The sequence below is a fragment of the Delphinapterus leucas genome, chromosome 7 (genome assembly GCF_059928025.1).
Source record: "Delphinapterus leucas isolate spDelLeu-1000000601 "Yukka" chromosome 7, BTC_Dleu_Yukka2, whole genome shotgun sequence".
In the NCBI taxonomy this organism is placed as follows: domain Eukaryota; kingdom Metazoa; phylum Chordata; class Mammalia; order Artiodactyla; family Monodontidae; genus Delphinapterus; species Delphinapterus leucas.
Window position 1 is genome coordinate 38,447,671 of NC_143135.1, and position 250,337 is coordinate 38,698,007.

General features: G+C 38.7%; 3 protein-coding genes, 1 non-coding gene and 1 pseudogene across 17 annotated transcripts; 3 read left to right on the forward strand and 2 right to left on the reverse strand.

Moving 5' to 3' along the window:
- Positions 1-1,588: 1,588 nt before the first annotated feature.
- Positions 1,589-55,312, reverse strand: NUCB2 (nucleobindin 2). 6 transcript variants are annotated; one of them, XR_016393813.1, is made up of 15 exons: positions 55,187-55,312; positions 50,005-50,156; positions 38,121-38,264; positions 37,418-37,525; positions 32,148-32,274; positions 25,660-25,763; positions 24,652-24,837; positions 24,365-24,455; positions 23,713-23,771; positions 23,523-23,615; positions 22,230-22,319; positions 15,490-15,660; positions 15,123-15,204; positions 11,911-14,428; positions 1,589-10,418 (listed from the first exon to the last, which is right to left on the reverse strand). XR_016393813.1 is itself a non-coding variant. In XM_022555807.3 (14 exons), the coding sequence occupies exons 3-14, from the start codon at positions 38,262-38,264 to the stop codon at positions 14,694-14,696; spliced, it is 1,263 nt and encodes a 420-aa protein (XP_022411515.2). In that variant the 5' UTR covers positions 50,005-50,156; positions 55,187-55,312; the 3' UTR covers positions 14,537-14,693. The 6 variants fall into 6 exon arrangements, 4 of the variants coding, with proteins under 4 accessions (XP_022411516.2, XP_022411518.2, XP_022411515.2 ...); XR_002642301.3 differs by having other exon boundaries at positions 11,911-14,527; XM_022555807.3 differs by lacking the exons at positions 1,589-10,418; positions 11,911-14,428 and adding an exon at positions 14,537-14,701.
- Positions 55,313-113,468: 58,156 nt separating this feature from the next.
- Positions 113,469-113,575, forward strand: LOC115803292 (U6 spliceosomal RNA). The gene has a single exon (XR_004023977.1). It is a non-coding gene; the product is annotated as a U6 spliceosomal RNA (small nuclear RNA).
- An 11,613-nt stretch (positions 113,576-125,188) lies between these two features.
- PIK3C2A (phosphatidylinositol-4-phosphate 3-kinase catalytic subunit type 2 alpha) lies at positions 125,189-229,782 on the forward strand. 9 transcript variants are annotated; one of them, XR_016393814.1, is made up of 36 exons: positions 125,190-125,317; positions 154,197-155,336; positions 157,988-158,053; positions 172,649-172,752; positions 176,162-176,242; positions 178,468-178,625; positions 180,099-180,219; positions 180,867-180,978; positions 182,131-182,210; positions 182,341-182,404; positions 189,317-189,460; positions 191,255-191,303; positions 191,384-191,594; positions 193,845-193,967; positions 195,054-195,221; positions 201,133-201,244; positions 201,619-201,764; positions 203,333-203,521; positions 203,979-204,072; positions 204,562-204,656; positions 205,014-205,194; positions 208,581-208,685; positions 212,476-212,568; positions 213,837-213,966; positions 216,476-216,612; positions 218,074-218,243; positions 219,035-219,191; positions 219,875-219,984; positions 221,619-221,826; positions 223,021-223,145; positions 224,057-224,174; positions 224,268-224,340; positions 224,676-224,785; positions 224,873-224,998; positions 227,422-227,513; positions 229,469-229,782. XR_016393814.1 is itself a non-coding variant. In XM_089915092.1 (35 exons), the coding sequence occupies exons 2-35, from the start codon at positions 154,263-154,265 to the stop codon at positions 229,484-229,486; spliced, it is 5,052 nt and encodes a 1,683-aa protein (XP_089771218.1). In that variant the 5' UTR covers positions 125,190-125,317; positions 154,197-154,262; the 3' UTR covers positions 229,487-229,782. The 9 variants fall into 9 exon arrangements, 8 of the variants coding, with proteins under 8 accessions (XP_089771219.1, XP_089771218.1, XP_089771213.1 ...); XM_089915092.1 differs by lacking the exon at positions 227,422-227,513; XM_089915087.1 differs by lacking the exon at positions 229,469-229,782 and having other exon boundaries at positions 226,652-228,512.
- Positions 170,246-172,233, reverse strand: LOC149748718 (phosphatidylethanolamine-binding protein 1 pseudogene; annotated as a pseudogene).
- Positions 229,783-236,117: 6,335 nt separating the features above from the next.
- RPS13 (ribosomal protein S13) lies at positions 236,118-239,132 on the forward strand. Its single transcript, XM_022555742.3, has 6 exons — positions 236,118-236,207; positions 236,352-236,400; positions 236,813-236,891; positions 237,835-238,004; positions 238,323-238,423; positions 239,053-239,132. Exons 1-6 carry the CDS (start codon positions 236,185-236,187, stop codon positions 239,084-239,086), a joined length of 456 nt encoding a protein of 151 aa, XP_022411450.1. The 5' UTR covers positions 236,118-236,184; the 3' UTR covers positions 239,087-239,132.
- Positions 239,133-250,337: the final 11,205 nt, after the last annotated feature.

Here is a 250,337-nt window from a genome sequence, read left to right on the forward strand (position 1 = left end):
TGACACCTCTGAGCTTGCAGAACATAAGAAACAAAGTCAATAAGCCATTCTTATTTGAGGTGGTCTTATTTTCAGCAAAACTTAATCCTAATCACTACAAATGGTAAAAGAAATGGAGCTGCTTTTGCTTGGAGTAGACTGGGGCTTTAAGACTTATTATCAGTTTTTAAATCTCCGAAAAGCTAACACATAAGTATATGCGTAGACATGTTGTATGTTTTTGAAGGCAGAAGGAAGGTTCCTATGTAGAATTTATGGAGAGACAGATTTGAACTCAGCGTAAGTGTCTCTAATAAAGGAATGGCCTTTTTTTTTTTTTTTTTTTTTTTTTTTTGCCGTACGCGGGCCTCTTACGGCTGTGGCCTCTCCCGTTGCGGAGCACAGGCTCCGAACGCGCAGGCTCAGCGGCCATCGCTCACGGGCCCAGCTGCTCCGCGGCATGTGGAATCTTCCCGGACCGGGGCACGAACCCGTGTCCCCTGCATCGGCAGGCGGACTCTCAACCACTGCGCCACCAGGGAAGCCCAGGAATGGCCATTTTAAGTCATCCAACAGGCAACCATTCACTGAACTCTGCCAGGTACGGCCTGAATGTAATGGATTCAGGTGAATAAAGCACAGTCCTTAGCTTCACAAAGCTCATCTAGACCAGTGCTGCTCAAAGTAGCTGTGACAAAGGACCTTTTTAAAGAAAATATCCAACCCATTGGGGACTGATATTTTATAAAATACAACAAAAATGAATTCTTAGAAAAAGGAAATCAAGACATAAAAATATAAGCTCCCATTTTTATTATAAAACAGACATAAAATTATTTTCAAAGGCATAACTAATTTCAGTTTCTATGTTGACCCCTCATTGTTGGGTGGCACTGGTGTGTAGACCAGCACCAGTCACAGAACATACTTTGAGAAACACTGATCTAGACAAATGCAAGTTGAGGGCCATTCAATAACTGGCCTGTACTTTTCAAAAATATCAATGTCATGAAAGACAAAGAAAGGCTGAAGAGCTATTTCAGCTTAAGGGAAATAAAAGAGACATGACAAGTAAATGCAAAGCTTGATTCTGGATTAAATCCTAGATGACAAAAAAAAGAAATTACTATGAAGGACAGTATTCAGACAACTGGTGAAATCTGAATATGGACCAGATGTTATAATAGATCAATAGTATTAGAATGTCAACTGAAAAAAAACATATAACCTAAGAGTTGAGAATTATGTGTTGGTTTTTTTTTTGCGGTACGCGGGCCTCTCACTGCTGTGGCCTCTCCCGTCGCAGAGCACAGGCTCCGGACACGCGGACCCAGCTGCCATGGCCCACGGGCCCAGCCGCTCCGCGGCACGTGGGATCCTCCCGGACCGGGGCACGAACCCCTGCCCCCTGCATCGGCAGGCGGACTCTCAACCACTGCGCCACCAGGGAAGCCCGAGAATTATGTTTTATTCAGTGGACTTACTGAGGACTGAAGCCCGGGAGACAGCCTCTCAGATAGCTCCAAGGGGCTGTTCCAAAGAGGTAAGGGAGGAACCAGGATATACTGTATAGGAGTTTTTGTGAAAACAACAAAAACAGGTTGTCAGAACATTAAAAGATTACCGTTAATTAAAGAAAACCAGACATCTCAGGTTAATGAATTTAGCACTTTTCTATGTATGGGAAGATGCAAGAATCTGGGCTCACTGAAATCATGCCTTTGATATGCACTTCAACTCTCTAAGGACTAGTATCCTGTTTATCTCCATCCTGAGTTCTCCTCAGGGTGCACTCTTGTGGGCAGCTATGGTGGCTGATGGCTTGAGGGTAGCAACATCCTTTCTTTATTGAAATGGCAGACCACATCCTTTGTCCATAGTAACAATGTTAAATTTCCTGAATTTGATAAGAGGATAATTTTTATAAGATGGTTATTATAAAAGAATGTCCTTGTTCTTAGGAGATGCTCACTCACATATTTACAGTAAGGGATCACAATGTCTGAAACTTCAGTAAAAAAAAAAACTTTTTTACTGAAATGCTTCAGTAAGAAAACTGAATTATACAGAGAGAAAGCTTGAAGGCAAATGTGGCAAGCTGCTAAGAACTGATATATCTAGGGGAGGGCACACTAGAATTACCTGTACAATTGTTGCAACCTTTTTGGATAGGCTTGATAATTTTTTGTCAGAGTTAACAAACACACACACGTACACACAACTAAATGCAGTGTGAGATCCTGGATTTGTTCTTAGCCTAGAAAAAGTGTATTAGTGGGATAATTGGCAAAATTTGCATATTAGTTAGTAAAATTGTATTAATGTTGATTTCCTGATTTTAATAACTTTGTAAGATGTTATCACTTGGGGAAGCTAGGTGAAGGGCTTATGGGAATTCTTTGTACTATTTTTGCATGCTTTTTGCAAATCTGAAATACTTTCAAATAGAAAAGTTAGGAAATTTTAGTTAGTAAAGTTAGTAAAAGCTCACAGTCTAGAACTTTTAGAGTTTTTTCTCCAGACACTAGGAGGAAAAAAAAAATCATATAGTTGGAGAATGACAGAGCCAGGGTCCTAACACCCAGCCCCCAGTACTTTCCACTATCCCATTATCATGGATTCTTTGTCACTGTGATATCTTGCTATTAAAAGGTTCTTGAATTTAAGTGGAAATGCTTCCTACACATTACAAACACTGGTGTGTGCGTGCATGTAACTGAAGTGACATTTAAATGCTTACAGAGCCTTCATAACATCAGTCAGGTTTCCTCCCCAGCATAGATTCTCTAATGTTGGTTTTCCACATGATCTACCAGCAGTTCCCAAACTTGTCTGCACATTAGAATCACCAGAAGATCTTTTAAAAATTTCATAGCCCAGACTGCACTCCAGAAGAATGAAATCACAATCTCTGGAGGTGGGACACAGGAATCAGTATTTTTTGAAGCTCTTAGGTGATTCCAATATTGGAGACAAGCCTGGTAAGTACTGTGATTTCCACTTCAGTCCTATCACTGGAAGCAGGGCTGGATGAAAGTCTACTAGGGAATGCTGGAGAAGAGGTCCCTTCCAGGTAAATGATCTCTAAGACCCTGAGGCTCTATGACTCTGCAATGTTAGTGTTTCTTGTTTGTTTGTTTGTTTTAAGAAATGATAAATCACTTCATTTGAATTTAACATCTTAAATTATATTATAAGAGTATGGCATTATTTAGGCAGAGTTACATTTTCTAATGTTTCTATGAATATATGAAGCACTTTGAATAGTGGAAATATATTTCCCTGTATAAAAGTTGCCTCATTATGTTTATTCTCAAGTATTTTTGTTAGCTTATTTCACCTCCAAAGTAAACAGTCCATAGATAATTTAGTTATGGCTATTGTGCTGTTCGGCATTTTTTAAAACTGAGGTAAAAGAAAAAGGCTCAGCCATGTTACATTTACATACATGCATATAAGCATTTATCATGATAGCTGGAAACACACGCACAAAAGAAATGTTTTTGCTCAATATCTAGTGTAGAAAATAAATATGCTAGTGATACTATTAAAATAACAATGTAGGATATGTACAAATTACAAATTTTAATATTCTAGCCAAAATGTGCAACATTAGTGTTTTTCAAACAATTCATTCTTTCAACATTGTCAAATTTGTCTTTTTCCCCAGAAAATTACAACAAATATTACATATTTTTCTGATTTTACATTTAATATAATTAAATATAAACCTATACAAATGATGACTAGAATAATATTTTCCAACAAATATTGCACTGGAAGAATTCTTACAACATATAGTCAAAAGACAAATTCAAATATAACAAAGTTGAGCTTCCCTGGTGGCCCAGTGGTTAAGAATCTGTCTGCCAATGCAGGGGACATGGGTTCGAGCCGTGGTCCGGGAAGATCCCACATGCCGCAGAGCAACTAAGCCCATGCACCACAACTACTGAGCCTGTGCTCTAGAGCCCATGAGCCACAACTACTGAGCCTGCGAGCCACAACTACTGAGCCCACGTGCCACAACTACGGAAGCCTGCATGCCTAGAGCCTGTGCTCCGCAACAAGAGAAGCCACTGCAACGTGCACTGCAATGAAGAGTAGCCCCCGCTCACCACAACTAGAGAAAGCCCGCGTGCAGCAACAAAGACCCAATGCAGCCAAAAGTAAAAATAAAATAAATTTATTAAAAAAAATAACAAAGTCGTATAAACTGTCTTCCTAATTATCAAATTGAAATCCAATTATTTATTTGTAGTTTTAAAAATAGTCCAAAGTATCTAAATAAGCCAAAAAGAATTAAACTGAGGATACTTAAAAGTAATAAAATTTCTTTCCAAAGTTTAAAATCAACAGAACATGTCTGGCCACATATTTATAAACACTTACTTTTTTAATTCATTTAAATTGAAAACTTTTCAAAATCCCCCAGAATTAGTAATAACAAATAAAAGATATTTAAAATTCTGACCTTAGGGCTTCCCTGGTTGCGCAGTGGTTAAGAGTCCACCTGCCAATGTAGGGGATGCGGGTTCGAGCCCTGGTCCAGGAGGATGCCACATGCCTCAGAGCAACTAAGCCCATGCGCCACAGCTACTGAGCCTGCGCTCTAGAGCCTGTGAGCCACAACTACTGAGCCCGTGTGCCACAACTCCTGAAGCCTGTGCACCTGAAGCCCATGCTCCGCAACAAGAGAAGCCACCGCAATAAGAAGCCGGCGCACTGCAACGAAGAGTAGCCCCAGCTCGCCGCAACTAGAGAAAGCCCGCCCTCAGCAACGAAGACCCAATGTAGCCAAAAATAAATAAATTAATTAATAAAAAAAATTCTGACAAAATAGGATATATAAACCATCATTATGAAATGGTTTTTAAAACAATAAATATTGATAAAATATGGATTATGCAACACAGGTTTCCTTCATGAGAAAGAAAAGCAATAATGAAAAAATGTTTTTATGTTTTAATTTCAGAAGACAATTTTTTTCAAAAAACACAGAATAATGGTCTTCCCTTCAGACCTGTTTTAGGCACAAGCTTACATATAAATACATATTCCTTCCAAAAATATGATCTTTCAATTAGAGGCTACATAAATTGGTACACAGACAGATACTTTGAAAGTTGCAAGGGCTTAGAACTTTCATTTGCTAATAGATCCTGGACTAACTGCTTCAGAGAAAGAAACACCTTCAGCAGGATGGGGGCTCCTTCCTCCCCCTTGGCTACAGTACTTCAGCCTCCAGGGCTCTTCCATTCTTAGGTCCTTAAACTAGATAGAGAGGGGCAGACCAAACTACCTGGAAGTCACCAGAAATATTCCAAATGAATGAAACAGTCACTCTGAGCATTAACTGGCTTCAAATTGTTGTCCTTAAAATAAAAGATTTAGCATCTATTTTATCTTTTATATAAACCTTTTGGAAATTAATCCTGTTTTAATAAAATCACCTCTAAATCTTAATTAGTAACAGACTTCCTTAGAGTAAAGATTATTATTTGGGATTGTGAGGGAAGAGGAGAATTCATTTGAAAGTCTGGATAATAAGTCCCATGAAGCTGGTGGCTATGAAACCTTAAGACCTCTAACAATGGTGCTACAACATTTTACATCCCTCGAAACTCTTCAATGATTAAGGAGGTGCATTAGAAATACAATAGTGGAAAAGTCAATACAACAGTAGAAAAATGGGAGAGTACTTAGAGAGGAACTTAACTAAAACTCAGATCATCCAGGCAAAAGTGATGATGAAACAATAAAATATGCTACTTCTCTTCTAATCAGAGATTGCCAAATTCATGTCCTGGTCTTTCTGTTCCAAAAAATACTTATTTTCCTTTATTAACAACTGTAAGATGGAGAATGTCTGCTGGGATGCACAAAGTATTTTTAAATACTATTATTATTTAAGGAGGGTATAAAAAAGCTAAAGAATTGGACAACGGACATTCACCACAATCTGGACGCTTTTGCTCTGTAAGCTGTTTCACTCTGTTAAAGGGAAGGAGTCAGGAAATCTCTACTCATGAGTCAGAAACTTTTTTCAGGGTTAGAAGCACTCTCCACCGTGCTCAGAAACCACTCTAGCAAGGACTGCCTTCTTGCCTAACAAGCTCTAGAAAACCTGACTTTTCTGCAGACATAGTTTTCTTTTCCCCAAGATCAACCTTGACTCTGAAAGAAACATACTAGAAATATCAGAGAGTGAAAACACATACACATCAAAGGAAACAAGAAATGAATACAGGATCAGAACTGAGATTTGGTCAGGAAAAAGTTAAAATACCAATTCTAATACACATTACTCAATGCTATAGAACAAGAAGGAATCACTACACAAAGATAGAGGAGTTTTAAATTGTTGTGTTTGAGGAAAATGCTTCAATACTACCATAAAAATGTTTAAAACATTAAGGGGCATGGCAAATATGTCTCAAAAAAGAAATAATCTATAATACATCACTACTCTAATAAGGACATATTTATGAAGTAGCAACACCAAGAAAAGAAAGGATAAAGTTCAAAAGTAAAGCAAACTCAAATCACTTTGACAAGTGAAGAGTAATAGTGGACAGCAAAATAGGTAAAGTCACATGGTACAAAACAAATATAGAATGGCATAAGCCGTACATGTGTTACTTACTCCATACACAGGGAATCTAAAGTGAGGGTGAGGATTTAATTAAATGACACATATTTTCATATCACTAAAAAGGAGATGTTAAATGGACTAAAATTAAAAAATAACATTTTAATACAATGATTCATGGGAGATGGCAAAGAGAGCTAGTAGATGGAATTTTATTTTTTCCTCCCTTATTTTTAAAACACTCAGACAAGTTATAACTTTAAAATCATTATTCATTAAAAAATTTCATGGAGTAGCAAAATTATAAGAATTGTAAAATGCATTTTTTTTTTTTTTTTTTGCGGTACGCGGGCCTCTCACTGTTGTGGCCTCTCCCGTTGCAGAGCACAGGCTCCGGACGCGCAGGCCCAGCGGCCACGGCCCACGGGCCCAGCCGCTCCGCGGCATGTGGGATCCTCCCGGACCGGGGCACGAACCTGTGTCCCCTGCATCGGCAGGCAGACTCTCAACTACTGCGCCACCAGGGAAGCCCTAAAATGAAATATTTTAACACTTTAACTGCAAGATATATATTCATAATCCTGGACAGTCTTAGGAAACATACTTATTACTAAGGATAAAACAAAAGGAGAAAAAAAAAAAAGGAGCAGGAATTCCCTGGCAGTCCAGTGGTTAGGACTCGGTGCTTTCACTGCCATGGGCCTGGATTTGATCCCTGGTGGGGGAACTAAGATCCCACAAGCTGTGTGGCGTGGCCAAAAAAAAAAGAGGTAAGAAAATTTGCACAGCAAAAGTCATATCTATTGCTTACAATAGATTGTAAACAAATTATAATCAAAACTAGTTAAAAAATTGTTAAAAAACAAAACAAAACAACTTGTTAACAGGCAGGCAGAGCTTGGAAGGCAACTGGAAGGGTGAGCCTATAAGTAAAAATACACTGTCAAGGGCTGCCTGACAACCAAGATGGTACATGGCATTCGTCATTAAGAACATGACTAATATCAATTAAAATATAAACTAAATTTGTGAAAACTGTAGATATCTGTAAACGTGAAATGTAAATTTTTTTCTACATAACTCTATAGGCAATATTTGGAAAAATCCCTGAATTTCTGAAATTAAATAAAAGGTTTTATTGGTTTTGTTTTGCTTTGCTTTTATCTCAATAAACAGTTTGGTAGTGCTGGTAACCATAAATCCAAATTTTTCGATTTGGTGTCTTCACCACTTGCTGCTACTGCTTGTTCTGGCTCAGTTCTTGAACTTTTTTAAGCAAAGTTACTAATGCGTAACTAACTACTCAGCCATAAAAAAGAACAAAATAATGCCATATGCAGCAACATGGATGGGCCTAGAGATTGTCACACTAAGTGAAGTAAGTCAGAGAGAGAAAGGCAAATATATGATTATCACTTATATGTGGGATCTAAAAAAAGGGTACAAATGAACTTATCTACAAAACAGAAATATTTACAGATATAGAAAACAAACTATGGTTATCGGGGGTAAGTGGGGGGAGGGATAGATTGGGATTGACATATACACACCACTATATATAAAATAGATAACTAATAAGGACCTACTGTATAGCACAGGGAACTCCACTCGGTACTCTGTAATGGCCTATATGGGAAAAGAATCTAAAAAAGAGTGGATATATGTATATGTATATAACTGATTCACTTTGCTGTACACCTGAAACTAACACAACACTGTAAGTCAACTATACTCCAATAAAAAAATTTTTTTTAATGAAATAAATAAATAATAGCACTATTGAAGTAGGAAATAGATGGGCCCCTGGGCTGGACAGCTGGTGTTTTATCAAATGGAGCAAAACTGAAGTTTTGTCCTCAGCCAGACAAGAATGATGCCCTTCTCCCTTCCTCCATTGATATGGAGGGAATGAACTAGCAGTGGGGAATTTGTTGCAGCAAAAATAGAAATGAGGGAATTCCCTGGTGGTTAAGGATCTGCCTGCCAATGGTGGGGGGACACGGATTTAAGCCCTGGTCTGGGAAGATCCCACATGCCGCAGAGCAACTAAGCCCGTGCACCACAACTACTGAGCCTGCACTCTAGAGCCCGCGAGCCACAACTACTGAGCCCATGTGCCATAACTACTGAAGCCCACGTGCCTAGAGCCTGTGCTCTGCAAAAAGAGAAGCCACTGCAATGACAAGCCCGCACACTGCAACGAAGAGTAGCCCCCACTCGCCGCAATTAGAGAAAGCCTGCATGCAGCAACAAAGACCCAACGCAGCCAAGATAAATAAATAAATTTACAAAAACAAAATAGAAATGAGACTTTTCTTTTCTGATAAACAAGGAAAATAAGGAAACAATGAACAGGCTGGGGAAACAACATAAACAGGCCTGAAAGAGTTAAGCAATCTTGGTTATTCTTTAGCTGTTACTACTAACAAACACTTGTAGCTAGACCTGTCCTTCACAAAGCTGATTACTCTTGATTCCATATGAATTACCCTTTGCACCTAGCATTTCTTCTCCCTACACTCCCTTGTAGCACTCTTCATTTCAAAAAGAACATCATGGGCTGATAACTTCAGGGCCATCAGACCCGGTTGCTGAGCTGCCTGATGCCAGCTTTGGCCATGAATTTCCAGAAGAAAAGAAATGCAAGACCTTAATTACTTTGAGCCTTATCACCTACCCCAGACTTCAAGCCCCAGGCTATATAACCTTTCCTTATTCCCCAGGGAAGGGGGGGCACAGTTCTGGAGGCACTAGCCTGCTGTGTTTTCCCCTTTGTCAGGCAAAGATTAAGGTCATTTTTCTTGTTTCTCCAAAATGCTGCCTCTGTATTTCTTTCTGGCATTGGTGCACAGACAGCCAAGATTTTTGGCATCACTATTTATAATAGTCAAGCAACCTAGGTGTCCATTAACAGATGAATGGATAAAGAAGATGTGGTATATACACACACACACACACACACTCACACACACACACACACACACACTACAATGGAATATTAGTCATAAAAAAGAATGAAATGTTGCCATTTGCAGCAACATGGATGGGCCTAGATATTATCATACTAAGTGAAACAAGTCAGAGAAAATATTATATGATATCACTTATATGTGAAATCTAAAAAATAATACAAATAAATTTATTCACGAAACAGAAACAGACTCACAGACATAGAAAACAAACATGGTTATCAAAGGGAAAAGGGGGGTAGAGGGATAAACTAGGAATATGGGATTAAAAGGTACAACAATATGTACAAAATAGATAAACAGCAAGGATTTACTGTATAGCACAGGGAACTATATTCAATATCTTATAATCTATAATGAAAAAGAATCTGAAAAGTATATATACACATATAAATATATATGAATCACTTTACTGTACACTAACATAATATTGTTAATTAACTATAGTTCAATATGAAATTTTAAAAACTGAAAAAAGTCACTCTAAATTGTTGGATTTTAATTAATTAATTAATTAACTAATTAAAACATGGGTAGGGAAAGACTGAAATCCTGCTAATGATACTGTGTTAAAAAAAACAAAAAGCAAGGAAAAGATCCAATTTCCTTCAAATCTCATACCTTGAAAACAAGCTGTAATTAGAGTCTTCCATTGTATCACCTATAGGAACTCTGCATTTTACCTAATACACCTTAGTTTCTCAATTCCAACAAAAAACAAATGAATTATTCAAGTATCAAGTTGAGACACCAGTGGTTAAGGGTAAAGACGATCTTCTCTAGCAGCTCTTTCAGGCGACAAAAATCTTGCATGAAAATGATGAAGGTCATCATCTAACTCTGCCTCTTTACCAATTTCTTCTCGATTTATTGCACAGCTATAAAACAAAAATTAAACTTTAGGCACTAACCAGAACTAGACTTGTCAATATTTCTCCCTAAAGGAAATACATTTCTTACCCCCTCTTTTATTAGCAAGACTATCTTAAAAGTCACATTATCACAAATATTAAAATTTCCTTTATATTTTTCCTCATGGGAGAAACAGATTTGCATTTAGGCTTATGGTAATACAAATCTGTTCAATTAGCATGAAAAAAATGCCATTGTAAACAAATCTTGGTTAAAAAAAAAAAGTAGAGCCATATTTCAAAGGATTTTTTACCACTGCTTCTAAATTGCAGTTTCCTTTAGTGAGAGTCAAATATTCCAGAGGACCACTGTCTTTTAAAATATAATTTTAATTATATATATCTAAGTATACTATAAAATGTACATGCTTCATGAAAATTCATATGTGAAACAAAGTTCCAAATTACTTATACATACCACTAAGTCAACTAAACCAAAGACTTCTTAATATCTAAGAATATGAAGAAGAATGGGATAAATCAAACACAGGATGAATACTTTCTAACAGAGCTGGAAAAAATACTATTAGCAACTCTTTAAGAAACAATCTTTACTCATAAATGCCCAATACTCATAAGAACTGGGATTCCTTATGCCCATAAATAATCTTAGGCCAACAATTCTTTTTTTAATAATATAAATTAATAATTTGCTGGAAACTGTGAGGTATGTCTACATTAATATCTGTCCATTATCTACTCATGCCAAAAGAGCATTTAAAAAATTTCTCTAAGTTCTCCTCCAATTACTATTTTTTTACTTGAATATATTTGACATATACCACTGTGTAAATTTAAGGTGCAAGATGTGTTACTTTGATATATTTAATATATTATAATATGACTGCTGTTGTATTGATATTTGTCACATTTCATAAAAGTACAATATTATTGTCTCCAATTACTTTCTGATTTGACCCTAGTCCACCATCTAAAAAAATTTATCCTAGGTGAATCCCTGTCTTATCACAATACCGCTTACAGATAGAGTCATCAATAAAAGGATATCCCAGATCATTTAAAAATATTTGCTACAATTTAAACAACAGAGATAGGAATTCTTCTCTATCTCTAAAGAAACATAGCATTACTCTCCTGAGTGATTTCTGTGGGTTTTTTTAAGCTACATATAAGCAGAACTTTTCTAGATTGCTCTATTTAATTTTGGGATCCATGATTTAATTTTGGGATCCATGATTTAAGGAAAAAAATCTGAAGTGTTTGGAGGAGTATGCAATGATTATTTTAAAATTTGTAAAATGAGAACTAAGAGTTTTAAAAATTATTAATGTTAAAAGAAACAATGTAAATTTTTGAGGTATTACAGTGGATTTGTTCACTCAACAGCTTTAAACATGCATTCCTGTACTACAGGGGTAGGAAATTAAATATTATTTCCCAACCTCCCTTGCAGCTAGGGTTCCAGATATGACTGGTCCAAACAATCAGATGTACTCACTTGAAACTTTTACTCAGAACTGAATTACATGGGGAGAGAAGCAGGACATGAAATATCCATTTTTGCTGACACAAAGCAAGGCAGAGGTGGTGTGGTTCTGGAGCTTGGCAACTTCATGACTTCCTAATCTGGCAGGTGGCTTCCTGATTTAGCAGGCAGCTTCTTGATTGTTCCAAAAGCAGCAGCTTCTTTGGCAGCCCAGTCTCATGACGCAGTTCCTAGAAGCTCAGCCTAAGTTCTGTTCTTTCAGCCTTCCCAAAGATTCTGTGAGCTATCTATCTATACTGCTCTCCCCACATCAATCCCATTCTGTTTAGTACCTGAAGACGATTCTATTACTTACAATGAAGAATCTAAACCTATACAGAATTTGGTAGCTAGAAGTAAGGTGCAGCAAGTAAAAGGATCTGAAAAAATGGAATTGGCTTAGTTAAGAAGGTAGGGTTTGGGGCAGTGATACTTCATGCCAACTGAGGTTAAGGTATCAGAGAAAATGGTGGTAGAATTTCAGAATGCTAGCATGTGTGGGCTGCGCCTTGCCTCTTTCAGAAAAGTCCTACAGGAGAGATGTGGCTCGGGCTAAGGTAAGCAAGTCTGCAGAGATAGAAGGCAATATAGCTTTGCCGAGAGAACTGCTCTCTATCTACCAAATAGATTGATAAAGTCCCAAATCTGGAGCCCTGAAGAATTGAAAAAGGTCACCTACTGTACTACCGTACTCCAAACTGAAACAGTTATAAGTAAAGGTTCTGAGGAAGCTGCTAAAGCTTTCACAAACTTTCCAAGAACCTTCCCTTAAGAATTTTCTGCCAAATAATGGGAGCCATCTTAAGGAAAAAGATCAGATTAAGACTCCTGTTATCCCATCCAAGCCTATAGTTTAAAACAATCCCAAGTGGGTACCATTCATTTAAGACCCAACGGGAGAAAAGAACACAGAGGTCAGCAAGTAAAAGATGAGGTTCTTTGTTAAATATGTCTTGGCAAGATCTTTGTGGTTTCTCGTGGTAATAATTGAAGAAAACAGACCAGAAACGTACAACCTTTGAGGGAACTGTTTTGCCAAAAAGCAAAACAAAGCAAAAACAAATAAAAACCCTAAACCTGGCCTGAAAGAGCCTGTAACCATCTGAAACAATCCCAAGGCCCCAAACCCACAATAACAGGAAGTGAAGTGTGAAGACTGTCCAGCCTTCGAGAAGAGGACACTTCCCAATGCCCACTTGCGTCCTTGAAGGTTAATGGGCAATAAAAACATCCTAGAGGGTAATGCCAAGGGCCCCTGAGGACATTAGACAAGGGAGTTCCTCCCAGAAAGGTGAAGCAGGGGTTGCCTAATAGAAAAACCAAAGAATATATTTATGGACAGAGCAGAGAGACCTTGCTATTTTTGCCAAGCAGTATTTTTTTAATTGTTATGGAAAGATGACTGCTCTGTTTCCTGTTTTCCCCCTTTCTAAAAGGTTGATTTTATTGCAGTTATCCTGTATCTATCCCATTATGCATATGGTGCTCAGGGGGCAGACATGTTGCTTTTTAGTTTGCAGATGACCAGAACATAAAAAAACCACATCCTAACCTGATGGAGGGGACTATACTCAGATGTCATGGGCTTTGAACTACATGCAATAATAGATTGGGTTTTGGTGGTTTCCTTTTGAGGTGGGGGAAGTGAGCATTTTCTGTTTCAGAAGAATGTACATAGATATTTAAGTAACCAAAAGGCTGTTTAAATTAAAGCTGTAAGTTGCCTACCAAACATTCCCTCTTCCCTTCTTAAAGGGAATCCTTCCTAAAAGAATCCTAACTTTTAGCCTGTCCCATTGCCACATGGATTTCTCAGCTTCCCTAGCAGCTAGATGGCCATGTGACACAGCTCTGGTCAATGAGATGTAAATTCAAATGCTATGTGGTTCTCTGGGAAAACTGCATCAAGGAAGCTGATTCAACTGGGGGACATTCCTTTTGTTGCCCTTCCCCACTGCCTCCAAGAGCCATCTTGGACCCTGAGAATGAAATAACTCAAGAATAAAAACTATGCACTGGGGAGAGCAGAGGAGAAAGATAGGAACCTGTACATCACCTACTTCCAGATTTCTTCTATGTAAAAGGCAAAAGTTCTTATTCAGTTTAAACCACCATTATCTTTGGGTTTTCTGTTATATGTAGCAAAACCTGATCTTGAATGATAGAGTATAAAGCAAAAATGTAAATGAAAAATGAACTTAAGTGGTAGCAAGAGCTGTTTGGTAGAAGAATTTCTAGCAGTTAAGATTGCTGAAAAGTAGGAAAAAGTTACCAACACACACTGGGGAATACTATGGTCTTCTCAGGAGAAGAATTATTAATATCAAAGAGCTTTTATTGAGAGAGGGGATGATAAGCACCCATAAAAGAGTATTTACCTTTATGAATAAGAGAAAACAATTTATTTTAAAGGCAGTGGGTGGCGCTTTCTCACTTAAATAGGTACTAATAGTTTCATTAAATTATGGCATAAAGCCACTTAATTAAATCACTAAAGGAGAACAAAGGAAAAAGAAAAGAGGTATGAAAATGAGAGCAGGTATTGAGTTTGTTTCCTTCCTGGTTCTGGTAGACTTCAATCCTTAAACATCTGTGTCCAAAAAAAAAAAAAAAAACGTTCTCATTTAAAAAGTATCTTCCTTTATTCCATATATGCTTTAAAATATTTACTGAGCAGAGGAAAAGGAAGGGAGGTAAAAAGATGACACACATGATGATGTAACAATTTTATTCTAAGTTCTGGTGGACTTTGGACTTTAAATGCCTGTTCAAAAAAAAAAAAAAGCCCTCATTTTAAAGGTATCTTCCTTTATTCTGAATATTCTTTTATACTTAGATATACTGAGTATTTGCTTTTTAACTATGTTTAGTTAATCACTGATTACAATTAAAAAACATATTCTGTGATAGTATCAATAACAGATTAGGAAGAATTATGAATAATACTGAAAAAAATCATTTCACCATGCATATGGCTATCAAATTATATAGCTTTTGAAATGTACTGATGTATACAAATTTGAGAGGCTTTTTCATTTTCCTGTAACACAAATTGCTCTATTTCCACAAATAAACAGAAAATAGCACAGATATTAATGATTTAAATTATATTTGTAATAAATGTGAATTTCTATTTATTCAATTTTTTAATTTCCTCAAACAAACAAATAAACAAAATTACATACGTGGCTGGATCTTTGATTCTCCACCAGGCACTGATGGGGAAATTTCTTGTTGTAATTTTTTTTGTTCCATCTGCTGTAAAACCTAGTGAATGGAAAAACAATGCCTTAAAAGTAAGCGTTATTTGATTTTCTCTAATATGTATGACCATTGACAATGCACAACAAACTGAAAATTGTTTTCCAAAATGGGATATTCACGTTCTATAATTTAGATTAATATTCAACAAGGAAGTTTAAAAAAACGCAGTTTAAAAAATATTAAAATTTAAAATACGACAGCTAATTGAAATATATTACAAAAACACAGGCTTGTAGCAAAGCCCCTAAAATCCTTTTTAATGCCACAAGCCTTTTTACAAAATATCACCTGATGGTATTCCAGCTTCTGAGCCTCAAGTTGGTCATGCTGACGTTGTAGCTCTTCTTTTTGTTTCTGAAGCTCATCTGCCTTTTTCTTAAGTTCAGTTTCTTGTATGGAGATAAGATTTTCATATTCCTTCAGTTCTTCCTCTGTGAAGAACTGTTGTTGATCCAATGTCTAAAAGACAAAAAAATGAGAAAAGAGAAACCTTAGAAAGAAAACAAAAAGGTCTGATTCAGCTTTAAAATTCTATGCTTAGCAAAGTACAAAAGAATATCTATAGTATTATATCTTTTGGGTAAGAAAGAAGGGGAAATAAGAATATATACACTTGCACTTATTTGGGCAAAAGATATAACAGGAAGGAAAATCCGGAAACTAATAAGATTGGTTACCTACAGAGTAAGGGGAGAACTGGGTGGAAAGACAATGTGGGAAAAAAAAATCACACTCCTTTGAATATGCCTTTTTTTGCACAGATTTGATTGTTGGAAACATATCAATGTTTCACATACTCAAAGAAAAAAAGAAAATAAATAAAAATCCACAAGGACAGAAAACCTCTCCAAATTGAATACAAATAGAAACAAATAATACTTTTATTTTAAGTGAATAAAACAATCCACAGAAGGGGGAAGGAGAAAAGAACTAACCCAAGAAACTTTTTTTTTTTTTTTTTTTTTTTTTGCGGTACGTGGGCCTCTCACCACGCGGCCTCTCCCGTCGCGGAGCACAGGCTCCGTCCGGACGCGCAGGCTCAGCGGCCATGGCTCACGGGCCCAGCCGCTCCGCGGCATGCGGGATCCTCCTGGACCGGGGCATGTTGGCTGTGGGTTTGTAATATATGGCCATTATTATGTTGAGGTAAGTTCCCTCTCTGCTTACTTTCTGGAGGGTTTTTATCATAAATGGGTGCTGAATTTTGTCAAAAGCTTTTTCTGCATCTATTGAGATGATCATATGGTTTATCTCCTTCAAGTTGTTAATATATTTTATCACATTGATTGATTTGCGTATATTGAAGAATCCTTGTATTCCGGGGATAAACCCCACTTGATCATGATGTATGATCCTTTTAATGCGCTGTTGCGTTCTGTTTGCTAGTATTTTGTTGAGGATTTTTGCATTATGTTCATCAGTGATATTGGCCTGTAGTTTTCTTTCTTTGTGACATCTTTGTCTGGTTTTGGTATCAGGGTGATGGTGGCCTCGTAGAATGAGTTTGGGAGTTTTCCTCCCTCTGCTATATTTTGGAAGAGTTTGAGAAGGATAGGTGTTAGCTCTTCTCTAAATGTTTGATAGAATTCGCCTGTGAAGCCATCTGGTCTTGGGCTTTTGTTTGTTGGAAGATTTTTAATCACAGCCTCAATTTCAGTGCTTGTGATTGGACTGTTTATATTTTCTATCTTCCTGGTTCAGTCTCGGAAGGCTGTCCTGTTCTAAGAATTTGTCCATTTCTTCCAGGTTGTCCATTTTATTGGCATATAGTTTCTTACAGTAATCTCTCATGATCCTTTCTATTTCTGCAGTGTCAGTTGTTACTTCTCCTTTTTCATTTCTAATTCTATTGATTTGAGTCTTCTCCCTTTTTTTCTTGATGAGTCTGGCTAATGGTTTATCAATTTTGTTTATCTTCTCAAAGAACCAGCTTTTAGTTTTCTTGATCTTTCCTACTGTTTCCTTCATTTCTTTTTCATTTATTTCTGATCTGATGTTTATGATTTCTTTCCTTCTGCTAACTTTGGGTTTTTTGGTTATTCTTTCTCGAACTGCTTTAGGTGTAAGGTTAGGTTGCTTTATTTGAGATGTTTCTTGTTTCTTGAGGTAGGATTGTATTGCTATAAACTTCCCTCTTAGAACTGCTTTTGCTGCATCCCATGGGTTTTGGGTCATCGTGTTTCCATTGCCATTTGTCTCTAGGTATTGTTTGATTTCCTCTTTGATTTCTTCAGTGATATCTTGGTTCTTTAGTAGTGTATTGTTTAGCCTCCATGTGTTTGTACTTTTTACATTTTTTCCTGTAATTGATATCTAGTCTCATAGCATTGTGGTCGGAAAAGATACCTGATACAATTTCAATTTTCTTAAATTTACCAAGGCTTGATTTGTGACCCAAGATATGATCTATCCTGGAGAATGTTCTATGAGCACTGGAGAAGAAAGTGTAATCTGTTGTTTTTGGATGGAATGTCCTATAAATAGCGATCAAGTCCATCTTGTTTAACGTATCATTTCAAGCTTGTGTTTCCTTATTTATTTTCATTTTCGATGATCTGTCCATTGGTGAAAGTGGGGTATTAAAGCCCCCTACTATGGTGGTGTTACTGTTGATTTCCCCTTTTATGGCTGTTAGCATTTGCCTTATGTATTGAGGTGCTCCTATGTTGGGTGCATAAATATTTACAATTGTTATATCTTCCTCTTGGATTGATCCCTTGATCATTATGTAGTGTCCCTCTTTGTCTCTTGTAATAGTCTTTATTTTAAGGTCTGTTTTATGATATGAGAATTGCTACTGCAGTTTTCTTTTGATTTCCATTTGCATGGAATATCTTTTTCCATCCCCTCATTTTCAGTCTGTATGTGTCCCTAGGTCTGAAGTGGGTCTCTTGTAGACAGCATATATACAGGTCTTGTCTTTGAATCCATTCAGCCAGGCTATGTCTTTTAGTTGGAGCATTTAATCCATTTACGTTTACGGTAGTTTTCAATATGTATGTTCTTATTACCATTTTCTTAATGGTTTTGGGTTTGTTATTGTAGATCTTTTCCTTCTCTTGTGTTTCCAGCCTAGAAAAGTTCCTTTAGTATTTGTTGTAAAGCTGGTTTGGTGGTGCTGAATTCTCTTAGCTTTTGCTTGTCTGTAAAGGTTTTAATTTCTCCATCGAATCTGAATGAGTTCCTGGCTGGGTAGCGTAATGTTGGTTGTAGGTTTTTCCCTTTCATCACTTTAAATATGTCCTGCCACTCCCTTCTGGCTTGCAGAGCTCCTCCTTAAAGATCAGCTGTTAACTTTATGGGGATTCCCTTATATGTTATTTGTTGCTTTCCCTTACTGTTTTTAATATTTTTTCTTTGTATTTAAATTTTGATCATTTGATTAATATGTGTGTTGGCATGTTCCTCCTTGGATTTATCCTGTATTGGACTCTCTGTGCTTCCTGGACTTGATTGACTATTTCCTTTCCCATATTAGGGAAGTTTTCAACTATAATCTCTTCAAATATTTTCTCAGTCCCTTTCTTTTTCTCTTCTTCTACTGGGACCCCTATAATTTGAATATTAGTGCATTTAATGTCGTCCCAGAGGTTTCTGAGACTGTCCTCAATTGTTTTCATTCCTTTTTCTTTATTCTGCTCTGCGGTAGTTATTTCCGCTATTTTATTTTCCAGGTCACTTATCTGTTCTTCTGCCTCAGTTATTCTGCTACTGATTCCTTCTAGAGAATTTTTTTTTTTTTTTGTGGTACGCGGGCCTCTCACTGCTGTGGCCTCTCCCATTGCGGAGCACAGGCTCCAGACACGCAGGCTCAGCGGCCATGGCTCACGGGCCCAGCCACTCCATGGCACGTGGGATCCTCCTGGACCGGGGCACGAACCTGTGCCCCCTGCATCAGCAGGTGGACCCTCAACCACTGTGCCACCAGGGAAGCCCCCTTCTAGAGAATTTTTAATTTAATTTATTTTGTTGTTCATCATTGTTTGTTTTCTCTTCAGTTCTTCTAGGTCCTTGTTAAACGTTTCTTGTATTTTCTCCATTCAATTTCCAAGATTTTGGGTCATCTTTACTATGATTACTCTGAATTCTTTTTCAGGTAGACTGCCTATTCCCTCTTCATTTGTTTGGTCTGGTGTGTTTTTACCTTGCTCCTTCATCTGCTGTGTGTTTCTCTGTCTTCTCGTTTTGCTTAATTTACTGTGTTTGGGGTCTTCTTTTTGCAGGCTGCAGGTTCATAGTTCCTGTTGTTTTTGGTGTCTGCTCCCAGTGGCTAAGGTTGGTTCAGTGGGTTGTGCAGCCTTTCTGGTCAAGGGAACTGGTGCCTGTGCTCTGGTGGATGAGGCTGGATCTTGCCTTTCTGGTGAGTAGGACGACGTCCGGTGGTGTGTTTTGGGGTGTCTGTGACCTTATTATGATTTTAGGCGGCCTCTCTGCTAATGGATGGGGTTGTGTTCCTGTCTTGCTAGTTGTTTGGCATACGGTGTCCAGAACTGTAGCTTGCTGGTCGTTTAGTGGAGCTGGGTCTTAGCGTTGAGATGGAGATCTCTGGGAGAGCTTTCCCCGTTTGATATTATGTGAAGCCGGGAGGTCTCTGGTGGACCAACTGTCCTGAACTCAGCTCTCCTATCTCAGAGACACAGGCCTGACACCTGTAGGAAGGAAGGAAGGGAGGGAGGGAGGGAGGAAGGAAGGAAGGAAATAATTAAAATAAAAAATTTTTTTAAATTATTAAAAATAAAATAAATTAGGGCTTCCCTGGTGGCGCAGCGGTTGAGAGTCCGCCTGCCGATGCAGGGGACACGGGTTCGTGCCCTGGCCTGGGAAGATCCCACATGCCACGGAGCGGCTGCGCCCGTGAGCCATGGCCGCTGAGCCTGCGCGTCTGGAGCCTGTTGCTCCGCAATGGGAGAGGCCACAACAGTGAGAGGCCCGCATACCGCAAAAAATAAATAAATAAATAAAATAAATTAAAAAGTAATAAAAAAAGAAACAAAGAAGAGAGCAACCAAGCCAAATAACAAATCCACCAATGATAACAAGCAATAAAAACTATACTAAAAACAACAAACAAAAAAAACGGACAGACAGATTATCTAGGACAAATGGTAAAAGCAAAGCTATACAGACAAAATCACACAAAGAAGCATACACATACACACTCACAAAAAGAGAAAAAGGAAAAAAAAAATCTATATAAAAAAAAAAAGGAAGAGAGCAACCAAATCAATAAACAAATCTACCAATGATAATAAACTCTAATTACTAAACTAAGATAAACATAAAACCAGAAATAAATTAGATGCAGAAAGCAAACCCCAAGTCTACAGTTGCTTCCAAATCCACCGCCTCAATTTTGGGATGATTCGTTGTCTATTCAGGTATTCCACAGATGCAGGTACATCAAGTTGATTGTAGAGATTTAATCCGCTGCTCCTGAGGCTGCTGGGAGAAATTTCCCTTTCTCTTCTTTGTTCACACAGCTCCTAGGGCTCAGCTTTGGATTTGGCCCCGCCTCTGTAGGCAGTTCGCCTGAGGGCATCTGTTCTTTGCCCAGCCAGGATGGGGTTAAAGGAGCAGCTGATTCGGGGGCTCTGGCTCACTCAGGCGGTGGGGAGGGAGGGGTATGGAATGCGGGGTGAGCCTGCGGTGGCAGAGGCTGACATGACGTTGCAATAGCCTGAGGCATGCTGTGTGTTCTCCTGGGGAAGTTTTCTCTGGATCACCAGACCCTGGCAGTGGCGGGCTGCACAGGCTCCCGGGGTGGTGTGGATAGTGACCTGTGCTTGCACACAGGCCTCTTGGTGGCTGCAGTAGCAGCCTTAGCGTTTCATGACTGTCGCTGGTGTCCACGCTGATAGCCGCGGCTTGCACCTGTCGACAATGTTCTTTTTTCAATCTACTTTGGTACCGCTCAACCATTCTGTTCAAGATGTGTATGCACTCACTTATACACAGTAAACCATGGTATAAATTCAAATACTTTTCAGGAGCAATTTGATAGATATATTTAGAAACTAAAAAATGTTCATAAAACTTGAGAATAGTTCTATTCCTAGGAATTAATCCCAGGGAAATCATCACAGATGCCCCCAAATGCATGAACAAATGGATAGTCATCATAATGTTATTTATCACAGTAAAAAAAAATTAGAATTGACCCATAATGTCTGAATCTGGAAGAATGGCTATATAAATTATGCTACAACCACACAACTGCATGCTAAGTGGTCATTTTTTAAATCGAGATTTTGAGACATGGCATTGAAATGTTCATGAAATATTGTTATATTTTTAAAAAACAGAATTTCACAGACATACAAAGTCATTTATATAGTGAATATATGAAGCCATTTAAAAAATATATAGATATGAATTTATGTGTATATGTAAGCTAAAAATGGGACAGTATACTATTTATTCACTGTATGCTATATATGCGTATACTAAATATACAAACGATTTCCAAACTGGCATAACACAATACATAATTTAAGTGTCTACCTCCGGATGGTAGAATTACATGTAACCTCTAATTCATACTTTAACTGTATCCATATTTTTAATTTTCAAGAATGAACATATTTTACACATAAAAAAAGTACGATTTTAGGGCTTCCCTGGTGGCGCAGTGGTTGAAAGTCCGCCTGCCGATACAGGGGACACGGGTTCGTGCCCTGGTCCGGGAAGATCCCACATGCCGCGGAACGGCTGGGCCCGCTGAGCCTGCGCGTCCGGAGCCTGTGCTCCGCAACGGGAGAGGTCACAACAGTGAGAGGCCCGCGTACCGCAAAAAGAAAAAAAGGACGATTTTAGAAAGACACAATTACATGCAATGTGATTACCAATAGAGATCAATTGTCCCAGCTTTGCAAGAAATCAAGTTCATTATTTTATAGTGAAATTTCATATGAAAAGCCAAGATGGTAAAACTACACATGCAAACATAATGGCGAATAAAAGTTAAAAGCAGAATAGACTGATGTAGAATTTCTTGAACGATACATCCCATTTCATGTAGGTTCTATTACCTCCCAGCTGTCTGGCTCCAAGAATTCCTTTTTTTCTGTAGCTTTCAAAAACTCTTCTAGAGTCACCAATCGGTCTTTGTTAGTATCAACCTGATTAAAGGAAAGTGTACATGTAAAATAAAATAACTCTTTCACATTATTTAGATACTAGAAATTCTTCTAATAGATGCTACTACATAAATATACAGGAATTAGGGCTAGCCTAACATCCAGAGAAACTGAGGGAAAAAATCAAAACAGGACACTCAACATTATCCTAGAATCAGAGAATAGATAACTTTTTCTTCTATATAATTCAAATTTGAAAATAACTGATACCCCCAAAGATCACCAAGTTTGAGTCTGCTGATATGACTGGGTAGACTAGTATTGTTTTCCTTACTCACCACACCTCCTTTCAAAGCCAAGTGCTTGGGCAAGAAAAATAATCTTTCCAGAAAGAAGACTGTTTTAGCCAAGAGTAAAGGAGTTTAAGTTAAAATGCTCTCAACAATGTTTTCCTAAAAACAAACAACTAACTAAATCAAAGCTAAAGTTGACAACCTTTCCAAACCCTGTTTAATGGCTCTTATAGACTATGGCAAATTCAGTTACAAAAGTGAACTCTATGATGGCCAAAGAAATTCATTTGTTACTTGGAAGCCAGCACTCAACAAAAATCCCAATTTACCATAAAGAGCTCAAATGACAGGTGAAAATCACTGAAGCAAAACAGTGGGCTTGGGGAATTCCCTGGTGGTCCAGTGGTTAGGACTCTGTGCTTTCACTGCCAAGGGCCCTGGTTCGATCCCTGGTCAGGGAACTAAGATCCCAAAAGCTGATCCCACAAGCCACGTGGTGCAGCCAAAAACAAATAAACAAACAAAACAAAACAACAAAAAAGTGGGCTTAAGTTACCCTGCCTATGATAGCTATTTCAGAGTTTTCAGCTTAGTAATGTGAACAAGAAATAAATACTTGTTGTTATAAACCATTAAGGTATTGAGTTTTTTAATTTCTTAGCAAAAACGAATACAGCATTTACAATATCAAATAATGGACTACATTATTTTTTACTTCTAAAAGAATGCTTTACAGCATTCTTTTATATGCAGCAGCATCTTAATATTTTAAAATATTTTAAAGCAGTTACAAAATAATTTTATTTACACTAAGGGAACCTACTGACTGTTCTGGATCAAAAATGCAAAATCCAATTAAATATTATATATATTTATTTTCCATTTTACAATAAGATTTATTGCAAGAACTTGAAAACTCCACAGAATTAACAGATAAACTTTTCAAACATACCTCATTCATTACATGTTCCCTCATTCTAAGCCTTTCTTCCTCCATTTCTACCATATCATCCTCTTCATTTTTGGGGTCATATACTTTCTCCAACTAAAAAGAAAAATTTTAAACCAACATAAAAGAAAGGAAGATAATAGAAGGGAAAAAGACAGAGCAAAACCACTGAATACTTAATGAACTCATTTACCTCTTTAGTAAATAGGGCTTCTAATTCTTGTTCATCTAGGAAGCCATCACTATTGACATCTAAAGTTTAAAAGTTACAAATGCAAAAACTGATTTTAATGCCTTAGAAAACTGATAGTTAAAATACAACTAATTACTAATGGTTTGCAAAAGTATTACTTAACACGAAGCATCAACATGCTACAGAAAAAGGTATCCTTCTTTTTTATGAAGCCTCAGATCAGTCCAACTGATAACAATTCACTACTTATTCATAATTCATCATAGTTATTTAGAAAAATATATATATTAACCAAAATATAAAGTGAAGCAATATGCTATAAGGCTAAAAGTAAATTTTAATATTACAGCATAAAGTCCATTAGATATAACCTAGCTAGTCACAGAAATGCCTTCATTTTACAGAGAAACTTGTAATAAGTCATAAAATGACTCAAAAGTAAAAGCAAGTATAAAGACATAGCTACTGGCCTAAAATATTTTATACTGCAGACCAGCAATAAAGACTGCTATACTACCCTAGAGGAAAACTCTAAATGTTTACTATCAATAGGACTCGATTAGCAAACCTTGGCAGAAGTCAATTAGGAGTAAAGCATCTATAATTTTTTAAACAAAAGATATAAATATTAATATTGTATCAAATCTGTTACCATGTAATTTGAAAAATGTCTTGGGGTCAAAGTCATTAGGATCCAATCCATCAGTCTCTTCCCACACTTCTTTTAGTTGATCTTTGCTTCCCTGTGAATCAATTTAAAAAAAAACACTCAAGACAAACTATAATCTATGTATATAGGCTCAAAATAAAATATAAAATTGAAAAACTTTGCAGAATTAAGAATCAAGATTTTAAGTGCTAATAACTTATAAAATTCTACTATCTGGCACAAAGAAGTATCTTCATCTAACTATGGTTTTACAAAGTCATAATCCTTACTGGATGATTAACTTTGGGATGACTTTCATGCTTTCTCTTCATTTCCTCAAATTTAGATTCTTCTTCTTTTCTCTTTTCTTCATTCAGTGTTTTTAAGTATTCTCTCCTTTCATGTTCCTTCATCATTTCATATTTTTTAAATTCTTCATGTCGAGCTTTATCATAGTGTTCTAGATCACTTGTAGCCTATAATGCAATTTTTAAATTAAATAAGATGTGCTTGAAAAATATAAATAAAGGCTTTCTTGCATATAGCATACTCTCTAACAGAAGGTAGCATAGGAGGACCAAAACATATTTGACTTCTGTTTTAAATTTTACCCTTCTATTTTGGTCATTATTATTCTCAGAGATGTAGGCATTCAAAGAAACTAAAAGTTCAAAGCTAGCTTCAACTTTAGGAAGTTCCTTATAAGCAAGTAATATATAAATTTATTTTAAAAAGAAGAAAAAGGAAGGGACTGTATCAAATCTGTACAGTATAGAGAACTAGAACAGTTCCTAACGACTTAACTAAATCTAGTAACACCCAGGCTAGAACATCTAATTTGCTAACTTCATACAGTACAACACGAGAGGTCTACAAATTATAATCTAAAATCCCTGAGGCAGGATGTGTTTAAGAATTTTCTAGATTTTAGAAAAGACATATGGCACATATGCCATATCATTTAACACCCCTGAAGAGTTTGTAATCAAACAGATTAGTACTTCCTTATCAAAATCTATAAATACACTAAGTAAGCTAAATAAAACCTATAAATAGCCTTACTATAATTCAAGCCAGGTTTCCATTTTTATAGTATTTTGGATTTTGGAATTGTTGGCAAGGGATTACAGACCTGTATGTCCACATTATTATCTATACTAATAAGGGTTAAGCTATCTCCCTTTAAAGATATTCTAGAGAGTATGTAAAAGTTATACTACCACTTCATGGAATTTACTTGTCAAATTACAAAACCTCAAAGGCACAACAAAGACAACACATTTTGAAATGAGTCTCACCGCTTTGATCAGCATATCTAAATCTGTAGATTCAAACTTCTCAGGATTCAGGTGATTTAGATGATCAAATTGTTTTAGAAGAGCATGGTGGTCTATGCCTGTATCTGAAAGAAAATGAGAAAACTGTAAACAATGAATTATTAGAAGCTAGAAACATTAATATAAATAATACATAAGAATAAGCATTCATATTAATTCTTATAGGATTTTATAAGAAAATTCAAAGTTTTAGATTTAAAAGTTTGTATTTTCTTTTAGAATATCGTACATATTGTTATTCTAGGCAAAGGTAATGCCCTTGAATCTAGAATGGAATACAATTTAATGTGTACACTTTAATGTTATTTCAAGAAAGACTAGTTAGCTATCTTTTACAGTATAATTTACAGTAAAAACTTTTTCATTATTGTAAAAGTACCAAATTTCCTACTTTTAATTAAACTCTAATATACCACCCTCACCAAAGGTCTAAGAAGAATTTCTTTCTTTTTTTTTTTATAAGAATTTTTTTCTTTTTTGGCTGCACCAGGTCTTAACTGCAGCATGTGGGATCTTTTATTTACAGCATGTGGACTTCTTAGTTGAGGCATGCGGATGCTTACTTGCAGCATGTGGGCTTCTTAGTTGTGGCATGCGGACTACTTAGTTGAGGCATGGGGAGTTCTTAGCTGTGGCATGCATGCAGGATCTAGTTTCCCGACCAGGGATCGAACCCGGGCCCCCTACATTGGGAGCACAGAGTCTTACCCACTGGACCACCAGGGAAGTCCTAAGAATAATTTCTAAAAAGAATTGCTCTAAAATTTATATGAAGGAACTATTTGTTTGCTGCTCCAATTAATCCTTTATGGAACAATAAAAATCTAATTCAGTAAATTCAATTGATTATGACTTTTTTTTTTTTTGGCTGCGCAGTACAGCATATGGGATCTTAGTTCCTCCACCAGGGATCAAACCCTCGCCCCCTACACTGGAAGCACAGAGTCTTAACCACTGGACCGCCAGGGAAGTCCCTGATTATGACTGATTTTTAAAGAAACATCAACAGTTTTCTTTGTAAAGAACTTAAAAAAAAAGGGGCTTCCCTGGTGGCGCAGTGGTTGGGAGTCCGCCTGCCGATGCAGGGGACGTGGGTTCGTGCCCTGGTCCGGGAGGATCCCACATGCCGCGGAGCAGCTGGGCCCGTGAGCCATGGCCGCTGAGCCTGCGTGTCCGGAGCCTGTGCTCCGCAACGGGAGAGGCCACAACAGTGAAAGGCCCGCGTACCGCAAAAAAAAAAAAAAAAAAAAAAAAAAAAGCTACAGTGTATTGTAGTTGAATGAGTGAAGCAATTCTGGACGATTTCAGTTGTATTACAGAACTGAGCAAAATATGTACATGTGTTGATTTGTTAGAAGTCAGGGTTCTCACTTAGGAAAAAAGAACATACAAACATGAAAATGATGGAAGGCAGGAAAGAAACTTGGGGAAAGGGATGGGAATTAGTACTAACTGTGTGAACTTATTATTTCTAAACATACATATATAATGTGTACACATATATGCATGTATATTTCACACGTATATGCATGTGTATGAATATATATTTATATATGTGTGCGTGCATGCATATGTGTATAGACATGCATGTATTTCCTATCTCTGTCCTATGGAAGTGTCAAGAAGAAAATATATCCCAGGAGTACTGAGCACACCTAGTGCCATCTCTTGGTCTGTAACATCATTTCACACTAAAATTAAGAACCAGGAATCCTCAGAGAAATGGCTAATTCCAGGGCTAGGGCAGGGTATAAAGTACAAGATGAGCCTGGAACATATTGTTATGCCAGAAAGTAAGAAACAGCTAAATTTAGTTCAACTAAGCTTTCACTGAATTCTCAGTATGGCCCTGTACTAGAAGTTTTACTTATGAAGAAAAGGTCTGTTACAAAACCTAGCCCTAAAGGATACAACCCGTCACTGAAATACATGAAAAGACACTTAGCCTCACTCAAAATAAGAGAAATACATATTAAACCTGCACAATTATACCATCTAACACAGTGGCAAAACTCCTAAAGTTTGATGATACTTATAATTAGCAAGGCTGTGAGAAATTATTGCTGGTGGGAATGGGTATTGATCACCCTCTGTGGAGGTGGCAGTATCTACCAAAATTACAAATACATATATCCTTTGGTTTAACAGTTTCATTGTGGGGAACTTATCCTACAGATAATCTTACATGAATACATAGTGGTATGTGTACAAGAGTGTTCACTAGAAATAACCCAAATATCCATCAACAGGGGTCTGGTAAATAAATTATGGTATACCTATATAATGGAAATCTGCGCAGTTGCTAAAAAAAATGATGGTCTCTATGTACTAATACAGAAAGATTTCCAAAATATATTAGTAAAGGAAAAATACAAGCTACAAACGTGTATTGCATGTATCTTTTGTATAAAAGAGAGGAAAAATAAGAAATTTATTTGTATTTGTTTATATATGAGTAAAGAAACTCAGGAAGGATGGTATTAGGGGGCAGTGGGAACTGATAAAGTACAAAAATATCATGGAACTTTTTGCTATATACTTTCTTACACTTTTTTTTTTCCTTTTTTTTGCGGTACGCGGGCCTCTCACTGTTGGCCTCTCCCATTGCGGAGCGCAGGCTCCGGACGCGCAGGCTTAGCGGCCATGGCTCACGGGCCCAGCCGCTCCGCGGCATGTGGGATCTTCCAGGACTGGGGCACAAACCGGTGTCCCCTGCATCGGCAGGCGGACTCTCAACCACTGTGCCACCAGGGAAGCCCCTTACACTTTGTTTTTTTAAACCATGTGAATGTATTGCCTACTTTAAAAGTTACACACACACCCCACAAAATTAAGATGCTTTAAGCCCTCCTTCAAATTATCAGAAATTTTAATTCATAAATTTTGAATCAATGAGAAAATACTCATAGCTTTTCTAAGCATATAAAACAGTTTACTTTAGATAATGAAATTCAGCCCCTGTCTTGGAATAAAGAAAATGTTGCCAAGATTAAGGGGATGGAAGTTGTCTAAGGGCAAAGAAATCTCAAACCACCTTAGGCCTGGCTTCAAGGATGGAATTACCTTGTGTGTCTGACCAGCTGAAGTAGGATGGTATGAGTTAATTTACCTCTCATTGATATCCTTAGTTTCAGGATAAAGAGTATTTGGTACTTGTTTTCTAAGTCTATTCACCAGCAGAGAGTTTACTGCTCTACACAATTTCTCCAATATGATCCATTGACCAGAGGTACATGTTTAAAATGCAGGAACTTCCCTGGTGGTCCAGTGGGTAAGACTCCATGCTCCCAATGCGGGGGCCCAGGTTTGATTCCCGGTCGGGGAACTAGATCCTGCATGTATGCTACAACTAAGAGTTTGCATGCAGCAACTAAGAGTTTGCATGCAGCAACTAAGAAGCCCGCATGCCGCAACTAAGACCCAGCACAGCCAAAATAAAAATAAATAAATAATAAGTAACTATTTTTAAAAATTAAAAAAATGCAGATTACTCATCCCTAGAATCAGAGTATCTGGAGGTGAGATCCAGTAATCTGCATTTTTAACTAGCTCCCTAAGGTGAGTTTTATGCAATCTGAAGTTTAAGAACTGCTATTCCACCCTTAGTAAGTATTCAGATATTTACTGATGACAATGAACCACCCAGATAACCAACCTATGGGGGCACGTTACAAGGACACAGGAGCCAGCCTGAAGGGTCTACCACTTGCCAAAGCTGGCCCTTGGATTTTGATTCATAATTAGAAAGGCCATTCCAAGACAATAAAGGAATTCACTTATATTGTCAACTGTTGCTTTTATGGTTTTATTTTCTACACTTAAATCTTTGATTTATATAAGCACTTATTCTGATGTATATGAGATATAAACCTAACTGTACCTTTTTCCAAATGGCTATCCAACTCTATTAAGACTACTTATTTTTTTTAATCTTTATCTCACTAATAATGAGATACCACTTTTAATTCAAACTAAATTCCATATGTATTTAATTTTATTCCTGGAATTTCTATTTTGTTCCACTGGTCTTTCTACCTACATGACAAAACCATAGAGTTCTAATGTCTGAGGCTTAGTGATATATTCTAATATCTAATATATCTAGTCCTTCTTCTTTGTTCTTCTTCAGAGGCACATTGCTTTTCTTGCTCATTTCCCTTTTCATATGAACTTTAAAATTAACTTGGCTAGTACCAGGGGAAAAAAGTACATCTTTTTATTTGGATCATGTTAAATTTGTAAATTAACCTAAGAAGAACTGACATGTTCATAATGTTGAGTCTTTGTATCAAAAAGATGTTATGTCTTCCCCTTTTTTCAAGTCTACTTTCGTGTTCTTCAGGAGCATTTTAAAGTTTTTATCTGTAAGTTTTGCACATTTCTTAATAGGTTTATTCTGGGTGTTTTATCTTTGTTGGTATCATAAATGGAGTCTTTTCTTCCATTATATCTCCTAACTGGCTGTTGTTTGTACATATGAAAAACACTGATTTCTGTATATTGTTTACCTTGCTGAATTTTCCTTTTGTATATACTAAGTTTTTCAGACAAGTTCTTTCGGTTTTCCAAGTGAATAATTATATTACCTGCAAATAGAGATGGCTTTATCCCCTACTTTGCAATTATTTTACCTCCAATTTTTTCATTTGTATAATTGCTTTGGCTAGTACCTCCAAAACAATATTAATTAGTAGTGGTGACAGTGAGCATCATTGTTTTGTTTCTGATTTTAGTGAGAAAATATATTTGTGTTTCCCCAATGTGTAGCTGAGTTGGACATATCTGGTCATGTTACAGAAGTATCTATTGATTACTATTTTATTACTTTTTTAAAATTAAGAAGGGGTGTTAATTTTTGTCAAATGCCTTTTCTGAATATATGGAGATGTCATATGAACAATGAGATTACTTTCTTTAAGATATCTTCACATTTCAAAAACTCTGCTTCATAGCTATTTAATCTTCTCATAGTCTAAAATTAAAAGAATATAGAAAGATGAATAGGCAGAGCACAGAGGATTTTTAAGGCAGTGAAATTACTCTGTATGATGCTATAACAGTTGATACATGTCATTATAAATTTGCCTAAACCCATAGAATGTACAACACCAAGAGTGAACTCTAATATAAACTATGGATTTGGGGTAATTATGATGTGTCAGTGTAGGTTCATCAATTGTAACAAATGTACCACACTGTTGGGAGATGTTGGTATTGGGGGAGGCTATGAACATTTGGGGACAGGGGTGTAGGGGAAATCTCTATACCTTACCCTCAATCTTGCTGTGAACCTTATATTGCACTAAAAAAATTGTCTTAATTTTAAAAAAATACAAATTTCAAAGATTTATTCTGATTCATTATTTGTCCTTTGACTTTATAATTTCTCTTGTCACACCAAAAATTTCTTTCTTCTTATATCTATTCATATGATAATTTACAGCATTAGATTTCCTAAAATTAAGTTAATCTCACATTCCTGAAATAAATCCACTTGCTATGACAGAATATTCTTTTAACGTCCAATAATTTTGGCTTTGGCATCAACACATAATAAGAGTGTGGAAGTTTCCTTCTTAATCTATGCTCTGGAATACTTTAAATAGCACTGACAATCTGATCTTTAATGGTTTGGTGGAATTCCCTTTGGCACTATCTGAACCTGGTGTTTCTGTGGAGCTAGCTCTGACGATTGTTCTATTTCATCTATGGAAATTGTTCTAATTAGATTTTCTCTCTCTACTTTCTTTTGGTTTGCTTTGATGTTATTTTTCCTCTTTTAAATCAGTGGCTTAATTCATTATTTTTCATTCTTCCTTTTTACTGATATAATTATTTAAGGCTAATCATTTTGATTTTTGAATGACATGAATATATAACCTATTCAAAAAATTAAATTTTAAAAATTAAGAGAAGGTGGGACTTCCCTGGTGGTCCAATGGGTAAGACCCCATGCTCCCAATGCAGGGGGCCTGGGTTTGATCCCTGGTCAGGGAACTAGATCCCACATACATGCCGCAACTAAGAAGTCCGCATGCCGCAGTGAAGATCCCGAGTGCCGCAACTAAGACCCGGTGCAGCCTAAATAAATAATAAATAAATAATTTTTTTTTTTTTTTTGCGGTCCGCGGGCCTCTCACTGCTGTGGCTTCTCCTGTTGTGGAGCACAGGCTCCGGACGCACAGGCTCAGCGGCCATGGCTCACAGGCCCAGCCGCTCCGCGGCATGTGGGATCTTCCCGGACTGGGGCACGAACCCGTGTCCCCTGCGTCGGCAGGCGGAATCTCAACCACTGCGCCACCAGGGAAGCCCATAAATAAATAAATTTTTTAAAAAATAAGAGAAGCCAAATCAATACTAACATTAAATGTTGACTATAGGAACATGGTCTGTAAACTTACCTTAACAACCAAATATTGGAATTTTCCTGCCTTTTCTTTAGCACTTACCTTGAAGGGAATCCAATTTAGCTTTAATCAGCATTCTTAACCTTGCCACTTCCTGCCTTTTCAGTTCATCAAGTTTTGTCCTCACATGGTGACTTACTAAATCCAGTTCTTTGCTTAGCCTCCCACTCTGTTAACAAAAATAATAAATTAATTTTATCTATTCCACTGCATTTTTAGATAAGACACAATATATTAAAAATAGGGTTATAATAAAGTAGTGATACATTTGACTATTTTAGATAAATTTGACATTACAAACAGCATTTCTTTCAGAAGATATTCAGTTTGTAACTCTAAAATCAAGATGTCTAAAAACCATATAATTTAGAAAAGCATAATTAAAGCACAAAGAAGAAACTCAAAAAGTAACTTAAATGGCAAAATGGTGCAGCCACTTTGGAAAACAATTTTGACAGTTCCTCAAAAAGTTAAACCCACAGTTACCATATGACCCCGCAATTCCATTCCTAGGTATATACCTAAAGAGTTGAAACATATGTTCACATAAAGTCTTTTTTAAAAAATAAATTTATTTATTTATTTATATTTTATTTTTGGCTGCACTGGGTCTTTGTTGCTGCACTCGGGCTTTCTCTAGTTGTGGTGAGTGGGGGTTACTCTTTGTTGCAGTGCGCAAGCTTCTCATTGCGGTGGCTTTTCTTGTTGTGGAGCACGGGCTCTAGGCGCATGGGCTTCAGTAGTTGTGGCACCCAGGCTCAGTAGTTGTGGCTCACTGGCTCCAGAGCACAGGCTCAGTAGTTGTGGCATACTGGCACATCCCGCAGCATGTGGGATCTTCCTGGACCAGGGCTCGAACCCATGTCCCCTGCATTAACAGGAGAATTCTTAACCACTGCGCCACCAGGGAAGTACTCACATAAAGTCTTAAATATGAATGTTCATAGCAGCATTATTCATACGAGCCAAAAAAGTAGACATAACCCAAATGTCCATCAACTGATGAATTGATAAAATATGGAATATCCATACAGTGGAATATTATTCAGCCATTAAAAGGAATGAATACACCGATACATGCTACAACGTGATGAACATTGAAAACATTATGCTAAGTCAAGGAAGCCAGGCACAAAAGGCCAAATTTTGTATGATTCCATTTATATGAAATGTCTAGAATAGGCAAATGCACAGATATAGAAAGTAGATTAATGGTTGCCAGGGGCTGAGGAGAGAAAGGAAAGGGGGGGTGATTGCTTAATGGGTACAGGGTTCCTTCTGGGGGGAAATAAAATTGTTCTAAAATTAGATAGTGGTGATGGTTACATGACTCTGTACATATAATAAAACCACTGAATTGTATACATTAAAGGGGCAAATTTTATGGTATGTGAATTATATTTCAATAAAGTTTTTTTTAAAGTAATGTGGCCTCCTTAAGCTTTAGTCATTCCATATATAAATAACTTTTCAAAATTCATCTTTTTTAGGTTGTCTCCTTTGATTACTTTTTTTCATAGATGAGTAATTCTATACATGTTCCAAAATTTAAGAGACAAAATAGCTAGTGGTTTACCTTCTCTTGTTTAAAAATGCATTTTCAATCAGAAACTGCAAGTCTAACTAGCAATCAGGCACACAGACCCTTCAGGACTGAGTCAAGGGGGAGGAAGGGAAGGAAAAGAAACGCCTCAAGCAAGACCAAGAAAGAATGTTCAGAGAGGGAGAAGGAGAGCTAAGAGAATATGCTGTTATAGAAGCAAAAAGAGTAGTACATTTCAAGGAGAGAATGGTCATTATTATTAGATAAAACAATAGTTCTCAAATGTGGTCCTAAAGTGGAAGCATCAACATCACCTGGGAACTTTAGATATGGAGGCTCTAGACCTACTGAATCAGAAAGTCAGGAGGTGGGGCCCAGAAATCTGTTTTAACAATTTAAAATCTGAGAACCACTGAGATAAAATAAAGGAGTCCAGTAAGAAGAGGAATAAAAGGTGCTCACTAGATCTGGCAATTAAGAAATCACTGACAGGTACTTCCCTAGTGGTCCAGTGGTTAAGACTCCATGCTCCCAGTGCATGGGACCTGGGTTTGATCCCTGGTCAGGAAACTAGGTCCCGCATGCTGCAACTAAAGGTCCCGCATGTCGCAACTAAGACCCGGTGCAGTCAAATAAATAAATATTTTTTTTAATTAAAAAAAAAATAAGGAAGTCAACTGACATCCTTCACAAAAGTACATTCAGGGAAGTGGTGTGGGTGAAGCCATAATCTTCCCAGTTAGCAATGTTTGGTAAGTGAAGAAACAGTATGATTCTCCTTTCAAAATGCTTAGCTGACAACAAAGGACAACTTCTTTTTTTTTTCCAGTTTTTCCTGAGACAGGAATCTTTGCTCAGCTGTTTGTAATGATTCTGTCGGCTTGATTTTTATTGTCTATTTTTACTCAATTTCTTTTTCATTAAACAACTGTTTAACTTACTTCATTTTGTCTCCCCCCACGCAACCCCATAGGGAATAGGAATTGACTGTGAAAGGAGGACAGTTATAAAAGTATTCTCCTATACTGAAGAAGGCAAGCTTGTTGTTTTCTTTTCCCTGATTATCTCTATATAGTAACTCCCATTACCCACATTGTCTGTTAGCCCCCAAATAACGCTCTTAGTCCTAACTGAAGTAAATAAGAGACATTGAAAGTTCTACATTAAATATTATTCATCCCAGGAAATTAGTCCCACAGCTCAAGTGAATTTTTCAAAGAAACACGAGATTATTCTCAAAACAATTCAGGGGACTGTAGATACCATGCTAAGTGAAATAAGTCAGACAGAGAAAGACAAATACCGCATGACATATGTGGAATCTAAAAAAACAGAACAAACAAACCAACTAAACCAAACAAAAAACAGACTCATAGATACAGAGAACAAATTGGTGGTTGCCAGAGTGGAGGGAGTTGGGGGAGGAGTGAAATGCGTGAAGGGGATAAAGAGGTACAAACTTCAAGGTATAAAATAAATAAGTCATGGGGATGTAATGTACAGCATGAGGTCAATAATATTGTATTAACTTTGTATGGTGACAGATGGTTAATAGACTTATTGTGGTGATCATTTCACAATGTATACAAAAGTCAAATCACTATGTTGTACATATGAAACTAATATAATACTGTATGTCAAATATACTTCAATTAAAAAAAGATAATTCAGGGCTTCCCTGGTGGCACAGTGGTTGAGAGTCCGCCTGCCGATGCAGGGGACACGGGTTCGTGCCCCAGTCCTGGAAGATCCCACATGCCGCGGAGTGGCTAGGCCCGTGAGCCATGGTCGCTGAGCCTGCGCGTCCAGAGCCTGTGCTCCGCAACGGGAGAGGCCACAACAGTGAGAGGCCCGCGTACCGCAAAAAAAAAATAAAATAAAATAAAATAAAATAAAGATAATTCAAGGGAATTATTGGCATAAGGCTGTTACCATTCTCCCAGAAAAATTCACAGCCTCCAAGAGGACAGCTGTGAACTAAAAGCCACACACAGGGATTTCCCTGGTGGTGCAGTGGTTAAGAATCCACCTGCCAGTGCAGGGGACACGGGTTTGAGCCCTGGTCTGGGAAGATCCCACATGCCACGGAGCAACTAAGGCCGTGCGCCACAGCTACTGAGCCTGTGCTCTAGAGCCCGTGAGGCATAACTATTGAGCCTGAGTGCCACAACTACTGAAGCCCAAGCGCCTAGAGCCCATGCTCTGCAGCAAGAGAAGCCACCACAATGTAAAGCCCACACATCTCAACGAAGAGCAGCCCCCACTCACGGCAACTAGAGAAAGCCCATGTGCAGCAACAAAGACCCAACACAGCCAAAAATAAATAATAAATAAATTTATTTTAAAAAATAATAATAAAATAAAATAAATAAAAGCCACACACAGGTTCTGATAGTGGCCACAACCTAATGTGGGTCAGACTATCACAGGGGCCCAGACCAGGGACAGAGACTAAAATAAGGATGTTTGATTCAGAAATTTTCCTTCAAAGTTCCAGGTAAGATAACTTTTTACGAAAGTTAAAAACAGATAAACAAAAATAACATAAGCAAACCAATAAAACTATCTTGAGAGTTATAACTGAAAGTTTAAAATTAAATCATTGGAATTTTTTGTTTATTGCTGACTCTAAGATAAACCCAACTAAGTGGATTCATTACCCTTCAAGGGAGGGCTTTAAAAGAATCTCTCACGTCAGATCTTGGTTTTTACTACCTTCTTTCTTTATTGTGAATACGAAGGAGATGTCTAGGGCTAGGATAATGTCAAATAAATAGGGTTCTTAGGACAGAGACAAATAATTAAACCTCCCCTATTGAGATAAGATATGGCCCATTACGTCTTCTATTAATCTGGACCTGATTAAAACACCAGAACTAAACCTGTGCTAAACCTTTGAATAGCTTCCTGCTGCCCTCATATCATGATTCAAGCCCCTTACCATGATGTACAAGGCCCTCTGTCATCTAGCCCATGACTCTTTCCAACCTCATCTTTTGGCCAGTCATGGCCTCCACTTCCCAGGCCAGGTTCCAGCAACAGTTACTCCTTCCAGGTTCCTATATATTCCGGTCTCTGTTCCCTTGTACCTTGGCCTAGCATGTCTCCCAGTCTTTCTCCTTTTCTCAGCCGCATATTTAAGCACAGGCATAATCTCTACCAGGAAGAAAGACTTCCCACCTTCCCCCACTGCTTCCTACTGAAGTAGGTGTCCATCCTCCATATCTCCAAAATGTATTATACGCTCAGTATATATTTATCTTAGTAATCTTTTCCTGGATATTAGTCTCCCTTGAGGGTTCTTTAAGGGCTAAGAATGAGTCTTTGTTTTTTGTTTGTTTAAATTATTTATTTTTTTATTTTTGGTTGAATTGGGTCTTCATTGCTACGTGCGGGCTTTCTCTAGTTGCAGCAAGCGGGGGCTACTCTTCCTTGCAGTGTGCGGGCTTCTCATTGCAGTGGCTTCTCTTGCTGCGGAGGATGGGCTCTAGATGCGTGGGCTTCAGTAGTTGTGGCATGTGGGCTCAGTAGCTGTGGCTCACGGGCTCTAGAGCACAGGCTCAGTAGTTGTGGCAAACGGGCTTAGTTGCTCCGTGGCATGTGGGATCTTCCCAGACCAGGGCTCAAACCTGTGTCCCCTCACTGGCAGGTGGATTCTTAACCACTGTGCCACCAGGGAAGTCCCGAGTCTTATCTTTGTAATCCCAATACTTAGCTCAGTGTCTGGCATGCTCAAGTGTTTGTTAAATAATTATTTAATTACATTTACCTTTATTTCCTCTATGTCTGCTTTCTGGAGCTTTTCTCTGAAATGATTATCTGTTTCCAGCACATCAATCACTTGCTTGAGGTATTCATCATAATAAAGTCCAGTATCCTTCAAATTAAGAAACAAACAGTAACTCTTCTGAAAGTTTTTCCTTTCCTGTATCTAAAGATTTCAATCCTAAAAAAAAAAAAAAAAAAAAAAAACCGTCTAGCAAAATGGCATTGAGACATACCTAGTTTGATAGTTTGGGCAGCCAAAGTTAAAAGCTGTATTTCTCAAATGAAGAGAGTTGTATCAGAACCAATGTCATGTTTTACTCTTACATAAAGGTAGATTTTCTATATGGCTTAGACAATGAATACTTAACCAATATACTAATGGTTTTACCCCCTTGTCACCTGTCTCTCCTCATTGTTATCTGTCTCTTCTCTGAATATAATACGTTTTCTTGGTTGGTCATCTCTACATTGGAAATGTATTATGATTAATTCTTCTATACACTAATATACTAATTAGATACCTATATCTAATATAACTACATTAAAAAAACTTTGCCTGATATTAAAGAACATATGCTTATCCAATACTCTTTTTACTGCTATTTCAGAAATAGTTCCTAAATGTCCAATTTTATAAGTAATAAATTCTTAGCAATATTTTAGTTAAAATTCTTCCCACAAGGTTATCTTTAGCATTCACTTACTGGTGGTTCTATCTTTGCACTGTCCACAGGTTGAGCATTTTCTACTTTTGTCTTGTCTATGTCTATAGGCACAGCTTCAAGAGCAGTAAGTATACATGTAACCAAGAGAAAACAATATTGTAGTAGGATGGTCCTCCACTTCATCTGAAATAAAGGTACAATTATATTAAGGTTCTGAAAAGATGTTTTCAAACTATATATACATGCATTCCCAATGCCACATTAATAATATATTTAATTTCAGGAAGTTTAATTCAACAAAAGAATTCTAGGAAAGGGGTTAAAAATAGATTATAACATCAAAAATAATGCTTAAAATAGATCACTAAAGAAAATCAGGAAAGAAATGCTTTTCAGCTAAAATTAAAATGACAAGTAAACAAAAATTTAAAGTTTAAACTGCTTATATAATATAAGAAAACATTTGGTTAATTATAAAAGCTTCAAATAAAGACGGGAATGAGGGACTCAATTTTTTTTTAAATAAATAGTCCAAGTTTAAGAAAGGGAGAAGAGGGACTTCCCTGGTGGCACAGTGGTTAAGACTCCACGCTCCCAATGCAGGGGGCCCGGGTTTGATCCCTGGTCAAGGAACTAGATCCCACATGCATGCTGCAACTAAAAGTTCACATGCTGCAACTAAGGAGTCCACATGCCGCAACTAAGGAGCTGGCGAGCTGCAACTAGGAGCCCGCCTGCCGCAACTAAGACCTGGCACAACCAAATAAATAAATAAATATTTTTTTTAAAAAAAGAGAAAAGGGAAAACTATTTATTTTTTTCTCTATTAAAATACTAAAGAGCCAAAATTATTTCTGGATATAATATTTAAATTAGCTTCAATCGAATTTTGAAAATAAGTTGCTCTATGAACATAAATTGATTAAAAGAGACAAATAACTGGCTACAAGTATTCTCTTAACCTTCCTAGACATTATTTTATCATAGCCAATAGTCTTATGTTAAAATTCTGTTTGGCCAATAATTTTTCAGATACATAGGTCAATAAAATATCAAGCAGGATGTAACAGCATTGAAGCAAAAGAGGAAAAACTATTGTTGGTCCCGCAATATTATTCAAACCTTGCTTATTCAGCTTCTACTTCATAACGATCTTTGTAGCTCCAGAGGATCTACTACAAGAATAAGAATGAATAAAAAGCTCATACTTAATTGATTTTATATAGAGAGAGTGATATTAGGATCCAAGTCAAAAATAATGGTCTGACCATCAAACTGGAATATGCATTATTAATTTAGAGACTCCCAAACTTAGCTGGCCATGGACTTTTTTTTAAAGTAACATGTTTTTATCTACAGAACACAATTTGGAAGAGTACATTGCCTCATTTTCACCACAACCCTACGTAATACATAGAACAGTGACTCATTTTATATATGAAGAAATTTTTAATGGAAACAAATCACTCAAAGAGCATTGTCTTGCATTAACAAAATCACTAGAATCCACATTGTAGTGCTATTTCTAGTATATCAAATTTTTTAGCATCTTTATTGAGATATAATTCACATGCCATAAAATTCACCCATTTAAGGTACAGGATTTGACTATTCTATAAAGATGCTACTCAAAGTTTAGTTCTCAAACCTGAAGGGTAAAATCATCTGGGAGCTTGTCAGAAATGCAAATTCTCAGCCTGCAGCCAAGACCTCTGAAATCAGAATCTCTGGGGTGGGGACCCAGAATCTGTTTTAACAAACAATCCAGGTGATCCACCTATATACATATGCTCAAGACCAAGATTCACTCTTCTCTAGGACACTAGTTCAACATGATTGCCGTGAATAAATGTTTTTTATAATGAAATGTTTGGGAGATACTGGCTCAATGAAGCTAAATAAGTTTCCATCTTCATAAGACTTTCAGAACTTCAGATCGGCTACTCTGCATTATGAATCTCCAATAGAAGGATGGTTTGTTTCTCCACAGAATCTTTTCCTAACCATGAATTAGCTCCTCTTCCCACAATTAATTTTTATGACAACAAAGTTTACTTCTCATTCATGCTTCATGCCCACTGTAGGTACATGTTTTAGTTTTGCTCTTTTGAGATACAATTTACATGCTATAAAACTTACCCTTTTCAATTGTACAATTCAGTGGTTTTTAGTATATTCACAAGGCTGTGCAATTATCACCATTATCCAATTTTAGAACATTTTCATCACTCTAAAAAGAAACCCCATACCCATTAGTAGTCACTCCCCACTCCCCCTATTCTCTCAGTCTCTGGCAACCATTAATCTACTTTCAGTCTATATAGATTTGCCTATTCTGGACATTTCATATAAATGAAATCATAAAACATGTGGTTTTTTGTACCCAGCTTTTTTCATTTAGCATTGTTTTCAAGGTATAACCATGTTGTAACACGAATCAGCACTGCATTCTTTTTTTTTTGGCTGCATTGGGTCTCGTTGCTGCGCGCAGGCTTTCTCTAGTTGCGGGGAGCGAGGGCTACTCTTCATTGGGGTGTGCAGGCTTCTCATTGCAGTGGCTTCTCTTGTTGCAGAGCACAGGCTCTAGGCTCGCGGGCTTCAGTAATTGTAGCATGCAGCCTCAGTAGTTGCAGCATGTGGGCCCTAGGGTGTGCAAGCTTCAGTAGTTGTGGTGCATGAGCTCAGTAGTTGTGGCTCGCGGGCTCTAGAGCGTGGGCTCAGTAGTTGTGGCACACGGGCTTAGTTGCTTTGAGGCATGTGGGACCTTCCTGGACCAGGGATCGAACCCATGTCCCTGCATTGGCAGGCAGATTCTTAATCTCTGTGCCACCAGGGAAGTCCCAGCACTTCATTCTTTTTTACAGCTGAATAGATTTGCCATTGTATGGATATTCCACATTTTGATTATCAATTCATCAGTTGATGGACATTTGGGTTATTTCTACCTTTTTGGCTAGTATGAATAATGCTACTATGAACATTTGTGTTCAGGTTATTGTGTTAGCATATTTTGAATTCTTTAGGTTGTATACCTAGGAGTAGAATTGCTAGGTTAATTCCATAACTCCATGTTTAATTTTTTGAGGAACTGCCAAACTGTTTTCCATAGCAGCTGCACCTTTTTCCACTACCACCAGCAATATATGAGGATTCTAATTTTTCCACATACTAACCAACACGTGCTATTGTCTATCTTTTTTACTATAGCCACCCTACTGGGTGTGAAGCGGTATCTCACTGTGATTTTGATTTGCATTTCACTGGCTAATGATGTTGAGCATCTTTTCAAGTATTTATTAGCTATACCTTTTACCTTTTAAAAAATTAATTTAAAAATATTAAGTTAGTTGTTTTTTAAAAAACTCTGAATTGAAAGTTTTGTTTACCTTTGCAAGTCCCATATGCCACTGTAAACAGGCTGACCAAATGACCATTAAACAACGTAAAAGTTTTAAGTGTAATCATGGTTGAAAGGCCCAAGTTATGACTTAACTGCTCAAGTCAATTTTGATGTCTTCTACACACACTTCTGGAGCTTAATTAAGTCTCCGCAGCCCCTAACATGGTACCTGTACAGTTAGAAAATGAATAATTGCTAAAATGGTTTGAATAGTCTCTATATAATAATGTATACAGAGAAACTCAGCTCAGGGATACACCTCCATAACTTCATTTTGCAGACCCCATCAGGAACTGTGATTATCCCTTGATGTGGTCAATCCAGAGTTCAAAAGAATCTTTCAGGACTTCCCTGGTGGTGCGGTGGTTAAGAATCCACCTGCCAATGCAGGGAACACAGGTTCAATCCCTGATCTGGGAAGATCCCACATGCCGCGGAGCAGCTGAGCCTGTGCACCACAACTACTGAGCCTGTGCTCTAGAGCCCGCGGGACACAACTACTGAGGCTGTGTGCCACAACTACTGAAGCCAGCATGCCTAGAGCAACAAGAGAAGCCACCACAATGAGAAGGCTGCGCACCACTACGAAGAGTAGCCCCTGCTCGCTGCCACTAGAGAAAGCCCTTGTGCAGCAATGAAGACACAACACAGCCAAAAAAAAATAAAATTTAAAAAAAATACATTAAAAGAATCTTTCATACAGACTTCTCCCCTCCACCTGTGTCATCTCCGATGTCTCTTAGGCTCCCCTTTTCCCACCATACAACACACGTACACATTAACCAGCAGTTCCGTCTTAGCAACTGGCAGCTATGTCACATACCTTGAAATATGCTCTTTTTTTTATAGTGTCCACCTTTACTTCAATACACAATAGAAGCTGAGAGTAATAAAAATAAACTATAGATAAATCCAATCTTGGAAGTGGAATCTCTTTACCAATTTGTCACTTCTGCTCTCTTACTCTTCTTTCAAGTCTACCATAAATACGAAGAGAGTCAAGCAAGAATGTGTTTGTGTTTGTATATATGAATGTGTCTATGTGTCTGTGTCCTGACAGCATCTCAAAGTGACAGAAAGTCTCTGGGCATCTACTCTAAAATACTGACTGAATTTATGGTTCATAAACATTTCACTGGGTCCCAGGCTTATTATAAATAACAACAGAAACCATCTATTGAGTGTCTACTATGTAGCAAGCAGTATGCCAAACTTTTTTATTATATTAACTAATCTATTTCTTATAATGGCCCTGTGAAATAAATATTATTATTCCCATTTTATAGTACAGGAATCTGAAACATATCAGTTAAAAAACTTGATCTGGGTCACACAGCAGTAAATCGTAGATCCAGAGATTGGACCTGGGAGTGACTGACTTCAAAGAGTATGCCTGCTTTTAAGCACTGGTTCTCAAAGTGTGGTCCCTGAACGAGCAGCATCTGCACCACCTGGGAATTTGTTAGAAATGCAAATTATCAGGGCTTACTCCAGATCTTCTAAATCAAAGAATCTTTGAGGAGGGTGAGGAAGAGAAGAGGGGGGGCAAAATCTGTTTTAACAAGCCCTATAGGTGATTCTGAGGCATGCTAACACTTGAGGACATACTGCCTCTCCTTAGCTCTATTATTCACAAACCTCTTCTACTATGAGAGACAAAGAGAATGCGTATCTGAAAAGTAAATTTGGATCCTCAAGGAAATGAAAGTCAGGTGTTACATCTAAGAAGGGTAAGGCAAAACTAAATTTAGGTCTATATTCTAATTCCAGCTGTACCATTCACTTGCTATGTGATCATAGGTCAGTCAATTAACTTTCCCTGCTTGTTTCCTCATTTTTTTAAATAATGAATTTTTTTAAAGAGACTTTAACTAGACTTCAGTATTCTTTAAGCTCTTAGATTCTATTATCAGCTTATTCTTTTGAATAATGTGTAGATCTTTTCTGTTACATTATCAGAAATACTACTAAAATTGTTTGTACTCACACCAATTGTAAGAAATTAAATTATATAATTTATAAATGTCTTTAAACCAAACACTGCTTATTCAGCCAGATGAAAATTACCTTGGTAGATCAAATAGAAGATCTGGGTGCTGGGATACAAAGAATACAAAAATCAACTACCAAAGAAAGCTCCTATCTAGATAAAATAAGAATGAAGTAAAGCCAGGAATGTTTCACACTTCCCATACAGAGTGTGAGACACTGTACACTTTAAAAAGAGTGAATTTTATGATATGTGAATCATATTTCAACTTTTTTTAAAGTAATGAAAAATAGAGCAAAAAATCTGAGCTTATAAAATAAAATGCGAACATTAAAAAAGGAACAAATACAATTTACAAATATCATTTACCTACAAAAGTATAGAGGTTTTAGAACTAGCCATGCTCTATAACTTTTCATAATTATCCAATTTTTACATTCTTAATGATTTTTGTCTGTTTGTCCTATCATACTAGAAAAGTGAAAATCTTGCACTTTAATTTTGGATTTATCTGTTTTTCCTTATAATTCTGTCCGTTTTCATTTGAATATTTTGAGGCTATGTTATAAAATGTACACAAATTTGGGCTTCCCTGGTGGCGCAGTGGTTGAGAGTCCGCCTGCCGATGCAGGGGAAACGGGTTCGTGCCCCGGTCCGGGAAGATCCCACATGCCACGGAGCGGCTGGGCCCGTGAGCCATGGCCGCTGAGCCTGCGCATCCGGAGCCTGTGCTCCGCAACGGGAGAGGCCACAACAGTGAGAGGCCCGCGTATCGCAAAAAAAAATGTACACAAATTTAAGATTTTCTAGGTTTCTGGTGGGTTTAATCTTTTTCACATTTGAGTGACCTTTATACCCCAATTTGCCTTAAGGTCTATTCTGACAGTAATATAGTATAATCAGTTCTCTTTTGATTAGTGTGTAGATACACACAAACACACACACGCACATTCTCACACACTTTATTTTATTTATTTTTTCCATTCTCTAATAAATTTTCTTTTATTTGTATGATAAAGACCAGTTATATATAAAAATGTGTCATATTTTGGGTTTTTTTGGTTATTTTGAAGTACACTTGGTAAGGATGAAATCTTCCTAGCTCATATTTTTATTTTTTTAACTTTTTATTTTATATTGGAGTATAGCCGATTAACAATGTTGTGATAGTTTCAGGTGCACAGCAAAGGGACTCAGCCATACATATGCATGTATATCCATTCTCCCCCAAACTCCCCTCCCATCCAGGCTGCCCCATAACATTGAGCAGAGTTCCCTGTGCTATACAGTAGTTCCTTGTTGGTTATCCATTTTAAACATAGCAGTTCATACGTTTTTTTAAAATTCAGCCTAATAATCTTTCCAACTAGAGTATTTTCTCTGTTTATATTTAATCAAATTACTGACATTGTACTTAATTCCTCAGTTTAACATCTCAGAAATCAGAGTGTTTTTCAGTTAATGGAATATTAAAATGTGGTTGACTAAGTGGCAATACCAACATAATCTTTACTGCCTGCACATGCATGAACTTTATTATAGCTATTCCTACTTCCATCACTTCAGACTGAGTTTTTGCATTTTGGGTACTTCAGAAATTGAATTTAATTGCCATTTAAAATATCTTCAAAAGGATTAAATTGTGATTTGGCATTGAAATGAAAACCTATTCTGGGGAATTCCCTGGTTGCCTAGTGGTTAGGATTCTGGGCTTTCAATGCCGTGGCCCAGGTTCAATCCCTGGTCGGGGAATGAGATACCGCAAGCCTCGCGGCCAAAAAAAAAAATATTTTGTAAACATAGAAATGAAGCAGCTGATATTAGTGAGGCAAATATTTGATGTTAAAGGAGTAACAGCAACTTTACATTTTCTTGTAAAAGAACATTTAAGTGCTTCACCTGACTTTTAGACAGGAAGATACCAACAAATAGACAAAGCTGCCTTACATTTTGAGATGCAACAAGATTATCTATGAGCAGCCAAACAATGCAAGTGAAGGCAGTAGAAACTGACAATGCCTCCAACAAATAAAAAATAAATTATAGAACATGAGGCTGATTTGATGGATTCATGAATCGTTAAGGCAAATGGTAATTTGTTAGAGACTTCCTATCAAGACTAAACAGAAGCTGCATGATTTCCATGTAATCTGACGAAGAAACAAAGCTGAATTTAGTCAATAGGAAATGCTGAAAAAATCCTGATGTTCTTCACAGGCCTCAAAATGATATGCTAATGCTAAAGGTACTAAAGAGATCGATATCCTGAGAATGGGTTACATAGGGAATAGCATATCACTGAAACACTAGCATGAGCACCTATGGCCAAAAGTTGCTGCCATATTAAATTTTAAACTACAAAAGCATTTCCCAAAAACGTTACTGTGTATGTAAAAGAGGGATTATGGCTGAGTTAAAGGAAGGCTAGCTAAATCTGGTTTGAATGTTCAAGAGCCTTTCGTGGTCTGCCAAGGGTATGAGTTTAGTTCTTGATGCATTCTGAGGCTGCATACGTGATGCCTGGGATTGTTTTAAAAATAATCTGGGGGCTTCCCTGGTGGCGCAGTGGTTGAGAGTCCGCCTGCCGATGCAGGGGGCACAGGTTTGTGCCCTGGTCCGGGAGGATCCCACATGCCGCGGAGCGGCTGGGCCCGTGAGCCATGGCCACTGAGCCTGCGCGTCCAGAGCCTGTGCTCCACAACGGGAGAGGCCACAGCGGTGAGAGGCCCGCGTACCGCAAAAAAAAAAAAAAAAGAATAGGTTGCTGGAAAGGTATCACAACTTGATGTTATTCCTGATGCCATGTCTAGACAAACTATAACCCCTCAACATTTTAGTCAATAAACCACTGAAGGAGAGGTTGAGGAAAGAAGATGAATCTGACAACTTTCCACTGTCATCTTTTGAAAAGCACTGGCATCAAAGCTTGCAAAATGAATGTCAGAGGCTTGGAAGAAAATTCCAGGCAAATGGTCTTAAAGAAATTCCCAGAATAAAATTACCCTCACTCTTCACAGTAGAGAGAACAATGTCGTGTGGGAAAACACAAACATTCACAATTCTGAATCAAGAAAGCATTTCAAAAGACTCAGACTATGAATGTGAAAAAGCCTTAGGAATACCTTAACCAATTTATTTAACTTGTAATTTCTTTATGTATCTGCAAAAGTGATGTGAGAAAAATCTATATGTTTAAATGAATCTTAAAAAGCACTTTCGGTAAACACAAAATGAAATTATAAGTGATAAAGCACAGTGTAATAATTTAACTGGCAGTATGTGTTCTATATAGTATAAACTCGTGTCTTAATATCAATGGAGTCTAGAGTTGATGAAACACCATCTTCTTTTGGGCTTTCTATTTATCCTGCCCCTTTAATATTTATCTCCTCTCCTTTCTTGCCTGTTTTTTAAAATTTTGTTTTTGATTGATGAGGAATTTTTAAAATACATTTTTCCCTTCTATTAGTTTCTAATCTTTTACTGTTTATTCTAGGAATAATTAGGACAATTAACTTACTGAAGTCTATAGCTAATTAAAACATTTACTCCTTAATAAGCCCTCAATAAATGTTAACTGTTATAACAAAAGAAATGAAAATTTTTCTAGCTCATTAGGTAGAAAACTAACGATACAAAGATGTCTTTAAATACCAAGATAATGTCAAATGTGTCAGAGATAGGTTTACAGATTTTCATTAACCCAATAATATACAAATGTCCATACAAAAGAAGGAGAGATGAACGATAAGGAGAGGCAATGGAAAGAAAGGGAGACTAATTTACTTCTCTTCCACTATCAGGTTAGTTAAGAATGGCCTTCTCCTTTCTTTTATCACTCTCTTCTTCCATAAGAACAGAGTCCTAAAGAGGAAATACTGGGCCAAACTAGCTGGCTGACACAGCAGACTGATCCAAACCAGGATAGACTGAAAATTAACGCTCTGAAGTAGGATAATGTGAAATTCTAAATCAGGCAGTGATCTCAAGACAGCATGGAGGGATTTCCCTGGTGGTGCAGTGGTTAAGAATCCACCTGCCAATGAAGGGGACATGGGTTCGAGCCCTGGTCCGGGAAGATCCCACATGCCGCAGAGCAACTAAGCCCCTGCTGCATGACTACTGAGCCTGCGCTCTAGAGCCTGTGAGCCACAACTACTGAACCCATGCACCACAACTACTGAAGCCCGCGTGCCTATAGCCCGTCCTCCACAACAAGAAAAGCCACCGCGATGAGAAACCTGCGCAACACAAGGAAGAGTAGCCCCCACTCACCGCAACTAGAGAAAGCACGTGCACAGCAAAGACACAACACAGCCAAAAAATAAATTTAAAAAAAAAGACAGCATGGAAAGCACTGATCCCAAAGGCATTAGAGCCTCAAGAAAAATTACAAAATAAGCAGAGTTCTTGGGACTTCCCTGGTGGTCCAGTGGTTAAGAATCTCCCTTCCAATGCAGGGGACACAGATTCAATCCCTGGTTGGGGAACTAAGATCCCATATGCCGCGGGGCAACTAACCCTGTGCGTCACAAAGAGGGAGAAGCCCGTGCACCACAAGACCCAGCACAGCCAAAATTAAAAAAAAAAAAAAGCAGAGTTCTTAAGCCTCTCCTAACATGCAGTAGATACAAAATAATTTCCCTAAATCTCCAAGTCCTAAAAATAAGTTTAACTCTCCTTCCCTGTCTCCACCAAATCAAAATTCCCATTCATAAACAGAGGCACATTTCTCAACTACTGATTCGTACCAGTAATTATCCAGATTAAGTTTACTTGGGGTGTGTATGTGTGTGTGCGTTTCTCAAGAGTTTCCTGTTTTGCTTGTTTGTAAGGAGAAAAACCCTGGAAGTGATTAAAAAGCATGGTCACGGGTGAGAAGTGTGAAGAGTACAAAAAACTGAAACTAGTTTGTCTCTCTTTCCTTTTGTTTCTCTTCTTCCTCCTTCATCCATCTCTTTCTCCCTCCCCCAATGCTCCTCTTTTACTCCTATTCCTTTTAAATTTAAGACTGAATTGAAGTATGTTTTCTTTAATCTGTTGTATGCTATTTATTAATTTAACAAATATTTACTAAGTACTCACTGTATTCCAGCCATTATGCTGGATACAAAGGTAAGTGAGATAGACATGGTCCCTACCCTCACAGAGTTTTCAATCTAGTGTGGAAGGCAGCCTATTAAGTAAACAATTGCAATTTGAAAAAAGCTGCTTACAAAGCAACATGCAGCATGATCCTTTCTGTTAATTGAAAAAATTTTAAGGCATTAAAATAGTATTCAGCAAATAAGACGTTTTCAGTCAGGTGACTAAAAATGCTAAATGTCTTAATTTGCTCCTTATATTCCTTCTAATATTCTTAAAAGATTCACTGAATCTTTAGGTTCTTCCCCCATCCAATTTCCATTTCCTAAATTTCAGTTTCCTTTTCTCAAAACTTTATTTCAATTCACTTTCTTTACAGATATAATGGTAATTGAATCATTTCATGTGACAAGTATAGGGTATATTTACATAATATTTACCCAAAAAGGTCTGGAAGGAAATAAAATATTGGTATACCTAAGTAAGTTAAGCAAGGGCTAGTAGTTAAGTAAGAGGAAATTTCAAGACGGTTAACAGTTAAGTTGTTTTAAAAAAAACCACAACTTTTAACCAAGAAGAAAGGTAAAAATGTTCATTGCGTGACAACATTGAATTTAAATGTATCTTAAGGTGGATTACACTTTTCAACATAAATTTACTTCCTGATGACTTATTATGTGATACTCTTAGGATAACTTATCTCTGTCTTTTTAGTACTTTGCATAAAGCAAGTGGCTCAATAAATGTTAGCTACACAACCAACATCTACTATTGAACATTTATGGGTAATTTTTTTTAAATAACCAGAACAAATACCCAATCAAGACAGAAAACCTTCTATAATGAATCATGGGATAAACATAACAAAAGAAAAACAGTGTATTAGATGAAAGTTATTTCCTTCTAGAGACAATGGTCAGACTAGAGCTCTGCCATGGCAAACTACTGAAGCTTCTTTGAGTGGTTATCACAGCTTACAGATATCAGAGATGAAAGAGAAAAAGATCCATATTGTGGCAAATACTTCTATTTCCCAGCCAATATCCAAATCTTCCCTTCCTCTTCAATAACAAAAGCCCAGTTTTATTCAGGGCAGCCATGTATCCAGCTACATTTCCCTGCTTCCCTGGTAGCCTGAGCTTTGGTTCAGGATAATCTCCTTAAAGGGAGAGGATGCATCCTTCTTTGTCTTTGCCTTGCTGCCTGGAACTCTGCTTTGACAGTTAGAGCTCTGGCAGTTATTTTGGACTACGAGGACCAGGGCCACATCTTAGGAACAGCAGATCAAAGAACTGGAAAAAGTTTAGGTCCCTGGTGACTTTATGAAGCTACTACACCTATCCTAGGCTGCTTACTTCAAGAATTACTTTACGCGAGAAAATAAATATTTTATGTTGAAGCCACCACTAAGTCTGTTTTCATTTTTGCTTTCTTAACTGATCGCTTACCTTCAAACAGGTAAAGAATTTTTATCTCCTTTTTACAGATCAGGCAACTGAGATCCAGAGAGGTAAGATGACTTGCACAAGATCAGTTAGTGAAGAGGTGGGTCTGGCTCCTGGCTCAATGCTTTTTTGCAAGAACTGACTCTTAACAGGTTCTAAATATATGTAAAAAAAAAAAAAAAAAAAATTAAAAATAAACATAAATTTAGCCTTATTACAGTGGTAATGGCACATGACAGTGTAAACATTTGTCAAATCCTGTGATAAGAAAAGGTGCCAAATTTCTATAAAGTGGAATGAGACTGTATCATATTCCAGTGGGGGAAGGGAAAGAAATATATTAACTAAACAGAATCAAAGACCAGAATAAGCAAAGATACTCATTTATTGTACCCAGGTTTTACCATATTGCTCCTCTTTTAAATAACTAAGAAAAGTTCAAATTAAAAGCTTATTTTCCTCTGCAATGAGACTTCAATATATAGGGTAAGTTTCCCCATTAAATCCTTAATTGGAATTTTTCTTAAAATCTTTATCTGGAATCTTTTTTTAATCTTAGCACCACTTTTAAAAATTAACCTTGGCCCCAGCCTCAGACATAGTGATCAGTAATAAAGCAAAACATCTCAAAATCTTTTTCGAAATCCACTACCTAACTGTAAAATACAAGGCAGTTAGCTCATGTGCAAACTCACCAGTGAACATAATTATTTCTAAGCAGTATGTAAAGAAAATAAGGAAATAAAATATCTTCAAGTTTTAAGAACACAGATTTATTTCTTTTCATGGTACTATATTTAACATAAAATTATCTAAGCAGGAGAGTAATCATATGCATGTAATATGTCGGAAAGGCACATGACTTTTATTAACACAGCATGGTCAAAAGTAAACAGCAGGGCTTCCCTGGTGGCGCAGTGGTTGAGAGTCCGCCTGCCGATGCAGGGGACACGGGTTCGTGCCCCGGTCTGGGAAGATCCCACATGCCACGGAGCGGCTGGGCCTGTAACCCATGGCCGCTGAGCCTGCGCGTCCGGAGCCTGTGCTCTGCAATGGGAGAGGCCACAGCAGTGAGAGGCCTGCATACCGCAAAAAAATAAAAATAAAAAAATAAAAAACCCCAGCAGATTTAATCCTAAACACTCTCATTTACTGGCAAGCTATTTGACTCTGTGAGTCTCGATTTTCCTATCTATAAAATTGAACTAATACTTCTCCATAAGTTTTTGACTGGATGAAAATAAGAATGAATACAATGTAACTAGCACAGTACTGGCAATAGTAAATGCTCCATAAACAGTAATGCCCTTCCTGTCTTGAAAATTTAATATCTATATATTTAAATTAAATCTGTGCTGTAAACACCCAAAGTCATTGAACTTAAAAAGCAATAAACCAGTTTGACATACAACCTTAAATGTCATTTTTTGAAAGGCCATGTTAGAGCTCTCCTCTGAGCATTGCCATAGCCAAAGTCCTGATGCAGCTGTAGGCCAACGAAAAGAATACATCCAACAAAAGAAGAAAACAATCTCTTCCTCCCTGGAATTAAAACAGAGCTTCTGGGCTTCGCTGGTGGCGCGGTGGTTAAGAATCCGCCTGCCAGTGCAGGGGACATAGGATCGAGCCCTAGTCGGGGAAGATCCCACATGCCATGCAGCAACTAAGCCCATGCGCCACAATTACTAAGCCTACGCTCTAGAGCCCATGAGCCACAACTACTGAGCGCAGCATGCTGCAAGTACTGAAGCCCACGCGTCTACAGCCCGTGCTCAGCAACAAGAGAAGCCACCGCAATGAGAAGCCCGCGCACCTCAACAAACAGTAGCCCCTGCTCGCAGCAACTAGAGAAAAGCCTGCGAGCAGCAGCGAAGACCCAACGCAGCCAAAATAAACAACTAAATAAATAAAATTAAAAATAAAATAAATATATGAAAAAAGAAACTTTCTAAAATTAAAAAATTAAAAAAAATAAAACATCAGATGTATGACCAGCTGAGCTGGACTCCAACCCTTCCCTGTATCAAGATATCAGCATAGATCTTAGCGTCTCTGCTGCTCATATCTGTAGAAAAGGACACCAATCAAGAAAACCAGTATATTGCCTTTTTTTTCCAACCTTAAAAGACAATTTCAGTCTTCTTTTTTTTAAATTAACCATTCTTTTAATTGAAGTATAGTTAATTTACAATATTGTGTTACTTGCAGGTATACAGCAAAGTGATTCAGTTATATGTATATTTATATTTATTCTTTTTCAGATTCTTTTCCACTATAGGTTATTACAAGATATTGAATATAGTTTCCTATGCTATACAGTAGGTCCTTGTTGTTTATTTTATATATAGTAGTGTGTATAGGTTAATCTCAAACTCCTAATTTATCTCTCCCTCTCCCCTACAGTATCCTTGATGATAAGGCTTCTGAAAAGCAGATACTGTTGCTCATATGTATACTCAATAAACATATGAGCAACAGTAAGAATTTTAAATTTATTAAAATTACAATGTCTTCATTATTTACACATACTGTACTTCAATAATTAAAATACAGTATGTCAAGAAGCTCTGCCAAAAAAACAAAGAAAAAACAAACAAACAAAAAACTGCCAAAAATAAAAGCATGCAACTGCTATCTCATTTTCCATTAGGCTGCTTTAAATTTTTAAAATCAGAGAATGCTGGGACCAGAAATGATCTTAGAGGTTGTTCGGGTCAGACCCTACTTTTATAAAAGGTTATAAGGCACAGGGAGGTTAACTGAGTTGGCCAAGATCATTTGGCAGAGCCAGGATTGGAATCTGGCCATTTAATTCTAATTAAATGTACTTTTTACCATATTGTGGTGGTTTTTAAAAATTTTAGATTGAAAATCATTAAAGTGATCAACACTTTTCCTTGAATAAATTATTTTAAATTGTTAGGAGCCTGTTTTTTAAAGCCTATAAACTAATTGCATGTATTAAATATAAAAATAACAATTTCCCCTTTCTAGACTTTCAATTATTTAGAAAAAGTTAATCATCTATCATGCCAAATATAGTCAACTCAATTACAATACTTAAAAGATTATTGACTTTAAGAATTATTTTCAGTACATTTTGAAATCCTACACTTGATTCCTCCAGCTACCCAGTACACTTTTGCACACTTCAGTCATCTAAAGCGTCCTTAGAAAGTGGAAAGCAATTTAAATATTATTCTAAATAACACAAAATTAGTTTGGTATGTCTATAGAGGTACATAACATATCCCAAAATAAAAAGACACTGGTATTGATCATGTTACTGATACTCTATATTAGTGCCCATAATCAATAACTAGTGTTTTGAAAGGTACCTTTATTGCCTTAATTGTGCATTTCATTTTAACTGGTATTTACAGAGCACAAACCAACTTGGCAAAAAGCATACTGAAAGGGTATATACAAAATGTGTGGTATGAACAATAAGTACCTCGGGAGATCATAGAAAGGTAAACACAACATGGACTTCACCCTTGCAAAATAGGTAAAACTAGAATAGAAGGAGAACAACATAGGTAACCACAAGGAGACAAATGAATTTTTCACTTATCTTGAAAAGCTGGACCAGATCATGGAGAATTTAAAGACCAAGATGAGAAACAGTAGTTCCTATGGTTTTTTTGTTTGTTTGTTTTTTTGCTGTATGCGGGCCTCTCACTGTTGTGGCCTCTCCCGTTGTAGAGCACAGGCTCCGGACGCACAGGCTCAGCGGCCATGGCTCACGGGCCCAGTCGCTCCGCGGCATATGGGAGCTTCCCAGACCGGATCACGAACCCTCATCCCCTGCATCGGCAGGCAGACTCTCAACCACTGCACCACCAGGAAAGCCCAGAAGTTCCTATGTTTACCCTAATAACAAGAGGGATATTATTTGAGATTTCATTTCTAATTCTAATTTCCATTTTTTTCTTAAAATTTTGACTCTACTAACTGAGGAAGAATTGTTGAAACATCTGTTTGTTCAACGTTTGTTGAACTTGGTTTTCAAGTTTTGTAAAACAAGAACTAACACTCGGCTTAAATCAGAATGAGTCTCGAGGCAATATCTATGAGGAACAAGATGCAAGAATCTGGATATTGGCTGACACTATTCAACAGAATTTACCAGGGAAGGTCTTAAGAAACAAGTAATTTAAGTAGGCTGTAAAAGAAGCTATAAGTTAATGGATCCAAATCTATTATACCACTAGTCATGCTACTTTTAATGAATTCCTTAAAGCAAATATCTCATCAATTCTTTCAGTTCTTATAAGGAAAGTCCACAATCTCCTTCAGACAACATTGAGTATCAGATATAATTGCATTTAACCTCCCTTCTCCCTCCTCCCCCCTTTTCTAACCCAGGTAATATATAGTTTGGTCTTCATATTCACTCATGAATTTAACAGCCTTAATAAAAGGCGTAGACGGCAGCACTTACTTATTCAATTGTGTAAATGGACATTATCCAATTTAGGAGTTTAGTGGACACTGAGACTTTCAAGAGGTTCTGTCTCCCAGAAATGAGAGTAATGGTTCAATGGTTTATGTTCATATTTTCTTTCTTGACATTATAAAATAATTGCCATCCAAGACCACTGCCAGCACCAACCACAACAATAACCACATTTTACTCAGTCACTATTTAGCAGGTGCAACAAGGAAGTACCATCCTTCTCAAACCCTGTACCATCATCTCACACCTAATGATTTGTCACTTAGGGAAAACAATACCACACCTGGCACGAACTTTCTCCTCCCCTAATGTCAGCGGTTGCCGGCTGAACAGAACCGGCAGAAGAGCAGGATTCACCGGCCTATCTTAGCTCCTGCGCCTCAGCCGGTGTGAGCATCAGTCTCACCAGGGGGCACCTCCCTCGCCCATCAACCTGCCAAGGCCGGGCTGGAGCCCAGACTGGGACTTGGACCTACACTCACCCCCCGCCTGCTCCTCGCCAGGAGCCTGCCACTTTCATCGACCGCAAAGAAAGCATGGGTGCCCGGCAGCGAGTGGAACGGAGAAAGAGACCCCGCGTCTCAAGCTCGAGCTGGAAGCCACTCTCCACCGTGCCCGCCCAACCGTGGAGCTCCCACCATCCTTACTGCCGGGGCAGGGTAGGCGAATACCTGAGCTTTAGCTCAGGACCCACCCCAGCCTCCCGCGGTGCAGATCCTCACCCACCTCGAGACCGCCGGCCTTACGAAGCCGCGTCTCCACACGCGAAGCTCCGCCTGCTGAACGCTTGCAGCGCACAGACCTGCCTCTGCAGCCCCCAGCCGGCAGCTCTGCTCTGTACTTCTACCCACCGCGCGCTCCCGCCTCCTTGCTGCCATGGCGACCGCCCCGGGCCCCAGCAGCCGCTAATTGGTCCTACCCGAAGAGTGGAAGGTGCCGATTGGCAAGGGCGGAGACCAGGCCGCGCCGGAGGGCTTGGAGGCGGGCGGTGCGGAGAGCTAACGCGTAGGAGCCCCGAGGAGGGTGAGCCAGGAGGGACGTGGCGCTCTGCGGCGCGGGCTGAGAAGCCGCGCCCCTTCCTTCTCTGGCTTTCATGGAGAGTACTGTGGAGCAGGATTTGGGTGGGTGAGGTGCTTACCGGGGACGCGGACAAAAACCCAGGTATCTCCTCCCCTTCGGCCGCTGGTCTGCGCCGGCAGCTCCCGGACTGGTCAGAGACAGGATGTTAGGCTCGTTTTCGCCCACAGGCCTCGCTTGGGTCTAACACCCCGGGCCTCCTCCATGGCGGGAATCTTCCTCATATTTGTAACCGCACCCACCCCCGTTTTGCTGGGCCCTGGGCCACTATGGCTTGATTGCTTTTATTTCACCTTGTCTCACACCCATCTGCGGACATCTGTCTTTTCTTCACACCCTTCTCATAGAACTGAGACATCTACTCCACAACCCTCATTTTAAAGATAGGAAAACTCAGCTTCAAAGATATTAGTGGCTCGAGGGTTAGAGAAGCTTTTGGAGCCTCAAGGCTGGTTTCAAAACCTAAGTCTGCCAAGTAATGGCATCTTTCTCCGAGCCTTAGTTTTCTCCCTTGTGAAAAATAGTATATACCTCAGAGTTGTTAGTGAAGATTAGATAAGATTCCAGAAAACCAGTATAGAACCTGTTGCATATATGTTAGTAATGGTAGCTTCTTTTTATCAGGAAGTAATAGAGAATAGAAGCTAAGTCACAAATTTGGAGCCAGACTGCCTATGTCAAAGCAATTCCTTGTCTCACAGCGTTACTTAAGTGCTCTGTGCCTCACTTTCTTTGTAAAATGAGAATAATAGTACCCTCCTCCTTACAGCATAAGTTAATAGAAAAGTGACAGGCATATAGTAAGTGCTCAGTAAATGTTAGCCCTTCTCACTTTAGTGGCTGAGCTACGGCTATAATTCAGGTCTCTGGATTCCAAGACCAGCAGTCTTTACTCTTACACACCTCTCATCTGTATACTTACAACAGTGCCTGGAGGTTAAGCTTTTTTGAAGGTTCAGGAGGAAACACTTGTCCATTTTCTTAAAATCTCAAACTATCTCCCTTATCATCATGAAAGTCCTAGAATGTTATGACTCTGCCTTCACTGAGGGTTTAACAGCAGAGACAAATGTGAGGAAAATAATCATATTCCGTTCTGATGGAGAGATTGAAAAGTGAAAACACTAGAGAAAGAAAGTATATTCAAGAGGTTATGGTATAGGAGGACTAAATTTCTATTTGAAAAACATGAGAAATACTAATACGGGGGTATTGGTTATGTACCATTAGTAAGCAATGTTACTGTTAGGTCAGGAGACAATATCACATCCCATCACTGTGGAAAACACTAAACTGTAAATACATCAAAGGCAGGAGCTATCTTCCACATTTTTATTACCCACTATCTACCAAAGGGCCAAGCACACTGAGCCTGATCTAGGCCCTAAAAATTGGGATAAACCCTTTAAGGGGAGACCCTGAAAGATCCTGTAATAATCTATCTGGATTATTTATCTAGATAAATATTATTTATTACTATTATCTAATAATCCAGTGGAGAAGAAGAATGGAAAATGAGAAATTGGATTAGTCCAACAACACAATGAAAAGAAAAAGATAACACTAGCTTGGTGGCTGAGATGCTGGCAATATTCTCAGCAATATTCTGGGGTGAAAGAAGAAGAAAACAAGAAAGACAGGAAAACAAAGATGAAACAGCAAGACTCAGGATTAGGAGAGATCACTGAGGAAGGTATTTCAGAATGTCGTGTGCCTGTAAAGCAGGCAACAGCATCTCTTATACTAGTAAAGACTATCTTGTGGTAGAGAAAAATAGGAATGTTGATAGTGAGCCCTGGAACTATGAGCTCATGTGAGGGACTTATAAGGAAATGTTATTACTTAATAGGTAAAACCCCAAACTTGGAGAGGGAAAAAATAAGACTTTGGAGTCAGACCTGGGTCCCAGCCCTGCCTGGATTAAAAACTCAGTTCTATCTTTATTAGTAGAGTATCTTCTGGCAAGTTACTTAACCTCTCTCCATAGCATAGCTTCCTCACCTATAACATGGAGGCAATAATAGTTCCCACCTCATAGACTTGTGAGGATTGAATGTGTTTATATTTGTAAAGCAGAGCAGTGCCTGGCACATAGTAAGTGCTATATTAATGTCTGATACAATATTGGTCTCAGTTTTTCCATCTGTAACCTGGGAGCATAATATTGAACTTACTGTAAGGGTTCAAAGGATGTATGTAAACTGTTAGAGAAGAGATGCTCAATAAATATTATTTCTCTGCCCCCTCCACCCCTGCAAGCCCCGAGCCTGTTACCTCTGAACTCCTCTCTGATTAACACTGCCACTGCCATCAAGGAGCTATTGCTTAACCTGGTCTAAGCAAGAATAAAATATCTTTGCTTGATTTTTCTTGGCTCAGATGAAAAGCTCAAAATGAGTTTACTGGAGGCCAGGAGAAAATAAAAGGGAAACAACTCCAGAGAACCAGCTGATGTGAAGCCTGCCCCATACCTTGGTCTTCCAGGAAAAAAAAAAAAAAAGGTGTCAGGGAGATTCTGGCTTTTTAACACTTCAATTTTCTCCTTCTCACTTCTAGGATCCCACAGGACATCACTTGGCCAAGTTCTTCACTGTGTTCAGAATGGGGGAGAGGGAGGCAGGAGTACTTACAAGAGACAGTAAGTAATCAGAAAGAGGAAGACAACAGTACACTGTACATGGGCACCAAGACTTAACAGTTTTATTACGATCTAGGTCAGTGGTCAGCAAACTAGGCCCTTGGGCCAAATCACCCAACTGCCTGTTTTTGTAAATAGTTTTATTGGAACACAGCCATTCTCAACAGCCACACTCATTTGCCTATGTATTGTCTCTGATTGCTTTTGAATTACAAGGGCAAGGTTGAGTGGTTGTAATGGAGAATCTATGGCCCTCAAAGCCAAATATATTTACTACCTGACTCTTTACAGAAAAAAAATTGCTAACCTTTGATCTTGATAATTCACCCAGAATCATTTGTCAATATCCCGACTGCAAAAATGTTCACCTTCGTCAAATCCCCTAATCCATTGCTTCTCAAACTTTAATGTGCATACAGATTACCTGGGGGGTCTTATTAAAATGCAGATTCTGATTCAGTAGATCTACAATGAGGCCTGAGATTCTGCATTTCTAACAAACACTAGGGTGATACCCTAGTGTTGCAATACTAGCAGTACTAGCAATACTAGTATTGCTAGTCCCTAGATCAAACTTCATCCCATCTGCCTGCATTTCTGACAAACACTAGGGTGATACCCTAGTGTTGCAATACTAGCAATACTAGCAATACTAGCAGTATTGCTAGTCCCTAGATCAAACTTCATCACGTCAGCCTTTTTTTTCTTTATTTTATTGAGATATAATTGACATATATCATTTATATTAGTTTCAAGTATACAACGTAATGTTTCAATATTACATATTCAATATGTATATATTGCAGAATGATCACCACAATATGTCTAGTTAATGTCTATCACCACACAGATACAATTGTTTTTTCTTGTGCTGAGACTTAAGATTTACTCTCTTTAGCAACTTTCAAATGTGAAATACAGTACTTCACACTACATAAAGGACCAGCTGTATAGCACAGGGAACTCTACTCAATACTCTGTAAGGACCTATATGGGAAAAGAATCTTAAAAAGATGGATATATGTATATGTATAACTGATTCACTTTGCTGTACACGTAAAACTAACACAACATTGTAAACCAACTATACTCCAATAAAAATTAAAATAAAAACCTAATTAAACTTAAAAGCTTTTGCACAGCAAAGGAAACCATAAGACAACCGTTAGAATAGGAGAAAATATTTGCAAGCAAAGCAACCTACAAGGGATGAATCTCCAAAATATACAAACATCACATGCAGCTCAATATCAAAAAAACAAACAACCCAATCAAAAAAATGGGCAGAAGATCTCAATAGACGTTTCTCCAAAGAAAACATACAAATGGTTAAAAAGCACGTGAAAAGATGCTTCAACATCACAAGTTATTAGAGAAATGCAAATCAGAACTACAATGAGGTATCACTCACACCGGTCAGAATGGCCACCATCAAAAAAACCTACAAATGATAAATGCTGGAGAGGGTGTGGAGAAAAGGGAACCCTCCTACACTGCTGGTGGGAATGTAAACCAGTACAACCACTATGGAGAATAGATGGAGGTTCCTTAAAAAACTAAAAGTAGAGCTACCATATGATCCAGCAATCCCACTCCTTGGCATATATCCAGAGAAAACCATAATTCGAAAAGATACATGCACCCCAGTGTTCATTGCAGCACTATTTACAATAGCCAGGACATGGAAGCAACCTAAATGTCCGTCAACAGAGGAATGGATAAAGAAGATGTGGTACATGTATACAATGGAATGTTACTCAGCCATAAAAAAGAATGAAATAATGCCACTTGCAGCAAAATGGATGGACCTAGAGATTGTCATACTAAGTGAAGTAAGTCAGATGGAGAAAGACAAACATCATATGATATCACTTATATGTGGAATCTAAAAAAAGGGTACAAATGAACTTATCTACAAAACAGAAATAGAGTTACAGATGTAGAAAATAAACTTACGGTTACCAGGGTATAAGGGGGGGAAGGGATAAATTGGAAGATTGGGATTGACATAAACACACCACTATATATAAAATAGATAACTAATAAGAACCTACTGTATAGCACAGGGAACTCTACTCAATACTCTGTAATGGCCTACATGGGAAGAAATCTGAAAAAGACTGGATACATGTATATGTATAACAGATTCACTTTGCTGTACACGTGAAACTAACACAACATTGTAAATCAACTATACCACAATTTAAAAATTGTTTTAATTAAATTAAAATATAATAAACCATATAGTCACCATGCTGTACTTTACATCCCTAGGATCACTTATTTTATAATTGGAAGTTTGTACCTTTTGACCACCTTCACCCATTTCACCCACTGTCCACCCACTGCCTCTGGCAGCCACCAATCTGTTCTCTGTATCTATGAGTTCATGTTTTTATTTTTGTTTTTTAGATTCCATATATAGTGAGATCACATGGTATTTGTCTTTCTCTGACTTATTTCACTTAGCATAATGCCATCAGCATTCATCCGTGTTGTCACAAATGGCAGGATTTCCTTCTTTTTCTAATGGCTAAATAATATTCATATATATATATATATATATATATATATATATGCCAAGAGTGCAAAGTCTTTCAAGGAGAGAGACAGGTCAGCAGCAAAGAATGCTGCTGAGCAGTTGAATAAGATGAGGACAGAAAAGTGTCCACTCAAAGGAGAGCTTAATACTGTAAGAGCCATCTCAGAGGAGTGGTGGAGATTCCACCTCGCATATGCATATATATATATATATATATATATATATATATATATAATTATATATATATTATGAAAATGTGATATAGATATATAGATGTATATCACATTTTCATTATCCATTCATTCACTGATGGACACTTAGGTTGCTTCTATGTCATGGTTATTGTAAATAATGCTGCAGTGAACACAGGGATGCAGGTATCTTTTCAAGTTAGGATTTTCATTTCCTTTGGATAAATATCCAGCAGTGGAATTGCTGGATCACATGGTAATTCTATTTTTAATTTTTTGAGGAAACTCCATACCGTTTTCCATAGTGGCTGTATGAACTTACATTCCCACCAACGGTGCACTAGGGTTCCCTTTTTTCCACATCCATATCAACACATTTCTCTTTTATTTTTTATTGAAGTACAGTTGATTTACAATGTTGCGTTAATTTCTGCTGTACAGCAAAGTGATTCAGTTACCCATACATATACGTTCTTTTATGTATATATATATCCTTTTCCATTATGGTTTATCATAGGATACTGAACCAACACTTATTTCTTGTCTTTTTGATAACAGCCATTCTCATAGGTGTGAGGTGATATCTCATTATGGTTTTGATTTGCATTTCCCTGAAGATTAGTGATGTTGAGCACCTTTTCATGTACCTGTTGGCCATTTGAATATCTTCTTTGGAAAAATGTTTATTCCGGTCCTTTGCCCATTTTTAAATTGGATTATTTGGTTTTTTGTTATTGAGTTGTATGAGTTCTTTTTATTTTTGGATATTAATCCCTTATCAGATATAGGATTGGCAAATATTTTCCCCCATTCCGTAGGTTGCCTTTTCATTTTGTTGACGTTTTACTTTGCAGTGCAAAAGCTTTTTAATTTGATGTAGTCCCACTTGTTTATTTTTGCTTTTATTACCTTTGCTTTTGGTGTCAAATCCAAAAAATCATCAACAAGATTGATATTCAGGAACTTACCACCTATGTTGAAGTTCTTCTAGGAGTTTTATGGTTTCAAGTCTTATGTTCATGTCTTTAATCCATTTTGAGTTAAATCCACAAACCTACATGATTCTGTAACCATTTGCTCTTTTTTCCCTCTGTAACAAGAAGAGGCAATCCCTTTACCTGTACTCTGAATCCTGTTCCCCTCCCTCAGTTCTCAAGGGCTTCATTTCTCACTTGGTTATTCCCTTTCTTTCTTTTATCATTAATCTTCTGTACCTGTTGAATCACAGTGTAGGCATACAGACATACTCTAGGAGTGTTTTTCATCTTTAGAAATTCCTTCCTTATGGATATATAAAAAGATATGATAGGGACGTCCCTGGCAGTCCTCGCCTTCCAACGCAGGCGGTGTGGGTTTGATCCCTGGTCAGGGAGCTAAGATCCCATATGCCTCACGGCCAAAACACCAAAACATAAAACAGAAGCAATATTGCAACAAATTCAATAAAGACTTTAAAAATAGTCCACATAAAAAAATATATATATATGATAAAGCAAGCATAGTAAAATGTTAATGATAGAACTTAGTGAGATTTATTGTAATATTCTTTAAACTTCCTGCATGTTTAAAACTTTGATAATAAAATATTTGAAATAAAATCCTTCCCTTGACCCCAAATCATCCTCCATCTTGTTTCTCTGCTTATTGTTTATTCAAATTCCTTTAAAAATTTCCTTTCTCTGCTTGCTCCCCTCCCTTTACTCTCAGCTTGTGCCCATCTGGCTTCCATCTCCAGAACTCCTCTGAGATGGCTCTTACAGTATTAAGCTTTCCTTTGAGTGGACACTTTTCTGTCCTCATCATATTCAACTGCTCAGCAACGTTCTTTACTGCTGACCTGCCTCTCTCCTTGAAACACTCTGCACTCTTGGCATCTGACACCACTCACTTCTAGTTTTCTTTCTACCTTTCTAGGTACTCCTTTTTTGGTCTCCTTTGCCAGCTTCTTCTCCATTACCCAACTTCTAAGAGTTGGAATGTCCCAAGGCTTGGTTCTGGGACCACTTCTCTGTCTACAGCCAATTTTTCCACCCAGGCTCTATTGGCATTTTATGTTGGACACTTCTTCACTGAGTAGAATTTCACATGTATTTCAGGATGTTTTACACTCCTAGACCCTACCCACTAAATGCCAGTAGTGTCCCCCTTGTCCCCTTAGTCAGTGTGACGACCCAAATTGCCTCCTAACAGTCCCTAGAGAAGTGATATTTCTCAGGGTTAAAAACCATTTTGTCTCTTAGTAGGTGATGCCAGCCAATCTGTGACCTTAAATATCATATATATGCTAATTCTCAAATATCTCAGGCCCAAACATCTCTTGTGAATTCGCTACCAACTATGCACCTGACATTTCCATTTGAATGGTCTATTATAGAAGCTCAATAAAAATTTGATGAATGAATGATCTAATTAACTGTCTTAGCCCCGCTCCTATCGAAAACTAAATTCTTGATCTTTTCCTACCTGTTGTTCCCTGTGGTGGACATGGAGATGTGCTTACTTACATCCCCCTTCAAGGAAGGACTGCCTGCCCAGCTGTGAGGAATGGGGTTAACTGACAGATTCCAGCTCTTACCTGTTTCAGGGTCCACCTCACCTTTAGAGCCAGTTACACTCTTCTTGGGGTACAACTAATGGCATACTGTTCTTGGGGAGGCTCCCAGCCAATGAATGAGCAAGGTGGTAGTACAAGGACCTAGTCCAACACAGAACTCTACTAACTAGCAGTCTGTGCTCTGGTACTCCCCACTGGGCTGGCAGAGACTTTGTCAGGTTTGCATCATGCTTGCGACCTCTCTCTCTATACAACTGTGCTTCTGCCTCTTCTCCTTTTACAAGTGTTATTCCCTGAGAAACTTTTTGCACACCTAACTCTGTGTCAGCATCTGCTTCCCAGAGAACCTATTAGCACTCTATCTTTTTCATTTCAGTAAATGGAATGCACCTGTTGTTCAAGCCACACCCTATGAGTCATTCCTGATTCTTAATGTTCCTTCATATTACATATCTAATTCATCAGCAAGTTCTGTTGACTCTACTCTGAAATACATAATCTACTTCTCTCTCTGCTGCTACCAACCCAGTCCAAGTCATCATTTCTCACTGGAATACTGCAGATAGCCTCTAAAGTAGTGTCCTACACCCACTCTGATCACCTATATTCCATTCTCCACACAGCAGTTGGGGTGATCTTTAAAACATAGCACTGCTCTACTTGAAAACAATGGCTTCTATTCCAAACTCCTTGCTGTATCTATCAAGCTTCTTCGTGAGGTCTCCTAGCTCTCCATTCAACCTTATTTCTCACTACCATCCTTCTCAATCACTATACTCTAGCCATGTTGATTTTTTTGTTTGATTTTATTTATTTTTTATACAGCAGTCTCCTATTACGTATCTATTTTATACATATTAGTATATATATGTCAATCCCAATCTCCCAATTCATCCCACCACCACACCCCCACCCCACTTTCCCTCGGTGTCCATATGTTTGTTCTCTACATCTGTGTCTATTATTTCTGCCTTGCAAACTGATCATCTACACCATTTTTCTAGATTCCACATATATGTGTTAATATATGATAATTGTTTTTCTTTCTGACGTACTTCACTCTGTGTGACAGTCTCTAGGTCCATCCATGACTCTACAAATGACCTGATTTCGTTCCTTTTTATGGCTGAGTAATATTCCATTGTATGTATGTACCACATCTTCTTTATCCATTTGTCTGTCAGTGGGCATTTAAGTTGCTTTCATGACCTGGCTATTGTAAATAGTGAGGCAATGAACATTTGGGTGCATGTGTCTTTTTGAGTTATGGTTTTATCTGGGTATATGCCCAGTAGTGGGATTGCTGGGTCATACTATAATTCTATTTTTAGTTTTTTAAGGAACCTCCATACTGTTCTCCATAGTGGCTGTATCAGTTTACATTCCCACCAACAGCACAGGAGGGTTCCCTTTTCTCCACACCTTCCCCAGGATTTGTTGTTTGTAGATTTTCTGATAATGCCCATTCTAACTGGTGTGAGGTGATACCTCATTGTAGTTTTGATTTGCATTTCTCTAATAATTAATGATGTTGAGCAGCTTTTCATGTGCTTCTTGGCCATCTGTATGTCTTCTTTGGAGAAATGTCTATTTAGGTCTTCTGCCCATTTTTGAATTGGGCTGTTTGTTTTTTTAATATTGAGCTAAATGAGCTGTTTATATATTTTCGAGATTAATCCTTTGTCCGTCCGTCGATTCGTTTGCAAATATTTTCTCCCATTCTGAGGGTTGTCTTTTCATCTTGTTTATAGCTTCCTTTGCTGTGAAAAAGCTTTTAAGTTTCATTAGGTCCTATTTGTTTATTTTTGTTTCTATTTCCATTACTAGCAGGTGGGTCAAAAAAGATCTTGCTGTGATTTATGTCAAAGAGTGTTCTTCCTATGCTTTCCTTTAAGAGTTTTATAGTGTCCGGTCTTACATTTAGGTCTTTAATCCATTTTGAGTTTATTTTTGTGTATGGTGTTAGGGAATGTTCTAATTTCATTCTTTTACATGTAGCTATCCAGTTTTCCCAGTACTACTTATTAAGAGACTGTCTTTTCTCCATTGTATATCCTTGCCTCCTTTGTCATAGATTAGTTGACCATAGGTACGTGGGTTTATCTCTGGGCTTTCTATCCGGTTCCATTCATCTATATTTCTGTTTTTGTGTCAGTACCATATTCTCTTGATTACTGTAACTTTGTAGTATAGTTTGAAGTCAGGGAGACTGATTCCTCCAGCTCCGTTTTTTTCCCTCAAGATTGCTTTGGCTATTAGGGGTCTTTTGTGTCTCCATACAAATTTTAAGATTTTTTGTCCTACTTCTGTAAAAATTGCCATTGGTAATTTGATATGGATTGCATTGAATCTGTAGATTGCTTTGGGTAGTATAGTCATTTTCACAGTATTGATTCTTCCAATCCAAGAACATGGTATATCTCTCCATCTGTTTGTGTCATCTTTGATTTATTTCATCAGTGTCTTATGGTTTTCTGAGTACAGGTCTTTTACATCCTTAGGTAGGTTTATTCCTAGGTATTTTATTCTTTTTGTTGCAATGGTGAATGGGATTGTTTCCTTAATTTCTCTTTCTGATCTTTCGTTCTTAGTGTATAGGAATGCAAGAGACTTCTGTGCATTAATTTTGTATCCTGCAACTTTACCAAATTCATTGATTAGCTCTAGTAGCTTTCTGGTGGCATCTTTAGGATTTTCTGTGTATAGTAGCATGTCATCTGCAAACAGTGACAGTTTTATGTCTTCTTTTCCAATTTGTATTCCTTTTATTTCTTTTTCTTCTCTGATTGCCATGACTAGGACTTCCAAAACTATGTTTCATAATAGTGGTGAGAGTGGACATCCTTGTCTTGTTCCTAATCTTAGAGGAAATGCTCTCAGATTTTCACCATTGAGAATGATGTTTGCTGTGGGTTTGTCATATATGGCCTTTATTATGTTGAGTTAGGTTCCTTTAATGCCCACTTTCTGGAGAGCTTTTATCATAAATGGGTGTTGAATTTTGTCAAAAGCTTTTTCTGCATCTATTGAGATGATCATATGGTTTTTATACTTCAACATGCTAATATGGTGTATCACATTGATTGACTTGCATATAGTGAAGAATCCTTGCATCCCTGGGATAAATCCCACTTGATCATGGTGTATGATCCTTTTAATGTGTTGCTGGATTCTGTTTGCTAGTATTTTGCTGAGGATTTTTGCATCTATAGTAATCAGTGATATTGATCTGTAATTTTCTTTTTTTGTAGTATCTTTGTCTGGTTTGGGTATCAGGGTGATGGTGGTCTTGGACTTTTGTTTTTTGGAAGATTTTTAATCACACTTTCAATTTCATTACTTGTGATTGGTCTGTTCAGATTTTCTGTTTCTTCCTGGTTCAGTCTTGCAAGGTTATACCTTTCTAAGAATTTGTCCGTTTCTTCCTGGTTGTCCATTTTATTGGCATAGAGTTGCTTGTAGTAGTCTCTTAGGATGCTTTGTATTTCTGCAGTGTCCATTGTAACTTCTTTTTCATTTCTAATCTTATTGATTTGAGTCCTCTCCCTCTTTTTCTTGATGAGTCTGGCTAAAGGGTTATCAGTTTTGTTTATCTTCTCAAAGAACCAGCTTTTAGTTTTATTGATCTTTGCTATTGTTTTCTTTGTTTCTATTTCATTTATTTCTGCTCTGATCTTTATGATTTCTTTCCTTCTACTAACTTTGGGTTTTGTTTGTTCTTCTTTCTCTAGTTCCTTTAGGTGTAAGGTTAGATTGTTTATTTGAGATTTTTCTTATTTCTTGAAGTAGGCTTGTATTGCTATAAAGTTCCCTCTTAGAACTGCTTTTGCTGCATCCCATAGGTTTTGGATCATCGTGTTTTCATTGTCATTTGTCTCTAGGTGTTGTTTGATTTGCTCTTTGATTTCTTCAGTGATCTCTTGGTTATTAAGTAGTGTATTTTTTAGCCTCATGTGTTTGTGTTTTTTACGTTGTTCGCCCTGTAGTTTATTTCTAATCTCATAGCGCTGTGGTCAGAAAAGATGCTTGATATGATTTCAATTTTCTTAAATTTTCTGAGGCTTGATTTGTGACCCAAGATATGATCTATCGTGGAGAATGTTCCATGTGCACTTGAGAAGAAAATGTAATCTGCTGGTTTTGGATGGAATGTCCTATAAATATCAATTAAATCTATCTATTGTGTCATTTAAAGCTTGTTTTTCCTTATTAATTTTCAGTCTGGATGATATGTCCATTGGTGTAGGTGAGGTGTTAAAGTCCCCCACTATTATTGTGTTACTGTCGATTTCCTCTTTTAGAGCTGTTAGCAGTTGCCTTATGTATTGAGGTGCTCCTATGTTGGGTGCATATATATTTATAATTGTTATATCTTCTTCTTGGATTGATCCTTTGATCATTATGTAGTGTCCTTCTTTTTCTCTTGTAATAGTCTTTATTTTAACGTCTATTTTATCTGATATGTGTATTGCTACTCCAGCTTTCTTTTGATTTCCAGTTGCATGGAATATCATTTTCCATCCCCTCACTTTCAGTCTGTATGTGTCCCTAGTTCTGAAGTGGGTCTCTTGTAGACAGCACATATATGGGTCTTGTTTTTGTATCCATTCAGTGAGCCTGTGTCTTTTGGTTGGAGCAGTTAATCCATTCACATTTAAGGTGATTATCAATATGTATGTTCCTATTACCATTTTCTTAATTGTTTTTTTTTTTGTAGGTCCTTTTCTTCTCTTGTGTTTCCCACTTAGAGAAGTTCCCTTAGCATTTGTTGTAGAGGTGGTTTGGTGGTCCTGAATTCTCTTAGCTTTTGCTTGTCTGTAAAGCTTTTGATTTCTCCATCGAATCTGAATGAGTTCCTTGCCAGGTAGAGTAATCTTGGTTGTAGTTTCTTCCCTTTCATCACTTTAAGTATATCATGCCAGTCCCTTCTGGCTTGTAGAGTTTCTGCTGAGAAATCAGCCGTTAACCTTATGGAAGTTCCCTTGTATGTTATTTGTCATTTTTCCCTTGTTGCTTTCAATAATTTTCTTTGTCCTTAATTTTTGTCAGTTTGATTACTATGTGTCTCAGCGTGTTTCTCCTTGGGTTTATCTTGCCTGGGACTCTCTGTGCTTCCTTAACTTGGGAGGCTATTTCCTTTCCCATGTTAGGGAAGTTTTTGACTGTCATCTCTTCAAATATTTTCTCAGTCCTTTCTCTCTCTCTTCTCTTTCTAGGACCCCTATAATGTGAATATTGTTGCGTTTAATGTTGTCCCAGAGGTCTCAGACTGTTTTCATTTCTTTTCATTCTTTTTTCTTTATTCTGTTCCACGGCAGTGAATTCCATCATTCTGTCTTCCAGGTCACTTATCCTTTCTTCTGCCGCAGTTATTCTGATATTAATTCCTTCCAGTGTATTTTTCATTTCAGTTATTGTATTGTTCATGTCTGTTTGTTCTTTAATTCTTCTAGGTGTTTGTTCTTTAATTCTTCTAGGTCTTTGTTAAACATTCCTTGCATCTTCTCAATCTTTGCCTCCATTCTTTTTCCAAGGACCTGGATCATCTTCACTATCATTATTCTGAATTCTTTTTCTGGGTGGTTGCCTATCTCCACTTCATTTAGTTGTTTTTCTGGGGTTTTATCTTGTTCCTTCATCTGGTACATAGTCCTCTGCCTTTTCATTTTGTCTGTCTTTCTGTGGATGCGGTTTTTGTTCCACAGGTTGCAGACTTGTAGTTCTTTTTGCTTCTGCTCTAGCCATGTTGATTTTTTATTGTTGTTTTTCTTAGAAACCATTCCCAGCTAAGGCCTTTGCTCAAGTACACCCCCTTCGGTAGACCACTATTTCCCCTACATTTTACATGGCCGGATCCTTCTTCACTTGTACTCAGCTTGCCATTGCCTCAGAAAAACCCACTCTGACTACTCAACCTAAAGTAATTTTCCTCTCCTCCTTCCCATTATTCTCCATAATAATATGTATATATACATTTACATATATGTGAAATTTATTTACATATATAGGTATACATATATATGCACTTCTTTCCTTAATTGTTTTTTGTCTGTCTCTTTCACTAGACCAGAAGATCCATGAGAGTATAGACCATATTTGATTTGTTTTTCACCATTTACCCAGAGCCTAGCACAGTGTCTGATACATATAGTAGGCAAACAATACATATTTGTTGAATGAATGAGTGAATAAAAGGACAATCACCTAATTATCTTAGGTATTCATGTTGTTGGGGATGTTTTTTCTCAGTATTTTGACAAAGGGATTTGATTCTTGTTTTTATCTTTTTTTCCTTTATAAGGAGAATGGAAATTGTGTCCTCTGCCTGCTGATATTAGTGATCATCGCATAAGAGACAAATATTAATAAGAGTAAATCAATAGACAGTAAAAACAATATCTAGATCCATGTTACAATGACAATAATTTAAAGAGTCCCATACTTTAAAAATTAGACTATCTCTACCCAAAAAGTTTTATAGCATCCTAAGAATGATAATTTTACTCCCACTTAGGAATCCTAAAAAAAAAAAAGAAGAAACTAGAAACAAAGTAGTATGAAGTATGTGTTCCATAGGTTACAAGAATTTAGTGAGAAAAAAATTCAGTCATGCTGCCGTAAGGAATGTTATCAAATAAATATTGTGTGCTACATTCATAATTTTTGTTTCTGTTCAGCAAAAAACCTTATAATGTGCAATGACTGTAGTTATATAAATCTTATTCCCAATCACTAGATTTTCACTTTATGAAGTTAAAAAAAAGATAACCTCTCACTCCCCCTGAAGAATAAACAGTATATCCAGAAAGCAGAATCTCTTTAGAGATCTCCTATAAAACTTCACTATGATAGATGTTTGCCTGAAATACTTGGAAAACTGAATTTATACTTTTTACTCACTCTAATGAGATCTAAATCACAGTATTTACACATCCTTCTCTAACTTTTATGATCTTTTTTTTTTAGAGAGATGTTTATTCAAGGCCTTTGCCCATTTTATTTTATTTTATTATTTATTTATTTATTTATTTTTGGCTCTGTTGGGTCTTTGTTGCTGCGCGCGGGCTTTCTCTAGTTGTGGTGAGCGGGGTCTACTCTTTGTTGCGGTGTGTGGGCTTCTCATTGTCATGGCTTCTCTTGTTGCGGAGCACGGGCTTTAGGCACGTGGGCTTCAGTAGTTGTGGCACCCGGGCTCAGTAGTTGTGGCTTACGGGCTCAGTAGTTGTGGCACACAGGCTTAGTTGCTCCGCAGCATGTGGGATCCTCCCAAACCAGGGCCCGAACCCATGTCCCCTGCATTGGCAGGCGGACTCTTAACCACTGTGCCACCAGGGAAGTCCCTATGATCCTTTTAATGTAGAAATTTTCTTATGACATCATGAAGTTTCCCAAGCAACCTCATGCTTTTGTGATGCCATACAGATTTTATCTTCCCACTTCCCATCCTATGTTGCAGTCCTGAATGAGGTTAATACATGATATCATGGGGCATGACACAAAGAAATAGGCAAATGATTGCAATGGTATGGGGGCATGGGTTGTCATTCCAAGGTGGTAGGGCAATTCATGAGGTCATAAAGGGTAGGGTGTGGCCAGGGAAGTCCAAGGATGGAGGGAAAGATTGTTGGTATAGTTCATGTTATCACAAGAGAGGTTTTAAGCATAAAACTTGATGCTTAAAGGAATGGGCAAACTGCAATTACTAGAGGGTGGTACAAAATAGTTCTTCACAAGAGAAAGAGGTTAAGTCCTTATTTGGGAATCCAGTAATGTCAGGAGATGGAACAGTCCTTCATTCCTTTAAGTATGATATCATAGAAAACTAAAAAAGTTAACCAACTGGTACCCAGGGGTAGAATCAGACCCATAGACATGTTGTTTGACCTGCTTATAGGGTTGGGGTTTTTTCCAACTAGTTACCAAGTCACAAGTTCCCATAATAAAAATCAGGATTTCTGGCTTCTCTCTTGAAAATATTGGAGTTCTGACAGTCCTTAGCCTGTATTCCTACATGGCAACAACTGGCTGGAGCAAAGTAACAGCTTCCCTCTTTGGACAAGGCAGATACTTATTAGTTTACAATCCCACTTAGCCAGCTTTACTCATATTATCCACCCAGCACTTGTAGGCTTTTAAGTTTGTGACACTGGTTTGGGGAATTCCATATAACAAAGAGGTGAGTCAATGTTGTAGGAGGGGAAGGTAATCTATGACATAAGGTATAGAGACCTTGGAAAATTCATTGTGACAAGAGTAGAAGCAGCAGGATGTTTATATCTTGCCATTTTAATCCCAATAATATTCTTTCTGATCCTGCCACTCTGACCTCAGAGGATTTTGCCTCCATTATGCAGTCTATGTATTAATCAAGGAATTAAACTGGATCGATGGAATTTAATTCATAAGATACTTTCCTCCCAAATTCACTAATGTTGACATAATTTTTATTATATATTTGTATATTGTCGAGTGTCCTTTGTGTCAAACATCCATGGGTCAAGTTTAGAACAAATCTCATTATCCCTAAGTGGTATAAACCATTATGTCTCCAAAGAATAAGACATTCCATAACATCACCAACTATTTGTCCTTGGAGCATCCTATTCTCCTTACTGCCTGCATGCCTTGGCACAGACTGCTTCTTTTCTTGTAATGTTTTTCTCTCTCACTAAACTAGTCATTTTTCAAAGAACAGTAGAGAAATCACTTTCTCTAACTATACCTTCCTAGCATTAAAAAAAAAACTCTGGGACTTCCGCGGTGGTGCAGCAGTTAAGACTCCATGCTTCCAATGAAGGGGGATCACGGGTTCAATCCCTGGTCAGGGAATTAAGATCCCACATGCCGCATGGCGTGGCCAAAAAAAAAAAAAAAGAAAGAAAAGAAACAACTTGTCTATTAGGCTGTCATAGAATTTTGAAGATACCTTTATTAAAGAACTTATACCTTTATTTTAGAACTGCAGTAGTTTTTTTTTAATTTATTAATCTCCTTGGGTAGAATTAAAGACTGTGAGTTACTTAAAGGCAGTATTTTCGTTTCTCCAGGGCCTAGCAATCTAAAGACATTTAATAAATGTGTTGAATGAATGGTCATAAGCAAGTATAGAAATCTACTAGGTCAAAAGGTTATGGGGGGGACTTCCCTGGTGGCGCAGTGGTTAAGACTCCGTGCACCCAATGCAGGAGGCCCGGGTTCGATCCCTGGTCAGGGAACTAGATCCCACATGCATGCTGCAACTAAGAGTTCTCATGCCACAACTAAGGAGCCAGCGAGCCGCAACAAAGAAGCCTGCCTGCCGCAACTAAGAAGACTGCCTGCCACAACTAAGACCTGGTGCAACCAAATAAATAAAAAATCGTTTCTTAAAAATTGCCATAAGGGGATTAAGCAGAATATGATGTCATGAGAAAAATCTGTGAAAATTTATCTGATGACACTAGTCTGGAAGTGTTGACCACAACAGGAAGAGGAGCTGGACCCTGCATTTACACCACTAGGGTGATTGATGCAAGCCTCTCTGGAATCCTCCCATGCCCAGATAAGCATGAACACTTACCACAGTGCCTGAAGCCTAGTAGGCCTGCACTAAAGGCTTGTTGAATAAATTAATGAATGAATGGGTGTGGGAATGAGCTAGCATATTTTGGGTTCTGGGCCATCAGAAACCAGGCCTTGGCCCTAATCTGGGTTAGTCAGGAGTTGTTTGGTTTCTATGTCAAGGTGGACTGGCACATAACTATGTTCTGAGTTGGACTGATCTCTTAGATGAGGACATGTTTGTCTGTCTGTGTCGACACAACTCTGGGTACAACATTATACTGAGATGGTACTGGCTGGGATTCTGGCTGGATTGTAAACTGGTTTCTGAACTGATATGCTAGGACTGGCCAGTGCTTGCTTTGGCAGCACATATACTGAAATAGGATTGGTCAGCAGGTCTAATCTTGGATATGGGTTCCAGTTTAGGCTATGGGTCAGCCTGGCACTTTCCTTGGCAATGGAATTAGCCCATAACTGAAATCATGAACTAAATAACAGGTATGAGTTGATATCTCATTGTGGTTTTGATTTGCATTTCTCTGATGATTAAAAACGTTGAGCACCTTTTCACGTACCTGTTGGTCATTTGTATGTTTTCTTCGGAGAAATATCTATTCAGAACATTTGCCCATTATTTTATTGAAGTATGGTTGATTTACAATGTTGTGTTAATTTCTGCTGCACAGCAAAGTGACTCAGTTATATATACATCCATTTTCATATTCTTTTCCATTCTGGTTCATCACAGGATATTGAATACAGTTCCGTATGCTGTACAGTAGGACCTTGTTGTTTATCCATTCTATATATAATAGTTTGCCCCTTTGCCCATTTTTTAATTGGGTTATTTGGTTTTTTGCTATTGAGTTTGATGAGTTCCTTATATTTTTTCAATATTAACCCCTTATCAGATATATGATTTGCAAATATTTTCTCCTACTCCATAGGTTGCCTTTTCATTTTGTTGATGGTTTTGTTTTCTGTGCAGAAGCTTTTTAGTTTGATGTAGTCCCACTTGTTTACTTTTGTGCTTATTGCCTTTGCATTTGGTGTTAAATCCAAAATATCTGTAAGCAAGTTTTAAACTCTAGTTTGTTAGTTTGCTTTTTGCCATGGAGCAAGTTAGTAATTCTGTTTTTGTTTTTGTTTTTTGCAGTACGCTGGCCTCTCACTGTTGTGGCCTCTCCCATTGAGGAGCACAGGCTTCAGACGCGCAGGCTCAGCGACCATGGCTCACGGGCTCAGCCGCTCCGCGGCATGTGGGATCTTCCCGGACCGGGGCATGAACCCGTGTCCCCTGCATCGGCAGGCGGACTCTCAACCACTGCGCCACCAGGGAAGCCCAAGTTAGTAATTCTGAAACTACCTTTTGTGCATTCTAAGACAGAGAAACTTAGTAAACATATGTGAATAATTTCTAGATTTCTCACTGTCAGAAACGAGTTCAAATATGGAAAGGAAGAAGGCTAGAATGAACCCTATGGTAATAGAGTGAAATTGAGGGAATCAGAATAAACTCAGGGTTCTATACAAATAGATGAATGGATGGCTGATTGGCAGTTAGTTCATTTCCTGGGTCCTCTGAAAAGCAGACATCAAGACAGGATTAAATGTGCAAGGAATTTATTAAGGGAAATGTCTTTGAGAGAGAAAATGGGTAGGGAGCCAGAGAAGGCTGGGAGATCTGTCAGACTGCAGTACAGCTCTGACCCTGAGTGAAGGGGAGAAGGAAGGAAGGAAGGGAGGAAAGAAGGGAAGAAGGAAGGAAAGAAGGAAAGGAGAGAGGGAGGGAGGGAAGGATGAAGGAAGGACAGGAGGGAGGGAGGGAGGGAGGGATAAAGGGAGGAAGGGAGGAAGAGAGGAAGGGGGGAATGCTTAGACAGCCATGCAGTTCTAAGAAAACTTTTCCAGGCCATCAGGTAGCCTTCCAGCTGAAGTCTCCATAAGAAGAGCAACAGGTCTCCCAGGAAGGGGCCTTCCTTAGTATCCTTGCTGTGCTCAGTCACTGGCTAGGGAAGCATGGCCTTGGCACAAACATAAGGATGAATTTCCAAGCACAACAGCAGAGGCCTACAGTCAGTTATGGTCCCTGGAGTCAGAGACCTGAGAGCTCATAGCTGCCATAGTCCACCTATTGTGCCATGCAGACCTACTTCTCTGTACTGTACAGGGAGCACCTCCTCCATGCTGCCCATGGGCCTCTCTTTCTGAGGGGAAACTTGCTTCGTGAGGGAGGTGTGTTGGAAGAACTACAGCATCTATTGCTGCATTTGATCTGAAGGCTTCATTTAGTACTCATCCTCTCCTTCGTCCACTATGCATTCTTTTTTTTTTTTTTTTTTTTTTTTGTGGTAAGCGGGCCTCTCAATGTTGTGGCCTCTCCCGTTGCGGAGCACAGGCTCCAGACGTGCAGGCCCAGCGGCCATGGCTCATGGGCCCAGCCACTCCGTGGCATGTGGGATATTCTGGACCAGGGCACGAACCCATGTCCCCTGCATCGGCAGGCGGACTCTCAACCACTGCGCCACCAGGGAAGCCCATATGCATTCTTTTTTAAAAAAAAAAATCTTTATTGTAGTATAATTGCTTCACAGTACTATATTAGTTTCTGTTGTACACCAAAGTGAATCAGCCATATGCATACATATGTCCCCACATCCCCTCCCTCTTGAGCCTCCCTCGCATCCTCCCTATCCCCCCTCTGTAGGTCATTGCAAAGCACCGAGCTGATCTCCCTGTGCTATGCTGCTGCTTCCCACCAGCTATTTTACATTCAGTAGTGTATATATGTCGATGCTAGTCTCACTTTGCTCCAATTTTCCCCTCTCCTAACCATGTCCTCAAGTCTATTCTCTTCGTCTACGTCTTTATTCCTGCCCTGCCACTAGGTTCATCAGTACCATTTTTTTTTTTTAGATCCCATTTATATGTGTTAGCATACAGTATTTGTTTTTCTCTTTCTGACTTACTTCACTCTGTATGACCATCTCTAGGTCCATCCACCTCACTACGGATAACTCAATTTTGTTTCTTTTTATGGCTGAGTAATATTCCATTGTATATATGTACCACATCTTCTTTATCCATTCATCCGATGATGGACACTTAGGTTGCTTCCATCTCTGGGCTATTGTAAATAGAGCTGCAATGAACATTTTGGTACGTGACTCTTTTTGAATTATGGTTTTCTCAGGGTATATGCCCAGTAGTGGGATTGCTGGGTCATATGGTAGTTCTATTTTTAGTTTTTTAAGGAACCTCCATACTGTTCTCCATAGTGGCTGTATCAGTTTACATTCCCACCACCAGTGCAGGAGGGTTCCCTTTTCACCACATCCTTTCCAGCATTTATTGTTTCTAGATTTTTTGATAATGGCCATTCTGACCAGTGTGAGGTGATACCTCATTGTAGTTTTGATTTGCATTTCTCTAATAATTAGTGATGCTGAGCATCTTTTCATATGCCTCTTCGCCATCTGTATGTCTTCTTTGGTGAAATGTCTATTTAGGTCTTCTGCCTATTTTTTAATTGAATTGTTTGTTTTTTTGATATTGAGCTCCATGAGCTGTTTGTATATTTTGGAGATTAATCCTTTGTCCGTTGTTTCGTTTGCAAATATTTTCTCCCATTCTGAGGGTTGTCTTTTCGTCTTGCTTATGGTTTCCACTATGTATTCTAAATTCCCCTCACCCTCAGCTACTACCCCAGCAGATCTGCGTGGCTTGCCTGATAGTGCAACTCAAACTTTTATGTCTGAGGGGTCTGACCTATTGATAATCATACCCTTCTCAGTCCAGGTTTGCTACATGTAACCATTCATAGTTATAATGGATCAAAAGAATTCCAGGAGGTGCTCAAGTGGATAGAAGAGGCCGGATGTACTCAACTTGCCACAAAGTGGCCGACTGCGCTCTTGGAGGAATAATTTCATAAAAGCAAGCTGTTCAAGACAGAGTGAACTTCACTAAAGCACTCACCAATTTCATAGCTTCTTTTCAAACTTAGATAGTATAAATCGAGGTGCTATGGTCTAAATGATCACTCCCCCCTCAAAAAATTCATATGTTAAAAACCTAACCCCCAAAGATGATGATATATTAAGAGATGGGAACTCTGGGAGTTGCTTAGAATGGGATAAGTGCCTTATAAAAGAGACTCCACAGAGATCCCTGGCCCCTTCCACCATGTGAGGACACAGGGAGAAGGTGCCGGCTAATGAACCAGAAAGAGGGCCATCACCAGAAAGTGACCATGCTGGCACCTTGATCTTGGACTTTCCAGCCTCTAGAGCTGTGAGCAATAAATTTCTGTTGTTTGTAAGCTACCCAGTCTGTGGTATTTTGTTATAACAGCCAAATGCACAGGCAAATAAAATTAACTTTTAAGTTTTGCCTATCATTATGCTCTTTAATATTCTGGAACAAACTGACACTCTCTTGAAGTTTAGGACAGTGGTTCTCTCTTGGATCCATGAGATCACAGCTGTTTCATAATAATACTAAGATGTTATTTATGTTAACATCAATGGAGTCATCATTGCTAACTTTAAATAAATCAATTAAAAGGTCTTTAAATTTTCTTTGGTTCCATTTCCAATGTAAGTGTTAAGAAATCTGGAGGTGAGAAAACCAGAGGATTTCTGCTTTAGGACAAAAGCTTTTTTTTTTTTCCCTTGGAAAAAAAAAAGACATACATAGTTTTATTTGTCTATTACTATTGCTCCTGGAATAGTCTCAGCCATTTATGTTGGACTAACTTTAACCAAAGCAACTAACTTCTATTGTACAGAGAAAACTGGCAGATGGATAAATGAGAATTGCTTGTTGTACAGGAGTACTTTAGCAGACTAGCAAAGCTCATGAACACATATACTACACCTTTCTACAGCCACATACATCTCTTTCAGCTTCTTAAAGTGGCAAAGAGAACATGTTTATTACCATGACCCAAGTTATAGCCTCTCTATAATACATAAAAGTAAGAAGCAGGGCTTCCCTGGTGGCGCAGTGGTTGAGAGTCCGCCTGCCGATGCAGGGGACACGGGTTCGTGCCCCGGTCTGGGAAGATCCCACATGCCGCGGAGCGGCTGGGCCCGTGAGCCACGGCCGCTGAGCCTGCGCGTCCGGAGCCTGTGCTCCGCAATGGGAGAGGCAACAGTGAGAGGCCCGCGTACTGCAAAAAAAAAAAGTAAGAAGCAAAACTATGTATACTTAAAACTATGCTTAGTAATAATCAACAATACAGTATTCTATATTACTTAGAAGTTATCTAGGTATTCAGTGATTATCTAGTAATTAACCTAATATCAGTCCAATGTTGGGGTTTTTTTTGGTTTTTGTTTTTGTTTTTGGCCAAGCCACTCAGCTTGCGGGCTCTTAGTTCCCTGACCAGGGATTGAACCCATGCCGCCCTGTAGTGGAAGCACAGAGTCCTAACCACTGGACTGTCAGGGAATTCCCAGTCCAATGTTTTAAGTTAAAGAACTTGAAAATTAACTTCAGGTTACTATAAAACATACATACTACAAAATATAATTATTATTGAAATAAAAATGTTGTCAGTATAATGATTCAATTTAGTTGAGCACAAATTTACATTTCATAATCTTAAATATTGTTAATGCCCTTCAGCCAAAGACCACCAGGAACACTCCTGTAGTTGAACAAGTTTGGTTTTGTAGCAGGAGAGAACATACAGCATAGGGAACTGTGGGGCGGCTCAGTAATAGGATGTTAGAAAGGACTTATACAACTAGGGATTTGGTTGGGTGATTTTGGAGAAGGTACAGGAAGAGAGGGTTTACTCTAGGTGAAAGCGGGGACAATCTATGATTATCTCAATACATCTTATTCATAGGGAAGGCACACTAATGCAAGCATAGAGCTATAATTGGTAAAGCAGTATGAGTCACATACTAGCTGGTCTAGAGAGATATTTGGTATTTTATGGCTTGGACAATGTTCTTGTTTTGTCTACGTTCAGACATGATTATTGGAGTGAGCTTGTTTTTGTATTAATCTGCCATGGTCACAGAGTGGCCTTGTCTGATGTTGATGTTCTGTGAAATAGTTCATGTCCAACAGGAGAACATTAAGACCTAGCTGTGAGTGACAAGCCAGCTCATAGCAACACCAAGGCCCAGCAATAGATAGCACCAGGCCAGCTCCTGGATGTCAGGGTCTGCTTTTTTTCTCTATTAACATTATGTAGAAGTAATGTTAGCTTATTTGGTCAGTAAACCTCCATACGTTTAGGAAAAACAAACACAAATAGAACAAAATGTGGATTTGTATTATACTTAACACTGATAAATCAGAGAAGAGATAGCTATTTCTTAAAACCAAAATTGTTAAATGAGTCTTGAAGGGGTTCAGAACATGCCACCTCAAAATATGCTGATTTGGCCTACTGATTATTTTGAGCTAAAGGCACTTGTAAAACAGCAGATGCAAGAAGGACACTGTGACCTCCCCTTTCTTCTTGAAAGCAAGAGGTAAAACTCCCATGTGAAAGATGCCCTCTTTGCCCCTGGAAGAAAAGGACATTCTTATCACCAGAGACAGGGAATGGAGGCCACAAAGAATCTGTACCTTGTTAGAAGAACCCTATTTTCCTTGAGCCTCCCCATATATTCTGTTAGAATTTTTTTAGTTGAGCACATTTAAAGTATTAGATGCTTGGTTTCCTTATTTTAAGAGAATTTTAGGAATATCTGATTTACGTGTGTGTTTAGTTATCTCTATATAAGCCAATCAGAGCAGAGCTCCTTTAATTTAGAAGTCATTATAATCTTATTTATTTATTTATTTTTAAAATTGTTTTTTTATTTATGGCTGCATTGGGTCTTTGTTGCTGCGTGCGGGCTTTCTCTAGTTGTGGTGAACAGGGGCTACTCTTCATTGCAGTGCGTGGGCTTCTCATTGTGGTGGCTTCTCTTGTTGCAGAGCATGGGCTTTAGGTATGCAGGCTTCAGTAGTTGTGGCACGCGGACTCTAGAGCGCAGGCTCAGTAGTTGTGGCACAAGGGCTTAGTTGCTCCGTGGCATGTGGGATCTTCCTGGACCAAGGATCAAACCCGTGTCCCCTACATTGGCAAGCGGATTCTTAACCACTGCACCACTAGGAAAGCCCCTATAATCTAATTTATTAATATCATCTGGAGATAGGTAGACATTCTGCAACTGAGTCCCCCTAAAGCCGAGTTCCCATACCCAATTTTCGATTTTCTTTCTATCCCAAACTTTATTTCCTTTCTTTCTTCTCTGACCTCAATCCTGTGCTAACTCAACACTAATCAACCAGAGTCAGATGACTAAAACTGATGTTGTTGATTTAATGTACTAAAATTGCTGTTGTAGGTATTATTATTAACTTAAACAAACTCAGTTGGTTTCTCTAGGGCAAGATGAGCTAATAGGCCTCTGAGCCATGGACCACTTGGCCAGAGAATCACAAACCAGAGACATCCTGATTCCCAAAGCTACAATTAAGAAATGTCACAAGAAGATGATTAACCCCAGCCTCTTTGTTCTCCCCCTTGAAAAAACTCCTAACTCAAAGACCAAGTTGGAGTGGAGACTAGTCTCCCACTCCCTTGCTTGGTGCCCTGCAATAAATCCTTACTTTGCTGCAAATTCCCACTGCTAGAGTTTGGCTTTCTGTACTGCTGGCCCATGAGCCCTTTGCTTAGTTACAGTTTCACACTCATACACAGAGAGGTAAAGGCCTTTCTAAATTACACAGAGATATAGATTTATAGCTTTAAATCTACAATTTCAGCTGCAAGTCAAGAGTAAAAACAGAAACACAAAAACTTACTAGTTTGGATATCAAAGAGCTGTTTCCCATCCAGGTAAAAGTCTGTTCTCCTTCCTGGTTTGCACGGTCTTAAGATGGACAAGTAGAGAAACAAATATGACTAACAAAATTTGGGGAATAACTTATCAGCCATAAGCAATCCTGAAACAAACAAACAAAAAAAGCACAGAATTAGTAGTGACGACAAGAAACTAGAGAAACATATATCACCTAACTCAGATTTGGCTGTTTGCCACTCAAAAGCCAATACTCGAGAGACAAGTGTTGACTGGGAAGCGAAGATTGCTTTATTCAGGAGGCCAGCAACATGGGGAGAAATAGGACTTGTATCCAAGAACCAACTCCCAAGATTCTGCTTGACCACAAAAGTTTCTTAGAGGGAGAAAAGGGAAGTTAATCACAGTTAATCATTTGGGGAGGGCGTCAGAGTCTTTTATCTTCCACTGTGTGCAGATTTTCTTCTGACTGGTTGGTGGTGAGGTAACAGGGTGATGCTCCAGGAATCATACCCAGCCTGAAGTTAGCATCCTCCACCTGGGTGGGGGCCTTAGTTCCTACAGAAGAACTCAAAGATACTGTTATGTATATTCCTTGAGGAAGAACCAGGACCCTGCTTTATTATTGCACTATGATTTCCTGACTGCTTCTCCTTTGTGTCTGCATTCCCTCTCTTCCCTGATAAGCAACTGTTTGAATCTACCCATTGGTACACAGGGAAGGTCTAGGAGGCTGAAGCTTCTTTCCTACAAACAAGAAATGGGGGACACAGAAAGGATTTGTATCCAAAAGGATTTCTACTGAGGAGGGCCCCACAGGGTCCTGCTCAGTTTCACATAGTGTCAGCAAAGTTCTATTGCCACTTAGCATTCACCTATAGGAGCCAAAAAATAAGTGGCTGGGTTTAAGACACCCATGAGGTTCCTTCTCCAGCAATGTAATATACCTGGCCCTTTTGAAACCGTGCACCTCAGATTGGGACTTGAACCCACATGCCAGGACTTGAACCCAGCCTAAACCCACAGTCTTCCAACTGAGATCACACACCTGGTTTTAGGACTTAATGAAACTCAGGTTCTTGATGTCTCATCACAGAAAGAATTCAGTGAGTGACAAAATGATACATAAGAAGTGGATTTATTTAGAGAGAAACACACTCCACAGAGAGTGTGGGCCGCTCAGAAGGCGAGAGCAGCCTTGGGAGAAACACACTCCACAGACAGAGTGTGGGCCATCTCAGAAGGTGAGAAAGGCACCAGTGTATGGGGTTGTCAGTTTTTATAGAGGTGGGTAATTTCATAGGCTAATGAGTGGGAGGAGTATTCCAGCTATTTCAGGAAGGGGTAGGGATTTCCAGGAATTGTGCCACTGCCCACTTTTTGACCTCTGTGGTCGGCCTTGGAACTGTTACAGCACCTGTGGGTGTGTCATTTAGCTTGCTGATGTGTTACAATGAGCATATACTGAGGCTCAAGGTCTAGTGGAAGGCCATCTTGGACCTGTTTCGTTCTAATCGCTTTATGTCGTGTCCTTGGGCTATGTCATTCTTTTAAAGATTGTGCCCTGCCCCCCTCCCTCCTGTTTCAACACATGTGGGTTCAAGTCCCAATCAGAGTTGCACGGTTTCACGCTCTCACCGCTTGTTTGTAGTCCTTTCTTAAAGATAAAGCAAAGCATGGACTTGGGAGAAGACTACCTGGGCTTTACCACTTACTAGCTGTGTGACCTTGGGCAAGTTACTATCTTCTCTGTGCTCCAGTTTCCTCATTTGTAAAATGAGGATTTCAATAGTGTTATTTCATAGAGTTGTTACAAGGATTAAATGACCTAATATTTATTTGGAAAGTACTTATAACAGTGCCTAGCACATATTCAGTGTTATATAAATATTACATAAAGATATGTGAATAATTTGCTATCTCGTTTATCTATTTTCAAGTAATATGTTCAGGTACTCTAATGCTATGTACATGATAATGTTAAAACTTTCTCAGAGGAAAAGGAGTGGGGAGGGACAAGGTATATATACAAAAAAACGGATGTGGTTTATTTTTTTTTCACCATCATCCCTTCTATATTCCCTGTTTGTGAGGAACTTTTTTTGAAGACACTTGACATCCCTACTCGTGTATTTGTGCAGAGGACAGACTCTTGTTTGGTTCCATTGCAAGATCTCCTTCTGTAGCATGCTTTGTCCTCCTGAAAGAACCCTTCCTTTCAGTTCCTCTCCCTAATGCTGCAGATCTGCTCCTTTGCCCCAGTCCTGCCCCCACAGCCCTGAACTGGTGGTAGAATCTCCTAGATGCAGAATGCCTGCCTTGCTAACCACACAGATGGACCAGACATGGCCTCTGCCTTCAGGTCACTCACAGACCAAGAGGATCAGTACTGTGTAATCTTGAAACTAGCCATTTTGGCTGTATATGAGAACCTGACCTGCTTTCATGTGGTTCTCTAGCATAATTTACATCCACACGTCCGACCGTAATCAGTCAGTTGTGTCTTATATTAAGCCACCCAGAAAAATAACCACTTCCTTAGAGGAAATTATGTTAGACCAACGTCTTCTGTGTTTTTTATTTTTCCTGGTGCATTTTTATTTTAATAGCAGGGAAGTTCATCTCTGAAAAAGATTTTAAGTTGCTTGCCATTATAGAAAGTATCCTGAGCTAGAAGTCAGGCATTTTGGAGTTTAATCCTAGCTCTTCCATTTTAGCACTGGGGGTGAGTTGCTTCACCTCTCTGGGTCCCCGCTTACTAAAACATTCAATGGTAAAGAAAACAGCAAATGCTTTTTGATGCTCTCACAATCAAAAGCAAGCTTCTGCTGAATCAGTGGAGCACTGGGACTGGATACCAACTAGTCTAATCTCTCATTTTACAGAGGATAAAATGAGACTAATACTGATAAAGTGGCTTACCAAGGTCAGAAATCTAATTGAGATCAAAGTCAAGACTGTGTGATGAAGAATTGTGCTCTGTTATTTGCTAGACCCCAAGCCATAGTGTGCCTACTGGTTATTATGTAGCAGCAAACAATATTATGCTTAGCTTAAAACACAGTTTTCTTCCTTTATTTAGACAGTTCCCTTTGAAGGAAATAAAGTTCTTGCATTTGTTGTGATGTACTTTGAAGGATTACAAGCTTTTATCGTATGTTTTTGGTTATAATAATTAAAACTTTGCATAGCTTTAAAACATTATTCGTAGGATACAAAAAAAATTAAGTAAAAGTTTCTGAAAGATGAAAAATGTCTAATTTTGTAATTCAACAAGACACAGCATGCAGAAAAAAAGGGGATATTAAAGTGCCTTTATTTGGACGGAAGAATTATAACAGGATTTCCCTTGTGAGAGAAAAAAACAAAGGGACAAGTTTTAAAGACTTGAAGGTTTTTTGATAGTTAATGCAGTGGTAATTAATTTTCCTCTGACATCTTGCACTTTATTCCTGTGTAACACCATTCATCTAAAGATTATAGATGAGTTTTGGACTTCCCTGGTGGCGCAGCGGTTAGGAATCCGCCTGCCAATGCAGGGGACACAGGTTCGAGCCCTGGTCCAGGAAGATCCCACATGCCGCAGAGCAACAGCGCTCATGCACCACAACTACTGAGCCTGCGCTCTAGAGCCCATGAGCCACAACTACTGAGCCCACGTGTCACAACTACTGAAGCCCGTGCACCTAGAGCCCGTGCTCTGCAACGAGAAGCCACCGCAATGAGAAGCCCGTGCACCTCAACGAAGAGTAGCCCCAGCTCACCGCAACTAAAGAAAGCCTGAGTGCAGCAACAAAGACCCAACGCAGCCAATAAATAAATAAATATTTTTAAAAATAAATAAAAATAAAGATTATAGATGAGTTTTAATCTTGTCTATACTTAAGTTTTATATAACCCATTTATATATATTTTTATTGAAGTATAGCTGATTTGCAATGTTGTGCTAATTTCTGCTGTTCAGCAAAGTGACTCAGTTATGCACATATACACATTCTTTTTTTATATTCTTTTCCATTATGGTTTATCTATGACCCATTTATTTTAATTTATTTCTCTCAGTTTTCAGATGAGCAAATCAAAAATTTCAAAAATAAGATACTCTCAAAAGCCCTGCAATGCCTGTTTCTTATTTTAACAACTCAAGTCTGGATATGGCTTGATTCAAATTTAGCTTTGCCTGTTGCAGGGATTCCATCATGCAAGCCGCAAGTTCAGGGTTTGCCAGATAAGCTGAGATCTCCTAGCCCCAAAACAATCATCTACCATCATCTCTTCACCCCACTCTCGGGTGCTCTTCCCATTCACCCAGCTAATTTTGCTTCAGCTTCCCCTGGTTTGCCTTTGGGCTTCCTGTGGGACCCGTGTTCAATCAGTCTTTTCTCTCTCTCAGCTTCAGTCCACCTCAGGCAGGATACAGCTAAGCAGCCTTAGCCAGTGCCCTTGCTGGACCTGCCCTGGATTAGAGAGAGGAAGATTTAGACACCCATTATTGCCCCATGCTGACCCCTAAGTATGAACGAACAAAACAAAGGAAGCAAGTCAAAGACTTGCTCTAGTCCTCGGATGTAGAGTGCTTGGGCAGCAAGCGTTAGGTTCTTAGTTGGACACTTATGACCCCAGGAAGAAAGAGAGGACGATAAATACTATTGATGAATCCTCGTGGAAAGTAGAGGGGTAACAAAGTGGGGGTGCATGCATTGTCTGCAGCTCTGTTATTCAAAGTGTGACCTAGGGACCAGCAGACTCAGCATCACCTGGGAGCATCTCAGGCCCCACCCCAGATCTACCAAATCTGAATATGCATTTTAGTAAGACCTGTAGGTGATTTGTGTGCACACTGTCTAAGGTGAGTCTGGCTTGATCTGTCCTTTCCTGTGAAAGGCCTCAGAGTGTCCAGGGCCTGAGAGACAGACTTGGGCACCCCAAAATTCACAGGAGCCAAATGCTAACCTAGTCATCCACAGAGAGACTCACTGCCCCAGGGTTTACATACTTGAAGGCTGAATGCCTGCTCATTTCCTTCCTTATCGGCAAACTTAACCCAGGAGGCTAGATCCTCATCAGGTTACCAGGAGAACCTGGGATATTTACTCTCCCCTTCTAAATAATTCAGTGTTTCTCCAAATACATTATTGCCAGCCTAAGCACACTTCAGTCTCCTTCTTCCACTTCTGAAAAGCAGTTTTACTTGCCTCATTTTCTCAAGCTTGGGGGACATCTCCTAGTAACTCTCAAACATTTTTTTTTTTTTTTTTTCTGTACGCGGGCCTCTCACTGTTGTGGCCTCTCCCATTGCAGAGCACAGGCTCCGGACGCGCAGGCTCAGCGGCCATGGCTCACGGGCCCAGCCGCTCCGCGGCATGTGGGATTTTCCCAGACCGGATCACGAACCCGTGTCCCCTGCATCGGCAGGCGGACTCTCAACCACTACGCCACCAGGGAAGCCCCCAAACAATTTTGATAGTCATAAGTCAGTCACACAACCTCATCTAATCCTCATAACAGCTATGCAATAGGTACTAGTATCCCCATTTTACAAATGCAGAAACTGAGGCTCAGAGATGTTAAGTAACATGTTCAAAGTCATACATCTAATAGTAGGGGATCAGAATTCTTGCTGGCCCCAAAGCCAGTGGTTTTAGTACCTGGAACATACACAACCACCTCTTTGGCCTTTTCCTCAGACAAACTCCAAAGATGCTTTGCAAGCTGTCATTTACAGACATACGACTTGTCTTCCTGCTCGTTCGTGTGGTTCATATGTCATGTGTCAACCTCATTATTATGATTACTATCATTTTCATCATCATCAATTAACATTTGTTGAAAGCTGTCATGGTGCTGGGCACTGTAATTTTAATTCCCTGCATGCAGTTTCTGCCTGTATACTCTTCCTTTTAAATAATCACATTGCTAGGAATATTTTCTTTTGAAAGTGTGACAAACTACAAGCAGGTGCTTGTAGTTTCCAGCAGGCATTTGTTTTAGTGCTGAAAGCTGGAGAAAAAATTTGCTCAGTTATTCACTATGTACAAAATCTGAACAATTGATGTCTGCTTTCACACTTCATGCTTGATGGCTTCAAAGATCAAGGTAAATTCTTTCAACCAGAGGAAAAATAAATCCATAAGAGCTTAATCTGTGGTCTATCACTGCTCAGTGTTGAACACCTATGCTTTTATTCTATTCTGACTTCTTTTTCTTATTTTTAAATTTTTATTGGAGTTGATATACAATGTTGTGTTGGTTTCAGGTATACAGCAAAGTGCATTAGTTATACATGTACATATATCCACTCTTTTTTAGATTCTTTGCCCATGTAGGCCATTACAAAGTATTAAGTAGAGTTCCCTGTGCTATATGATTTCTTCTTAAATTTTATTTTATTTTTTTCCCAAGTCATTTTATTTTATTTTTATTCTCTATTTTTTTTATTGAAGTATAGTTGATTCACAATGTTGTGCTAATTTCTGCTGTACAGCAAAGTGACTCAGTTACACACATATATACATTCATTTTTTATATTCTTTTCCATCATGGTTTATCCCAGGAGATTGAATACAGTTCTGTGTGCCAGACAGTAGGACCTTGTTGTTTATCCATTCTAAATGTAATAGTTTGCATCTACTAACCCCAAACTCCCAGTCCATTCTTCTCCCTCCTCCACTCCCCCTTGGCAACCACAAGTCTATTCTCTTTTTAAATTTTAAAATGCTAAGATTTACTATTGAAGCTTAGAGTTTTAATGTCTAACCTTCAGACTGTGAATATTTATATCAGTCAGTAAATGGCAATGTAAAGGAAGTCAGGTTTATATTTGAATTTTGGTTAATACACTTACCAGCTCGGTCCCTTTGGGAATGTTACTTCACCTTGCTGAGCCTCAGTTAATCAACCTATTGAAAGAGGTTAATAAATTTTTTTTTCTTTTTTTTGGCCGCACCACACCACTGCGGGATTTTAGTTCCCCAACCGGGGATTGAACCTGGACCCTCAGCAGTGAAAGTGGGGAGTCCTAACCATTGGACCACCAGGGAATCCCCGAAAGAGGTTAATAAACTCTTAAAAGAGTTCTTATCTTTTAGAGATACATACTGAATGAAATGATGTGATGGATGGGATTTGCCTCAAAATAATCCAAACATAGGAGGAAAGTTGGGTGGGTGTATAGTTGAAACAAAACTAGCTAATTAATATGTTAATTGTTGACACAGGGTGATGGGTACCTAGGGATTCATTATACTATTCTCTCTACTTTTGTATATGTTTGAAAATTTTCAATTAAAAGAATGAAAAACAATCCTCATAGGTCTTTGTGAATATTAGAAAATATATGTGAAAGTGCTTTAGTCTGGAATAATAGCAACCACTTTTCAGGCATTTACTGTGTGCTATATGCCATTCAGAACACTTTACATACATTATTTCATTTAATTATCACAACACTTGCATGAATTAGGTAATTGTTATTATCTGCATTTTAGAGATAAGGAAAGAGAGACACAGAATTTAAGCAACTCACCCGAGGGCACGCAGCTAATAAGTACCAAAATCAGATTCAAACCTTAGTTGACCTCCAGAGCCCATGCTACATTGCCTCTCATCTGATAAGCATCTGAGTAATAGCCAATAATAGCTGCCATTTTTTGTGTTCCAAGCATACTAGGAATCATCCCAAATGTCTGCTCTACTTTATCTCTGATTTGTTCAACAAAAACCCAAAGCAGCCAAAAATTAATTAATTAATTAATTTTAACAATAATCATAAAATAAGTTAACTGAGGCAAATTTGGAGCTAGGTTGACTGAATACTCTGAACTCCTTTTGAATAAGTGAGTGGCATGTTTGGTCTGCTCCCTAGCCAACACATCAGCAATGAATAGAGGGCTAGTTCATGGTTAACAACTGTCCCCCTGGGAGGGGGAGAGAGAAAAGCCCTGATTTGTAGCATTTGCAGGGATAAATACTCCTACCGTGGCCATTTTTGCAATGTCATTGAGTGCAGAACCGGGAAGAGATGTGCAGTATTACACACTGTTGTATAAGATTTCCACCCTGCAGATAGCTGATGTAAATACCTTCAAGAACATAGGTAATGGTAAAATGTAGCAGAATAAGGAAGTGATGAGTTTTGATCATTTTTTGGTCTTTGTTCTTGATGTAATTTATTTAATTGTAAGTTTATATAAGTTAATTTTTTTTAACTATTTACTGTGAGGTCCTAATAAGGTAACAATCTGAAAGTTTTTGCGAAGTATTTTATTTATTTATTTATTTATTTTAGCTCTGTTGGGTCTTCGTTTCTGTGCGAGGGCTTTCTCTAGTTGTGGCAAGCGGGGGCCACTCTTCATTGCGGTGCACGGGCCTCTCACTATCGCGGCCTCTCTTGCTGTGGAGCACAGGCTCCAGACACACAGGCTCAGTAGTTGTGGCTCACGGGCCTAGTTGCTCCACGGCATGTGGGATCCTCCCAGACCAGGGCTCGAACCCGTGTCCCCTGCATTAGCAGGCAGATTCTCAACCACTGCGCCACCAGGGAAGCCCAAAAGTTAATTTTTAATAATGGCATTGTTTAACAGTTGGCTCACAAAATTCCTAAAAATTGAACAGCTGGCTCTCTTGAGCTGTTACAAACCATTTCCAACATAACAGTAAAGATCAAGTTTGCTCTCTATCAGTTACGTGATAGCGAAAGGTAAGTGGTTATTGCCAGCAAAAATTATTGGCCTAAAAATTAGGAATTTGCAGAAGACAGTTTTATCACCAGATTTCTTTTCATTCAGAATTAGCTTCACAGGTATAAATATAAAAGTATGTGTTGATCTGAGACTCCAGTTTGGAAGGATTTGTGAGTGGAGACATGACTGACTTTAGAAAGAGGTAATTTCTGCTAGAATCTAACAACCAAATGGCTCTAAAGTGCAGCCCATCAAGAGATTTGAACAGACAGTTCATAGTAAAGAACTAGAATGGCCCTTCATCATATGATAAAAAGACTCGTCTTTCAAGAGAGTAAGACAAGTCACAGACCAGGAGAAAATATTTGCAAAAGACATATGCGATATAGACTGTTATTCACAATATACAAAGAACTCTTTAAACTCAACAATAAGAAAACAAACAACCCAGTTGAAAGATGAGCAAAAGACCTGAAAGCTCACCAAAGAAGATATACAGATGGCAAATAAACATATGAAAAGATGCTCAACATCATATGTCATTAGGGAATTGCAAATTATAACATCAGTAAGGTACTACTACACACCTATTAGAACGGCCAAAATCCAAAACACTGTTAGCACCAAGTGCTGAGAAGGATGTGGAGCAACAGGAGCTCTCATTTATTGTGGTGGAAATGCAAAATGCTACAGCCACTTTTTGGAAGACAGCTTGACAGTTTCTTACAAAATTAAATGTACTCTTATCATATGATCCAGCAATTGCACTCCTTATCAAAATGAGTTGAAAACTTATGTTCATACAAAACCCTACACACAGATATTTCTAGCAGCTTTATTCATAATTGCCAAAACTTGGCAGCAACCAAGATGTCCTTCAACAGATAAATGAATGAAGAAACTGTGGCAGGTCCAGACAGTGGAATATTATTCAGCCCTAAAAAGAAGTGATCTATCAAGCCATGAAAAGACATGGAGAAATCTTTAATTCATATCACTACATGAAAAAAGCCAATCTGAACAGTATGATTCTAACTACATGACATTCTGAAAAAGGCAAAACTATGGAGAGAGTAAAAAGATCAGTGGTTGTCAGAAGTTAGGAGAGTGGAAGGGATGAATTAGCAGAGCACAGAATATCTTTAGGGCAGTGAAACTACTCTGTAGGATACTATAATGGTAGATACATGCCATTATAAATTTGTCCAAACTCAAGGAATGGACAAGAATGAACTATAAGGTAAACTGTGGAATTCAGGTGATAATGATGCATCAGTATAGGTTCATCAATTGTAACAAATGTACCACTCTGGTGGGAGATGTTGATAGGGAAAGAGGCTGTGCATGTGTGGGAACAGGCAGTATAAGGGAACTCTGTATCATCTGCTCAGCTTTGCTGTAAGCCTAAAGGTGTTCTTAAAAATGTCTATTTAGGGGGCTTTCCTGGTGGCGCAGTGGTTGAGAGTCCGCCTGCCGTTACAGGGGACAAGGGTTCGTGCCCCGATCCGGGAAGATCCCACATGCCACGGAGCAGCTAGGCTCGTGAGCCATGGCCGCTGAGCCTGTGTGTCCGGAGCCTGTGCTCCGCAACGGAGAGGCCACAACAGTGAGAGGCCCGCGTACCGCAAAAAAAAAAAAGTCTATTTAAAAAAAAAAGGGGGGGGAGACCTTCAAGATGGTGAAGGAGTAAGACATGGAGATCATCTTCCTTCCCACAAATACATCAGAAATACATCTAAATGTGGAACAACTCCTACAGAACACCTACTGAACGCTGGCAGAAGACCTCAGACTTCCCAAAAGGCAAGAAACTCCCCGCGTACCTGGGTAGGGCAAAAAAAAAAAAAAAAAGAAAAAACAGAGACAAAAGAATAGGGACGGGACCTGCACTCCTGGGAGGGACGTGTGAAGGAGGAAAAGTTTCCACACACTAGGAAGCCCCTTCACTGGCAGAGACGGTGGGTGGGTGAGGGGGATCCTTCAGAGCCACGGAGGAGAGTACAGCAACAGGGGTGCAGATGGCAAAGCGGAGAGATTTCCGCACAGAGGATCGGTGCCGACCAGCACTCACCAGCCTGAGAGGCTTGTCTGCTTCCCCGTTGGGGCGGGCCGGGGCTGGGAGCTGAAGCTCAGTCTTCGGTCGGATCCCAGGGAGAGGACTGGGGTCGGCTGCGTGAACACAGCCTGAAGGGGGCTAGTGCGCCACAGCTAGACAGGACGGAGTACGGGAAAAAGTCTGGACCTGCCGAAGAGGCAAGAGACCATTGTTTCGGGGTGCGCGAGGAGAGGGGATTCAGAACACTGCCTAAATGAGCTCCAGAGACGGGCACCAGCCGCAGCTATCAGCGCGGACCCCAGAGACGGGCATGAGACGCTAAGGCTTCTGCTGCAGCCACCAAAAAGCCTGTGTGCAAGCTCAGGTAACCCTCCACACTGCCCCTCCCGGGAGCCTGTGCAGCCCGCTGCTGCCAGGGTCCCGTGATCCAGGGACAACTTCCTCGAGAGAACACACGGCGCGCCTCAGGCTGTTGCAACGTCACGCTGGCCTCTGCCGCCGCAGGCTCACCCCACATTGCGTACCCCTCCGTCCCCTCGGCCTGAGTGAAGCAGAGCCCCCTTATCAGCCACTCCTTTAAGCCCATCCTGCCTGGGCGGGAACAGACGCCCTCAGTCGACCTACATGCAGAGGCGGGTCCAAATCCAAAGCTGAACCCCAGGAGGTGTGCGAACAAAGAAGAGAAAGGGAAATTTCTCCCAGCAGCCTCAGGAGCAGCGGATTAAATATTCACAATCAACTTGATGTACGCTGCATCTGTGGAATACCTGAATAGACAACGAATCATCCCAAAATTGAGGCGGTGGACTTTGGGAGCAACTGTAGACTTGGGGTTTTTCTGTATGCGACCGACTGGTTTCTGGTTTTATGTTTATCTTAGTTTAGTATTTAGAGTTTATTATCATTGGTAGATTTGTTTATTGATTTGGTTGCTCTCTTCCTTTTTTTTTTGGTATATATATATATTTTCCTTTTTTTCTTTTTGTGAGTGTGTATGTGTATGCTTCTTTGTGTGATTTTGTCTATATAGCTTTGCTTTACCATTTGTCCTAGGGTTCTGTCTGTCCGGTTTCTTTTTTAGTATAGTTTTTAATGCTTGTTATCATTGGTGGATTTGTTTTTTGGTTTGGTTGCTCTCTTCTTTCTTTCTTTTAATTACTGTAATTTTTAAATTTTTAATAATTTTTGCTTTTTATTTTAATAACTTTATCTCTTTTTATTTTCTTTCTTTCTTTCTTTCTTTCCTTCCTTCCTTCCTTCCTCCCTCCCTCCCTCCTTTCTTTCTTTCTTTTTTTCTTTCTTTCTTTTTTCCTCCCTTCTCTTCTAAGCTGTGTCACTGACAGGGTCTTGGTGCTCCAGCCGGGTGTCAGGCCTGTGCCTGTGAGGTGGGAGAGCCAAGTTTAGGACATTGGTCCACCAGAGACCTCCCGGTTCCACTTAATATCAAATGATGAAAGCTCTCCCAGAGATCTCCATCTCAACACTAAGACCCAGCTCCACTCAACGACCAGCAAGCTAAGTGCTGGATACCCTATGCCAAACAACTAGCAAGACAGGGACACAACCCCACCCATTAGCAGAGAGGCTGCCTAAAATCATAATAAGGCCACAGACACCCCAAAACACATCACCAGACGTGGACCTGCCCACCAGAAAGACAAGATCCAGCCTCATCCACCAGAACACAGGCACCAGTACCCTCCACCAGGAAGCCTACACAACCCACTGAACCAACCTTAGCCACTGGGGACAGACACCAAAAACAATGGGAACTACGAACCTGCAGCCTGCAAAAAGGAGACTCCAAACACAGTAAGATAAGCAAAATGAGAAGACAGAAAAACACACAGCAGATGAAGGAGCAAGGTAAAAACCCACCAGACCTAACAAATGAAGAGGAAATAGGCAGTCTACCTGAAAAAGAATTCCGAATAATGATAGTAAAGATGATCCAAAATCTTGGAAATAGAATGGAGAAAATACAAGAAACGTTTAGCAAGAACCTAGAAGAACTAAAGAGCAAGCAAACAATGATGACCAACACAATAAATGAAATTAAAAATCCTCTAGAAGGGATCAATAGCAGAATAACTGAGGCAGAAGAACGGATAAGTGACCTGGAAAATAAAATAGTGGGAATAACTACTGCAGAGCAGAATAAAGAAAAAGGATGAAAAGAACTGAGGACAGTCTCAGAGACCCCTGGGACAACAGTAAATGCACCAACATTTGAATTATAGGGGTCCCAGAAGAAGAAGAGAAAAAGAGAGGGACTGAGAAAATATTTGAAGAGATTATAATTCCCTAATATGGGAAAGGAAATAGTTAATAGGAAATAGTTAATCAAGGAAAGGAAATAGTTAATCAAGTCCAGGAAGCACAGAGAGTCCCATACAGGATAAATCCAAGGGGAAACACGCCAAGACACATATTAATCAAACTATCAAAAATTAAGTACAAGGAAAAAAATATTAAAAGCAGCAGGGAAAAACAACAAATAACACACAAGGGAATCCCCATAAGGTTAACAGCTGATCTTTCAGCAGAAACTCTGCAAGCCAGAAGGGAGGGGCAGGACATATTTAAAGTGATGGAGGAGAAAAACCTACAACCAAGATTACGCTACCCAGCAAGGATCTCATTCAGATTTGATGGAGAAATTCAAACCTTTACAGACAAGCAAAAGCTAAGAGAATTCAGCACCACCAAACCAGCTTTACAACAAATGCTAAAGGAATTTCTCTAGGCAGGAAACACAAGAGAAGGAAAAGACCTACAATAACAAGCCCAAAACAATTAAGAAAGTGGGAATAGGAACATACATATCAATAATTACCTTAAAAGTAAAAGGATTAAATGCTCCAACCAAAAGACATAGACTGGCTGAATGGATACAAAAACAAGACCCATATATATGCTGTCTATAAGATACCCACTTAGGACCTAGGGACACACACAGACTGAAAAAGATATTCCATGCAAAAGGAAATCAAAAGAAAGCTGGAGAAGCAATTCTCATATAAGATAAAATAGACTTTAAAATAAAGACTATTACAAGAGACAAAGAAGGACACTACATAATGATCAAGGGATCGATCCAAGAAGATATAACAATTGTAAATATTTATGTACCCAACATAGGAGCACCTCAATACATAAGGCAAATGCTAACAGCCATAAAAGTGGAAGTCGACAGTAATACAATCATAGTAGGGGACTTTAACACACCACTTTCACCAATGGACAGATCATCCAAAATGAAAATAAATAAGGAAGCACAAGCTTGAAATGATACATTAAACAAGATAGACTTAATCGATATTTATAGGACATTCCATCCAAAAACATCAGAATACACTTTCTTATCAAGTGCTCATGGAACATTCTCCAGGATAGATCATATCTTGGGTCACAAATCAAGACTTGGTAAATTTAAGAAAATTGAAATTGTATCAAGTATCTTTTCCGACCACAATGCTATGAGACTAGATATCAATTACAGGAAAAGATCTGTAAAAAATACAAACACATGGAGGCTAAACAATACACTACTTAATAACTAAGAGATCACTGAAGAAATCAAAGAGGAAATCAAAAAATACCTACAGACAAATGACAATGAAAACACGATGATCCAAAACCTATGGGATGCAGCAAAAGCAGTTCTAAGAGGGAAGTTTATAGCAATACAAGTCTACCTCAAGAAACAAGAAATATCTCAAATAAACAATCTAACCTTACACCTAAAGGAACTAGAGAAAGAAGAACAAAAAAAAACCCCAAAGTTAGCAGAGGGAAAGAAATCATAAAGATTAGAGCAGAAATAAATGAAATAGAAACAAAGAAAACAATAGCAAAGATCAATAAAACTAAAAGCTGGTTCTTTGAGAATATAAACAAAATTGATAAACCATTAGCCAGACTCATCAAGAAAAAGAGGGAGAGGACACAAATCAATAAGATTAGAAATGAAAAAGGAGAAGTTACAACAGACACCACAGAAATACAAAGCATCCTAAGAGACTACTACAAGCAACTCTATGCCAACAAAATGGACAACCTGGAAGAAATGGACAAATTCTTAGAAAGGTATAACCTTCCAAGTCTGAACCAGGAAGAAACAGAAAATCTGAACAGACCAATCACAAGTAATGAAATTGAAACTGTGATTAAAAATCTTCCAACAAACAAAAGTCCAGGATCAGATGGCTTCACAGGTGAATTCTATGAAACATTTAGAGAAGAGCTAACACCCATCCTTCTCAAACTCTTCCAAAAAACTGCAGAGGAAGGAACACTCCCAAACTCAATCTACAAGGCCACCATCACCCTGACAACCAAAACCAGACAAAGATATTACAAAAAAAGAAAATTACAGACCAGTATCACTGATGAATATAGATGCAAAAATCCTCAACAAAAAATTAGCAAACAGAATCCAACAACACATTAAAAGGATCATACAACGTGATCAAGTGGGGTTTATCCCAGGGATGCAAGGATTCTTCAATATACACAAATCAATCAATGTGATAAAACATATTAACAAATTGAAGAATAAAAACCATATGATCATCTCAATAGATGCAGAAAAAGCTTTTGACAAAATTCAACACCCATTTATGATAAAAACTCGCTAGAAAGTGGGCATAGAGGGAGCCTACCTCAACATAATAATGGCCATAAATGACAGACCCACAGCAAACATCATTCTCAATGGTGTAAAGCTGAAAGCATTTCCTCTAAGATCAGGAAAAGACAAGGATGTCCACTCTCACCACTATTATTCAACATAGTTTTGGAAGTCCTAGCCACAGCAATCAGAGAAGGAAAAGAAATAAAAAGAATACAAATTGGAAAAGAAGACATAAAACTGTCACTGTTTGCAGATGACATGATACTATACATAGAGAATCCTAAAGGTGCCACCAGAAAACTACTAGAACTAATCAATGAATTTGGTAAAGTTGCAGGATACAAAATTAATGCATAGGAGTCTCTTGCATTCCTATACACTAATGATGAAAAATCTGAAAGAGAAATTAAGGAAACACTCCCATTTACCATTGCAACTAAAAGAATGAAATACCTAGGAATAAACCTACCTAAGCAGACAAAACACCTGTATGCAGAAAACTAGAAGACACCGATGAAAGAAATTAAAGATGATACAGATGGAGAGATATACCATGTTCTTGGATTGGAAGAATCAATATTGTGACAATGACTATACTACCCAAAGCAATCTACAGATTCAATGCAATCCCTATCAAATTACCAATAGCATTTTTTACAGAACTAGAGCAAAAAATCTTAAGATTTGTATGGAGACACAAAAGACCCCGAATAGCCAAAGCAGTCTTGAGGGAAAAAGACAGAGCTGGAGGAATCAGACTCCCTGACTTCAGACTATACTACAAAGCTACAGTAATCAAGACAATATGGTACTGACACAAAAATAGAAATGTAGATCAATGGCACAGGATAGAAAGCCCAGAGATAAACCCATGCACTTATGGCCAACTAATCTATGACAAAGGAGGCAAGGATATACAATGGAGAAAAGACAGTCTCTTCAATAAGTGGTGCTCAGAAAACTGGATAGCTACATGTAAAAGAATGAAATTAGAACATTCCCTAACACCATACACAAAAATAAACTCAAAATGGATTAAAGACCTAAATGTAAGACCGGACACTCTAAAGCTCTTAGAGGAAAACATCGGAAGAACACTCTTTGACATAAATCACAGCAAGATCTTTTTTGATCCACCTCCTAGAGTAATGGAAATAAAAACAAATGGGACTTAAGGAAATTTAGAAGCTTTTACAAAGCAAAGGAAACTACTAACAAGATGAAAAGACAACCCTCAGAATGGGAGAAAATATTTGCAAACGAATCAATGGACAAAGGATTAATCTCCAAAGTATATAAACAGCTCATGCAGCTCAATATTAAAAAACAAACAACCGAATCCAAAAATGGGCAGAACACCTAAATAGACATTTCTCCTAAGAAGACATACAGATGGCCAGGAAGCACATGAAAAGCTGCTCAACATCACTAATTATTCGAGAAATGCAAATCAAAACCACAATGAGGTATCACCTCACACCAGTTAGAATGGGCATTATCAGAAAATCTACAAACAACAAATGCTGGAGAGGGTGTGGAGAAAAGGGAACCCTCTTGTACTGTTGGTGGGAAAGTAAATTGATACAGCCACTATGGAGAACTGTATGGAGGTTCCTTAAAAAACTAAAAATAGAATTACCATATGACCCAGCAATCCCACTACTGGGCACATACCCAGAGAAAACCATAATTCAAAAAGACACATGCACCCCAATGTTCATTGCAGCACTATTTACAATAGCCAGGTCATGGAAGCAACCTAAATGCCCATCGACAGACGAATGGATAAAAAAGTTGTGGTACATATATACAATGGAATATTACTCAGCCATAAAAAGGAATGAAATTGGGTTATTTGTAGAGACATGGATGAATCTAGAGACTGTCATACCCAGTGAAGTAAGTCAAAAGAGAAAAACAAATATCGTATATTAACACATATATGTGGAACCTAGAAAAATGGTACAGATGAACCGGTTTGCAGGGCAGAAATTGAGACACAGATGTAGAGAAGAAACGTATGGACACCAAGGGGGGAAAGTGGCAGCGGGTAGGGGTGGGGGTGGGATGAATTGGGAGATTGGGATTGACATGTATACACTGATGTGTATAAAATGGATGACTAATAAGAACCTGCTATATAAAAATAAATAAATAAAATTGAAACAAAAAAAAAATTACAAGTGAGTGCACCCTTTGAGACAATAATTTCATTTTGGGGAACTTATTGTAAGGCTGTACTCCCCAATGTGTGAAATGACGATGGACAAAGGTATTCATTGCAACAATTTTTGTGCTAGCGAAGATTGAAAACAGATAAAATGTACATCATTAAATAAAGTTCAAACAAAACTTCCCTAGGAATGTGGAAGCTTTTATGTACTAAAACAGAAATATTTCCTAGATGGATTAGAAAAGGAAGAGACAAAACTGCATTGTTATCTGTTTTAAGTTTAAAAAAGAAACACAGGAGATATTTCACATTCCTATGTATTATCAACATAAAGAGTATCTCTGGAAGGATATACAATTAGCTAATAATAGTAGTTACCTATTGGGAGAGTGTGGGAATTGAACAGATAAGGGAGGGACAGAAAGATTTCCTCTGTACTTCAAAAAATTTTTCAAATCATGTGAATGTATTACATATTCAATAAAGTAAATATATAATCTCATTCCCAGAAAAAAATATATAACCCATGCCTAAGTCATAAATATATATGCCACCCCTAATAAAATGGAAAACATCTCAAATGTCAGTTTTTGTTTGAATTTTATAGTTGGAATTTTAGATGATTTTCACAGAGTTATGCATGTATTCATATGCACACATGTTCACACACACATGCATATATATATGTAGGTACTGAGAAGGAAGAAAAGCATCCTTTGACATCCGGGAACTGACCTGGTACTACCAGCTGGTAGTACTATTGGTACTACTACTACTGGTACTACTGCTATGAGCTGGCCTGACAGCTAGGTCTTAATGTTCTCCTGTTGAACATGAACTATTTCACAGACCATCAACATCAGACGAGACCACTCTGTGACCATGATACATCAACACAAAAACAAGACCACTTCATAATCGTGTCTGAACACAGACAAAACGTTAACAGTATGCAAGCCATAAAATGTCACACATCCGCCTACCCTGACTAATGTGAATGACGCTGCTTCAGCTTTGCTATAATCTGTCCTTCTAATAAATAAGATTTATTGAGATACTCAATGATAGAATTGTCCCCACTTTCTAACAGCCTGGGTGAACCCTGTCTTCTTTGTACCCTTCTCAAAATTATCCAACCAAAGCTCAGGTACTAAGTGAGTCCTTTCTAACACCCTCTTACTGAGATGCCCTGCAGTTCCCCATGGTATATGTTCTCTCCTGCTGCGAGTTATAAACCAAAATTGTTCAACTACAGGAGTGTTCTTGATAGTATTTGGCTGAAGAGCATTGACAAAATATATGAATAAAGATTAAATAATCTCCAGTTTAGCCTGGCATTTACACATTAGACTCTACTACAGGCAAACCTGGATTCAAACCTGTCACTAGCCCAGTCAGCCCCAAACCACCAGGGACAAGCATGCAGGTGACCAAGTCAGGTAAAATGACTCCTTACTATGAGGGAGACTGCACACCAAAGGAGCTATGGGGCAGGAAAATATAGAATTATTGTAGGATTTGAGGAAAGGGCAGAATTTTAGGTGTAACTGAGGGAAGCAGTGTTCTGATTAGGCTTAGAGTGAAACAGGGCTATTTGTAAATGGGTTAACATCAGTTTAGGACTGCTAATGGACCAAGGGTCCTGTTTCCTTGGATATTACAAAGTTAAGGTAGATATGGATTGTTGTGTCCAGAACTCATCTGAAACTCACCTAGGTTGAAAATCAAGGCAGTCTCTCTGTATCAAAGCGACGAAGAACCTCTAGGCAAAAGTAGGGTGTTTCTTTTTTCCTGGTATAATTTCAAACAACGACGTTTTGGATACTCTGTGATTTTAGAAAACAAGGTTTTTCAGTGAGTAAGAAAGCAGTGGTCCCGCTAGAAGGGGATCATTTGTAACACTTTATGGTTACTGTGTATCCTTAAGAGAAACAATAGTTCTTGCCAACTTTGCAGCTAGCTTTATCTGTGTCTGTCCCCCCAACCCCCAACTTGCCTGCCAGCTTGATGAATGGCAGGACAGTCTTCTACTTCCTCAGATTCCATCTGTGCCTCTTACTATGTACTTTCACCCAGGTAGCTTGACCTCTTATACTTCAGTTACCTCCCCTGTAAACTGGGGATACCTACCATATAGGGTTAATATTTAAATGAGACAATGTTTGTAAAGAGTCCAACATGTTACACGGATATAGTGCATACTCAAAAAAAAAAAAATCGTCTGACACCATAGAGATAAACTTTCTGGGTCAGATAAGTTGTTTCTCCTGGTCTAGGATATACAATGAAATCCTGTCTTATGAGAGTCTGTTAGATTTCATCCTGTTGTATGATACTCCATTTATTGAGTGCCTATACTGTTGGGGGCAATCAGGAGAGAAGCTTCATAACCCAAGGAGGAGTTCAGCCCTTTTTTAGAGCCAGCAATGCAGCCTGAAAGGTGAAGAGTTTAAGACTCAGGGAAATTATGGATGCAGGATTCTTTTTATTTTCTTCCAGTTTTACTGAGACATAATTGACATATAACATTGTATTCATTTTAAGTGTACAACATAAACATCAGTATTCTGATTAATAGCAGTTTAGCATACCCCTGAGGTCCAATAGCTACTAGAACTTACATGATGTGCTGTTGTAAGTTGTAATGATGTGTTGTTGAAAGAAAGAGAGAGAGAAGGAGGGAGGGAGGAAGGGAGGGAGGGAAGGAGGAGAAAGGAGGGAGGGAGACTATAAACACAAGCCCAGAGACGGATTTCCTTCATGATGTGCCAGAGGACAAAGCACTTCTGAGCTGTAAGGACTGATAAACATGTATTTGATCCTACCTGTAGCATTTCTGAACCACTTTATCTTGGACATCTTCTCAGACTTTTGATCTTTTTCTTTCTGTCCTGAACTGTACATAATTAAACCTGGATGTCTGGCCATCTAATCCTCTAATCCTAGCCACATTGAAGTGTAGCCAGTAAAGAGTACAAAATACATCATGACCATTTAGTATAAGAGTGTCAGTCTCTGAATATACATCCTTGAAGAAAGCTTGTCAAGAAAAAAAAAATCTTCTTTCAGCCTTAAAAATGTCATATCCTTTGACTTAGTAAAAATGTATCTGAAGGAAAGAATTCCAATTATGCAAAAGCTTTTATGACAAAATATTTACCAAAACATTATTTATAATGGTGGAAAATTGGTAACAATCTAAAGATACAACAGTAGAAGATCTATTAATTACGGTACTTCAACTGGATGGGCTACTATGCAGTCATTTTTTAAAATGATATTTCTGAATATAAGCCCCTAGAAAATGTTTCCATAAAATTTTTGTTTAAAATGCAGAAAATAGGTCTTCCTGGTGGCACAGTGGTTAAGAATCCACCTGCCAATGCAGGGGACACGGGTTCGAGCCCTGGTCCGGGAAGATTCTACATGCTGTGGAGCAACTAAGCCCGTGCGCCACAACTACTGAGCCTGTGCTCTAGAGCCCGCAAGCCACAACTACTGAGCCCGCGTGCCACAACTACTGAAGCCTGTGCACCTAGAGCCTGTGCTCCACAGCACAGAAGCCACTGCAATGAGAAGCCTGCGCACCGCAACGAAGAGCAGCCCCTGCTTGCCGCAACTAGAGAAAGTCCGTGCACAGCAACGAAGACCCAATGCGGCAAAAAATAAATAAATAAATCAATAAAAATTTAAAAAAATAATAAAATGCAGAAAACAAAATAGGATATACAATACAGTCCAACAACAACCAAATCTAGGCTTAAAAAAAAGATGAGAAGGAAATAGACAAAAATGTTAATAGGGGTTGTCTTCGGTTGTGGGAGTATGAGAGGGCTGAGATTACTGTCCCTCATTCTTTCCACATGTTGGTATTTTTGCAACTTTTTTTGTAATGAGCACACTATATTTTCCTCTTCATGTTTCTTCATCTGTTCTTATTATCCTTACATAATTCTTAGAGCCCTGAGCAATAGCACCCTCAAGGAGCTGTGCTGTGGAGGAGCGAGTACAATACTAAAGAAACAGAGACTAGAACTCACCATCCTAAGAACTCAGGTAGGATGCATCCAAAGCTAACTAATGTCAGACATTGTTTTTCATGTGAAATTTTAATTTACTTAGAATTTTTTAAAGTTACTGTAACTCCAACTTCCAGAGGGAGTTGGAAGGGAAGTCCCTAGACAACAACTATGTAGCAGGCTTATAAAACAACACAACTAGATTGGAGGTGTATGAGAACAGAGGGCTCCAGAAGGAGTATCTCTAGGAAAGCATGGAGACCATGCGTTGTCTGATATGTTTGACTCTATAGAAGCCTATAATAAGAAGCTGTTGGAGTATATGGGAAGAATTAGCAATAGATATATAGAAAATTGAGCAAATTAAAAGATGAGACAATTATTAAATCTGGAAGAAACAGAAATATATGTAAGAAAGGAAATAATTTATGTATGATATATGCTTCAATAGTAAATTATGCTTAGTCATATTGAATTAACTTAACTTGCTTATGTAATTATATTGAAAGGATGGGAGGAGTGGAAGAAGAGAGTGGTTGAAGAATGCTGAATCTCTGTCTGCCATAATTACAAAATAATAATGACTGAAACAGATAAATCGAGAAATAACAATCTTACCACACTATTTAGGACTATGGAGTGGAGGACCAGAAGAACAATTAAAATAGTTGGAAAAAAAAGCTGCTCTGAGGAGCAGGATTGGGGAGCAAAGAGGGATGGGGATAGGAATGGGGACATTATAACCCTTTTAGAATTTCATTATTTGACTTTTTAACCTCACGCAGCCATTTTTAAAAGGTTTTATTTTGATTTTTTAATTAACCACAAAACCATAATGAGATATTACCTCATACTCATTACGATGGCTGCTGTAAAATGAACAAAAACAAAATCAGAAAATAGCAAGTGTTGGGACTTTCCTGGTGGTGCAGTGGTTAAGACTCCATGCTCCCAATGCAGGGGGCCTGGATTCAATCCCTGGTCAGGGAACTAGATCCCACAGGCATGCTGAAACTAAGAGTTCACATGCCACAACTAAGGAGTCTGGGAGCCACAACTAAGGAGCCTGGGAGCCACAACTAAGGAGGCTGGGAGCCACAACTGAGACCTGATGCAACCAAATAAATAAATAAATAAAATAACAAGTGTTGATGAGGATGTGGAGAAATTGGAACCCTTGTGCACTGTTGGTAGGAATGTAAAATAGTGCAGCACTATGGAAAACAGTATGACAGTTCCTCCAAAAAATTAAAAATAGAACTACCATATGATCCAGCAATTCTACTTCTGGGTATATGCCCGAAAGAATTTAAAGCACAGTCTCAAAGAGATATTTGTATATGCATGTTCATAGCAGCAGTATTCACAATAGCCAAATGAGGGAAGCAACTCATGTGTCCATGAATAGATGAAGGGATAAACAAAATGTGCTACATACATACAATTGTATGTTATTCAGCCTTAAAAACAAAGGAATTCTGACACATGCTACAACATGGATGAACCTTGATGACATTATACTAAGTGAAATAAGCCAGTGACAAAACGATAAACACTTTTGTATGATTACACTTATATGAGGTTCCTAGAGTAATCAAATTCATAGAGATGGAAAGCAGAAAGGTGGTTGATAGCTGGAAGGAAAAGGAATGGGAAGTTGTTGTTTAATGAATATAGAGTTTCAGTTTTGCAAAAGGTGAAAAGAGTTCTGGAGGTTGGTTGCACAACAGTGTAAATATACTTAATGCCACTGACCTATATACTTAAAAATGGTTAAGATGGGGACTTCCCTGGTGGTGCAGTGGTTAAGAATCCACTGCCAATGTAGCCAAGACAATGAGAAGCCCGTGCACCGCAACGAAGAGTAGCCCCCGCTGGCCTCAACTAGAGAAAGCATGTGCACAGCAACGAAGACCCAACGCGGCCATAAATAAATAAATAGACACATTTATTTAAAAAATGGTTAAGATGGTAAATTTCATGTTATGTGTATTTTACTGCAATTAAAAAAAATTGTAAATTAACCAAAGTAGTTGGAATTCAGACTACATATGACTATGGTATGTGCTCTGCTATTATACTCTCTTGTGGAGTGTAATAATCTTTAGCTGAGCTCTGCAATGCAACTGCACATCTTAAGATATCAAGAAATAATAAACATAGCCCAAGAGAACATAATATATTTTTCCGTTTAAGATTAAGTGATGAATACGGCTTACAACACCTGACTAAATTTAGAATATAAAAGGAGGTAGTTTTGGTCATCCTAACTAATGCCTAGAAACTGGCTTGACATTAAGCCAAAATCAATGTCAAATTAATTGATGTATACATTCCATATTTATTCAGCAAGTGTTAATTGAGCACCGACTATGTGCCAGGCACTGTACTAGACAATGAAACTAACTTGTAATTCATGAGCCAACTTCAGAAAGAGAAAGGGATTAAGTCAGGAAGAGCAGAGTCTGAGCCCCTACTGGGTACCAAGCACTATGCCAGCTTTATGTTTTTTTAAAGACTTATTTATTATTTATTTTATTTTATTTTTGGCTGCATTGGGTCTTAGTTGCGGCATGTGGGATCTTTGTTGAGGCATGTGGGATCTTCGTTTTGGTGTGCGGGCTTCTCTCTAGTTGTGGCGTATGGGTTTTTCTCTCTCTAGTTGAGGCGCGCAAGCTCAGAAGTTGTGGCTCGCGGGTTTCTCTCTCTAGCTGAGGTGCGCGGCCTTAGTTGCCCTGCGGCATGCGGGGTCTTAGTTCCCTGACCAGGGATCGAACCCCGTCCCCTGCTTTGCATGGCGGATTCTTTACCACTGGACCACCAGGGAAGTCCCTATGCCAACTTTATACACATTATCTCCACTAAGCTGCACACGATGGTGTGTTTTTCATTAGCTGTCAAAATGTAAGCCAATCACTTTCATGAAATAAGCATCCTGAATGTCTATGATATTTTTTCCAGTCAACATAGAATGGATTTGTCTATTATTGAAGAATACATATGTAAGTATACCCCATCTTTCAAATCACATTTACTTTAAAACCTTTCTAGTTGACAATTTCTGCTTTAATAACTTTTCTTTGCAATTCCCACCCCCAGCTCCTCCTGAATTCCCATAGCCCGATGTTTATACTTTCTTTTTCACAATTTTCTGCTCTATAGTTTTGAGTCTCCTTTTCATATTCCCACTGGATTGCAGGGGTCTGGGTTGATGTGTTCACTACAAGTGTCTAATCTCACACAGACCAACTAACTGTTCCAGTTTGCCCCAGGACTGAACAGATTCTCGGGTTGTGATTCAGTTTTTTGGGGTTTTTTTTCTCATTTGTAATTTTAATCGAAAAATTGCTATTCATTTTTGAAAGTCTTTCCTTATAAGCACCAAATTTTAATATCTATGTCAATTTTGGGGGGAAAGAAACTCCATCAAGAACTTCCCTCCAGAAGAAAACAATGATGTTCATTCCTCCAAACAACCAAATTCAAAGTCTACCAAAACAGAAGCAAACAAACAAAAAGCCCACACAGAAAAACAAAGACAAAAATCACATTCTAGGGGTTCAGTGCATTTAGCAGCCTTCACTGTGCTGTCTAATCATTCTCCAGCTGACTTTCAAAAAAATAACAGCCTAGCTCATCAAAATATACACTTTCCATTTGATTTTTAAATTAAAAAAATAATTAAAAAAAGAAAACTTGAAGGGATTCACAATCAATTGTCTGACTCGTTTCGATGTCATGTACAGCCTACGAAGGTCAGGAAGGCTATTTGCAGCACACATGGTTAGGGGAAATTGATTTTCAAGGTTTAGCTTTCTTCCAAACAGTGTAAAATACCCACAACTCCAAGTATGAAGGGACACAGACAATCTCCTTTGAGAATTCCACAGAACAATACAGGCACCCGAGCTGTTCTTCATAGAGTGACAGGGCTTCCGTCAAATTGACACAGTTCCCCTGTGTAAAATATTTCCCATCCTGTTTCAATACTTTCATTGAGAGGTCAAGAATCAGTCTGAGATGCGCCTTCCCTCGTAGCGCAGTGGTTAAGGATCCGCCTGCCAATGCAGGGCACACAAGTTCGAGCCCTGGTCCTGGAGGATCCCACATTGCCACAGAACAACTAAGCCCATGCGCCACAGCTACTGAGCCTGCACTCTAGGGCCCGTGAGCCACAATTACTGAAGCCCGAGCACCTAGAGCCCAGTGATGCGCAACAAGAGAAGCCACTGCAATGAGAAGCCTGTACACAGCAGCAAAGAGTAGCCCCCACTCGCTGCAACTAGAGAAAGCCCACGCACAGCAACGAAGACCCAATGCAGCCATAAAGAAAGAAAGTTAGTCTGAGAAACTCCCATGTGGAATCTTCTTCCAGAGATGTGGATATTGGAACAGCTGTCAAATCATTATGTGATTCAGTTTTAAAACCGAGAAAGTACTTGGCAAACTCACTTTTAGCAGTTTAAGCCCCATGTTCTGGGAACCCCCCTGGTCCTGAGGTTGGGGTCATCCTAACTCTCAGCTTTCTCTTCTCATTGTCTGTCTTGATCTTGTGTGTGTGTGTTGATATATTTATATAAAGTCAAGCGCTCAGCAGAGCGGGAGAGAGCTGAGCTGCCAGATGTTCAGAGTGCTCGATTAAAGCAACAGGCTAAAATGAAAGTAAGAGTCAAGCCTTTCATCACTTACTGTGATAGTATAAGCAAGAGGCTAAAACAGAGAAAGTTTTGACTCCATCTGCTTGCATTTTCCCTCATGGAATATTGCAGATCAGGTGCATCAGCACAGATATGGGGATTATAGGAGGGCTAGGAGTGGTAAAGTACTGAGTCAGAGTGGAAAAGTACTAGTACTGAGTGAGAAGGGAGAAAGTGTCTTCATGGCCTCTCCCTCCCTCCTCTCCCACCAATAAGGAAGCCTAAGCAGAGGCCCCGAGGAAAGTCCTAATGAAAGAGACCTCCAAGTGAAGGCTCCTGGCCTAGAAATGCAGATATATAAGACCATGGGCGGTCAGAGTGTCCTGAGTCCTTCAGTAAAACTCCCTTCAGAGGCTGCAGCGTACTGCCTGTGCAATTCTAGTGGGGGCAGTATTCACCTGTGAGACTTGCCAAGTAAAGCCTTTGTAATTGCCTACACCTGGGCCTGAAAAATTACATGTAGGTTTTTGGCCAGGAGCTGGAATATATCTCTCTTCCTCTACAACCCAATAGAAAAATGGACAACGATTATGATCAAATGGTCCACACAGAAGAAGAAATGTTAAATGATTCTTAAATACATGGAATGATGTTCAATCTCACTTATAAGAGAAATGCAAATTAAACCTGCATGGAGATAACAATTTTTCACTTAACACACTGTGATCCTAAAGGAATGGGGAAACAGATACTCCTATTGTAGGAGGGCATATATACTGGTACTGCCTCTACAGAGAGCAATTTCACAACTTCAATCAAAATTACAGATTCAGGGACTCCCCTGGTTGTCCAGTGGTTAAGACTCCGTGCTCCCAATGCAGGAGGCCTGGGTTTGATCCCTGGTCAGGGAACTAGATCCCGCATGCTGCAACTGAAAGGTCCCGCACGCAGCAGCAAAGATCCTGAGTGCTGCAACTAAGATCCACCACAGCCAAATTAAAAAAAAAAAATACAGATTCAGGTATCTTTGACCAGTAAATACATTCTAGGAATTTATCCTGCATATAGGCCCACACCTGTGGGAAATGACAGATACACAAGTCTTTATTCCTTGCCATTCATTTTTTTTTCTTAATTTTAAAATATTTATTTATTTGACTGTGCCGGGTCTCAGTTGCGGCATGCGGGATCTTTAGTTGTGGCATGTGAACTCTTGGTTGTGGCATGTGGGGTCTAGTCCCTTGACCAGGGATCGAACCTGGGCCCCCTGCATTGGGAGTGCAGAGCCTCAGCCACTGGACCACCAGGGAAGTCCCCCATTCATTGCTTATAATAGCAAAAGATTGGAAACCAACTAACAGTTATGGACTGGTAAAACAAAAATACAATACATCCATACACAGAAATACTGTGCAGCCATTAAGAAGATATATCATTATGTTTTAAAAGCAAATGTGGGGCCTTCCTGGTGGTGCAGTGGTTAAGAATCTGCCTGCCAATGCAGGGGACATGGGTTCGAGCCCTGGTCTGGGAAGATCCCACCTGCCGCGGAGCAGCTATGCTCGTGCGCCACAACTACTGAAGCCCATGCGCCACAACTACTGAAGTCCACGCGCCTAGAGCCCGTGCTCCGCAACAAGAGAAGTCACCACAATGAGAAGCCCGTGCACTGCAACGAAGAGTAGCCCCTGCTCACCCCAACTAGAGAAAGCCCACGTGAAGCAACGAAGACCTAACACAGCCAAAATTAAAAAATAAAATAAAATAAAAAATAAAGTAAATGTGGAAAAATATGTACTGTATACACAGTTTGTGTGATAATATGGGGAAATAACATATATATTTTTGTTTCTGTATAGAAGGATACATAAGAAGCTAATAGCATTGGTTTTTAGGAAGAGAACTAGGTCTCTGGTAACAGTAAAGGAAAGACACATTTCGTTGTATACTATTTTACACCTTTGGAATCATTTTGAATGTAAATCAAAATTTAAACAACAACAACAAGCAAACAAACCAACCACAAAAACATGGGCTCTGGTATCAGACTGCCTGGGTTTAAACCTTTCTCCATCACTAACTGGTTATGTGACCTCAGGCAAATTACTTAACTTTATGTTTCTTTCCACATCTACAAAATGGGTATAATGATAGCACTGATTTCAGAGAGTTGTTGTGAGAATTAAAGGAGATCACGTGGGTCAAATATTTATTTATTTAAATTTATTTTATTTAGTATTTTTATTTTTGGTTGCATTGGATCTTTGTTGCTGTGCGCGGACTTTCTCTAGTTGTGGTGAAGGGGGGCCACTCTTCGTTGCGGTGCGCAGGCTTCTCATTGCTGTGTCTTCTCTTGTTGTGGAGCATGGGCTCTAGGAGGGCGGGCTTCAGTAGTTGTGGCACTTGGGCTCAGTAGTTGTGGCTCGCGGGCTCTAGAGCGCAGGCTCAGTAGTTATGGCACACGGGCTTAGTTCCTCCGCGGCAGGTGGAATCTTCCCGGACCAGGGCTTGAACCCGTGTCGCCTGCATTGGCAGGCGGATTCTTAACCACTGCGCCACCAGGAAAGCCCAAGGGTCAAATATTTAGATCAGTGGCAGAGACTGGAGCAAGACTTTCAGGTCTCAAATGCCAGCTCCACCCCTCCCAGGTTGTGTGACCTTGGGCAAATTATTCAACCTCACTTTTCCTCAGTTTCTTCATTTGGAAATGGGGAGAATAATCAGATTGTGTGAAGATTAAATTAGTTAATAGTTATAAAGTACTTACAACTGCATTTGGAATATATTAAGTGCTATATAAGTATTCGCTGAATATTAGATATTTATTTAACACAAATATTAGTTATTATGGTTAGCTATTATCCAACACTGTTGAAATAAACTCTACTTAGGTTACTTTTCAGAATTATCTTACCTACCCTCAACCTTGCTCCTCTCCTATCTGTAATTCTACAAATACACTGCATCTGTTATTTGCTCATATTATTCTCACAGTCTGGAATGCCAGTTCCAACCATGACTGACTGAAGAATGCTTAACTGTACTTCAAGATACAATTCAACGATCTCTTCCTCCCTGAAGGTGGCTGCTCTCTCCTATTAGCTGCCCCATCACAGATCTCTAGTCTGACCCTTCCCTACTCTCACTGCCTCTTGTCCTGCCTCAGACCAGCAGGCAGAGCAGGCAACAATTCGTGCTTGTGGGAATAAATGGGTAAATGGAATACTGACGTTTTCAAGGGAATCCAAAAACGTGTAAGTTTTCTGTTGTGACATGTATTAAGTTCATTTTTATGCCCTAAATTCTCAGACAGAGAGGAAAGAAAGAGCTGTTCACGGACACTTAATGGAATGTGGAAATAGAATACTTTGGAAATTAGAAGGGGTTTTTTTAGTGTTTTTTGGGGGAGGTGTGTTGTTTTGGTTTGGTTTTTGCCTTTAATTAACATGGACCTGGCTCCCCCTGCTGGATCTAGAGTAAAACGTGGGTGGACTTGGAGAGTATTATACTTAGTGAAATGTCAAAGACAAATACTATATGATATCACTTATATATGGAATCTAAAAAATAAAACAAACTAGTGAATATAGCAAAAAAGAAATAGACTCACAGATATAGAGAACAAACATGATTACTGTCAAGGAGTGGGAAGCGGGGAGGGGCAAGATAGGGGTAGGGGATTAAGAGATACAAACTACTATGTATAAAATAAATAAGCTACAGGGATTTCCCTGTTGGTTCAGTGCATAAGACTCCACGCTCCCAATACAGGAGGCCCGGGTTCGATCCCTGGTCGGGGAACTAGATCCCCCATGCATGCCGCAGCTAAAAGATCCCGCATGCTGCAACTAAAGATCCCACATGCCACAACTAAGACCAGCACAGCCTAAATAAATAAATAAATACTTTAAAAAAGCTACAGGGCTTCCCTGGTGGCACAGTGGTTGAGAGTCCGCCTGCCGATGCAGGGGACACGGGTTCGTGCCCCGGTCCGGGAAGATCCCACATGCCACGGAGCAGCTAGGCCCGTGAGCCATGGCTGCTGAGCCTGCATGTCCAGAGCCTAAAATAAGCTATAAGAGTGTATTGTACAGGGACTTCCCTGGTAGACTTCCCTGGTGGTGCAGTGGTTAAGAATACTCCTGCAAATGCAGGGGACACGGGTTCAAGCCCTAGTCCAGGAAGATCCCACATGCTGCGGAGCAACTAAACCCGTGCGCCACACTACTGAGCCTGTGCTCTAGAGCCCATGAGCCACAACTGCTGAAGCCCGTGTGCCTAGAGCCTGTGCTCTGCAACAAGAGAAGCCACCGCAATGAGAAGCCTGTGCACCGCAGTGAAGAGTAGCCCCCACTCGCTGCAACTAGAGAAAGCCTGTGCACAGCAATGAAGACCCAAGGCAGCCAAAAAAAAATAAAAAATTTATTTTAAAAAAACTGATTTGGGACCCTTCTCCTTTAAGAAAAAAAAAGAATACATTGTAGAGTACAGAGAATATAGCCAATATTTTATAATAGCTATAAATGAAGTATATAACATTTAAAAATTGTGAATCACTATGTTGTATACCTGAAACTTGTATAATATTGTACATCAACCATACTTAAATTTAAAAAATCAATTCATTTCTGTAAAGGCAGAGGAAACAAAACTCATAGCATATTTAAAATAGTATCGAGAGCTTTCATCAAGGCTCTTATTACAGATGGCATAGTTGTAGCTATGACATTCCAGCATCCCCGTAATGACTGGCTACATAACAATTACAGTTACCTCATGTATTTGGAGGGAGAGGTGTGGCTTTGAAATCTAAGCCCAGGACTGCAGGCCAGGAAGTCCTGAGTGTATATCCAACTTTGACAAGACCTGCAAAAATTGGTCTCTGGCAAGTAATTTAACTTGTTTTTTATGGCATAGTTAATTTTTATTTTACTGTCTGTGTGCCGGCACAAGAATGCTACTAGCATCTCATTGCCATTGAAGCACTTGAATGATATCAGTTGTCAACTGAATACCAAATGTCTCCTATGTGCGCAGCAACACTCAGGGCCCTGAGGAACCGAAGAGCAGTATAAGATCCTCCCCTCAAGGATCTGTGTGTCTTAAGGGAACGTGGAGGTTGTGTATGGTGCTTCGAATGGTGTCTGATATACAGTTTTAAGTCTTCAAAAAACATACATTCACTTCCTTCTTCCACCTTTGAACCTGGCTTCTGCCCAGGGCTAGAATCCCTGATTCCAGGCCTGATGGAACATTTTCTGTGATGGATTCTTCCCATCTAGATTGTCTAGATTGCCTAGATTGTCAGTGCCATGAGAATAGGGACCAGGTCTTATTCATGCTCCATCCCCAGTAACCAGGACCATGCCTGGCACATGAAATGTGCTCAGTACATTTTGTTGAGTGAACGATTTTCCAAGGAAACTCATTCTATTTTTGGCTTACCCTCATTGTTAAAGAAGTGAGCTGAAATCTACCTCCCTGTCACTTGCATTCACTGGTTCTTCTCTTCTCTAATCTAAATAGTTCTCAATAAATGTAAGCTCTCTTTCTACCTCCCCTGCATGCCCTTCTGTCATCATCGCCCTCATGAGTATCACAAGAGACTATTTAAACCCCTTGCTGAAATCTAGGTACTACTGACTGTACCTCCAGTGTTCCTCTAATCCATTAGCCAAATAATTAAAAACTCACAATGTAATTGAGGAAATCCATCCTGAAACATGAAACAAAGAGGAATCAAAGCCTTTAAATGTGGTGGGTGATCGTGGTCAGACAGGAGTAAATTCAGGAGTTCAGAAAAGGGAACTATCCTTAGGGTATAAAAGAGTGAGAAGAGATTTTCTGCAGCTTTGGGGCTGAAACGTTGATTCATTCATCTTAAGACCTAGATGAAGCAAATAACACAGTACTTCCCCTCACATGTTCACTCTCTAGTGGAGGAGACAGGTAACTATCAAGTGAATTAATAAAATGAACTTAAAAGATGGTGCTATGAAGAAAAAGGCAGGGTGCTGGGAGGGAGAATAATGAGGTGAGGTAGGTAGCGGACAAACATCAGCTTTAGAGAGAACGGGGGTCAGAAAGCCTCTCTGAGGAGCCATCAAGAAGGAGCTTGAAAAAAACAAAAAAAGGAGCTTGAGAAAAAGTAAGGGTGGGAGGGGTTTAAAGCATGAATTGGAGGACAGATGTTAGAATCAGTGAAGTACAAGGAAAGAAACAAACATGAACTCCAAGGTAAAACTTGTGTTTAAGCAAATATCTAGCTCAAAATCTTTTGTTTGTTATTCCAAATATTTGAGCATTACTTCATATAAAAACATACACACGCAAATACATTCTGAAACATGTAAATAGTTTATATGTTCCCAAAAGGATTCGAAGCACCTTATAGAAATATAACAGGAAATAATTCAGAAATTAGGATGAAGGTGAAAAGTAAAGACAGTGCTCCCTTCGGCAGCACATATACTAAAATTGGAACGATACTGAGAAGATTAGCATGGCCCCTGTGCAAGGATGACACGCAAATTCGTGAAACGTTCCATATTTTTAAGCAGCTGCATATCATAGAAAGATCAGCTCGGTGCTTTGTGTCCAGCTAGAGGGGTGGGATAGGGAGGGTTGAAGGGAGACGCAAGAGGGAGGGGATATGGGGATATATGTATACATATAGCTTATTCACTTTGTTATACAGCAGCAACTAATACAACAATGTAAAGCAATTATACTTCAATAAAGATGTTAAAAAAAATAAAAGTAAAGACAAACAGGAGAAGGAAAATGAAGTCAATTGTTAGGACTGACATACAAAAGTGCATATTATACAGTTCTAAACAGTAACTAGATCTGGGCTGTATATTTGATTCTGAGCTTCCAGGAACAGAGCAATAGGGAAATATGAACAATTATGAAATTCAGTGTGCCCATAATAAAAAAAACATGAAGTAGTTCTTAAGAGAAATATAGCTTCCTAGCTTCCTGGTATTAAGATCTGAGAGAAATACTCCTTCATCATGAGTCACTCTGTGACATACTGGTCAAAGTCCTCAACAATATCCCTGCAGTAAACACAACAGCAAGATTCCCAGGGCCATCTCTCAGAACTAGCTTCAATGCATAAAACCAAAGTGCAGCTCAGTAAAAGCAGTTCTATAAGGGACCAGAGGCAATCCAGCTACACAGCTTATACTAGCAGCTGTGAATCAGCGATAACAGAATGTCTAGAGAAATGGATGGATTACTTATCCTTCAGGTAATCCTCAATGAATATTACTTCTTTCACCTAAGCTTTTGATAAATAATGTGTAGGAGAGAACTGAAGTCATTTCTCTGGCAAGAGACTGGAGTGGAAATGATCTTGCTGCTCATTAGTAATTGTTTTGAAAATCAATGGCACTGAAGATAGGACTAACAATCTTTTAGAGAAGTAAGGGGTCTAACAGTGTGATAGCTTGAAAAAAGGCTATCCTACTGCCATTTGGAAGTGGACTTAAAACTTTCCTCAAAAAATAGATCTTGGGCTTCCCTGGTGGCGCAGTGGTTGAGAGTCCGCCTGCCGATGCAGGGAACACGGGTTCGTGCCCCGGTCCGGGAGGATCCCACATGCCGCGGAGCGGCTGGGCCCGTGAGCCATGGCCGCTGAGCCTGCGCGTCCGGAGCCTGTGCTCCGCAGCGGGAGAGGCCCCAACAGTGAGAGGCCCGCGTACCACAAAAAAAAAAAAAAAAAAAAAAAAAAATAGATCTTAACCCACATAATCACATGGACAGATAATGCCTCAGTCCCCAAAGTACTTCCACACACATGTGGTCAAGATCATTCTAGCTGGGCTTCCCTGGTGGCGCAGTGGTTGAGAGTCCGCCTGCCGATGCAGGGGACACGGGTTCGTGCCCCGGTCCGGGAAGATCCCACATGCCACGGAGCGGCTGGGCCCGTGAGCCATGGCTGCTGAGCCTGTGCGTCCGGAGCCTGTGCTCCGCAACGGGAGAGGCCACAACAGTGAGAGGCCCGCATACTGCAAAAAAAAAAAAAAAAAGATCATTCTAGCCTCTATTAGTCAAGAGAACTCAATAAATTAGTTAAAAATTTTTACTTTCCAGGTAACTGCATAGTGCATGTGCTGTATAAATTTTTTGTCAATAAATCAATTAAATGTTGGAGGACAGCGACCTAAAACAATATTTGAATATAAAAAGAGTTGATTTCAAGCCATACTTTCTGACGATAATTATATAGAAAGATTCAGAGCCTGCTTAGTGGTAATATCCTCAGCATAGAGGCAAATAATTATCTTTCCCTTCTTAAAAAAGAAAAGCCATGCACTAAGCTCATCTAAAAGTGCCTTTAGGGGGCTTCTCTGGTGGTCCAGTGGTTAAGACCTCATGCTTCCACTGCATGGGGCACGGGCTCCATCCCTGGTCAGGGAACTAAGATCCCACATGCCCTGCGACATGGCCGGAAATAAAAAATGGTTTTAGTTCTTTAAGGAGCACATTTTGAAAGAAAAAGGGGAAGCTTTCTGCTTGAACCAGTAGAGTTATCTGATCTGTTAGTTTGACCGAGACTGGCTAGCTGGTTGCCAAACTGGTTTTGTTTCCCTCTGGGCCCACAGTTCAACTAAATTTCCCAGCCTCCCTTGCAGTTAGGTGTAGGCAAGAGAATTCTGGCCAGTTGAATTGGATGTATTTCACCTTCAGGATGGTGCAAGAAACCTCAGAGTGACTTTGGGTGTAGTGTACCGAAGACGATAGACCTTTCCATCAGTCTGGGTCACTCAACACCCAAGCTCTTATTGGGCATATGTGTGAGAGAAATAACTTTATATTGCACTAAGCCACTGAGATATCAAAGTTTGTTGTTACAGCAGCTGGTGTACAGTCAATACAACATTTAGATCAAGTCAAGAATATGCTTCTACCTCTCTGTACCTCAGTTTCCTTAACTGTAAAATGTAGATTCTAACAGCACTTACCTCATAAATTTGCTCTAAGAATTAAATATGTTAATTCATGTTAATGCTTCCAACAGTGCCTAGCACATAGTAAACATTCAATTCATGTTAACTATTATGGTTATTACAATAGTACAAATCTTCCTAGTAGAATTAAGTTCCATATAACTCGGATTTCCTCTGACTATTCAGATTGTAGTAACAAGTGATATCACATTCATGTTACTGTCTGCACTGTGCTGATCTGTGCCCCAATCACCGCAGGATTTCAGTACATTTCTTGGTCACCTTGGGTTGTCCCATACATGCTCTGAAATTATTCTCTGATCTCCATTTTGTTGTCTGCTAACCACTTTTGAAGTTACTGGGAAGTAGGGGGTGGCAGAATGAGGAAGGCTTGCCGTCACGGTGTACTGCCTCTCATTTGTCCCAAAGCTATAAACCCTCAAAGTGCCAGAATAGACTCCCATCCATTTGTATCTGTTTTTTCTCAAATTTGCTTTAATTTTTAAACTTTGTGTAATAATATACTGCGTTTCAGGAAATGTTAGAAACACATTTAAGGAATTATTCTCAGATAACACAGAACAAGTTTTAATTCATTTGATTTTCCATTGTCAGTCAACAGGCTTATGGGAAGGGGCAAACAGTCCACACCACTGAATCCAGGAATTCTCAGTGAGGTGCCTGGGCCTCTTCTTAACCCACTTCTTGTCCATACAGCGGGTCACCACAGTTTACCCCAAAACTGCTCCTAGGTTTGGCTCACAGGGATTTTTAACCTGAGGCCAACAGACCTCCCTACCCAGCTAAAATAATCCCCAGGATATCCATGGACAGAACTCAGGAGGCCTGTGATCTTGGATGGGGGGAAAAAATTATATATATATATATATTTTACTAATCTCTAATAGAAATATAGCAATTCCTTCATTACTAATGTAGGCAACAAGTTATAGTAGTATTAGCTGTACCTGTGACTGTCACCAACAGATATACCAATAGATATTTCTATGTCACATTATAGCAGTTAAAAATATTTTGAAATAGCATTTATGCTCACACTACTATGAAATTATGGTAGTCACTAGATCTGCCAATGTCCTCCCTTTTGTCTTATTTCGTACATTAATAAGGATGTATATTACTATAGCAAATGCTGATTTAATATTCTGAGAACTATATTTTAATATAATTGGCTTCCAAATGTTTGTATGTAGAAACATTGTTCTGAGAAAGGAATCTATAGACTTTACCTGACTGCCAAAAGGGTCCATGGTACAAAAAAGAAAAACCTTGGGTTATTGGGTTTGACATTAACTCCACACCCCCATGTATTTTTCCTTACCCTCCTCCGTAGTCTTGAAGAGGACTATAGGGGTGACAAACGCTCAGACACGTTGAAATGCCATCCCCTAGGACAGCATAGTAGGTGATTAAGAGCTTGGGCACTGCAGTCAACTTGTCCTGCTCCACCACTTATTAACTGTGTGACCCAGGGCAAGTTACTTAACCTCTCTGTGCCTCATGTCTGTAAAATGGCAATTATAATTTTTCCTTCCTCATAGGGTTATTGTGAAGAATAAACAAGTTAATCCATTAAGTCTCTTAGGGTCTAGCACATAGTAAGCTCTCAGAAAATGTTAGCTGCTCTTTCAAGTGCCTGTCACAGCTGTTTCTTTATGATATTTATAGGGAAGGGAGAGGAAGAGAGAAAAGAGTAGGCTAGACATTCCTCTTGTGAGTCATAGCCTACACATATTATTTTTATTATGCACAAAGTTAATATCCTTTTTTAAAGCACGCATAGTTCTTCCTTGAAAAGTTTCCAATTTAATTTTATGTTTTATATAATAAGCCCCAACTGAATCTTTTTTAATGCTTCCGTAGCAGTACAAATGCTCCCTGCCTTTGGTTTACAAAAGCAGGGCTTACATTTAAATAATATTAGTCTTTCATAATTCACGCTCCTTTCTAAGCCCTTTAAGAGGTGAATCTTGGCTATGTCATTTTAACTGAAGGGGAGAAAATATTAAAAATAAATGAAAGTAGATTCATTCATTCATTCATTTAACAATTATTACGCTCCTGCTCTGTGCCAGGCACTGCTCTAAATGCTGAGGACTTAGTGATGAACAACACAAAGTCCCTGCTGCCACTGAGCTTACTTTCTAGTGTGGACAATGAACTAAAAGTATCAGGAGGTGATCAATGCTTCACAGAGCATTAAAATAAAGTGATGTTATATACATAAGGACTAGGTGGTTATTTTATATTGGGTAGTCAGGGAAGTTCTCCCCAAAGAGGCGACATTTAAGCAGAGATCTGAATAACAAAACAGAGCTAGCCAATAAGGAGGCAACATTCCACGCAAAGGGGAAGAGCTAGTGCAAATTCATTAGAGCAGGACTGAGCTTACCTGTTCTTATCTCTTTAGGAATGAAAAGAAGGCTTTGCTGGAACATAGTGTGCAAAGGGCGGAGCCATTCAGGAGAGTTAAACAGGGATGAGATATTGTGAGGTTTTGCAAGTAAAGGCAAGGTTTATTTTCAGTGCAATGGGAAGCTACTACAGAGTTTTAGTCAGAGGCGAGGTGACCTGATATACCATTTAAAAGCACTCTGAGATAGGGAAGGAGAGTTGAAAATAAATAAAGTCCACTTACTCATGGGGAATGAATTTAGTGGGGCAAGACTAGATATGGGAAGACTGGTTGGATGGTGGCTTAGACCAGGATTACAGCAGAGAGATGGCAAAGATGGTCAGTTTATGCGTTAGAGTATATTTTGGAGGTAAAGCCAGTAACACTTACTGATTGGGACATGAAGAAATGAGAGGAATCAAGGATAACTCCTGACCTTCTGGCCTATGTAACTGGGCTGATGGTGCCAATTATAGCCATGGATAAATCCTGGGGGAATGAGGGGATGAGGAAGTGGGAACAGATGGGAGATAATGAGTTGCAATTTCTCATTTAGTGCTCATCTTAATTTTGAGTTGCCTATCAAACATCCAAATGGAGATATCAAATATACAGTTACACAAGTTTTAAGTTCAGGGGAGAAGGCAGGGGCTGGAAATATAAGTTTAAGAATCATTGGCCTAGGAATGGTATTTAAAACCACGGGACTTGATGAGCTCACCTAGTTAGACAGTATAAACAAAGAAAAAAGAGTTGAAGCCTAGGTCTTGGGGGCACTCCTAACTTTGGAGGTCTGATAAAGGGGAAGGAGCTGATAAGAAACTAAGAAGTAAGCAGGAAGATAGAAGGAAAACAAGATGAACCTGGCATCATGGAAACTTTGAGAACAAAGTGCTTCCAGGAGGGAGTGATAACTAGTGTCAGAAAATGCTGAGTGGTCCAGAAGGGTGAGGACAGGGAATTGACCTGTGTCTTTGGCGAGATGTGAGTCAGTAGTGACTTGATAGGAGATGTTTCAGTATGTGGAGGGGGATGAAAGTCCAGGGGGATGAGAAAGTAGAGTTGGCAAATATGAGACAGTTCTTTTGAGGCACCAAAATCGGGCAGAAGCCGGAGGCGGTGTAAGATCAAGGGAGAGAGGGAAGTTATGTGTGTAAGGGGGTTAAATGAGGAGGGCTGGGTAGGGAAGCTGTGAGAAAGGAAAACATAGGTCTAAACTTTGGTTTCTGCCCTCAGGGAGTTTATGGTCTTATCTGGGAGAAGTTGAGGATAGCAGTAGCAAAAAATTTAGGCTTTGGATTAAATAAAACAGCATCTGTAATGCTGAGCACGATGCCTAACAGTAAGAACTCAATAAACGGAAGTTATAATTACAAAACAATTTGAAATCACTCTAAGATAGGCAGTAATTAAGGACTAAACTGAGTAAGTAATTGAATGTTAGGATTTTAGAAAATGGAGAGATTACTGTCAGCCACAGCGACCATACTTCCCAGTTAAAACTCAGGACCCATCATATGACAGTGGGTTAAAAAAAAATCTGTCAGTATATTTATGTGAACAAATTTGCAAAGGTCTAAGATTTAAAAAAACTTTCAGCCACCTACTTAAACAATTGCCTATATTGGAGATTAAGTTCCATGTATCCCCAAATACCCTGAGCCATTTTGAGGCCTCTGTACCTGTGCTCTTGCTTTTCCCTCTGCCTGAAACGCTATTCTCCACCTTTACATGACTAACTCCTACTCATTCTTCAGGGTTACTTCCTCTGGGAAGCCTCCCTTGCCCTGCCCTCCCCTCCAGCGGGGCTGGGAGCTCCTGTGTTGGGACCTTGTGCACAATTTTTTTTTTTTTTTTTGCGGTACGCGGGCCTCTCACTGCTGTGGCCTCTCCCGTTGCGGAGCACAGGCTCCTGACGCGCAGGCTCAGCGGCCATGGCTCACGGGCCCAGCCGCTCCGTGGCATGTGGGATCTTCCCAGACCGGGGCACGAACCCGTGTCCCCTGCATCGGCAGGCGGACTCTCAACCACTGCGCCACCAGGGAAGCCCCTTTGTGCACAATTTTACCATAGCTTTTACCACACTGTATTGACATTTTGTATTTGTGTACCTTTTGTGGTTTTTTTCTGCTGTTTTGGGGTTTACTAGACTGCAGGCTTTCCAAGGGCAGTGTCAAGATTGTATTCACCGTTTTTTCCCTTGCACGCAGCCCAGCTTATGGCTGATCTCAATCAATGTCTATTGAACCCAACAGAATCTAATACTAGGACTATGCTGGAATATCCTGGACACAAGTCCTTGAATGACTGATAACTAGCTTAAACACCCCACCGTAATCTTATAACAGGCTTATAATATGAGAACTACTCAGGACCCCATCCTTCCTCACTCCCTCTGAGTCTGCACGATTCCACATACTTCCTGAGCTTTTTTACAACACTTCCCAATAAACTTTTTAAAAAATCTTTTTTCTGATCATTCAGCTTCTAATCAAAATGTATTAGCATCCAGTGCTGTCTAACTATACTTCATGCCAAAATTATTAAGCTCTCATATTTTTCTCTTCTAAGTTGAAAGGAATACACACTTATGGTAACAAAGCCAATCTGTATAAAAGGAATATATAGTTAAAAGGAAGGCTCCATTCTGTTGCTGACTCCCAGCCTCCCAGGTCCTCTTTATAGACACAGTCACTACTACCAACTTCTTTTGTATCCTTCCAGAGGTATCCTATGCTATTACAACACACTCCGTTGTTTTTTATTTTAATAAATTTATTTTACTTATTTTTATTTTTGGCTGCATTTGGTCTTCGTTGCTGTATGAGGGCTTTCTCTAGTTGCAGCAAGTAGGGGCTACTCTTCGTTGTGGTGCGCAGGCTTCTCATTGCGGTGGCTTCTCGTGTTGTGGTGCACGTGCTCTAGGCGCGTGGGCTTCAGTAGTCGTGGTGCATGGGCTTAGTTGCTCTGAGGCATGTGGGATCTTCCCAGACCAGGTCTCAAACCTGTGTCCCCTGCATTGACAGGCAGATTCTTAACCACTGTTCTACCAGGGAAGCCCTTACACACTCTGTTTTTTAAAACATAAATACTAGCATTCCACAGATTATTTGCAGCCTGGCTTTTTCCTTTAACAGATAGCTTGACTGTAACCTCATGAGAAAAGCCTTGAGGCGAAAGTACCCACCTAAGCCATTCCTGGATTCCTGACCAAAGAAACTGTGAGATAGCAAATTTTTGTTGCTGTAAACCGTTAAGCTTTGGGATAATTTGATATGCACCAATAGATAACTAATATACCTTCATCCTCTCCTCCTCTTTTTCCAGAGCTTCCCAAGTTACTTAGAGATATCTCTAGTAATGCTTTTAGAACACTACATCATACTTGTTTCTAAGTCTCTTTCCCCTACTTGACTATCTCCAAGGACAGGAATCCTGGCCCAGTTAGCTTTATATTTACCATGTCTTACGCAAAGTTCAAGCTAGAACATCATCACTTCCCTAGATTTTTGCAATAACCTCCAAACTGGGCTGCCCAAATCCCCTCTAGCCTCTCTCTGATCCATTCTCTACCCAGCCCTAAGAAATATTTTTAAAATGCAACTTGGGTTATTTGAGAGCTTAAAGTCCTTCTCCTCATTCTTAGGATAAAGACCTAAATTTTTAATACAGCCTCCCAGGCCTGGCATGGTCTGCCTGCCCCATCACCACATATAAAGCCACTTCCGCTTTGTTCCCAGCACAACAGCAACACTGGTTTTTCATTTCCTCAGCTGAACCATGCCCCTTCCTCCCTCACTGTCTTTGCTCACACTGTTCCCTCTGCCTGGGATGTTTTTCCCCTCCTCCTCACTCAGTTTCTACTCATCCTTTAGATTCAATGTCATTTCCTCAGGGAATGCCTTTCTGCTTTCCATTCTAAATCAAAGACCCCTATAGTTTTCTTTCATACCACTTATCACAATTGAGATTAAGTGATTGTTTAATTAGGTGTTTAATATTTGTCTCCCCTGGTGGACTCTAAGCTCTGTTAGGGAGGGGACACCTTGTCTTGTTCACTACTTTATCCCCAGCACAGACCATAGTGCCTGACATATTGAAAATAAGGGCTCAATACTTTTTTTTTCTTTTTCTTTTTTGCTAAATGAAACACAGGACAAACATTTCCTATTCCTTCTTCAAATATTTTCATCATCTACACATTTAACCTTCTGAGTGTCATTCCTCTATGACAGTGTTATCTACCTTAGGTAATGACTTCTGAGAGGTAGAGATCACAGCTTTTAAGTTGTATCATATAGGACCCAGCAGAGTTCTCCTACTGAGGTGGGGATACAGCTTTGGGAAAGGAAAGAGAATAGGTTTACTTATTAACGGCCTTTTGTAGCTACTTTATTGCTGTTAATATCTCTTTGGCCTGTTGGGGGCAGTGTGAAGTTAAAAGAGCATGAGGCATGCAGTCCCACCCAGCTTTGGATCCCAGCTACAGTACTTAGTAGCTGTGTGACTGTGGGCAAATTACTCATGTTCTCTGTTCCTCAAATTCCTCAGCTATAAAATGAGGATATCATAATGGTACCGTTTTATGAGGTTGTTGGAGGGATTCTTGTAAATTCCTCTCCATGACTTGTAAAGCACTAAGAACAAGGACTGGCCTTAGCAAATGCTCAATAAATGTCAGCTACTATTTTTACCTGTGGTAAAACAAGGTTGCCCATTTCTCATTTGGTACTGGAAGAAGTTTGGGCATATTTGTGGTGCTGTGAAGTTCCCTGTGGGAGGTTAGGATTGGAACACTTAAAAGTATAATGCCTCCTCCTCAATTCTTTTCTCTACCTTTAAATCTTAATATTGAAGCCAGTGGGAGAAGGGAAAGAGGAGAAACAGCTGCCAGGTATTTTCTATTTTGTTCCAAATGACAGCAGCACCGGTTTGCACTTTCTCCTAGAAGTTTGTGTTTCTATTGTTCACACGTGCATCTTCATATGCCTATTGCCAGAGAGATGAGATAAGCTAAGCAAGAGCTACCATTTCAGATTCTTGACACCTGGTAGTTTGTGAATGCTGCTTTTTTGGAATCCAGAGAACCATCAAGCTCCCTTTCTTCCTCTTCTTATTGGGACCCTTCTGATTGATCAAAGCCTATGAAGTATTGGCTATTCAAGAGCCATAATAAAACAGTAATAAAATGATGAAGTCTGAACTGCAACAAGGAACTCACTCAAGCAAGGGCCCTCTGCTGCTGGGAACCAGAGAAAATATTTCTCCTAAGAAAAATGTAAGAAGGATACAAAAAAGTCAAACAGATAATCTTCCCTCAAGACACAGTGTTCTCTCAAGTCCCCGTCCTTCTTTTCTGAAGGAAGGCACACTCAATTCTGGGGCAGAAGCTAGGAAACGAGCCCGAGACAATTGGTTTTCCCCTCCCCTTTTAATCTCCTGAAAGAGCTGCCAATTCTAGAAATTCCTCCTTTGATCAGAAGATAAAGCAGAACAATGCTGTAGCACTAAGCAGATTCCTAAGGGACATTCTTCGAGAGTGTGTAAAGCCTGCCTGGAAGTGTGTGTACATGGGGGGGGAGGGGAGTTGGTGGAAAACCAGGAGTAGGAAGGGTGGGTGGAACAAGAGTTGGTAGCCACAGCCACAAGGAATAATCATATAGTTGCTTCTAGACTTCATAGAGTAGCAACTCCAGCCACTCTCATTTCCTGGGAGGCATAGGCATGTTTATTACAGTGATTAGAGGGCTTCATCCACTTCAAATCCTCCCTCCAAAAAAAAAAAAAAAAAAAAAAGACGAAAGAAAAATCGGATTTATATTCCACTACTTGCTGGAAATGAGTTTTTACTTCTCTTACAGCTTTCTCACTTTTTTTTTTTTCTGTCGGAGAATTGCAGCCCATACTAGTCTATCACATTAGACTGGGAACCTCTGGAAGGAGCTGTTCTCTCACTGCTTAAGGGACAAAAATACTATGGATTAGAGTCAGAACTGAGTTTGAATCATGCCCCCAGCTTCACCATCTGTAAATGGGTTTAATTTTCCTATCTGCTTAACATGGTCATGTAATTTTTTTAATCTAACATTTGAGGGCTAAATACAAGCATAATCTCATTCAATGCTCATGAGGAAAGTGTTATTATGGAGATTGTATGTGAAGATATTTTGTAATGTAGAAAAGAGCAGTCTGGCTGTGAGTTATTATTAGGCCATCTTCTTCACCTGGCTGTTGTGAGGATTAGATGAGACACTGATGTGAAAGCACTTTAAACGATCCACGTGATGGGCGGACTACTAATTACACACCCCGCAGCACCTGATCCACTGTGAGGACTCGGTAAACGCTGGTTGGAGTGAACGATTTTATATCTTGCCTTTTCCCTTCAGTCCTCCAATTACAAACTAATGTCCTCGGGCCTGGGGCCAAAACCACGAATCTGGGAGCTGCAGCCCGGATGCAGGCGAGTGCAGAGTCCCAGGAGAGGGCACGGGAACAATAGAACAGTTCGGTGGTTGGAGCGGGGGGGGGGGACTTTGGACGCCGGGCCTGAGAGGTGGCCGACTGGGGTCCCCGGAGACCCCCTCCACTGTTCTGGGGCTGCACAGAGAGACGTCCTGAACCCGCACGGCACTTCTCCCGGGGAGCCGGAGTCACCCCCACACTCCCCCAGCTAGAGCCTCACGCGACGCGCCCAAGCCCCGCCCACTCCTCAGGTAGGCCGTCCACACCAGCCAATCCACAAGAAGCCTGGGCACGGAAGGCGGTGCTTAACCGGCCGGAAGTGACGTATCTGCTTGGCTGGCCGCAGAGTCCGCCGATGCTTTCGGCAGCAGCTGAGGCGGCTGAGTGGAAAATGGCTCGGACCGTGGCGGCTGTGGAGGCTTGGGTTGCGGTGGAGGCAGAGGCTCAGGCAGCGTGAGGTGAGGAGCGATAGGTGCGGCGGGGGCCGGAACCTGGGACCCTGCTCTGCAAATGCAGCGAAGGGCCCCGGGGTCTTGGGAGGGTCTCTTGCCGAGGCCCCCAGTCCCCCGAGTGCCCGCTTCTGATCCTCCGTCCCGTACTCTCGGCGCTGACCTAATCGACTTACCTCCCTCCGGGCCTTGTTTCCATCCAGGCCGTTGCCAGCTGCCCCTCCGAAGGTGCATGCGTCCCACCAGGACCCTCTCGTCGGGGGCGGAGGGCGTCGCGCCTGGGAGTTAGTTTTGTCCCAAGGGGGGAGGATAAGCCACCCCCTGGTTTTCGGGACCCGGCCGGAGCCGCGATAGCCGGTCCTACCCTCTGGTCGAATTGTTGGATTCTGGCGACTGTGTGTGCTGCACTTCTCAGCTGTGACCCGCATCCCCCCACCCGCGCTGCTTTTCTCCTCCTTGTCCCATCTCCGGCTTTGGGGGCGAACGATCCTTTTTCTCCAACCCCACCCCCACCCCGGTTCCTTTTTTTTTTTTTGCCGCGAATCCTCTTGCTTCGGGGAAGACAGTATTATTTCAGTGTGTATTTAGTGCATCATCTTTCTGGGACGGCGGTCAGATTAAAAATATTTGCTTAACTCTTCCTGAATGACGGAGGAACAATAAATAATTGAAGGGAAAAAAGCGTATGCTTATTTTCCTCACTAAATGGTTTGGCTTTAAGAACGAGATTCTCCAGCTGTGGAATTTTTTCTGGGGGGAGCAGGGATTGAGGAGGGAAATGAGGAAGGAGAAAAGTAAGTGAGGAATAAAGTCTGGAGATACAGAACGTGGAAGAGAGAGCCTGTGGTAGTTCTTTCCCTATATTAGCCTGATGGAAGTTCAGGTTGTAATTATATTTTTATTTTGAACAGTGGGTGTTGAATTGGGTGTAAGGAAGGAGGCCTTTCTCTGTGAACAAGATTACTTCTTAGAGAGGTACCCTAAAATCTTTCCAGGTGGGTGTCAGGCAGAAAAGTTCTGTTGGGAAAATTGTGTAACATACTGGAGCAGCAAAGCCACAGATTAGAAGAGATGCAGAAAAAAGAAAGCTATTCTTAGAAGAGTGGTGAAGACGTAGTATAAAAAGAGGGACGGCCGTAGGGGGCTCCAGGAACACTGATTCCAGGAGAGACTTTGTACCTTTGCCTCCTTGGCTTGTGGTTAAGTTTCCACATAAGACACCTCTCAGCAACTCTGCCAGGGCTGGGGCTGATGCTCTTATTCGTGGTAGCAAATTAGACCGAAGTGCGTTGGTTGAGGTCTGTACCGTCGAAGATAACTGCTTGTTGAATATTACCAGTCTTTGAGTACTGAAAAGCATTTTGACTGAATTACTTAACTCAAACCTAATTCGTGAGTGATTTTACATAGGCTTGAAGTAATTTTGCCTAAATTAATAGATTCTAAAACAATTTTTTCTTACGAAAATCTCTGTTGTGATTTGTGTTCTGTATGCATTGTTGCTTGCAGTTTTTCTTGGCAAGCAATATAGTGTTTCCATCCATAGGTTTCACAACTTTTTCTATTTCACGGAATATAAAAGTTGGCATGCTTGCATTCTAGAAACTATAACTTTATGTAATTAGTTGTATGTTAAGCATATGATTCTTTGTTTTTCTCTTCTGTAAATGGTTCTAAAATTTTCAATTAATTGGATATTGCTGCATCAGTTTCCATGTCCAGGAATCCTTCTTTATCTAGCCCAATGTTTTTGCACTTAGTAAGCACATTAAATAAATGAACTTATACCTAACCAAGAGTATTGAATTTCCCAAGAGTTCAGAGTTCTTATCAGAGCATCAGAGCAAACTTTTCAGAGCAACAGGGTGAAGCACTTTTTTTTTTTAATGTTTTGTAACTTGTGTTTCTTTGATAATATAAATTATCCATTTTTATTGTATTTGCTGTATTCCAAAAATAATTTAAGACAGGTAAATGATAAAGGTGAATGTTTTAGTGCAGTTCATTCACACAGTACACGATGTGATTTGTTAGTTGTACCTGAGTAAGGCTAAGAATTGACCATATGGAAGATCTTGTTTTCAGAGGGCCTATAGGGGTGTCTGGTACAGCAGTGGTTCTAGTAATAGAAAAATGAATGAGATAGTGCTTGTCCCCAGTAAGTTCTCTAGTCCATCTGGGGGAGACAAACACAAATTATAACAGTATGGTTATAAGGGCATATAAGGGTTGTGGATCCAAAACACTAAAAAGGATGTGATCGCCTGGGCTGAGAGATGGAGAGGGAATGAGTGCATCTCATGAGGACAGAGATGCTCAAATTGAGTCTCAGAAGGTGAATTCCTTTTATTAATGAGGGCAGGATAGAGGTTATCAGCTTCCAGACCCTGCTACTGTTTGATACCTCTGGTACCTTGTTTTTTTCATTTGAGAGTTGGACTACATCTAAATCACTGATGTCCAGTAGAAATATTAAATGACAGCCACGTATGTAAGATATTGTACATTTTCTTGGTAAATCTTGAAATCTGGTGAACATTTTACACTTACAACATATCTTACTTTGGACTAGCTACTTGTCAAGCACTCAGTAGGTGTTTGTGGTTAGTACATACCATATTAGACAATGCAGATCTAGCATATGAAAATTCTGCTTTTCTGTCTTGGATTCCTGCTTGAAAAGGAAAAGCAACTCCTATGAGAAATGTATAAATGTAGTAATTTATAATTTCTAGTCATTTTGATAGCAGTCATACATGATGTTCTTTTGATTGGAATTATAGTCATGCTTGAAAACGATGTTGCTGTAGGAGATCTTTCAGGTTGTTCATAGGGTTTTGGTTGGGACTAGAAGAAACTTTGTTTTCCCTCTGTCTGGTACAGTCACATTTTGAAATATCTTTATTTTGTGTTTTTATATATACTTTGTATCTCTCCTTGTCTCTGCAGTCTGTTATTTATAACGTGATGGATTCAAAATACAGTGAGACAGTGCACATGGACATTTTAGGCAGTTAAAAATGGAGATTTGTACAATTTTAAACTACATTTTGGATTTCTTAAAATTTTTAATTCAGCTATTTGGGTACAGAAGTGAATGGGGTTTTTAAACACTCTTGATTTTAATAGATTAGAAGGCAGTTATTATTGGTTTAGCAGTGTATTTATCTTTTAACCTTGAGAATGAATTAAGATACTATAAAATGAACATCTCTACTGTTAAACATATGGCTTTCTGTTAGTCTTATAGTACAGAAGTTACATTATTGATAAATGATGTACAGTGCTGATTCACTTAATTTGTTGTGCATTGAGTTTGGTTTAAAAAAGAAAAACAGAGGCTTATTTTAGTCACGATAACTATGACTAACAATGATAAAGTGGGCTTCCCTGGTCACAGTGGTTCAGAATCCACCTGGCAATGCAGGGTACACGGGTTCAAGCCCTGGTCCAGGAAGATCCCACATGCTGTGGAGCAGCTAAGCCCATAAACCACAACTACTGAGCCTGTGCTCTAGAGACCGCGAGCCACAACTACTGAAGCCACAACTACTGAAGCCCACATACCTAGAGCCCGTGCTCTGCAACAAGAGAAGCCACTGCAATGAGAAGCCCAAGCACCGCAACCAAGAGTAGCCCCCGCTCGCTGCAACTAGAGAAAGCCTGCGCACAGCAACAAAGACCCAATGCAGCCAAAAATAAATAAAATTAAATTTAAAAAATTTTAAAAATGATAAATTATATCCTTACATTTGTATTGATTAATGATTATAGAGTAAGTAATGCTCCCCTCTCCCCCAAACCTTATTCTCTGAAATAAATGGGGCAGGTATTTTCTCATTTTCTTGAAGAGGAAAATGAGACCCAGTGAAGTTGTGACTTGTTTAGAATAATACATTAGAGGTATTGCTTGAATTTACAGTGTCTTACAATGCTAAGCCTAGAGTTCTTTTCATTGCATCTCTTCTATAGTACTTCAGTGTTTAGATACATAGCATTTAACAGATTTTGGAGTGTGTATTAATGGGTACTTCCTGCCTTTAAGGAATTTATATTCCAACTTGGAGAGACCAACTACAATACATATAGCAGAAAGTAATTTCGTTATTAAAAATTATTAATGGGAAAGAAAAAATGTAAGGGGTAGTATAGTTACATTTAAAATAGATGAGTTAACTAGGCAAGATGTTTGATTTTTGAGTAGAGGATTTAGATCTTAAACTGTTACTGTAGGAAGAAGGTGATGAAGTATTAAGGACAGAATTATTTCAGTGTACAGGGAACAACTTGGGGAAAAACTTAGATAAGAGAGAAAGTATAGCTTTAAGGAAGGATTTGCAAAGCTTATTTAAAAAGATAAAGGCAAGACAGAGGTGAAGTAGGAAATGAGAATAGACATCTGCAATATAAATTTAGAGGCCAGTGGTCAGAACTTTTATATTATTTGGATGATTCAGGAAATCTTAGCACGTGCTGTGAACTTGTTGAGGCTTGAGTAGTGTGGAAGACGTGGCTAAGAGTACGGAAAGAGAGGTTGTTGACTATAATGAGCAGTAGAGTAATGTGAGTTCCTGTTAAATGAGTAGGGATTTGATAAGAATTTTACTATGAGAAAAGAATAGGCAGTGTTCATAAAGGAAAATTGGTTAAAAATTTTGCAATATGGGTAACTCTAATTGAAACAGGTCATTTTTTAAAAGAGTATTTTCCTATAAAAACTGAAATTGCCAGTTTACTTTCAGAAAATACTAGTAGAAGCAGGAAGACATTAAGTATTGTTAAAGTTCTACTGTGGAATGTGGGGAAAAAGCAAAGGCAGCCCTTCTAGATAAAGGGGTGGGGAATATGAGAGGAGACAATAGAAGGAAATCAAAGGTAAGAGGTACTTACCTTCTGGTGAGGTGGGAAAAGAACATGGATGTTGATGGAAGAGATACGTGCACTTAAATACCTGCCTAATTAGGGAACAGGAAAACACTTTTTCAAATGTTTTATTTGCAGTTTTGGAAATTATGCAAAGCAGGTATCCCCCACCCCCCCCCGTAAACTCTAAAGGAGACCTAATTACCTGTAAACAAAACCATAGTGCTATGAGTAGCCATAACCAGATTGATTTATTAAGTCACTTTATATGTGTTCATAATGTAATTTATAACTGTTCTGACTCTTCTTTTTAGTTGTTTTTTTTTTTTTAATTTATTTTTGGCTGCGTTGGGTCTTCGTTGCTGAGCATGGGCTTTCTCTAGTTGTGGCCAGCGAGGGCTACTCTTGGTTGCAGTGCTCCGGCTTCTCATTGCAGTGGCTTCTGTTTGTTGCGGAGCTCGGGCTCTAGGCATGTGGGCTTCAGGAGTTGTGGCAAGTTGTGGCACGCGGGCTCAATAGTTGTGGCGCACAAGCTTAGTTGCTCCGTGGCATGTGGTATCTTACCAGACCAGGGCTCGAACCCATGTCCCCTGCATTGGCAGGAGGATTCTTAACCACTGTACCACCAGGGAAGTCCCTTCTTTTTAGTTTAGTGTGTAAGTGTTTTTTAGACTATAGCGCTGAGTTGGGAAATGTGCTCTTTGTCTCGAGACTATAGCCTGGTTTCATCTGACTGGATCTCATGATGACATTTATCAGACTGGAATTCTGCCTGTATTAAAATACATGACATGGGAGCTTCCCTGGTGGCGCAGTGGTTGAGAATCCGCCTGCAAATGCAGGGGACACGGGTTCAAGCCCTGGTCAGGGAAGATCCCACATGCCGCAGAGCAGCTAAGCCCGTGCACCACAACTACTGAGCCCGTGTGCCGCAACTACTGAAGCCCGCGCGCCTAGAGCCTGTGCTCCACAAGAGAAGCCACAGCAGTGAGAAGCCCGTGCACCGCAACGAAGAGTAGCCTGTGCTCGCTGCAACTAGAGAAAGCCCGCGCTCAGCAACAAAGACCCAACGCAGCCAAAAAAAAAAAAACCTGAACAGTTACAGTGTCATGTGTCATGTCATGTTTTTGTTTGTTTGTTTTGTTTAAGTCAGATTTATTGATATATAATTTACTTAGAGTAAAATGTATCTGTTTTAGGTGTACAGCTCTATAAATTTTGAGAAATAGTGACAGTGTGTAACTGCCACCACCACAATTAAGATATGGAATAATTCAGCCGCTTTAGAAAGCGTCCTTTTGCCCCTTGTAATTGTTCCCTCCCACTCACCCTCCAGTCTCTGGCAACAACTGATTTTTCTTTTTCATTTCTATAGTTTTTTTTTTTTTAAGTTGTTGGGGGTAGGAGTTTGTTAATTAATTAATTTATTTTTGCTGTGTTGGGTCTTCGTTTCTGTGCGAGGGCTTTCTCTAGTTGTGGCAAGCGGGGGCCACTCTTCATCGCGGTGCGCAGGCCTCTCACTATCGCGGCCTCTCTTGTTGCGGAGCACAGGCTCCAGACGCGCAGGCTCAGTAGTTGTGGCTCACGGGCCTAGTTGCTCCGCGGCATGTGGGATCCTCCCAGACCAGGGCTCGAACCCGTGTCCCCTGCATTAGCAGGCAGATTCTCAACCACTGCGCCACCAGGGAAGCCCCCTCATTTCTATAGTTTTGCCTTCCAGGAATGTCATGTAAATTGGCATCGTACGGTACCTATAGCCTTCTAAGTCTGGCTTCTTTCACTTAGCATAATGTTTTGAGATTCAGTAAACCCTTTAAAAGAAAGAAACCAAGCTAATTTTTAGAACAGTTTTAGACTACAGAAAAATTGTTAAGGTAGTACAGAGAATTCCGATAAACTCTGGACCTGGCTTCCCTTATTATTTTTTTTATGTTTGTAAACTATATTTGCTAATTGTCAAAAACACAAGATTCTAGAATTAAGTTTTTTGTGTGGAAATTGTGTGAAGGTTTCTGTCATGATGACTTTATAATGACTTTTATTGTAAATTATATATAACAAAATTTGTCATTTAACCAATTTTAAGTGTACAGTTAATTCAGTGACATACGTACAATGTTATGCAACCATCACCGCTATTTCCAAAATTTTTCATCACTCCAAATAGAAACTCTGTACCCATTAAGCAGTAACTACCCATTCCCCTTCGTCCTAGCTCCTGGTAATTGCTAATCTACTTTCTGTCTGTATAACTCTACTTAATTGCCAAGATATGGAAGCAAGCTAAGTGTCCATCAACAGATGAATTGGTAGAGATGTAGTGTATACACACACACACACACACACACACACACACACACACACTGGAATACTACTGAGCCATAAAAAGAAGGAAAATTTGCCATTTGCAACAATATGGGTGCACTTGGAGGATATTATGCTAGGTGAAATAAGTCAGACAGAGAAAGACAAATATTATATGATATTACTTAAATGTGGAATCTAAAAATACAATAAACTAATGAATATAACAAAAAAAGAAACAAACTCACAGATATAGAGAATAAATTAGTGGTTACCAGTGGGGAGAGGGAAGGGGAGAGGGGCAATATAGGGGTAGGGGATTAAAAGGTACAAACTATTATGTATAAAATAAGCTATAAGGATATATTGCACAATACAGGGAATATAGTCAGTAGTCTATAATAACTATAAATGGAATGTAACCTTTAAAAATTGTGGGGAATTCCCTGGTGGTCCAGTGGTTGGGACTCCATGCTGTCACTGCTGAGGGCCCGTGTTCAATCCCTGGTCGGGGAACTAAGATCCAACAAGCTGTGTGGCGTGGCCAAAAATTATTTAATTAATTAATTTATTTAAAACTAAACTAATTTATTTATTTATTTTGCCTGCATTGGGTCTTTGTTGCTGCACGTAGGCTTTCTCTAGTTGTGGCGAGTGGGGCTACTCTTTGTTGTGGTGTGAGGGTTTCTCACTGCGGTGACTTCTCTTGTTGCGGAGCACTGGCTCTAGGCATGCGGGCTTCAGTAGTTGTGGCACGCAGGCTGTAGAGCACAGGCTCAGTAGTTGTGGTGCACGGACTTAGTTGCTCCGCGGCATGTGAGATCTTCCCAGGCCAGGGCTTAAACCCCTGTCCACTGCATTGGCAGGCAGATTCTTAACCACTGCGCCACCAGGGAAGAAGTCCCTATCCTTTTTAAAAATTATAGTCATTCTAGTAGGCGTGATGTGGTATCTCATTGTGGTTTTGATTTGCGTTTCCCTAATGAATAATAATGTTGAGCATCTTTTCATGTGCTTATTGGCAGTAAGCTGCCTGGGTTTTTTTGGCCATGCCACGCGGCTTGTGGGATCTTAGTTCCCCAACCAGGGATCAAACCTGTGCCCCCTGCAGTGGAAGTGCAGAGTCTTAACCACTGGACCCCCAGGGAAGTCCCTAAGCTGCCTTTTTAAATGGTAGGAACAGGGACTTGCCTGTTGGTCCAGTGGTTAAGAATCCACCTTCCAATGCAGGGGATGCGGGTTCGATCCCTGGTTGGGGAACTAAGATTCCACGTGCCGCAGGGCAACTAAGCTCACACACCGCAACTACTGAGCCCACACACTCTGGAACCTGCACACTGCACTGAAAGATCCCGCATGCCGAAACTAAGATCCCACGCAGCCAAAAATAAATAAATAAATAATTTTAAAAAATGGGACTTCCCTGGTGGCGCGGTGGTTAAGAATCTGCCTGCCAATGCAGGGGACACAGGTTTGAGCCCTGGTCTGGGAAGATCCCACATGCCGCAGAGCAACTAAGCCCGTGCGCCACAACTACTGAGCCTGTGCTCTAGAGCCTGTGAGCCACAACTACTGAAGCCTGCGCGCCTAGAGCCTGTGCTCCGCAACAAGAGAAGCCACCACAGTGAGAAGCCCGTGCACTGCAGGAAGAGTAGCCCCTGCTCGCTGCAACTAGAGAAAGCCCACATGCAACAATGAAGACCCAATGCAGTCCCCCCTGCAAAAAAAAAAAAGGTAGGAATGTACTGATGGTTGTTCCAGTAGTTGAACAGGTGTAACGCATGTCTCTTGAAAATATTTATTTGGTTGCATGGGGTCTTAGTTGCAGCAGGTGGGCTCCTTAGTTGCAGCACATGGGCTCCTTAGTTGTGTCAGGTGAGCTCCTTAGTTGTGACACCAGGGTTCCTTAGTGCGGTTTGCCAGCTCCTTAGTTGCAGCATGTGGGCTCCTTAGTTTTGGCATGCAAACTCTTAGTTGCAGCATGCGTGTGGGGTCTAGTTACCTTACCAGGGATCGAACCCGGGCCCTCTGCATTGGGAGTGCAGAGTCTTATCCACTGCACCACCAGGGAAGTCCCGTAATACATGTATTTTTTTATGCCTGTTATATACTAAGAGTATATGTATATTACTTTATTTAACCCTGACTACACTGTAAGATACCTGTGTTTTACAGATGAGAAAACTAAGACAAAGGCAGATTAAGTAAATTGTTTAGGAATATACAGTAAGAGGGAGGTCTGATATTTGAGCTTGGGTCTTGCTGCTACTTCATTTTCTTCTCTTTGTTATCACTGTTGTTCTATAAAACTAGTAATTTCATGCATTTGATGTCATGTGAAAATAGAATTTTGTTAGCCATAGAAATTGATGGAGTTTAGGAGAAAAATTCCAGCAGTATTCATGTCAGTTTTTCATTATTATTCCCTATTTGGTGATTCTCAGTTGCAATCCAGTTTTATTTTTTCCTACCTTAAGCCATGTTGGAAATGGAGGCATATACCATAACAGCACAGAAGCTTACTGTTGTTTGCCATGTTGAAATTGGGGTAATGTCAGGGTATATTTAATGATTCATGTTAAATGAATGAACAATAAAGTAGTCCAAAGTTCAGTAATTATCTTCACAAAGCAATACTACTGTTGGGATTCTGGGTTAGATTGAAAACTGCTTTGTCAGTAAAATGTCTTTGAACAGGAACCTCTTGCTGTGACAGTATCCCCCCCTTTGTCCCATTCCCAGACACATACAGTGATACGCATAAGCAGATATAGAAAGTTGTTCTGGATGAATGCTCTGGTTGTGAACCCCTTATGTGTAGAATGCTGCTCGTAAGAGCTGAAGGTGGTATAATGACTGCTAGTGCTTATTGGACTACAGCGTAGCTGTTGATTTTTGTCAAAATGGGAGAATTAAGCCCTTTATTAATTGCTTATAATATTGGGCAAAGCATAATTGTAAGTGTGGTATAGAGGTTAAAGAATGTGAGAGCCAGGCTCAGCTCATACATCTTTAAACTTGTGAAGAACCTTGGGAAGTCTCTTTTCTTAGCTTTTCCCATGACTTCACTCTTTTCTTATGTCCAGGTTATGGTTCCAATTTCATCTTTTCCCTCATTCTGCTATTAAAAATATTACCCCCCATCTAAATCATTCTCTATTACTTTTTTCCCCACATTTTATTTACTGTCTAAACTTATCTTTTTTGTTTGCTTGTTTAAATCAAGCCACTTAACATTTCCATTGCTGTTATCCTAATTCAAGTTACTACTGGTTTTTTCCTGTACCATTTCAGTTATTTGTTAATTGGTCTCCTGGTTTCCATTTTTGTTTTTCTTACATCTGTTTTCCATAGAGCAAATAGAGATCTTTGAACAACGCAAATCACGTAAATGTCTTTGCATAAAACACACCTTTGGCTTCTTATTACGCCTAATAATTGAATATGCTAGTTTTTCCCTCCTTGGAGTTATATTAAGTTTAATTATAAAAGTTCATATTGATAGATGGAGGTTTTAGGATTATTATTTTTTTGAGAGAAGATTTTTGATTTTGGATAATAGAGCTTGGTGGTTTAACTTATTCTTGATTCTTGTCAAAAAACATTTCACTAAAATTCCACTAAAATTAGGTTGAAGTAAGGAAGTTTTATTGTGGCATAACCCTAAACCTAGAAATATAACTCTACACGTTTAATGTATCTAAATTTGGGAAAAAATGATTAAATTGTACAAGTGAAATTATTATAGAAACCTCCCTGGTTCTTTAGGAACAGACTCTCTAGATATTATATGTATATTTAAAAAAATTTTATTTATTTATTTTGGCTGCATTGGGTCTTTATTGCTGCGTGCAGGCTTCCTCTAGTTGTGGTGAGTGGGGGCTACTCTTCGTTGTGGTGTGCGGGCTTCTCATTGCGGTGGCTTCTCTTGTGGAGCAGGGGCTCTAGGTGAATGGGCTTCAGTACTTGTGGCATGCGGGCTCAGTAGTTGTGGCTTTTGGGCTCTATAGCACAGGCTCAGTAGTTGTGGCACATGGGCTTAGTTGCTCCACGGCATGTGGGATCTTCCTGGACCAGGGCTCTAACCCGTGTCCTCCACATTGGCAGGTGGATTCTTAACCAGTGTGCCACCAGGGAAGTCCCTAGATATTATATTGATTTGACCTTAACTCCACCAATGTTAGTAAAACCTGAAGCCGTTTCTTTCAGGTAGTTGTTTAATCGTATTACTCTGCAACCCCACTAGGTTAATTCTCTGGTATATTTTTATCTTATTTTGTCTTCGCAACTTGAGATTTGTTTGGTGATGTCTTTCTTCACTTATAGAAAGTTTGTGGCCATTTTCTCTTCAAATATTTCTTCTGTTCAGCCTCTCTATCCTCTCCTGGGACTCCAAATACATGTATGTTACACCATTTGAAATTGTCCCATAGAACTCAGGCATGCTATTTTACCTCTCCCCCTCTTTTTTTCTCTTTTAGTTTGAATATTTTCTTTTGATTTGTTTCTGAGTTTACCAGTCTTTTCTTTGTTGTTAAGTCCATCTAATTAATTCTTCATTTCTGATATATTTTTCCTTTCTAATATTTCTTTTTCATTCTTTAAATAATTTGTACTACTCTGCTGTAATCCTTCTCTGCTTCATGTATATCATCTACCTCTTGTGCTAAATTTAGCATTTTCATGCTAATTACTTTAAAATTCCTATTTGACAATTTCAGCATTTGGGCCATCTCTGTGTCTGCTTATTTTGACTGTTTCTAATACCATGGGCCACATTTTCTTGTTTGTCTTATAATCTTTGATTATATGCCAGACAACTTATATAAAACAAGAGTAGATACTGAAGTTTACTTATTATTTACTTAATATTTGCCTCCAAAATGCCCTGTATTCTGTCAGGCCGTTAAATTGAGAAAGTTTGATTTATAAGTAAAATGGGTCCGTGCTCTGTTGCAGCTTTAATTTGATTCGATTCACCACTACATTGAAACTTTGGGGCAGAATTATAACCTTCTCTTTAGCAGGATTTGGGATCTGAGCATTGAGTTGATTCCAGAGATTTGTTCTGCAGCCTAGCTGCCAGCTTTTTAGGTTGCTGGGAAGTTTCTTTGTTCTCTAGTCCTGCTTTCTGTGTCTCATGAGATCTCTGTCTTGCTTCCATTACACCAGCCTCTGGAGGGCAGCTGTCTTACAGTCTGTAAAGGCCTGGAATGCCTTGGGGGGCTTTTTCTCAGCTCTCCTGCTATGTCCTGAGTCACTGGTAGCTGAGAGCTTGGAGTGCTATGATGGATTTCTCCCTGCTCACCTCCCTGGTCTTTTTTAGGGGAAGGTGGCTGCCTTGTACTTCAGGGAGGCCCACGAACCTCACAGGGGATCTCTTTCAGCTCTTCTGCCATGTCCCCAGCTTTCACTGTGCTAGCTGTGCCTTTAGTGAAGACCCATGGAAAAGATTTGGTGGGTGGGTACAGACTTGTTCACAGGCCCAGCCGCTCCGCGGCATGTGGGATCTTCCCAGACCGGGGCACGAACCCGTGTTCCCTGCATTGGCAGGCGGACTCTCAACCACTGCGCCACCAGGGAAGCCCTTATAATTCTTAATCTAGTGTTTTAGACCACTCAGACTTGCTTCTATCACTTCTCAGAATTGTAATCTGTCACGCTAGCCTACATGTGACTGTTAAAAGTCTGGCTTATTTCTCCTTATTCCTGTCTACAGTGCATTCCTCCTCCTTCTGCTGTATTAGGGTTGAGAGTAGTGATGGGACTGCTTCTCCTGTGAAGGGTTTATCACTTTCTGGAATTTAATTTATGTGTTTTTTTTATGTCCTCTACTCTCTGATGTCTTAAAACTATTTTTTTTTAGCTTATTTAGATTGTTTTTTATTGTTGGCATGAGAGTGACAGTCTCTTGCCACTTTGTATATCCTAGTAAGAGAAAAACCCTCTATTACATATTTATCACCTTTGTTTTAAAATAGCCTGCAAATGATGAAATATTTAAAACTCTACCAAAGTTTACATAGTGAAAAGTAAATCTGGGCTTCCCTGGTGGTGCAGTGGTAAAGAATCTGCCTGCCAGTGCAGGGGACACGGGTTCGAGCCCCGGTCCGGCAAGATCCCACATGTCACGGAGCAGCTAAGCCCATGCGCCACAACTACTGAGCCTGCGCTCTAGAGCCCACAGGCCACAACAACGGAGCCCACGTGCCACCACTACTGAAGCCTGCACGCCTAGAGCCCACGCACCACAACGAAGAGTAGCCCCCGCTCGCCGCAACTAGAGAAAGCCCGCGCACAGCAAAAAAGACCCAACGCAGCCAAAAATAAATAGATAAATAAATAAATTTATATTAAAAAGAAAAGGTAAATCTGCTTTTCATCATTGGCTCTTCCCAGTCCTCCCTTTTTAGTTATTGACTTAGTAGTTTCTTACCTCTATCACCTCAGTCTCCTAAGGTTTCTCTTCCTTTCCAAGTCAGACCCTTCCAACTATGCTTCTGATTCTCTTTTTCAACACTACCCAGTATCTGAGCTAGTATTTATCTCCTGTCTCTTGTGCCTTTCAGTCTTTGTGCCCTGAATCCTTCTCTTCAACCTACCACATGTTGAAATCCTTTCCCATTTTAAACAGCCATTCCTGACACCTCCTCCTGTCTACCTAGTTCCTTTTACTGTCAAAGAATATGCCCTTTTTACTTCTAATTCCTTACTTTTTCAGTTTTCTATACTTATGTAAATCACTAATGAGGGTCTGGGGGTGGGGAATGAGGAGTGACTGCTAATGGGTAGAGTTACTTTGGGGGGTGATGAGAATGTTCTGAAATCTGGTAGCAGTCACACAATTCTGAATATACCAAAAACAACTAAATTGTATGCTTTAAGTGGATGAATTTATAATAAGTTAATTAGATCTCAGTAAAGTTATTAAAATAATCACAAATGAGGTCTTAAATCTAGAGTTTTTTCAGTCCTCATCCTGTGTCATCTCTGTAGTTTCTGACAATAGTGACATCTCCATTTTAGGACATCCTATTTCCTTATTTCTGTTACCAGTCTTTATACTTATCTGTTGTTTTCCTTTGACCTTTTGTTTCCTGTTTAAGTATTTGTGGCCCTCCTGATTTCTTTTTTTCTCTCTTTGCTCTATACATTATCCCAGTTCAGTCTCTACTTTTATGACTTTATTCAGTTCTTTAGTTTTGCATAGATAAGAAGGTTCCTCTCTAGCCAAATCGCTCTGTTGAGCCCAAGGCCAGTATTTTATTTATTTATTTATTTATTCATTCATTCATTCCAGTACGGCGGGCCTCTCACTGTTGTGGCCTCTCCTGTTGCGGAGCACAGGCTCCGGACACACAGGCTCAGCGGCCATGGCTCACGGGCCCAGCCGCTCCGCGGCATGTGGGATCTTCCCGGACCGGGGCATGAACCCGTGTCCCCTGCATCGGCAGGCGGACTCTCAATCACTGAGCCACCAAGGCCAGTATCTTAAATTAGCAAGTAGAGATGAACTGTATTTCCCACAAGTACTTAAAATGGTAATGTGTTTCAGTCTGTCTAAAAAACATGTGGCTCTGAAGAACCGTTCTGAAAATATATACACATGATTTTCTTCCCTCAGAGAATGAAATTAATGGTTTATTATTTGGCACATTTAAGATGATTTCTGAGTACTTTAAATGAAAATGAATGCAACAAGAGTGGATTAAAAATCTGTTGTATCTCTTAGGTTAAAATATTAATTTCGAGTCTATTTTTGTGTACTCTTGAGTATGTTACAGAATACCGAAGACACTCCACAGTGAAGAACTGCTTCCTCCTTGTTCCAGGACTGTTCTAGGTGCTTGGGGATACAAGGGTGAACCCAACAGATAAATCCCAGCTTCATGAATTTTATAGTCTAGTGGGGAAACATAGACAATAAAATAAATAAGTAAAATATACAGTATTTTGGATGGTACTGCATGCTAAGAAGAAAATAAGTAAAGTGCATAGGCAGTTGAGTCAGAGAAAGTTGTGGTTATAACTAGGTTATCAGGGAGGACTTTACTCATACGTTACCTTCTCAATAAAGACTTGAAGGAGGCGAGAAAGCGAGTCATTCAGCTATCCAGGGGAAGAACAGTCCAGTCAGAGAAAACAGAAGAGCAAAGCCTCTGAGTGAGAAACATGATGTATTTGAGGAACAAGGAGGCTCGTGTGACAGTAGCAGAGAGGAGAGTTACAGGAGAGAAGAAATAGGGGACCAGATATTAGAGTGCCTCGTGGACTATTGTAAGGATTTTATCTTTTCTCTGAGATAGGTGCTGTTGCAAGTTCTGAGCATAGGGGTGAGATGATCTTTTTCAATATCACTCTGGCTGCTGTGTTGAGAATAGTGTGAAGGGGCAGGACGGAGGGGTGCTGGAGACAGATTGGGAGGCTATTTCACTAATCCAGGCAAGAGATGATGGTTGGTCTAGGATGGTAGCAGGAATACAATGAAGAAATGCTCAAATTCAGAAATATTTGAAGGTAACGCCTCTAAGATTTTATGTACATATCCGTAGCTATCTCATAGAGCAGGGGTGCCCAACCCCCAGGCCGCGGACTAGTACCGGTCCGTGGCCTGTTAAGAACCGGGCTGCACAGCAGGAGGTGAGTGGTGGGTGAGGGAGCGAAGCTTCATCTGCCACTCCGCATTGCTCCCCATCACTCCCCATCACTCGCATTACCGCCTGAACCATTCCCTACCCTCCCATCGCCCCACCCCCGTCCGTGGAAAAATTGTCTTCCAGGAAAGTGGTCCCTGGTGCCAAAAAGGTTGGGGACCACTGTCATAGAGCCACTACCAAACATTGCTGCCTTCCTGACAAGCTATAATTGAATTAAGATTTTCTAATTTAATTCAAATAAGAAGCAAAATAAATAAACTGAGTATACATACAATGGTGAGAGTGTGCAGTCATCTATCTCAGTGATAGGAATATCTTACTATTCATTTTTAAATGTTTTACTTGTGTTTTTAAATGCAGTGTATATTTTTTTACATAAATTGATCATGTTATGTGCAATGCCCATTAAGTGGTTCACAGATGGTGAAAATTTGAAAAACCATATTTTATAGTTTGTTGTTTTCTTTTACAGTCTTAACGCTTTCCCCATATCCCTTAATGAGTTAGGGCAGTGTCCTTAATTTAGCCTATAGATTGGCAAATGACAAAGGACAGTATAGCTCTTGTATTTTTTTACGGCATCACTAAAAAGTTGAACTTCTTGTGTTCACATAATTTGCCATGTGTGGGTAAGAAAAAACCCCACATACTATTCGTAATGCAGATGTTCTTTATTTTTCACATACCATGTATAATATAGACATGAAAATGTATTTAAAATATGTGGGATTCTTTTTTATTGTGAAATAACACAGAAAAAAGTGCATAAATCGTATATGATTGTTTAACAAATAATTGTAAAACCAGCACTTGTGTAACCAGTTGCAATGTTAGAAACTAGAATGTTGCTGGTATTCCAGAAGTCCCCAGTGTACTTCTCCCTTACCATAAATCTCTCCTCCCTCCATGAGTAACCACTATCCTAACTTTTGATAATCCTTTCCTTTTCTTTGAAGTTATACCATTATGTAAGCATTCTTAAACAATGTAGTTTAGTTTTTCATGTTTTGAACTTTATGTGAATGGAATCGTTGTATGTATTTTTGTCTCTCCATTTGCTTAACATTATGTTTCTAAGTTTTAGCCATTTTTTATGGTTCTAATTCGTTCATTGGCATTGATGTACAGAATTCCATTGAATGAACTATAATATAATAAATGAACATTTGGTCTTTGTCCCTGGTTCCTGTCATACAACTCCTAAAACTCTTGGAATCTCCAGACCATTGTCTTTTTGTATGCTAATAAGATGACTGTTGTCTGGGATCCCTAGATAGTTTCTGGATGAGGGCTGGTTGCCAGAAAGACCAAGGTGTGACTGCAGGTTTGGAACTTTGAACCCTACCCCCTGACCTCTGGGGAAGGGAGAGGAGCTAGAGATTGAGCTAATCAATGACCAGTGATTTAATCAGCCATACCTATGTAATAAAATCTCCGTAAAAACTTTTTAAAAAAAACTTGTTATTTTATATTTGAATATAGCTGATTTTTAAAAAATATTTATTTAGTTGCGCCCTGTCTTAGTTGTGGCATGCAGGATCTTTAGTTGTGGTATGTGAACTCTTAGTTGCCTCATGTGGGATCCTCATTCCCTGACCAGGGATTGAACCCGGGCTCCCTGCATTGGGAGCGTGGAGTCTTAACCACTGGACCACCAGGGAAGTCCCTGGAATATAGCCGATTAACAATGATAGTTTCAGTGCATGGCAGAGCGACTCAGCCATACGTATACATGTATCCATTCTCTCCCAAACTGCTCTCCCAGCCAGGCTGCCACATAACATTGAGCAGAGTTCCCTGTGCTATACAGTAGGTCCTTGTTGGTTATCCATTTTAAATACAGGAGAGTATACAGTTGATGCCAAACTCCCTAACTTTCCCTCCACCCTTCCCCCCGGTAACCATAAGTTTGTTCTCTAGGTCAGTGAGTCTGTTTCTGTTTTATAAATAAGTTCATTTGTATCATTTCTTTTTAGATTCTACATATAAGGATATCATGTGATATTTCTCTTTCTCTCTCTGACTTACTTCACTCAGTATGACAATTTCTAGGTCCATCCATGTTACTGCAAATGGCATTATTTCATTCTTTTTAATCAATGACTAGTGTTTTAATCAACCATGCCTATATAATAAAATCTCTGTAAAAACTCTTAAATGATGGGTTTCAGGGAGCTTCCAGGTTAGTGAACACACTGGGGTGCTGGGAGGGGTGGTACTTCAGGGAAGCCATGGAACCTCCGAGCATTTTCCCACCCCCAACTTTGCCCTATACATTTCTTTCATTGGTTGTTCCTGACTTGTTTACTCTATAATAAACTGGTAATGGTAAGTAAGCTATTTTCATGTGTTCTGTGAACCTTACTAGCGAATTATCAAACCTGAGGTGGGATCCTGGGAGCCCCTGATTTGAACCCAAGTTGGACAGAAGTGTGGGTAACCTGGGTATCCAGTACTTGAGACTGGCATCTGCAGTGAGAGCAGTCTTGAGGGACTGTGCCTGTTAACCTGTGGAGTCTGACATTAACTCTGGGTAGTGTCTGAATTGAATTGAATTGTGAACATCCATTTGGTGTCTGGGAGAGTTGGAGAACTGGTTGTTGGTGTGGAAAAACCCGTACATTTGGTGTCAGAAGTGATGTGTGTAGAAACAGACCATCAACGTATTCTCCTTCATCCATGTTTGGACAGGTGAAGATTAGGGTTATTTCCTATTTGGGGTAATATGTGCAATGTTATTTGAAGGTTCTTATGTACATATTTTGTGCACATATGCATGAATTTCTCTAGGGTATATACAATGGAATGTAATTGCTGGGCCATAAAGTAAGGGTATCTTCAATTTTTCTATATATGATCCATGTTTTCTTTCTTTTTTTAAAAAATATTTATTTATTTATTTATTCATTTTTGGCTGTGTTGGGCCTTCGTTTCTGTGCCAGGGCTTTCTCTAGTTGCGGCAAGCAGGGGCCACTCTTCATCGTGGTGCGCGGGCCTCTCACTGTCACGGCCTCTCTTGCTGCGGAGCACAGGCTCCATATGCGCAGGCTCAGTAGTTGTGGCTCACGGGCCTAGTTGCTCTGCTGCATGTGGAATCTTCCCAGACCAGGGCTCGAACCCGTGTCCCCTGCATTGGCAGGCAGACTCTCAACCACTGCGCCACCAGGGAAGCCCCTCTTTCTTTTTTTAATATTTATTTATTTATTATTTTTGGCTGTGTCAAGTCTTAGTTGTGGTATGTGGGATCCTTTGTTGTGGCATGTGGGCTCTTCGTCGCGGCATGCGGGATTCTCTCTAGTTGTGGCAAGCTGGCTCCAGAACACATGGGTTCAGTAGTTGCAACAAGCATGCTTAATTGCCCCGCGGCATGTGGGAATCTTAGTTCCCATACCAGGGATCGAACCTGCATCCCCTGAATTGGAAGGCGGATTCTTAATCACTGGACAACCAGGGAAGTCCCTGATCTGTGTTTTCTGAAACAGTTGTACCAACTTAGATTTTCCCATTGTTTCATATTCTTATCACTTAATATTATAAGATTTAATTTTTTTCCCCAGGGTTATATGTGTGTTGTGGTATCTTACTGTGGTTTTTTTTTTAATTTATTTTGTTTATTTTTATTTTTGGCTGCGTTGGGTCTTCGTTGCTGCACGTGGGCTTTCTCTAGTTGCGGCGAGTGGGGGCCACTCTTCGTTGCAGTGTGCTGGCTTCTCATTGCGGTGGCTTCTCTTGCTGTGGAGCACGGGCTATAGGAGTGCGGGCTCAGTAGTTGTGGCACGTGGGCTCAGTAGTTGTGGCTCGTGGGCTCTAGAGCACAGGCTCAGTAGTTGTGGTACACGGGCTTAGTTGCTCTGTGGCATGTGGGATCTTCCTGGACCAGGGCTCGAACCTGTGTCTCCTGCATTGGCAGGTGGACTCCTAACCACTGCGCCACCAGGGAAGCCCCAGAATTTTTTATTACATGTATTATTAGTTGGTGGATTTCATGTGTTTGAATGTGTTAGTGTAAATATTGCTTTTTTGAAGACTGCTTTTTCTAACTATTCCTTGCGGGTATATGGAAATATAATTGATTTCTGTATCATATCCAGCAATCTTGCTGAACTCTGGCATGTAATTCTGTTAATTATCTGCATATTCTTTGGAGTTTTTACTTTATCTGTATGTAATGTTGTTTCTTCCTACGTGATCCTAGCTCTTATTTCTTTTTCTTGCATTTCTGTGCTGTCTAGGAGTCTATAAAATGTTGAATAAAAATGGTGGTGGGCATCCTGGTTTTTGTTCATAGAGGGAAAGCTTTAAAGGTTTTACAATTAATTGTGATTTTTGTTGATACTTACCAAATAAGGAACTTCCCTTCTGTTCATAGTTGGCTAAGAATATCTGTTGAGGTGAATATATGCTTTTCCTAATTTAATTCTTTAATTATTGATGTGGTAAATTGCATTTTGTATTTACTACTAAGTTTGGTTTGCTGTTATTTTTATTTATTTTATTTTATTTTATTTTTTTGCGGTACGCGGGCCTCTCACTGTTGTGGCCTCTCCCATTGCGGAGCACAGGCTCCGGACGCGCAGGCCCAGCGGCCATGGCTCACAGGCCCAGCTGCTGTGTGGCATGTGGGATCCTCCTGGCCCCGGGCACGAACCTGTGTCCCCTGCATCGGCAGGCGGACTCTCAACCACTGCGCCACCAGGGAAGCCCGGTTTGCTGTTATTTTGTTTAGAACTTTTTGTGTTTATGTTCATGAGTAAGATTGGTTTATAATTTTCTTGTCTCATCCTTGCCTGGTTTTGTTATCAAAGTTAGAGTAATTTTATAAAATGTTTGGGGAACATACCTTCTTGTCTGTTCTCTGGAAGGGTTTGTGAAAGGTTGTTATTGTTTATTATATGAAGCCAGTGAAGACATCTGGCCTTGCAGTTTTCTTTGATGAAAAAATTTTTGGCAACTAATTCAATTTCTTTAATGGTTATAAGATTATTTAACTTTATATTTTCTATTTGAGTCAGTTTCAGTAAGTTACTGTCCTCTAGGAATTTGTCTACATTTTAAAATTTATTTGGTTAAACTTAATAATATCCTCGTTATCTTTCTAATGTCTGCTGCATGTGTTGGATGTCCCTTTTTTATTCTTGATATTGTTTTTTTAAAAGATAAATATATTTATTTATTTATTTTTTGGTTGCATTGGGTCTTTGTTGCTGCGTGTGGGCTTTCTCTAGTTGCAGCGAGTACTCTTGAGGTGTGTAGGCTTCTCATTGCAGTGGCTTCTCTTGTTGCAGAGCACGGGCTCTAGGCGCACGAGCTTCAGTAGTTGTGGCACACGGGCTCAGTAGTTGTGGCACAGGGGCTTAGTTGCTCTGTGGCATGTGGGATCTTCCTGGACCAGGGCTCGAACCTGTGTCGCCTGCATTGGCAGGTGGATTCTTAACCACTGTGACACCAGGGAAGTCCCTTGGTATTGTTTATTCCTGTCTTATTTTCTTCTTGATCAGCATCACAAGATATCTTCTTAGTGTTTTCAAAAGAACCAACTTTCAGTTTTGTTGATCTTCTCTGTTGTATATTTTTGGTGTTTTGTTTTTTGTTTTGCTTTGCTTTGCTTTGGGGTTGTTGTTTGTTTGTTTGTTTGTTTGTTTGCTGCACCACATGGCTTACAGAATCTTAGTTCCCCAAACTTGGGGCCTCCTGCAGTGGAAGCTTGGAGTCCTAACCACTGGACTGCCAGGGAATCCCTCTGTTGTATATATATATATATTTTTTATGCCACTTAATTTCTTCTGTGGTCTTTATTCCCTTTCTTCTACTTTTATTTTGGTGTTACTTTTCTACTTTCATGAGATGGATGCTTAGTCCATTAAGTTTTCAACCTTTCCAGTTTTCTAGCATCATTTAAAACTAAATTTTCCTTTATCTACTGTTGCATGTATCCAGCAAATTTTGGTATGATGAATATTTTTTTCCTTTATCTGTGTGTTTATTATCAGTTTAGTATAAAATTAGGTTTAGTATAACTTTGAAACTGCTATTGCCTCAACATGAGTAAAGGTAAGTGTCTTTACGTCTTTTGTGAATTGCTTATTCAAACTCTTTGTCCATCTTTCCATAGGGTTGTTTTCCTTTATGGGCTTTATGTTATATATTACTAAAATAAGTTCTTTCTCTGTGATATGAGTAGCAAATGTTTTTCCCCAGTTTGTTTTTTCATTGACATTTTTAATAGTCAAGTTATTTTTATTTTACTTTTCAGCACCTAGAACAGTGCCTGATTCATAATATACACCCAATGAATATTTACTGAGGAAATGAATAAATTCAGTGGTGCTTGTTTGCCAAACAAAAGTTATTTTTTAAAATGTTTATGTACTTGAATTCTCTTATGGCTTCTAGGTTTTTGAATCACATTACAGCAGCCTTTTTTATGCTGGTGTTATGTAGGAATTCTCTGTTTCTTTGGTTTTATGATTCTTTTTTTAACAGTTAAATATTTAATCTCTTTGTAATTTATCCTGTGTGGTCGATTGTGAAACATTTCTCTATGAAATGTTAACAGTTTTCTAATTGTAAAAATTAATTGGAGGGACTTCCCTGGTGGTCCAGTGGCTAAGACTCTGCACTCCCAATGCAAGGGGCCCCGGGTTCAATCCCTGATCAGGGAACTAGATCCCTCATGCCACAACTAAGAGTTTGCATGCCGCAACTAAAGATCCCATGTGCAACAACTAAAAGATCCCGCATGCCACAACTGAAGATCCCGCCTGCTGCAACGAAGATCCTGCATGGTGCAGCTAAGACCTGGCACAGCCAAATAAATAAATGTTTTAAAAAGATTAATTGGAAGTTATGTACTTTAAAAATACAAAAGTTACAAGGGATGATAAGGCCTTTGTTAAAAGGTTGTATGTTATCTATGGGGCATAAAAAAATAAAAATTTTCTTCTGAAAGATAACTAATGGGCAATTGAGATATGTTATTGACTTAAGGGATGGGGTAACTTTTGGTAAAATAAACTTTTCCTTACCATCCAGAAAGTAATGATGCTTGTTCACCGTGCTTTTTGTTTCTTTCCTCATAAAGTCTAACCTTGTGTTGTCCACTAGCCACCTTTGTGTTGAGCACTTGGTGTGTGGCTAGTCTAAGTTGAAATGTGGTTAGTGTAAAATATATACCAGATTTTGAAGACTTAGTATAAAAAAGTGAAAGTACAGTATCCCATTCATTTTTTTACATTAATTACCTCTTTATAATATTTTGGATATATTGGATTAAACAAGTTTATTATTAAAATTAATTTCATCTGTTTCTATTAATGTAGCTGTAAAAAAATTTAAATTTCTATGTGACTTGCATTCTATTTCTGTTGAACAATGCTGCTCTAACCTAATCTCATCCAAAACCTGGACATTCTTCTTTTTTGTCTTTTTGACAGATTTGTATAGTGCCTAATAACAATGTACTTGATTATTATTATTATTTTGGTCATGTGAGTTCTTTCCCCCTCCATGAATCAATTAGAGATAGAATATGCTTTTCTAATGCAGTTTGTCTGTCTGTTTGTTTTTAAGCACAGATGGAGCCCCTCTCTCCTATTTTTACTTTTCTGTTGCCACCTCTCTCCCTCCTAGTTTTCAAGATAATTTTCTCCCACTTCTTGTTTGTTTGTTTTTTTAGGTATTTATTTGGCTGTGTTGGGTCTTAGTTGCAGCACATGAGATCTTCGTCGTGGCATTCAGGATCTTTCATTGTGGCATGTGGGCTCAGTAGCTGCAGTGCTTGGGCTCTCTAGTTGTGGTGCATGGGCTCAGTAGTTGAGGCATGCGGGCTCTCTAGCTGTGGCAAGCGGGCTTTAGAGCACGCAGGCTTAGTTGCTCCGTGGCATGTGGGATCTTAGTTCCTCGACCAGGTATGGAACCCTCGTCCCCTGCACTGGAAGGTGGATTCTTAACCACTGGACCACCAGGGAAGTCCCACCACTAGTTTATTCTAAACTCAACCACGTGATTTTTCAGTTTTAGTTGAATTATTAATAAATGAGTTCTTTCAGTCTGTTTGTTTCAGAGTTTAGTTTCTCTGATAAAAGAAATGGTGTCTTAAGTTCTCTAGTCATTGATGCATTATGCATTCATTCAACAACTGTAGTATAAGTTTGAGAGTAGAGGGTAAATAAAATAAGAATTCATGCCTGCAGTGAAATTATAAATTTGCTAGTCATCTGGTGATAATTAACTGATAAATTGATACATATTATAGCTAAATAGCAGTATTAACTACTTCATGATAGAATTAAAAGAAAATTTATTAATGCAGACAGAAATAACCCTAGGATTGAGGAAGAAAGTTGGTATTTATAAAGGATAAGATATGTCTAGACACTTATTGATTCCACATAACTGTTAACATAAAAATATATTGTAGTGAATTAGCACTGCCTGAATTTGGGTCCTAATTTCACCACTTGCTAGCTGCTATGAGCTTGGGCAGATTATATGTTTATATACTAGAGATAATAATAGTAGCTACTTAATAGAATTTGTGAGGATTAAATTAGTTAAAATATTTTGCAATTTTTGAAAATATATGCAATTTTTGCAAAATATATGCAATTTTTGGCATATAGTATCTATATATCTCCAAACACAGGTCTATGTATAGATAGAGAGATGTAGATATTTTTTAGAGTTTTAACAAACATTTAACTGCAGTCTTCATAATTTTATTTTTAGTAGTGGCATAATATTCAATCCATGGAGGTACCATAATTTATTTTTCTTTGAGATTCATTTTCATTTTAAAGGAGAATATTGTTGAACTCAAATAATTGTTTTTCCGTTTTCTTAGGTTCTTGAATTTTAAGATCAGAAAACATTTAGATGGGTAGCAGGACTGACTTGTTTTATTTTTGTCTGAGATTTAAATTTAAATTGTAAATTAATGTTAGAAGAAGCCAAGAGCTTTTAAATTAATTCACTTGGGTTTGCAAATGGTATCCAAAAGTTTAACTGAATAGTTTAATTGACCTCTTTTGAAGAATTTTAAAGCAGCTACAGCCTTGTGATCTGCACTGAGTTCCTTTATGTTGGGAAATTTTTGGCAGATGGTATACAATCATCATTCAAAAACAAGTTATATTGTCTTTCCCTGCTTGAATTGGGCGAACATTAGCATGGAACATTTCATTTTGAATGAGCATGTTGGAAGTTATTTCCTGCTAAATGTTTGTCATCAAGTGAAGTTTTATTTTCAAAAATTAATGGAGCATGTCAGTGCAGCAGCCTTAGAAAAATAGCTCAGGCACAGGGTTACTTTTGGACAACTGTTTAAGTCCTTTATTATTATCTGAGTATACATGCATAATAATCTTTTGGGAAACTAAAATACGGTATTTTTTTAAGGCCCAAAACTTTAAAATATGGTATTTAGCTGCTAACAGACAGCTGTTACTGGCTACTTAGAGTTGTGTTTACTTTAGCATATACTACTTTGAGTTGGAACTAGGGATAGAGCAAGCAAATGTATTGGTGATGTATAAAAACATCACCAATATGTATAAAAACACCACAAATGAAATGACTCATTTCTCTTGTCATATATCCATACTCTTGTGCCATCTGAAGTCCCTTCTCCAAGACTCCAATAGCCTTCATTCCCTCCTGTTAAAACACATGTTAATTAAATTAAGTTCCATATTTATTAAGCAAGGTGCTTTTAAATGTAGTGGGGAAGAAAAAAATGAACAAACTAGGCTTCCCTGCTTAAGAAGCTTATTCTAGTCTGTCTGGGTAGAGATTGTGTTAATCAAAATACTTTTGATTATCATGGAAAAAAGTAATTTTAAACTGGCTTACGCAAGGAGAGAGATTTATTGGCTTACATAAATGAAAAGACTGGCCTTAGACATGGGTTGGATCCAGATGTTTAATGTAATAGCTAGAATTTATCTAATTTATCTTAGCTCTGCTTTCTTCTGGCTTGGGTTCATTCTCAGGTAATATCTCCTCAAGCGGTGGCAAAGATGGCCAAAACAGCTCCAGCCTTACATCCTATCAGCTTAGCAACCTCAATGATAAGCTTCTTTTCCAAATAGTTCCAGAAATTCTGTAGTTAGCTCTGGCCAGACTTGGATCTTCTGGAATTGGGGTAGGGTCAAGCGGGAGTAAGGATAGTCCAGCTTAATTCAAAGTAGATGAAACAAAAGAAAGACAAGTGGTATCCAAAAGTTATAGATTCTACTACCAGAAGAAAGGATGCTGAGCATGCAAAAACAGCATACAAAGTAAAGATAAAAATTTTTAGTTGAGCTAAAAAGATAAATTCTGGTAGGAGCTGCTTAAGTAAAGCCTCAGACAGGAGACTGTATTTTGAATTGGGCCCTGAAGGACAAGTAGAATTTTTCTAAGGCAGAGTAAGTAAAGAAAGGACTTTCTAGGTCACTCATTCAAGAAGTTTGGCAGTGAAAGGAGAAAATTAAATTGAAAGCTACTGGAGTCTAAAGGGGAGTGTTCAGATTTTTTTACCCTCAGTATGGAGAAAACTTGAGCATTTTTATGGTAGAGGAGCAGAAGCAAGTAAAGGAGAAATTGATAATACAAAGGAGGCAGTCATTGATGAAGAAGGGGAATTCAATAGGATTAAGGATATAAGTGGAGGGGGCATCCTTAGAAAGGAAAAGGGGCTATTCATTCTCTGAGGATGTGTGAAGGAAGGTAGTAGTGGTAACTGTGGAGGTTAAAACAGAAATTTTGTATTAAATATGTAAGTGGCTTCAGTTTTGTTTTCTAAAAGTAAGAAGAAAAGGTGTATCAGTTATCTATTCCATTCCAAAATGATTTTGTGGGTTAGCAGTTTGACTTGAACTCAAGCTGGGTGGTTTCTTCTGCTGGTCTTGCCTTGGGTCACTCAGGTGGCTGTGGTCATCTCAACTGTGGACAGATGGTCTAAGATGGTGTCTGCACTCACATGCTTGGTGGTTGATGCTGGCTGTTGGCTGGATCTCTTTCTCTTTGTGCTCTCTCATCCTGTGTGAGCATTTACATGGCAGTGGCTGCACTCAGGTAAGGAAGAGCTGAAGCAGTTGGGCCTCTTATGATAGGCTTAGAACTCTCACAATGTCAATTCTTTCACGTTCTGTTGGTCAAAGCAAGTCACAAGGCCGACTGAGATCAAGTAGAGAAATAGACCCCACCTCTTTATGGGAGGAACAACAAAGTTGCATTGCAGAGCGGCTGTATATACGGGAATGGGAAGAATTTGTACCCATTCCCCCCCACCCAACATTTTATTGTGAAAACTTTCAGTCATGAGGCCAAGCTGAAAGAATTTCAAAGTGAACACCCACATATCTACCACCTAGATTCTACTATTAACATTTTCCTATACTTGTTTTATCATTATTTATCCATGTATCATCCCTCTATCAATTTATCTTATTTTTGATGCATTTCAAAATAAATTGTAGATGTTAGTACTTTTCTCTAAGTACTTCATGCATATTTGGCAAGTCAGTATTCCGTTTTTTCTTTTCACAAAACATTTATATACAGTGACGTGTACAGACTTTAAGTGTACATCATACCTAGTTTTGCAGCCTGCCAGGGAAGGGAAAAATTTGGAATAGCTTTTCAGTGAAATGCCTCAGAAACTCAACTGTCGTTGTATAAAAGAATTGCAGGTGATGTCTTTCTTGACTGCCTTTCTTCATGTCATCACTAATAACTTTTTCATTTAGTATACCTCAACACTTAGGATTTTCATTTGTGTTACATTAATTTGAGTTCACTTTGGACATTTCCCTACATACTTTCATTAAGCATTTATTGAGCGCATATTGTAGATAAGCACTGTACTAGAAAAAGGATGTAAACAGGAGCTCTCTTGCTTTATATTCAAACTAGGTGTATCTCAAATCAGATCAGATAAACAGTAGATGCCATTTATTTAATGCTTATGCTTAAGGCCAATGATAGACACTTTTAGTTGCATTGTTTCATTTTTAATCCTTTGTAATTTAGGAAATAGATACTTTCTCGTATTTTAAAAGTTAGGAAACTAGGCATGTGGAAAAGTTATCACTTGCCCAAGGCCTTACAGCATCATAAATAAAGGTGATATGACTCCAGAACCCACATTTAATCCCTGTATCATATTGATTAGAAGCAGGAAATATGCCCTCTGTTGCACAGTAGATAACTAACCCTTTAATTGGTCATTTTGCTTCATAGGGTAGTCTTGATCTGAATTAAGTGTTTATTTTAAATAGAGGACTATAAATGTTTATTAACTGATCATGAGAAAGTTTACTAAACTATCTTCTAGTTTATGAATAGATACTTTAGCAATTGGAAAAGGAGAAATTCTAGTATCATAACTATTGATTTAACTGCAGATAATTAGAAGTGTGATCAGAACTATGTGACAGATTCAGCCATAATTTAACCTTTGAGTGCAGTATTACAGTTTCTTATAGCCTTAACACTTACATTATTCTAATCTATGTTACAGTATACATTTTTTAAATTTCTAGAATATTATAAGCCCTTAATTTTTTATATGATGATTTGATAAAATAATAGTTACTTGATTTTATTTACTAGGTGTTGAATACTTTTATTGCTAATTGGCTTTTGAGCAATTTTACAAATAGTAAATGATTGAAACCATTTTGACTTGCTATTTGCATAACAGTAAACCGTGTCTGAACTCTTGAAAATTTGTGACTAGCACTTAAGCCATTTTATGCCAAGAATTCTGCCAGAAGTGCAACTGGTTAATGGCAGCCAGTGTGACAACTGAAGTGACAGCTTCTTGAGTTCATTTACTGTGTTAGCTTTCCTGTTAGGTCAGGGAATGGGATAAAGTCATGTATGTCTAAACATGTCTCTTAACCCAACAGTGTATAAGGTGTTTTAAAAGTGTTCCTTCACCAAGATTTTCCCTATTTCATTTCATTTCGTGTTATGTTTGTAAGTGGCATTAAATCCTAAATCATATGTGGTAGGTTACAAACAAAACAAATTTGTGTTTTAAAAATCTAATCGAGTGTTATATTTATTTTTACGTGCAGGTCTTGCTATTTTGGAAGCTACAAGAAAAAAAATAGATTGGAGAAGGTTTGGTCTTTTAAGTGGACATGGCTCAGATATCCAACAACAATGGGTTTAAGCAGTGTTCATCTTCACATCTGGAACCAACAAGAACAAAAGATGTGGGCAAAGAAGAAGCATTACAGATGGAAGCAGAGGCTTTAGCAAAACTGCAAAAGGATAGACGGGTGACCGATAACCAGAGAGGCTATGAGTGGTCAAGCAGCACCAGACAAAAAGCACAAGTTTATAGCAAACAGGATTATGATCTCATGGTGTTTCCTGAATCAGATACCCAAAAAAGAGCAGTAGATATTGATGTAGAAAAGCTTACCCAAGCTGAACTTGAGAAACTATTGCTGGATGACAGTTTCGAGACTAGAAAAACACCTGTATTGCCAGTTACTCCTGTTCTGAGCCCTTCATTTTCAGCACAGCTGTATCTTAGACCTGCTATTCAGAGAGGACAGTGGCCACCTGGATTATCTGGGCCTTCCAGTTACTCTTTACCTTCTGTTTACCAGTCAACTTACAGTAGTAAACAGACTGTATTCCAAAATGGCTTCAATCCAAGAATGCCTACTTTTCCATCCACAGAACCTATATATTTAAGACTTCCAGGACAGTCTCCATATTTTTCATATCCTTTAACACCCACCACACCCTTTCATCCACAAGGAAGCTTACCTATCTATCGTCCAGTAGTCAGTCCTGACATGGCAAAGCTGTTTGACAAAATAGCTAGTACATCAGAATTTTTAAAAAATGGAAAAGCAAGGACTGATTTGGAGATAACAAATTCAAAATCTACTATCAGCAATCTACAGGTGTCTCCAAAGTCTGAAGATATCAGTAAGTTTGACTGGTTAGACTTGGATCCTCTAAGTAAGCCTAAGGTGGACAGTGTAGAGGTATTGGACCATGAAGAAGAGAAAAATATACCAGGTTTGCTAGCAGACGATCCTTGGGATGCTGTTCTTCTTGAAGAGAGATCACCAGCAAGTTGTCACCTTGAAAGAAAGGTGAATGGAAAATCTCTTTCTGGGGCAACAGTAACAAGAAGCCAGTCTTTAAATATTCGAACAACTCAGCCTACAAAAGTCCAGGGCCAAATATCTCAGGTATAGTCTTTTCTTACTCACTTCTCAAACTTAGTGTAACAGAGAATTCATATTTGTGTACATAATTTATTTGGTAAAAGAAATGTTTTTTATGTTGAATCTTGTTTTCTTAAGTATACTGTGAATGTTAGATTGTGTGGAAAAGGATTAAATGTGTTTAGGCAAATTGATAAAATTCTTTTTAAATTAAAAATTAAAAAAAAATATTTTGGCTGTGGTGGGTCTTTGTTGCTGCATGTGGGCTTTCTCTAGTTGCGGTGAGCAGGGACTACTCTTTGTCACAGTGCACAGGCTTCTCATTGTGATGGCTTCTCTTGTTGCAGAGCATGGGCTCTAGGCACGCAGGCTTCAGTAGTTGCAATGTGTGGGCTCAGTAGTTGTGGCATGTGGGCCCTAGAGTGCACGGGCTTCGGTAGTTGCGGCTCATGGGCTAAGTAGTTGTGGTGCGCAGGCTCTAGGGCGTGTGGGCTTCAGTAGTTGCAGCATGAGGGTTCAGTAGTTGTGTCTTGTGGGCGTAGTTGCTCTGCGGCATGTGGGATCTTCCCAGACCTGGGATTGAACCCGTGTCCCCTGCAGATTCTTAACCACTGCGCCACCAGGGAAGTCCCAGGCAGATTGAAAAATTGCTTACTATTAATATTATCTTTTCTAGGATTGTGGATTTTGAAAACCTATAATCAAGGATCTGGCTTTCACTGATAGGCATTAAAAATAATTTTTATCTGTCTCTCCTTGTCCATTCATTATATGTAGTCCTACTTTCTTTTCCTTATTGCCTTTATTTTTCAGGGTAAATAAGGAATTTTGGTTTTTAATCCCATTATAGAAATTCTCATGTATATTGTTTTGTTGTTTTTAACCATGAATGAATGAATGAGTAGAAGAAAGGGAGGGAGGGAGGAGGGAAGGAAGGAAGTGAGGGAGGGAGGAAGGAAGGAAGGAAGGCCCCAGAGAGATGGGAGAAAAGCCATTTAAAGGACTCTCTTTAAACACCTGTATTGATATTAGTGAAGAAAAGAACTGTAGTCTATATAGCATAGTTGCTGAGTTCATATAGTCTTACTGTCTGGAAAAATTAGTTAAGGGTGCCTGGGACAGGATGTCTTCTCTTAGAAGAGAGGCAGCAGGGTTTAGACTTTTCCTTTCCATAGATAGTATACCACTGAAGATTTGTATTTTGCTCTTATGGTATCTGTGGATTCTAGGAATGTTTAAGCCTCATTCTTACCTTAATGTGAATCATATCATTCAGCTAATTAGATCAGCATTTGGCTACTGTTTAGGCACTGAGATTCAACTAGCATTTAGGGGAGGATAAGCAAATTTTGCATGATTTGGATGGGTTTATGTTGAATTGTTGATTCTTAAAAACCATTTTAGATGTCTTGGGAGAAAAAAGCAGATATTAAGAAGGTTAAGAAAAAAGGATGAGGATTTCTTTGGATAACACAATCAGAACCCAGAAAAATCTTAACCAGTGCAGTGTTTTCCAAATGTATTTTGACTACAGCTCCCCACTAAAAAATACCTGTTATTAAGGTCTCTTAAGCTTTTCAGTACTGTTTACAAATTTAGGAACAGAATTTCTTAACACCTTTCAATTTAAAAGTCACAGGTTAATTTCACAGTTTAAATTGGAATCATAAATATTTATTCTAATGTCATATTATTTACTCTTAATATTCTATGTCATCTTGTCATGATTTTTGTCTTTGTATTTACAAATAACAGTCATTTCCTAAAGTATTTGAAAGGAGAAGGGAAAACTTTAAGCCAAATCAGGAAGTGTGGGCGGGGGGCTTATACCTAGTAGTGGAGCTGCTGGTTATTCTATGCTTAGCTTTTTGAGGAACCAGCAAACTCTTTTCCATAGTGGCTGCATCATTTTACATTCCCCCCAGCAATGTATGAGAGTTCCAGTTTCTTCACATGCTTGCCAACACTTGTTATTTGACAGTTTTTTTGGATTATAGCCATTCTGATGGATGTGAAGTGATATCTCATTGTGATTTTGATTTGGATTTCTCTGTTGACTAGTGGTGTTGAGTATCTTTTCATATGATTATTGGCCACTTCTGTATCTTTTTCGAAGAAATGTCTATTTGTCATTGGCCATTTTAAAAATTGGGCTGTTCATAGCTTTATTCATAATAGCCAAAAAGTGAAACAACCCAAAATGTCCATCAGCTGATGAATGGGTAAAAGCAAAAGCGGTATGTCTGTACAATGGAATATTATTCACCCATACAAAGGAATGAAGCCCTGATATATGCTGCAACATGGATGAACCTTGAAAACATTGTAAGTGAAAGAAGCCAGACACAAAAAAACATGTATGGTTCAATTTATATGATATGTCCAGAAAAGGCAAATCCACAGAGAAAGAAAGCAGATTAGTGTTTGTTGGGGGCGGTTGGAGGAAAGAGGGAATGGGGAATGGTTGCTTAATGGGTACAGGGATCTTTTTGGGGGGGTGATGAAAGTGTTCTGGAATTAGAACATTTCAGTGTTCTTACCATAGTGGTGATGGTCACATACCATTATGAATGTACTGTGAGCCAACAAATTGTACATTTTTAAATGGTTGATATGGCAGTTTTTATGTTCTATGAACTTTACCTCATTTTTTTTTTTTTTTTTTTTTTTTAAAGGAAGACACTGGTCCCCCTGATCCTCCCATCCTGCTCAGGCCAGGTTACTGCCGGATTCACATTTGGGTCAGTGTTCCAATAGAGAGATCCCTCTCTAACTGTGGATCTCCTTTTTATGGATTTAGCATGAGGGCATGGTGTTTGACACCATGTAGTCTGGATTAGGGGTATCAGAAGTAGTTTGGGAAGGGCAGCTGCCAGTAACTGGAGATCTCAGGAGCTAGGGAAAGTTGCAGTCTCTGCTATCAGGGAAAAAGAAGCCCCTGGTCCTAAAGGGAGCTGAGTTTAGGCTCAGCCCTCCCATTGGTAGAAGGCAGAGCCCCTGATTGTCCAGGCAACCCAGAGTGAGCATCCAGGTCACTTTCAAATAATCCTCCTGCTCCTTGCATCACACCTTCATGGGTATGCATTTGCACCTCTACAATATATGCATTGTAGCCACAATACATAGATTATCTTGAATTTAATAAAATATTTATAAATGACTTTGGTTTATTTCATTATCTCTGTATCTCTAATTCTAACTTTCCCAGCAGTGGAAATTCATTTATTCACTAAGGGAAATAGATTATTCCAGATGAGCTGAAATTACCATTCCAGGTGAACTCTGGTTATCATCTTAAACAAGTTGAGGTTTCTGGGTCTACCAGAATTACTTGCTATCAGTGATCCAAGACTGGACTCAGAACCTAAGAGCTACATGCTTTTTATCTGTGCTGTAAATGTTCAAACTGAACTCTTTTTTTATAATCACTGAGACAATAGAGAGTTCCTAAGAATCCTGTGAGATCAGAGTGACCCATACCTATTTCACAGTTGAAGAAACTGAAATGTGAAGAAGTTAAGGAATTATTAATTTTTTCATGTAATAATGGTATTATAATTAGTTAAATGAACTCGTATTTTAGAGATATTTAAGATGATAACCACAGTTATCTAGTCTAACCAACTTTATTTCATGAATGAAGAAACTTAGATCCAGAGGGTGACTTATCTCCAATTAATATTTTCTTCCTCAGTTTGTTTGTAACTTAAAACCTGTGGCATAGATTGCCAGTGCTTTTGCTGCAAAACACTTGCTTCCTTTCCCTGTTGCCCTCTGTAGTTTAGACTGGTCACTTCTGGTTCAACCGATGTTTTCTCCACCCTTTCCTTTGGTGGGGGCAGGGCTGTGATACTCACTTACATCCCTTTCATTGTCTCTCTGCATACATCTTTTCCTACTCATTTTTAATATTTGTCACAGTATCATCTTGATATTTTCCCTATTTGGGGTACTTTCAGAAATCATCTTGCAGGACTGATGAGGATAGGTAGTTTCCTAAAGATAAGAAAAGAATTCCCCTAACAGGATCTGGGAAATCAGATCACATGGGAGTTGCAGAGAATTACTGCTTGTTCAAACTCTAGGAATTAGGCTTCTAGGCAAGTTTTAGCAGAAACATGTTCTTAGATTTTGTTTAAAGTACAGGGGGAAGGATCAAGGAGTAATCAAATTGGTTGCGAGAGACATGAGTCAAAGCCAGGTAAGCAAAAATAACATGACTTGATCAGCTGATCAATCAGAGACGGGAGCTAGATTACTACAGTGTACATCAGTAGCTTTACTAAATGGCACAGTGTCTGAATTGAGGTGGCTTAGGCTCCTTAAAGGAGTTTAACTGTGGCATGGCTGAGGAGGTATGTAGTTGTTGATCATTCTGTTATACTCTGCTCTTTTATTTTTTTTATTTTTTAATAAATTTATTTATTTATTTTTAGCTGCTTTGGGTCTTCGTTGCTGTGCACGGGCTTTCTCTAGTTGCGGCTAGCGGGGGCTATCCTTCGTTGTGGTGCTCGGGCTTCTCATTGCGGTGGTTTCTTTTGTTGCAGAGCACGGGCTCTAGGCACGCAGGCTCAGTAGTTGTGGCTCGCGGGCTCTAGAGTGCAGGCTCAGTAGTTGTGGCACATGGGCTTAGTTGCTCCGTGGCATGTGGGATCTTCCCGGACCAGGGCTCGAACCCGTGTCCCCTGCATTGGCAGGCGGATTCTTAACCACTGCGCCACCAGGGAAGTCCCCTCTGCTCTTTTAAAACCCCATGTAATAATTATGTTTGAGCACCACATTCTAAAAGGGACCAGTGGTAGACTAGAGTGTGTCTTGAGAAGACTACAGTGTTCAGGATCTAGAAGCTATGCTATTTAAGGAACTGTTGAAAAGATTGGAGATATTTTGCCTGAAGAAGCGAATATTAATTGGAGCTAATTCACACTCTGAATCTGAGTTTCTTCATCTATAATATAAAGTTAGGTGGACTAGGTAATTTCTGAGACCCTTTCAGGAATAATATTTAAAGTTTGGAAAGTTGCCCTGTAAAAGAGGAAGTTGACTTTTTTTCTTTTAAAGTTTTATGTTTGGGACATAGGTTCTCAAAGCAGTTCAGGAAGTAGAATACCTGAAAATCATGGTATTCTTGTAAAACAAAGGTGAAATAGTTATGTTCTAAGTTTTCCAGTACATTAAGTGCATTGCTTTGTGCAAATTACATGTTACGTTGTGCTAGATTTTGTTTTTGTTTTTGCGGTACGCGGGCCTCTCACTGTTGTGGCCTCTCCCATTGCGGAGCACAGGCTCCGGACGCGCAGGCTCAGCGGCCATGGCTCATGGGCCCAGCTGCTCTGCGGCATGTGGGATCTTCCCGGACCGGGGCACGAACCCGTGTCCCCTGCATCGGCATGCGGACTCTCAACCACTGCGCCACCAGGGAAGCCCTGTGCTAGATTTTAATAGACAAGTGGTAGCAGGTGTAAAAGTTAAAATAACCTTTCATAGAAAGCTTAAAATTACGCAAATCCTATTTGTTTATATTTTTCCTCTATGAATTGAGAAATTCAGTTTAGTAACTTAGTTTTAAAATTCATTGTCCCAAAAAGTAGAACAAGGACCAATGGGGAATAAAACTCAGAGGCATATATACGGTTAAATATCAATAAAGGAACTTATAAATAGCCATTTGGTAATGGTTCCTCTCAGGTGGTCAATGCATAGTTATTGGAGGTCTTTAATCAGAGGTTTAGTGTGCACTTGTTACAAATGCTATAAAAGGATTTTTATTTTCAAAGAAAAGTTCTAAGCCCTTTTATTAACACTAAAATTTCACCATTTTGTTTGTGTACAAGAAGATAAAGTTTGGTTTGATTTAGACCAAAAGGGGGAGGTAAACAGAACACTAATAATAGGCTGATTTAAGAAGTCTGTGACACAAACATTGGCGTGGAACTTTTAATTTTTCACACACCATTCATCTCTATTTAAAAACTTTTCCCTGAGGTTCATATTTTTTGTTGGGAAATAAGATTGCAGTGCCTATTCTTTATAATTACTTTACATACTTAAGTGTTCATTTCCTGTAAGAATTTTATGCTTTGTGGTAAAAACTCTGAAGGGTATTTTTCTTCTCACTCAGCAGTCTTACTTCCTATTTCCTTCTAGTGTCTTTTGTTCATAATAATCTAAATACTTTAGTTCAAATTTTTGTTTTCAAAACCAGGAAAAGGCATAGTACTTAAAACTGTCTTCTGGCAATTTAAGTTTAAATCACACTTTTAGTTAATAGCTATAATTTAGCTACTTTGAATAGATCCCAAAGATTTTAGTAGTGAATGAAATTATTTTCATAGAAATGGTTTTGCAAAGTTCTGTGGCTATTGACTTTTTCTAAAAGTTGATTATATTAACACTATAAACATGTATATCCCCATTAGCACAATGTCTAACGTTAATTTTAAAGAAGAGGTAAAGTTGAATAAAATGTGGTTTTTCATTGTCTAGCTGAATATAGTACATTAGTTGAGTAGATTACTGAAGTCTCTATAAAATTTTGGTAACGAAGTAACCAACTTTGTTCTGAAAAGCAGCTGATATGTTTATATTTAATGCTTAAAATACATTTATTGAAAACTTGGTGTTCCATCTAATTTCTGGGGTAAGATGGCATGAACCTGGGACTTGTTTAGGTGTAAAGCTTTCCCATATTCTTTTTTTTTTGGACATGGTTTCATTTTTTTTTAATTAATTAATTTTTGGCTGTGTTGGGTCTTCATTTCTGTGCGAGGGCTTTCTCTAGTTGCGGCAAGCGGGGGCCACTCTTCATCGCGGTGCGCGGGCCTCTCTCTGTCGCGGCCTCTCTAGTTGCGGAGCACAAGCTCCAGACGTGCAGGGCTCAGTAGTTGTGGCTCACGGGCCTAATTGCTCTGCAGCATGTGGGAGGATCCTCCCAGACCAGGGCTCAAACCCGTGTCCCCTGCATTAGCAGGCATATTCTCAACCATTGCGCCACCAGGGAAGGCCCTCCCATATTCTTATAACTGCTTTATAGAGTATGCACTGATAAGTTTTTGTGAATTATTGCAAACCTGCATCACTTTCCTTAAACCCTTAATTTACCCTTTCCACCTCTCCTTGACCTCACTACCTTTTTAAAAAATTGAATTATAATTGACCTACAGCACTGTTAGTTCCAGGTGCACAACATAATTTAGTGACTTGGCATTTCTGTACATTACAAAATGATCACCATGGTAAGTTTAGTTACCATTTGTCACTATGCAAAGTTATTACAATATTATTGACAGTATTCCTCATGCTTTACATTTATCCCCATGACTCATTTATTTAGTAACTGGAAGTTTGTACCACTTAATTTCCTTCACCTATTTCATTCCCCCACTCCCAACCCCCACCCCTGACCTCCCCTCTGTTCTTTTTCTTCTTCTTTTTTTAAAAAACATATTTATTTATTTAGGCTGTGCTGGGACTTAGTTGTGGCATGTGGACTTCTTAGTTGTGGCATACAAAGTGTTAGTTGCAGCATGCATGCAGGATCTAGTTCCCCGACCAGGGATCGAACCTGGGCCCCCTGCACTGGGAGCATGGAGTCTTACCCACTGGACCACCAGGGAAGTCCCTCCCCTCTGTTCTTTATATCTATGAACCTGTTTCTGTTTTGTTATATTTATTCATTTGTATTGCTTCTTAGGTTTCACATATAAATGAAATCATACGGTATTTCTCTGTCTGACTTATTTCAGTTAGTATAATAACCTCTAGGTCCATCCATGTTGTCCCAAATGGTGAGGTTTCTTTTCTTTTTTAATGGTTGAGTAATATTCCATTGTATGTATATACCACATCTTCTTTATCCATTCATCTGTCAGTAGACACTTAGGTTGCTTCCATATCTTGGCTGTTGTAAATAATGCTGCAGTGAACATAGGGGTGCATGTATCTTGTCAAATTACTGTTTCTGTTTTCCTCAGAAAAATACCCAAAAGTGGAATTGCTGGATCATATGGTAGTTCTATTTTTAATTTTTTGTGGAAAAAAATACTGTTTTCCATAGTGGCTGTATCAATTTACATCCTGCCAGCAGTGCACTAGGGTACCCTTTTCTCCACATCCTCACCAGCACTTGTTATTTGTTGTCTCTTTGACAATAGCCATTCTGACAGGTGTGAGGTGATACTTCATTGTGGTTTTGATTTGCATTTCCCTGCTGATTAGTGATGTTAAGCATCTTTTCATGTGTCTGTTGGCCACTATACCTTCTTTTGAAAAATGCCATTTTTTAAACCAAATTGTTTTTTTGATATTGAGTTGTATGAGTTCTTTGTATATTTTGAATATTAACCCCTTATCAGCTGTATCCTTTACAAATATCTTCTCCCGTTCAGTAGACCACCTGTTCATTTTGTTGATGTTTGCTTTGCTGTACAAAAGCTTTTTAGTTTGGTGTAGTACCATTTATTTATTTTTGCTTTTGTTTCCCTTGCCTAAGGAGACATATTCAAAAAAATGTTGCTAAGATTGATGTCAAAGAGCATACTGCCTGATTTCTTCCAGAAGTTTTATGGTTTCAGGTCTTACGTTTAAGTCTTTAATTTATTTTGAATTTAGTTGTGTATATGGTGAGAGAAAGTCCAGTTTGATCCTTTTTCATGTAGCTGTCCAGTTTTCCCAGCACCATTTCTTGAAGAGGCTATCCTTTTCCCCATTATATATTCTTGCCTCCTTTGTCATAGGTTAATTCACCATGTAAGTGTGGGTTTATTTCTGGGCTGTCTGTTCTGGTCCATTAATTGATGTTTCTGGTTTTGTGCTGGTACCATACTGTTTTGATTACTGTAGCTTTGTAGGGTAGTTTGAAATCAGGGAGCATGATACCTCCAGTTTTGTTGTTCTTTCTCAGGATTGTTTTGACTATTGGGGGGGTCTTTTGTGTTTCCACACACATTTTAGAATTGTTTGTTCTAGTTCTGTAAAGAATGCCTTTGGTTTTTTTTTTTTTTTTTTGACTGCGCTGCACAGCATGCGGGATCTTAGTTCCCTGAGCAGGGATCGAATCTGTGCCACCTGCAGTGGAAGCTCAGAGTCTTAACCACTGGACTGCCAGGGAAGTCCTGCCATTGGTATTTTGTTAAGGATTGTATTGAATCTGTAGATTGCTTTGTGTATTATGACCATTTTAACAATATTAATTCTTCCAATCCATGAATACAGTATATATTTCCACTTGTGTCATCTTCACTTTCTTTCATTGGTATCTTATAGTTTCCCGAGTACAGGTCTTTTACCTGTATTGGTTAGATTTATTCCTAGGTATTTTATTATAATATTTTTGACACAACTGTAAATGGGATTGTTTTCTTAATTTCTCCTTCTGCCAGTTCTTGTTAGTGTATAGAAATACAACAGATTTCTATATATCAATTTTGTATCCTACTGAATTCATTTATTAGGTCTAACAGTTTTTTGGTGGCATCTTTAGGATTTTCTCTGTATCATATGTCATATGCAAACAGTGACAATTTTACTTCTTCCTTTCCAATTACCTTTTTTTTTTTTTTTTAAATAGTGAAGTTATGGTTATTCTTTGTATGCACTTGCCCACCTCAGATTTATTTGCCTCTTCTTTCTGGTTTGGAGGGAAGAGATATTCCTTCTCTTTTCCCGAACTTAACTCTTTCACCTCTTTTCTTGTTCCTGTCTCCCCAAAGTATTTTTTACGATTATTCTTCAAAGTGGAATTTGTACTTACTGCTTTTCCAGTCCCTCAACATCCTCTCTTGTTCCTACCATATTGCAGAAACTTGTTTCTGGTAGTATGAATACTAATTGCCAATCTAGTGACCATACTCACTGTCCATCCTTATTGCTTCATTTGCAACAATTGACCACGTTCCTTTCTTGAAACTTCTCTCGTATTGCCGTAGTTAAATCTACTTCCTAGTTTTCCTCCTGTAATCTTTGAATTGTTTTCCTTGTCTAGTTTCTAAATATAGGCACTCCCCCAAGGTTTTGTTTTTGGTTGTTTTTAATATATCTGTTCTCTCTCGGTCAGTGCTTTATTCTTGAGGCTCTGAGATAGAGTTTGAAAGCTACTGATCTAGACTCCTTGGCTGTGTATGGTTGAGATGCAGTGATGATTAATTTTATGTGTCAGTTTGACTGGGCTATGGGGTGCTCCGACATTTGGTCAGACATTATTCTGGGTATGTCTGTAATGATGCTTCTGGATGAAATTAATATTTGAATTTGTAGACTGAGTAAAGGCAGATTGCTCTCCCTAAAGTGGTGGGCCTCACCCTAACAGTTGAAGGCTTGAATAGAACAAAAGGGCTGTCCCTACCACCAAAAAAGGGGAATTCCTTCAACTTGACTGTCTTTGAGTTGGAACATTGGGGTTTTTTCCCTGACTTTGGACTCAAACTGAAACATTGGCTTTTCCTGGGTCTTAAGCCTGCCATACTCAGACTTAGAACTATAATATCAGCTCTCTTGGGTCTCCAGTTTGCAGACTGCAGGTCTTGAGACTTAGCATCCTTTATAATCACATGAGCCAATTTCTTATAATAAATCTCTCTCTCTCCATTCATATGTGTATAAAGAGATGTCCCAGCTTGATGTCCAGTAGGTGCAGTCCCTTAGGTATTCCTCAGCCTCCTGAAGAGACTTTCCTTTTGATGGAACTTAGACCCAAAATCCGTTTGGTTGGGATATTGCTCTGTCAGTGATCCTGATAGATGCTGACAACAATTAGCAGAGAGAAATTTCCCTGTAGAAAAGTGCAGAAATTGGATGATTCCCAGTTCTTTGTCTTTAGCTCTGGAATAGAATTTTGTAATAGAGTATTTCTAGATGATGACCAAACATCTCCATGGATTTCCAAACCCAAAATATTTACTAGAGAACTCAGTATCTTCCCCCACAAACCTCTTTGTTTCATATATTGGATAATGACATTAGGGATTTTTTCTTATTATCATTTGCCTCTTTCATTCATTGAAAAATATTTGAGGGGACTTCCCTGGTGGTCCAGTGCGTAAGATTCTGCACTTTCAATGCAGGGGGCCCTGGTTGGGGAACTAGATCCTGAATGCGAGCCGCAACTAATAGTTTGTATGCCGCAACTAAGAAGTCCGCATGCCACAACTAAGAAGCCCACGTGCTGCAACTAAAAGATCCCGTGTGCTATAATGAGGATCCTGCATGCCACAACTAAGACCCGGCAAAGCCGGGTCTTAAATAAATATTAAATAAATGTTTAAATATTAAAAGAAAAGAAAGGCTCTTATTTAAAAAAAATTTTTTTAAATTTGAGGACAAAATGTGTGGGCTACAAATATTAACCATTCACAGACCTCATCCTTAAAGAACTCGGGTTAGAAGGGAGAGACAAAATGTATGTGCATATAACTGCAGTATGTAGTAGAAAGCCGGCAGTGCTGCATAAAAGTTTGTGCAAGATCAGTGGAGGAAAGAGATGATTTGATGCTTAAGTTGTTTAGAGTTTGAGGAAGGGATCAGGAGCAAGAGTTGAGGGAATAGGTGTGAAATTTTTTTAAAAATTGTTTTTGGTTCCAGAAAGAGTGGAAAAAAACAAAAAAATGCTAATGTTAATGTACAGATGAAATCACTGGCAGCCCAGCTGTTTTTTACTTTGTGAGCAGAACATTTGTGTTAATTTTCCAGATTCTATTATTACCTTGATGTATGACTAGATAATTAGTTATTATAATCTATTTCTGTCACCATCACTTGAAACATAACTTGCTTGAAAGGACCTAATACATGAAAGGCACTGTAAAAAATACTTTTTTGATTTAAAAAAAAAAAGCATCTAGAAATGCCACTAAGGAGATTCAAAATCTATTAATAAGTGGAACATGAAAAACAGAGTTAAAGAAGGAAAGATGGTTACTAGGTCAACAAAAATATGAATTTTTTATAGCATTGCTCCTGCAAAGGTCACAATGCTGTTTTTCTCTCGTGTTTTAAAGGTTTTTTTTCCAGGAGACTTTGTTGTGAGGTACTAGAATGGCATAGTGAATAAGTTAGGTTGCCTGGGTTGAAATCCTAACTCTGATTATATTAGTCATGTGACCTCACGTGCCTCATTAACTTCTCTGTGCCTCATTTTTTAATCTGTAAAATGGGGATAATAGTAATGTTACGTGCCTCATTAACTTCTCTGTGCCTCATTTTTTAATCTGTAAAATGGGGATAATAGTAATGTTACCCACCTACTAGAGCTTTGTGAGAAATAAATAATATATACATACATATATATACACACACACACACATACATACATGACTAAATTTCTTACAGCAGAACCTTACATGTAAGAAATGCTCAGTAATTGCTAGATATATTTTTGTGTGGTAAAATACATATAACAAAATTACCAGATTAACCATTTTAAGGTGTACAGTTCAGTGATATTAAATATATTCACATTGTTGTGCAACCATCACCACCAACCATCCCCATAACTTTTCATCTTGTAAAACTGAATCTCTATACCTATTAAGTAGTAACTCTCCATTCTCCCCTCCCCCTGGCCCCTGGCAACCACCATTCTACTTTCTGTCTTTATGATTTTGAATACTCTTAAGTACCTCATATAAGTGGAATCATATAATATTTGTCATTTTGTGACAGTCTTATACACTTATAATGTCCTCAAGGTTCATCCATATTGTAGCATATTGTAAAATTTTCTTTATTTTTAAGGCTGAATAATATTCCACTGTATGCCTCAGTTTGCTTGCTTTTCCAAAAATTCATCTGTTGGTTTATACTTGGATTGCTTCCATGTTTTAGCTATTGTGAATAATGCTGCTATGAACATGGGTGTAAAAATATCTCTTTGATACCTGCTTTCAATTCTTTTGGGTATAGACCCAGAAGTAGAATTGCTGGGTCATATGGTAATTCTATTTTTAATTGTTTGAGAAACCACCACATCGTTTTACACAGTGGCTACACCATTTTACATTACTACCAACAGTGCCCAAGGGTTCCAGTGTCTTCACATCCTTGCCAACATTTGTTGTTTTCTGGTTTTTTTTTTTTGTTTTGTTTGTTTTTGTGGTACGCGGGCCTCTCACCATTGTGGCCTCTCTCGCTGCGGAGCACAGGCTCCGGACGCGCAGGCTCAGCGGCCATGGCCCACAGGCCCAGCCGCTCCGGGGCACGAACCCGCGTCCCCTGCATCGGCAGGCGGACTCCCAACCACTGCCCCACCAGGGAAGCCCTGTTTTTTGTTTTTAATAGTAGCTATCCTAGTGAGTGTGAGGTGGTATCTCACTGTAATTTAGATATTATTTTTAATAATAATAATAATTAGAAAAAGACATTTTATAGAATCAGATATTAATTATGAAAATTACTGCTGTTCTTTTTAGGAGACAGTTGAAGGAACTACATAGTGCCTTATATTTTTTCATTGTTTTATGACTGCTATGGCAAATTCATTGGTTCTATGGAAGTAAATTTTAACTTGTTTTTAGAGGGAGCAGAACATTTAACAAATTGAACCAATGGTTGGGTTCCTTATGAACTGGATATAAAGTTTTACAAAAATATGAAATTCAGTTAAATTTGATTCTTGTCTTCAAGGAGCTTTCACATTAGGACAAATATAAAACAGGGTGTAATGATACTGGTGTTTGATTCAGACTAAGTACTTAGAAATGCTAGGAGGGAAGAAATGTTTCATACTGAATATTCATAAAAGACATTGTAGATGAAGTGGCATTCCATTGGGCCTTAAAAAATTAATAGATCTTTGACTTGTGTTGTGAGGGAAGGTTAGGAGGAAGACATTGAAGACAAAGATTCAGAGGCAAGATAGTTCAGTTTGTGTTTCATAGGAACAGGATATGATTCAAACTAACTTGGACATAATATTCACTTGGGAAGTTCTGGGAAATACTATTGGATTAGATTGTGGCAGACTTGGAGTGGCAAACCAGAGGATTTCTTTAGAAGTATAAAAATCCATTTTTCAGGTAGTATGGTTATTTGCTACAATACTTGTTTCTGTAACACAGATTAACTTCTGTAATTGGTAAATATGGGATTGATGTCAGTATAATGGGGAGGTAGCATTCGTTCAAAAATAATCTTTCCCAGCATATTAACATTTCAAAGCAATCTAGAACAAACTCTCATAATTAAAGGGAATATCTTAGTAATACAGGAAAATATTAGGAAAACACTGAAAGTCCTGCAGAAGTGAAAATGGTGGCTACAAGAACAGTTCCACATTCCACAGGGTTAAGCACTCCGATGAAACAGTAAGTGCAGACAGAGAAGCTGAGAAGACATTTCTGTTTGCATTAAGAACTTTGGTGAAGAAGTCTACATCCTGGGGTATATTTTCAACTTCATTGAAATTGGTCTTCACTAGAAGCAAATGCCCTTCAGAATCCATATAACAAATTAGGAAGCAGGAGCTCCAGGGTTTAAGGAGGCTTCAGAGGATCAAAGACCATAATTCAAGGTGCAAATTCAAGTGGAGATTTAACTGCACTAGTGTTTCTGTAAAGACTTCTTATTGTTTTAGTTAGGGCTTTGATTACACTTTTTTTTTTTTTTTTTGTGGTACGCGGGCCTCTCACTGTTGTGGCCTCTCCCGTTGCGGAGCACAGGCTCCGGACGCGCAGGCTCAGCGGCCATGGCTCACGGGCCTAGCCGCTCTGCGGCATGTGGGATCTTCCTGGACCGGGGCACGAACCCATGCCCCCTGCATCAGCAGGTGGACTCTCAACCACTGCACCACCAGGGAAGCCCGATTACACTGATTTTTGAGTAGTCTGCCTTAACTCTGTTTTTCCCATGAGCTCTGTTATTTGTAGTAGCGATTTTTCTAGAACTCAGGGCTGGTCACTTCCCCATGTACATATCACATTCTAGCAGAAGGGGCTCTGCTACATTATAAAAGCAGTAAATTAATAAAGGAATTGTTGTCCTGAATTTTCAGTTTAATTTTCTGACAAAATCTTCTTGTTTGTCATGGTTATGGAAATCCATTACAACTCTTGAAATTTATACACTATGTTCTCATTCACTCAAGTTTTAATTGAGAATGTTCCCATTTTAATTTTAAAGGAAATTTACGCTAAATCAAGTATTTTTACGTAGTAAGTCAAAACACCTCTAAATGGACTCTGCTGCTTGGCTGTGCTTGGGTAGTGAATTTATCTTCCTAAATGTTGCACACAAATTTTGATCAGACATAAACTTAACTTTTGAAGGACTGTCAGGATGTTTGTACAAGTTTATTAACGTAGAAAATGCCCACTAACTCCTAAAACTCATTCTCTTATATAAAGAACCAGATGCTTTCTTGGAATTTGAGACCTAAGTTGAATATATAGAATTCCTGGTTTATTAGAGGAGTCCCAAATGGGCTTGATATCTTCATTTTCTTAAAACAGAGCCTAGTCCTTTAATTTCATTCAGCTGTTAACTTTCTGAAGTGTTCATTTCTGGAAGATTTTGAATGGAAATGTCTTTAGCGTTCCATTCTTATTGACTGATACAAAGTACAGCCTATTTCTACTTTTTTTTTTCCATCTACACATGTTTTTATTTTTATTCAACTATAAGCAAATAGCAGAATTAACACAACATTCAGCAACTCCAGACCAGCTTTTCTTACACCGACGAGTGATCAGTTTAACACGTGCAGATGTTCGGATTTCTGATGACCTCTCACTCAGCCCCGCAGCTCATCTAGATGGCCAAGCTTTAACAGCAAAGTGACTCTCTCCCTATTGCTTTTTCCAGTATTGCTCTTTAAAGGAGCCAGAGCGGGACACTGACAGCCAATAACCAGCCTGAGATGTATCACGTTGGGGGCTAGTGGACATGCCGGCCCCTGCTTGTCTTAGTGAGAGACAGGGCCCTGAAAACAAATGCCAGAAGATGCCGTCACACACAGCCCTGGGCTCGGGCTCACAAAGGCAGAGGCAATCAATCTTTTCGTTTTTTCAACCTCCCTTAAAGATTCTTTGATGCTCTGTTCTAATACTGCAGACCTGGTCTTTTTACCAGAATTTTTTTCCTCTTTAACGTCTGGGTTGTTATATTAACATTTGGATGACCCCATCCTAGTACCAAAGTATCCCCCACCAAAACGGAGTTCAAATTTGATCAAAACATAAACCCGCTAGAATTATAGAGGACAGGCAGAAGGAAAAGACACCCTAAACCTAAATCTTACTGCTCAGGCCTCAGGGCAGGGGGAAGAGAAGAAATCTACATGCATCACTAAACTGAAACACTGCTTGGGAACTCTGGGACGATGTCCATCTCCTGGCTTTCCTCTGCTTCCCAGACAGCTGCTCGTAGAGTTTGGGCACATAGTCATCCCATTTGGCCTGGTAACACGTGCCGGCCCCCGGAGCCCCGAGCTCATACTTTTTGCAGAAATTCGCCACCTTGAATCTGCCACCGTGGTCTCCAGATCGGTTGCTGAGAATGGGCTCATCACACTTCAGTGGGCTGTCCTGCTCGTAAACCAGCCAGATGTAGTGGTGAAGGCCTGTGCCCTTGGGAGGCCCAGAGCCCACATAATCGGAGAGGACTGTGCCACTGCTGATGTCGTTGCCCTTCATGTTGACCACTAGGAAATGGTGCCATTCCCTGTATTTGGGGTCCTTCCTGCTGGGAGCATACGGGTCTGTCAAGACCAAAGTATACAGTTTACCTGGATGAAGGCCATCCCATGCAATGCTGGTGGGCCAGTTCTTCACCTGGGTGGGTGTCAGCACTTTACCCAGCTCGTCAACCTCTGCCCCGCCGTATTTGACCTGCAGTGGCTGCTGCGGCCTCTCATCCACTTCCTGCAGGCTCAAAGGCCCAGACTGCTTGTTGAGGTCCACGGGCATCACGGAGCCAAGAGGGGCGGACAGCAGGGAAAGCAGCGGGAGGACTCGGCGCAGGGTAGTAGTCCAGACTCCCAGTCCTATTTCTACTTCTGAGCAAGTAAAACCAATGAACTTTAAAATAAGGCTTGGGACTTCCCTGGCGGTCCAGTGGTTAAAGATTGCGCTTCCAATGCAGGGGGCGCAGGGTAATCCCTGGTCAGGGAACTAAGATCCCACATGACATGCGGCCTGGCCAAAATTAAAAAAAAAAAAAAAAAAGGCTTAGTTGGCATTACTTTTACAAAGATAGAAATCCATACTTTAAAACTTTGTTACTGATATGATTTATTTTACCTCCATATTTTTGTACATGTTTTCATAAAAATGTGTTTGTGCTATATTGCTATTTAGCGTTTTGGGGATCTTTTACTTTTAAAATAAAAACACTCTTTTTCATTACAGAAAGGCCCAAATGGGACCAGTACTTTGCCAGCTGAAAGTTCTCTTCTACAAGAAATTGAAGTACAGAATGAGGAAGTGGCAGCTTTTTGTCAATCCATTACAAAGTAAGGAATTTTTCTTTATAAAGATTATTTTTTATTAAGTAATTTTTAAAAATTTATCTTAACCAGCTTAGTGCTACTAATTCTAAAATTTTTTAAGTTTTAACTATTTTCTCCCTGTGGCTAAAATGTCAAAACAATCAGTTAATTGGTACATTAACACAAACTACAGTTGAACCTGTTAGCGTTCTGAGTATTTAGAAGGAAAAATTGAGGTCAGACAGTAGATTTCTGATACTCTATTACCGAGGGAGAATATGGCTTAAACATAGAAGTTTCATTAGAATTAGAAAATGCCTTTTTTTTTTTTTTTTTTTTTGCGGTACGCAGGCCTCTCACTGTTGTGGCCTCTCCCATTGCGGAGCACAGGCTCCAGACGCATAGGCTTAGCGGCCATGGATCACGGGCCCAGCCGCTCTGCGGCATGTGGAATCTTCCCGGACCAGGGCATGAACCCGTGTCCCCTGCATCGGCAGGTGGACTCTCAACCACTGTGCCACCAGGGAAGCCCAGAAAATGCCTTTTTTTTTTGGCTGTGCTGGATCTTCATTGCTGCACACGTTGAGGTGCATGGGCTTCTCACTGCAGTGGCTTCTCTTATTGCGGAGCACGGGTTCTAGGCGCACAGGCTCAGTAGTTGTGGCGTGTGGGCCCTACAGCGCACAGGCTTCAGTAGTTGTGGCGTGCGGGCTTAGTTGCTCCATGGCATGTGAGATCTTCCCGGACCAGGGATCAAACCTGTATCCCCTGTGTTGGCAGGCGGATTCTTAACCACTGGACCACCAGGGAAGTCCCTGCCTTTTTTTCCTTTATAGGGAAACTTAGTTTTGCCATAAACTTTCTAGCATTCAAAATATTGTCCTACTTAGAATTAAGAGATGATATAACAAGCAAGATTAGAGGAGCAAATATATTTTCTGAAGGTTAGAAAAATGCATTTCTAAAATGTTCTTTTAATCCTAAATGTGTCCAGTGTTCTTAATACATGAAGAAACTGAGACTCAGAGAAGTTACCTACCAAAGTTTACTCAGCTAGTCTGTAACAGAGCCAGGTCTCCATTACCTCTGGTTTGGTGTGTTTTCTTTCCATCATTTCACTGTATTAGTGAGGACTTCTGTTATGACTGCAAGAAACCCATCTTAAACTAGCATAAATCAAGGAAGGTTATGTATTGGTTCACAAACCCGTATAGCAGAAAGAGGGAGGATGGGGCAGAGCTCAGTGACAGCAAGATCCAGGAATTCACACACTAATTGATCCCTACTCCCTTTGGACTCTTCTTTCTCCCTTTTCTCCCTGGGCCCTTTCACCATGCATGTTGGCTTCTACTAGAGATGGAGTTTTGAAGGCAGGGAATATAGCCACCGATAGCTTAGACTTTGATATTCTAATGGTCTTGTTAACAGAAAGGGAAGAGTCCTTTCAGTCAGCACCAGATAGAAAAATCCCACGGAAGGAGGGAGTGGAACAACAAACATTGTGGCCAACTGGATGAGATCTGTTATCAAAAGAAGGAAAAGTAGGGACTTCCTTGGTGGTACAGTGGTTAAGAATCCGCCTGCCAATGTAGGGAACACAGGTTCAATCCCTAGTCCGGGAAGATCCCACATGCCACAGAGCAACTAATCTGTGAGCCACAACTAGTGAGCCTGCATGCCACAACTACTGAAGCTCACACAACTAGAGCCCGTGCTCCGCAACAAGAGAAGCCACCGCAATGAGAAGCCTACCCACCGCAACGAAGAGTAGCCCCCGCTCACGGCAACTAGAGAGAGCCCGTGCACAGCAACAAAGACGCAACGCAGCCAAAAACAAACAAATAAATAAACAAATAAATAAATTTATTTTTTAAAAAAAGAAGGAAAAGTAGATCACTACTGGGAGATTTATTCTGAATCCAGTATTTTCCCCAGTGTGGTTTAAGCAAAGCAGAGTTTGGGGTTCCCAGATCATTTTCGAGTATATTCATCATTTTTATGATATGGGACTTATTATATTTAACTAGATTTTCTAGACTATTGGTAACATTTCATTAAAATTCTATCTTCCTGTGTGTCACCTTTTAACCAGCATTCCTTTTCTTCAGGATACCTTAGGGAAAAAAAAGAAGAAAAATATCAGTAGTCACTTTTTCTTTCCTGAAAAGGTTATTCTTTTTTTTTTTTTTTTTTTTTTTTGCGGTACGCAGTCCTCTCACTGCTGTGGCCTCTCCCGTTGCGGAGCACAGGCTCCGGACGCGCAGGCTCAGCGGCCATGGCTCACGGGCCCAGCCGCTCCATGGCATGTGGGATCTTCCCGGACCAGGGCACGAACCCGCGTCCCCTGCATTGGCAGGCGGACTCTCAACCACTGCGCCACCAGGGAAGCCCAAAGGTTACTCTTAACTGTGTTTTTAAAACTCATATTTTTCAGTAGACGTTTAAAATAGAAGAGACATTTAGGTGACTGAGAATGCAAATTGCATGTATTAGAAATTACCTGTGCCTTTATTCCATTATACCATTATGTATGTGTGGTTAACAGTTTGGAAATAATCTTTTATCTTAATGGTTTGGTATTAATCTGATATGTGTTTTATCTTAATGGTTTGGTATTAATCTGATATGTGTTCATCGAGTTTTTAAAATTTTCTTTCCAAATAAGCCTTGTCTATTTAGACTGTGTTGAGTGACTATTGCATTTAAGCTTTGCATGTTGAGAAATTAGGCTCTCTGTAATCTGCCTTTTTTTCTGCATTTGAATCTTAGTGTTATTTACACAAACTCTGCCACTAAGCTAAAATGATCATTTTTATTTATGTGTGCACACGCGCACGCGCACACACACACACACACAAATGGCTTATGTAATATTAAAACCTCAGATGAACTAGAGACAATGAATTCTTTTTGTAATTTATTTCTGTTAGAGTGGGATTGCAACAAATGTTTCAGAGAAGTAAGAGGGAGAGGTGTTTTTGAAGCCATGTTCTAGAAAATTCTTTCATTCCCCTCTGACCTTGGAGATTGGAGTCAGGAGAAGTCTTGATGTCTTGAAGAAATTAATGTCACTTTCTATTTTTTCCAGTGTGCTGATTTTAAAAACAAGTATTTATACTCTTAGTAAATGCCTCATTTTTTGAAATCTCCTAAAATGATTAATTTCATTATTTTAATTCAGCTATGACATTAGTGTAAGATTGTCAGGGTGATATTTGTTTACAGTTAAGCCTACTTCTAGGCCTTTTTTTTTTTTGCTTCTGTGAAATCAGGGAGTTGGACTAGTGATCTCAAGGGTCACTTTCAGTTTAAAGTTCTGTAAAATACTTTGAATCGGGGCATTTAATTATTACTGCATTTTTCTTGTTTTTATTTCTTTTTTTTCTTTCCTTTCACACTCATCATAATTGACAAAACTTGCTGTATCTACTAGTTACATAGGTCCAGAGAAAGTTCTCAGAGGAATGTTAGATACCAGTGGAAATTTTTGCTGCTTCATTTGTGGTCTCCTAGGGTAAGATGAAAAACTACACTTTACACTTGTCGTTCTGAATAGCCTTTAATTTCCTTTCCTCATATATGGTTCCAATCTAATATTTATATTCTACAACAATGTCTTGATCCCAAGGATCCCCTGTAGGTTTTCACCTCTGCATTTAGTTAATTTTATTCTAAATGACGCTGACTCAAGTTTCTTATAAAGTAGTGTCAATTCAATTAAAAACCCTCATTTTTTAAAATAAATTTATTTTTAATTTATTTTTGGCTGCGTTGGGTCTTTGTTGCTGTGTGCGGGGTTTCTCTAGTTGTGGTGAGCAGGGGCTACGCTTTGTTGCAGCGCGCAGTCTTCTCATTGCCGTGGCTTCTCTTGTTGCGGAGCATGGGCTCTAGGTGCACGGGCTTCAGTAGTTGTGTGGCACGCAGGCTCAGTAGCTGTGGCTCGCGGGCTCTAGAGCACAGGCTCAGTAGTTGTGGTGCACGGGCTTAGTTGCTCCGTGGCATGTGGGATCTTCCTGGGCCAGGGCTCGAACCCACATCCCCTGCATTGGCTGGTGGATTCTTAACCACTGTGCCACCAGGGAAGCCCAAAACCCTCATTTTTATATGTAACTTTTTATCACTAGAATTTTTATCCAGTAAATTCTTGTTTTCTGAACTGTCATCAGGAATTTCTGATTTTCCTTTTATCATCCTTAAGGATTTCTGAAAATTGAAGGCTTCCTTGGATATAGATAAAGTTCTTTACCGTTTTATATATTAGTTAGCTACGTGATTTGCTGTGAGTATCTTATTTCATATGGTATTTCTTGTTTCATAGGAAACAAGAATACCAAGTATGTGAGAAACAATAAAAAATCTTAGGCTGGGTCCTGTGAAGGTCTTGTCATTGTGTTACAGAGGGGTAAGCTTGGCAGCAATCAAATATTTGAAGGTAATGTGTCCATATCTAAAGGTGCATTTCCAACATCAATTTAAGTTTATTACTTTATATTACCTTTTTTTTCAATTACATTTCTTTTTAATATTGGATCCTTTGTGGCACTTAAGATCACAGTGCAGAAACCAGATTTATTCATTTATTCATTTATTTGACGAGATGCTTATAACGCTTACCATGTACTAGACACTGTTCTGAGTGTCCTTATAAACTTAATTCACATAATTCTCACAACAACCCCATGAAGTTAGTAGTAGTATTATCCCCATTTTACAGAAGAGGAAACTGAAGCAACAGGGAGATTCAATAACTTGCCTAAGATTACACAGCTAGTAAGTAGTACAAACAGGATTTAAACTTGGGAAGTCTGACTCTAGCGGTAGTGCACAAATAGTTACACTTGCTGCCTGCCTCTCCAGAACCTTTCTTATTGTCAACTCAAACTATTTTATTCTGTTCCTATAACTTGATTATTTTAATCTCTACAGAAGCGAATAGATAAAACTTCAAGCATTCATTCCATTTATAGCCCTGTGAAAAGCAGATGGGAGAAGTGGAATTTGTCTTCCAACTTCCAGAAGAAAGTCAGTTAAAGGAAGCCCACAGGCTTAAAGAAGGCATCAAATCCTCCTTTGTCTTCAGATAATAGGAGTGCTATCTGGAGATGAGCCATACACCTGGCTTATATATTTAAATTTAAACTATTTTGCTACTATGAATACCAGGAACACTTCACAGGCAATTTTTTTGCCATTCCCTAAGTCTTAGAAATCACTTTGAGGGAATAAAGGCCTCATAGCACTGTAAAAACCCATTGTCTATGTTTTTCTATCATGCTAACAACCAAAAACAGTGTGTAGGAAAAAGGATGTCAGAAAAAAAGATTTTAAAAAGACAACAAACTTTTCATCCCTCTGGCAATTACAATTTAGGTCTATCACCTGTATTGTCAGTGGTTCATTAAAAATGTACATTTTGTGAAATTATACTGTTTAGCCAAAAATCTGAAGCAGAGAACCTCATTTAATGCTGTGTATCCAGTGTGTGTTTTGTTGATGTTGATAGTGTTACCAAAGCTGTCCTGGCAGTACTTAATCTCTTTCCTTGGATTCTGTTTTTTAAAAGCCAAATGCCGATGTTTTGGAGCTTTGACAGGGGTTCATTCATTGCATTTCTCCTGGGCTGCTCTAGAATTGGACAGTAACACAGAATTGAATGGCTATAAGCATGCAAAGCCTTGTTCAGAGCTCTCAAATGCAGCTTTCAAAAAAAGAATTTAATTTCTTGTTTTTTGTGAATAGATTGAAGACCAGCTTTCCATATACCAATCACTGCACAAATCCAGGCTATTTGTTAAGTCCAGTCACAGTGCAAAGAAACATATGTGGAGAAAATGCTAGCGTGAAGGTCTCCATTGAAATTGAAGGATTTCAGCTACCAGTTACCTTTACATGCGATGGTAGGTTCATAGTTCCCCAACGATCTTGTTTTGCTCTGATTAGGGAGAAAATGTTTAAAATGTTAATGTTATCATTCTTTTAATAATCTGACTCAGTTATCATTAGGTATCCTTTAAAAATCTCTCTGTGTGTGTGTGTGGGGGGTAAAATACTTAACATGCATTAGTTATCCTTTTCTAGAAATTGGCGTTCATATGGATAGTTTTGTGGTTTGGGTTAGAGAAAAAACAGTTTACTTTTATAACTACATATTTCTCTGAAAGATGCTGAGTAATTTGGTTAATCAGTGGCTCTTGGCCAAAGCCCAAAAGCATTAGCTACCAAGGCTAATTATAGTCCTATTCTTTATATTCTAAAGGAAGACTTATTCTTTTTAAACATACCTTAAATTTTGGTTTGGGGAATCGTATGCAGTAAGAATTAATACTAAAATTGAAGGAAAGTAAGGTCAATAAGCTTCTTGATTGAAATAAGCATGGATAAGCATTGATAGCAAATGTTTTGATTTGTATCAAATTTTGACTTGATATATCAAGATCTGATTCATTTAAAAATATATCAAATGCCTATTGTTTGGTGCTTCATAAATGTGCACATTTATAGTGTACATCTCTTTTAAGAAATGTAACCATTTTATAGTAGAAGTGCTTTGTGTGTTTAAATAATAACTGTTATGATACATATAAATGTGTTCAGAAATGTAGCTGTTGTATTAGATAGAGGTTTTATGGCCTTTTCTGCCAAGCTGTTAGTTTTCATGAATTCTGAATGTAGTCACTGTCTTCTAAGTTGAACATAAAAGCTCTAAGCATAGAAATAGGTTACTTTAGTTTTTAATGGTTTGTAATCTTAGTATCCAGCTATTGTGAAGAATGATAATTGAATAATACTTCCTACTTTCTATATTTTTATTCTTCATTGGATAATTTACCAGGCAAATGTCAAATGTTTAAAATGGTGATTCTTTTTCCTTATGATTTGGTTCAAATAATTGTTTGCAAGACACTGCTAAATGTCATCCTTTTTGGAGGAGTCTGTAAAACAGAGGTGGCTTTCTTAGCTTAGATCTGCCCTGTCTAATACGATAACCACTAGCTACATGTGGCTATTGATTACTTGAAATATGGCTAATATAGATTGAGATGTGCTATAACTGTAAAATACACACTGGATTTCAAAGACTTACTTTGAAAAGAGAATGTAAGATATCCCATTAGTAATTTTGAAATACCAATTATATATTGAAATATTTTGGATATATTAGGTTAAATAAAATATATTATTGAAATTAGATTCATCTGTTTCTTTTTACTTTCTTCAACATGGCTATTAGAAAATTCTAAATTATATATGTGACCTGCATTATAGTTCTCTTATATAGTGCTGTTTTAGATTGTAAGACATACAGTCTGAATAGGTATATACTTAGAGTTGAATGTATACAATGAAAATGATGACTAACTCTTTTACAGTGAGTTCTACTGTAGAAATCATAATAATGCAAGCCCTTTGCTGGGTACATGATGACTTGAATCAAGTAGATGTTGGCAGCTATGTTCTTAAAGTTTGTGGTCAAGAGGAAGTGCTACAGAAGTAAGTATTCATTTAATTATTGAGCAACATTTTTGGAAATCTCATTTTAATGGATTAAATTAGAAAAATTTCAAGTTAAATTTATAATCTAAAACCACATTGTGTCCTAGTGAATTGGTTTATTGGATCAGTTAACTTATATTAAGATATACGTTGTCCAAGACATCGTGTCTAAGACAGTAGAGGATCTTGCCCTTAAGAAGCTGATAGCCTTAGATGGGAAGAATGGTGGGCAATTGACAAGTGAATTTAAAGTTGTTTTTCTTTCTGCAGAGAGGCAATAGTTACATCATTAGGGACTCCGTTTTCCCTTTGTAGCATGCAGTATTACTTTATACACAGTGTTTAGCTGTGATTTCCTTTTAGCTGCCTGAAATAATCATTATATGAATCTTTTTCTGAACCTACTAGAAATGCTGTCCCTGTTTTTTTTCCTCGTTTGTCTTCATCTTCTTTCTTCCTTGCTTTAACTCTTCTCATGTAGAATTATTTCTCTATTTAAATGCTCACACTTGGTTTAAAAAAATCTCTGTATTTTACCATTCTCTTCAATTCCTGATGCAGATACAATTTACATTTTACTCTCACCTGTATAATTTCTAGTTTGAGGAGAATAACATTGATGAATAATTGATATATTTTAACAGTAATCATTGTCTTGGAAGTCATGAACATATTCAAAACTGTCGAAAATGGGACACAGAGATTAAACTACAACTTTTGACCTTCAGCGCAATGTGCCAAAATCTGGCCCGAACAGTAAGTGTGTACCTTATAACTGAATTGCATTTGGTTGAATCTAAATAATTTTAGATTAATTTAGATATTATTAAATATTAATTTTAGATTAATATTAGTTTAGATTATATATATAATTCTAAATAATTGCTAATCAGCCAATTTGCAATGTGTACGTGCTCTGAGAGTTTTGGGTTTGACTGGGAGTGAGGCACGCTTTATCCCCTACAGGATAAAGCAGATGTGGGGAGAGTTTTAGCAGACCGGGGGGAGACTTTCAATCATGGAGGTTTAGGTAGCATACTACTCAGAGTTGGAGGCATGTTTGAAAATCAAAGTGGAGGAATTATAAAAGTTTGGCTTGTAATAGTTTTACACAAGTTACACAATGAAAACATCAGGGTCAGTCAAGGAGAAATGAGGAAGAAGAAAGATTTTGAATGCTAAATATGGTTTTGGGGAGAAAAAGATCCACATTGACCTTTGCACCAAACTGAGAAAAACACATTATTTTTCACAAAATGAAAACTAATTCTCTGTTTTAAAACTATAGTACTTTCTTTTGAGGTTAAAGCAAAATAGAATGCAAGAAATTAGACCATTTTATTACTGTATAAACACTTGATGACTTTTAACCTCTAAAGAGAATCATTCATTTGGTAGAATTTTAGGAGGAACAATATCAATCATTTCTACTTTCTCTTTTCTTTATTTTCCTAGGTTTTGCTCCTATGTTAGGTAGAATTTATTTCACTTGGGTGGAAACTATTTCACAAAACTCAGTACATTTTAGCAATCATTAGTAACTTCTCTTTTCAGTTTCTTAAGGCATGATGTTTTTGAGTATTTTGAATAATAAGGGTTATGGTTGAAGAGACCAGTGCCTTATTTATCGAAGGTAAGGTAGAAGGAAATTTGATTATCATTATAAAAAATGCAGAAATTCAGATGATCTCTTTTCATCTGGTTCCCACCCCACCTTCATTTGGCTGTCAGCCATCTTTAAAAGTGCTTTTAGCTCTCCATTCTCTCTCTATAGCAGAGGCCTCGGTTCTCAAAAGTCACTTTCATTTCAAGAATTTATCATACACTTAACCTTATTTAATTTGGCAATAGAAAGACCAAAGAATGGATTTCATTATTTGGTAAACATTTGTCTGTATGTTTATTTAGGCAGAAGATGATGAAACACCTGTGGATTTAAACAAACACCTGCATCAAATAGAAAAACCTTATAAAGAAGTCATGACAAGGTGTGGCATCTAAAACATTAATTTCAGGTTTTCAAACATTACTTTTGGATGTGAATGCACTTATTTTGGTGAATAAAACAATCATTTTTGCATATGGTATCTTTCAGCCACAATAACTTCTTTATTTCAGACATCCTGTTGAAGACCTTTTAGATTCTTATCACAACCAAGTGGAACTGGCTCTTCAAATTGAAGTAAGTCTTAATTCACATTTTGGCTTGATGATTTAAAGATTCTTTTCTCTGTACACTCTTAAATACTAATGTTGGAATTAGATTTAATATTTTAGAAGGACTATTTAAACTATATTCTTGAAGTTGATAACTTGTTTTCTGACCCAACATAATTAACAAAAATTCTCAGTAGTGCTTGAGTTACCTCAGCTTTATTACTAAGAGGAACCTTCACTTCAATTCAAAAAGCATTTATTGAATACTTGCTATATGCTAGATGCTGGAGTTATGAAAATGAATGACCTAATCCCCACCTACCAGGAACTTAAAACTAGCGATGAAAGATTTAAACAGAATTTCAACATAGTAAATGTAGAATAGAGGTGTGTGTTGGCGTCCTTTGAGAGATTGATGAGGGGCACTTCTCCCAACTTGAAGGTTCAAGGAAGGCCTCTAAGAAGGGATGCTGCCGGAGCCAAGTCTTAAACAGTATGAGTTAGCTAGAAGATAGTTGGGAAGGGCATGTGAACAAAAATACATAGGTGCGATACATATGTGGAAGTGTAAGCACTTCTCTAATACAAAGTGTGAAGTGAAGGTTGAAAGATGAAATTGGAAATAGCCAGATATAAATTACCACCATATAATTCACGTGAAGGAGTTTTACTTTATTCTCCAGATCGGGGGCCATATCCAGTCCACTTCCCATTCTTGTAAAGAAAAATTTGGGGGACACAGCCACATCCATTTGTTTACATATTTTCTATGACTGCATTTGTGCTCTGATACTAAAGTTGAATATTTGGAACAGAGACCATATGTCCTGCAAAGCCTGAACTATTTACTATTTTCATTTTACAGGAAAAGTTTGTTGACCCCTCCTGTAGCCATTCAAGGTGTTTTAAGCAGAGGGTAGGAAGTGGAGTGCGGTGGGGTGGGTGACTTGTTTAGTCTTGAGCTCTGAAGTCACTCTGGCCAAATTGTGGAAGTTAAATTTAGGCTTGGCAGGATTGGTTTCAGGGAGACTACTTAGGAAAGTTTTTGATAGTAGTCCAGGTAAAAGACAGTGAGTGTGGTACAGGTAAAGAGGAGGGACTGATTAACAATATTTAGTAGATAAAATTGGTTAGATTTTGATAGGTAATGAGATGTAAGAGAAGAAGAAATAGTGTAGGATGACCTCCAGATTTCTAGCTACTGTTATACTTTTTATCAATATATAATTATGTTGATTTATCCAACAAATATTACTGAGTATCTCCTCTCTCAAGGCACTGTTGTAGGTGCTGAGGATGTGGCAGGGGACAAAAGAAACTAATCCTTGCCCTTTAGAGAATTTACATTCTAGTTAGAGGAAACAGGTAGTAAAATAAACTAGCAAGGTATATGTTATATCAGGTGGTAAGTGCTATTAGAGAAACATAGAGGAGGGTAATGTTGCAATTTCAAATAAGGTAATCAGAGAAGGCCTCATTGAGAAAATGAACTTGAGTAAAGAACTGGAGAAGGAGAGGAAGAAGCTACCTGGTTATCTGGGGGAGAAGTGTGCCTGGTATGTATAAGGTCTGCTAGGCTAGGATAGAGTGAGAAAGGGGGCAATAGTGGAAACGAATGAGGAAGATTTTTTTTTAGTCACAGGAGAGAGAATGATGGCTTGGACCAGAAGTGATGAGACGGGGTTGAATTCTGTGATAATTTTGAAGTTAATGCTAGGAGGATTTACCAATAGATTGGATGTGGAGCATGAGAGAGAGAGAGAAGCATAATTCCAAGGTTTTCTACCTGAGCATTTGGAAATTTGGAGTTGCTTTTAGTGAGATGTAGAAAACTGAGAGAAGAACAGGTTTGTGGGGAAGATCTGAACTCAGTTTTGGACATTATGTTTGAGATGACTATTATTCATCCAAGTAGTGATATTGAGTAGGCAGTTGGATATGAGTCTGGAATTTAATGGAGGAGATCCAGGCTGGAGATAATAAACTGGGGAATCATCAGAATATAAATATTTTGCAGCCATAAAACTGGATGAGATCACCGAGAAAACCACTGCAGGTAGAGAAAAAAAAAAAGTTCAAGGATGGAGCCATGGGTATACTCCCATCTTATAATAAAACAAAAAATCCACATCCCCCTGCAGCAATCACCCTACTTCTCTGTTCTCCTTATAGCAAAACTTGAAAGTTAATCTGTTTTTTCTGCTTACACTTCCTCTCTTCTCATTCTCTTATGAACCCACTCCAACCAGGCTTTCATTCTCAACGGTTCTCTGAAACTGCACTTAAGATCATCAAGGACTTCAATGATCAGGATTCCAGTAATAAGTTCTTAGTCTTTCTTTTTCTCAACTTTTCTATCGTGTTTGATAGAGTTGATCCTTTCTTCCTTCTTGAAATACTCACATGGCTTCTGGGATATCACATTCTTGGTTCTCCTACTTCCAGTGTCTGCTCTGTGTTCACTCTTACTTGTGGCTTCGGAGCTCCTTATGATCTCCTTATCTTCCTGACCTCTATAACATTAGAATGCCCAGGGTGCTCAGTTCTAGGACCTCTTTCCTTCTCTCTGTATTCACATCGTAGGTGATCTCGTTTAATCTCATGTCCTTAAATACCCTACATATGTTGATCATCACTTCAGATTCAAATGTCTATTACTTGATATTTTTATATGAATGTCTGACATCTCAAATTTAAGATATATGAAACTGAATTTTTATGCTATCCTTCATATCTATTCATCAGTCTTCCCCTTCTTAATAAATGGCAACTCTGTCCTTCCATTTGCTCAGGCCAAAACCTTGTAGTCATATTTTATTTCTCAAGAAAAAGGTATTTCACATCCCACATGCAGTCTCATTCCTGTCAGCTCTGCCTCGAAAATACATTCAGAATGTGACCACCCTTCATCACTACCAAAACTATACTCCTAGTCAGCTATAGTAGTTAACAGTAGTTCCTTACTGGTCTTCCAGCTTCTACCTGTCGTTCTATAGCCTGTCTTCAATAGGCAACCAAAATTATCTTTTAAAAATAAATCACTAAATGCAATGTGGTATCCTGGATTGTATCTTAGAAGAGGAAAAATACATTAGTGGAAAAACTGGTGAAATCTGAAGAAAGCCTGCAGTTTAGGTAATAGTAATTGAATGAGTGTTAATGTCTTAGTTTTGACAAATTTAACATGGTTATGTAAGAAGTTACTTAACCCATTTTCCTTTAATGTTGAATGAGAACTCTCTTTACTATTCTTGCAACTTTTCTGTAAAATTGTTCCAAAATAAAAAAATTATTTAAAAAAATGAATATAATCACAGAAAGCAAATGTAAAATAAGAGAAAATCAAAGCCAAAAGATGGTTCTTTGAAAAGATTAATAAAATTTGTAAACCCTTAAAAATATTAAATCATGCCACTCTTTTGTTCAAAATACTGTTTACCATCTCAGTCAGTAAAATTCAAATCCCTAATTGTTGCTTCAAGGCCCTACACATTCTGACCCACTACCTCTCTGATCTGGCTTCCTACCCCTTTCTTCCTTTGTTCTAGCTGATCTGCAGGTATGCTCCCCAGCTGGGACCCTTGTGCTTATCCCTTCTTTTAATGCTCTTTCCCCAGATACTTGCATGACTTACCCTTTCAGTTTATTAACGTCTGTGCTCAAATGTTGTCTAATCAGAGAGCTCTTCACTGACCATCTTATCAGAAATAATAGTGACTCTGTATAGCTTTATTGAGGTATAATTTATATACTATAAAATTTACCTATTGGATGTGTACAATTCAATGATTCTTTTAGCAAATGCATAGAGTTGTATAATTGTCACTACAGTCCACTTATAGGATATTTTCATCACTCCCAAAAGTTTCCGTGTACTACTTTCCAGTCATTCCCCATTCCCATCCTCAGCCCCAAACCACTACTGATCTGGTTCCCGTCTCAGTAGATTTGCCTTTAATGGAGATTTCCTGTAAATGGATCATACCTTATGTAATCTTTTACATGTGATTTCTTTTACATACCATACTGTTCTTAAGCTCTGTCCATGTAGTATGTATCCACAATTTTTTTTTTATTGCTGAATACTTCCATTGTATGGATATACCACATTTTATTTATCCAGTTACCCAATAACTGACATTTTGAATGTTTGTAGTTTTTAATTATTATGAATAATGCTGCTATAAACATTCATGTATAAGTCTTTGTGTGGATGTATGTCTTGATTTCTCTTAGGTAGGTTTATGGGAGAGGTCAGGAAGTTGCAAAGTTTTGATCCCTCCTGGTCTTAGTTTTCTAGGGATAAGATGTTAATTTATTTCACTAAAATGAAGTTAGGGTGGCAAGTAGGGGTTTTGAGGCAGGGAATAATGGTTGGCTTCATCTTCTAAGGGGAATGGGAAAGAGAGCTGACCAGGGCTCGTAAAAGGAATGTTAAATGGCATGCAGATGCCTGCTGAAATTGGAGACTGTTGGATCTTTAGGGTTGTGAGATTTTCTTTAGAAGAACTAGCTGCCTGGTAGAAGAAGCAGAGAAGTCTCTGAGCTCAGAGAGGTTTGGTCAGAATGAGGGTGTGAGGGCTGGAAGCAAAGGAGATTATGATCAGAATATGGTATTGTGGTTAAGATTCTGATAGGGTACAAATATGGGGTTGAAGATGCTGTGAATTTTCAACATTGACAGGTTTTTTTGGCTGTGTTGGGTCTTCGTTGCTGCGTGTGGGCCCTCTATAGCTGTGGTGAGCGGGGGGCCACTCTTCGTTGCCGTGCACGGGTCTCTCACGGCGGTGGCCTCTCCTGTTGCAGAGCATGGGCTTCAGGAGCGCGGGCTTCAGTAGTTGTGGCACAAGGGCTCAGTAGTTGTGGCTCACGGCTTAGTTGCTCCGTGGCATGTGGAATCTTCCCAGACCAGGGCCCGAACCCGTGTCCCCTGCGTTGGCAGGTGGACTCCCAACCACTGCACCACCAGGGAAGCCCCACATGGACATTTATGTAACTGAGGCTTCTTATAGAATATAGAGATAAACGTCCAGAGCAAAAATAAGGCAGGTAGTAGGGGAAGTGACCACATGTCAGTGGCAAGGCAGATCAGTCAGTCAGGGGCCAAGTCAGGCAACAGAAACTATAGTAGTTTTTTGAACAGGGAAATTTAAAGAATTGTTAATTAGTAAAAGGTAATTAATTACTATAAGGGGTAAAAGAGGACTGAAGCAGGAGTTGGCACATTATGGCTCACATGACAAATCTGGCCCGTTTTTGTAAATAAAGTTTTATTGGAACACAGCCTTACTCATTCATTTATGTTATCTGTGTCTGTTTTCATGCAGAGTTGAATTGTGACACACTGTTTGACCCACAGAGCCTAAAACATTTGCTGTCAGGCCTTAAAAAAGTGCCAGCCTTGCTCTGAGGGGGTCCAGAAGTAACAGGTGCAAAGAAGCGCAATTATCAATTCTACATTGAGGAGTAATGTGGATAGTGAAGGAACTTTGAGGACTTATGATAGAGCCTCTCCCTCAGCCCCAGGCTGAAATTTGGCCTCTTTGAAGAGGGTATGGCTATCACAGGAGCACACAGGTTGCCTATGGCAAAGAAATTTGGTAGAGCTGTCAGATTGGAGGAGCATGGCTTGAGGGTACAGCTGGAGCGGGTTGTTGAGGACCACTGGGCTTCCATACTGAATTTAAAAATAGAGGACTGGAACCCTGATGAGAAGTAACTTCCTGCTGTTATTGCCTTTGAGTGTCCTTTCAGTGCCCTCTATTGACAAAACCTAACATTGTGCTAGCTGGCAAAGGAGAAATGTTTGTAAGGTCAAGTTCTCGTATCACAGAGTAGAGCAAAGAAGGGTGAATTTGGAACTGATAGACAATAAATTGATAACTGGCATATGAAAAACGATGGAGAATAGTATAGGAGAATGGCACGAGCCTCAAAACTGGAAAGGTTTTTGCATGAAGGTGGAAGAGCAAAAATAAGAAATACAAGTCAGGTAAGCAAAAGCTGGGACCTTCGGGATCTGAGGACTGCAAGGTAATTGGGTATTTGAGAAAATGAGGTGGTTTCATTTACACGTGAAGATGAAGAGAACATTTGGTTTATGGTAGCCAAGCCTCAAAGGTGGAAAATTTTAAATGTTTAAGGGATGGTACAGTACTGAGTTTCAGCCCATTCTAACAGTACTTGGCATTTAAGTTTGGTGTAAATATTTGATGAATTAATCCATTATATAAGAATGTTTTTGTTTCTTAATGAGATATGTACTTTAAAACGATGATGGGGGAGTGGAGAAGGATTTTTGAATCATCCTCATCAGGTAAATTATTTTATAATATATTTGTACATGTATACCCACATGGTGAAATGATCTGTGGTTGAATAGTAAGGAGGGATTGTCCTCACAGAAGTTTTTTCATCAGACAAGACTTAGAAAGTATTGGTTGTATAGATGCAAATGATGCTGAAAAGTTGACTCACTTTTAGTAACTGTTGCCCAGTGTTATTAATTTGTGACCAGTCTCTGAACAACCTGGTTTTTGATACCAGATTTTTGCAGGAGAGCGAGAAGTGTTGATGTTTTTAATGTGGAAATTATTCACAAAATGAAAATTAAAAAGAACTCTAGCTTTTTTAAGTCATTTCATAATTTGTTAGTGATTTATTGCTTTTGCTTCTGATTCTAATAAGAAATTAAAGGCATTTGCATATGAATAATTGTACAGGCAAAGTGAAAATTAACCAGGCCTGCTTTTTTCCTATTTCAAAGTAACTTATGTAATTGAAAAGCTATCTTGTTTCTTTTCTTTTTCATCACAAAAGAGTAAAGGAGGATATCTGTTCTTAGGCACATGTGAAATGTCTGGTTTTTTACTTCATCTCTGAAATAGATCCTTTAAATTTCATACGCTTATGTTTATTTTACTTTTTATTTTTAAAGAACCAACATAGAGTGGTAGATCAAGTAATTAAAGCTGTAAGAAAAATCTGCAGTGCTTTAGATGGTGTGGAGACTCTTGCCATTACAGAATCAGTAAAGAAGCTGAAGAGAGCAGTTAATCTTCCGAGGAGTAAAAGTGCTGAAGTGAGTATTTTTTAGTAATTAGCATTTTATCACGCGCAAATATGTACTTAAGTGAGCATCTGTCACTTAAACTGGGAGATTCTTGCTACTGCTAGACAAAGTGTTAACCTTTTTTGTTTTGTTTTGTTTTAAAATAAATTTTATTTATGTATATATGTATGTATGTATTGGCTACGTCGGGTCTTCCTTGCTTCGTGCGGGCTTTCTCTAGTTGCGGCGAGTGGGGGCTACTCTTCGTTGTGGTGCGCAGGCTTCTCATCGCGGTGGTTTCTCTTGTTGCAGAGCATGGGCCCTAGGCGCGCAGGCTTCAGTAGTAGTGGCTCGTGGGCTCTAGAGTGCAGGCTCAGTAGATGTGGCACACGGGCTTAGTTGCTCTGCGGCATGTGGGATCTAACCAGACCAGGGCTTGAACCCATGTCTCCTGCATTGGCAGGCAGATTCTTAACCACTGTGCCATCAGGGAAGCCCAAGTGTTACCGTTTTAACTTTGGCTTTTACTTTTGAGCTGATTTGGTCACTTACTTGGTAAGGTGGGGAATTCCTAAGAGGAGATGGACTGCCTTGAAAAACTTTGTGAGAGTTGACATTGAATAGGTGGATGCCCAACTGAACTTTTTGTGTGTAGAGAGTAACTCTGGCAAAAATGAGTTGGTTTGGGGTTTTAAGGTAATACTACGCTTGAAGGACCTGGATAGTAATAGCTAACATTTCCCTCCCTCTGGATGGAAGTGTTCATGATTGTCAACGGGGAAGTTCTACTTTGGACTATACCTCCTTCCTATTGGAAAGACCCAGGAGCCTCAGTAATAGTGACTTAAATTGCCTCAGAGGCAACCAGGTTAGGAGCCCTCACTTGACAACATACTGTTGCATTTAGTAAAAGTTCTCCCCATGATGTTTCCACCGGGATTTAATTAACTATTTTCAGAGGGATGTTCATAGCTTTGATTGGAAGGATGAGAGAAAGATCACAAGACATGATAAATTTAAAGAAAGGAAAAGTTACATTGTTGGCATGTTCCTCAACAAATGTTTAGGAGCTAGCTTAATCCATTCATTCTCACAGAGAGCCTATTCTTATGGTATATAGAAATTTGGGTCTCTCGTGTTTTGTTTGTTTGTTTTTTCCTTTCTTATTATGTGCTTGTTTTTATAAATTAAAAAATATGTCTGAAATCACTTGGAGGTGATAAACTGCCATGGTCCTAATGTTGTCTGAGGCTTCTACTCATATTCATTTGCTGGATAAAGGAGCAGAGAGTAGAAGGAGAGCTCAATTCGAATAATTATAAGAGCTTTTTTTGAGACACTAAAGGGTAATAAGTAGAGTCTAGTTTCTTTAAGGATATGCTTATCATGCTAATAGTAGAGCAAGTAATGGAAATGCATTTTCTTCATATTAAAAGTCATCTCTGGGCTTCCTGGTGGCGCAGTGGTTGAGAGTCCACCTGCCGATGCAGGGGACACGGGTTCGTGCCCCGGTCCGGGAAGATCCCACATGCCACAGGGCCGCTGAGCCTGCGCGTTTGGAGCCTGTGCTCTGCAACGGGAAAGGCTGCAGCAGTGAGAGGCCCGCGTACCGCAAAGAAAAAAAAATCATCTCTTTATTTGATTTGGGATATTCATTTTCTTTTTGCAGTCTTTTTTTATTGTTTTATTCTGCGGACACTTGGGAAGTTTCTCCTATGAAGGATTTCTTTGATATAGAATTTAATAAATGTATTGAAATAAAAGGTAAACATTTTATATTACGTCATGGGTGATTTTCTCACTAATTTGTATGTATGTAAGCAGGTGACTTCACTGTCTGGAGGAGGAGACACTAGCAAGAGTTCAACTAGAGGTATGTATTGAAGTTCCTTAAATTTTAGGAGTAATTGTTGCTTTTTCGGAGAATTATATTAACAATTTCTTTAAACCTAGGCTCACTGAATCCTGAAAATCCTGTTCAAGTAAGCATGGACCAGTTAACTGCAGCAATTTATGACCTTCTCAGACTCCATGCAAATTCTGGTAGGGGTTCTGTAGACTGTGCCCACAGTAACAGGAACATCAAGGAAGCATGGACCACAATGGAACAGCTCCAGTTTACAATTTTTGCTGCACATGGAATTTCGAGTAACTGGGTATCAAAGTAAGTAACTATTTAAAAGGAGATATGTATAGCTTCACCTAGAAGCTAATCTAATCTTGAAAAATGTCAGCATCCACTGTTACCTTGGCATTTAAATGGATGATACGTGATCCACCAGATACCTTTGTGGTTTTCCTAAAGATTACAGAGATATTTGATGCTGTTCTAATAAAAAATATCACCCCCACTACGTACAGAAAAGGCAGGAAAATATGTTTAAACTTACAAGGGCAAATGCTAGTTAATAAATTAGTCAATTTATGACTGCTATTTCTGCCTTTCCTTTAGAACCAGGGTAATGGGACTATAGCACATTTTTGTCCCCTCTTTAGTAGTTTACAGTTTACTCTTTGCTAGACTTTGAAGTATGCAAGAGCATACTTCTTCTATTGAATTTTTAATATGGGTTTTTCCTTTTTGATTTTTTTGTCAGTGCCAAAAAGTTTGCCACCTTCAACTTATTTGGAAAAGATTAGTATAAACTGAAAAGCCCAAATTGAATTTTTTTTTCTTTTTTGCGGTACGCGGGCTTCTCACTGTTGTGGCCACTCCCGTTGCAGAGCACAGGCTCCGGACGTGCTGGCCCAGCGGCCATGGCTCACGGGCCTAGCCGCTCCGCGGCATGTGGGATCCTCCTGGACCGGGGCACAAACCCGTGTCCCCTGCATCGGCAGGCGGACTCTCAACCACTGTGCCACCAGGGAAGCCCGCAAATTGAATATTTTTAATGAAATTGTTTTATAATAGCTATATATATATATATATATATATATATATATATATAATAGCTATAAAATAAAGCCTAGTTATAGATACCAAACATAAATTCTGCTTTAGAACATAAACTGAGCATTAGGTAATATATAATATAATGACTTGAAAGTGGTATATTAATTCATTCAGTAAATATTTACTGAGCACCATCTGTGGGCCGTATTCTTAGTACTAGGGATTCAGCAGTAAACAAGGCAGCAAAAAATCTTTGCCCTCTTGGAACTTGCATTTAAATGGGTACTATTGGTCTCTAAAGGTATTTCATTCTTTTAAATAGTTACAGAGATAATACCCTCCACATCCTCCATACAAAACCATGTATACACACAATTAAATTTAGGGACACTAATGAGGAGAACAAATACTCAGTAGAAAACAACACAGTGATAATTAAGATGGAAGGAAAGTTAATACAATGCTGATTTTTTTTTTTTTTTTTTTTTGGCCACACCGCACAGCTTGCGGGATCTCAGTTCCCTCACCAGGGATTGAACCTGGACCACAGTAATGAAAGCTTGGAATCCTAACCACTAGCCCACCTGGAACTCCCAATAGAATGCTGATTTAAAAAGAGGTTGAGGGAATTCCCTGGTGGTTCCAGTGGTTAGGATTCCGTGCTTGCACTGTCCAGGGCATGGGTTCAATTCCTTGTTGGGGAACTAAGATGATGCAAGCCGAGCAGCATGACCAAAAAAAAAAAAAAAAAAGGAGAAGGTTGAGAAAAGCAATTAAATAGTTAGCTTTGTGAACCAGTGAGATTAGATTTGAAATATATTTAGAATGATTAACAGATTGTATGAACAAAATGGTTAATGGGTAAGCCTAGCAGTAAGTTAGAGTACTAGTAGAATACAGTTTTATTGAACCTAAAACTCCTGCTCTACAAGATTGCCTGACTGAATTACCCGGCTTTGTACTTGTAGCAGTTAGGGGCTAAATCATTGCTGTCCAGTGAAAGAATGCAATAGCATCTGTCCCCTTGGATGGAAGCCTCCTAATAGATTAGGAAGACTGGCTCAGTGCAACTCAGGCCCATGCACCATTAATATGCTAAACTGACTCTATTTCAGTGGCTTAGCAAAGGAAAATAGCACCTAGGGGAGATAAATGTTTGTACTATTACTTCCTAGAATTTACCTAGAAATGAAGAATTATTCAGTGTCATTTAACTAAAATCTAAAGCTAGTAACTAACTGAGCACAAAATTGAGATAAATTCTCCAGCTGGTATCAATACAGCTCCTTTAGACTGGCACCTAGTGGTATATGTTCCCTTCGGTATTCCCTTTGCTATGCCTCTATTTTTGTAGGATTTGCAATACTTAAATTTTAGATGTTTTTCCATAAATTCAAGTGAATGGTAACCAAATTATTTCAGATAATAGTCACTTTTAGGTAAGAATGGCTAATGATACATATTTGATTAGTTAACTAATTTGTATTATCAAATAAAAATTAAATTAATCTCTTTTCTCAGTTATGAAAAATACTTCTTGATATGTTCCCTGACTTACAATGGAAAGGATCTTTTTAAGCCTATTCAATCAAAGAAGGTTGGCACTTATAAGAATTTCTTCTATCTTATTAAATGGGATGAACTGTAAGTGAAATTTCTGGCTTTTTATTCTTTCAGTATGCCGTGTTCTTTACTTTTATCCATTTATGCATACAGCTTTCAGTTTTAATTACAAGTTCCATTAAAATTCGTTAAATTCTTACTGATATCTTAAAGTCTCTTCTAGATACAATTCTATAGAATGGACTGAAATTCTCATTTAAAAATCTGAAATATTCTTTTAAATCTTCATATTGTTAAATTGCAGAAGGTGCCATCAGTTCTTCCTAGGCTTTGTCAAGTTAAAGTTACGTATAATTCTACAAAGATGGTTTTTTATAACACTGCTTTAGTTCAGTATTTATTCTGTAACACTGTATATAGGAAGCCTAGTTCTTGGTTAACAGATTTTTAAAATTATCTTAAATCCATGTACAAGATGATATTTTGCACTGTTAATATTTTTAAAATATTGTCTTCAAACTAAGGGAATGCTTTCATTATTTAGACAAGGAGGCAATTGCAGAACTTTTTACTTTTTATTCTGCATTTATTTAATGGTTTCCTATTTTTCTTTTATTTTTTTAATTATAAAAATAGCACATGTCTGTCAAAGCAATCAAATAATACAAAAATGCATGTGGGGTGGAAAGTGTCACTTTATTTTCAACTCTTAACCATCTCATCGCTCCTCAGAGTGACCACTGTTGGCCTTATGTGTCCTTTCAGATTTAAAAAAAACAAAAACAAAACACTGGTAAACATATATGTCTGTCTGTGTATGTATGTGCACACGTAAATCTCGAATCAGAAATAAACATTCATCTAGCTTTTCCTAAAGGAAATAAAAATGATTATTATTTTGCCTAGAAATTGACATTGGCAGTCTTAAGTAAAAGTATTAACAAATTTTTGAAGAGAGAAACGTTATGTGTTTGAAATTATAATGAAATTTATTTAAGATTTTTATAGTATTTGTTAGCGAAGCTTACTGCTTAAGTAAAGGTTACTCAGGATTAAAGATTATTTGATGAGTCAAATAAAATACCTAAGATTGTCAGTCTCGTTAAAGCATTAAACTTCATATTCAGTCTAATTTGTTTTTTCTATTAATACATTTTCCCCCCATAGAATCATTTTTCCCATCCAGATATCACAATTGCCATTAGAATCACTACTTCACCTTACTCTTTTTGGAATTTTAAATCAGAGCAGTGGAAGTTCCCCTGATTCTAATAAGCAGAGAAAGGGGCCAGAAGCCTTGGGCAAAGTTTCTTTACCTCTTTTTGACTTTAAACGGTAAGTGTTACTGAGTTGTAATGGTGAGTTACTGTGGACACACTTGCAGCATCAGAATTGGGTAGAGAGTTGAGTGGGGAACAGTGACGTAGGTGATGAGATAATGAGTTGCCTCATTTTTTCCGATGTGATTAAAGGAGGTCATTTCAGAGACACAGAGGAAACCAAAGTTGTACTCCTATAGTTTGAACATATCTATATGGGTATTCAAAGGATTGTTTGCCACTCACTATTCCAGAAGAAAAGCAGCAGCCAGTTCATTCTTTAATTGTAATTTATGGAAAGCATTATGTTATGACCTAATACTCGTGGTCTTACAAGTTCCTTTGATATATTTTTAAAAAACCCCACAGGGGCTTCCCTGGTGGCGCAGTGGTTGAGAGTCCGCCTGCCAATGCAGGGGACATGGGTTCGTGCCCTGGTCCGGGAAGATCCCACATGCTGCAGAGCAGCTAGGCGCGTGAGCCATGACCGCTGAGCCTGCGCGTCTAGAGCCTGTGCTCCGCAACGGGAGAGGCCACAACAGTTAGAGGTCCTTGTACAGCAAAAAAAAAAAACAAAAAAACCCCACAAACTCCACTTTCCCTCTTCGCATCTCTTCCCCATCCTTCTCCAGTTTAAGAGAGTCTACAACTGCGTATTATTCCCTTTACCTAACTGATCTACCCTTACTGCTATGGACCCCTGGCCTTTAATCTTCAAAAGTCCCACATGTATGCAAAATTAATTGATCCTTAGGGTTAAAGGAATTCCTTTTGAACTTTGTGTCTACTAATAGCCATTGGGATAATGTAGCTGGCCTTTCAGCTATTTTGATTATGTTTTAAGTAATAATATGTTCCATGAGACCATCAAGTGTTTTCCTAAATGAAAAAAAATTTAATTGAATAAGTTTGGAATGTTTGATATAGCACGTGATAACACTTTGGAGCATGATAATGGACATTAGCATATTAAAGTATCTCTAAAGTTCTGCAGTCAAGAAGCCTACTGTGTTTAATAATAATATTACTGTAATTATAAATACATAACATTTACTGTATGCTGGGTATTAGTCTGAGTGCTGTATACATAGCCTTATATACCTCACAACAACCCTATGAAGGTAGGTATTATTATTATCCCTTTTTACAGAGGGGAGAATCAAAGTGCCTTGCCCTTGGGCGCTTAGCTAGTAAGTGGCAGAAGTGGGATTTGAATATAGGCAGTTTGGCCCCAGGGTCTGTGTTCTTAACATTATCCTATATTACCATTCTCAGACTTATTTGATACCATAGTACTTTTTTTGTTCTAGAATACATCTTTTAAAACATTGTGTCCCATGGGACAGTTTTGGGGAAATGACTTAATAACTGATCTATTTAACCTACAATAAAACAATTAAAAAATAAGAGTTAAATTCTGCTAATCTAGTTCTACTTCCTTTTTCCTCTTAAATGACAAACACAGTTTGAATTTCCAGTAATCATTTTAAAAATCATGTGGTGTTTGAAACACTGACTTCATTAGTTTTGTTTTTGAATTATTCTTATGTACTTAAATATAGCATTTATTCACACATTTTTCTTTTCTTATAGTCACTCCCCCTATATGTGAGGAGGCAGTTTAAGATTTTTTTATTCTATAACTTCTTTTGGGCTCAAATTTTGTTTGACACCTGACATAATTCTGAACTGCCAAAGGCTAGATAAAAGCAGTTGAAGAAATTGCTATTAGGACTTCCCTGGTGGCACAGTGGTTAAGAATCCACCTGCCAATGCAGGGGACCTGGGTTCGAGCCCTGGTCCAGGAAGATCCCACATGCCACAGAGCAGCTAAGCCCATGCGTCACAACTACTGAGCCTGTGCTCTAGAGCCCGCGAGCCACAACTACTGAGCCCACATGCCACAACTACTGAAGCCCGTGCGCCTAGAGCCCGTGTTTCGCAACAAGAGAAGCCTCTGCAATGAGAAGTCCATGCACTGCAACGAAGAGTAGCCCCTGCTCGCCACAACTAGAGAAAGCCCGCACACTGCAACCAAGACCCAACACAGCCAAAAAATTTAAAAATTTAAAAAAAAGAAATTGCTGTTAATGATGTATATTTAGAACCGTTTGCTAAATATAATCCATGACTACTCTGAAACAGAATATTGGCCCCATAAAGGAGGAGAATTGTGTTCTCAATTGTCTTTCCCCCCCCACCCCTATAAATTTATTTATTTATTTATGGCTGCATTGGGTCTTCGTTGCTGTGCGTGGGGTTTCTCTAGTTGCAATGAGCAGGAGCTGTTCTTCGTTACGGTGCACGGGCTTCTTAATGCGGTGGCTTCTCTTGTTGCGGAGTACGGGCTCTAGGATTGCGGGCTTCAGTAGTTGTGGGACTCGGGCTCAGTATTTGTGGGTTGCGGGCTCTAGAGCACAGGCTCAGAAGTTGTGGCACACGGGCTTAGTTGCTCCGTGGCATGTGGGATCTTCCCAGACCAGGGGTCGAACCTGTGTCCCCTGCATTGGCAGGCGGATTCTTAACCAGGGCTCCACCAGGGAAGTCCTCAATTGTCTTTGATAAATTAGTGTCAGGGAATAGTTATGTGAGAAAATTAAATGTAATTATATCATTATCATTAATTTTTATAAATGAGTCAGTTTTGAAAACCTTCGTGCTCTTGAAAGCACCAGGAGTCTTTACTTCATTTGAGAAGTACTGTCATTTTTTGCAACTTTTTTTGACTATTAATAAATGTTTTTTATTGGATGAATGACATTCTTTCAAAATTCAAAAGAGTAAGGGGAAGGGCAGTTGACTTTTTTTTTTATGCGGTACGCTGCCCTCCCACCGCCACGGCCCCTCCCGCCGCTGAGCACAGGCTCCGGATGCGCAGGCCCAGCGGCCACGGCCCACGAGCCCACGAGCCCAGCTGCTCCGCGGCATGCGGGATCCTCCCAGACCGGGACACGAACCCACGCCCCCCGTATCGGCAGGCGGAATCCCAACCACTGCGCCACCAGGGAAGCCCCGACTTCTGTTAGACAATTAAATAGTTGCATCCAGCACTCTACTGTTTAAAACAGTGAGCTGATGCTGTTAATCTTGAGACTTTGGCAAGTAGTGTAGTCAATCTAGGTAATGTTAGGATTTAACATTCAAAAAATGCTCAGAAATTAAGAGGGAAGATGATTTTATATTAATACATATAGAGAAAGTGTTAATGATTTAGTCTGTTAACGTACTGTAGTACAGTGATCAGAAGTCCTGGTCTTGAAATTCTTTCAAAATTAATTTATGTTTAAGATATAACCTGCATACAGCCTGATGAAGTTACTATCATGAAAGCCAAATGATTTACAGGCATTTCAGTCAACCTCAATGATAAATGAGTTCTTAACTCATTTTTAAATAAACTGAATCAAGCATTTAAGCTGCTGTTCCTTTATAGTTGTGTCTCAGGATTACCAAATAATTGATGTGAGAAAGTTTTTTACAGAAAAATTCCAGCTAATAGATGCAGAAGGAATGACAGAATATTACAGTTTTGCAGCCCCTACTGAAATAGTAGATTTAGGCCAGGAAATCTCAGTCTTGGCACTGTTGACATTTTGGGCCAGGTAATTCTTTGCCGTGGGAGACTGTCCTGTACACTGTGGGATGTTTGGTGGCATCCTTGGCTTCTGCCCACTAAATGCCAGTAGTACCCCCTAGTTGCCAACAAAAATGTCTCCAGACATTGCCAAATATCCACTGTGGTCAAAAGCATTCTTGGTTGACATTGATTTATTAATGCTTGTTTAAAACCATTGTGATTAAGTTTTCTGGAACTTTATAATGGATGATTTAGACTGATAGCACTTGAACAAACCGATTATCTTCACATCAAAGAAGGAGAGATATACCAATGTGTGCTTCTTTATTTGATGCATCAGGAACTAGTGGTATACAGTACCACCTACAAAGTATTAAGTATTCTTGCCACATAACTAACCCTGAATCAGATCAAACCTTTAGATCTATTACAGAAAATATAGGAGATAAAGGGACATGCTAAATGATACCAGAGGAATGCACTCAGTAAAATCCAGGATGTAGAAAATTCTCAGAACAGAACACCTGGATTCTTCAACAAATAACGGGGGATAAAAAAGAAGAATGTATGGATTAAAACAAGAGTTGGCAAACTTTGTTAAGAGGACCAGATAGAAGTAGTTGAGGCTTTGTAGGTCATGTTGTCTCTGTCACAAATGTAAAAGCAAAGGCAAAAGCAGTGATAGATAGGCAATATGTAAATGAATGAGTGTGGCTTTATTTTAGTAAAAGTTTATTTACAAAACAAGGTGACAGTCTGGAGTTTGTTGACCCTTGATTTAAAAGATACTTTAAAAGACATATCAACCAATGCACATGTTGGATCTTGCTTGTATCCTTATTCAAACAAACCAACTGTTAAAAAAAATTTTTTTTAGAGACAATCAGAGAAATTTGAGTGCTGACTAGATAGCTAATAACTTTGAGTAATTATTTTTAATTATTTTGTTGTAATTATGTTTAAATATTTATTTGGCTGCGCCGGGTCTTAGTTGCGGCACACGGTATCTTTTAGTTGCGGCATGCAGGATCTTTAGTTGCAGCATGTGAACTCTTAGTTGCAGCACGTGGGATCTAGTTCCCTTACCAGGGATTGAACCCGGGCCCCCTGCATTGGGAGTGCGGAGTCTTAGCCACTGGGCCACCAGGGAAGTTTCTGTTGCAATTATGTTTAAATTAAGGTGTTTGTCATTTAGAGATACATAAAAGTATTTGCAGATAAAATAATATCAGAATTTGCCTTCAAATAATCTAGTTGAGGGTGAGGGTGGTTCTAAAGTAGACAGAATATATGTGTCAAAGATTTTTTTTTTTTTTGGCCGCCTCGCGCAGCTTGCAGGATCTCAGTTCTCCGAGATTGAACCCAGGCCCCCTGCAGTGGAAGCGCGGAGTCCTAACCACTGGACTGCCAGGGAATTCCTGTGCCAAAGATTCAAAGGCTGTTAACCTGCTAGAGAAAACATTAAGACTGGAGTCTAGTTTTGGGAAGGATATTTGCTGTTTGAATAAAATGAGCAAAGTTTGATGAAGTTTATAGTTTCCTGCTTTTATGTCTCATGTTATTTTTCAGAAATTTCTTCTGTGTAAAGACATATCAATATCTTTATTGGTAAATGTTTTTAATTTCAGTAGACAATAAATTGGTAGTCTAGGGCAAGGGTCAGCATCCTCCGGACCACTGCCTGTTTTTTGTAAATACAGTTTTGTTAGAACACAGCACACATTTTTTGAAATGTATTGTTCATGGCTGCTTTGGCACTATACTAGCAGAGTTGAGTCTCTGACAGAGATTGTATAGCCCAGAAAGCCCCAAATATTTGCTGTCTGGCCCTTTACAGAAAAATTTGCTGACCCCTGGTCACAAACAGATGAAACTTCTCATCTCAAATGATTAGTGCTTTGGCACAAAGTAGATACTGGTTTTCTTGGCATGCGTTTTTGTTATGGTAAAAGTCAAGGAGCAGTTGTGAAATCCAAACCACCATCTTGAGATGTGTTCCTCTGTAGATGATCTTCAAAGACTATCCTTCACCTTCCTATTTATAGAAGTTGTTTTGGGGACAGGTGACTCTGAGACTTTACCCATCTTGTCTTCTATCCTGAGCCCCGATTCTCCCAAGATAATGTTGCTTCATCTTCCCTCCTTTTGTTCTAACTCCCATACTTAGTACCTAAATACTGAAGTGAAAGTACACTATGGAGAGTGACTCCTTCTGACATGTTCTTTTTATATAGAGGATGCTTAATAAATATTTGATTATTAACATTTCAAATTCATTACCATGTGTTGTGAGTTTTGAAGTAATTTTTAAGATGAAATCCACAGTATTCTTCTGTTTACATTCATGAAGGTTTTTAACATGTGGAACTAAACTTCTGTATCTTTGGACTTCATCACATACAAATCCTGTTCCTGGAACAGTCCCCAAAAAAGGATATGTGATGGAAAGAATAGTGTTACAGGTAATGATACTTCCTGACACGTGGAAAGGTTCAAATTTGAATTCTTTATGAAAAGTATATGTGTACCATGATCTGGGTTGTTACTAAAGAAGCCTAATCTCGTTTCGATCTTAGGATCTATATTTAATTTAAATGTCAATAAACCATTTCCTATTTCTGAGAAACAGTAAAATATGCACTTACACCAATCCCAAGTAGTACATGTGCTATTGAGAATTACCAGTAATGGTAATCACTTTTAATAAAAGGACAGAAGCATTAATTTAATGTTTGGTATTATCACCCTGATGGCTAAGAAAAATCAAAAACAAGTTAATGTAGCAAATATGTGGACTTTTCAGCTATAATTTAATCAACTTCTGTTAATTTTTAAGGTTGATTTTCCTTCTCCTACATTTGATATCATTTATACCACTCCTCAAGTTGACAGAAGCATTATACAGCAACACAACTTAGAAACATTGGAGAATGATGTAAAAGGGAAACTTCTTGATATTCTTCACAGAGACTCATCACTTGGGTACATTCCTTTGATTCTGTTTTGCCTGGGTATCTCTTACAATGTAAAGTTCAAGTTAATGGTTTATTAAATGCCCTGATGATTTAGCAATGTTCCTGATATGGAAAGTTCTTTTTTTCTTTTTTTAATTGTATAAAAAGACTATATGACTACATAAAATTTAGAAATTTGTACAGGTCAATTTTTTTACATAATGAAAAGGTAAACGATAGATTGGGAACTATAATCTGTATCCTTAATATATGAAGGACCTTTTCATATAAGTAGAAAAACGGACAACACAGTGGTAGACAAGAATATGAATGGGTAATTCTTTGGAAAAGAAATACAGTACCTTTTAAACATCTGAAAAAATTTGTTCAACCTCTCAATAATCAAGGAATTATAAGTTAATAAAAGACACCATTTCACACATCAGATTGTTAAAAATTAAAATGTCTCATTATATAAGGTATTGATGGGATACAGAAAATGGGAATTATACTGTTGGCAGAACTCTAAAAGCTTTTGGAGAGCAATTTGGCAAAATCTATAAAGGTCGCAGTGTCCGTAGTCTGACCTAACAATTCCACTTCCAGTTAGTTATAGTGTATTTTAGAGAAAACCCTTTTATATTTGCTTGTGGAGACAAGAATATTCATTGCAGTGTTTATTTGGGTTATTATAAAACTGATAGGGAATGTTCATTAACGGGTTAAATTACGGTACATTTATCCAACAGTACTATGTAACTATTAAGAATGAAGTTATAGCTATATGTACTAATATGTAAGATGTTAAATGAACAAAATAAGTAGCAGGATAGTGTGTATAGTGTGTTACCATTAACATATAGGAAAAGAAGAGAATCTACATACACCTTTGTGTATGCTTCTATATGAATAGACTACTTCTGGAAGAATATACGAGGTTAGGCAGTTGCCACTGGGAGGGGAATTGGAAGGAGAATCTTAATTGTGTACCTTTTTGCAATACTTGATTTTTTTTTTTAGTATTCCATGTGAAATACATTTCAATTCAATGCATGGATTATATACACAAGGGTAGGTAGATAAGTAGTGAAATATTTCATTCACATAAACATCTGTCATTAACAGTAAATTAGAATTTCCAAGACAAGTTCTTTTTATTTTGAATATTCCTCAAATGAGCTATATAGTCATCTTCTAAAATTTTGTAATAGCATTTGTTTTTGGCATGACATTTGATTTTACTTTTATAAAATGATGAAATCCTTGCTGTCTCTTGTTCTGCGTAGCCAACTCTGATTTCCAGTGCCTGGCATCTGGTTAGAGCTCAATAAATTTTATTGTGCTGAATTATCCTTCTTCTTCTTAACTAAGACTCTTTTATCAAGGCAGAATGATTTCTTTCCATCCCCCAAATTAGGGTAAATTAGTGGTGTTTGCTGTACATTGCGTTTTTCTATTCCAAATTAGTATTAATGATTCTACCAACAAGTGGCTGTCCTAAAAGGAATAAATTTCTTCTTTGTATTTTTAATCATTGAGATTATAACTGTCATTATGATATCACTAAGAAGTGATTTAATTCTGTTACATATTCAGACTTTCTAAAGAAGATAAAGCCTTTCTGTGGGAGAAGCGTTATTATTGCCTCAAACACCCAAATTGTCTTCCTAAAGTACTAGCAAGTGCCCCAAACTGGAAATGGGTTAATCTTGCCAAAACTTACTCATTGCTTCGGCAGTGGCCTCCATTGCACCCACTGACTGCATTGGAGCTTCTTGATTCAAAGTAAGTTAACTGTGGCTGAATTTATTTGCTCTGTTTTATTGTTTTTCCAGTAAGATATTATGTTGCAGGATTAGTTCCCTTTGTTTTAACATGAAAGCAATTCAATTCCGTATAAATGCATATTTCTATAAAACACATCTTTTGTGTTGAGGTTATTAAAAAGGGATATCATATCATTTAAAACTAATCTAGAGAGGTTGTAAATTTTGAATACTTTGTTATATTTTTATGATGTAGGTCAGAATTAATTTTCATAAAGTTTCTAAACAGTCACGAAATTGGATTTGTGTATAGGACAATAAGATTTTCTTCCTAGAAAAAGAGAAGAAACACATTGCTTTTGAATAGCTATTTGAGTATTCTTTGTCAGGAATAGATTGAGATTGTGTTTTCAGGAAAAAGAGCTTCATTAGAAAGAAATCGCTGTCAAATCTTGATTTTTGTGGTATGCTTCTAGATTTGCTGATCAGGAAGTGAGGTCCCTAGCTGTGACCTGGATTGAGGCTGTTAGTGATGATGAGCTAACAGATCTTCTTCCACAGTTTGTGCAGGTGAGTTTTTTACGAGGTTACCTACCCTCCTTACCCTCTCCCCAGTTTGTATGAGTAGGGACTTTGCTAAGGGATCCCCTTTCTGTTTTGATTAAAAGTACTTTTGTTGTGTGGGAATGTTGAGGTGTATTGCATTTGGATTTAGTGTGAATTTTTTTCCACTATTATCAGCTGCCCTACTTAAATACTAACTATATATATATACCTGGATTTTTAATTCTCGGGTTTTAACTCTCAGAACAAACCAGACTTGAACTTTTCTTTGATTTTTTTTTTTTAATTGGCCTTTTAAACATAGCTAATGAATGTTATTCCCAGGTCTGTACTTTTCTGCTTGATTTCATTAATTTCACCTAAGTTAATTCATGTTTCATTTTTATCAGTATCACCTTTCATCCTTCATTTATATAGTTTATCTTTTGATAATTTTATCCTAACAACGTAGTATGGGTTTGACCACTAGTGATTCTTATTTTTCTTTGCATGTAGGCTTTGAAATATGAAATTTACTTGAACAGTTCATTAGTGCGCTTCCTTCTGTCCAGGGCATTGGGAAGTATACAGATAGCACACAATTTATATTGGTAAGATTTAAATTTTCTTAAGTACTTTATTTCTGTCTCTGTTATTTACAGAGATGACACTCAAAGTCTAAACTGTATGCTCGGACTATTTACTGTTGATACCAGCTGTTTCATTGAAGTCATTATTATAAAGAAGCTAAATTTTTATGTCTTTAGAAATAAAACCAGAAAATAACAAAACCCTCTATTGCAAAATTATTTGGCATGTTAGAGCTCTATAATAATGACTGAGTTTTTACTTGCTTATATAGCTTAAAATTAATTCCTGGATACCAAAAATTAAACTTGTTAAATTGATTTTGAGAGACATTAATCTGTTTCTCAGAAGTGGCTGACATAAATATTTTGCTGTATTAGGCTCCTCAAGGATGCCCTGCATGATGCACAGTTTGGTGCCCGATATGAACATGTTTTGGGTGCTCTCCTCTCAGTAGGAGGAAAAGGACTCAGAGAAGAACTTCTGAAGCAAGCAAAACTTGTACAGCTTTTAGGAGGAGTGGCAGAAAAAGTAAGGCAGGCTAGTGGATCAGCCAGACAGGTATGTACCCATAGAGGGAACATAAATACTTTGATGTTAAAGGATCTTTACAGTGCTGACAAGTTGTTATTCTTTTTTTTTTTTTTTTTTTTTTATTTATTTATTTGGTTGGTTGGTTGTGCCGGGTCTTAGTTGTGGCTCGTGAGTTCCGTAGTTGCGGCACGTGGGCTCCTTAGTTATGGCAAGCTGGCTTCTTAGTTGCAGCTCACCAGCTCCTTAGTTGCGGCGCACAGGCTCCTTAGTTGCAGTATGCGAACTTTTAGTTGCGGCATGGGTGTGGGATCTAGTTCCCTGAGCAGGGATCGAACCCAGGCCCCCTGCATTGGGAGCCTGGAGTCTTAACCACTGTGCGCCACCAGGGAAGTCCCGGTTGTTATTCTTTTTCAATAGACATCCAATAGAACTCTAACACACTTACGCTGTTTTGGGCAGATTGAATTCAAAAGTTGCTTAAAACATGTCGGAAAAGATTTTATATCCTAACTCAGTTCCCTTTCATTTCCATGCTTATTAATTCCTTTCTGATCAAAATTGTTCTCTTGAGTTTCTTTTTCACTATTTTGCTTTTTAACATTTTTGTAATTGTAAAGGTAATAGAAGTATGAATTGATGCTAATGTTTAAGAAGTCCAAATGAATAAGTTTATGGATTAAAAAATTAGAACTTTTCCAGTTTCATTTTCTCCCTGTAGGTATCTTGTTCACAGTTTGTTTTATGTCCTGCTTGGTCATTTTATATGACTTTACACATATATACATGTATATATACAAATGTTTGGAGTTAAAAATTTTTTATAGAAACGTATGTTATTTTTTAACTAGACTTCATTATTTTAACCACTTTAAGGTGTACAGTCCATTGGCTGTTATTGATAGTACATTCACAGTGTTGTGCAACCACCATCACTGTCTAATTCCAGAACATTTTCATCACAACAGAAAGCAATCCTGCACCCACTAACCCTTTACTTCTTATTCCCCTCTCCTCCCAGGTCCTGGTGAGAACTAATCTGCTTTCTATCTCTATGGACTTACCTATTCTGGACATTTCATATAAATGGAATCATGCAACATGTGGCCTTTTGTGTCTGATTTCTTTCGCTTAACCTAATGTTTTCAAGGTTCATCCATATTTTAGCATGTGTATTTATGGCTGAACAATGTCCCATTGTATAGATAATACCATATTTTGTTTATGCATTCATCAGTTGGTGGACATTGGGCTTGTTTCTATTATTTGACCACTAATGAATAGTGCTGCTATAAATATTTCTGTATAAGTTTTTGTTTGAACATCTGTTTTCACTTTACCTAGGAGTAGAATTAGTGTATCATATAGTAATTCTATGTTTTTTGAAACTGTTACCCAAAGTAGCTGCACCATTTTATAATTCCAGTATAATACTAGTAATGTATGAGGATTCCAGTTTCTCCATATCACCACCAAAATTTGTTATTTTCCGTTTTTTTAAACTGTAGTCATCCTAGTGGATGTGAAGTAGTATCTGTAGTATCTCATGGTGGTTTTGATTTGCATTTCCCTAATGACTAATGATTTTGGGCACATTTTCATGTGTTTGTTGGCCATTTGTATATCTTCTTCGGAGAAATTTCTAAGTCCTTTTTGATTCGTTTGTCTTTTTGTTGTTGAATTGTTGGAGTTATGTATTCTAGATACTAGACCCCTATCAGATATACTGTTTGCAAATATTTTCTCCCATTCTGTGTATCATCTTTCTATTTCCTTCATAATGTCCTTTGATGCACAAAACTTTTACATTTTATGGTCTAACTTATTTTTTTGTTGTTGTTGCTTGTGCTTTTACTAGCGTGTCCAAGAATTTGTTGTCAAATAGAAGGTCACAATGAGGTACACCTATGTTTTCTTCTAGGAGTTTTATAGGTTCACTCTTAAAAAGTCTTTGATCCATTTTGAGTTTTTTTTTTTTTTTAATATTCTATGAGCTAAGGGTCCAACTTCATTCTTTTACATGTGGTTATCCAGTTGTTGCTGCACCATTTGCTGAAGAGACTATTCTTTCCTGTTGAATGATCTTGGCACCCTAGTTGAAAATCAGTTGACCATAGTTATATGGGTTTATTTCTGGACTCTGAATTCTATTCCATTGATCTATATGCCCCTCCTTATGCTATACTGTTTTCATTACTATAGCTTTGTAGTAGGTTTTGAAATCAGGAATTTGAGTCCTCCAACTTTTACTTTTACAAGGTTGTTTTGGCTGTTTGGAAGTCCCTTACAATTCTATGTGAATTTTAGTATCAGCCTGCCCATTTCTGCAATAAAGGCAGTTGGAGTTTTGATAAAGATTGTGTTGAATCTGTAGATCGATTTGGGAAATGTTGCAGTCTTAATAATATTAAGTCTTACAGTTCATGAACATGGGATATCTTTCCATTTATTTAGATCTTTAATTTCTTTCAGCAATGATTTTTTTTTTGGTAAATTGCTTTTTTTCTTTTTTACTTTATGTTGGAGAATTCATGTAAGTACATATAGTTACACTTCATGTTTCTTAATGAGTACATGGTATTACATGGTATTACAAGGTATCTTAGCATAAATTATGAACTATTACCTCTATGTAGGTTGTTTATACATTTTTCTTCTCCCAAACGGTTCTGTGATGAATTTTAATATATAAGTGTTTGCCCCTTTGCTAGTATTTTTTTTCCTTTTTTTTTAAACATCTTTATTGGAGTATAATTGCTTTACATTGTTGTGTTAGTTTCTGCTGTATAACAAAGTGAATCAGCTATACATATACATATATCCCCATATCCCCTCCCTCTTGCATCTCCCTCCCACCCTCCCTATCCCACCCCTCTAGGTGGTCACAAAGCACTGTGCTGATCTCCCTGTGCTATGCGGCTGCTTCCCACTAGTGCTAGTATTTCTTCATAGGATATTCCTACAGATGAAATAATTGAATCAAGAGCTTTGTATATTTTTAGTTATAATAGTTTATATTAGATTGCAATAACAAAACAAAACTTACCAGTATACACCTCCCTCCCCACCAGTAGATTATGAAAGTATCTGTTTCCCACCTTCTTGCCAGCACTGGATGTTATCTTAAATTTTTTGTCTCTTAGATAAAAATTGGCATCTCGTTATTGCTTGATTTCTATTTGTTAGTGAGTATTAACTAATATGTTAAATATGACCATATGTAATTCCCCCCTATGTTTATAGCCTTTGCTATAATTTTAATTTTTATAGTAAAAATTAACTCTCTTTAGCAACAACTTTTTTGACCATTTGACAATTGGGCATTTAAAAAATTGGGTCCATATCGTATTTTTGTTGTCATATAAAAAGGTCTTCATTTTCATTACGTACTTAACAGTATCGGTTTCTTTTCATAGGTTGTCCTCCAAAGGAGTATGGAACGAGTACAGTCCTTTTTTCTAAGAAATAAATGCCGTCTCCCTCTCAATCCAAGTCTTGTGGCAAAAGAATTAAATATTAAGGTGACATACAATGCTTATAAGTTCATATTACATTTTCAAATAATGTGTAGGAAGAAGGCAAATGGGCAGGTATGCTTAAGGCAAATGCAGATAATATCTGCATAGGTTGGTTATAAGTACTTATGGATGTATGTTTGTGTAAGATCCATATTTATCTCAGTATATTCTTATCTAATCACCATTCCTGAAAGAAAAAGCAGTGTAAAATTATTTACTGCCTTGAAATTATTTTTTGCTATGGTGTAATAGCTGCATATGTTGTAATTCCAGTGGTAAAAGTACCCAGTCACAGGTAGGCAGTTTTTTTCCTCTCTTGTGAATGTCCAGGTGGAGTCTTCCAAGGTTTATAACACTTCTTAGAGTCATCAAAAAGTAGTTGTAATCATCAAAATTGAGTTAACTATATTTTTAATTGGGCTAATAGTAACACAAATAATGGAATTTTCTCTAACATGAGTTCAGCAAAAGCAGCCAATTAATTCATCCATTAGTGTCTGTGATTTTGAAAGTCTAGGGTACAACTTATCCATAAAGGAGTCTTACATTTAATTTTTTTAAATTGACATATGGCTACTCTTCATTGAAATACTGGGTTGGCCAAAAAGTTCATTTGGTTTTTTTCCGTACGATGGCTCTAGTAGCGCTTAGTTGTCTTTAACTTCATGTGAAACAATTTTCTTAGATTGTATTGTGACAGCTGTCATATCAGCGAGCATTTAAAAAAAAAAACATCAAAATTGGTGAATTTTTGTGTAGTCATTTTAATATTGAAGATGGAAGAAAAACATTTTTGGCATATTATGCTTTATTATTTCAAGAAAGGTAAAAACACAACTGAAATGCAAAAAGAGATTTATGTGGTGTGTGGAGAAGGTGCTGTGACTGATAGAACGTGTCAAAAGTGGTTTGCAAAGTTTCGTGCTAGAGATTCTCGCTGGATGATGCTACATGGTCGGGTAGACCAGTTGAAGTCGATAGTGATCAAATCAAGACTGTAATTGAGAACAATCAACGTTATACCACGTGGGAGATAGCCGACATACTCAAAATATCCAAATCAAGCGTTGAAAATCATTTGCACCAGCCTGGTTATGTTCATTGCTTTGATGTTTGGGTTCCACCTAAGTTAAGCGAAAAAAATCTTCTTTTTTTTAATAGATGCATTTATTTATTTACTTTTTTTTGGCTGCATTGGGTCTTCGTTGCTGCACGTGGGCTTTCTCTAGTTGTGGTGAGCAGGGGCTGCTCTTCATTGTGGTGTGCAGGTTTCTTGTTGCAGTGGCTTCTCTTGTTGTGGAGCACGGGCTCTAGGCACGTGGGCTCAGTAGTTGTGGCTTGTGGGCTCTAGAGCACAGGCTCAGTAGTTGTGGCGCACGGGCTTAGTTGCTCCGCAGCATGTGGGATCTTCCTGGACCAGGGTTCGAACCTGTGTTCCCTGCATTGGCAGGCAGATTCTTGACCACTGTGCCACCAGGAAAGTCCGAAAAAAATCCCTGACTGTATTTCCGCATGCAATTCTCCGCTTAAACGTAATGAAAATGTTTCATTTTTTTTTTTTCTGACAAAAAAATCATTTATAACCTCCCCATGCACATAAAATGACTGGATACACTTTGGTTTATATGCTTTCAGGCTTTTTCTACTTACATGAACTATGTTTTTATAAAAGTAAGCCCTTACTATATGAACTATTTTGTAACTTACTTTTTAAAAAATTTAATTAAATTAATTTATTTTTATACAGTAGGTTCTTATTAGTTATCTGTTTTATACATATTAGTGTATATATGTCAATCCCCATTTCCCAATTTGTTTTTTGAAAACAAATTGTGACAGGAGATGAAAAGTGGATACTGTACAATAATGTGGAATGGAAGAGATTGTGGGGTAAGCAAAATGAACCACCACAAACCACACCAAGGGCCAGTCTTCATCCAAAGAAGGTGATGTTGTATATATGGTGGGATTGGAAGGGAGTCCTCTGTTATGAGCTCCTTCTGGAAAACCAAACGATTAATTCCAACAAGTACTACTCCCAATTAGACCAACTGAAAGTGGTACTCGACGAAAAGCATCCAGAATTAGTCAACAGAAAATGCATAATCTTCCATCAGGATTATGCAAGACCGCATGTTTCTTTGATGACCAGGCAAAAACTGTTACAGCTTGGCTGGGAAGTTCGGACTCATCCGCCATATTCACCAGACATTGCACCTTCGGATTTCCATTTATTTCAGTCTTTACAAAATTCTCTGAGTGGAAAAAATTTCAATTCCCTGGAAGACTGTAAAAGGCACCTGGGGGCTTCCCTGGTGGCACAGTGGTTTAGAATCCACCTGCCAATACAGGGGACACAGGTTCGAGCCCTGGTTTGGGAAGATCCCACATGCCACGGAGCAACTAAGCCCGTGTGCTACAACTACTGAGCTTGTGCTCTAGAGCCCGCAATCCACAACTACTGAGCCCGAGTGCCACAACTACTGAAGCCGGTGCCTTGAGCCTGTGCTCCGCAACAAGAGAAGCCACCGCAGTGAGAAGCCCACGCACTGCAACGAAGAGTGGCCCCCACTCACTGCAAGTAGAGAAAGCCTGCGCACAACGCAGCCAAAAATAAAATAAATAAATTTATATTAAAAAATTATTGTATTAAAAAAAGGCACCTGGAACAGTTCTTTGCTCAAGAAGATAAAAAGTTTTGGGAAGATGGAATTATATAGTTGCCTGAAAAATGGCAGAAGGTGGTGGAACAAAATGGTGAATGTGTTGTTCAAAAAGTTCTTGGTGAAAATGAAAAATGTGTCTTTTGTCTTTACTTAAAAACCGAAGGAGGGCTTCCCTGGTGGCGCAGTGGTTGAGAGTCTGCCTGCTAATGCAGGGGACACAGGTTTGAGCCTTGGTCTGGGAAGATCCCACATGCCGCGGAGCAGCTGGGCCCATGAGCCACAACTACTGAGCCTGCGCGTCTGGAGCCTGTGCTCCACAACAAAAGAGGCCCTGATAGTGAGAGGCCCGCGCATCCCGATGAAGAGTGGCCCCCACTTGCCACAACTAGAGGGGGCACTCACACAGAAATGAAGACCCAACACAGCCCAAAATAAATTAATTAATTAAAAAAAAAATAAGATCAGCAAGTAGCTCATTCTCATTAAAAAACAAACAAAAAAACCGAAGGAACTTTTTGGCCAACCCAATATAAGAGTGGGTGCTTGAGCTGTATAATTATGTCACTGGAGGTGGCGGGGGTTACATTTACCCCTTGGATTTTGTTTGCTGTTTCCTTTAAATTGCTCTCGCTCTCTTAAATTAGTTTTTTAGCCAGTTTAATTTTAATATTAGACTTGATCTTTGCTAACGAAATTGTTCAATTTAGTGTCACTATTTGATCCCATGGCTAATTATTAATTTTACTAGTACCATGAATAGAAGTAGAGATCTCATTCCAAATCTTACTGATTTAGAGGAAAGATAAGCATATACAAAATTTTGTGCTTTGTTGAAGGATTATAACACTTTTAAAGTGTCATAATATTTCAAATTTTTAATGGTTTTTGTCTCAAGTTTTTAAGGTATTGCTTCTCTGCTTAGACAATGTGTTATGTTTAAGTTTCAAAAAGTATCTTTATATACCTCTTATCTGCCAGATAATCTAAGAAGCAGCTCATGTGCGTTATTTCATTTGCCCTAATTCAAAGGAAAAAGTGAAAGGAGAAATGCCTTGGACAAAAAAAAATTTTTTTTCAGTCTTTATTTCAGTGTTATCATTCTAATGCTTAACATATTGTATTTGTAGTCATGTTCCTTCTTCAGTTCTAATGCTGTGCCCCTGAAAGTCACAATGGTGAATGCTGATCCAATGGGGGAAGAAATTAATGTCATGTTTAAGGTGAGCAGAGAAAGGTGATTTTGTTTTTTGGTAATTTAAAATTTCTTTTCTCAAATTCATTTTTCAAAATTGCAACAGTAATTTTGTTTATTTAGAATTTAATTAAATTGAATAACTGTGAAAAATTATTACTGAGATAAACTGTTCCCAAATGGATTTGGTAATAAATGCAACTCTGGGCTAGAGCTGCTGTATATGGCCATGCTAGTTAAGTGTTAGTACATCATAGCTCTAGGTAATGCCTTTCACCTGGAGGTGAAATGGTATGCCCTAGAGACGTGCAGGGCAATATTGCAAAACTATGAGAGGGGCACTCTTTTTGGAAACGTGTAACTTACCTGTGGGAAGCAGCAGGAGTAGAGTACTTTAGAGTAGTCTATTACCAGTCAAAGTTTTGTGTGTTGTGATCACAATTAGTATTATTTTTAAGAAAGAATGGAGAGTTTTAGTTAATTCAGTGAGTTCATTTAGTGGAGGTTCATCAAGATAGCTTCTCTTGAACCACCTTTGATATGTCTATAGCAAGTTCCCATATACTCAGATCTGGTTTTAGATTCCATTTTATTGTGTTGATGTATTTGCCTTTTCCTAAAACAGTATCATCTGTTTGAATACAGTAATTTTATATGTTGTAATATTTGTTAAGGCAAATCACCTCTTTTTTTCCATAATTTTCTTGGCCAGTCTCAAAAATGTATTCATCGTTATGTGTTTTAAACTTATCCAATTTAAAAAGAAAATGAAAACTTGATGTGATCCAGTTAGAATTCATTTGGGGAGAGCTAACTTTTTTTTAAGTAAACTTTTAATTTGAGATCATTGTGTATTGAAGTTTGCAGTTCACTGTAGTTCATTTTAACAAATTACACAGAAATCCTGTATACCCTTTACTCAGTTTCCCCCAATGGTAACATCTTGCAAAACTGTTCTACAATATTGCAGTTAGGACGTTGACATTGATACAGTCAAGATATGAAATATTTCGATCAACACGAAGATCTTCCATATTGCCCTTTTAAAAAATTGAACATAATTCACATACCATAAAACCCAACCTTTTAAAGTGTACAGATCAGGAAACTGAGACATGAAGAGGTTAAGTAACTTTCTCTAGAATGCTGCAGAAGAATAAAAATGTGGTTCTGTTCATCTTATTCTTTACTCTTTTCACTATTCCCTCCTCCCCACACACCCCCCCCTTTTATTATATGTAATCTATTAAGTCTTTTGAAAATGTACAAGTTTCATTTTGTTTCCTTGATTTCAAGGTTGGTGAAGATCTTCGGCAAGATATGTTAGCTTTACAAATGATAAAGATTATGGACAAGATCTGGCTTAAAGAAGGGCTAGATCTGAGGATGGTAATTTTCAAATGTCTCTCAACTGGCAGAGATCGAGGTAAATATGTTAGCTATGTCTTATTTTATTCCTTGAATTTAGCTCAGAGTGCACCTGCTCTAAGGGTCCTGGTGCTGGTACACTATGATCTCAGCCTTATCGCTTTCCTTTCATAGGTAAGGATGTGCAGACTTTATCTTGTCAAAACGAAATCAGGTCAGGGACTTCCCTGGTGGTGCAGTGGTTAAGATTCCAGGCTTCCACTGCAGGGGGCATAGGATACGTCCCTCGTCGGGGAAGTTCTGCGTGCCACGTGGTATAGCCAAAAAAAGGGAAATCAAGTCAGTTTAAGAATTCTTGCTGGTTTTATATAGTAACTCATGAGTAGCCCTAATAAATGCTTGCATGACAATAAGTTTTATAAGATGGAAGTCACTTTATCAAGCAAGATTCCTCATTCATCAACAAGAGCCTACCATTTCACTGGATTAGTTTTTCTGTCACTATACTTATTTCATATAGTTGAACTCTTCTTTCTTCTTATGGAATTCTATGTAACTTTGTAGGCAGTCAACTCCCTCTTTTTATGTTGTTTCTAATGGTTGAGTGCTTACTTTGTGATTTGCCCTGTACTAAAGCTTTTCACTCGTGTTATCTCACTGTGTCGTTATTTTTCAAATGAAAAATCACATTCACATCCTCTGTAAAGTTGGGTTTTTTTTGCGGTACGCGGGCCTCACTGCTGTGGCCTCTCTGGTCGCGGAGCACAGGCTCCGGATGCGCAGGCCCAGCAGCCATGGCCCACGGGCCCAGCTGCTCCGTGGCATGTGGGATCCTCCTGGACCGGCGCACAAACCCGCGTCCCCTGCATCGGCAGGTGGACTCCCAACCACTGCGCCACCAGGGAAGCCCCTTTGTGAAGTTTTTAACAAACATCTTAGTTTATAGTAATCCTCCCTTCTCCAGACTCAGCAGTTGTCCTTAATACTTACCAGACATTGTGTCATCTCTGCTAGATTGATTTTAAGTTCCCTCAGGGGATGGTAGTACTTTGTATATTTATGAACGTTTATCCACTGTTTTGTACACAGTAATTTCTACATGTGTATGTTTGATAATGAAATTAGAAATTTGTATATTAAAAATTTGATTAAACATACTCGTAGAATCAAGATGCAGGTATTCATTGAAAAAGGATGTCACTGTGAACTATAAACCAGATAATGTAACCAAAACAACACAAAGGATCCAGATGAGTTCACTCTGCCATGTGTGACCAGTCTACTAGGATTACAGCCTGACCCTGCATGCTTTCTTTTGGGATGGCCTGGAGGACTTGGCCTTCTTGGTTATTTCCAGTCCTTTCTTCAAAGCAGGTCTCTGTGTCTGTGTCTTTTATTTTGATAACAGTGCATCTCCTTGATTTGTTAAAATATATAAAACTAATTTTTAAAATATATAAAAAATATATGCACATAGTAAAATATCCATATAGCATATAATAGAATAAATTGGAATGTAAATCTTAGTTTTCTCCCACACCTCCTAGGCAGCCTGCTCCCAAAATATAACTGCTTACATAGCTTTCTGAGACTATTTTTTTATTCTTTTTTAAAAAATGTTTTTGGCCACACCACACACGGCACACGGGATCTTAGTTCCCCAACCAGCGATCGAACCCGTGCCCCCTGCAGTGGAAATGCAAAGTCCTAACCACTGGGCCACCAGGGAATTCCCTTTCTGAGACTATTTTGTATATATTCCAACATGCATAATACTTTCTTTTAAACAAAAAGTACAGTTCTCTATGTGGATTTTGTCTTTAAAAACATATTTTTGAGATTTTTCTACCTAAGCACAGCATTTACATTTCAGTAAGGAAGACAAAACATGTACTTGAGACTCAAACATATCACAAAGACAATCTTCATCTGTTCTTCCCTTTGAAAGGGCTTAATGTACTCTGAAACACTCTTATTTTGCCCAAGTACATGACTAGAGAAAGTTTTTTGTGCAAAATGGGACAGCATATATCTTGTAAGTAACTTTATTGATGAGGTCAGTATTATCTAGTTTGCAATTAAAGTTGTTATTCTTATTCTTTGTGTGGGTAGCACATGGATGTACAGACAAAGTCTGAAATAGTCAAATTCAGTTTTATATCTTGGGTACTTTTTTTTTTTTTTTTTTTTTTTGCGGTACGTGGGCCTCTCACTGTTGTGGCCTCTCCCGTTGCGGAGCACAGGCTCCGGATGCGCAGGCTCAGTGGCCATGGCTCACGGGCCTAGCTGCTCCACGGTATGTGGGATCTTCCCGGACCGGGGCACGAACCCATGTCCCCTGCATCAGCAGGCGGACTCTCAACCACTGTGCCACCAGGGAAGCCCTATATCTTGGGTACTTATGAAAATAAAAAATAATTTTGATTTCTCACATTTTCTAGCATGGGCTGCCAGAGTTGACTTTTTTTTAAATGTTGATTGTTAGCTGGTATCTTATGTCAAACATCAAAAGCTATAAATTTGGGGGGGGAGACATTTTCACATATCTTAATGTTTTGTTTTTAAAGGCATGGTGGAGCTAGTTCCTGCTTCAGATACCCTCAGGAAAATCCAAGTGGAATATGGTGTGACTGGATCCTTTAAAGATAAACCACTTGCAGAGTGGCTGAGGAAATACAATCCCTCTGAAGAGGAATATGAAAAGGTGATTAGCTAGTCTCTGTATTCTAAATTACCGTCAAAAATGTGTTACATAGGTCTTAAGTACTTTCATTTTCCAGCTCTGGTGACTAGTCATTTAGTGTAAGTTGTGAATTTTTCTCAGTTTTAATGAGATCTTAGTTTATGTCAAATCATTAATGTATCGTATTTACAGATAGACACGTACAAATGCTATCTGTTGACCTATGAAAGTAAAGTAGAGGAATTTTGTTCTTTGTTGGTCTTTTACACTATTTAAGAGCTCTCCCTTTTTTTAATTCTTCGTGGTTTGGGGAAAGAAGCTAATATTTGTTTACAGTAATATTGGCTCTGTGATTCTGAATAAGTTATTTGACCCAAAATAATTGTCAAGTAACATACTTTGAATGGCTTTCATGCACTTGGCTCTTCTGTGTGCTTTGCTAAGTAAGAGGGAATATAACATAGTGGAATCTCATTGCCTGGGTTTGAATCTTGGCTCTGCTACTTAACAGTGATGTGATCTTGGGCAAATAATCTTTCTGTTTTTGTTTCTCTCATACGTAAAATAGCAGTAATAATAGTATTTACATCATTGTTTTGTTGTGGCATTTTAAATGAGTTTAATATGTACATACGCACACACATATACTCTGGTGTGTGTGTAGAAAGAGACTAGTACAATGCCTGGTTTTGTGATAAGTGCTGTGTAAACATATGCTGTTATCGTCATCATCATCATCACCACTAAAGATTTCTAGGGGGCTATGGAATAAAATGAATCACATGGACCTGTAGAGCCACATGACTGTTCCGTTCAGAAATGTAATATCTTGAGAATAAACTAAATGCATGTGCTTTAGTATTTGCTTTACAAATACTCATTGTATGCAACTTGTATCCTTCTTTGTGATATTATATTATTAATTTAATCCCCAGGACAGGCAGGACTAAAGTGAAAGAAGGTCTTCCAGCTTTGAGAAACTTGCAGATGACACATAAGGGGTCACTAAATGGACAACAAGACACATTCATTATATTATTGGATGTTTAAAGATATAAGCTTACTTTCTTTACACATGCCATTCCTACAAGCCACAAAAGGGGAAAAAATATTCCTTTATTTAGATTAATCTTTGTCCCAATGTTACCACTTGTGGTAAGTAGCAGAGCCTGTGAAGAGCAGGGTTCCACAAACATGACGCTTAAAAGATGGTCAAAGGCAGAGTGTACCCTAAGTAGGGACTGACAGGATCTCTACCTGTTTGTTGAAAGACAAAAGCTAGAGAGAAGGGGCAATAACCACCTTTAGAAGGGTGTTTGCTTTTGAAAAACTGGCTTCTGCTACCATAACCCAGTTTACAAGCTATTGAGAAAGTGGATTATAATAGTGTTTTCAACGAGTGATAAATTACTTTAATCTTTGTTACCCTGCCTCCTTTAAAAATAATCTTTTTCCTAAGATAATTTTGTATCTTTATTATAGGCTTCTGAGAATTTTATCTATTCTTGTGCTGGATGCTGTGTAGCCACCTATGTTTTAGGTATCTGTGATCGACACAATGACAATATAATGCTTCGAAGCACAGGACACATGTTTCACATTGACTTTGGAAAGTTTTTGGGCCACGCACAGATGTTTGGTAGCTTCAAAAGGTACTAATATTGTTATTATTGCTAAAGAAAATAGAGGCACTTCCTATTTCACAAGTTAATGTCCCCAACTATTACATATAAAATAAGCTACAAGGATATACTTGTACACATATAAAATAAGCTACAAGGATATACAACACAGGGAATATAGCCAGTTTTATAACTATAAATGGAGTGTAATCTTTAAAAATTGTGAATCACTATATTATGCATGTAACATATAATATTGTATATCAACTACAATTTTAAAAAATCAACTTCAAAAAAAACCAAGTTAATGCCCCAAACTTTGCTTTTTTTCTTGCTGTTCTTTGCCTTGTAAGCTCCCTTTGAGCGTAACTAGGGATGAAAAAGGCTCTAAAAGATGACTTTACCATGTAACAGAAAGAATGAGTATGTGTGTGTAACCTTTGAAATGAGTTTTTTATTTTATCTAGTTAGTGGTACCTATTAGAAATGTTCCCATTTATATAACGGCAACGAGTACAAATTTTTTCTCTATATTTGTTTGTAACTAATATTTGATCTCTGTTTGGCTGTGGGTGGATTGATAAATATCACCTTGGAAATATATATAAATTCTACCTAAATAAGGAGATTATATGATGGCTTTCCTGGGGAAATGTGAATTTTTAAGAATTATGCAAATTCAGAACTGCCTGATACTAAGTTACCCACTTAGAAACTGCTATGGCTCAGATAGCTTTAGTTCAATAGCCATGTAATAGCAATAGCACTTATTTGAATATCTTCTGTAAATAATATTTTGTATGTACTTTCTTTTTAAATAGGGATCGGGCTCCTTTTGTGCTGACCTCTGATATGGCATATGTCATTAATGGGGGTGAGAAGCCCACCATTCGTTTCCAGTTGTTTGTGGACCTCTGCTGTCAAGCCTACAACTTGATAAGAAAGCAAACAAACCTCTTTCTTAACCTGCTTTCACTGGTACTCTGTTCTTTACAAGCATTTAATTAATTTTAAATGAATGGTTCTGTGTTTCAGTATCTAAAAATAGATATTTTGTGATTTTTGGAATATAATTTATTGTAGTTTCAAGTGTCATATTATTACCGAAATATTTTTAAATTGCTGCCATGTGAAATATGCCAGACACCATTTATATAAAATAAAAAAATAAGTCACTAGATAGAGTGGGTACCCTGGTGATGAGCAGTAATAGTAACTGGAAGGGACCCTGAGAGTATCATCTGGGATGCTGGTAAATGTTTTATGTCTTAATCTGGATGTATTCAAATTTTGGACATTCATTAAGCTGTACTTTTAAGATTTCCGTGCTTTTCTGGTTGTATATTAAGTAAAAACAAACCAAAAAAAATCCCTATGATTATTGTGACTGAAATTGATGTAGAAACAGAGGACTACACAAAAGACCTGGATTTCACAGCGTTTATTCCATAAACTGGCTGTGACTTGCAATGATTGATCTTCTTGGCCAAGATTTTTCTTATTTATGAGAGAATCAGTCCCTAAAACACTAACAGACTCTTTAAAACTGTGATTGTTTTGGTTTGTTTGCTTTATTTCTGATTACTTGGCCAGCTTTTAGGGAGGGGTGAGGAACAGACTTTTAAAAAATTTAACTCACAAACCTTTTATCCTTTCTAAAGATGATTCCTTCAGGGTTACCAGAACTTACAAGTATTCAAGATTTGAAATATGTTAGAGATGCACTTCAACCCCAAACTACAGATGCAGAAGCTACAATTTTCTTTACTAGGTAAGGTATATTTAAGTATATTAGAGAAGGCACACACTGTTTAACCTTGATTTGTTTTCCTTAGTTTAAACAAATGCTATATATATTAAAATGCTGATTTATAGGAAAAAATTGTGATTCACAGTACTAGCAAATAGGTTTATCAAAAGTTTATTTACTGATTAAATGTGAAGCATCGGCAATAGCACTTTAAAAAATACATTTATTTCAGGAATTCCCTGGAGTCCAGTGGTTAGGACTCGGTGCTTTCACTGCAGTGGCCTGGGTTCAATCCCTGGTTGGGGAACTAAGATCCAGCAAGCCGTGTGGCGCGGCCAAAAAAAAAAAATTTACTTCTCTCAAAATATCATCTTGGGGCTTCCCTGGTGGCGCAGTGGTTGAGAGTGGGTTCATGCCCCGGCCCGGGAAGATCCCACATGCCGCAGAGCGGCTGGGCCTGTGAGCCATGGCCTCTGAGCCTGCGCGTCCGGAGCCTGTGCTCCGCAATGGGAGAGGCCACAACAGTGAGAGGCCTGCGTACCGGGGGAAAAAAAAAAAAGATCTCAAGTTTTATTTAGTATATGATTTCAATTCTAAACATCCCATTTATGAATCATTTCTGCAAAACATATTTTCTACAGTATCACATACAAGGTTTTTTTCTAAAATGATATCTCTACTAATGTATTTTTCAGGATTCTGCCATAACAATTTTCATGGATACCATAAGTGCTTAAACAGTGAACTCTGGGTCACTGCTGTAGTAAATTGTTGTTATATGATGTAGTACTTGAAACACATGTACCAATAAGTGGCATTTGAACTTGTGATTATTACTTTAGAAGCAGATCTTCCTGGCAAATATGTTCTAAAGGTCTGGTGACCAGGTTGGTCACAGACTAGTGGTACCACCTCATTAAACGCCACAGCAGGGAGGAGCACATGAGCTCATATTCTTTTCTTTCTTTTTTCTCTTGCCTTCTTCCTCTCAGTGGAGAAGAGGTAGAAAACACTGGACTGGACTTCCCTAGTCTAAAGAGTCTGGGCTGAATTGAATTGAAGGAAGCTGACTTTTATATAGCCTTCCAAACTAGTCCTGATAATTTAGGTATTGATGGGTTTTGTTTTGTTTTGTTGAGATTTGTTGGCTCCCCTGGGCAAAACTATAAAGCAGGCATGTAAGTATTAGTCGGCTTGACCTGCCATAACAATACACCATAAACAAGGGGCTTAAACAAAGGAAATTAGTCTTCTCATTGTTCTGGAGCCTGGGAAGTCCAAGATCAAGATGCCAGCCTATTTGCTTCCTGGTGAGGGTTCAAGCTTGAAGATGAAGGAGGGAGGAGAAGAAAAAGGAGGAAGAAAGTCATTCTTATAAGGACACTAACTCCATAAAGGCCCTGTGGGGTTGGGGCTTTAACATTTGAATTTTGGGGGACACAAACATTCAGTTCCATAGCAAGGCAAAAACCTTTGTGTGAGGTTCCCTGACCTTTACTTTTTGACTCTCTTTTTGATTCTCATTCCTTGACAAAGTGAGAATCTACTCAATATTTTTAAATGAATAAAAGTGTTTTTCATCTTTTATTGTTAAAATAATTGAGAATGTTTTCTTATGAACTTTAATGTTAACACATTGTCTGATTATCTCGTAGGCTGATTGAATCAAGTTTGGGAAGCATTGCCACAAAGTTTAACTTCTTCATTCACAACCTTGCTCAGTTGCGTTTTTCTGGTCTTCCTTCCAATGATGAGCCCATCCTTTCATTTTCACCCAAAACATACTCTTTTAGACAAGATGGTCGAATCAAAGAAGTCTCTGTTTTCACTTACCATAAGAAGTACAACCCAGATAAACATTATGTAAGTTTGGTTCTGTATCTATAGACACTCATGTGTGCATTATTTTTGTCCTTTCCTACTTCCTTCACTGACTCTGCTAAAGTTCAAGCATTTGTTCTTTTCATACTTCTTTCTTCCATGGATGGTCCAAAAATTAATAAGTATACTTGGAGCATCCCTAATTGTTTTTTGGTGTTTATTTCTTGGTAAATTTGCTCCAGAAGCATGAAGGACAAACGATACTCTTCTTTTCAGAGACAAGACTGAAAGGGTGGTGCTATTTTGCTTTTCTCCTTCCTTATCTTCGTTTTTAATTTCAAAGGTAAACCTTGCTCAGTGTAACAAACTCAACCAATATAGAAGCACGTAAGTAAAAATCTAAGTTCTCATTCCACTCTCCAGGGATGATTGTAAAACATGTACATAAAGTTGGGTTTTTTGAACAAAAACAGGATCTTTAGTGTGCTCCCCCTGCCCCAAATAGTATAGCATTATCATCTTTTTTGCTGTTATTTTTGTGCTAATATTTTTGTTGGATAACTGTACAGCACTGTCAGCCTTTAAATTTTTGACAAATTGCTAGATTTTAAAAGTGACTTCACTATTTTGATTTTTACCTATTCTTAGTAAATTTTTATGTTTACTGAGTATTTTAGGATACCATTTAACTGAATAGTCCATTCTTTCCCCCCAATGATTTATAATGCCACCTTTAAATAAAGTAAGTTTATATCCCTGAATTTATTTCTGGTCTTCTGCAGATATATCTGACTCTCTGTGCACCAGCATTTTACTCTTTAAGTACTTTATAATATATTGATAGTGTAAATATCCAGTAAGACATGTTTTCCCCCATCTCCCAGTCGCCCTAAGTTTTGCCTTCTCATTTGCTCTCATAAATGAACTAACTTAATATTTTCACTGAAAATGCACTACACTTACAAATTTGGAAGGACATTTATATTTAACCCTAGAAATAGAATGACTTTCACATTCCAGTTCTTATTTATTTAGACAATAGTTAAGAAGGTTACTCTTAGAATGTAGTTAGATATGCTATAAATACCTTGACTTTTATATTTGCTGTTTCCTGTTGGTGACATATATATTGCAAAGTGAAAAGCACTTGGTACATATAATGGTCAAGCTGAAAACTGTCTATCAAGAAAGGTTATATTATAAATCTAACGTGTCAGGGGTGTGATTTCTTTTCAGATTTACGTAGTCCGAATTTTGAGGGAAGGACAGCTTGAGCCATCATTTGTGTTCCGGACATTTGATGAGTTTCAGGAACTTCACAATAAGCTCAGTATTATTTTTCCACTTTGGAAGTTACCAGGGTATGTTCTCATCCTTGTACATTAATCTTGTTTTATAGGAAACAATTTCTTTATTACCAAGTATAGGTCAAAAGCTTTGTGTTAAGCTAGTGTAAGATACTGTACTATGGACCGTGTGCAGCTAATTTTCCTTTGTATCACAAGAGCCTGACACAGTACTAGACATAAGGAACTGAGTTTTTCTTGAATGAATGATTAAGATCTTAAACTTAAAATATGTTTAAGTTTACATGTTTGTGTAAATTTCTAGCTTTCTAAATCACTGCAGGAATAATCTATTACGGCCATATTGAGCTCCTCTGAAAAACAATAAACTGAGGCACTGATCACTAATCAAAATGTTAGTGTTTAGGTTTGTATTTGATACCCTTTGGAAACCTTCAATTTTTAAGGTAGCTAATGACCAGTAGATGTCCTGTGTTGAATTGCTCCCATTCTTCTCAAGATTAGATTTTGAAAATGAGGCAGCAAAGTGGGTATCAGAGTTTATTTCCATGTGCAGTCTCATTTCACCACTGCCACCAAAATAAGCAGAGTTAAGGTGAACTTGATTTGAGCCCTGTGGCATTTGTGGATTTTACTGGTATCAATGATAGCTGTGGCTGATTGAATAATGATTATTTTGGAGGATAAGATCTGCAAATTTGTGAATGATTAATCTTGAGTAGAAATAAGTAATACATATGCATATTAGCAATGTACGTTTTGTACCAAGGTCATAAAAGGATAATATATACTTGAACTGTTTCGTCTCTAGTACTTGGGAAAGAAATCCAAAAATAACTTTATAGTGAATTAAGACTCCACTTTGTATTTAAGTGTATAAAAGAATACTTCTAAGTATTATACTTGATTCTATAAATACTCCCAGATGAAATAATTTAAATTCCACTCCTTTTTTTCTTTTGTAGCTTTCCTAATAGGATGGTTCTAGGGAGAACACACATAAAAGATGTAGCAGCCAAAAGAAAAATTGAGTTAAACAGTTATTTACAGAGTTTGATGAGTGCTTCAACGGATGTAGCAGAGGTGACTATCCTAACTGAAAAATAATAACATACTTTTTTCTGTGCTGCATAGTATTTAAATTAATGAGTCTTTTTTTTCCCTCTTCCACCTTAGTGTGATCTTGTTTGTACCTTTTTCCACCCTTTACTTCGTGATGAGAAAGCTGAAGGAGTAGCTAGGTCTGCCGGTGAGAATATTTTTCTCTTTATTGATAATTCATGACTCCCCTATGACCTGCAAGTCTGTAACTTCTCGATGGATGTGGTAGAGTGACAGTGGGGTTACTGTCTGTAAACAGTGAGAATGAGAGGAGGGTATTCTTTCTAAGCTAGTTGATTTCTGGATAAACATAATTTTCCTAATGGAGTGTGATTACTAAAGAAGTGTGTATCAATGTTCTACCAGGTTCTTACCTTCTTTTCTCCAACATGTGATGGTCCTGGAATTAGAGCAAAAACTTTTGTTGCAGCTTGAGCCACTGCAAGCAACATAAAATAAAGATGAACATATTTATATTTTCAGATGCAGGTTCCTTCAGTCCTACTCCAGGCCAAATAGGAGGAGCAGTGAAATTATCTGTCTCTTACCGAAATGGCACTCTTTTCATCATGGTGATGCACATCAAAGATCTTGTGAGTGATTACAAATAATGATGATTGTAGAGGAAACCTATACCTTGGTAGGAAACATTACTGTTAAGGGAATGCTTTTCTTTATAGGTTACTGAAGATGGGGCTGACCCAAATCCATATGTCAAGACATACCTACTTCCAGATACCCACAAAACATCCAAACGTAAAACCAAAATTTCACGAAAAACTAGGAATCCGACATTCAATGAAATGGTAAGTTATCCTAGATTTGTTGTTTTAAGATTTTTAATTTTAAGCACTTTAAATTAAAATTTTTTAGCTATCAGTAGCTGAACTATTTATTGTACTAGTAAAGCAAACCACTAGCAGTCCAATGGTATTTAACAAAATGATGCAGAATTGAACCTTTGATCATAGATCCTTAGGCTTTAAAAAGATCTTAGGGGCCATTATTCAACTACCCTTCTAGTGCTTAAACCCTTTCAAAAAGTGGATGTCTAATCTGTGCTGAAATACTTCCAGGTCATCCAGTTTGTTTTGGGCAGCTCCAACTCTCAGATCATTTTCTTTACTGAGCTGAAATCTTCACTCCCTCTAGTTTGCACCTGTATGTCTCAGTTGTACCTCTTGGAACCACACAAATGCTCTGTTCTTACTTCTACATGGCAGCCCTTGAGATAACTGAAGTTCAAATGCCCTTCCTCTTTATTCTGTTGAAACATCTTCAGGACCTTTACCTTGGTTTGATAGGAGGTAGTTTCAAAATCATCCTCCTTCTAATTTGTCTTAGTCTGTCAACAACTCTTGTAAAATAGAGTGATCTGAACTGAAAGCAGTAAGCGAAACATCAGCTGAACAGTGGGGAGCAGAACTGTGACTTTGCTGAGTCACTCATGGTCAACTTACAAATTTACTAATCTATTAAAATGCGCTAACCCTTAGTCAACTACTAGTTTGGGATAATAACCACATTATTTGTGTACATTAACATTATATCCACACAAAAATGTCTGGATAGAGATTTGGAAGCAAATAATTCTGAAGTTTCATCAAGGTTATAAATTTATTAAAACCACAGAATACCCTTTCAGCCCTTTTTAAAAGCATATAAAATGTTTGGAGAAGACCAATTGGTATTATTTTCAAAAAGTAGTAGAGGCTTTTCTTCTAGTTAGTGTTATACTTTCAAGAAACTGAAATGTGGTCATTTTTTTAGTTCTTTTAGTCAAACAGTGAGAACTAGATTAAGGAGATGTTGCTCAGAAGTTATGGTGAGGCTTTCTTGAAAAGAAAAAAATTGTGTTGCATGCAGTGTTTGAAAGAGAATAACCTTACAACACTCCAGATTTGCTATAAACTACATTTGTAATTGGTGATTTTGCACTGAATTATGGATAATCAGAAATTATCACTTCATGGTATATAAAATCCAACAGAATAAAGACAACAAAAGGAAATTTTAGTCCCTCACTTTCTGTAAAATAGTTACAATTACACTATCCCAACTTGCTTCCTTCTACTCTCTTTTTCTTCCATTCTCTTCCTTCCATTTCTCTTTTAAAGATGATCTATTAAATTATCTTAAGGCAGGCTGCCATGTAATTTTCCTTCCCCATACCTCCATTTCAGAAAAACCATGTTTTTAGTTTTTAGCTAATAATAATTTTCTGCTTTGTGCATTCCTGTCAGACACTCAGAGGAATCATAATACAATCCAAGACTCCTGAAATACAAAATGTGCATCTAAAGTATGAGACATATTCTACCAGCTATGTCATAATCAATGTCATTAGTTGTAGTCACTCTTTGACTAATAATCTCACTTATGTTTTTATGTAAAATAATCCTAGAAACCGGACAAATAAATAATTTGTAATCTGCTGTTTCTTTTTGCCTTTGCTATAGCTTGTGTACAGTGGATATAGCAAAGAAACCCTAAGACAGAGAGAACTTCAGCTAAGTGTACTCAGTGCAGAATCTCTGCGGGAGAATTTTTTCTTGGGTGGAATAACCCTGCCTTTGAAAGATTTCAACTTAAGCAAAGAGACAGTTAAGTGGTATCAGCTGACTGCAGCAACCTATTTGTAAGCTAGTGAATTTCTGAGCTTTGGAAGCAAGAATAGTTATAAACATGTGCAGACACATGTGAACTTTGTATAATATTTTTATACTGGACAGAAATTATAAAGTAAATGTACTTGCTGCATTTCAACACATCTGTTGGACCAACAGTTACTTAACTTTTATGAATTTGTTGACTCCATTGCTGTTTTAAAGTCATTGTATAGAATGCTGTAAATCCTAAACTTAATATATAATAAGTCCTGAAAAAGACTTTGAGTTGGTGAAGGAGTTAATCCTTTCTTGAGTAATAGCTTTAGTGTGGTCTGATAGTATTGTCAGTTCAACCATCTATTTTGCATTGTTTCTTACACAGACATAGCATGTTTGTTTTCCTGTTTTGCACCTTTTACAGCCTTTACCACTGTGTATGTTCACAAACACCAAAGGAGAGGAAAGGTGCAGGTGTTACCATAAAATGCAGCTGCTATTCACAGGGCTGAAAAGCAAAGCACAAATAATAAATAGTTATGTTAAGAACTACTAAGTAGTTTATAGAAGTAGGGGAAAATAACATTGCTTTTTATTATTCATGTCTTTAAAACCTTTTTCAGAATAAGTGCCAATCACTGAAGTTGTAAATAATGGTGCCTTAACTTCATACGCTTCTCTGGCACTTCATTCTGAGTTTTTTCCTGACTTAATAGTAAGTAGTTTTGACTCCCTTTTTATTAAAGACAAGAAATTAATGTAAATTTACTAATGCTTTTCCCACAGATAGATCATTTTCTGTACTTCAGATGTGTGACTTATTAGTTATTTAAACATCAGCCATTTGTTTTATGTTTTCGTTGCCCAGTAACTGAATGAGATTAATCAACATAGATGTACACTATATTCCATCATTCCATTATAATCCTACATTTATTCCCAGGAGGGTGAACTGAAGTTTAGTAATTTTACCTCCATATATCTATACTCCACCCCTCATTAAACGAGAGAAAATATTCCCTCAAGTGTCCATTCCTGTTCGGTAGAAGAACTCCACGAGTAGGGCAGACTCTTCACAAGAGGCCCAGGACAAGAACTCTAGGGTCCAGACTAAATTTTAATGTAGACCTTTATGGCACAGTTTGTCTTGTACACTGTCTTACTTACCTTTGTAAACATTTTACATTCGCATGAATTACTTTCCTTAATATAATGAGATTTAGAATCATAAGGGACATGATTGAAATCATTCTATAGTAACCATTAAGAACAGGGTTCACTTTTATTATTCATTCAACTTCACACATAATTTTATGTTTAGTTTGGATAAATAGGTATATATAATATTAATTCTCATAGCTAGAATAGGAATTCACTTTTAAGTGGTAAGAGACTGTAGCAATCTAGTTGCTGTGAGATAACTGACAAAATATTCAATGAAAAATACCAAGAAAGGAAGGACAATCTCCGATTCAGTTGCCCAGAACAGAATTTTTATAAACTGTGCAAATGTTTAATGTAAATGGTGATACCTGCAGAGCAGACAAAGAAGAGTTGAGAATGTATCAGTGGGACAGGTTAAAAAAAAACTTGAAATTTTTGGTGCCTAACACTAATGGTCCACTTGTAGGAAACCCCATATGATATATGAATGTCTTTTTTTATATTAAAATGTGTTGTCTATTTAATAAGTTAATTAAAAGGCAGATCAAAACACCGCTGTTTATTTGCTTTTTCCACATACAGTTAACATTTCCTTAAAGTGTGTAAGTAGCTTTGCAAATGTGAAGAAGTACTAGATATTTTCACTTGTTTTTAAGACCTAATTCCATTCCATGAATTGTCACTTAGCCACTGTTAAAAAAAAAAAGAAAAAAAAGAAAAAAAAGTACTGTCTTGGTAAAAGGTCACTGTAACTTGGACTCAGTGTATACTGCCTGTTTGCAATCTGTTATAGCAGTGTCTTTTATACAAATAGTAGAGTTAGAAAATGTGATGTCACTTTTCAGTTACAAGAAATATGGACTTTTTAACCAAAAATGTATATTACACACTCTGTATAGCTAACCAGAGTTCAAAACAAGTGGTAATCTTTCTCTTAATTTAACTCATTATGTGCCTTCTTTGGTCATTAAAAAAGCACACGTTAAATATATTTTAAATATAAGTTATTTCTTTGTGAACGCTAATCTTCAGTCCTTACCAAAAACAAACAAAAAATGACAGAGGCGCCTCTTTGCACTACTTACTATCAGTAAATTTTTAAATGTTTTTTTAAAACACTTTTTAAAGCTTGCATTAAAGTAAATCTGAAACAAAAGTTTAAACAAACTAGCCAAGACACTAATTTTTATGTATAATCACAGTGTTTTATACCTATCTTTACTGAGTAAAAATAGTTATGCTTAAGTCGTACACCAAAAGAATTTTTTACCCTCGCAGTGTTTTGGGATTTGAAAATAATGGTTTACTCGAAGAACCTATTATTTTCTCTACTGAGGAACCCAATGTAGAACTTGCACTGATGTTTTTATTACTGCCTTTATAAGAATCTGTAGGTATCTAAATGTTAAGGCATGTATGATCTTTGATAAAGTATTCTTTTATCTTTTCAAATTAATGTGTAAAAGTTTCAATATCTGCCTTAAATTGGTTGACTGTTCTTTCTAGGATTCATGTGGCATTTAAAAAAGAAAACGTTAAATTTGATACTTAGACTTCAGATCAAAAAGGAATCAAGCCCCACTACCATAATCCATGGATTTACATGCTGTTTGACTAGCAATGCAAATATGAATAAATATGGCAGTTAGTCTCATCTGTAAGAACCAAATACTTTAATTATGTTAAGGTAGTTAATAAAGATGTATAATATTTTTATTAATACCTTGAATATATTCAGTGGATTGAATGTGACTTCATAACTGTACTACAATTGTATTAAAATATTTCTGGAACAAAGGAACTCTGCTATCATTTCTTTTTTAAGATTTTTTTTTTGATGTGGACCATTTTTAAAGTCTTTATGGAATTTGTTACATTATTGCTTCTGTTTTATGTTTTGGTTTTTTGGCCGCGAGGCATGTGGGATCTTGGCTCCCTGACCAGGGATCAAACCCACACCCCCTGCATTGGAAGGCAAAGTCTTAACCACTGGACCACCAGGGAAGTCCCCATGCTATGATTTCTTTCCTCATCGACATATTAACATTTTTGGTTCAAAACTCTGGTATGAGCTCACTGTTGCTATCCAACCCAGGAGTTTATTAGATTCAGATAATCCTGAATTTCAGAACTGGCCTGTGATCTGCCCCTAAAAATGTCCAAATAGAGTGTCTGACTTCTAAGTGTGGTTCGTGGAAGGTCTGGATTGCCACTTTGTTAGAGCCCCATCACCATTTCATAGAAGTGAAATGCTTCTGTGAGTATGGTCCCTGGCCTTTGGTAATTTACTTAAATATTAAGTATGTCTATAGCATGGCTATTACTATACTATCTTCAGAACAGAGAATGTAGATTCTTAATACCATACCTCCGTCCTGGAATGATACCAGTGAGGTTGTGGTTCTCTGATCCTAGAGATAACATGTAAAAGGGCCAGAGACCATGAAAGAGCAATAACTTAATTAGAGCCAGTTTCTTTGGTTGATAAACTCAGTTTGTGTCAGAAACAAAACAACTTTATTTTACCCTTACTGTGTTGAAACACTTTATCACGCAAATTTTAGACAAAGTTAGACAACAGTATAATGAACTCCATGAATGAATCCTGTCACACACCTTCAACAATTATTACCTTAGGGCTAATTTCGTTTGATCTATATTAATGATGATGTGCCTAGGTGTAGATATCTTTATTTTTTTCTATTTAGGATTCTTAAGTCTATGGATCAGTAACTTTCTTCAGTTCTGAATAATTTATTGTGACTTCTTTTCCAGTTCACTACTTCTCTCTTCAACTGTTTAACCCATTCATTGAGTTTTTAATTTGGGTTATTGTATTTTTCACTTCTATTTGGTTTTTTTTGGTTTGTTTATTTGAATCATGATCCAGAAAAGACACAAGACTGCCAGGATCAATGTGGAAAGAATAGTTCTTTTTCAACAAATGGGGCTGAGACAATTAGATAACCACATGCAAAAAAGTGAAATAGGACTCTTACAACATATACAAAAATTAATTCAAAATGGATCAAAGACCTAAACATAACTAAAATTATAAAATTCTTAGAAGAAAACATAAGTGTACATCTTTGTAACCTAGAATTAGACAGGGTTTCTTATGTCACAAAAAGCACAAGCAACAAAAGAAAAATAGATTGGTTTTCATCAAAATTACAAACTGCATCAAGGACACTATTAATAAAGTAAAAAGACAACTCACAGAATTGGAGAGAATATTCACATATACCTGATAAGGACCTGGTATCTGGAATACATAAAGCACTCTTAAAATTCAAGAGAAAGCAAACTCAATTTTTAAATGGGCAAAGGACTTTTGAACAGATGCTTTTCCAGAATGGCCGACAATCACATGAAAAGATGCTCAATATCTCAGTCATTAGGGAAATACAAAACTACATTGAGATACCAATTCACACCCACTAGGATAGCTAGAATTTAAAAAGTTAAGTGTTTGTGAGGATGTGGAGAAATTGGTGCCCTCATACACTGCTGGTAGGAATGTAAAATGGTGCCAGCTGCTGTGGAAAACACTGGCAGTTCTCAAAAAGTTAAACATAGCTTCCCCGGTGGTGCAGTGGTTAAGAATCCACCTGCCAACGCAGGGGACACAGGTTCGACCCCTGGTCCGGGAAGATCCTACATGCCGCGGAGCAACTAATTCCGTGTGCCACAACTACTGAGCCTGTGCTCTACAGCCCGTGAGCTACAACTACTGGAGCCCACGTGCCACAATTACTGAAGCCTGCGCGCGTAGAGCCCGTGCTCTACCACAAGAGAAGTCACTGCAATGAGAAGCCCGCGCACTGCAAGGAAGAGTAGCCCCCACTCGCCGCAACTAGAGAAAGCCCGCGCGCAGCAACGAAGACCCAACGCAGCCAAAAATAAATACATACATACATACATACAAACATAGTTACCCCTATGACCCAGCAATTCATATGGTATGTAATCTCCAAGAGAACTGAAAACAGGTACTCAAATACTTGTGCACAAATGTTCATAGCAGCATTATTCATAGTGGTCAAAAAGTAGAAACAAGCCAAATATCCATCAACTGATGAATGGATAAAACAAAATGGTATATCCCTATGATGAAATATTATTCAGCCATTAAAAGATATGGAGCATTGATACATACTACAATATGGATGAACCTTGAAAACATGCTAATGGAAGAAACGACATATAAAAAGCCACATACTGTATGATTTAATTTATATGAAAAGTCCAGAATAGGCAAATCCAAGGAGACAAAGCAGATTAGTGGTTGCCAGGGACTGTGGGGGACGGGATACTGAAGAGTGATTGCTTAAAGAACAGAAAGCTTTTTTTAGATTTATTTTTTATTGAAGTATAGTTGAATTACAATGTTGTTCTTGATGTACAGCAAAGTGACTCAGTTATACATATATATATACATTCTTTTTCATATTCTTTTCCATTATAGTTTATCACAGGATATTGACTATAGTTCCCTGTGCTATACAGTAGGACATTGTTGTTTATCCATTCTATATATACCAGTTTGCATCTGTTAATCCCAAACTCCCACTCCTATCCTCCCCCTTGGCAGCCACCAGTCTATTCTCTGTGTCCCTGATTCTGTTTCATAGATAGGTTAATTTGTGTCATATTTTAGATTCCACATATAAGTGATATCATATGGTATTTGTCTAGAATAGAAAGCTTTTTAAAAAAAAGTTATTTTTTTTGGCTGCGTTGGGTCTTTGTTGCTGCTGCGCGCTGGCTCTTCTCTGGTTGCAGCGAGCGGGGTCTACTCTTCATTGCGGTGTGTGGGCTTCTCATTGCGGTGGCTTCTCTTGTTGCGGAGCACAGGCTCTAGGTGCGCAGGCTTCAGTAGCTGTAGCACACGGGCTCTAGAGCGCAGACTCAGTAGTTGTGGCGCACGGGCTTAGTTGCTCTGCGGCATGTGGGATCTTCCCGGACCAGGGCTTGAACTCGTGTCCCCTGCATTGGCAGGTGGATTCTTAACCACTATGCCACCAGGGAAGCCCAGAAAGCTTTTTAGTGAAAATTCCTGGAATTAGTGGTGATGGTTGCACAACACTGTAAATGTGCTAAAAGGCACTGGATTATACACTTTAAAATGGTTACTCTAGTGGATTTTATGGTATGTGAATTTTACCTCAATAAAATGTTTAGAAGCTCATACGATCAATTTTTAGAAACCATTTGATCATGGAACCTCTGCCTTTAATAAATGTGTTAACACTGACTACTTTTTTAGATAGTGAAATTATAATTTCCCCTTTTTTGTCTTTGAAAAATCAGAAGGTTTTAATTAACAAGTTCTCCAAAAAGCATGCCACATTTAAAGGCAATAGAAGGTAAATATCATTTGATTAAAATTTATACACATCATATTTTATCTTTATTATTACTGAATATACAAACATGGCCAGATAAAGAATTGAAAACTAGTGGAGGGCTTAAACATGACTAAAACAAACAAAAAACCCTGAAACAATAGTTATAATTCCTATACCATGAATAAATATTTCAGTCAACATTCCTATATCCTTATTAGAAAAATTGTATGGTCTTTTTAACAACTGATTTTTTTAAATGATTTTTTTTAAACGAGAGTGGTATTCTCAAAACAATCCAATACTAGTATTGGTTATATCACAGATTTCCTTCAAATCATTCTACTACAGGACATAAGTGTGATAAGTTAGCGGGCTGAGGGCAAATCATTCTGGCAGTGCTTGAGTACTCAAAAACCTCATGTATAACTAAGAAAGTGATTTGATCCAAATCACACACAGATGTATGGTAATCCAGGTCTAGATTGCCAAATCTTACTGTTCCCACTATGCCTCCTGAAATAAAGTTTGTAGTCTACACATCTTCATGAGGAAAAAATTACTTCTTTAGATTCATTCTTTAAAAATATTATTGACTGCCTAGTTAGGCACTGTTCTTGGTGCTGGAGGTGAAAGCAATGAACAATCTAAGAGTTCACATTTATTGGAGGCAGACAACCAAACAAGCAACTAGAAAGGAAAAATGAAAGCACAAAAACAAACATACAGATCAATGGAACAGAACAGAGAGCCCAGAAATAAACCCACACACCTACAGTCAATTAATCTTCGACAAAGGAGGGAAGAATATACAATGGAGAAGAGTCTCTTCAGCAAGTGGTGCTGGGAAAGCTGGACAGCTGCATGTAAGTGAATGAAGTTAGAATACACCCTCACACCGTACACAAAAGTAAACTCAAAATGGCTTAAAGACTTAATATCAGACATGACACCATAAAACTCCCTAGAAGAGAACATATGCAAAACATTCTCTGACATAAATCATAGCAATATTTTCTTAGGTCAGTCTCCCAAGGCAATAGAAATAAACAAATGGGACCTAATCAAACATAAGCTTTTGCATAGCAAAGGAAACCATAAACCAAATCAACCAAAGACAACCTATGGGAGAAAATATTTGCAAATGATGCAGCCGACACGGGCTTAATTTCCAAAATATACAAACAGCTCATACAACTAACGAAAACAAACAGTCCAATCAAAAAATGGGCAGAAGACCTAAACAGACATTTCTCCGAAGAAGACATACAGATGGCCAACAGGCACATGAAAAGATGCTCAACACCGCTAATTATTAAAGAAATGCATATTAAAACTATTAAGTATCACTTCACATCGGTTAGAATAGCCATCATCAAAAAGTCTACAAATAATACATGCTGGAGAGGGTGCGGAGAAAAGGGATTCCTCCCACACTGCTGATAGGAATGTAAATTGGTGCAGCCACTATGGAAAACAGGATGGAGGTTCCTTAAAAAATTAAAAATAGAGTTACCATATGATCAGCAATCCCACTCCTGGGCATATATCCGGAAAAGACAAAAGCTCTAACTTGGAAAGATACACGCATCCTAATGTTCATAGTGGCACTATTTACAGTAGCCAAGACATGGAAGCAACCTAAGTGTCCATCAACAGATGAATAGATAAAGATGTTTTTGTATCCATATATATATATCTGTATATGCAATCGAATGTTAGCCATAAAAAAGAATGAAATAATGCCATTTCAGCAACATGGATGGACCCAGAGATTATCATACTAAGTCAGACAGAAAGACAAATATTACATGGTATCACTTTTATGTGGAATCTAAAAAATAGTACAAATGAACTTATTTACAAAACAGAAACACTCAGACATAAAAACAAACATGGTTACCAATAGCGAAGGCAGAGGGAAGGAGTATGGGATTTTAAAAATAAATAAATAAAGGAAAATGACAGACTGTATGTTATGAGGATAATCAATAGGATACTGTGTTGGGAGGGAAAAGAACTACTTTAATGGAAATGGTTTTCCTCAGGGAGGGCCTCATTGAGATGACAGAGGCCAGGATCTGACTTCTCTGTAGTCAGTGACCCCTCCCCTGAAAGATTAGGAGTAGAAATAAGAAATGTTACTCTTGGCTAGGCGGCAGCCACTACCATTACTTCCAATGTAAAACTCATCACCATGGTATTGTACCTGCGAATTTTTTGTATGTATGTATTTTCTCGCTCCGCAGCGCAGCTTGTGAGATCTTAGTTCCACGACCAGGTACCAAACCCAGGCCCTTGGCAGTGAGGGGGCGGTGTCCTAACCACTGGACCACCAGGGAATTCCCCCATGTGAATGTTTTAAGGGCAGGGACAGACTCTGAGGTATCCAGTGCCAAGGCAAGGCCTGGCACTGGTGAGTGGATGAACAATTGTGTAGGGCTGAACTTCTGACGCCCAAATTCGCTGGGCGGCGGGGGCGCAGATAACGGCCTTCTTTAAGGGCGGGGACCAAGTCTACCAATCTCTGCAGCCGTATCTGTTCCATTCGCACTCCCAGTCCGGCATCCCAACCTGAACAACCTCGGCGTAAGCAACACTTCTAACGAGCCCACAGCCCAGGCTGGAGGCGGACTCTTTTTCCCCTTCTCTAGTCTGGCACCGCCTCAAACACCGATGCATGCCGGGATGTGTAGTCCACGTTGAAGTGCTTTTCGGGATATGTAGTCACGCGGTCGCCGGGAAACACGCAGCGCAGCTCCGCCTCCTGCCGGCGAGGAAGCGAAGACGTGTGAGGTCACTTCCGGCGTGCAGGGTGGCTTCCTACGGCGCTCCCACCCTCTCCCTCTTTTTCGCTACCGCACCGCCGCCATCATGGGCCGTATGCATGCTCCCGGGTAAGCTCGGGTTTGTGAACGGGTTGCTAGGGCTGGGCCCGGGAATGGGGGGGAAAGAGGGACTGTGGGCAGCGGGTCGAGGGGGTTAGGTTCTGGGCTGCTGTGGCAGGGATTTTCTCACCCCGAAACTGCTTCTCTCCCCAGGAAGGGCCTGTCCCAGTCGGCTCTACCCTACCGCCGCAGCGTCCCCACTGTAAGTAGCGCGCGGGGACCGGGGAGAGGCCGGGAGGGGGTGCCATTCGTTGCTTGGGGGAAGCGGCGCGGGGATAGGAACCACGTGTGCATGAGGAGCGCGATTTTTTTGTTTGTTTTATTTTTTTCTGCGGTACGCGGGCCTCTCACTGCTGCGGTCTCTCCCGTTGCGGAGCACAGGCTCCGGAACCGCAGGCTCAGCGGCCATGGCTCACGGGCCCAGCCGCTCCGCGGTATGTGGAATCCTCCCGGACCGGGGCACGAACCTGCGTCCCCTGCACCGGCAGGCGGACTCCCAACCACTGCGCCACCAGGGAAGCCCAGGAGCGCGGTTTTGAAGGTGGAGGGGACCGCTGTGTTTCGGTGCCATCTCTGGTTTCTCGTCTTAAAGCCGCTTTCTTTACCATAAACAGTGGCTGAAGTTGACGTCTGACGACGTGAAGGAGCAGATCTACAAATTGGCCAAGAAGGGCCTGACTCCCTCGCAAATAGGTGAGTGTTTTTGTTTAATGCAGCCCCTTCCGCTTGCCCTCGTGTAACCTGCTGAAGAAGACTCGGGGCAAATGTCTCACACGTGGCTTGAAAATTTTTTGCTCGTTTTCCTTGCTTTACTGTTGATGATGACCGAGGCCTAGTCTTCATTTGCTGAACTCTCAGGTTCTTACTTGGAAGGTGGTAAAGTGAGTAAAATGTGTTCCAAAATTTAATGAGTATTTTCTTTGGGCTAGGCACTCTCCTAGGTGCATGGTTCTAAGCAGTTTACATATGCTGACGTTGTTTAATTCTGACAGCCATACTTTCAAATAAATACTAGTTTTCTTTATCTGAAGTTGAGGCACTGAGGCACATTGCAGCTGTGTAACACGCACCAAATCACACAGGTGTTAATGGAGGAATTGGGATTGGCTACTCAGAGTGCTCATCACTTTGTCACAGTTAGATGTGGTTTGAACCTCAGCTGTGTGTGACTTTGTGCAAATGGCTTCATTCAGTGAATGTTTGCCTGCTATGTGATTCTGGATCCTGAGAATAAAGTAATCAAAAAAAGGGCAACTTGGTCTTCTGGAGTTTACAGACTAGTGGAGGTATTGCACACAATAGGAGATACATAATAAATAGACTGTCAAGTAGTCAGATGGTGCCGTTTTGAAGAATCTCCTTGATTCCTTTGGTGGCCTGTAATGCAACAGCTGACTATGATGATGGTCTTACAGCATTCGCAGTTCCCACCAGAAGGGTTTTCCTTAGTGTTGGGTAAACCTTCCTTGGCTGCCTGAGTGAGCTTTGCATGCAGTCTAATGTCAGTGTCTGATGTATAAAAGTAAGCCTTGTTTTACAGATGGGAAACTTGGAAAGTGACTTGATCTCAGAGCCTTGACGTCACATGCTTCAATTTGTATGTTTGGTTTGGGAATTTATATTATTCCCTTTTCAGGTGTAATCCTGAGAGACTCACATGGTGTTGCACAAGTACGTTTTGTGACAGGCAATAAAATCTTGAGAATTCTTAAGTCCAAAGGACTTGCTCCTGATCTTCCTGAGGATCTCTATCATTTAATTAAGAAAGCTGTTGCTGTTCGAAAGCATCTCGAGAGAAACAGAAAGGTAAGAGAAGAGGACTACTTGTACTAATTCATTTCAGTAAAATATAATGCATGTGATTTGAATTATCCAAGGTGGGTTAGGGCACAAACAAATCACACTGTTTGCTTTGAAATCAAAGTTCCACCGGGAGAGATTTGCAGGGGGAGCTTTGGCTCCCTAAATTCCCTTAAGGACTTAATCTAGCCACATGAACCCTAGCCTGTGGTTCTGTTAAGGGACACTGGGTAACTTCTCATTAAAGTACGTGGTGTCTATATATTCTACTGTTAAAATAATGTTTAGTTTTGAGTGGTTTTCCTGAATTCTGTCTATTTTTAGGATAAAGATGCCAAATTCCGTCTGATTCTGATTGAGAGCCGTATTCACCGATTGGCTCGATATTACAAGACCAAACGAGTCCTCCCTCCCAATTGGAAATAGTAAGTATTGACCCCTTTTGTTAACAAGAACAGGAGTTGGCCAGATATTAAATAGTAATAATTAGAGTAAAAGGCCTGACAGTAAATGTTTTAGACTGTGGCTCTATGGTCAACTACTCTTTCAGCTCTGATTATAGCAAGAAACCAGCCATAGACAATACATAAACAGGTGGACATGGCTGTGTTCCATTGAAACTTTTTACAAAGACAAAGGGCCATAATTCTGTAGACCACTGATTTAGAACACAAGCAAGCCCTTTGAATCGCTTTTAGATTGTGGGTAAAGTTTCAGTTCTTACCTCTGCTCCCAGGTGCTTATGTTGTCTTAATTTTTGCATAGATTGCTCACTATAATGACTAATTTCCAGATATTCGGAGTTTCCACCAGAAAGGTTTTTCCTTACGTTGGCCAGTTCTTCTTTGGATGTCTAAGTGATCATCTTCATATTATGCTTGATCATAATGAACTGATTCAGGAACTGAGCTGTTTGGTGCATTTATATATTTGGGGTTTATTTTAGCTGTTAGGAAATAGCTCTCGTAGTTTTTGGAGATTCTTGGAATGAATATGGAGGACTTTTATTAATCTAGCTCTTCTCATCCCCCCCCCCTTTTTTTTTCCTTTTCAGCGAGTCATCCACAGCCTCTGCCCTGGTTGCATAAAATTGTATGTTGTACTCAAGCAATAAAATCATTGTTTAACTAGAAACATGTTTTGTATTTCTTTCCCTAAAAAAATTCAGTGGTTTGTGTGTTTATCTTTTTTGACGTGGACGTGTGTTAGCAGAATTAGAACTGGGTGATTCCGCAGGGAGCAATGAGATAGCATCTATCCGTTACATCCTTTCACTGCTCAAACTAGTTGAGCAGTTTATAACTTCATGGTGATTTCTGTGTACCAAGTGGGTAGGTATTGGAAGAGACTAGGAGGTGGTGACTTACTGTTTTGATGTCATGGCAAAAATGTTTCTAGGTAATTTTGATACATTTGATGTATTTGAGGTAGATCTGTGATGTTATCTACATTGAAATATCAGAAATACACTTGAAAGCGTCTGGAGGGGAGGGCATCTTTAGTATGGAGGGACTTAGGAAGCAATTATTTGATCCTAGTCCTGTGGGTGAGGCTTAAAGATGAGGAAGAAGGGCTTCAGGGAACAGGAAGAACTATGAGATGAGCTTAGCTCCCTGAGCCTTGCAACTTTTGGATGGGTTAGGACAAAATTTACTTAGCTGGGTGTTGTCAGAATATTCATTTAATTAATTCTTAAAACCTAATGAGGTACATGGGTAATCCTGTTTGAAAGAGGCAAGTCTTGAACAGCTGGAGTGAGGTGTTCAAGGCTGTAAAACCAGTAAATGAGAAGCTGCATGTCTGGCTGGTTTACTCCTTCAGAATTCAGAAAATTCAAGCAAGCCATGTGTATGTACCACCTTTTTTTAAGTGTTTCTCACTTGAGTAAATGTTTATTCTTTTTACTTAAGCTTTCCCCAAGCAGTAATCAAAGTTGTGGTCGAAATCACACTCTCAGGCAAAGCCCCTTGTTTTCAAGAGACCAGTATCGTAAGTAGCATTGATGTCCCTGTGGGATGATGGGCTCTGGGGGCACGGACACCTCCTTCACTTCCCTTGTTCTTCAGGACACTGTGTATATTTGCCTCCCCAGCTCTGCTGGGTATGCAGCTCTCTGTGCTCTGCTGGGTGTACAAACTGACTCAGCCCCACATCCTAATGGGCTCACAAATATGGGAAACAGGTGTGGAAATTTTACCCAATTCTTACATAGTGTTAGATGTAAGTTTCTAATCCCTGTGCTTTTGTGTTCAGGTCTTAAAAGTGGGTAACTGTCATAAACCAAGAAATAAATTTACTGTAATAAGGCAAACATCTCCAAGAATGATGAACAAGTAAAACAAGGTAACAGCAAGATCTTTGCAAACCCCAGGTAAGCTAGGCAAATGTTGGGTATTGATTCTGGACCAAAAGCTAGTCAATAGTACATGGAACATTTGATGTTTCCAAACATCTCTAGGTTTCTTTTAATTAGAAGTATTTACCTATTTATAATTTTGCCATCAAGCCAACAGAATTACTGCAAATACTAAATCGGACTACATATTGGGAGGGTTTTTAATACCTTAAAAAATAATATATTAATGTAAAAACCATCTGCAGTCCTTTAGGCAGAGGGTTCAAACTTGGCTTTCAGAAACAGCCCTGCTACTTAAAGGCCGTGTGGTTTGGGGGTCAAATCTCAAGAATCTCTAAATTACTGTGAGGATCACATGATGTTCTTAATATGTGGCAGTAGTTAAACATTTCAGAGAAAACCTTAAGTCTCTCCAGATCACTGTTTATATAATTGCCGACACTTTTGCACATGGGCATCATATGCTGCCTATATGATGATGATATACTGCATATATCATCCCATAATCTTTACTTGTTACAGGTTGTGGGAACTTAGTATTCCATGGACTGTACTCTAATTTGCCTTGTAGTTACCTTGAGATAAATTCCCAGAAATGGGATCTCTCGGGGTGTGTATTTTATATTTTGTAAAATTGCCTTTTTAAAAAACAGCATTTTATTTTGGATTACACACGGGCAAGGGGTGTGGGGTGTGTGTCTTTTCCACTCATTTTTTTCAGGGCTTGGGACTGCTAAAGTCTTATGCAGGATCTTAGTTCCCCAACCAAGGATTGAATCCGTGCCCCCTGCATTGGGAGCACGGAGTCGTAACCACTGGACCGCCAGGGAAGTCCCCAAACTGCCTTTCAAGTGTGTACTGATAAGTACCCAAAAGGTGTATGAGAATGTCATTTCTTTACATCCTTTGAAAATTGTTTTTGTTTATAAATCTTTGTTAAAAGAGACTGATATTCTGCTTTACCTCTTTGATTACTAATGAGTATCTTATGTTTACTTTTTGTGAATTGCCTATTTATGCTCTGTTCCAGTTTCTCTTTTGGGACATTGTTATTAATGCTTTATCATGTGTTACAAATATTTTCCCCAGTTTATTCTGTCTTTTGATCTTGTTTATGGTATTTTTGCTATAGAAGTTTTAAGAACTTTATTGATACTGTCCCTGATGTTTTTCCCTAATCATCTTTTTCTTTTTTAAATGGATTAGTCTGTTTAAATTTTTAAAAATTTTTTCTGCTTCTCCCTTTTGTTAAATATAGTATGGTCTGTCTTCATCTGTCTTCCAGACTTAGACATTTATTCTTTCTTTTCAAATAAAAGTTCCCATATGCTTTTTCTTTGTAACATCTATTTTGATGGAGTTGGAAGCAGCATATGCATGTAATTTGTCCAGATCTACCCATATGTGTGCTCGTAGTATCTGAAGGTTTCCTTCAACAACTGTTCTTTTCATTTAAAAATCATCTTTTCTTCAAGTGACAGGTGTTCATCTTACTATTTTTTAACTGGAAGTTATGCATATATCTGGTTTTTAAAAGTCGTGATTATTTTATGAGGTTTATAACTAAAAACAGTCCCTTCCGTTTTGCAGCCTAAAGTCTAGGGCAACCACTTGCAACTCAGCTGTTTTTTTGACATGTAATATGCCTTCTTACTTCTAAATAACATTTTTTTTAAAAAATTGAGGTGAAATTTACATAAAACTCATCATTTAAAAGTGAACAATTCGGTGGCATATAGTACATTGTGCAACCACCATCCTTATCTAGTTCCAAAACATTTTCATCACCCCAAAATAAAACACTGTACTCATAAAGCAGTTATGCCTCATTGTCCCCTCCCTCCAGCCCCTGGCAACCACCAATCTGCCTTCTGTTCCTAAGGGTTTACCTATTCTGGATATTTCATATAAATGGAATCACACTATGTATGGTTGGCCTTTAATGTCTGATTTTCACTTGGCATGATGTTTTGGGAGCTCGTTCACATCGTAGCATTTATCTATGTTACTCATTTTTATGGCTGAATAATATCCCACTGTATGTATATACCATAATTTATGCATTCATCAGTTGATGGATATTTGGATTCCTTCCACCTTTTGGCTGTTTTGAATAGTGCTGTTATGAACGTTTATGTGCGTGTACTTGTTTTCAGTTCTTTTGGATGTATATGGAATTGCTCTAAGCACCCTTCTTATACTGTGATTTTTTTTTTTTTTTTTTTTTTTGTGGCAGTGCTGCATGGTTTGCAGGATCTCAGTTCCCTGACCAGGGATTGAACCAGGCCATGGTAGTGAAAACCTGGAATCCTAACCACTAGGCCACCAGGGAACTCCCTACTATGATTTCTTGATTTTTAGTTTATACCTCTTCATCTGGAATTTTCATATAATATTTATATATAATATGTATAATTCTATACTTAACATTTCCTATAAATACGTATATTTACAGAAATTGTTAGTAATTAACTTGTTCTTCCATCTGCTTAGTGTTTTGTGTTCCTATCTCTAATTCATCCCCAGTTGTTGAACCATAGTTTAAATCTCAATATGTTGAATCAAGTTTACTTTTGTTCTCGTTTTTTGGTGATATCCCTCCCAGGGCACTCACCCGCTAGCTCCAACTCAGGTAAATTACTCTTCAGACCTATAGTTCTGGGGTCTCCTTTTGCCATCAATATGGGATTCTTTCTGCCACCAGTGTCAGAGTCCCGATTTCCATATCTTATATCTTCCTCTTTCTTGGTTTACGCCTTCCTTTTGGTGAAACATCCTCTGGTAGCTCCTGAAGAAAGAGCTCAATCCTTGAACCTCATTTCTTCCCTGTTTATACCAACTCCGAGGTAATTTCATCGAGTTTCTGGCTTTAAATGCTCTCTTTGATGTTAAGTACACTAAAATTCCTATCTCCAGCGCAGACCTTCTCTGAACTGCAGTCTTAGATATGCAACCACCAATTCAACATCCCCACTTGGACCTCTGATACGTATGTGGACTTTATTTATTCCCAAACTGAACTCTTGACTTTTGCAGCCCAAACCTGCTCTCTCCGAAGACATTTACGTCTTAATAAATGGCAACTTGATTTCATCCTTGGACCAAAAACCTGAATCAGCCTTGCCTTTTTTTCTCTTACACCCATATATCCACTTGGTCACCACATCCTCTTGGCTTGATCTTAACAATGTATCCCCACATTTGATCACTTATCACCTCTACTACAAACACCCTAGTCTGAGTCACCTTCTCTTATCCTTACTATTGTAAAAGCCTCCTCCTAACTATTCTTTACCACCTGTTACTCCCCAGCAAAGTTTACTGCATCCATCTAGAGTGGTCTTTTAAAATCTAAGTCACACGGTGTCCCACATGCTTAAAAACCTCCAGTGGTTTCCATCTCCTTAAGAATAAAATCCTTATTTTGCCTTACAAAGGAGTATTAGGATCCTGGCAGGAAAACAGGTGGATGTCACACTCAAATTGAGGAATTGGGAGAGTGTGTACTAAAGGAACTCTTTACAGAGGTGCCAGTGGGGTTTAGGGAAGCCACAAGGCATGCAATCTGGTTTCCTGGAGCTGGCAACCCTGGAGAGGCATTAGGGACACCCACCCCCAACCTGAAGTGCACAGGGGAACTCCAAGCTGCTGAAGGTCATCTGGGTAAAGACGACTCCTGCCCTCTGATTTCTTGCAGGTGCCTCCCATTGGCCAAATCTCATAGGAAGCCAGAGGTCAAGGGAGCTTGTTGACATGGGCCATAAACATCAGCTTCCCAGGCGGCAGAACAGGGTGGCAAGTGGGTGTGGGGGGACAAAAGGGAAGTATCCAACTCAAAGTGGTGTGGCCTCTGCGTTCATCTCCTGCCACCCTTCCCAGTCACACCAGCCTGGTTTCACAAACACTCCTCCCTAGGCCATTGCCCTTGTTTATTCCTCTGCCTGGAAAGTTCTTCCCCCAGACATCTGCATGGCTTCTTCATTGAGGTCTCTGTTCAACTGTAGCCTCAAGCGGGGCGCTGTCTGAAAGAGCTCCCTCCCACCCAACTCTCCATCCCCCTAGCCCTGCTGTTCTTCAGAGTACTGATTACTACCTGACATGCTATGTTGATATTTTCAGATTATAAGAAAGCCCCATAGAGCAAGGACCTGTTTGTTCACTGCTATATCCCTAGAATTTAGAATAGTGTCTGGCACATAGTAGGTTCTCAAATATTGGTTGAATGAATGCACACGAGAGATGAAAAAACTTGAGATCTTGGAAAAAGTCTTTACAACTCTCATTGTTGAGTGATAGAATTTGACTGGGAGTAGACTCTAGATTGGAAATAATTTTTCCTAAAGAGTTTTAGCACTGCTTACTGTTTTAAACTAAAAACGAACAAAAACTGTTGTTGAGAAGTCAGATGTCATTCTGTATCCCACTCCTTTGTTTATAACCTTTTTTTTTTCTTTTGGGTTTTTTTTCTTCTTTTCTTGACCTGATGCTTTTAGGATTGTCTCTGTGTTCTAGGATTGCTTAGTGTTCTGAGATTTGCAATAATGCCTTGGTTTTATCTTTTTTCATTTGTTCTGCAAGGTACTCAGTGAGCTATTTCAGTTTCAAAATTGTCTTGCAGTTCTGGGAAATTTTCTGGAATTACTCCTTTAATATTTCTTCCACACTATTTTCTGTGTTCTTTTTCTGGAACTCATTATTTGCACATTAGATTTCTGGACTGATCCTCTATTTTTTTTCATCTTTTACCAACTATTGTCCATTGCTTTTCCTTCTGAGAGGTTTCCACTTTATCTTCCAGTCTTACTAAGTTTTTCCATTTCTACCTTTATATTTTTAATTTCCCAGAGCCAGTGGTATATTGGTAAATGTTATATGTATGCTGGATGGCGTGTGTATATGTGTATATATATATATATAATATTTACATATATGTAGGTGAATGTTTAAATCTCTGGGGGGGGGGGTTGGGCACTGATTTGTAGTGTTTACCTATTCTGTGATGTAAAAAATCCCATGATGGCCAATTTCAAGCTACCAGTGGGATGGAGCTGGGAAGAGATACTTGGCAGTAGAGCAACTACATAGTATTTTGCCTATACAGAAACAGTAAACATAAATGACTTCAAGACTATAGATGATAAAATGATGTAAAATAATTAGGAAGTGATGAGCTTTATTTCTTAAATTGTTTTAAAAATAATTTATTTACCTTCGAGTTTATATAATTTAATTTTGAGTAATGCCCTGTGCTTAACTAGCTTTCAGAATTCCTCAGAAAGTAACAGTTGGGTATTGTTAGCCCTTATGAGCCAGATCCAGCTCATCACTGCTCAGAGCTCATTTTTGTTCCCTGAACTTGCTTTTCATAGAAACCTCTTGTTTCACAGATAAACTTTTTCTGCCTCTACATTGTATATTTTCTTTGAGATCCTTTTTTGTTTGTTTGTCTTTTATGTTAAAGGCTTTCCTCAAATGTCCAGTAATCCTTGTAAGCATCTGAATTGGAATGCTCGCTATACAGTATAGTATACAGACAATATGGAATTGTATCCAGATGCAATTACTCTTTCTACCACTAGGGGGTGTGGTGTGTGTGTGTGTGTGTGTGTGTGTGTGTGTGTGTGTGTGTGTGTGTGTGTGTGTGTGTGTGTGTGTGTGTGTGTGTGTGTGTGTGTGTGTGTGTGTGTGTTTTGAAGCTAACAGTACCCTATACCAGCAGCTTCTTATAATTTAAAAGTACTCTCACATTTGTTTTTTCTTTGATTTTCACAACTTCCCAAAAAGTTGATTCTAGATTTTTTTGGAAGGAGGTTTGGCATAAATTCATTTATGTGAGAAAATTACCCCCATTTTAAAGATGGGGAAATTGAGGCTCAGAAAAGGTAACTCAAACTAAGGCCATTCAGATGCCTGGTGTTCCTGTCACTACAATTGATGCCTCTTATCCATTTTCTCAGGTTTTGTTCTTTTCTTTTTTTTTTTTAAGAGAAGTGCAAATAATAAAGACCCGTGTTCTAGACAAACCAATTAAAAAAATTGAGTAATATTTTAGCTGATGCCTAATATATGACAATATATCCATTAGAGAAATCAAAATTTTAAATCTTCAGAAGTCTCAGTATAAGCAGTTTTTACTATTATTTCTCTCTTATTTTCTTTTTTTTTTTTTGGCCGCGCCACAAGACTTGCGGGATCTTAATTCCCTGACCGGGGAGTGAACCCACAACCTCTGCAGTGAAAGCACGGAGTTGTAGTCACTGACCGCCAGGGAATTCTCTCCCTCTCGTTTTCTTACCTACGAATAGAAATTAGAGTTCTCTTAAGCTAAGGATAAGAGTTGTCTTTCAGGTCTAAGCTAGTGCTGTTCCCGGCTCCCAGTCTCACCTGCAGGCAGTCAAACTGCTTCATACACTGTTCCCTGCTGCTGTGACGTGTAGCAGCAGCTTGGGAATGATAAATCTCCAAATCAAGATAGTGATTCCTCCAGGGGGAAGGAGGTGGGCAAGACTGGGCAGGGCTACACGGAGAGTTTCAACTGTGTCTGTCAGGTTTTATTTCATAAGCTAGGTGATAGGTACAAGGGGTTTTGTTATATTCTGTCTTTTTGTATGCCCAACATAATTCATTTTAAAAGTCTCTACAGGGTCTAGAGTTATAAATGCAATTCATTCACTCCACAAATATTTATTGAGCACTTTTGTGACAAGCATTCTAGACAGCAGTGAACAGCAATTTAGGGTCTAGATTCATCACTAATTCATTCAACATGCATGTGCTATGCCAGATGTTAATAAGATGACTCACACCTGATCCTGCACCTTAAAAAAGAGTTTTAGACTAGTGTGAGGTAGGGCACATTAGTCATTAATCTCACAAGGTTGAAGTTAACTTCAGAAGAGAGGTGCAGATAAAGTGGTAAGGAAAAATCAGAGAATTTGGGAGGGCTTCACAGAGGAGATGGCAGATGAGCTGCATTTTGAAGGGCATTCTGGGAAAGGGGAGGGATGCACTCCAGGAAAAGGACCTCCTCTGCAGAGGGAACAGCATGCGCAGAGTATGAGGTAGGAGCGTGTGCAGTGTGAGGGTCCAGTGAGTATTCTAGTTTGGCTGATGAACTCAGTGGTAGGGACTGAAAAGCCTAGGAAAGAAGTTAGATCAACTCTCAGAGGGCCCAGGTCCAGGCCAAGCTGCTAGACTATTCTGTAGGAGACATAGAGCTATTTGCTGTAAGGCCAGGAGGGCAGGAGAGTGGCAGGTTGCTCATAGAGCTTGGGTGGTCACAGGCAGGACCTGGAGAGACAGGAGCAGGTGGGAGATCACAACAGTAGAGTCCACAGGTCCTACTGTTTCCTTTGGGTTGTGATCATTACAGGTGGCAGTTCAGTTTCTGCTTGAACTCCTCCAGGGATGGGAAGCTCATCACTCAAAAGGAGTATGGTTTTTACTGCTGGATAGCAGCTCCCCATGTGTCTTGCTGGGTCTCACATGGAGCTCTACTTCACAGGGCCGTGGTGAGGGGGGAGGAGATGGAAGAGGAGGAAGAACTTGGAAAAGCACAAAGCATGCTATCTCTGTGAGGGCACTGTCTCTGCTTCTGGCAGTCAGTGTGCGTGAGGATGAGCCGGGCTGGGGCATCCAAGGGGGGAAGGGCTGCTTTGAGGCTGTGCTCTTCTCCACTCAGGCACTGACCAACAGGCTGGAGGTTGGAGGTACTGGGTTGCCTTTGTGGTGCTTCTGTGGGGGTGCCATGGTACTGGGCCTGGAATGCAACGGGGACTTGGGACAGAGACAATCTAGTGCTGGAGGTATGGGATGGTCCTGTGTCACTGGGGGTCCTGCTCTGCCACCATCCACTCTTCTAGTCCAGGGAAAGGGCTTTTGACTGATCTGGGAGTCTCTCAGCATGGGCCATCAGCACTGGCCCTCACACCTCACCAGCATGGCTTTTGGCTCAAAGATTGGGGCCAGACTGGTCTTCATGGAAGACTGATTTGGTACCCTACCCTCTGAGGGTCATTAGACCCCCCACCCCCACCCCCACTTGCCCTAAATCTCTCCAGCTAACTTACTGCAGTGTTTGAAATCTCATCATTGGACACATAACATTTCCTAGAGGGTCTGGCACATTACTTGAGAGCCTACTCGGAACAGTTATCTATTAACAAATTCACAAAGATTCGAAGGGCCTGATTGCCTTTTGTAACTGTAAAGCCCTACACTAAACTAACTAAAGTGCTATTATTCATGCAAGTCACCCCGAGCTCTAACCACCTCTAACTCAGGATCAGGAACTTACGGGTCACAGACAGTTTTGCCTCAGTAATCTCACTGGACCTTTACAGCAACCCTGTACCACAGAAGTTATTAAACTTCTCTTTGCCTCAGCTTCCTCTTGTAAACTGGAAGTAAAATCCCTTGCCCAAGGTCACATGACCAATATGAGGCCACAGAGACTGGACACTAGATTTTAGAAACAAAGTCTTATTTCTTCCTATTTTTTCAAAGCAGCTTGGGGTGTGACACACTCTACGTTGTGGAAGGATTACTGTCTGACCAGGATAGGTCTCTGACCTTTGAAAGCAAGATAAAGATTGGGTAGGGCTGGAAAGGAAAGTCAAGTAGTCATTTGGGTGGGTGTGGGATGCCACCCAGAATGCATGGCAGGGGGGTCACCGAGGAAGCTGAACTGGGATTTGGGGGTGTGGTCAGTTAGCCATTCAGGTGATAAGACTTAGGTCCCCTCCTACCACTGGGCAAAGAGCCTGGGACAGGGCGTCTGTGAGTAGCACAGCCAGAATGGAACCCAGTCTGTCGGTGCCTGAGCCCTGTTTTCTCCATCCCTGCACTGGCCCCCAGAGGTGCTGTGTGAACTTTGGCAAGTCTCACTGCCTGGCTGATCCTTACTAGAAAAGAAGGAGATTGGACCAGATAGACTGGAAGCCACCTCCCCCCCGCCCCCCCACCCCCCACCCCCGCCCCGCCCGGGCAATGCCATGCTAAGTTCTGGAAGCAGGTGAAACTATTCAAGTCTCCAGCACCTCCAGAAGAGAGGCCCTGGGGTAGGGAGGATGTGTTTCCAGTCCTGACTAAATCACTTTTTCTTACATCATAACATTCCTTTCTGGCATGCCTGAAGGATGGAAAATCGGCTGTGAGTCATTTCCTGGGCTCTGCCCAACCTGACCATTTATTTCTTCATTCAGCAACATTCTCTAGGTGCTTATTACAACGGCCCTGGCCCCTCTCCTCTCCTCTCTCATCCATCCATCCATCCAATCAACAAATGTTTATTGAACTGTGTGTCAGCTGCTCTTTTAGGCTTTGAGATACAATAGTGAACAAAACTAGACACGGTCCCTGCTCTCATGGAGCCTACAGGGTTTTGGAGGGGAGAGATGCTAATTAAACGATCACCATACAAACGCAGATGCCAATGGTAACCAGTTCTACAGAGGAGATGGGTCTGGTGCTACAAGAGCCTATGGGTGGTTGGGTGGTCGGGTGGTCTGGTGGTCTGGTGGGGGAATCTCACCAAGGTGGGTAGAGAAGGCTTCCCTGAGGATGTGACTCTTGAGCTGTTGTCTGACGTAAGGGGGAGTGAAGTGGGGAAATGCAGTGGGCATTCCAGGCACAGGAAATGGCCCATACAAAGGCCTTATGGCAGAGGGAGCCCAGTGAGTGGGGGAGGGAGGCAGGGGCCAGACCCACAGAACTTTGTAGGCCTTTGAAAGGGACGGTCTTTTCCTTAGAGCAATAGGGTTTTAATTAAGGCGAGTGACATGATCAGCTTTACATTTTTTAAATATTCTGGCTGCCCACTGGGTGAAGAATGGATGAGGGTGGGTGGAAGATGAACTGGACCTAGTGAATTTGGGAGACCAGAGAGGCCAGAGTCCAAAGGAGAAATGACTGCAGCTCGGACTAAGGTGTCAGGGTAGAGGTGGAGAAGAGTGGAGTAGTTAGAGAAAAATCTAGACCATAAA

Coding starts and splice junctions, on each gene's coding strand:
- NUCB2 (XM_022555808.3), bottom strand. CDS start 38,264: ATGAAGTGGAGGACCATCCTACTACAATATTGTTTTCTCTTGGTTACA. Junction 32,275..37,417: donor CAGACATAGAGGAAATAAAG/GTAAATGTAATT, acceptor TTTTGTTAACAG/AGTGGGAGGCTAAGCAAAGA. Junction 24,838..25,659: donor TAGATATGCTGATCAAAGCG/GTGAGACTCATT, acceptor ATTGCATTATAG/GCTACAAGTGATCTAGAACA.
- PIK3C2A (XM_089915087.1), top strand. CDS start 154,263: ATGGCTCAGATATCCAACAACAATGGGTTTAAGCAGTGTTCATCTTCA. Junction 172,753..176,161: donor TTTTGTCAATCCATTACAAA/GTAAGGAATTTT, acceptor TGTATCTACTAG/TTACATAGGTCCAGAGAAAG. Junction 224,999..226,651: donor ATCCGACATTCAATGAAATG/GTAAGTTATCCT, acceptor CCTTTGCTATAG/CTTGTGTACAGTGGATATAG.
- RPS13 (XM_022555742.3), top strand. CDS start 236,185: ATGGGCCGTATGCATGCTCCCGG. Junction 236,892..237,834: donor CCTGACTCCCTCGCAAATAG/GTGAGTGTTTTT, acceptor TTCCCTTTTCAG/GTGTAATCCTGAGAGACTCA. Junction 238,005..238,322: donor ATCTCGAGAGAAACAGAAAG/GTAAGAGAAGAG, acceptor GTCTATTTTTAG/GATAAAGATGCCAAATTCCG.